Raw genomic sequence first — 288,358 nt, forward strand, 5'->3', positions numbered from 1 at the left:
TCTCCTAGTGGCTCTTCCTTTCATGGGAAGGAGTCTTGTGGCTATGTACTGGGCTAGGACCACTTGAGTGTGGGGTCAGCGTTGGTACTGTCTGATTGTGAGTTTTGACAAACCACTGTGTCTCTGCCTTGCACACAGAAAGCAGGACCTGCTTGTCACTCCCTCCACTTTTGTGTTAGACTGCTTGCTAGGGACTGTACTGTAGCGACAGGAATGTTGGGCTGACTCCTGCATACAGCTTCTAGCCCTGCTGTCATCTTCTTACAGAAGAAAACCTGGAAGAAACACATCAAATCTAAAACCTGTGATATTTCTGCTCTTGAAGAGTAATGTGAGCAATGAAGCCCTTATCTTTTGCTCCTAAAACATCTCAAGGACATGCTGCCGTTTTACATAAATATATTAAGGTCCAGTCATGAAATCGATGTTAATATTCATGCCACAGAATGCATGCTCAGTTTTGAAACCTTCTGTTTTCCACCTAGGCTGTTGTATGATGTTTTTAAAGTGCCAATGCCTGGAACAAAGCTGACTTGTGGACTAAAGGTGTAACTGCTTTCTTAAAACTTCAAGAATGTTCTGATAAAGTCATATTGAAAAGAAAATATGTGACACAGATCCTAAGCACTGCTGAGAAGCTGAGCACAGAATTGAATCAGTGCTCTGCTGTTTTTTGCTGCAGGCTTGCAGAAATAATTTTCTTAGTGTATTAAACCCAGAAGGATACACCCTGCAAATGCAATGCAAAGCAAGACTCATATCCAGATCAGCAACTGCTTTGAAGAGAAAGAGGTAAGAAGGCCTGAGACAGTGAAGAAAGCAGGAGATATTAGGACTTAATTTCCTAAGGAACTTTAACTGTGTTCAGAAATGTTAATAATAATCCTGATCATACCTAAACAGTGTGACTCTTCCTTATCAAAACTTGTTTACCAGGCCTTGTACTATTCCCCATAAGGTGTGAATTCCCATATTAAAAGACTAATCCTTTCTAACATACAAAATAAAAACCACCAACATAAATAAGTCTACATTTCCTATCCATCTGGGCTTCATTTTACTGTGGCACAGACGAATGGCCTGGCTTCAGAGCAAGCAGCAAGTAATGATTGGATCTAAGGTTGTGGCATGACACCTGAAAACAAAGCAAGAGAAGCAGCAGGGTCTTTTGCTGTTAAGTGTCTGACTGATTAAGATGTTTTCTCTTGAATGTCTCAGTCTCTGACGAAGATTGGCTCAGATAAACTATAGTTCAGCTAACCTGAAATAAGGGGGTGATAATGAGGCAGAAGAAACTCCGGTCAGCAGAATGCTTCTGCTTTCTGTGCACTTGTCACCAACCTCCTGTGAAAGAATATTATTGCATAGCTCATACCTTGAGGGTTTCTTCCTCAAATATTAAATCTCCACCTGTTAGGACCATATCAGTTTTTGTTCTACGGGCCTTACTCAGTTCTTGCTCATATAGGTGGTTGTGTGTTTTCTAAGCATATATTTAATTATCAGTCTGTTATCTTGTTCATAAACTGGACCCTTTCATATTTTCTCATGCCAAGAGGTTCAGTAGCCATAGATTCACTACATTTAATAATAGAATAGCCTTTCATAATAGAATGCCATCTCCTGAGAGATTGCTGTCTTGTAAAGTCCTGTATTTTGTTCTCCTGGAGAACCACTCATCCAAGAACAAGCTCAGCTTCGCTCTGTTTTTGACAATGGATGAGATCAGTGCCTGATGGGTATGCTAACATAGACATTAAATAATAGAAATTGCAGATTAGACACTAAAAGCAGCCTGTGGATGTTGTTTAGCATTTTAATGCAATAAGTGGTTTCCTAGCAATCAAGCTACGTTTACTAACAGTCTTTAAATAGCTGAGCATGCTCTTTCTAAAAAAAGTGTTAAAAGCTAAGTTCAAACACTTTTTTCCCCAGATTATATATGAAGAATAACAGGTTTGTTATTGAGATGGAGTGAGCTTGTACCAGGAACTAGTGAAAAAGAGCTGAAACTTTGAACTGCCTGGGAACATCTGTTATGATAATGAAACTTATGCTTAGCAATAGGGTTTCTGGATTGAATCCTTGTATTATAGAGCCACTGGACTGGATACACCATCAATACACTGTCTTAGTAAAATCTCCTTTACATCTGTGGCACTTGCGCTGTTGAACAGTGAGCCAAAGACTTTTTTGCATAAAGGTCAGCAGTCTCATGACAGAATGAAGCAAATCGGTTGTGCCATGTGGAGAGACTCCCTGTAACGTGCCATGCTTCTTGCTAATGCCTATTAGAGAGACAAAAGATATTCTAGAACTTCCTTATATTTTAACCTTATAGAGAAACAGACTTCACACTGAAAAGTGAAATCAGGCTGAAAGACTCTGGCATATAAATCTCACGAGTGCTTGGAGATATAGTCCCCTGTTTGTCAGTGTCGATGTCTGTCTATACACATTTTGCTGGGACCAGACAACATTGCGCAAAGATGCAGGACAGACCAATGTCAGGTATCACACAATAGTGCCTAGAGAAAAGCCATGTGCCAGCATGCCTGATTTCAGGTTGTGTTAAAGCAGGACTTGTGACAGAAGTTAGGAATCTGCGTGAGGTGGCTTCGGTACAGAAGTTCTCCTTTTGGATGCTCTTGTCTGACAAGCAATCACACAGAGTCGTGCATTTGGTGTAGGTCTTCTGCGTTTTTCAGTGATTTCAATGACACAACTACCTGACACTGCTAGTACTCTGAAAGAGAGCATGGTGTTTGAATTAGTGAATTGAACTTTTGGCAGATGTACAAGCCAGATTTTAAAACAGCTCTATATTTGGAAACTGCATAAGCCACTGCATTGTTTTCAACTCTTGGTTTATGAAATGGTGTGCAGTGCAGTCCTGCTGTGGGGAAAAAGAGCTGCTCAGCACCCACCAGTGACTCCCACTGGTCAGGGAGGCTTCCCAGGTGGTATCTAAACCTGTCCACAACAGTCAGAGTGGAAGTCCTGCCATCAGCTTCAGTGGAAGCAGAGACTAGCTCCTTATAACAGCATGACTTCAGAAGGCCTTTCTTTTTGTTCTCTGGGACATGGTGTGCTGGAAGGGCTCTTGGTCATGCTGGTTGGTGGATCCCAACTGGCACTTGGTGTGAACAGATGGTGATGAATGGTTGTTCCCCTTCCTTTGATTAAACTCCTTGAAGTCCATGAATGAAAGATGGGATTTGGTGTTAAATTGTCCTGGACTAAAAGCCTACAATCAAATGCTCATTTTACAGTCAGTTAAGGTACTTTGGTTTCTCCACTAAGCACAGGAGAATTTCTGCCTATGCATCAACTCTGACATTTGGAGTAGTGATTTTATATTCTCCTTTATCTGAGACTTACCAGTCTGACCAAGATGTTACAGAAAATGGCACAACTTTCTGTTGACATAGGGCAGCAGCAACCTGCTAGCACTCCCGGTGAGTCCTGCTTGGAGGACCAATTTTTGATTTTACAACCATACTATTTATTTTAATAGGAAGATCTGTTGCTACTAGAGAAGAAGATATTTCCCAGGACATTGACGATTTAAAATATCGGCTTCACATGCTTTCTTCCTATTTGCTTGGAGTCCTTAAATAAGCTTGGATTTTCTGGAGGATTCAGGGCAGGGGGGAGGACTATTGCTTTTCCTTTAAGCTATCTAATGATTGCTAATAGAAACTGTCCGGCTGACTCCCTCCTGAATTGCAATAATCATGATTGAGTTTGCTACATCATTTCCGAGTGGCTTGTTCCCTTACAACTCTATCTTGTACATGAGACCAAACAATGTAGAAAAACAAGTTCATCTGAAGACAAGTTCAAAGACGATGAGGTCATAAGCTTTTCCCTCTTTCATGTTAAACATCTGCTTGAAATATCAGTGTTTTTTACTTTTCTATGATACTTATATCAGTTAACTTTAGTTTCCATACCCCAAAGAGGCACCGAAGCTTACTGTTACACTTGCAACTAACCCAGCTGACTTGTTACTGAGATCTGCTGTGCCAGAGGGAGGGAGAGGCGGTTGTAACTTACAGTGCCATGGGAAGAGGAGGGCACTTACGGAAGCTGGCATGTACTCCTGACGTACTTTGAAGCACAATTTCTGAATCCGAGACAAACAGAAAAGTGAAAGGCATATGAAAGGGGCAAGGTACAGCCATGGCCTGGCAGAAGAACTTCCTCTTGTTAGTGTGGACATAACGTGTGTGCCTTGCAGGTACTACTATTCTGGCCTTGTCTTACAGGACTTTATGTCAGGTGCAGTTTAGACCAAATTAAACACAAATTTTTGTAGGATCATCCTCCCTTTCCTGCCATTCACTAGAGTGACAGAGTAAAATGAGGTCAGACAACTTCTAATCCTGGAGAACAGATATTCCTCCAAACATTTTAAGCTGTCAAGAACTGGTCTGTCAGATCTTTGAACTGGAAATGCTTCTGTAGTGCTCAACTGCTCAGCCCCAAGGTGTCTGTGAAGGATAAAGCTGCCACTCCACTCCTATCCCAATGTTTTGCCTAATGGCAAGTAAGCCATCATATTAAAGCTACATGAATTCAAGAAGTCCATGAAGTTCCACAGGAAAAATTGCTGCATTACAGCTGTGCTTTCATACACATTAGATTTGAGATGTAATGAAAGAGTTTTGAGAGCATATTGCCATATTCAGCCAAGTGGAAAATTCATCTTTTAAACACATCTGACTGTTTGGAATATAACAGGCTAGTGAAATAATTTCACTGGTTGCAAATATGCATTTTTGTAGCATCGTAGCCTCAAGGCTGATGCTTTAGATTATGATGTCAGATGTTGTTTCCACACCAGTCAGGAAGAAACTTAATTGAAAATATATTTTATACACATTATGGGTTGTTCAACATGGGACGTCTCACAGATCAACCCACGTAAAATTAATGTTTACAGGAAAAAAAGAGTTTAAGGTTTTGCCAGTGTTGATCTAACTTTGCCTTTTGACTTTCCTAGGAGCCTAGTAGTAATTTCACATCAGTTTTCCCTTGTTCTAGCTTTGTCTTTTGTATTTTAAGAGATGCAAGTGAATTCTGTGTATTGTTTAGTGAAATATTAATAAACCAAGACAATCATTCTAGTTTGATGCACAGAACCAAAGCGATTCACTGTGATATAATATAGTATTTTAGAGGTTTACTTGCATGCTTAAATGAATACCAGTATTCTTGGAGGGTGGGGCAGACTGGGTGCTTTGCTTCCCCCCTGCGTCACAGTGTTGGTACTGGTGGTCAGAGTTGGAGTAATAGCTCTCAGCATAGCAGCTGTTCCTCATCATACAGCACCCCCCATCACAATTAAGGAGAAAAAGTCCAGAAAAATAAATCTTCATTTTGTCAGGTTGAATTATGCCTTGGATAATTAGGGAGGTGACAGCAATTCTTCAGCATCTAATGGAAAAATATTACTCACTGCAATCCAGAAGGGTGAAGGCCATTTCTATTTCATGTCTTCAAACTAGATGGCCATATGCTGCAATACAATCAATGCTCTGTGCATGTGGCAATCCATGTAAGTATTTTGTGCTCCTAAAATATGAGGGTGGAGGATTCCTCAGTGAATTTCTTCGTGCATAAAACAACATTTTCCTGGTATTAGCAGCAGCTCAGCAGAGAGCACAATACTGAATAATTTGTATTTCTAAACCAGAGACCTTGTTCCCTACAGCTTTTGTTACTCTGTTAGCTGTGTGGCAGGGAACAGTAGTCTCTACGTGTCTTACAGCCTGCCAAGGCACTGCTCTGCTACAAGGCACTGCTCTCCTTCAAACGTTTTCTTCAACCAGCCAAGCAGTAGGCTTTATCCTCTGACTTGTGTTGTCAGCTTTGTGCTTGACCATAAGATTTACAGGCTTACAACAGAGCTATGCACCAGTCTTCTGGCATATAACTCTGTCCAACTGGCATGAACAAGACCGAGGGGTTTGCAAGTGCCAGTCTCACTGAAAGCCAAATAACTGGTGCCTTCCTCTCCCCCCCTTTTTTTTTTAACAATAGAAAAGAAGGACAAAGGAAGCAAATTTCACTTTAGTATAGAACTACTCTGTTATATGACCAGTGTTGGCTCAGTAAAATATTTCTCAGAAAACTTCCTTACTAAGATTGAAGGACTATAAAAATTAACATCTAATACTTTGGTTCTTTGGTATAAGAAAAATACAGCAATAATTAGCATCTTTGAGCAAGGTGTCAATACAGATTGAAACCCAGTAGTATCTCCTCTGCCAGTAACAACAAGGGCACTAGTAAATGAGTAGTTAAGGACCACAAAACTTCCTCCAAGCTCAAAAGGCAATCACTCCATGTTATCACTGATTAATTTTGTGGAGGATTCATAGTTGTTGTTGCATGTCTCTTTTAATGCAGATGGATTTCTATCTGATCCTGCAGACAGAATTATGTGCTGCTGCAGGGCTGCATTGACTCAGCAGGTGCAAGAAATTGCAGGCACTGAAGTCCCAAGGACTTTGTCCCTTAAAACTAAGAAGTATACATCAGCAAAAGCACAGGGCACTGTTGCCTAAATCTCTTTGGATGCATAGGGAACGTCTGCTGTTTCGTGTAGTAAGGGACACTGTATAGAAAGTCAATCTGAAAATCAGAGAACTATCAGTACTTTGAAGAACTAGGCTTGTAGTGAAGATTTTCTGTGAATGTTTCTTCCCTTATTTCAAGGAGGGCAGTGGGGAGGGAGAGGGAGGAGCAGGAAATCTGAAAAGAATGCACTGCACATTTTTTTGTCTTGATATTTTAGAAAACATACTTTTTCAGATGTTAATACAGATTTCATTGCTTGTAAATTGCTCCTTCATATTGTTTATAATTTTTGTGATATGGTTTATAAATAACTGATGAAGTAGTTCAAGGAAAACCACAAAAATTACTTAAAAGGATGCTGTCAAAATATATGTTACCTTTTTTTTCCTAGCCTTGAACATTTAATGACTTTATTTTCCCTGTTTCTTACTTGAAAAATAGCTCCACCATGCAGCTAAAGTGTTGATCTTTTTTAAAAACAGAGCACACTAAAATCTCACTTGTCTTAGTATGTATGTATTTCTGAGGATTTATGAAATAGCATGCAAAAAGTATTCTTGTATGTTTGTTAGATACTATAAAACAAAGCCTACTGTGCTTTGTGAACTATTCAAATCAGTTTGGAAGATGGTCCATATATGGTTTGAATGAGACTTCCAGACTCTGAAAGTACGCCAGTGCTAAACACAGGTCTGGAAAATGGGAAGACATGGAGTCTATTTTTGTAGAACTCCAGAAGGACACCAATTTCTTTTTCTCCATACCATTTTTGATTTGGTGAGTTCAAAGTTCAAAACTGCCCATGTCTTTTCCTAGAGGGAGAGGAGGGATCAATGCTGAGTGGTGATCAGGTACATCTGATACCATGTTTACCTAAGTGAAAAGTGTACGCCATTCACAATTTTGGAGCTCAAGTAATGAAATTACAGGGGACCATTTTCTTGCTTCCAGCCATAAGTGTCTTTCAGCCAGCATTCAGTTCAAAACTTCACTTGGCTTTTCCTCAGTCCACATGAAGATCTCCCTTTTGCCTTCTCCCTGATCTTTCCATTGCTTTGGATGTACGATCCAAAGATCCGCAGTCCAGCCAGTGCCCTTGTTTATGTATTTATTTGCCATTGCTCTTTAGTCTCCAAGGAAACCCTTTAGACCACATGATTCAATTTTCTTTCAAGCATTGTCATGTGCCAATAGCTTATATTATAAAGGACCTTGATATTTTTTTTAATAATTATAATTATGCTAAAACTACACACAAGCTGCTAAGAGTTTAAGACAGACCACAGCAATAACACTTTCTGCTTTACAAAGTGGTGGCATAAAGAATGTTCACTGGGTGATGAGACAGGGTGCTCCAGTGAAAGGACATGATCTAGTATTTACAATTGAGTTCTCCTGGATCTGCCTGTTTCCTTGCTCTTGCTGCGTAACACAACATAGCATTTACTTTGGTCCTGGAATAAACATAACTTCCTCAAACAGCATTTGATGTGCTGTGAGGTGAGTAGAAAGTGGCAGTTTTGTTACAGCCATTAGAGTGAATGGATCTTCCCACCATAGAAAGCAAAGCTGAAGTAGTAAGATAAAAGGAAATTTGTGCTATGGAGGCACTGAATCCTTATTCATTCAGAGATATTAAGATAACGGTAATGGCTTTCTAGTCAAAAGTCTAGCAGTTTTCAGAGATTCATAGCTATACATCTTTTCTCAAAGGTATTTTGACAAACTGTTGTATACAATAAGCATTGTACAATATAGCAATTAGGAAAAGTAGAAATAAAGTAAAATTTATAGAGGAGAAAAGTGTAATTACAAAGTTCCCTGGAAACCTTTGGAAAGAGAGGGGTACACAAGTTCTTAGTTTAGGTCTATAGATGAGTTTATTTGCCATCATGATTGTCGATGTTGGCAAGACAGCAAATCCTTAACGATGGTTGAGGACAACTCAAGCAGTAATCATAAATTTCCCATTTAGATCTCTTTCAAAAAAAAATCCTTGCATTATCAGTTTATCAGCAGCTTTAGGGAATATACTTTAGTGATCTAGTTTTGAGATGTGCTCAACCTGGCTGGTGACTGGAAGGCAGTTGGAAGTTTTAAGATTTCTCATACCGATGGAAATCAAACAGCTTTCTTAAATGATGTGCCAGTCTCTACAGCAACATTTTAGGGAGAAAGTGACGAGTCTAGAGCAAGAAGTATGTTAGGATCTTCACTGTCATACTTTATCCTCCTAGAATAACACAAATCTCTGGAACAGCGTACAGCTTTGGGTGCTTCAGTGCAGACTGAGTTGCATTGAAACAATTCAGGCTGTGATCCAAAACCCATTGGGGTCAATGGAGATATTCCCATTCATTTTCAATAGCTTTTGAATCAGAGCCTTAAAGCTGGTGTTTTGCTGTCAGAATTTGCTTAGGCAGATCATGAAACATAAGTATGCATTTCTCAGAAGAGCTGGAGAACACTGAAACTGGTCTATTCCCTGCAGCTACATTGAGGATTATGCCTGATTGGCAAAGCTTTCTAGAATGTTTAATCTTCAAATTAATTTGGTGGTCCTGCTCAGCACAGGGTGAACACAGCAGCAAAATGTTCTGCAATATTTATTCACATTTTTAAATGGATGGTGTCAACAGTATTTTCTTTCTCTTTGTTTACCTTTTTGATAAATCATTCTAGTGAACAAGTTTGCTAGCTGGAAGGGATTGCTGATACAGCAAACCTGAAATTGGTTGCACTCTTCAGTCTATTAGCGCTGAAGTCCACGCATGCTATAGTTAAAGGTGCAGCTGCAGTTTGCGTGGTTGTGTACAGGCTGGTTTTGTACTGTCAGCTGTGCTGAGCGGTCTGTTTATCCAGCAGACCACAGCATGCAGTGTAGCCATTGCAGACCGAGCTGTGTCCGTATCCTATCAAACATAAGGCTGGCATAGCTTTGTCTAGTGGAGTGACTGCCTGGTATAGCTCCCACTATTGGCAGTGTATAGAAAAATGCGTCACTTTTAACATCTACAAGTTGCAGGGAATTTATGTCTGATTGATAGAGAAAATGCACATCAGCAGGTTTTAAATGGAGTGCCGAGTGGCAGTAGGGAAAGTATGAAGGTAGACTAGGTGCCTAATTTGTTAATACTCACTTTACTGAGTCCTTAAAATAATTCAGATGACACAACAGTTGGTATCCAAGTTTCTTTAAAAGTCAAGACCCCGCTACATCCATCTCTTTCTTAAGAGATTTACTTTCTCTAAACAATAAAGCCATGCAATGATAATCCAGAGGATCACACTAGTTGTCTATTGTGAGAGGAAACAAAGGATGAGTCTGTGATTCATGATCTGGATTAAGGATTTAGAGGTCTGGGCTCTTTCTTTTTCATTGCTTTTTTGACTGACTTCCAAGAAATTGCTCAATCTCCTGCTGCAGTTGTCTACTGTGAAACAGTAAGAATATCCTGTTTTAGGGAGGAATTCAAAGATTAATTTGTTACTATGTGCCATGAAATCAGTTGTGTTAGAAACCAGCAGATCAAAATCATGACATTGAAAATGTTGCTAGAATGGGTTTTATTTGTACTGCAGTGCCATAGTCCATTTTCCAATTGTTAAGACAACACAGAAGAAACACTTGCTGTACCCAGGTTTATAGACATTTCTGGAAGTCCAGGGAAAGAGCTATCACTCCCAGTGGATAGTTAACAGGTGGCCACAGCCTCTGTGGGAACTTCTGATTGTTGATACTTGCAGTCTGCAATCGTTTATGGTCAGAAAGAAGCTGTTCTGGAAGGTCAGTCCTCCTAGCACACCACCCAGAGAAACAGGAAAATAAAGTGGATTTATTGTACCACATACATACTTTCAGCTTTAAAACATCATCCACTGTGAAGGATGTGATTCTGCATGATCCCTATGGGTAGCATGACAAGACAGCAGACAGGGTACAGCTGAAAGTATTAACTCTGTCCTCAAGTACATATCCAGGATGGCTCATCTACACAACTGCAAAATGTATGCAAGTGTTAGCTATACATAAATATTCAGTACATAGAAGTTTGTAAAATTTTCAGTAGTCTTCAAGACAAGGCACTGTACTTACAAAAACTGTAAATCAGACAAGCTTGATAAAAGCACGGGTTAGTGCTACTGCTTCTGCAAGCAGTAGCAGGATGTCCCCAGCAGGATGTTATTCCTGGCATACATGCTGACCTGGCTCCCTCTTCATGATACTGCTGGGCAGATGTGTGCCTGATGCAATTTTAGCTGCATTCTTTAATGCCACCTTTCCATTTAAAGCACAAAGTGAAGTAGGATACTGTGACTGAAACTGCAGATGGCGACTTGCAGATTTTTTAATGAATGTTTACCATTCTTCTATTGGGAGTGAGAGGCAAAGGGAGAGATCACTTACCCTGAAGCCAAGCAAACCCCTAGGCCTGAAATCAGGTATTACATATTAGGTATGTAGCAATTTTTATTATCAAATGTGGGCAGAAAAGGTACTAAAAACATTCAAACATACTATTGGAGTCCTGGAACTCTTTTGTTTTTCTCTTTCTTTTTTACAGCTTCCTGTTAGCTGTTGCAGGTTCTTCTGAACGTATCACTGGAGAATGGAGGAAAAAGTGGGAAATTTTAACCATAGGAAGGAATTGTACACAGTTTCCTTTCTTTTCTTGGAAATCAAACACTGAGATGCTTCCCTCATTTTAAATGGTCTAGCATAGCTGAATACATTTATGTTCTGCTGATGCATTATATCTGCATTAGGTGTTGTATCTTCATATAATAATACATTATGCATTATACATTCATATAAACCTTTTTCAGGCCTGTTAAAGAAACTCCCCCAAAACACTGTTAATACCAGAAGTGACAAGGTACCACTGGTTGTCCAGATGAAATACTTACAAGATACGTTCTGACTTGCATCTTTAGGGCTTTCCATCTGCTTTATTTCTTGTTGTAAAATTCTTAAAAAGAAAACTTGAAAGGCTAGAGACAAATATTCTAATCTTTATGCTTTGAATAAAAAAATCTGTTGTCTGTGTAATTCCCAAACATTCAGAATGCTCTCTGGTTTCTGTTCTGTGAGCTATTTACAACTTTGTACATACACAGTTCATGATGCTGAAATTATTCCTCCCTGAACAAAATTTTGTTCGGGGTGGGATGGCCTGATAGTTCATTAAAAGGACAATTGCATCTTGCTCTGAAACTGTGAAGTCCTAGAAAGCGCCCCGTGCCAGAGGAGGTCAGCATGTTCCTGGGAGCTGCTGATGGCAAATAATGTCTCCTGCAATAAGGCTCACATCTGAATGCTGTGGTTAGTGTTTCATAAAGGGGCCAGGGGAGCGGGTAGGGAAATGCCACATCTGTGACCTCTGCAAAAATTTTTTTTCTAATCATTTCTGTCAGGCCTCACTGATATCGAGCCCTGGTGTCCGCACCCTTCCCACGTGTCACAGGCTGAAAGCCAGGCTCCCACTGCAGCTGGACCCCCTCCCTCCGCTCAGCACCTCCCCACAGCCCCAGCTGTAAGGGGTGCCTTGGTCACCACCACCCCCCCGGCTGGGGCTCCGTTCTGCAGAAATCTGGGGCAGTTTTGCCATTTGCTTCAGCTTGGCTTTTGTCATATGTCCTTAGTCGCTTCGGATTTGCCACCGACATCCAGTTCCCCATAGCTTTGTTTTTCTCTGTGTTCAGCTTCCCACTGGTGGCTGCGGTGCCGTGTCCCACCCGGTCGCCCCTGGATGTCACCTGCTTCTGGGGAAGTTCGGGCAGCCCCACAACACCCTCACACTGGTAGCACTGGTGCAACCACACCACTGTGGAGCAGGGCAGACCACTCCTGCTTTTCTGAAGAGTTAATGAGGCCCTCTGTACTTGGTTACAAACCCACACATCTTCCCAGCTCAGGTGAGCCAGTGGCTCTGTGGAAGCTTTTCCAGGACACTGAGCTTAACCCTGCTCCCAGCGAAGCCAGCAGCGAAACTAATCATGACTTTGGTACCTGCAGAGCTGGATCTGCTGTAAAGGAGGATGCAGGAGGCAAAGCAGGTTCAAAGTGCACAGCAAACTCCCATAAAGAAGCATCCTTCTTTCATAAACTTGGGAGAGGGTATCACTCTTACATGAATGGAAGGATATGGGTCATAAACTTGTGGGAAGCAACCAGTTCTCGTATGGTAGAAATACTTTGAAAATATATGATTTCATTAAGAAGATTAAATTTATCCCAAGTTTCCAGGAGAAGCAGTATTTCATTTTGGCCTTGCTCCACCCTGTGTGGCCCTAAGGGTGTAACGATGTTAATATATGCTGATTAAAAGCTGTCTCCAAGAAGAGACAAGCAGTAATAAGCCTTCTCACACTCCTTTTCTCACCCAGTCTGTCTTGGAGTGCTGTGACTAGCACTGAGCAAAACCAGATGAAATTTAACACATCTGCCACTCTCCCCATCCCTAGCCCAGCAGAAACAGAAAGAGCTCAGTTATTTAAATACACACAGTGCTTTACCATTATACAAACACAAACATCTCCCTGTCTTTGTTTCTGAGCAAAGACGGCTGGACTCATCAGGTAATTCAGCAGCTGATGTTTTAGTGTGCATTGCATGGCTCTGTGGGGTCACAGTGAGAGAGGGAGAGAAAACTCCTTGCTTCCATCACTTTTTTGGCATGTTAAACCAACCTTGTCTGGGATTAATTTGAGTCCTGGCTCTGGCTGTCTCATGTATTAACATCCCCAGCAGACCAAGAAATGCTTTAATTAAAAAAAAAGTTCAGGCTAGTGGTTCTGGCTGCTTTCATTGGAACAACTTTCACCAAATAGTGATGGGGCTTGGAGTGGGCCTCTGATTTTCCAAGAGACGGCAGTTTGGTGCCGACCACATGCTGGCTGTTGCAGAACCTATTAATTATCCCCGGAGCTGCCTGCAAATCAACAGCACTGATTCCTTTGTGTGATCAGAAGTACACTGCACAGAGCAGTGACTACAAGACACCGAGGAGTCAAACATCCTAGTCTTCTAGCTACTGCTGGTCAGCTGCTGATAAAGTGTATTTTTAAACACTAACCTTTTGCTGTAATTCCTTAACAAGAAAAAGACGTGAAAGTTGTCCTTTTTTTTATTCCTAAAGATGTGAGTGTAAGTAGAAAGATTATTATGCCCAAGCAGACTCTTAAACTCTTTGAAGCCACAATATTTTATTTTTTTGAAAGCCACTGAGTAGCATTGAGTAGCAATGATTATCCAGAAAAGTTTCCTTTCATCAATATCTGACCTTGTAATCCATCCCTCCCACAAGGTTTTGTTGTGCTTTGATTACCTCTGTAGCCTTGTTTCGTGGGAGAGCAAAGCTGACAGTGCCTTCGACTTTGACAATGACTCAACAGTAACAACTGTTTGTGGAAAAAAAAAAAGTTTTCATGAATTTGGCTCCACCATTTTTATCCTGAACTAGTTTCTGGGTAGATCTACAGAGGCTTTGAGACTTCCAGAGGAAAAAAAAGAATTTGGGGATTAAGCTTTAAAAAAATCAATGATAAACTAAAAGAGGTCTGTCTTCAGGTTATTTCTGCTGTTGAACTACAGTACAGTGAATAAGTGCTGGTGACACACAAACACACTTGTCTAGAACAACCTGAAATACTACTGGCCAGAAAGCTTATCATTGGTGCTGATGCAGGGTGGCAGTCAGGACTAAACCAGCTCCTAGCTGCTGGCTGGTACCACAGCAGCTGTGCATCCTGACTGTGAGAAGGGGAAGGCCCAGGGCTGACAAGATGTAGTTCAAGTGAAGCATACAAGGTCAGTGACATGTAGATAGTGACACCCAGAAATATAGCTGAGACTGGAAACAGCGATTCCCTCTTTACATCCAGCATGCTAATTGCCAATATGCACTAACTCTAAAGACACGTCTGAAGGAGGACATGACAACATGCTAAAAGTCATTGAAATTAGGGTGGAGAGTGCTGGCAGCTGACATAGTAGGGAGAACTCCTTCATGCCCCCTCGTCCTTCAAAAGCACAAAAATTCAAGTGACTTTTTAAAGTCTTCTGCTATGCAGAAGATTTTTGCAAAGCATTTTGATTGCTATGGCTGTTAATCCACATCACAGATGCACAGAGAAACAAATTAGTGCAGCCGGATGAATTATATGTTTTTTGTAGCTATACATCTTCTCCTATCTCACCTGACCAGCTGCAAAGGCATGTGATGACACAGCTTGTGACAAGAAGCCAGACAGATATGCACTTATTTCAGGGCAGAACCTTTCAGAGAACTGGATACTAGCTCAGTAAAAGGGGCAAGTCCTGGAGAGTGAAGACTCTTGCAACGAGTGTCCCCTTCCCTTCAGCAAAGGGATGCGGAGAATCACAGGTGAGGCAGGTGCCTTCACTTGACAGATTGTTGTAACCCTGGGGCAGCTATTTGCAGGTGAGAAGGTCTTACTGTGTGGCTTAGAAATGTCTGTGCAAAGCAACAGCAAGAAGCAGCAGTCCAAATACAGCAAGTGAAGGAACTGGAGCTTTGCTGCGTTTGCCTGCAGGGTACAGTAACACGGGCGCCTATAGTACTGCTGCAGCCAGAACTCATTCATTTGGTGCCTCATGCTGTGTAGATACATGTTTAAGAGCCAGTTTAGTTTCACAGTCACTCAAAAGCCCTCATTGTGTAGTTCATAAAATAATCTTAAGCTGCCATCTTGATACCTCTTATCGCATATCCTCTGGGAGACATGAAAATGGAAGACCCCTTCCAGGATTGCATGGCTGCTTTAATCACACAAAACAAATTTTAAATATTCAGATAATGTCAGTATTGCTTTTTCTTTTCCTTGTTTAGACTTCATATTTGTTTTCTAAGGCTATCTAGCAGTGCTAAAAAAATCCAGGCTAACTGCACATTTTCTTTATACAGAACCATAGACATGAGCTTTAATTTATGTCTGCAGCAGGATGTCATTTAAGATTTGGGTCTTGAAAAGTGAAATGTTTGCCCTCCACAAAGATCAAAACACAGATGTCATCTTGCCAGATATAGACAACCCATAATCAAAACTGCATAGACTTTATAGCCTACATTGTGCTCATCTGCAAGTTGAAAGCAACATTGTTGTATCAAAACTGAGTTTTTCATCCCTTACACAGTGTTGCATTCTGCCTATGTGAGTGAGCAGTGGGTATGCGTGGAGGTCTGCCTGGGCACAGGCAAAAAGCCACCTGAGAGCTTAGGGATTAGAGGGCAGACCAATGTGGGTGATATTGCAGTGGGTGTCTGCTACAGAGACCACCTGCTCAGGAGGAAGAAATAGACGAGGGACATCTTCAAACAACTGGAAGAAGCCTCATGTTCAGAAGTCCTGAGACATTGAACTACCCTGATATCTGCTGGAGGGGCAACACAGCAGGGCACCAGCAGTCCAAATAGTTTCTGAAGTCTGTCGACAACAGCTTCTTGACACAGGTGATTGAGGAGCCAAGCAGGAAAGATGCTTTGCTGGACCTCATATTTACAAACAAGGAAGAACTGGTTGGAGATGTGAAGACTGGGGCAGCCTTGGCTACAGTGACCATGAGATGGAGGTCAGGATCCTGAGAGAGAGCAGCAGAGCAAATAGCAGGATCACAACCCTGGTCTTCTGGAGCGCAGACTGTAACCTGCTCAGAGATCTGCTTGGAAAAATCCCATGGGAGACAGCCCTGGAGAGAAGAGGAGTCCAGGAGAGCTGGTTAATTTTCAAGGATCACCTCCTCCAGGCTCAAGAATGGTCCATGCCAACAAGCAGAAACTAAGCAAAGGGGGCAGGAGGCCTGCATGGATGAGCAAGGAGCTCCTGACTAGACTCAGACGTAAAACGGACATGTACAGGAGGTGGAAGCAGGGGCAGGTGACCCAGGAGGAATATAGAGATGCTGTCTGACTGTGGAAGGATGGGTTCGGGAAAGCCAAAGCTCACCTCAAGCTTAATCTAGCAGGGGATATGAAGGTAAAAAAGAAAGATTTCTACAGGGTCATCAGGAATAAAGGGCATCCTAGACAAAATGTGGGCCTGTGACTACATGGAGCAGGGATTTGATGGCAACAAATACAGAAAAGGCCAAGTTACTCTGTGGTTTCTTTGCCTCAGCCTTCAGGAATCCCAGGTCCCTGAGACCAAGGGGAAAGTCCACAGCAATGTAGACTTGCCCTTGCTGGAGGACGATCAGGTTAGTAAGCATTAAACAAACCGGACTTACACAAATCCATGGGATATAATGGGATGCACAGAGTGCTGAGGGAGCTGTCTGATGTCGTTGATTGTGGAGTCTCCACCAGTGGAGGAATGCAAAATCCTGCTGGACACAGCTCTCAGCAACCTGCTTGAGCTGACCCTGCTTTGAGCAGGGAGGGCAGACTAGATATTGTCTAGACAAGGTCCCTTCCATCTTCAACCATTCTGTGAACCTGTAGAGACAGAGTAAACAGTGTTCCAGCTGCTCAGAGGTCCAGCCCTGCCACAGTTGCCTTAATAGGAGGGAGCATGTTTCTCTCAGGCAGGGCTGCTGAGCTAGGCTCCTTCCATACCATTTCCATCATGACTGCAGCCAGGGAGTCTGGTAAAGAAGAAGATAATGAAGAGCATTCAACAATGTTAAGAAAACAAATTCTCTGAATTTCTGGCACTGCCCGTGGAAGCAGAGATACATCAGGCTCTTTGTATATAAGCACCTGTGCTTAGGAGCGTAACCCAACTATTAAATGACAGGAGTGAAGAAGAAACTTCCCCACTGGGCAGCTTCCTCCGTAACTACCAATTACTGGGGCTTCTGCACTTTGCTTTAAAGCACCCCACAATTGGGTGCTGGCACTCAGTCAGGGAAAGGATGCTGAGATGCTAATCTGCTAATTTGTAAAGTGCGGGAAATATCAAATTACCTTTGTTAATTTTAATCCAGGTTTAAAGACTGACTATTGTATAGGCAAGCCCTTAAGTGTCATCTGAAAAAAAAATTCTATAAATTGAGCTTGTTTCAAATTTAAAAGTGTTTAAGAAGTTTTCCTATGTTTTCTAATTTTTGTATGAAGTTGGAAAGGAAAATGCCCCCCCCTTCCATTCACTGTCCCTTCCATTTTATTGTTGAATTTATACAAATATGTCCAACATGCTTCTGTTGCTCTATCCTGTTAATCTCCAGCCTCCCATCTTCTCATCACCTTCTTGTCTTTTTGGGCAGAGATGGAATTGTGAGCTTCTGGGTCTCCCACAGCACATGGATTACATGAGCAGGCTCTTCAGACACTGCCTCACATAACTGCCGTGAACAGCCAATGCCCCGACTGTTTGGGGTGAAGGTTGAGAGAAATGCATATTTCTTCCCATACGAGTCACAGACCTTGAGTACTGTAAAGCCAGTAACGACAGAGTTAAACAAGATTGTGAAAGCAGGTTTTTCAGAGCGCAGACTACATTTGCAGCTTGAAAGTATACTATAGCTTTGAGGAGAGTTTTTCATTATTGGACAGGATCCAGCATCTCACCATCTATGTTACAGTTTGCTCAAAGGCAGGCAGATTATGAAGAAATAGCAGCCACATCTGTGGCAGCTGCATTTATGCCATCTGCTTTTTATTTTATCAACTGGGAAAGTAAAATCCAAGTCATCACACAAGACTGTTTATAAGGATTAGTGCAAATAATTCGGCACTGACAAAACATACGCATAAATGTTTTTCCTTCTGGATGAGAGATTTAAAAATTACATTTCCAGTGAATTTAATTACAGTTAAAACCTTTCACCATTTATTCCAAGTCATTATAGTGCTCACAAGCTTCATTCAAGTAGCCCTGTGCCTCCCTTGCCCAAGTAATTTTTAGAGCAGGGTATTAAAAAAAGTTACCACACAGTGGTCTTTAATATAGCATGGGTCTGGATGCCCCCATTTTACCTTTGCTCAGGTCAGTGTCGTTACTGCCACCAGGTGAAGATAGGAGGCTAGTGTGGATGTGGGGATTGAGAAGGAATGACAAACAGGAGAAGCAGAGGGACAGAAAATACAGCTCCGTAACACATTTTCTCTTGTCACTGAGACCTGTCCCGGGTATCACCAAGTAACGACATCATGCAATACTGTTTATAAAGCGACCGGGTGCTTCCCTGTGATCTTGTTACGCTATTAGCCTAAGCATATACAACCTCACTTGTCTGGAAGGGAGAAACCTTTCATTTCTGGTTTAGTTCTGTGGGCACTGCCCATTTGTTCCCATGCCAACACTGGTTAATTGATTTCTTCTCTCTCTTTTTTTGTTCAGGTCTCCTCCTTCTTGCCTGTGTATTTCTCTAGAGAAGTCATAACCTCTAACAAAACAAGTTGCTATACTAAGCAAGTCGAAGTAGTTTATATCCCCTCTTCCTAATCATTTTGCCAATCCTGTCCTATACATTTTTCAGTTTAGGTAAATCTTTCCTAAGCATGGGCAACAAGAAACTTGCACAGTGTGCTGGGGAAATGTTGCCAATGCCTTGCATAATGACATTAGTATGTTCTTATCTCTACTGGAATTGATTCATGCGTCAGAGAGTTTTTGATCTCCCCAGGCACAGAGAAGCTGCATCTTTGGCACTAAAGCACAACGTGTTCAGTTCCTAGTTGCTGGGTCCTACATGGAGTACATCTGAAAGCCCTTTCAAAAGGATGCTAGTGTCACTATCCCCATTTTACAAAGGCAATTCAAACGATGAAATAACTTGCCCAAAGCCACACAGCAGGCTGGTAGCCAAAATTAAGTGAAGACTATGTGTGCCTTGACCAACAAATGCTTTGTCCTCTGGGCCACAGACTGCAAAGAGAGATCAGACAGGCCTTTTTAATCTAAGGGCTAGAAAAAATAAAGTGAAATATTATAATTGAGGAGGATGGAAGACGTTTCCTATGGATAAAACAGAAAGTGACCCCTGTATGAAATTCTGTTGACATTATATCCATAACACTTTTGAAAAAAACAGGAAATATACCAGAGCACAGCATTGCTTTGCACTCACATGGGGTCTTTCATCTGCGGGGCACAGGCTATCCTTGCCAGGTCAGAAATCATTTCCAGCTTGCAAGCAGACAAGTAGCTGTATTACAGGCCCAAGTAATATTACATAGCCCTGATTCTGCAAGACTTAATTTTTTTTACTTTATGCACAGTGATTAGCAGCAGCTGCTTACATGGCTTTTCATTAAGTACTCAAATGAGTCTTTGGAAGGCTTCAGTCAAAGTCACTGGGGGCTGGAAAATGAGAAGCCTCTGAGTTTGGGACATCTGCCCCAACCCGCTGTCCTCCACTAGGTTTCTTAAAATGTTACTGTTGACACCTTTCTCTGCGACAAAGAGAAGGCTTCCAGGGAAGCAGATATTACACACATTTTATTGTTTGAAGCAAGGTCTGAAACAATAACCTTCACTGAGTTTAGATCTTATCACAAGTTTATAAACATGTTCTCCTGATCAAAGAAACACAGAACTGTTGATGTTGGGAGATATCTCTGGAGATCACCCAGTCCAACGCCCTGCTCAGAGCAGGTCAGCTGCAGCAGGTTGCTCAGAGCTGTGCCAAGTAAGGTCTGAATATCTCCAAGGATGGAGACTCCACAACCTCTCTGGGCAACCTGTTCCAGTGTTTGACCACGCTCATGGGGAAAAAAGTGTTTCTCATGTTTCAGTGGAGTTTCATGTATTTCAATTTGTGCCCATTGCCTCTTGTTCCTTCACTGGATACTACCAAGAAGAGTCTGGCTCCATCCTCTTTACCCTCTACCTGCCCCCAGAACTGCATGCAGAACCCACATATGCCTCAACAGGGCTAAGTAGAGAGGAAAGAGCACCTCCCTCCACATGCTGGCAATGTTCTAACACAGCCCAGGATGCCACAAGGGTGCATTGCTGGCTTATGGTCAACTTCTGGTCCACCAGAACCCCCGGGGCCTTCTCTGCAGAGCTGCTCTCCAGCTGGTTGGCCCCAGCATGCCCTGGTTCATGGGGTTATTCCTCGCCAGGTGCACAGTTTGGCATTTTTCGTTGTTGAACTTCATGAGGTTCCTGTCGGCCCGTTTCTCCAGCCTGTCCAGGTCCCTCTGGCAGCACATCCACCTGGTGCATCAGCCACTCCTCACATTTTTGTATCGTCTGCAGACATGCTGAGGATGCACTCTGCCCTATCTTTCTTGTCATCAATGAAGATGGTAAACAGGATTGGACTCATTATTGCCATGCAGGGCAACCCTCATGACTGGCCTCCAGCTGGGCTTTATGCCACTGATCAGAGCCCTTTAGGTCTATGCGCTCAGACAGTTTTCAATCCACCTCACCATTCACTTATCTAACCAGTTTGTCTGTTACTGGATACAGCACCAGATAGCTTGCCAAAGTCCAGAATAACACTATTCACTGCTCTTTCCATGTCCATCGAGCAAGTCACCTCATTGTAGAAAGCCATCAGATTGTTCAGGCATGATTTCCCCTCCATAAATCCATATCGAGTACTCCCAGTCACCTTCTTGTCTGTAAAGGGTTTATAGGATTATTTGCTCCATCACATCATGGACAAAGCGTAGGTCCACTTTTTAAAAAATGTTTCCTAACCTGATTGTCCTCCACTGAGGGTGAATCTACATCACTCTGGACTTTACCACTGGTCTTAGGAGCGTGGAATACTTGAGGGTGTTTCCTGTGGTTTAAGCCCAGCCGGCAACAAAGCACCACGCAGCCGCTCGCTCACTCCTCCCCCCCAGCAGGATGGGGAGGAGAAAATACAGCAAAAAAGCTTGTGGGTTGAGACAAGGACAGGGAGGCATCACTCACCAGTTATGGTCACAGGCAAAACAGACTCGATTTGGGGGAAAAAATAAACCAATTTAATTTGTTAATAACCAAATCAGAGTAGAATGATGAGAAACAGAACCATATCTTAAAAACACACCTTCCCCCCGCCCCTCCCTTCTTCCCAAGCTCAGCTTTGCTCCCTATACCTCTGCCTCCTCCCCCCCCCCGTGGCGCAGGGGGGTGGGAATGGGGGTTGCAGTCAGTTCATCCCACATGGTCTCTGCTGCTCCTTCCACAGGGGGAGGGCTCCTCACACTCTTCCCCTGCTCCAGTGTGGGGTCCCTCCCACTGGGGTCAGCCCTCCATGAGTCTCTCCAACTCAAGTCCTTTCCGCACACTGCTCCAGCGTGGGCTTTCCCACGGAGTCACGGCCTTCTCCGGGCCCAGCCACCTGCTCCAGCGTGGGGTCCTCCACGGGCTGCAGGGGAATCTCTGCTCCACCATTAACCTCCCTGGGCTGCAGGGGGACAGCCTGCCGTCTCACCATGGGCTGCAAGGGAATCTCTGCTCCAGCGCACCTCCTCCCTCTCCTTCTTCACTGACCTCGGTGGGAGCATGGTTGTTTCTCTCACATCCCACTCCTCTCCTCACTGTAGCTCCTCTTCTTCTGCCATCTTCTTCTTCCTTTCCTGCTCTCTTTACTGTAGCTGCTGCTCTTCTTCTTCTTCTTCTTCTTCTTCTTCTTCTTCTTCTTCTCCTCCTCCTCCTTCTTCTTCCTCCTCCATCTTACTCTCTCTTCCAGGAGTCTTTTTTCCCCCTTCTTAAATATGCTGTCACAGAGGTGCAACCACCATCGCTGATGGGCTCGGCCTTGGCCAGGGGTGGGTCCAGGTTGGAGACGGGGAAGCTTCTAGCAGCTTCTCACAGGAGCCCCCCCTGTAGCCCTCCCTCGCTACACAAACCCAACACAGTGGGTTGGGTCTAAAGAAAGAGAGGAGGAGGGCATTAAGAACCTCAGCCTTCTCCACATCTTTTTTCACCAAGGGCCCTGCCCTATTGAGCAGTGGGGCCATGTTTTCCCTAGTCTTTCTTTTGCTGCTGATGTTCCTGTAGAAACCTTTCCTGTTGCTGTTCACATCTCTTGCCACATTCAACTCCAAGTGAGCTTTGGCTTTCCCGAACCCATCCTTCCACGGTCAGACAGCATCTCTATATTCCTCCTGGGTCACCTGCCCCTGCTTCCACCTCCTGTACATGTCCGTTTTACGTCTGAGTCTAGTCAGGAGCTCCTTGCTCATCCATGCAGGCCTCCTGCCCCCTTTGCTTAGTTTCTGCTTGTTGGCATGGACCATTCTTGAGCCTGGAGGAGGTGATCCTTGAAAATTAACCAGCTCTCCTGGACTCCTTTTCTCTCCAGGGCTGTCTCCCATGGGATTTTTCCAAGCAGATCTCTGAGCAGGTTACAGTCTGCTCTCCAGAAGACCAGGGTTGTGATCCTGCTATTTGCTCTGCTGCTCTCTCTCAGGATCCTGACCTCTACCATCTCATGGTCACTGCAGTCAAGGCTGCCACCGATCTCATATTCCCAACTAGTTCCTCCTGGTTTGTAAGTGTCTGGTCCAGCAAAGCACCTCTTTTCTTGGCTCCTCAATCACCTGTGTCAGGAAGTTGTTGTTTACTCTTGCATTAGAAATGTCTTGAATATCAGGTCTATTGCTGAAAAAAAAGTAAGTAAAGAACACTTCCTTTTGGAGATAATAGCTTGTAGCTGCATAGATGTAGGTTTTTGCTAACTGGGTAAATGCTGGCCTCAACCTGAAACACACATCTGTAGATTTTGCTTACTGCACAAATCAGGAGTATAGAGGCTTGGATACAGGGCTGAGGATTACAGTGACTTATTCCTCAAATGAAATTGGCACAGATGTCAGTTCTTCCACTCCATCAAGCAGTGGAATGACAGTTCAGTTTGTCAGCAAGTTGTCTGTTTTAGGAGCAAGTCATATATTCTGCTGGACTGTGAATTACACAAAAATGTAAATGCAGCTTTGCATTTCTGAAAGATGTTTACTGCACAGATTTGTGAATCTGTACCCAATGACATGGACCTTAAACTTATGTATTTATTATATTAATTTGCCATCTCATTTTACTACATTTAATTTATTTGCTTTTTGTGCTAGTAACTTTGCTGTGAGGAAGACTTTTATAGTGCATCCATGAAAGATGTTATTATACAGTGATGGTCTCTGAAATGGAACTAATTCTTGCTCCACTCCACTTAATTTTTAACTTACATTAATAGTTGAAGAGACTTGCTTGGTTTTGGTTTGTGGCTTTTTGGGAGAGGCGGGGGGGGTGACATGACTGTTTTGTATATAAACCAAAATGGATGAATTCTAAAAACATTTTGTCTGCCAATCTGTATTTCATAAGCAAGCTTGTCTGGGATAGGGGACGAGGTTTTCTTTTTATTTCAGTGAGTGCAGAACCACCCCAATGGGATGGGGCATTGCCCTTTTACCATCATTAGCTCTGCTTTCTTGACTTACTGAAAGGTTCCCTAGGGTTCTTCCAAGGCTCTGGCTGGAGGAGGAAAAGGAGAAAGGAACGTGAGTGCAGAAAAGGGGAGACAGGAATGCTCTAGTGCATCCCACAAGCCATCAGGAAATCAACACTTACAGTGCTATTGCTGAGGCTTAGAGGGTGGTCTTAATGCTGTAAAACAGATCCAGCCCTGTAACACTAGGAACAGCTGCTTGGGGAACAGTCCTTGCTAGCATGGTCTTCTTACAAAAAAATCTTTCATCCTGTTGGCTGAAATGCCCTGAATCATGAGGGCTGCAGAGGACAATGCAGCTTTTGCTGCCCAGCAAGCCTTCAAGAAGTATTTTGTTCTCCATTTTCACCAGATTTCCCAGTCTTGTTGTTCCTTTGGCATGTTGTCAGCTCCTGCTATAATGTACAATCAATTCTGTGCCTCTTCTTACACAGAAGGTAACACTTGCTAAGTTTAAAGAACTGTCTAACTGTGAAGTGCTTCTGTATTACTACACACGCGCAACAAAAGAGTCCAAAATCTAAACCCTTTTCCAAGCAAGTAAGTTCTTTAGCATAGAAAAGTTAATCACAATTTCCATTTTCTCAGCTCCAGTTAAGTCCAGTGTATGTACTAATACACCCATTCGACTTGCGTGATAGTTTGACAACTTAAAATATTTTAGCAACAGATTTTATTTTATTAATAAATCATTTGGTTAATACGCTAAAATTCTAGAATGAGTATCTTTACTTGTTTATTTAAGTAGATGTTGTAGTGTTTTCATGCAGAAGAAAGTAAGTGGAAGGCAGTGAAAAAAGAACAGATGGAAGGTAAGGGCGACCTCTGTGTTAAGTCTTTACTGTTCAAGGCTGGTATGGAAATAAAACAAAATGACACTGTTCCTGGAAAAACCTGGGACAGTAAGGAGTGGCTTGTTTATCTGTGTTAACTAGCTGCCTGCTGCAGTGTTGAGGCTGAAGCTGTCAGCTATAGGAAATGCTTCAGAAGTTGGTTGTACACATAAGATCTCATGGGAATATAGTGCAGCCACCACCATGCTGAAGTGGGTCCATTCCCTCCCTATTTATTGTGCTTTCAGTCAACTCTCAGTATGCATTACAGAATTTGTATGGAAATGGGAAATGCATAGAAATCAAAGCACAGAACCATTTTTTCTGGACTTCTGGAAATTAAAACTAGCTACAGGTTACAATATATACACTCAAGAAACTGATATTGCTTGCGTCTGGCTAGGTGCTGGCAGTGTAAAGGATCAAATCTGTGTTGTCTTTCTCTCCAGGTCAGAGTTATCCCATGACAAAGCTAGCAGAGTCCCTCATGACTTGGTTTCACAGAAACACAGGTTTATCGTGGTGTCAGAGCTGAGAAAAAGGTGCATTTCATACATGCTGTTCTTAACACATAATTCAAGTTCTTTAAGATCCATCCAGGCTTAGCCTTCTTCTCTGACATACTAACTTCTATAGCCAAGAACGCGACTGAAAACAGCCAGGTAGCTGCAGTCACTACCCTAAATACTTCCCCATACTCTGACAGGAGCTCTGTCCTCCAGCAATCCTAAATGGTACCTCCTCCATAGCAATGAGACTTCACTATCAGGGAGCATAACTATTTTCAATAAAATACATTTCATCTCTTTCTCTGGGAGAAGGATAACTTAAATGCTTCAGTGCAAGTACCCCTGCCTATTGACATTTAATATGACCTTAGTGCTGTACTCATTTCTGCAAGAAGAGTTTAAAGGTCAGGGAAAACAGCAAGCATGATTAAGCAAGCAGATAAGAACATCTTTACATCAGTAAAAACAGGTATCAGGCAATTTGTAACACAAGGAGTGCAGAATTAGCCCTTTTGTGAATAAGGACAAGTGTGTCAGTTTCTAGAAGATATTTATAGACAGAAGTGAAGTTTAATAGCTAACAGTTTTTAGAAACAAGGAGTCCCAATACAGTTTTGGTACAAAGCTGTGCACCTGGAGAAGCATCTTATTTCTCTATAAAAGTCAAACAGAAGTATTTCAGGAGTTTTAGTACTTATTTGCACTGCGTCCAATTTAAACAGCAGGCAGAACTGCCAAAGAACTGACAGAGACCTAACAGATAAAGTCCGTTTGATGCCAGACAGCACTAGTTCATGGAAAGTGGAGTTGGACTCGATGGAGTCGGACTCGATGGAGTTGGATTCAAGTTGGACTCAATGATCCTTATGGGTCCCTTCCAACTTGAGATATTGTATGATTCTATGAGTCTAAATTCAAACTAAGGGAAGAAAATTTCATTGTAGAACAATTGCATTCAGGAAATGAAAAACAGTGCAGAGATTGTTTTGCAGAGCTGCTTTCCTTGTTTCGTACTTTAAACAGCTCTGTGCTTGTTTCTACAGGACTTCTGACCTGAGGCTTTGGAAAAGATTTTCCTCTTGGAGTGCAGTGGACCTGGAAGCCAGCACATAAGGATTTGCATTTTGGCTTTGTGTTGTCCAGATTTATTTCAAACTAAATGACTAAACTGAAAAGGAATGGAAGTTTTATAACCCTTAGCTTGAACTTTACATGCAGATAATGTGTGGGATATATGAGACTGTTCTGTTCACTTTTACAAAGCCAAGGGTTTTCACCTGGGGATACATCAACTTGAGCAGATGATCTTATTTCTGTCTTGACCAAAGCACTGTTGTGAATTACAGATGTTTGTATGAAATATAATCAAATGAAGATGCTTTCTGGATTAAAAATTTCTGACCCACTTGTCTGGCCACATTGCACAGCTTGTGTTATCTTCGATGAGTGCAGAGCATCTCTGCATTTTCTGCCAAGGTCAGTTGCATGGGTTGTGAAACCCAACTTAGATGGAGCATTTCTGCTGGTTAGTCTTTAATTATAACCTCCAACGTGTCAGTGTTTCAGGGAAGACAGGTACAGTTATCTCGTCTTTAAGAAGAGAGAGAAAGACAGATAGACCAAAGTTATGTTTCGGGTTTTTTTCCATCAAAGATTCCATCAATAGATAATACAAAAAGCAAAAAAATGTGGGCATAGTGTATGTAGTCCTAGTACGAAGGTGTTCTTGATCCAAGTAATCCTGCTTGCATTTTTTGACATTCGTATTTGTACTCTCAATGAAGCATGAGATCCTTTAATCCTTTTGGTACTAGTGTTTTCAGATGTAGTAATAAAAAGTAGATGAAATATTTTCAAGATAAAAGAAAAGATAGGACTTAGGATATTTCTATAACATTACTTGTCTGATCACAAGCACATACTGTATAGCTTCACGTTACCAGCCCATTTTAAAAAATTATCCAGATTTTAACAAAGCTTATCCAGACTATGTCTTGTCAATCATTATTCCTCCAACTAATTTTCGACATTTTAAAGTCCAAATAGTCTTCTTTTTGCTGTGTTCCATATAGTCCAGGTAGAGCAGCACTTGTAATGTTTCAGGTTGGATGTCCACACCAAACTGGGACATGCTGACCTTTTCCTATTTTTTTTCTACTAGGTTCAAAGAACTTCAGGATGAAAATTCTGTTTTATTTTAGGTGTAACTGAACTACTAGAGGTAACACAGCAGTCGTTAGTTAAATTTTATCATTATCAAATATATCTGTGAGGTAAACACTGAAATGAAATGGTGGTGTTTGTGTGTCATTCTATTCTGAAGAACCACAGACCCACAGAAGTGGTGGAACTTCACATCTCCTGCCAGCTGTTTTAAATGACAGAAGAGAAGACTAACTCCATATAATTCCAAATGAAGAGACATGGCCAGGAAATCAACTTTAACATTCTTATTCTTGAAATTGATTCAGAACCCCTCAAACATAAAGCCAAATTATCAGCACGTTGCTCTGTTGTGACCCCTTGAAGAGAGGATGGGGCAACCCAGCCTTCACACTGATGGAGTTCTGGTGTGGATTTAAATTCTTCTGTTAGACATGCTCATCTCCATTTTCAGATTGCTTTGCTAAGTGTGTAAGTAAGTACTAAAAGCACTACATTAGTCCTATTAAAACCAGCAACTTGCTTACTTGTATTTACATTGTAGCATATCCACCAGTGGCGTAAATCTCACTGCTGCATACTTTAGCACAAAAACGATCACAACACACAGTTAGGTATGTCAGCCATTGTATTAGTTAGCATATTGACATACTGCCTAAGTATCTGGTATGCCTGATGCCTGTAACATTAAATTAACCGGAACGCTTAGTCTAGTCTGAAGTATCTTGTTTATTTCTCTTTACATTTCATGGATATGTTCTTCCTTCCTTTTAGCTTTTGCACATGGTCCTTTTCCCCAGCACACATATGTTGAAGTGAGAGTGAACAAAGTCCTATGCTTTCATTTTAAAAGGCAGTTTTAAACTACCCCTAGGGAACCTTCAGCTTCTTGAGCTACACCCACTCACCTTAAGACTGGGCAGCTGTGTTGTGCAACAGGGGCAGAATCAAGACAGGAGGGTTGCTGGTATGTTTCCTAGCCCATCTTTGCCACCGTCTGTATTCTTGCAGCCGGAAAACCATCCTTTTCAATCACTACTAAGAGGTGACATCCCCTGTCACACCCCAACAGCTGTGTGTGCTGTGTCAGCTTTCACAGAATTCACCTGATAAAACCATCACAGATGAAGCCATCAGGGTGATTACCTTAAAATATGTTTTACTGTACTCTGATCTTACATCTAATGCCTGTTGCATTTTTGTGTCAGACTTGCTAGCAAGCTCACTTTAAGCTGTGGAACTCAACTTTAAACCTTGCCATTTGAGAAACAGCAGCCTAGAGCTCAGAAACCTATTAAAGATGGTAGCAAGTGCCCTTGCAATGACAGTTGCCACTTCTCTCATGCTTCCTGGATGCCAGTCCAATAGGCTATACCAAGTTTCCGCAAGTGATCCCTTTGCCCTCCTCCACCCCTGGATGTTTTTAGGACCCAGCCAGACAAATCCACAGCTGACCTGATCGGTGCTTCAACAAGAAGGCTGGACTGAATGACTTCCAGATGTATCTCTATGTACTAGCTCCTAGAGAAAACTGTCAGAACACAGTGTCTGTGGATGGACATTTTCTGTTTGTTAGTTGTTGCTTCTCAGAATAGACAGCACTGATTGTTTAGGTTTTCTATTGCAAGGAGCATGAAAAGGCTGCCTGCTCTGGCCTTGTGCTATGAAGTGGCCCCCTTGAGCAGAACTAACACATCGCTGCAGTATGTTGGAGATGTATTCAAGCATGTTCTGCCTCAAAACGTGAGGAAAGTTATGTTCATTGTGATCATGAAGACACAGACAAAAAATTTAACAGGCTATTCAGGAAGAACCTGAGCAAACCACTGTAACAGCAATTGCATCAAACAAAAGATTACAAATAAGGGTTAAAGTAAGCCGTTCTGTATAATTATCTGTTCACTGGAGGTTGTTTGCAGCTCAGTACTCTGCAGAAGTGCAGAACCCGTGGGGAGAGAAAAAAAAACAACCCACCTGTGCAGAAAATCGTATGTTCTGCAAAATAAGTTCAGACAATCTTTAAAAATGAATGGTTGAGACTACAGAGAAAGAAGCAATCTGTGATAATTGTATAACATGTGAAGAAGTGGAGGGGAATGCCTTTCAGACCAGTACTAATGCAAACAAAGGTCATGTAGAGCAGGTCAGATTAAAGTGCCTTGACTTACACATTGTAATACTGTGACTCAGAGGACAGCGGGTAATAAGTTCTATCATCAACTTCATTTTAAAAGAAAAGTCATCAACAGTAGCCAAAGAGAGAGGTTTTCTTTAGAGCAACTAACATACATTGATAAAGTGTGGAGAGCAAGCTACGTGTTAGTTCTAAATTAGTCTTTATTTGGAGAGTCCTTAAGGCCAAATTCTTGTTGCTTAGCAGTAGTGTGTCCCCTTGAAAGATAATTTGGTAAAGGTAGGAGACAGTCTCCAATGTCCTATTCACTGTAGCCTTACTTTAGGTGACCACATAATTTATTTATTTGATAAATATCTTGTAGTTGCTGTGGCTCAGCACTGAAATGTTTCCCAGATGTCTTAGTGATGTCCTGCATCAGCAAAGCCTATGTGCTGCAACTTCTCTGAAAGTTATCAGGTCCAGGTTGATTATGATTCATTGTTTAACATATCCTGGAATATTTTCCTTCCCTATTAAATGTTCATGTTGCTACAGAGTTTGTTGTACATTAACCTTTCTGGAGGTAGTGACAAACTTACTACACATTCAGTCTATGTTATCAATAGCTTGCAAAATGAATGGCTGATTGCAGTTTAGTAGCAAACTCATGCAAGACTATATTCTTTTCTCCATCTTTGATATCTTGCTATCTGCAATTAGATAGAGCTGGACAGCAATGGAAGACCTTTCATATGGATAAATCCAGGTCAAATTTTTCCACAGAAGAATCCCTGAAATAATTCTGGCAATGTAATAAGAGGATTATCTACCCCAGCAACCTCCTTTCAGCTTTTTATGTAGAAATCAGAGGCCATGGACTTCTTTCTAGGGCCCCCTAACTACTTTGAAATATGACATTAACTTGCAGAGTTATTTAATATTTCAAAGATACTTAAACCCAGTTCAATTTAATCCTAATACATAATTACACTTTTGATCTTTTCAGTTTTGTCCCATAGAAAGGTCCAGTCTTGATATTTTTGATAAAGTTGTATTCATCGTCACAATAAAATTTATATAGATTGTTTTTCTGCTCTGTGAAAAAATCCTGAGAATAAAGCACTAGACTAGCATGGGAAAAACATGTTCTAGTGAAATTCTTAGATAGAAACAAGCAGCAAGTCCACCTTCAAAAGACTGTTTTGGTGGTTCTTAGCACTGCCAGTCACCCATGTCTATTAGTATGGGTCTGAGTCCCATTTTCAAGGTGTCTTTAGCTCTCCAGGGAGAATTTATAACCCCTAAACACGGCCATAGATCTTGGTCTTATTACTGAAAGACAGGTATCTTCAGGAGGCATTCAGAAGATCTGAATAAATGCTCAGAGTGGTAAACTATGGAATCAGCCAAAGGTAACAACATGCACAGAAACTGCTGTACATTATAGACAACTTACACCTGATGAATTCGGTGCAGATTATATGACTTTAAGTATTTGACATTAGCTAATGGTAGCAGAAAACATATTTCTACACCATGTCCAAGAAGCAGCAGAATAGTGGCTTTATAAGCCATAAAACATAATTCCTCTAAGTAATATTGAGAAGCAAAGCCACAGAAACCAGAAGGGTGACCAAAGGGCTTGAGACACCTTTCTCATGATAGCTCCCCCTTCAAAGGCACTGTGGCTGTGTGCACAGACCTTGACAGGTTCAGCCCCTATAGCAGCTTCTGCAACATACTGACCTTTTAACTGTGCTTCTCCATACTCTTTACTACTTCTACTACTTAAGTGAACAAGAGTGGGATCTTAGACATAGCTTTATGTGAAATGCTGGTGCTTATTTCACTGGCACAGACGTTGTTTAGCACGGACTGAATGCTTTCTGCCAGAAAAAGAGAGAACATGATATATATGCTGGTTCTCTTTGTGTATTAACCCTAAATATTTCACTTGGTAGCATGCATGAGATGTACATTGCATGTTACTTTCTGCTAAAGATAGAGCCATTCCCTTATTGCCATAGTTTCCAGCTCCAGAGATCAAGTTTAGTCACTCTGCTATAACTTCACTAACTTCATTAAACATTTCCTCCATATCCTCTAACCCTTCCCATACAACACTGTGGTCTGGGCATCCATTTAAGTCAGATATACAGTGTATATGTCCTTCATCACTCACTTAATGCCTAGAGTCATAGATAGAGTACTGTCTTATTTTATCATTATTTTTGGTAATTGCGAGGAACAGTGAAAAACCTGGCTATGACCAGTGAGTCCCTCCTGTGAGAAGGCAAAATTGTCTTCCATGTTAATGTTCATCATTAAAGTACGTAACCTAGTCCTGTCCTGAGGTAAGCAGCTGAATAAATCAGCAGAATAAAATAGCATCAGAAGAAGAGCGGTTCCTTCTAGATTGATTTTACCAGGTTTTGCCTGCATAGGAGGCACAATTTTTGTTGCCCTGAATGTATTGCATTGTATTTTCAGCCAGAGACTCATGAAGTTAAAAAAAAGTTTAGCATCTGCTGCCTGTATACATCAACGTCCGTATTCATATATTGAAGCAAGGATACTCAGTGGGGATTTATAACCCACCAACAAGTAACCACTTGAATTATAACAAAGAGTTCATCCTACAAAGGGGGAAAAGGGAAGAGGAGACACATGGGAGGACTCATGGATAGGATAAGGGATTCAAAGACCTTGATTCATTGGTTTGTATACTGTGTCGTAGAGAAAGTCTGCTGCCAAGTTTTAGTCAACAGCCATTAAAACAGCCTGCCAGAGTGTTTCCTTGCTAAACAACTAGCATGTTTAAGTCAAAGCCCTTAGAGCCAAGTAGGTAACCAAGGAGGTATAGACAGAAGAAAGGAAGGACTGCATTGTGCAGCCGTGGGACTGGGATGCAAGGCTGTTAGGTCCCCTTCCCTGATCTCACCCAGATGCACTGGAAGCCTCCTGCAGGGCAGATGGGATTAGACTGCAGCTCAACTAGGTGCCTGGTGTAACTCTTCACTGCTGACTGTCCTGTGTATGGTTTTTAATTATCAGGAAGAAAAGAAAAAAGCAAGGAATAAACAGAGGTTTGGTCCCAGTAAGCCAGCTACCTAAGAGAAGGGAATGTAGACCAGCAAGTAGTTACAGACATTACACCATGGAAGGTCACCTGCAGAGTGCTGCCTCCTATGATGCTGCCCTGTGATCAGGCAGCCGTGAACTCCTGTAAGTCCTGCCTCTGAAGCACACAGCCTGGTTAGGATATTTTGCACTAAGGTATCAAGTATAAAGGCTTTGGCCAGAGCAGAGGAGACTTCTATTTACCAGTATAGAGTCACGGAGCAATATTTAAAAGCCACACAGCATAGACACGCTGCTTGGGACATTTGTGTTTGTCAGGAGTTTTAAATTATACTGTTTTTTCCTAAACACTGTCAGAACTGGCTGAGGCCCTAAACTAGTCTAAGTATATGTGTGTTTCATCTCTTCAGGTAGACTGAGACAACTCTTTCTCTATTTCATAATGCAGCCGGCAGCTAGATTTTTTGAATAAAAATAACTGAGTTGCTCTAGGGTAACATTTCTGACTCAGTCATTATTTCCATCTAGTTAACTAAATTCTCAAGCTGAATCTGTTTAATCTGAACCCTTCCCTATTTCCGGGGGAAAAAAAAAAAGAAACAAACCCACAATTTCCACACAATCAATACTTCTCTTAGAAGAGGGAATTTGCTTGGCAAACTCCACCTGTTAACTTTCTACCAACTTAGACTCCAAAAGGGAAACAGTTTCAGCCTTAAGAAATAGAGTGGGAGGGAGGAGGCATCTGTAAGCCAATCAGCTGTCCCAAGCACTATCACTAAATTCATTTTCATCCTGGCATATACTAAAGCAATGTAGTGCGGAGCCAATCCCTCCCTGATGTCAAGCTTTTTCCCTTCTGTAAGGATGCTCCCATTAAGGCTTCAGTAGGCTTCAGTGGAAAAGAAGGACATTCCCTCTGTGCTTATTGAGTGATGCTGGTGAGTGCATGTTTTTCTGCCCCCCTTGTGCCCCCTCTTCGACATGAATGTCATGGCCTGATCCTAAGCAGGCAAAAAAAGGAATTTGAAACTCTTGTAAGATTTCAGTAGAACAGTAACACAGTAGTAAGTTATTAAGTATACCAATTCCTCCAACATTTCATTTATAATAAGGAAGAGAAAGCAAACAGAGGGAGAGATCAGCAGAACAATGGAAGATTTTGGCTTCCAGCAAGTATTTAATGTTTAATTTCCAAGTGTCTATCAACTATATTGAGAAAAACAAATGACTCCTTTTTTTTCCTGTCTTGCATCATCTGTCTGTTGTTAGTGCTTTTTCCAACTTTATGAACTCATTGGATTGTTAGCATGCATTAGTGTGTTGGTGTGACATTTTCAACAAAACATCCTAGTCATCCAAGATCTAAATAGGTTCCTGGGAATTCAGGCTCTGTGTTAAGATACAAGATGCGTTTCTTTATCTGCATCATCAGTAGGAGATGCTATTCAACATGGGGCCCCTCTAACAGAGAAAAAAAAGCCAAAAAAAATCCCTGCAGATAGAACAAGCAACATTCAAGTTGCTGCTGACATCAGTGAGCCAGAGAGGTTTTGTTCTCTGAGTGTGCTGCAGTTAATTTTCCCTTTGCAGTCTATAGATTAGCACAGGTGCCACATACTTTAACCTCACACACAGTGCTCAAATCTATGAAGCAGATATAACAGATCAAACTGAGGATAATAAATTCCAAGACTGGCTGAATTCTTCTGGATTTGCCCCCAGGTATTTTTCCTTAAGGTTTTATTTCCTTAAGTGTAGTATTTCCTTTGTCCAAAGCATGGTGCAGGCTAAGCAGAACACATCCCAACAAGCAAGACTGAGCTGCCTTTTCCCTCCACTGTATGACACCCTGAATGTGCAGGCTGCACTGCTTATTGGAGACACAGCCAGTGTATTCTCAGGGAAACACTGACTTCAGCCAAAATATGTGGGGTTTGACAGGTAGATTTTGATGAAGCTTCTTCATTGAGCTAGCCATTGCCCTCAAATATTTACCAAAACACAAGTTTACTCTCCTGACCAAGGCATACAGCCTAGTCAACTGCAATGGGCACCATTCTTGGAGGAGAGCTAATTGCTTGGTGTTAAAAGGATTTCTCTGCTTCAGGGAGAATCAGTTCCAATCTGTGAGTGAGCCTCATGGGCAGGCTTTGGCCTCCCCTCTGCATCAGATTTTTCCAGCTTCTGAAGAGGGGACAGTTGTCCCTTGGTCCTTGCTGGGAGCAAAGAAATGCTACGCTTATCCATGCTTTAGCAGCCTGTGCCAAGAGCTGGAAACTCCTTGGCTGTATAATTCATCTGCACAAAGGCAAATCAGACTCCTACACAACACAGCTGCATCAAATTGGCAGGCTGTGTTTTCCCCTCCTCCTCTACTCATAATGCAGATAAAACTGTTCTCAGGCATGGGTCTAGCAAGACTCGTACAAAAACTATGCACACTCACTAGTATCAACTCAGCTTCCACCAACAGGCAGGGAGGTTGGGGCTTCTCTGTTTGGAACCGGACACATGCCAAACTACACACCAAACCAGCAGCACCCTAAAACCATGGAGTGATGTGCTTGTGTCCATGATGAACTTGATGCTGAATTCTGAGTGGACATTTCTAAGTGCCTAACTCAGAACTTCCCCTTCAGCCTTTATTATAAAGCAAAAAAAAGTGACAGAAAAGCATATACGTTCCATACAAAGCAAATACACACCTGACCTTTGTTGAAGTAATGGTTAAATTGTAGATTTATACATCACAAAACCTCTTGCTTCCTTCAAAGTGCAAGAGATGCAAGAACAGCACATGGGGCTCATTACAGCATAGCTGCATTTTCAGGTTATGTTCTTTCTGAACAAATCCCGATTTTTAGACTGATCAGACAAGCTCAACGTGAAGACTCACTGAGATCAATCCCTGAAAGAATAGTCGTCTTCAGTTCCCAGATGCAACTTCCCCATGATGCTGGAGCAAAGGTGGTTTGGTGTGGGAAATTGAGCTGTACTTCAACTGCACGTTGAGTCGCTGTCCCAGGGGCAGTAGGGTCCCTCCTGCACTTTGTTGAGGCCTTTCATCACACTTCAATGTTGCAGTTGTAGGTGAAATGCTGCACACAAGCCAGCAGCAGTTTACAGGACACTTTGTGATAGGGCCCTTTTGAATGACAACCTCTCCAGTCCACCTTACAGGGCTGCAACAGAGCCCCTCTTTTGCAGATTCTCTATGGGAATCGGTCGTTCCAGCGACTGGTACCATGTCCCCATCTTCCAGGCATGTTGCTAGCTTCACGCCTTGTTCCAGAGTGATGCAACAGTCATATTTCATCAACAGTAATAAAGCAGAACCAAGTGGTGGCTTCTAAAAGAGATTAGGCCATAGAACGATATTAAATTAAACACATCTAACACTTAGAGGGAAACTGATAAACATGCACCTAGTTCTCTCTGTGCAATAACACAGTGAAGTGGATTTATTGCATGGCAGACTTGCTATTTGCTTTCCCCGTCTTCCCAGCATGTGGGATTTTAAGTTAAACAATTTTATTCATACCCAGATTCACTAGTGTATCCCAAACTGGCTGCTTGACAACTTTGCTGACATTTTGGATTCATAATGTCTTAATCCAGAGCTATTACAGTAACTAGGAGGGAGCCCGAATGTAGGAACAGACCCTTTCCTGAAGACTTGTCTTCAGGATTTTAACGTAAAAAAGCACGCATACTAATTGAAAGCTTACCTGGAATGCCAATATGGGTGCAAGTGCTAACCTTGTTTACATGAGCCATTAAGAATGTACAGGAGTGTTTGGTTTTTGCACTCAGCGTCAGAGCAACGCTTAGCCCAGGAAGCCTCAGTTTCTGAATCACTTGCCCAAGGATGTTCATGATATTATACACAATTTTCCTGAAAATTGGGCTGGTTTTCTAGACAGCAGTAAGACAAAGATTTCTAGACAAAGCACTGCACAAGATGATTGCACAAGAAATTGTGGCAAGTTCAAGTAGAAGGAATCATCTGTTTGATGCTGTAAGAAATGTCCAAGAACAAAGGCTCTCATTTCCTGAGTTTCCAATTTCTTAAACTGGAGATTACATATTTTTTGGCCTGGAAATATACGTGCATATACACAGTCTTGTTAAATAAAAATTCATTATGGAAAACCTTGTGAGTTAATCCACGACCTCAGTGAACTTGTTGCAACAGATATGACAGAGCTGTTAATGTTTATACAGGGTGACGTGATCTTCCATACTCAGCCCTGTCTCTCTAGCCTCACATGCCTCTACAGGCCAACATTAGTTATTCAACGCCCTTTGCTTTTGGTTTCAAGCCAAGATGGAGTGTCTTGAGGAATCCTACATCTTCTTAACAAAACCTCGTCATTTCAAAGCTTAATGCTCTGAGGGAGATAGATGATGAACAGTCATTTAGTCAGCTCAGCATAAACCAGTCTAGTGGCGAACTGTAGACACTCGTGTCCATATTTTGAAGCATCTCTTTGTGGTTGTGAGGTTAAGCTGGCAAAGGGGCCTGCCTAGCCATGGCAGGCTGCAAGCAGAAAGCAGAGGAGGTATACACAGCAAAAAGGTAGATGTGAGGTACATGTGATAAAAAACCTACTCTCTGATTTGTGTCTGAGACAAGAAGTTTGATATAGTGGCAGCAAGGGGTGCATATCCGGCATTTATGTCAAAACAGTGTTTCCCCCAATGACAGGCAACTCTCTTTTGAACTGGCAAGAGTAAAGACAGCAGAAAAGCAGAAAAGTTACAGGAGGCAAATTTGTTATTTGCAAGAAGAAGGAAGGGGTGACCACCAGGACAACCATGATCAGTGTTTGGTTTTGTTTCAGCTTCATCAGCCCCTTACTATCTCCATTTACATTCGGTCTTTGTGTCCTTCCAGTCCTGGCATTTCAGGTTGAGACTTTGTTCTGGAAGAAAGCAGGTCAGATGGAGAAAAACCCAAACTGTTTAAAATCAAGTACAGTGTCTCTAATTCTGATGAAGCATTAACCAAATAACGCTTCCAAGGGAGCACTAAAGGCCAAATAGCTTCTAGCTTGTGGATCAGTTAAGTGCTAAAGAAAGAGCAAGAGAAAGAATGGAATTGCTGTATAAATGGAAACAATAAGATGGTTATGGCCTTTCAGAAATACAGGCATGAAAGACAGAGGCACTGAGGTAGCTGCATACAGTGTAATTTCCTTTCTCCCCATCATGACTGCCTGACCTCCAGCTGTACCCACCACAGATCACTTCACTGCTACTGGACAAAATGCTGGACAGAGGCCAAGGTGGACACATTTCTTGTTTTGTTATGGAGGATAAATGCCAGCTTAAGTCCTCTGCAAGCCAAGAGGAGAACAGCTGCCCGTGGAAGGGCAAGACAAAAGGACATTGTCTGGGCCATGAGTTCTGCTTTGTACCCCTAGGCAATAGGCCACAAGGCAGTGAAATGTGGCAGTGGGGTGGAATTCCCAGGAGGCACGCAGAGGATAGTGCTGCTCTTAGCAGCCTTGCTTTGCATGTTCAGCATAAAGGACATGTCTGGAAAGAAGGGAACCAGACAGCAGACCTCTTCACCTGGCTTCTCCAGAGACCCTGCTGCCCACAGCTGCCCAGCTCAGAGAAGCAGCTCGCAGCCCAGGCACCCTTGGGGACTGCACCGCTGCTCTCAATGCCCACACTGGAGAGATGACCTTCCCCTCTTCTAGCTGTAGACCACTACAGCCCTGATCAGCCCATGATCCAAACCCTAGCATAACCCGAGCCTCTCCCAAACAGCCCCTATGCAGCCTCCTGCCCCTTCCTTTCTCCCACTGCTGATGGCAGAGAATCCACAATGGGGTCTCACCCTCCTGCTTGGGAAAACCTGGGGACTCCCTGGAGTGTGCAGACCTGCATGACCAGCAGAAGGCCTCATGTACCCCTAGGCCTGCAGGTTTTAAACACTGTCTTTTCCTTGTCCTTGCTTATCTTCCAGAGGCTCCTAATCACCCCGCAGCTTCCTCCTGTTGCTCCTGCCAACGTTCTCCAACAGCATCTGGGCCCTCCAGCCTTTTACAGCTGCTCTTTACACCTCACAGGCAGTAATTAATTCAACACTGGTGGGCATGGCCAAGTTCTCCTTCAGAGGTTCACACCCCCTCGGCCCTGCCCAGGCAGCTGGAATAGTACAGCAGAGATTTAGAGTCACTCCTTCCCCCACGACCACTGTCTTGTGGATCCTGGCCCCAGAATCATGCATATTCATGGCCAACAGGGCAGAAAGGATAATTTTTAAAAGCCCAGCTGCTAGAGGAAACAACAGTGGCTGGCTGAAACACCAGTAAAAGAGTGAATCTTGGCAACATCCCAGAAATTCAGCATCTGGGATAAAATGGTAGAATAAGCTTTTGAGGTCTGACATGAAGTCATCAAGTCAAATCAAGAGAAGATGTTTCCAGACCTCTACAGGAGTGCTCAGGGCCTGGATCACAGAAGCAGCCCTTCTTTACCTGGCTAAGCTTCACATGAGATGTGACAGGAGATGGCTACAGATGGGTTCCCCTCTTGCTCTTACTTTACATCCAGGTAACTCCACCAACTTCCTTACCGATACTCCCAAAATGCTTGTGTGTGAAGCAGAAAAGGATTTCGTCTTTTGGCACTAAAATCAGCTGCGGTTGGGTTGAACAAAACTGTAGCTGGGAAACAAAGATGAAAAGATTAAACTAATAACTATAGGGATTTATGATTTTATTAATATGATATACTCATCTGAATTAACTTTTATTGATCAGAAATGGGGGAATTTCTCCTTTGTTATGCGATGACATAAAGCAGATCGACTTGATTCTTTCCTCCTCCCTTGTTTTTATATATAATTTGATTTGGTCCACATGATGTGTCTTTCTGATGTAGGAAGCAGGAACTGAAAACACATTTCCCTATTTATTACATTAGAACATATTTATTAGTACAAGGCTGTTTCATGGCATTTTGCCAGCCTTCCCCCGCAAGAATAGGTGAACGATCGGTACAATAATATTGGTAGACCCAGATAGTCTCTCATGCCCTTTGATTTTACTCTCAGATGCAACATAGATAAATTCACAAATCCAACTTCCCCATATGCACATTATGTACATGCATGTGCAAAGTAGGGTCAGAGAAGGCACGAATTACATAGGCATCTAAATTACTAAAATCTCATAGCCTTAAGGGTGCAAATGACAGCATCATAAAACCTTCCTGAAGTTAAGCTCAAGATATTTGCATCTGGAGAATTCTTTTATATTCCATCATGGAGAACAAGACTAAATTAGTGGGATGGAGAAAAACGCATTTGTTTCTGTAGTGCACGCTGAGAGGGTGGCTGGAGAGAGGGAATCTTGTTTCCTGTCTGTAACCTGTGCTGGGAGATGTAGTCTGTTATTTTTACTGTGAAACTGTGGGAGACATTTTCTGTTTAATCGTGTAACTGCTATACTGATGGTTGTTTACTGGATAGTAGAGTAATTTTAGCAAACAGCTGTAATCTGTACAAGAAAATTAGTGTGTATAGATATAGATGGTAAGCAAATGATGATTGGGCAGAGGTAAGATGGAAAATATTATAAGTGTGTATATACATATATATCTCTTTGCAAAATTCACTTATTTGTATGTATACATGCATATATTTTTGGTATTATATACACACATAAACCCTTGCCTGGACTGGGTTTAATTTTTGCTTTGGAATGTTTTTTTGGTTGGTTGGTTTTGGTTGGGCTTTTTTTGCTTTTTTGTATCACTGCTCTCTTCCTGTCCTCCCCAGAGAAAAATCAGTTACATACTCAAACAGGGTATCAGATGAGTATTGGAGTATCATCAGTTAAGTTAGATAAAGTAAATCACTTACATGCTTAATTTTAAATGAACCAAAACCATCTCTATATCAGTTCAGACTACACCAAAAGTAATTGGTGATGAAAAACTGTCCAACAGTTTGTTGTGCTACAGCTCAGGTGAGGTGTAGGAGAAAGTTGGGTGGGTTATACCAGAGTCAGAGAAGACAAGAGAGACTTGTGGGCACATCTTCTTTCTTCAATATCTTCTTTCTTCAATGTCTTCTTCCCACGAGCCCTCTTCCCGTGAGTGGGCGAGCATCAGCAGAGAGGCTGGGGGTTTGGAGGAGAGAGGAGAGGTGCTGCTGGGCAGGCAGGGGAGAGTGGAGCAGCCTTGAGGACAAGGAGAGGGAAAAGCTGGACATAGATACAGTGAGAAAATAAGCAGAGAGAAAGGCACGGGGAGGGCCTGCCATGGGTTGTGCACATGCACATACTGGGAAGGGGGACTACTGCGATGACAAGATGCCACCAGAGAGGCTGAACCAAGGGGAAAGATTAAGTCATGAAATGGAGAGCTTTTAAAAGAACAAAAAAGGGAAAGAGGGGAAACATGATGGGAAAATGGAAAATAAAGACTTTGAAAATGAGAACTTGGATAGGAACAAGGTGGAAGGGAAAGACAGAGACAGCCTAAATTTAGACATTAAGTGGCAACATTACATTATGATGATGGCCTCTGTATGTGCCCCTCCCCTTCTCAGCTCAGCTTGTGTCATACTGTGGGACAGCCTTGCATAGGAAAAGTTATGATTTAGTGAGCAGAAAGCTGATACGAATCTTAAATGTAGCAAGGGAAAACTGCAGGAATTTCACCTTGAACTTGTACTAGGAGAGGGAGAGAAATTACCCGCTCTGCTGGCATAGTGGGTGCCATCACAGTGCCTAACACAGACTCCCTGCAGACTCCTTAAGGAAATCAAACTTGCTTGTTTTAAAGTTTGGAAAGGAAAGTTTATGTTGAAATAGTAATTTTTGTGTACTTAGATCACAATAATCTGTTGGTTTATTATACAGACAGCCTGAGACTGTGCTCTTCTTTGTTTCTTAGGATTTCTAAATTACGTGAATGCTTATAGTACTGCTGAACAATATAATCTAGTCTTCAATATTGATTTGTTTGGTTTTAGACAGAGGGGCAGATTTTTAAGTATTTCACATCCACAAACAGAGGTAACATAATTAAAACCAAAAATATCTCAGTAACATCTTTTGAATATGTTTATCGTTTCACTCTTTCTTTTTTCTTTCTTTTTTTTTTTTTTTTAAAGAGTAAGTCCTGTACAGATGTTATGAATACACACATTCAGTTAAAGTACCTACACCTATATAAAGGGCATCTCCCCACCAAAAATCTTTTTGGGGGATAAGACAGGTCAAAACCTATATATCTGACTCACTCAACAATTTTGACCTGAGCCTGCAAATGAAGATAAGACAGATCAAAAGATGCTTTTGTGAGGAAATTAAGAGGGGTCAGCATCTGAACTCCCATAGAAGAGGTCCCTCTGGCTTTCACAAAGGAGTCACAGAGAAATAATTGTTAGCACTTTCCAACCACATAGCTTCAGTGTGGGAACATATCATTGTTATTTCAAAGCTGGGAAAATCAGGGCATGGAGAGGTCAACATGATTCCTTCAAGGACAGATAATGAGTCAGAGGTGGACCAACACAGGGTGGTGTTGTTCAGATTTCCAGGCCAGGGTCACAGCTATTGGGTGCACTGACTCCCTTGCCAGTACCAGATGCTGAACATTTCTAATTATTTATCAGTTGCGGAATTTCTATTTGCACTTCTGATAAAAGCCTCCAAAGACTGAGAGCCAAGGTCAGGCATCTCGATACCCAAGTGGAGTTAAGTGTTAGTGAATTAAAGAGCTGTTTACACTGAGGCGAGAGTACAGAAATGCAGAAACACAGCTCTGTGCGTTTAGGCAGCTTTATGGCAAACCTGCGGTGCCATGGAGGTAACAGGCTTCCAGCAGAGGTGGCAGTTGTGCTGAAGTGTTAGGAAAGTACTTGGGAATTTAGATGCTGAAAGCAAGACTTAAGCAGAGCTTGGGTCCTTAAATCCTTTGTAAAATTCAGCCCTTGACTCTCCATCTGTGCTTTTTGTTCTCTGTAATAAACTTGTGCATCGATCTCTTCTGATTTGAATAGCAAGCTAGCAGCAGAAGGTCTAGTCCCACTCACAGACTTCTTGCCTATCTGGCTCCAGGAATCTAATCAGAAAGGAGTTTGTTGCATTGGCAGCCCATACACTCTCTGGTGCTCTAATAACAAAGATTTTTCACTCTGCACGAGATGTTCAGTCACTGAGATGGTGGCTTGGCAGGTTGAAAGTTGTAGTTGTGCACACAGTGCAGCCAGTGATCCACTGCAAAATGTTCTTTCTATCACTTAAATGTAGCTGTTTCCCAGGTCACTTCTAATCTTTGATACATTTTTTCTGGTTTTAAATTGACAGAAACGGAAATTAGCAAGTACTCAAGGGTCATTGATTTTATGGCACTGGTGACTGAGGCACCACATACACACCCCATCGTGCAAAGAAATATGCTTGCTACACTAATAAGGCTTTGGACACATCTTAGAAGGATGCATTTTTTTTTCACGAGCCAAATTTAGTAAACTGTAGTTTGTTATGGCATAATGTGCACACAGTTTTGTGCATTTGTACAAACTTCATCTAATCACTGTGTTGACAGGTTAGTATTTCAGCAGTGTAAAGGCTGGCATTTTGGTGGCATGCTGAAGGGTCACAGAGCTGGATTTTGCATGTGTGTTTGAAGAAGTCTTTTTTATGGTCACTAGCACATAGGTCAGTACTGAGGCATTCAGGAGCAGGAATGATGTCATTATTTGTCACCAGGTGTCAACACCTCAGTCACGGAAAGAAACGTATTTTTCCTTGTACTTCAGACCCAGAGGAGAAACCCATGAAATGTAGCTTTTGACATTTTTTTCTAACAAACATAACTGCAAACGCATGGTCCCATCTTTGGTGCTTTTTCCATTTGCTTGTCCATGTGTCAGCCCTTCCGTGCAGGGCTACTCTGGCATTTCCTTCAGGCGAAAGTTTCGCAGTTGCACCTGCAACTCCCCAGTCGACAAACAGGGCAGGTGGGTCGGTTTTTCCAGCAGACGTGCAGAGGAGCCAGAAAACAGCCAACCAGGAAAACCCACAGGCTTGTAAATCCAGGCTTAACTTTGTTTTCAGACACACTGTAGGTTTTTCACATCATGTTCTTATCAGTGTTATTGTGGCTTAAACAGTAAGCTGCATACCAGTGGAGACGGGAGGACCATATTTATAGGCAAGGGAGGGTTACTTGGTGAGGTGAGGGAGTATCTTTGTTGCTGGCTCCAGCTGTGAAGAATTTTCAGGGAATGACCTTGGAGTTTCTGCCTCTCAGAAACCATGGCAACCAGCATTTGTTCTCATAAAATAATTTCTTGTCTTGCAGTGAGTGATTACATGCCTCCTCCAAACACTGAGGTAGAATCTCTCCATAAAGAAGAAAAAAAAAAAACCCCAAACAGAAAGCCCGAGTTGATCGTTCTGAATCCCTGTATCCTAAATAATGCACTGCAGCGCAGTTATCTGCTGCTAGCTGAACAACAAGCTGAAGAGTAGCTGCTGGATGATTGTCCATTCCTTTTTCTAGGTTAGCATAATTAAGTATGAAATAAATATAGACATCTTTGGTGAATGCCTGTTTGTCTCCCTAATTAGCATCTGACAACTATCAGGAAAAAACATTCCAAGATTATACTGAGGCTTTTGTCGTGCAGTTTGGGAATTACTCACACAGTCATTTCCCTGTTCTTAAACATATTTTAAGGGCCTAAAAGCCATTTGCAAGTTATCTGTTCCTCAGATAATCAGTCTGTGCAATTCTGACTGTAGCACCTTATGTATCTTGTGCTCCGTCCATGCAAAAACTCCCATCAGCTGGGCATGTGAGGGAAGAGAAATGTCTTCATACATCCATGCAGCTGAAAAAAATTTGCAGGAAAAAAATCCCCAAAAATCTTAAAAAAGATAAAGCTGTGGCAGCAGCTGAGCTTGTCCTTGCACCACAACATGCATAACTTGTCACTCCTCAGTAGTGAAAAAATGTGTGAAAAATAAATGGGCAAGCCTCCACACCTGCTTTAGGGTCATCTCTGAGGTGGCTGGCATTTCATTTCATAGGGAGGAAGGTTGCTGAGGCAATTAACTGTGCTCTACCCATCATCACTTTATAGCTGCTTCCTTTAATCTGAAAAAAGGTGCAGATTCTGAAAATTGCATATTTTAAGCCTGGGTCCTAAGGAAATAAGTCCTAAGTGGGATCCAGCTGTTTCTGCCTGTGAATAATGCCTCTCCTTCAGTAACTTCCAGCCTTCTGACAGAATTCAAAAACATCTAAATGAGGAGATGGGAACCTGAAGGACACTGATCCTGTTATTACAAGCGTGCTGATCACTGGGAGCTGGGTAGGAAACAGACACCAGGTTTTCCCCCCTTCCCCTGCTGCCTGCACTCTGATGGCCCTGTGCATCCCAGCAGGTCACCAGGTGGTGACCCCAACTTGCTCCTGAGGACCCTGCGGCTATCTATCTCCTCTGGCCCCACAGGGAGGCCCACAAGTTCAAGTCTAGGGTCTTCTCCTGCCCACTGCAAGAGGTGAGGAGAAGACTTCAGGGACATGGATCCAGCTGCTGTTGCAGTGGCCCTTGAGAGAGTTTCATTTCACCTGACCTACCTCTTCTTGCAGCCTGTGAGCTCCCTGGGAAAGCTAACCCATGAACAGGTTTGCATGCCCACCCGCTGCCTGCAGTCCCACCATCTCAGCAGCCCCCACAGCACCGTGCTCCAAAGGCTGCCCTGGGAGCCAGGGGGGCACAGCCACTGGAGGGGCAAGCAGGAAGGACGGTCACCCCAACAGCACCAGGGAGGACCCCCCCAGCCATTTCCCTCCATCAAGTCTCTCCTGGCCCTTCCCTTGGGGCTCGGGCACCCTCCCTCGAGCCCGGGTCACCCCTTGCACTCCTCATCACCTGCGCACCAGCCACACGGCAAAGGCAAGATTTATGCGTGCTGTAATATCCCCACGGCTAATACCATTTGTTGCTTTCCTTTATCAGAGACAAACCTCTCTACAATAGACATAATTATGATTCACAGCATTATTAGTGACAATCAAATGTCATACTTGAAAACAGGCAACATGAACTCCTATTTCATCGCAGGACTGCCCTCCTGCTGCTTTGCTACTAACAGTGACTTTCCCTTGCAGCTTTAAATCACTGTGGCAGGGTGTGCAGCTAAGCAAGGACTCAGAGCCCTCCTCTTGATCCCAGCACTCCCCACCGACCTGTGAACATCCTCCAAGGAAAACGCAGCAAAGGCTCATTTTTAGAGAATTGGAACACAGGGTGCCTCTGAGCTCTGACAGACAGTCACTGGGAGAGGGGCAGGTTACAGTGTGACCTGCATGTGCCAGTTAAAGGCACCGCTGCCAAAATTGTGGCAGCAGAGGGGCCATGAGCCAAAGGGGGATATGGGCTGCTTGAGGAGGCTTGCTGCAGCATGTGGTGGGCAAGCAGCCCAGTGCAGAACTCTATGGTGGGAAAAAAAGGAGCTCTTGGGGGACTCGTATTGCTGTAGGTGTTTTGGGACCCCGATGGGGCCCTTCACAAACCCTCCTTTAACAGCAACTGTGGTTTTGTCCAGGGAGCGTGACTGCAGTGATGCACGCACATAGAGTCAGGGTGCCCCCAAGCCTGGGAGCCTGGAGATGGGGGCTTTCCCCAGCCCCAGCCGAAGGGCTTTGCAGAGGGGTGCAGAAATGCTGCAGCCAGACCCGCAGGAGCCCCGTGTCTAATAGATCCCCAGCTCTCCTGGGCCACAAGTACACAGTGCCCAGATGTCTGAAAAGAAATGCTTAGCAGACATGTGCATTAGCTCCCAGATTAACTCTGCAGCCTTTTCCAGCCAGTTACTAAGAAGTAGGGGTTGAGATCTGAAAGCATTGCATGGGATTAGCCATGCATCTGCCATTAAAATCAATCCTCTGCACTGCTTTGAAAATCTCAATTTGCAGTTATCTGCCTCTGGGACACAATGAAAGAAAAAAGAGGAAAAAAGGAAGAGGAGAATGAATCCAGAAACATTTCAGATATATATTGTGACTCCATGGCATTTATTAATGATATCCTAGGAGGCTTACCTTATTCTTCGTATCAAGATCTTCAGATTATTTTAGTTCAGTTTCAGTTCAAAATGTCTAAACAAAGAAAAGGATGATGTAGTAATTGGGGAAGAAAAAAGGATCTGTTTGTTTTATATAATACTGCTGGACCAAGGTACAAAATTTAAGTCAGGTCCTAAACAAACACTTTTTTCACTAGATTTTTAAAAAATACAGATGTCTATTTTCTGCTATTCTAAACCTAGGGTTTTTTTGGTTTTGAGCCTTAGGCCAGGTGAGGACTTCAGTGCTTTCCCTGCAGCATGTGTGCCAGAAACTTAATAGTTGCATAAATAAACCAACCAACCCTCGAAATTCTCCTGTGATTGCTCAGTTCTGGGTATTGCCACTTTCGGAACCCAAAAGCTTGAAGGTATGGTGAGGTGATGAATTGGCAACTGCGATGCGTGGGAGGGTGGTCACAAGTGGTGCATGTTGAGAAAGAAAGAAGCTAAAATGATAAAACAAAAACAGTAAAAAAAGTTAAAAAAAAAAAAAGGTGACATCCATCAAGCAGGTGGTTAAATGTTTCTGTGGACGCTCCCAGTTTTTTCCAGAAGAATGTTTAACATGCCAGACACAGAAAAGGTGGGGCAACTGTTGGTGTTAGGAAATGAGACCAAAGAAAAAAATCAAATCACTGTGATCAAAAATCAAATTGCTGTGATCCGCAAATACTGATCACAAAGCAATCACAAAAAAATCACAAAGCAAAAAGGTTATTGCTAGCTTTGATCTGCAGCTGCTTCACACTTGTTTCTTATGGAGGTAGCAGGGAGTGAACAGGTTGGGTGACTTGTCCTATATCCCCCATTTTGCTTCCAGAGCACACCTGCAAGGGGGTCCAGCAATGCACCTTTCTAGGAAGAAAAATGAGAGCTGAAAGTGAATTGAGGATAACAGCATGGCAAACCGAGAGACGGAGAACCAGCACAGAGAGAGAGAAGGAGGGATGTTGTGAAATGGCAGCTGATGCTAGCACATTTCCACAGGCTAGGACAACAAGGAAGATGAGTGGGGAGAGGTGGCCACTGCAGGCTGGAGAACGAATCCTCAGCAGAGTTCAGGGGAGGAGGGAGTGTGAGGAGTCGGACTGCTGAACTGCAATTGCTCGTCCTCAACTTGGTAGCCAGTCCCAACATTTCATTCTTCATTTGATCATTTATTCTTATCAGTTAAGTGGAAACCTGAAAAATTCCCTTTTGTACCAAAAAGACTTTTCATTCTAGCCAAACCAAAACATTTGATTTTGCAACCTGTGTAACAAAAGCAGAGGAAACAGCACTAAGCTCAAGGGTGAGCAGAACAGCAGAGAAGCAAGGTCTCCCTTCTTTCTAACCACCGAGGACAAGGGACCCACCACGTCCAGTGCCCTGCTTCCTCACACCTCCGCATACTTTTCTGGTTTTGAGGCAGGGCTCCTGCAGGGGTGGTGGGGCTGTTCTGCTCTGCTGGGAGTCCTCCCACTTCATGTGGCACCTTTAGTTCCTCATCAAGCAGCAGCGTGCAAGTGGTTAGGACACTAGCCACAGAGACAGAACATGAGGGTTCATGTCCCAGTTCCACCAATATCTGAGTGATTTTATCACAGAATTTCTGTGGCAATCTCCTAGATCAGAGGAAGACGCTGAACCTCAGTCTCACACACCCTAGCCAAGTGCAGCCATTGATAAGAGAAATTGTTTCACTGGTGACATGGCTGTTGCCCGCCACCCTACGTCTGACCCCTTTATGCAAAGAGTATTGAGATGTGTGAAAATACATTATTCAATGAAGAAACCGTTTCCTCAAATCCCACAGCTCAGAATGACTTTCACAACACAGTTATTTTAACAGCTATAGCAGCAGACAGTGAGAAGGCTGTGAAACTAAAATGGAGGGGAAGTTACTCTGTGTTTCTAAGCATTTTAAAAGTAGCCATGCAGTAAGAAAGCACCAAAATACAGAATGAAAGGGAGTATGGCAGCCACAGACTACAGTGTATGCTGGGGAAGAGGGTGAGAGAGTGGAGATGCCATGATAAGAGCTGCCTGCAAAAACAATAAGGGGATAGAGAGCCAGTTTCATTTGCACACTACGTTACTAACCACTTGTGACCAGCAGAGCTTCGAGATGCACAAACGCCTGGAATAATTAGGTCAGTCATGTCTAGATGCAGAGACAGCTAGATCGGGCTTTGCCGTGCTGCAGCTTTCACCAGGAAACCGTGGCCATCACAATACCAGCGTTCAGGAGAGGAGTATAAAAAATCTGCATCTGAGGGGGTACCAAAACTACGCTGTTGCCAACAAACTGAACGGGCAATAAGAGCTGCCTGCACCTCAACCTCCTCCCGCTCCCTGCAAGTTGCTTGCATAAGTAGGTCTTTGACTTCAGAGGCTAGTGTGAGTAAGCAGGGGAGATCAAACATACCCATCCTGTTTAAACATAAACTTGATTGTCTATACACCAGAAAACGTCAGTCCATGCAACATAGTATATGTTCAAACCGAAGCTCACACTCAAGGATTTCTGTGGGTAGAGAAGGACTGTGGGATGGCAGCCTGAATGTTAAGTAGCTTCATCATCTCCACAATGTCAAAACATCATCTTACGCTCCAAGAGGATTCTTTGATTAATGTAATTAACACTATTTGGCCTGGTATGTGAGGCGGTAGGTGTGTCAGTCCCGAGTTTTCACTGGCTCCTGCTGGCACAAAGAAGGGAAAGGCCGCTCCTGGCAGCAGAGCTACACCAGCACGAAAGCAGCAGGCGCGCGGGGACAGGCTCCCTGCCTCGCTGGCTGGGAGTCTGCAGTCGCACATGAATCATCGCAGTCGCTCAGCCTTGCAGGGGTCAGTTCTTCAGCATCAATGAGAAACATACTGCTAGAGGAATGAGATAGAGTGTTTTCTGTAGAGATTTCAAAACCTAACGGTGGCAATTTGTTTTACAATCAAGTCACCAGGTCTCAGACAGTCCCATCAGTGTCCTCGCACCAGAAAAAGCAAGCGATAACACTTTCCTGTTGCGCTATTCTCTTTTTGTTTTCAAAATGTAACAAAGCAGTCTCGCTAACAAGAGCAGGGGAATTTAATCTGGTTGGGCTGTGTTTTGAATAGGAGATTTGCAGGTCCCTGTGACAGCAAAGAGAAAGATTCCCTAGATGTAAGCACCAGGCCCAGGATAAATAAGTTATTGAAATTGGCTCCATTCTTATATTGAATCAAATATTTACTGAAGCAAGTCTGTTTCCTTCTTTGGTGTGCATTAGAGGCCACACTATTTATTTTTTATTTGATTTAAAGTGAAATGCAGAGAGACTTGCTAGTTAGCAGTAGCACAAGGCTACAGTACAAGTGGAATTTAGATGACATTTGATAAGAAAAAAAGGACATTTTTTCCACATAGGCATTCAGAGATTTTTATACCTACACGTAGGAGTTCTGCTAGCCTTTGATGCAAATTATTCTGAAGAAACCTTAGTGGTAACAGAACTGTGGTCATATCCAAAATAATTAGATTTTGCCTTCAGTTGCTGCCCTTCAGCATTTTAAACATTCTCTACAGATTGCAGTAATTTCTTTCTTGCCTATCACAACAATATCCATAAAGAGCTTAGAGCCAAATACAGGGGCTTATACTACAAATGGAAATAGATCAATAAAATGGCATAGAAAATAACTTGCAAAACAGCAGTTACCGAAACAACATTAGTTGATTATCTAAGGTACTCATCAACTTCCTACATTCAGTCTCTTTGTATCTAGTAATTTCCGAAGAAAACTATTGTATTTTAATATACACTATGCTTATTGTAGACTCCAGAGGATTTGTAATACAAGACGACCTCCTAGCAGCTTTCAGCTGTGGTAGCAAAGAGTGTTACCATGCCAAGGACATTACATCATACACTGGCCCTGATTAGCCAGCAAAAATAGAACCTTATGAGAGAATTGTGGTAAAGATTAGGTTTTTAGATCATAACTCACAACAGAATACCATCACCTCAGGAAAGAAAACGTGACAGCAGTTGACAGAAATATACCATATTTCTGGACAATAACTGAAGAGGAATATCAGATGGCATCCTGCCAGGGACAGGACAACAAACTGGACAGGACAAACACTGTTAAGCACTGAAAATCAGTCAGAAGCGGTGATTCCAGGATCTGGCTTTCACTTTCATCTAAAAGGTGGCACATACTATGTGCCTATGTGTCCCCTGTCCCACTATTGCTTCAGGAAAAACCTCTGCTTCATTTCCTCTTACGATAATTATATGTTTCCTGGGATAAACCCTGTGGCCCTCAAAGGCTCTTTACCGTGCTTGCTATCTGGTATTTAAGAAAGACATGCTACCTGCAGGCTTTAGCAATTCAGGGTTTAGTTTGTTTCTTCTTTTCGAGTCCCTGTGCCTGCACTTTGAACACTCCCCCACCCATAACAGTTACCTTTTCTGCTAAAATGCCAGTTATGTTGTCGGCTAGGGTGAGCAGGCCCGGGAGCTACCCAAATGCGATGTTCTTTGGTGCCCTCTTTGGGACTGAGAGCCACAAAGCCCTCGGGGACACAGAGGTGGGTGACGGATGGAGTGCTGTGAGGAGAGAGCGCAAGAGGAGGCTGGAGCAAGTGCAGCAGCAGTGAAGCAGCTGCTCAGCTCAAGAAAGAAGGGTTTATCTGCCAGTTTTAGCCTTGCTTTACATTAACTGTTTGCCCATTAAAGCTTTGGGAACTGTTCTCAGTCCATCCATACTAGCAAGGCGTTAAACCACAGCACCGGTTGCCCTGAAGAACTGAATTACCTGGGCTCCATTTACAAGCCGTACCGACCCCTGGGTTCTCCCGTGGGCTTTCTCCTTTCATCCAGTCCGATCTTGTGTACTTAAATCTCTCCAATTAATTAACTGAATACTCGTGCCTGGAAAGGGGACGTCTGAGAGCTCTAACAGCAACTGGAAAGGTTGTTTGCCAAGGCAGGAGGGGAGGGTTGTCAAGCTTGCATCACTTTAACATTCATTCCTGGGCAAGCTAGCCTAATGGGACTGACAGAAGAGACGGAGGCCAGGAAAGAAATCCTGGGAACACTTTACACCACTTGGCCTTGATTCGCTCTGCTGTCAGAACCCAGGTACAAGGCATCTGTTTGCGCTGCTGTCTTAGGGGTAGGATGGATCTACGGGGACCACATCTGGGCATTTAGGAAAACTGCTGTAAAGTCCCCATGTCATTTGCAGTGTCTTTCCTTCTGGAGAATCCCTTGGAAAGGGCAGTGTCTCCGAGCTCGCTCATAGACAGGCATCCAAAAACCAGTATCTTGACTTGGAACAAAAATTTCATTCATGTGTTGGAAGGTAGGACAGGACCCTCAAGTAGTGCATCTCTCCTTGTTGTAATAGCAATTAGCACATAAATCAGGGCTTGGCTCTTACATGAGCATTTAGCTTCTTAAACAGGATTGCTGTGAGAAAAGCAAGGAATGGATCAGCTTGCTTATTTTGGGCTTACAATAAAACGGCCAAAATTGAGAGTGAATTCTTCACAAAAGATGGTAGCACTTCAGAATTTGTCTGTGGAAGATATCCTGTAAATCAGTCTTTTTACCCAGATTGCAGTATTGAAACATCTGCATGTGCGATGTTCGAAGTTACAACCCACATCTTATTTAATGTTTTTCTAATTTAATTATGAAGTCCGCATCAGTAAGTGTTAGCACTGGCTTGCCAGGAAATACAAAACAACAAAAGCATCACATATCATCCACGCAGCAAACTGTTCAGTGAAGCGCATGCACCTAAACAGGGCATCTTATCAGTGTGTATAAATACCTGAAGGGAGCAAAGATGTCTGAACATGGTCCTGGGCAGCCAGCTCCAGGTGGCCCTGCTTGAGCAGAGGGGTTGGACCAGATGACCTCCAGAGGTGCCTTCCAGTCTCAGCCATTCTCTGACTCTGTGAGAAGCTGTATTGCTTTCAACAAAATTAATCCTATTTAAAAAAAGCACACAGCTTGTTACCTGTAAGGACAACAATGCTTATTCGTCTGTAGTGCAACACACCTCACAGCCTGTATCCTCACCTGGAGAATATTGTGCTAGAACAGTTCTTTGGAAGTCATTGGTTTTACACCTATTACATAAGCAGAGGATGTGGTCCAGGAGCTTTTCATGCGTTATTGAACAATGTTATAAAGGATGTGTGTGAAATCAAACCAGAAAGTGGATGTGCCTCATTTTCTCTCCATAATGACAAGCATATTATAACCTACCTTCTATTCATACATGCACTGCACAGACTGGCAGGACAGAATGAGAGCCTTAGTTTATCACCATTTTTTATCTTAGATTTCATGTTCCATGGAAGTCCAGTGCTGCTTCCTTGGAAATCAATGTTTAAATTATCATTAAGCTTAATGAGAGCAGGACTGGTCCACCTGCCTTAATTTGAAAAGTGAGTCTAACACTAAATAGCTGAAATGAAGTCAAAACACTGTACAAGTCTTTTCTGTATTCGGCATGTTGTTACGAGTGTCTGTGGACATAATCAGGGGACAATGTTAACACAACATGCTGTTAGCATGGAATAATGGTTCCCCGTTGTTAGATTAGTGCAAAAGGAAAGGTATAATGTTTATCTGCAATGCGCAAGACGTGAGGCCCGTGATAATGTTTTGTTTAACTTTATTTCTCCACAATTGTATTTGTACATGTTAATAATTTTTCTGAGGGATATTAGTGCTATTACCCTTTCCTCCCCTCCCCGCCTCCACGATTCAGAAGGGAAAGACTTAGTTTTCAACCAATACAGATGCATCAGCAGATCAATTTTCTAAAGACAAAATCACTACATGTTTACATTGGACATGTGCTAACACAAACTGAGGTTTTAATCAACAAGGTTATGCTGCAGAAACGGAGTAAATGACAGTCTGATTGACTGGGCAACAGCTAAGGACTATTGCAGAGCTGTGCCAAACTTAAACTGGGTTAGTGTGAATTAAAGTCTTGGGTATACCTTGTTCTGACAAGAGGTGAGCCAGTGTGTGCCTGTGAGGCTATTATATTACCAGTATTGCTCAGGGGTTCAACAGAGCTATACTCCAAGAATGAATCCAGCGTAATGCTTTCAGATCATATACATTTACCCTGGAATGGTGTTGCTTGAAGTTTCATGCAAAAGGGAATTTATAAGCTCATTGACATGGGATTCCTTTTGCTTGTTTTATGAAGGTGAAAGTAAAGCTGCTGCAATTAGTGCAAAGCTTAACTACCAGAATCAACTATTAAGAAATGGTGGGTTCTTTATTTCTTGCTCTCTCCTGATCAAGAATAGATTTTTTTTTCCTGAAGCCAATGCTTTCATTAGACACAAATTCCAAGACTCCACACAGAGTATCTGGGCAGAACTGCATGGTGTGCATCAAGAAAGAACTCACTGCAAGTGACCTATTAGTGCCTTCTGAGCTTAAGATCTATTAAAGCAGGTAACAAAACCTAGCTGCATTACACTGCATAGGATGAAATCCCTTTGGACTCACATTTCCCCTAAATTAAAAAAAAAAACAACAAAAAACCAACCCTAAAACTAAGTACTGTTTTGTGCACCTGATCAACAAAACAAAAGATTCCAACAGGAATCTGTGTCTAAGATGACCATGACTTAAACACAGTGTATGAGATAAATTCCCAAGAAAGGAAGTAGCCTAGGAGACAAAGCTGTAAATGAAGATACACGTTTGGCAATGACTTTAATTTTGTTTTATTCAGGCCTTTACCCCACTACTTGTATGACAGTATTACAGCCAGAAGTTAATCTAATTCTTATCAGGACACTGCGTAAACTACCTGCACTGCCTCATTCTTTGTTCTTTTACTGCTCTGCTCTCTCTTTCTTACACTTACAATGACAGCCGTACAATCCCCCCTCCCCCAATGTCCCCGCTACAACGCGTAACTTTCTAATCCTGGAACACTGTGCTCCTGTTCCCTCCTTGTTAGATTATCATCATCAGAGCAAACAGAGCATCACTCACATCAGACAGGATAGGGGCTTCTCAGGCAGCACACACAAAGGAGGTCCTTCCCAGTAGCCTCCTGTTTCTTTAGCTTGTAGCCTGAGGAACACAGCGTATCCTCATTAAAAAAAAAAAATGGTTGTCTTCCATGCTGTGTAACAAGGTCATGCCCTCAGATGTTTACTGAAATTCACTTCTTTCATAGCTGCGGTCCTCTGTCTACCAAATGTCTTCTCTACCACTGCACTGCATAAGAGGAGAAAAAGAGCCACATGGAAAAATCCCAGAGAGATTTCCCTAGGTCATCCTGTGAATTTTATCTGTGTCTGTTTTGAAGACTTCAATCTAGTCACAGTAGAAACAGTGTTTTATTGGTGTTCAGTTAAGGCCAAACATGTTGCTACGGCTTGACTAGATAGTGGTAGGTAAGCATGTAATGCCTGAAGTGTCACCTCAGGACCAAGGTAAAGAAATAGAGAAGTATATTAGTTTCCTTGTCCTACTTAGGTTGCCTGGATGTGTCATGAAGATAAATGCATTCACCAGAATCTGAATTAACCTACTTCATTAATTGGACCGAAACCACCTACAAAGACGAAACATTTCAAGTTACCATCTTTTTCCGGTGGCAGGTGTCCATCATGAAAATACAGGTGAGAGAAAGATGAGTGCCAGTCATCTGGGAGTTTGGTACGAACAAAGAACACGTTTCTACTGTTTCGCAAAGGCAACATCATGCAAAGAAAAACAACTCCTGAGAACATCTTTTAACAGCACATTTCCCAGCAACGGCTGCTGGTTCGCTGATTCCGCTGTTTCCCGTGGCCTGACTTGGAAAAGCTGCGGCATGACTTTCCAAAGCATGAGGCACCTGCAGCTCTCAGAGCACTACCAGCGTTTGCGCCTTTGGCGTTGCTCACTGGTAAGCCAGAAATGCCACAGGTTACCTGGGCATCTGTATCGAAGTCCCATACCTACTGAGATTTGTCAGAAACACCTGACCTTGCTGGGGTTCTGCACAGACTAAACTTCCGAAAGGAATCACAGAAAGTGCCCCTCTGCATGGTTAGGTGCGTATAAAGTTAAAACCTCAGAAATCCACTGAAAATCAAAGGCTGAACTTGAAAACACTAGTCTTTTTAGATACTTCCTAATATATCTCACCTGATAGTCTATCTTTTTTTTCTTCCCACTCAGGCACACTCAGCTTTTTCTATTCCAAGCAAATAATACAGTTAACCACAGTAATGGTACAGTCTATAAAAAACATTTTGTTTTGCTCACTGTAGCTCAAGACAGATATAGCAGTAATACAAGAACAAAAGGAGTGACAGAGCAATGGGATCTTAAGCAAAGTTTCTTTCCAAGCAGAAAGTCAGTAGCTCTAGAATCGAGGGAAAAAGATATGTGGTTTTGGCTCAGTCACTGTAGTAATTCTCCCTAGGCAGGATTTCACCCATGACGAACAAGAGGGACCCACACAAGGGTAAAATATTAATGATAAGCCTGGGGAAAGCTCCCTATTTATTTGGCCTTTGTAATAGTAGAACAGGGACAAACTGAAAGGAAAAGGCATTTCAGATCAATACCAGGAAACAGTTATTTCATACAGATAACAAGCCCATATGGAACCCATTGCCACAAATTAAAAGTGAAACAAATAATTTAGGAGGATTATGGAAGGACTGTATAACAGATATTGGCAGCATGGAATCCTGCTACAGGAAGCTGGTGAAGACTAATTACTATCCAAAAAATCATTGTGCCATCACCATGAGAATGATAAAAATAATAAAAGACTTCCCTTTGAGCTGAGTAGTTAGTGACAACCTTTCTTGCATGTTCTTCTAATACAACTAATACTAGCTTCTGTCAGAAACAGAGACAGAATCAGGACAGGTCCAACCCACTCTGGCTGTTTAGTAGTTTTTACTCATGTTTTTGCCTTTCTTTGTTAGGCAGGGACAGTGACCAAAGAGGAAAAGGAGGTGGTCAAAGGTGGGGAATGTTTCCTCAAACCTTACAGCAAAAAGCACCTCAGTTGCTGAAAACAGTCCACTCATAAAAGAGATGTCCCTTGGTGGCAGTCATCTCCATCATGGTTCTTCCTAAAAATAAAGCAGGTTTGCTTGTAGTGGTGGGTGTTTGAAGACACAGACACTGACAAAACAGCACCTCCTTTATCTTCGCATTTTCCTCTTGGTGTCTTGATAACGCTCCCATGTCAAATATTTAACAGAAAGCCATCTTTTCCCAATCAAAGTATTTACTCCTCCAGAAATGCTAATAGAAACTCAGCACCAGAATAAGAGAGAAACACAAAGAGGGCAGCAGCGCTGTACTTTCATCTGCTACAGCAAGCAGCTGTCAGCGCTAGTACAAAAATTACCCAGGAGAGAGGCATCCAAATTTATGCTAAGTAAACATTTCTTGAATCTATTACATACAGCAGGAACCTAGTTTTTCTCTGGTCGTTGCTCCGAGTAACTATTTCCCAGTCTTTCTTTTCTGTTGGACATACATACACCAAGCCAGTCACCTCATTATGGAAGGCTATCAGGTTGGTCAGGCATGGTTTCCCCTTCCTAAGTCCATGCCGACTACTTGCAGTCACCTTCTTGTCCTGCATGATGACTGGAAATGGTTTCCAGGACTGGCTGCTCCACCACCTTCCCAGGGATCAAGGTGAGGGTAAGCATCCTGTAGTTCCTCAGATCCTCCTTCCCCTTCTTGGAGACAGGAAAGACACTTGCTTCCTTCCAGTCCTTGGGATCTCTCCCCAGTCACGCTCCTCTCCTCCACACCCATTAAAGGTGATTGCAAGCAGCCTGTAATGACACAGGCCAGCTCCCACAGCACTTGTGGGTGCATTGCATCAGGCCCATGGATGTCTGTAGGTCCAGTTTATTTATATATTCCCTATCCTGATTGTCCTCCACTGAGAGTAAATCTACTTTGCCCTGGACTTTCCTACTGGTGCCTGAGATTACTGAGGGCAAGTCTTACTAGTAAACACAGAGGTGAAGACATTGAGTACCTCAGCCACCTCTGTGTCCTTTGTCACAAGGCCCCCTGCCCAGTTGAGCAGCAGGGCCACATTTTCCCAAGTCTTTCTTTTGCCGCTGATGTCCCTGTGGAAACCTTTCTTGTGGCTGTTCACATCTCTTGCCAGATTAAACTCCAGGTGAGCTTTGGCTTTCCTAAGCCCCTAAGCTCTATATTCCTCCTGGGCCACCTATCCCTCCTTCCATGTCCTGTACCCCTCCTTTTTATGTCTGAGTTTAGTGGGGAGCTCCTTGCTCATCCATGCAGGCCTCCTGTTCCCTTTGCTTTATTTCTGCCTGTTGGGATGGACCATTCTTGAGCTTGGAGGTGACCCTTGAATATCCACCAGCTCTCCTGGACTCCTCTTGTCTCCAGGGCCATATCCCATGGGATTCTTCCAAGCAGATCTCTCAACAGGACAAATTCTGCTCTCCAGAGTCCAGGGTTGTGGTCCTGCTGTTTGCCCCATTCCATCCTCTCAGGATCCTAATCTCCACCATCTCATGGTCCCTGTAGCCAAGCTTGTCCCTGATCTTCACATCCCTGATCAATTCCTCCTTGTCTGTAACTATCAGGTCCAGCAGAGCACCTCTGCTCCTTGGCTCCTTGATCACCTGTGTTGGAAGGCTATTGTTTATTCTTGCATTGGAAATGTCTTGAACATCAAGTCTATTGCTGCAAAAACACAGTAGGTAAAGAACACTTTCTTTTGGAGAGAATAGCTTGTTACTTCATAGACGCAGGCTCATGTCAGTGACCTTGCTGTTGTAGTGACACAGCTATGCTGTTCTCAAAAAAGCTCTTGTGCACAAACCGCTGCTCGCTGTTGGCTCCCTCTGTTAGCTGCATTTGTCATCATCCAAGCTCTTCATCAGCTGTAGGATGACATTCAGTCATCCATTTTCCTTAAAAGGCAATCTCTTCATGCCAGCCTTGTAACACGGCAACTACAATCTTGAACCTCTTTGTCATCCGTGTTGCAAACAACAACTCTAGGATTTATTTGGCTTAACTTTGCCATAGAGATAGTGTAGGGTTCCCTTGAGAGCACATTCCACAATAAACTCAGCTTTTTTATTCAGGCTGGTTGGCTGCAAACTAGATGAACCAATAGATTTGATACAAAAATGCATTACAGATACAGAGTAGTCAGGAGAATTAAGGCATCCATATGGCATATGGACTGGACTCCAGGACAGAGGCACCTACAAAAAAGAAAAAAAAGGGAATGATAGCTTTAACAAATAAGTCAGCAAAACTGAGGAGAAATTTTAGAACGGCCAGGAGGTATGGAGAGAAAAGAGAATTTGGTCAGTGCTTCTCAGTGCAAACAGTAATGGCACTGAAGTCTGGAAGTCAATGTCAGGATTTGTGGAAACAGTAATGAAAGGTATACATCAGTTGTCAGAATGTGCATACAAAGTATGACTTCTGATCAGTCGGACACTCTGACACAGGGACTGAATCTTAGTTCTACTTTTTTCAACTGACCAAAAATACTACGTAACTTAAAGATAAAATTTCTTTAACAGTTATCCTTCCTCTAACTTACATGCCTTCATCAGCAGAAAAGAGCTGCCACTTAGAGAAAGCCTTATCGGACATAGAAACCAGAAGCTCAACAGGATGCTGTAGGTTACTGAACCATCATATGCAATTCTAGTGGGAATGCAATTCTTTATTAAACTGAATTGAATAGGTACGGAAAAGCTCGGTGAAGTGCCAGGAAGGAAGTATGGGCTGGATACTCCTGCCGTTCCATTCTCTAACTGCTAAAAAACACTCTTTCAGGCACTGCCAATTCCTCTATACAGCAAAGAAAGAAAATTCTAAGATCTGTGCTACAAATAAAAATGCCTAAACACAGGGATATGGCAAAAGCAAGGCTGTCTGATAATTTGCTCTATTAGAGGTATAATTCCCTCTTGCAGGACCAACAAGGGGCCTGTACGGAACAATGCCTTTCAATGGGTCACAGTCTGGTGGTGATGTTTAGCGTATGCTCCAAGGACTTAGCACTAAGCCTGCTTGGCCCCAGGCTGTGGTGCTGACCAAAGATGCCAAACTAAATGAGTTAATTCCCAAAGCCACTTCATGGGAAATCGGGAGAAGAGGTCAGATCAGGAGAAATGGTAGGCTGAAAGAAAGCATAAGGGGAAAAAAGGAGAGAGAAAGACACCTGCTTATAATGCCTGATTAAACAACTCAGCTGAACACTTACAAAAAAGAATACCAAGCCCTCTGACCAAACTTGGGCAGAAATACATAGTAAAAATTCAAGGCTATTGTGGCTCCTAACAGAACTGGTTTGTATGGACTTAATTTATTTTCTTAATTAATTTATGTATACAGCTCTAAACATAAATATTCAAGAAAGCCAGCTTTATACAGGAGAAAACTTATGGACCTCCCAGAAAGGCTTTAGTTGGCACTAAGGGGCAAAAACACTGCCACAAACAAAGCACTTTATTTCAGTGACTTGCTGCAGCCAGAAAATAAAAAGGAAACAGCAGATCTACTTCTTTCCAGACTCGAGGTCAATTGGGCAGGAAGGAACTTCTTTCAGCCTGAGAAAGCTCTTCCAAGATTTGAATGTCAGCTAACTTTATTATGCCAACTAATTAAGACACAGGCAGAATGAAATTTTCCTCAAGCAGCGGGATCCCATCACAGGATTCAACAGACTGTACCAAGTCACATGGGGTGAGACTCCAGGGCTGGTGGTGACCCACGTCCATGTGCAGGCTGCTGGTCCTGGGCAGGGGTGTCCTTGGGGATTTTATCTTCTTACATTCTGTAGAGAATGTAAGCAGAAAAAACAGAAGCAGAAAAAGGTCGCCTTTCCCTTTCTTGTCTGAGATTTCAGATTTCTGTACCATTAAAAGATTCAAAAGCTCTGTAGGCTACGATGGTCAGCTTTGCTGTGCTATTTCTTGATCAACCACCAGCTGCAATTCTGTTGTGGAAGGAATATTTCAGCTTGTTTTGACCTGGAAGTAAGGAAAGAAATCACTTTTTATGTCTTCAGGTTGATATAGTAAAGTGGCTTTATGTTTCTTGGAAATGAAGTTGAGGTTTACATTCTGTATGCTACAAGTTAAAAGGAAGAAGTCTGCTCCAATGAGAAGTCACGGTCATCTGAAGTTACTATCTTGGTTAAGAATCAAATATATTTCATAGTCTGGCTTTTGCATTATGATTATTGTTGCTGTCCTACTGGTGAAAAAGAAAACTGCAATGAGAAAACCCCCCTCCTTCCAGACCTGAGGACAAGCAACAGAGAGAAGAGAGAAAGTAACCAGGAACAGCCCAAGACTAACACAAGCAGAAAAGTTTGCAAGTAAGAGCCCCTAAATTTGATTTCTAGCCATACGCTGACCTTGGGGACTTGTGCACTTCCCTGCTCATTAGGTTTTTGATACTTTTGGCTTTTGCTCTCTGCTAAAGGTTTATTTCCATGGAAATAGATACTGTATTCACGAAAACAAGGAAGCAGGTTCTAAAAACTGGTGTTTAAAGAAAACCCACCTCTTTGCACCTGGTTATGCAGAAAGGTACTAGTTGAACAGCAAACTGCATCTACCTGGTCCATCTGCCCACAGAGATGTAAAATTTTGGATTGCAGCAATCAGTCATCCTGGTTTTACACACATCTGCCACCCACAGAAGGGTTTGTTTCAAAAAGGCTATTCTTCGTTGGCTGTTAAGGACATTGTACTACCTCAAAGTGTGACCAGCCAATGGGGATTTGTTCAGAGAATGCACGATTGCATCTCACTTCACTGCTTCATCAGTATAAATTATTGACACTGACTGGTCAGTGCATTAGTTTGCAGGGTAGAGCTCTTCAGAAATTCTGATTGTTCCCCCCCAGCTTCAGTGGTACAGTTTAATTTATTAAACTCTGTTGTTTTCCTTCACTTTAGGCTTCTAATTATAATCATGCTAAGCAGACCGGGATGGGACTATGACTGAGAGAGTTCAAGAGGAGACATTATGAAAGGTTCTGTACCAGCAAAATATTTTAGTAGTGACAAAGCATGGAAGGTGAAGACAGAGAAGACAACCTTGGAGTTGATTTCTCCCTTCTGCTACCTGGCGCTAGAAGCAAATCACAAACTTTCGCCCACGGCTGGGATTCCCTCCAAACCCTGGGAAGCTGGTGCCACCCTCCTTGCCTCACGGTAGCCGGGAGCTCAAGCATCACGTGCACCCTCAGACCGCTACACCCTGTGCCAGGACAGCAGCGAGGCAGTGCAGCGGGGGCAGAGGGGACCAGCTGGTGCTCTCTCATGGTTTGTTCTTCACACAGCGAAGCCGTGCTGGCATCTTCTGAGATCCTTTGGACAAGGTGAAAGAACATGAGCAACTACTTCTTTTCTATTTGCAAAGGGAAAAAAAAACAAACCCAAAGGTTTGGTTAACTGGAAGACCTTGAGCTGTCAAAGCCTCAGCAAGGGAGATCCCCCCACCTGCCCTGGAAGCTGCTTTTAAGCTGGGCTCTTGCTTTTGGTCCCTGCCTGAGCTCTGTCACCAGTGGGCCCTGCCTGGCCATGGGCCCCACTGAGCTAGGGTAACCTGTGGGCTGATGTCCGAGCATGACCTTGGTCATGTCCCTGGCGCCATGGCCAGTCCCTGGTCATTGCCACAGGCCTGCCCTGCCACCACTTGCAGCTCCCAGCTCCCCTGCCCTTGCCCTGCTCTTCGTTTTCCCTCCCTGACTGGCCTATTCCTGTGCTCCAGGAACATTGTCTGTCCCGGAGACTTCAAATTATGCCTTAATTTCTACCTGTAATACATTACAGTTGCATTAATTAACAAGGAGAAAAAAATAATTAAAGACCCTGAAGTACATGGTCATGAATCAAATGCCTTCCTTGTTCAGTAGTCATTGTTTTACATAACCTTCTTTTAAGTTTGCTAATGTTTTCAGTTGTTGCAACATACCAAAGCCTGGGCTATGTTTCCAACACGCTGAGATGACATGAAAATACTCCATTGCTACATATGTGTTTAAACTCAGGATCACCTCTGTCATAAAACCAAGAAGTTGATGGCTTGCTTAAGGAAGTATTACTGCAAAGCATATTTCTCCCACTGAAACCCAAGAAAGCTAAGTACTTACATCCCTAAAGGTTTTTTGTTTGTTTGCTTAAATCAATTTTCTTTGGTAATGTTTGCATTTTTATGTAATCCAAAGATGCCCATCAGGCTTGGGATATACCAGTGCCATACAGAGATTCTTGGAGAAATATTTCCTCTTCCTTGGTCTATTAAAGTCTAGAGAAGAAACAGATGCATTTCTTTACCAAGAGGGTGGTCAAACACTGGAACAGGCTTCCTAGAGAGGTGGTCGATGCCCCAAGTCTGTCAGTGTTCAAGTGGCATTTGGACAATGCCCTTAATACATGCTTTAGCTTTTGGTCAGCCCTGAAGTGGTCAGGCAGTTGGACTAGATAATCGTTGTAGGTCTCTTCCAACTGAAATATTCTATTCTATTCTATTCTATTCTATTCTATTCTATTAGAAAGCAATGAAACTTAGCAAAACATTGAAGCTAACAACTGAGCAAACAGGCTTTTGAACTACTTTTTTAAACTTTCGATTAAGTGCTTCTAAAGCAAAAGGTCTTTTCTAGCATCTAGTGATGCCACCTGTGTCTTAGTTTGCATGTCCTCATGTTCACTGTCTTCACGTTTCTGGCAGTTTTGCTGTAATTCTTTTGTTTGTTTTGTTTTGTTTGTTTTTGTTGGTTCGGTTTGGATCAGATTGGGTTTTTGTTTGTTTTAGGTTTTTTGGGTTTTTTTCCCCAGCATGTATCTCTCAGAATAAGTCAACTCCACAGCTTTATTTCTTTTTCAGTGAAAAACACAGCAGTTTGTGTTGTGTCAGAATATCTGGAGTTTGGAGTTGGAGCAGCAAAGGATTTCTGGCCACTTAGGAAAGCCTGACATATTGAACGAGCACCATGCTACAACTGCCTTCTGATGCTTTGGGAGGAAAGGAGGTCAATGAGTAGGATCAGTCAAGATTCTGAGGTCTGTAAAAGTTCATAGGAGCCTGAGAAGGGAAATTAAATCACATGGCATTTAGCAAAAACATAAACAGACGGAAGGAAAGGATGTAAATCTGGCATCTAGGGTGGAGCAGGATGATTCTGTAATGGGGTTTACACATGCATGTAAATATTGCTATTTCTAATTGTAGCAACATACATTTTTCATGTCTTTCAGTAAAGATTCTAAGAGATTGCTTTTTCTAGTATTTTTCAAATGGACTATTGTTTTCGCCATTTCTCCTATATCTTTGATATATTCATTTTCAAACCTTGGGATACTTTGGACAGGAGTTTTGGGATCCAGTGGAACTCTGCTGAAGAATGAGCGCTAGCAAGAGCACAGCGCTCATCTGCCTTGGGACAGCATATGTCCCAAGCCCAAACCAAACTTAAACCCTCACTACAGACAGTTGCCTTCCAAAGCTGTTGTATGAGTCCACAAACGACACAGAGGAAAGACAAAAGTGAAGAATGGTATACATAATATAAGCTTCTCTTCAAGTTAGCTGTAATTCACTCCTCTTCTACATCAGGATTTCAGTTAGTGTCAGGTTGAGGGGCAGCTTTGCTGAGGTGTTTGTCCATGACCACTGTGAATCCTGTTCTGCAGGCTCAGAGGTTTAATAGAAAAGTGCAAGTCAGAGATACAAAGATACAAATACAGAGGGGTACAGGAATATTTCTACTCCTTTCATACATTATCCTACTTATTCTTTATAATGGAAGCCTATCACAGTGGGCTTTACAGGAGAAGAACGTGAATTTCAGACAAACTCTCAGTGATCTTGACTTTTCTTTCTTTCCTCTGGAGCATTAAAAACAGTGGGCTTTCCACTCACTGTACACTTCCAGGTAGATCCTATCACTGCTGGTACTCCCAAAATATTTCCTGTTGTGATGTTGAAATCTAGACTCTGCTTATGCTACGTCGCTATTCACACAAAAGTAGCAGCAGTCATGTAGATGTGAATTAGAAGAAAGTATTGCTCATTAAAAATAAAACCTGGCTACTACATAGCTCAAAGGATCAATAGTAAGATCTGAAACCTGGCAGCTTAATTTCAGTTCAGGTTGGAGGAAATAAAAGTTGAGCTTGAATTTATTCAGACAAGAACTGCTACTATTTGTCATTTGCTTGCTGGTTTACATGAAATATTGACAGCATAACTCACATTCCTATTGGACAGGTATCCTTAGTGCAAACCTGGCAGTGACTGAGATGCACTAGACATCTAAAAAGACTCACGACTGAAGAGCATAAAGAGCAAGATATCCCTTTAGCCTTTAACAGTGGTTTCTCCCATTCAGACTTGGAAATATTTGCATGGGTACCTGATCACTTAGAAGCAAAAGATGAAAATTCAGCTATGTATCTGCTACAACAAACATTTTGTTGCCAATTTGTAATAATCTATGCAAGCATTAATACTTACATAAATAGGACCAGGGATTTCATTTAGTATTAATTCTACCTGCCTGTCTCCCAGCCTGGCGTCCCCCAGGCATAGCCTGCTTGACCCGCCTGTTTGAGGTCTGTTGCTTGAGAAAGCAGATTTCCCTGGACTTTCCTTCCCTTCCTCCCCTACAGCGATGAAGAAGATCCTTGCTGGAACGGAGAGACCACATGGCCAGAGATGGCCTTCAGAGACTCCACGGACTAACACGGTTCCTCACAGCCCTCTGAAGGCATGTCTACAAGACCTGTCATCAGGCTGAAATTAATTTCTGTTACAGAGCAAGAGATGCTTCAGTAGAGATCTCAAAAATCACTTTCTCGATCATGGAAGTAGGTATTTTTTAAACTTCCCACTCATTCCTCACTTACTGAGTTTCATTTTCGTTTAAAAGTCCCCCAGGATTTGCCCTTAGGAAAGTCAAATTGACCTTGCTATCTAAAATCTTAAAGGCAAAATAAAATCCTCTGCAAAGAGGGATCATTTACTACACAGTCGATGGGTTACTGCCTTTGACACAACTGAGTCCAGTGTAAACCTTGACACTGACTACTGGGTGTAAAGGCTATCAGAAGACAGCTGATGCATTTATGCAAGATAGAGAGTATTTTCTGGTAAAACTAGAGGGGCAAATAGGCCCCACCAGTGAACATGCAAAAAGGTAATACGTGTGTGACTTTCCTGAAAATGTTTACACCTGCAATGAGTGCAGCCTTCACAGAAGAATATTTTCTGTAGCTCTCTATTACTAAGTTTAAAAAACATGTACTGAAATTTCACGTTTATCTTTCTAGCATTTTTCAGGACCGAATGCTCTAGTCAAGTCAAATAGTGACATCACATGGCGTACTGTCAGGCCTTGTGCTTGCTGAAGAGCATTCACCCTGCGCTGCAGTTTAACCTGAACAGATGAATAAAGGCTGGCCTTACTCAAACAGGGCTGTCATTTGATGGGTCCCAGTGTTTATTACCGAAGTATATGGTAAGACTGAGGTGGAGGCTGATGGCTGAAAAGGGTGACAGGAGGTTAGGAGGCATGATGTGTTGGAGATGGTCTTCTGGCAAGGGGACCTTCTGCTCTCTTTCAGAGTGGCAAAGTATGAAGTTGTCTCATATGAAGAATCCCTTTTTTTTGAAAAGATAATTGTGTGAATTCTGCATGGTAGGTATATTTTGGAGTTTAAAATGACGACCTTTTCATGAAGCTGTCACTGTCACTGTATTTGTTCATCCTGTGTCTGGACAGAAACAATTCTGGGGTAAGTTAAAAAATATTTTGCTGTGCAAGCTGATTTATTTTAAAAATAACTAGAGATCACTTTTTGCTCAGTGATTCCAAAGGCTGAACAGCCACAGGGAGACCACCTGATGGGCTTCAGGCAGGTGAGGTGGCTGAAGGTGAAAGACACACCATTACGCAGTGTAGATGATGCCTCTGGTATTTTGTAAGATTAGTGTCTGTGATTCACTTTACCTACCTAATGTTACTCTGGTTGATCCCATAGTGTTACATTAAAGGAAGCTACAGCAGCAAGTAGAAAGGAAAGCAGCAACGCGGACGTCTCCAGGGAGAATGCCATGAACTCTTGGAAAGCGGTGAGAAAGCCAGCCACAACTGCCTGTTACCAGAGAGGTAACGGGATTGTTCCCCAAGGCCAGAAATCTCTTATCAGACAGATGTTAGGCCATTAAAACAAGCAGTCTCAAGCAAGCAAGCAGCGCTCTGTGATCAGAGGAACAGTGACACAGGCAGAACAGGCAGCAAGGCTACTTGCGGAATTCAGCAGGGACATCACAGGCGGGGATGAGATGGTTGCGCTCACCTGAGCTCTGAGAGGTGATGAGCTGCCCACTCACACAGTTGGGCCTACCAAAAGTTTGCCTCCTTTATTAATCCCTGTGCACCATCCAGGAAAACATGTTCACCTGGAAGAGCTGCTTTGAATCAGTTTCTACTCCAGGGACTGTAGCAGCTATGTCTCTCAGGTGCTAACTTACAGTAGGACCTGCCACAGGTGGAAAGGCAGAGCACACCAGCCTCAGACGTAGTCAGAATGACAGAATAACTGCATGGCACCTCCTAAGAAAAAATGAGTCACTTCAGTGCTTATGAAGAATAAACTCAAGCTTCTCCCTTTAACCTACAGCTTGGTGGCTTGGTCTCAGGTGGGCTGAACTAGGCATTTATGTTCTGGGAATGAGGGGAAGGCTTTGAAGTGAGTCTGAGTGACATAGGAGAAAAAGACAGTAATATCCTTTTCAATTTGTTTACCCCTAAGCAGAAATAATCAACTTGCCAGATACAGGACAAGCTTTTTTTGGTTTTTTTCTTGTTTTTAACCTGTCCATCTCGGGGAAATCATCACTGTAATGTACCTAGATTCTGGTATGGGCCCTGCTACACAGCATCTCTGTATCTGCCAGATTCTCAAGAAGTAGTGAAAAATTTGATTAATGATGCAGGGTAAATGATTTTCCTATAAGCACCCAGGATGACCAGGATTTAAATCTTGACTGTCATACAGAAACAGTAGGATATAAGGATGGCATGAAGAAACGGCACAAAAAGTTACATCCAGTGGTGCAGCAATGGAAGTTTGATAAGGGTTTCCAAAGCAGAAGTAAAATGCTTTTATTTTGATAAGATTGCCCCTTATGTAGTTTAAATTAATTGTGAAGTTTTAAATACCTATTTTAATTACTGCTTCTAAGCACTTAAGTGCACTGACATGGAATACTTACCATCTTTTGTGCATCTGCAGAATGTCAGACATGCTCAGCTTCACTGCTTTGTTCCTTGACCTTAAGAACTGCTCAAGAAACTTCAAGAATTCCAGGAGCACTGACGTGCCCCTAGGGTTGTGCCAGCAGACAACAGCACTAACAGCAACAAGGTGTCCTGGTCTCAGAAAATGAGAAGCTCTAAGTGAATGGTCAGACAATGCCTTTTTCCTCCTTCTTCTCTCTCCCATGTTAGAAGGACAAAGGAGATGGGAAGTAATGCTGCATAATGAAGCAGTAACTGCTTCAAGTCTGTAAGGCATCCAAGTGCATATAAAATTTATTTCAGTGGAAGGTGATGGACAGAAGAGCAACTATACTGGAAGCCCAAAGGGAGAATGCACGTAATAGATACTACTACAGTAAAATGGGATATAAACCACAATAAAAATAACACAAGCGGATATAAATTCACCTCCACCAGGAAGTATGGCTGTTTCAGAGAAGGAAAATGACGTTTGGCATATAGATATTTCTCTTTCATATGCAGTGAATTAATGTCTTACTATTGGGGTCTTCTGTTTATTTTTTAACCTCCATATCCTGGTGTGAGAATAGCCTATTTAACGGTTGTATTCACAGGTGGCAGATGATGCAATACACAGCTTAAAACTGCCGATCCCATAAAGTGGTAAATGTAATGAAGCATCAGCGTACATCACCACGGCAATCGATTGTACATGAAAATATGACACTGAATACCACGCACAAACTCAGGAAGCAGCTGCCCAAGCTGGAAGCTGTCAGGAAAATGGTCCTTGTCTCAGGTATAATTTCCAATACAAGTCTTCCGGTCACTTTGGAAATGCAGGAACTTCATGTTGCAGCTACCTGTTGTGATTCAGCCTTTGAGAGCAACTTGGCATACGTGGGTAGAAAACACAAGCTGTCATCGTCTAATTGGAGAAGAATTTTGTTCTTACTATGTCTGCTGTGGTCATGAAAATAAGGGAGAAGTAAAATACCATATGGATTGAAATACAAGCTCCTTATAATAGAGGCAGCGGAATAAAAATATTTTACCTCCTAACAGTGTCAGGTCAAGGCAGAGAGTTCAACATGTTCTTCAGCACACCCATCTCTCTGTGTGAACATAGAGTCAAAAGTATGGTAAATATTGCCACATTCACAACCCTCACAAGTAAAGCAAACGGAGAGACAAGGACTAGCATCTGGAAAGCAGGTGTGGCCTTCACATGAGAAAGAAGTAGAGATACACCTGCCCCAACCTTCTCTCACTTGAGGAGAGGGTGAGCTCTTGGTTGTTAAGGGGAAATAAGAGAGTGGTGCTGTGACCTCCAGTTAACTTTTGTTTTATGTCACATTTAAGTAATCGTTGGATAAAATCTGAATTTCTGACTTTCCTCACAGAGAATAAGCAGGCTGCATCTGGATAATCCTTCATTGATTTTTTGGTTTTCATTTTAATTAACAAAGTTACCCCAAGCATAAACATGGCCCTTGATGTTTAAACACTTAAAATGTATGACTGCACAGTCCCAAAGTACAAAGTTCTGTCCCCACTGAATGGGATGTCCAGTTTCAATAAAACAGAACCGGGTAAATGCTGACTGGTAACTTGTTTCACATCCTCTGCTTATTTTCTGTCTCATCTCCCTTCTATCCCTTGTCCAGCACAGCAAGATTAGCGGTGAGGGACTCCTAAAATGACATACAATTCGCCTGCAAAGGAGTCAAAATTGTGTATCATTCACCTCTTTGCCTGCCCCGAATCTACTTCCCCTTCTTCCTTATGGTCAACACACATACATAAACTACTTTTGCTAGCCCCTTTTGTGAACCTACAGAACTTGATTTACAGTCATCTTTCAGCTTAGAGTTCAAGTCCCTATTCAAAATTGCAAATGGATTTTTTGCAGGAATTTTAAAATATTTCAGAGGTTTCTCAGAGGATGAGCAGAGGGGAAAGTATGAGATCAGTCTAAAAATGCCTTTATAAAAACTTCTCATTTTGTTTTTAACATGTTGTGACCTGTTTTGTAGACTACACAACGTGTTCAGTTAACCCGATTGTCCAAGCATTTTTAATGAAAAAGTGACAGTAGATTGTGCATTATTAATAGAGCTATTAATGCCCTCTTTGGGTAGTTGACAGGACTGAGCATGTACCAACAGCTTAATAATTGCACGCTACTTTGAGGCTTACTACTGCATCAGCTGTGCCTTTGTCTTACAGTGCACAGAAGCTGTGGCAGTATTTGCCACAACACACCCTGCCATGTCTCTCTGCCTCAACAATCACTGAATCACCAGCTTTATTCATGAGCTGAGCAAGTGAAGAGCACGCCTCCAGGGCGACAGAGGTGGCGGTGGGGGAACACCCTCACACTTCTATTCTAAAAGCAGTATACGTGACAAGGAAAACAAAAAAATATGTGGGTCTGAAAACATAGCCAGTGCAATACTTTGCATTGAGGACCAGACACATTTAAGCAGGAAGCCATTTATATTAGTGAGTAAAAGGTTTTGCATTTTCTTTCAGAAGGTGTGTGAGGGGAAAAGAAAGAATATTAATAGCATCTGAAATGTATAAAAGCTGTTAAATGTTATTCAACTGGCCCACTTACACTGCTGCCTACTTCCCAGGAGAAGCAGATTCAACAAGAAAACCTCCTGCTATTTACTTCACTTTGCTTACCTTCCTCAGTGCCCAAGCTACACCATTTCCAATTTCACTAGACAATTTTCTGAAATTAAGGTAGGAAATGAGTTAATTTCCCTCAATATGGACTGCAGCATTGTGCTTTTATTTGTGTATTGTCCAAAAGGTATTCCAAGTGCTTTGCATGTCAATTTGTACTAGAAAGGGAATCCTGTAAAAGAGACAGTGTGCTTCCATCTTAAACATGGATTTGTACATACCTTAAAAAAAAGTCTTCCTCCTCTTTTTTTGGTAAAGAATTTGGAAGGTTACATACGACAACAATTTACCCAGAACCTTTTTCCTCATATACTGATGTGCTGAGATTACCAGAAAAAAAACTCATCTTGAAAAATGCAGTAAATTCATACAGAGAAAGAGCAAGGTAAGAATTAAAAAATTACCCTGGGTAGAAATGAATTCAAATCCTAAGCAAAGTAACAGGACCAACTGCAGCGGAGGCATAGGCATGACTTAACAGTCATAAATCAATTTTAATCTAATGACAAAAATAATTGCATGTTTTCTTGAAACTCAGAGGGGAAACTGAAAATATTTTGAAATTACTTAAACCTGATAAAACAAAAACTGCACCTAAGAATTTAAATGTATTTCTTCATGCAAACCGACATCCTCATATGGCTTATAGTTATTGACTAAAAAAAAAAAGTTACTTTCATTTTTAACAGAAATGTTGGGTCTTCTTAGTTCAGTTTTATTCTCTAGCTGAACACTCATCTGTAAATAATGAGTTCTTGAAAAATAAATCAAACTGGGTCACTGCAAAGTCATCAGGCACTCTGGGGATGGGTAATGTGATACTGTGCCTTTTACATCTAAGTTGCCAGTTTAAATCCAGTCTAGGCCAGCAGTGACTGAACCCAGATGTTTCTTGTCATGCATAATGGGCTGGTAGACTTTGTTCATTTTGCAGTGAGAAATAACGTTTATATACGGTCTCGTGAAACTGTCACTGAGACAGAATGGCTTCTGCAAACCAAACTATCCCATGTCACAGAATCATAGAGGTTGGCAGAGACCTCTGGAGGTCCCCTGGCCCAACCCCTTCCTCAAGCAGGGCCACCCAGAGCAAATTGCTCAGGACCATGTCCAGACAGCTTTTGACTATCTCCCAAGAAGGGAGACTCCACAACCTCTCTGGGCAGCCTGTGCCAGGGCTCAGTCACCCTCGTGGTAACAAAGTGTTTCCTGATGTTCAGAGGGCACCTCCTGTGTTTCAGTCTGTGCCCATCGCCTCTGGTCCTGTCACTGGGCACCACTGAGAAGAGCCTGGCTCTGTCTTCTTTGCACCCTCCCTTCAGATCCTAATTCACATTGATAAGGTGCCTTTGAGCCTCCTCTTCTTCAGGCTGAACAGTCCCAGCTCTCTCAGCCTCCCTTTGTATGTCACACACTCCAGTCCTTTAACCATCTTAGTGGCCCTTTGCTGGACTTGCTCCAGTATGTCCACATCTATCTTCCACTGGGGAGCCCACCACTGGACAAAGCACTCCAGATGTATCTCACCAGTGCTGACTAGAGGGGAAGGATCACCTCCCTGGACCTGCCAGCAACACTCCTCCTACAGCAGTCCAGGAGACTGTTAACCTTCTTTGCCACAAGGGTGCATTGTCGGCTCATGTTCAACTTGGTGTCCACCAGGAGCACCAAGTTGTTTCCTGCAAAGCTGCTTCAGACACTGGTCTCATCAACGTGTCCCTCTGAGATCAGTGGTATCTCTCTGTGAAATACAGGGTCTTCCATTCAGATGGGGCACACACTAGGAATGAAATGTTTGAAATTGCTAAAACTAAGCAAAGCTGACTTATCTCAGTGCAGGGCTAATACACACAAATGGGCACCAGACAAACTTATCAATCACTTTTCAACTGAGCTAGAAACATCTGAAGCAGTCAACATACTGCAAGGCAGTATAAAGAGATGTGATGTAGACACATACTGAGAAACACACAGTTCAGTAGCAAAGAAATGTTCTGTTTACAAATCAACTCCTAGGCTTGCACAGTTTCTACTCAATATATGTTCAAATCTAAGAAGTTTTGATTTCCCAGAGTAGCAACATTAACTGCAGATATGTAGTTCAAAAGTTTACACTACTACATCTTTAGTGCATCACAACCCTGATACCTCAAGATAATATTTAAAATAAACTGACTTATAGGTGGGCTGACTGCCTGTATAACTAATTGGATTCATGCCCACGGAGGCCTATGGACATACATTTCCTGAAAGAAAAGGTTTATTTTATTGCTTAATCACTTCAACTGTCATTAGGTAATGAACTACACTTTTACTTCAAGGTATTATTTTACTACTTCAATTTTATTATTCTTATTTTAACATGTATTGCATATGTTCTCTCCATCTTTGAAGATACTTCTATGGTATTTGAATGAGTTCTTAGTTTACATTCAGGACAGATCACAGTGGACCTCTCTACAGGAGACATTCCTGCCCTCTTGTCCCACGTATAAAAGGATTTTTGTGGAACTCATAGCACGAGGCCACATCTATTCAGCTAAATTATCTCTTTATTAGGAAAACACCAACACCACATTCTTCAAAATTACTGGAATTTTATTTGCCTCAGGCTTATGACTTGCAACCAAAGACATTGTGCAAAGAAAGCAAAGATTAAGTACACTTTAGGGAAAAGGTGATAATCCACATTGGTAACATAGAAGATCAGTCTGATGAAAGAAGCCATCCATTACACTATATAGATTGCAATATTCAATAGCATTTTTTTAACCCAACTTTTTTAATCAAGGAAAAAAAAGTTAAGCTGTTAAGTTTACAGTAGACATAAATTTGATACAATTCAAAAAGCATTTTTTGTGAAGATCATCAAGCGTAAAGTGGAAAAACGTATATGGGACAAGGTGGATGAAGGCTAACTACTGTACATTTATAAGCTATTAAACAAAGTTGCATATATGTACCACAGTGTAAAAAAACAATACAGAACAAACAAAAACTTTTAAAACTGCCTGATGAAAAATAAAATAACCAGTGGCTTTTAATGGCTTCTCCTGGTTATCAATGCTACAAAAGACTTTTTTTTTTTTGTCTTTCTGATGCCACTGAAAAACATCCTACCAAATGATCAAACCAGGCACAATCAAACCATTACCGAGTTAAAACCAGCCCATAGAAATATACTGTCAACCCACATTTTCCATCAAAAGCTTTTTTTTTTGTTGTTTTGTTTTTAAATCTTTTGAGGCCCATTTGGTCACAATATGTTACATTTTTTTCCTTTTTTACACCATGATATCATATGTTTGTCTGGCACTATCCTAAAGCTAATTTATAGAGAATGAGAATACAGAAACAACCCAATGTCTATTTGACAAAATGAATTCACTGGGTGTAAAATAGGAGAAGGGAGAAGAGAAGGGGAAGGGGTCAGTTCTGCCAAGAAAATAAACCCTATGGATCACTCATCATCACTTCCGCTTGCTTCCGACTGGTCCTAGAGGTAAGAGACACAAGACAAGTCAGAAATTCTTTGCCAGCTATTCTGTGGAATTTGTTAAAGAAGGAAAAAAAAAAAGTAAAGGAAGAAAAATGACAATTAAACTGACAAATCAAGATAGCCTTAAGAAAGGTAGTATGTCATCTAATATTTCTCTTTCATGACATTTCATTTAATTGCTGTAGACTTCTTCAGAGAAGGAAAGACACAGAGTCAGGAAACACCGGATCTTTCTTCCTACCCAGATATTTAGAAACAACTGAGGAGAGGTCTGTTTTCATTTGCTGCAATAATATTAGCACCCACCGGGAAAAAAAAAAATCAAGCTAAGAGTTTTTTGTCTGTGGACAACAGCAAACAGACAATGAGGTTTAAAGGTTCAATGAAAGTAGGAACAGCTCCAAAAAATAAGCTCCAAACTTCTTAGACTTCTTGTCTTTCAGCACTAGGACCAGATCTCATAAGCATACCCAGATACAGTTAACACCCCCGCCCAATTCTCTCAAGATGATCAACACAGATTAAAAATGTGCTTAAGCATGAATAGTTGAGAATTCTGACAGCAAGCAGGACAGGGTAGAGACGCAATCACTGCAACCACTGCCACAGTCTCAGTGAACAAAACTTACATTTTCATCTTGATCCTCATCACTATCATCATCACTCACGACAGGCTTGGCTTTTGCTCGGCTTTGCCTCTTCTTGCCTTTTCCTTTCTCCCGACTTTTTTCATCCTTCTTATTTAGCTTGATTTTGACTTTCACTGATTTTGCTGCAAAACGTTTAACAGCATACATGAATGTAACTTTCACTTAACAACTTTTAAATGCTGTCTCCATTCACAGAAATTCACCCCTGGTAGCAGCCTGAAAAGATACTCCCCTCTGTTCTTTATCTGGACTGTGGAACAATAAGGAGAGGTATTTGCTTTTATTTCTCTACTTCTTGATAGTTTTAACAATAATTTGTATTAAACTATGAAGAGTAACTTTAAGTTGACCATGTGCATGTTCTTTTCATTCTCAGAATGCATGCTGTCTACAGGTAGTACATGGTCCTGTGAGAAGATGCACATCTAAAAATATTTTCTTCCATGCACATAGAAATAGTTATCCTCTGTACAAACAGACTATTTTTTTATTTTAAACTACAGAAATGCTATGTGGAAGTGACTGGCAAATTTTGAGTTGACACCTTTCTGAAGAACATGTTAAATTCCTGATCCAGAATATTCACTCATTTCCAAATGAACTGCTAAAGTTGCATGCTTTGCACATCCGCATGACATACTTGGAAGAGTAGCTCAGGGCCAAGTACTACAGTTTCTGTAACCAGACAGATGGGGTAGCTGGAGAGTATGGGTAGATATATGGGGTGGCAGAAAGTGGAATGAAGGAATCCCTCCTTTTCCACTCTACCATGTTTCCAAGTCTGCAGGGACTGAATGAGTGTCACCTCCTGCTTCTGAAACAATCCAAGTTTCACTTAGTCCTTGTCACACTGAAGAATATTTGCAACATCTTCTCGTTCTTAATCAGGTGGTGAGCTTCATATGTCCCACCATGCCTGAAGGTTGACCACCCACGGATAAAGACTGTCTCTAGCCTTTCCAAGCACTTCTATTTATCAATAACATGAACAGGACCAGAAGGATTTATAAACACTCATGGCCAGTCAGATCTGCTTCCACAAAGCACCTCTGTGATTTGTTTCTGGCTTAAAAATACTTTACTATACTCTAACACATATAGCCAGAACATACAGCCAGAAGACTTAAGCTGAATGTTAACACCCAAAGCAGCAAACTTACTAAGTTACTTTCACCAATGAAAAATAGGACCTTATAATCAGTCTCCATGCAGAAACTGGAAAACCTCCCCTTCCATCCCCAGAGGTACTTTCTTTTCAGTACTTAGCAGGGGACTCACATTCTGATTCTGATTCTTCCTCTTCATCATCATCTTCATCATCATTGCTTTCATCCTCGCTTTCTTCTTCTTTGGCAATCTTCTGTCGTGCACTTTTGAACACAGACTGAAGAACAATGGAATCCTCATAGATCTACAGTATGAATACAAACCTACGTCAGAATTGTAAAGTCAAGCAATATCAAAAATTCACAGCATAGACATTAATTTCCAGTGCAAACCCACAGAGTATACGGCCTTTTCAAATACTAAGAATGCTTGTTGCATGAACTTTACAAGAAATGCCAACATTGATTTTCATGCTCTAAATGAAGAAATTTGTCAAGAGTGAGCCACAAAAATACAACTCTTAAAATGTATTACATCTAAAATGTCCAAAGTGTTTTTCTTATTATTTTTATTACAACAGAAACTATAGTGTATTTTCATTAGATTGTAACAGCCTTGAAAAACTGCCAAAGCAACAGACTTCAGCAGTAAGCACCTTAATTAAAAAATGTGTTATAGTCTAGCAATACAGTTGATAATGACAAATGGCTAACCCTCATGTTAATTATCCTTATTTTTTTCTGAAATCCAAAGTGGCTACAAGGAAAATAATTCATCCCAAGCAGCTCACTCCTTCCTTCCTTCCTCTCAGATCTAAAAAGACTGGAGGGGGGGTGGAATCAGTGCTTGTTCTAAACTTAGCACCTGTTCTCAAACATTCTGTAGCTTGCTAAGTATCTTGGGTACATCAGATTTTCTCTTTAACCTGAAGCATGAAGTGACTCTCAAGAGCGAAAGGACGACATTTGGCATGTAACACATTTCTCAAATTAACACAGTAAAAAATCTTGTCTTGTGGAGTATCTGGTCATTCATAATCACCTTAACAAATGAGCTTGTACATTTTGTTTTGTAAAACGTGAGAAGCCAAGCACTGCGCAATTCAGCACTAGATAATTAAGAGTAGTTAATAGAAGGGTACAGAGTCACAGATTGTATTTGGTTTTATCATCATCATCATCATCACTTGGAGTACCTTGGCTGTCATACTACTCCTCTGGCTAAATTACAGACTTTCTTGTATAAAGGGACAAGGGGTATTTGTGAGAAAGATAATGGAAGGTTTTTTGGCTGCCATTACACAATCTATATGTTAAAACCGATAAAACTGCTTTAATACTTTGCAGGTTCAACAAAACGAATTAGAAAAACTTTGTTCAGAATACTTTACATGAAATACGCAATCTCTCTTTTTTCACTTGACTGCCAAGTCCTTTTTAGAAAAACTGCCTCTCACTGCAGATTGTTCCCCATTCTGTAAGTACTGCTGTGCTTTTTGTTATGAGATGTTTGACTGCTCTTGACCATGGTAAAATTCTTGACATATATATATAATGATCATGAATGTTTTGAAAAGGTTTTTCTCCTATTGTCTTACAACGTTAGTGGGCTGTGAGACTCCACAGCTTCCTTCCTCAAAGTCAAACTATTATTGACTTTCTCTTATACCTATTTCTTTTCAAGTCAGCTATTGATAGAAGCCCCTGAGTTCCTCCTGATGACCATTTATTTTTCTTATGCATAGGCCTAGCATATTCCATTGTTCTTAGGAATAGCTCTTTCAACTAACCTTGCTGTCCTTTCTCAGACCAAACACTTTTCTAAGACAAAAACAATTAAGGACGTGTACAACATTATATTTTTTTAATGCCGGTCACTACATATTTAAGGTATCACTGTGACCCAGACTTTTAAACAGAATTTCCTAGGGAAATAAAAGGTTTTTAAAAACTATTTTAACTTTCTTAATGTAGAATTATTTGTAATATTCAGTATCTATTTTGATTCGGAAAACAACTGGGGCTGCTTCAGGAAAAGCTGTGCAAATCAAAGTGTTCTTATTTTGACCAAAATCCAATTCCAACAGGTTTCAAAAAAACACGCAGCAATGACAGTGGAACTTCCTTCAAAAAGGGAGAAGCAATGGCAACAGAACTTCATGACAAGTGACAACAGTCATGACAAATCTTCTGTTTCAATAGACACATACTATTTTTAATCCCTTACATGTCTGTGTTTCATTTGACCATTACAACATGAAAAACTTTTCAAATCGCTGAGGTTGCATTGAGGACAAAAGCCTCAAAACACAAAGTCTGTCTCTCCCTGAAAACCCTTCATAAGGTTCCAGCTCAGATGGAACTGCTTCGCTCCAAGGAAAAGCAGCATGCATCATACTAACAGAACAAACATGCAGAATTTCACTTGAAGTCACTGTGTACTTAAACAACTGCCTGAATTAGCCTTTTGGGTTTGGGTGCACACGCAAATAATCTGGTTTACTGAAGTGAACTGGTACGTCAGAGCAAAGGTGGACCCAAACTATTACAAAGAACATGAGGTAGCCTTAAAAACTGGGGGACTGCTGCAGAAGTGTCCCACAATTGACTGGAAATCAAAATGAATGGTATGAGAACTTACCAGAAAGAAACCTAAAAAAATCTTAGATACAAGTTATTTGGGCTTCATGCTAGAAAAAGTAATACTAGCTCTGGTAATTAATGTTGGTACATTGGAACGGAAAATAATACTGCAACACTCTGATACAGGCTGGGTTATTTCCAAACAGAGCAGCAGTATCTACTGAACATTTCTACCCACTCAGGATTATTCCTGTCAGTTCTACCACCTCTGCCTAACAAGAGACCAGTTTCCCATTAGCAACTTGAGTCATTCTGATGAGAATAATTTCATTATTTTTCCCATTTAGCTACTGATTTTTCTTTGCCTCTTTTTACCTCCTCTACCAACTTTTACCACTTTCTAAAGTCTCAGTGATAATTTTTCGTATTAGCTTTCCTTCCTGGTTTTTTTTTGCATTTGTTATCATTAGGTATTTATAGCTGTTTTACCGCTATGTGACAAAGCAGTAAACTGGCAATTTACATTTGGATATGTAGCAAAATTTTGTCCCATGCTTTCTATCACCATTAATTTTCTTATTAAAATATTTTTTTAGCTGATTTATTTATAGGTTGTTTCCTTATAACTGAAGACAGTAAAAATACTGCACGTACATACTACAGAAAACATTTTCTGTCTCTAGATAGCAAAAATAATCACAAAATTACGAGCTGTTTTCAACAATCCTTCATAATTAATTGCATGCTCATTTTCATTTTTAATTCTCAAATTTTATTGCAAACTCTCCAGTTTAGCTAAGGGTCATCAGTAATGTTTAGGAATTTGAAGGATGCATTAGTATTGGCAGCATCAGCCTTCAGCTTACTTTTACTTAGGTTTCTTTGAATATAATTTTTTTCCTCTTGCACATCACAGGAGTTGTCTTCATGTTCTCTGTTTCAATTTAATATTGTGTTTGCATCACACTATTTGGATCTCATCTATAAAAATAATCATCCAAGACTATGTTTCACCGTATTGTGAGACAACTTTCTTATCTGTCATCCAGATTTTGCAGTCTCTCCTTTTCTGTCAGTGTCCTGTTTTGAATTCACAGCCCTGAGTGCATTCATGTGTGTAAAACATCTGTTTGAGATGAGAGATTTTGCCTTCTAAACCTCTGAGACTCATCTGGGATTTATTATTACTGTCTCTTAAAACAGACACCAATCTTTCAACATTAAAAAAAAAAACAAAACCAAACAATTTACCAGAGGGTTCAGAGAGTACAAAGCTCCATACACAAAGCTTCACTGCTGGACAAACCTTGGATTTGTACCTTCCATTAGCAGAACTGAAGAGTTCACTATGAAGTATTACCTCAACATCCTGTCCTAAGCTGTAGTCTTACATCTGCTCCTTCTATCATCCAGTTTGGTAAACCCAAGCTGATGTGTCACTCTACACACACTGCCTTTTACCATAGATTCAAATAGTCTTACAGCAGCTCTAAACTACACACAGATCAGAAAAAAATGATCTCAGAATTAGAGTCAAAACCAATTTCTCCGCATCCACACACTGCAGCTGTGTCTAGTGAATTCTGGATGATTCTAAGAATCTGGGCATTCTTCTCTATTCAGAGTAAGAATTAAAACACAGACTTTATATACATAATATAATAATCCACAAGCACTGAAAACATTAGGTAGGGGAAACCTGTACATTTAACACAAAGTGGTTCATTCAGACCTGTGATCCCTCCAAATTGAATGTCTGAGCATTGTGACACAGCAACATGACATCTTTCTCCAAGTCTCCAAGACTCCGATACTTATGGTTGCGAATTCTTTCCTGTTGCATTTGTTGAGTAAATGAAGAGAAGTATGAATGGGCAGCAGTGCAGAAAGAAAAACAGCAGACAGGACACTGAATTAGTATTTGATTTCAACACGTTAAAAGCTTTCTCTTTAAAAATTTTACCTAAGCATCAAGGCAAGTATCTGTTTAAAACAAACAAAGAACGTCTTAAAATGTATTGTTCACATATTACTGAAAAAAATACACCAGGGTAACCGAGTAAAAATTAAGGAACTGCTGTGTGAACTGGAAGAGACAAAAGCAACACAAATGGGGCTCTTTTGGTAAAAGGAGTTCCAGTTTCTTCTTTCTAGCACAGAAACAAAATAAGCTATGACATGAATGAAAGTCATAGAGTTATGACATCACCTAACATGCAACAAGCTGCTTAAACCCCAACTGCCAAACTGTGTTTGGATCTGACCCGGCTGTTCCAAGATGTCATGCTAGTTTAGGGATGACTATATTCCCCTTGAACCATTAAGCCTTCGCAAACACTGTGTTTTTACCAAAGATGTGCTTACAAATTCACAATTAGGTCTTTGCAAAAAAGACACTGAGATGTCATCTCTGAAAGTGTCATTCATGTCACACTGCTAAGTTTTGATTTGACTTTGAAATTACAGTGATATATACTGCAATATGCACTAAACAGAATTCCTAACAAGGTGTGTTACAATGTTTAAAATCTTAGCCACAAATACAGGTACATGCAATATTCGTGTTGCTGTAATTTTAGTGACAACTTCATGCTCACCTTTCTGTATTACAAAAAAAAATAGAGGCATCTCCACTTCCAAGAAAGATTCTTACCTTTATCTTTTTGAAGTCCACTGGTTTCCTAATCAATTCATAATATTCTGGTAATTCTTTCCTAGATGGGAGCTGAATGAAGACTTCACTTAGCTGCCGTCCTGAACTGTTAAGAAAAACAAACCCATAATGCAAAGAATTACAACTTTCTCACAAACACACACACACACACACAATCTAATCATAAGAAAAAAATAAAAATAAAAAATTGAAATCACAATTTTTTCTTTCAAAGAATTAGAAACTGAACCCTGCTCTGATATTTTCATTTGGCACAGATAATTAATTTACAACTTAAAACATATCTTTTGTGCTGTTGTCCTAACATATCACCATCATTATAGGATCATATGTGCAGGAGGCTTTATGGAAGCAGGATCTGGATTTGAATCTGAATTCTGTAGTGGTTTGCCGAGTACAGTCTTATCCTTTTCTCAGTTTCGTTTTATAATTTTTAGCAAGTGTCCCTCCTGTCACTATAAGTTTATCTTCTTCTTGGTCATTTTATAGTTGTTTTGTACCTCCTCATCATAGCAAACCATTTGTTCATACTGATTTCCATTATATCAGATGCTGATTGCTATCAGACTAACTAGATGTTAAAACAAAAAGAATTATTAACTTCCATTAATGACTGTTAGGTTTCTGGGAAGATCATTGTAACTGTATTGAAAATCACTACTGCCATTTGTACTTCAGTCATCTGAAATAAAGTGATGGGTTATCTAAAAACGTTTCATACTCTAGGAACATTGCCTATCGCTTACAGCTGTTCAGAATTTCTAAGATTTCCAGATTTCCCATTGTTCATCCTTTATTAATAGCTATTTTAACACTTCCAAATTGAGGTTTTTTTCCAATCTTCTTATTTGTGGCTTTCCAAATAATACATGGCTGTAAGTCACCTGGAGAGGAAATGTGTTGATGGCACTTATGGGCTAAGTCTCCCCGTGCCCCCCCCCCCCCGCCATGTGCGTGTCATTTTTCTCACAAAGTAGCAGAAAAAGCTCTGCTGAGAGGAACTGTAATTCACTGAACACAGCATTCACAAGCATTTCCCAGCCCACATTCACATGCTTCCTTCTCTCACAGCTACTCCAAAAAGGTCCTGTTTTCTCATTTGCATCTTCGGATGGTAACTCAGGGATGCCAAACCTTCATAGCAGTTGGGCAAGAAGGCTGCCAAGTCCTGGTCTCCACCTGAGCTGCTCTCTTGCAGTCACCCTCCACAGTGGTGTGGGATCTCGTAAGACACATTAAACTAATACTGAATCGAAGGTTAACTGAGGCAATTCTGCCATGGAGGATAAGGATGATAAAAAGCACAGAATAGCTCTGCCCTTTATGAAAAGTCATGAATGCCCACTATATCTTAGGTATTTCTTAACGCCTGAAATAGCATCAGAATTTGAGGAGATACTATTTTTCTTATGGACCTGATATACCAATGAACAAGTAGGAATAAACAGAATTTCCTCATTTCCTAAGTAGCTGTTGTTCACCTAATCCAAGATTTCTTATTGTTCTTGGTTTAGTCCTGGGACACTGCTGCTCCTTATATGCCTTGCATCAGAGAGGACAATGACGTAAACGTTCTAATTGCAGCTTGCTAATCAGTGTTGTTCAACCAATATCCTGGGTGCCAACTGGCAGCTAGAGTATTCCTCCATCCAATACAAACCTAGAAACCAAAAGCCTCTGTCTCATCCTGACAACTTTTGTCTGACTTGCAGCAGCAGAAGCCATTCCCCTTGCCTGCTTAGTGGTAACTGCCAGGCTGCCTCCTACATTACAGCAAGATTATGGCACATGCATGAACGCACTGCTGGGTGCTGCTGCTGCACAGTGAGACAAGGAGGCATACTGTGCATCTCTGTCAGGGAAGGTGAGAGTGAAGTCTGTCTACCCCACACAGCTTTTAGGGTAGATACCTCGAAAGACCACCTGCACCTCACACTCCGAGCAGTTACTAGCAATTTCACCCAACAGATCTCATTTATTTGGGAAGCACCCTGTTACTGAAATAGAAGAAATCATAAAATGACCAGATAATTGCCATTCCAAGTCTTAGTCTCTCCTGCCAGCAAATAATTGTGAAACTCAGGCCACTGCACCTCCCATCCCCTTTAGTACTGATTCACACCAAAGAGACAAACTCATTACTTTCGTACTTCCCCTGTCAAAGTGGGAGGTGTTTATACTATGGATTTAAAAGCACCAATCTTGTTAATGATCTACGTCAGTGACTATGTCATGCCACATGACAGAACTTGTCTTCTTCTCAGACTCCCCTCTCAAAGAGAAACTGGAAGCAATACAGGAAAGCAATGCATTGAGTACACACTACACAACTGACTAAATTAACATGTGTTTCTACTTCTTTGCAAATTGAGGACTGTGGGTTTTTTTTGTTAATAAAGAGAAGTGTTGAGCACTCACAGCTGCAACTGAGATCAATGAAATTTGTTCTGAACCTATAGAACACTAAGTACTCTGAGAAATCAGATCTCTGGTGCCCAAACGGTATCCTAAAATTTAAGTTTCTATTCCTCATTTGTAAAATGAGAATAAAATGTTGTGAAAAAAGTTCTATCTGCAAAACATTCAGACTCCTTATGACCCTTATAAAGAAGCCCAGGGGGAATTCAGCCATTCATTAAGTGATCAGTGCCCGCCTTGTATATGCAAGGCACTGGTCCTGTGGAAAAGCAAAGCAAAGCAAAGCAAAGCAGTACACTGTCGTGCCATTACACAGCATACTGTAACGCACCTTCCTGAGGGAATCACATTAGGTTTCCTCCTTTCTTCTGTTATATCCCATTTTTCTGTGGGCTTGACTTCACAAACTTAATAAAGTTATATTAATAAATCTGTGCAATATACTGATATATGATATAGATGTAAGCTAATCCTTTAAAACGTGTAAAAAGCTGCTTTCAAAACTTTGTGCAGTATGAATCTGGATTTGCTATGCAGAAGGACTGAGTTATTGCTGTATTTTAAACTTTGGCAGCTTTCTTTTAACAGAAATCTGTTTGAGAAAAATTACTAAACCACTGATGCTGGTGTTGCTTCAACTATGCTTCAGAGTCTAACAACAAATAGAATGATTTAAGTATAAAGGAAACAGCTACTAATAATCTAATTTTGATCAAATTTTAAAACATTTAGTATATTTGTCCTATTAAAAAAGCTCCTGATGATTATAGAGCTTTTTATCTCATTGTTATATTTTCTCCTCTTTTTACATACACACATCCACCTTTATATTGTATCTTATATTAAAAATATAACAGTAGTAAATTATTGAACAGCAATATCCTATTTCCAAGATATAAATCTAGCCAACTGTGATTTGTTCACATCTTCTATTAAACTGAGAATGCTGTACAAAACCTTCAAGCTTTTGCTTGATATAATTAATTGCTGAGAATCATTTAAGGCTCTGAAAGAAAAAGCATTAAGGGCATGAAATATGCAACAGACAAAAGACTAGTGCCTGATTTTGTCTACTCAGATCAATAACAGCTTATTCTGTTCGATCATTTTTATAGAACCTCCTCTCACAAAGAAATATTATCTTCTGCTCCCTTTGTATATGTGCACCTATACTGTAAATGAATGTGATCTTTTCTTACATAATCTCAAATGGCTGTGTTGTGGATACAACAGGAGAAAATTACTAATTATTAATGCAACTCTGATTTTAATCCCTGTCCCCACTTTTGTAATTAGAAAATAATAACCACAACAACTACCACATAAAAATCATGCGCAGTAAAAATCACTTATGGTTGCCTAGCAACTAGCAGGATACGTGCTGAAGGGAAGAAGGACCAGAATAAATTAAAAGACCCAACTGCAAAAGAACTGTGAGTGACAGTTCACTGCTACTGCATCAGCACAACATGCTAGTCCTATGCACGCTCACATAAAAAATATTTGCATGCTGTGTGAGTTAAAAATTATTAAGCAATACTGCTAATCTTTTAAATATTTTTGCTTAGAAAAATATTTGTGCTCAATGTTTCTGATTTTCTCTCATTTCTGTCAAACTGCTTACAGGGTGCATACAAGCATATATTTCCACCCATTTAGTCAGTATTATCTTCAGTGGAATTAAATGCAGGAACAATTAGGCCTCATTTGTAGGAGGCTCCTTTTATATTTGTTTTCCCTGGCAGTATGCAGTCAGAAGCAAGCCGCCACTGACCTGTCGAAAGTATCACTACTATCAATACCCTTTCTCCTTTGGAATCAAAAGGAGACACAACCATGAAGCTGAAACTGCAAGACATTCTTGTATTTCTGGCAAATTTGACACTTTTTAACAAATACTGAAATTCAATTTATAGTGGGTAGAATGAAGAGTCCTGCACGCTTGCCCTAGTCAGAGCACTCACAACCAGAACCATAGTGTGCAAATTACAGCTCCTAATCAAATGCAACTCACAAGGATGCTCTTTAAAAAAAATCACGTGTGGGGGAGGAGAATTAAAAGAGCTTACATAGAGAGGTGGTTCCTCTGTATTTAACAACTTCCAACAGTAACCCAGCTATGTAGGGAGATGATTAATTTTCGTTAAATGTATTTAATGGTTCTTCCTTTTTGGAACTGACTGCAGTAATACATGGTGGACCTGTCCCCATCACTGAAATGGAAGTGGGTAAAAATACTATAATTCCTGTTTTTGACATATGGCTATGTACTCCATAACTTTGGCTTGGCTATAAATAAGAATTATTTGCTTTGTGTGTTTGAATACTCAAGCGTACCACTTGGCATAATTAATTACTAGTTAGATTAGTAATGGCTCATTACATTAGTCACTATTTTACAACACTTAAAAACTGGCAACTTGAGAAAACAGCTGGAAAGAGTCTGAATAAAATTCATTTCACATACAGAGAAAAATACTCTGTCCCTGAGCTATGTTCTGTCAAAAATTAGAATACTATGGGCATGAATTTAAACATTTTGGCTTTAATGATGCAGTGATCAAAATACTAAGCACCACAGACAGACAAAGTCTCTTGCCAAGTAGGAAACATGGACAGGGCGCAACAAGCCCACCCTCCAATTTTCTTATCAGCTTTATTAAAATGTGGTCAACAGCCACCTGCTATGGGGAGGAGGCTTTGTGAAGTTAACTGGTACACCATGCAAGTCCTTACTTTAAGTCTCATGAACAGAGCAGAGAGCAGGTAGATCACAAATGAAAATCACTGTATGCAACAGAGCTATCAGCATCCTGGGACTCTTGAAGTCAGCTGTTGCTATCTAAACAAAGCTAATGCAAACTAGCAGTAGCATCAAACTGGCACCCAGACAGGAAACATCAAACTCTGATGCAAGGCAGAAAAGGACAGTGGATTTGTAGGGAAGCTAAAGGATTACAAGGTATGAAGTATCACTCTTTTTCTCCACTTAACAATCAGGAAAGGGAAGGTACACTTACAGCTTGTCTTCTTCTGAAATAAAAAATAAAGCAAAACCTTCAAAGGAGGAAAAAGATAGTTTGGGGGACTAAGCCTGCATGTGCATGATGCCAAATCAGCAGCTAGGACTCCAATTCAGCATACAAATTCTTTATTCTGAAAAGAACATCTCTCTCCCACAAAACTGTCCCTGCTTTCAAAAGGCTAAAGCATTTAAACTGGACATATAAACTAATTTTGCTTTCTGAAAATATAACATATGTATTACACATAAGATTCTATGATCATCCATTTCTATGGGCATTCCTAAATTTAGAGGGACGAAAAGACAGGTTAAAAGCATCGGAACTGGAAAAAAGTGTGACAATAATGCTGGACTGATGCATTTCAACTTGCTCTCTTCTAAATAGGTGTTTTACACTGCAATATTAGAACAAAGTACAAGGCTGCAAAGGCACCTACATCTTAGTTTAAGGGATAATTGCAACCAAATCCCAGATTAAAATGTATTATTGCAAATGGAATCTGTAAAGATGATGCATATACTTTACACTGAAGAATCAGGATCAACTGTGTAACTGGAAAGGTGTTTCCAGGTCCCTGAATCTAGGGCCTTGGTGTTGTAAATAATCATAGAAAGGTTTTTTAATGAAGGAACAAAGCCCAAATCTATCCAGGTATTTCTGCCCCACTATTCCATATGGAAAGGTTCCAGAATTCTTAGTTATCAACTTGAATGTATTCATGAATGTTTACACTCATATAACCTTGTGATCACCACCCTGTATTTTACATATTTCTACCCTCTCCCTGTGTTTATGCTTCCCTTCTTTCCCAGGTGAATTTACTGACAGCATTCATCTCCCCTCTCAGATTGTGCTGTGTTTGGATAAACAAACGAACCTGTTTCCTCTTGCAAGACTCTCCCATGCTACTTATCATTGAAATAACTATTTACACTTGTCTCAGTGTAAACCAATCTTTCATGTATGGAAAAGTGTTCAAGTACTATATACAGCAACTCAGAAGCATTAATGGTGTAACATATAATGAGTATTTCCTCATCCACACAGGCAATACTGTCAGGGCCAGGCTCCTATTTTCTTACGGCTGGGCAATACTGATGGCTTGTAGTTAGCTTTGATCAATAATTTCTTTGCCCAGTTCATTCTTTTTCTGTCAGTTCCACATGATGAGCTTCCAACTCAATGAAGGTTTCCTATTTTTAGTCTGCAAGTACCTTATAATGCACTCTGAGGTACTGTATTTCATGCCAGTTCTTTTACCCCAGACTTAACTGTGTTCAGTCCTCCACGAATACCATCACCATATTGATATTTTAAAACTTTATGCTTTGGCTAGGACACTCCTCATTTTTTAATATATATCATTAATATATTATGATCTATGTCAACACCAATTCTTCAAGAACTTCCGTGGTATCTTCTTTCCAGTTTAATAGTTCCTTTTTTATAGGGCCTTCAGTTACATCTTTTTCCTTGTTTTCACTCAGATTAGAGAGGTCACTCATTAGACGTCCTCTTTCTTTCATATTAGCTTATAATTTTCATGTGGTACTCTAAGAAATGCTTTACCAAAGTCATAAAATCGTAGAATGGTTTGGGTTGGAAGGGACCTTTGAAGATAATCTAGTCCAACCTCCCTGTCGTGTGTGGGCAGGGACATCTTCCACTAGATCAGGTGACTAGAAATCAGAGGATTCTGACCATCTTTTCTATCTTACTTTTGCTTCATTACAGATTTATTCTCCATTCTAAGCCACTACAGACGAAACCTAGGTTAACTCAGCTTCACTTATGATGGCAAAGCAGTGTAGAAGAGAAAAAAAGGCTCTGCATCTGTACTGCTCTCTATCTATGATACTGCTCTGTATCTACAGTTGGCAACACGTTTTATGGTTTGATACTTAAAACTGAGTAATAAGAGCACAGGTGCAGTTTAAAAAGGTAGCAGTGAATCCCCCAAGCATTTTTACTTCTTAACGATTTGGAGCACTTACCCCACAGTTCTTCAAATTGAGGTACAACTATTTGTTTCAAGATTAACAAAGATAAATACAAAGGTATAATAAAGAAATGCCTATCAACACAAAGAAAAGCTTAAAGCATATCATCCAATACTGGAATCCGAAGCACAGCAGCCTGCAAGAAGCAAGTATTGTCAACTTGACAAGGACCTCAACAGCTCTCACACCAAACGAGTCCAAACAGTCTGAGTTGAACATTTTAACAGTGCCTCACATCTCTGTCCTTTTTCTCCTTTTTTACTGTTTCCTTTATTACATGGGAGACACTCCAAGTACCAGAAATCCAGGAAACTAATGCAGTTAGGCTGCCAGTCAAGTCAAATCTCAGCATAAACACTGAAGTTTTCTCTCCTTCGGTGTGTTCCTTGTTCTCTAGAAAGATCCAAAGAAACTCAGCTTGTAGCTATAAATTGCTCTGTAAGAACTATTAAACTTATCGTTAATGGAATACTTTATTAAAATCGGTATCATGCTGGGATGTGAGATAGGAATTAAAGGAAACATGAGAGTTGCTATACAGTACTGCATGAAAGAGGAAAATCTAAAGAAAAAGCCTGAATTTGCACTGAGGACATGACAGACATAAACAGTAATTTGACCTCAATGCTAACTTCCACTGTCTTGCATGGAGTTCTTTAACTGGGGTTTGCAAGTAGCTGCATATCTACCTCTGAATTTCCTTTTCAAAGAATCATATGCTGCATTTCTCTACACTGAACATCTACCTCAAATGTTGCCAATTTCTCTGTTTAATCTTATTTTGACCTTTATATAATAATTGTGTAGCTCAAACTTCAGTTTACTAGAGCTTATTGCTTGTATTCTTGTAGCATCTAGCTTTCCTAGACACAGGCAAGCCAGCCTATTTTGTTGGATGCTTTTTACATAAGGAAGGATTGTACTTGTCCCCAAATGCCTACAACAGAAGTCAAATACAAGACAACTAGGAAAGTATTTGGAGACTCCTTCCCTGCATCAACATCATACAAAATCGCCACACAAAAGCAGCCAATTGGTACTCCAGATTTTTGTGGGCACCATGGAAAAATGTTTTTTTAAAAAGAAAGATTTTAACAAGAACAGAGAAGTGGTTCTGTATTTACAAGGAGCTCTTCTCAAAAGCAAGGGGAAACATGAGATAAAGCACACAGATTTATTAGTTTAGCTACGCATTCTCTTGATTTTTTGCCTGCTGGCTTATTAACTGCAACAAAACTTAGTAAACATTGTAGAATTGGTTTTGACAAAGTAACTCAAGCCAAAGTCAGTAAGATTTTGGATGGGTATCACCTGACCACCGTTTTGGACACAATCAGCTCTCTGTCATCCAGATCAGCCCTCTGGACTTCCATAAAATAGAGATGAAACATCTATTAGCACTGAAAATTTAAGCTAAAGACAAAGATGATTTCAAGCATTCAAATACTAAATACATGAAAAACCTTTTTTCTCCCCAGATGAAGCTCATGGCCTACTTTTCTTGCAATTAACCTGTCCCACTATACTTGCCCCAATTGCCTTCACAGACACAAAAGCCCAGAGCTGAACAAACATGAACCCCCAACAAAGCTGAAGGGTTCCAATGCCTAAAAACCCACTTAATTCTAAAGCTGCAAATCCTGAAAATGTTCACTGAACTCTAGAACAACCTTAACCTCAAAGATTTTAAGATATTAAAGTTTCCTGATGCCTAAATTTGCAATTCTGTTCTGTCCCAACTTTCATAGGATTGGGTGGTTTGATGCTAACTCACAAAAAAATCAGAATACAGGAACTTGGAACTCATCTGCATAGCTCATTGGACTGAAGAGCTCAGTTTAACAGGCATTTTTAATTCCTAACAGAACAGAGCTCCATACACTTTCTAAAGTGGGAACCAATTCTGTCTTGCATAAATGTGGGCTCCTGGGAGAGGGAATAGTATGCCTTGTCACTACATAATAGCACAGTCGTTAACTTGTTTGACAGAGATCAGATATGAACTTCCCGGGGCACAAGCGACAGGCAAAAATCTTTAACTTCCTCAGTAACTAACAGTTACTATCAGTAGCTATCCCCTACTAGAGGCGAGCGGAAGTACCTTTGCTTGCTATTTTAAAAATGAGAAGTAAGCATCCTGATCAGAAGTGCTTGGCTTCAGGAGAAGGCTCAAGGCCAGGGATCCAAAATGAAGAGATACTTCCCTGCAGCCCTGACTGGAATACCTGAACTTTAAACACTTCTCCCTTCTCAGCTATTCTGTTAGTTGAGAGTCACAGCAAGCTGAATACACTGAGTTTGTAGTCAGCTTCCTGCCCATCATGTTCATTGCTGTGAATCCTGTTCCAATGCAATAAACTTTTCGACTAGAGAGAGCCCACAGGTCACAGAATGCTTCATTTCAACAGTTACATGCCAAAGAAGTCAGGCATCACAGCTCTGTATGCTTCACCAGATACCGCCCAAGTTAACCTCGTACAGGCAGACCAAGAACAGTAGCTGCAAAAAAGGAAGAAGTGCAACTTGCCATTTGAAGTCACAGACTGAAAGTTGTTTACATGCAAAAATCACATTGTTACACTTGTGTGGGTCACCTAATGCAAATACTTCTTGATTTTCTCTGAATGCATTTAATATTCATTTAGCTTATAATTGCCCCTTATATGATTTAAGTAATTCAATGTACAGCAAAGAAGGGATAAGTACACAAGGCGGCTTTACTGATTTTGGGGAAATAGAAGTTGAGTTAAAAAACAACTTTCTCAAACAAGTCTGATTCAAAGATGCTATTAACTAATTCTCAGTTTCTTCCTCATGAAGCATAGATGATTTTCAGTTTGAAAACCTGCAAAACAGAAGTCTTCAAATAACATTTCAGATTAGAAGCGTTATTTTTTCTAAGGTCCAGCTATTTAGCATTTTGTTATGCTGAAAATAGGGATTTCTTGACAAACAGGCTTCCATCTCAGCTATGGACAACATACTATGCTCAGTATTTCTACAGTTTTTCCTGTGGCAGCTTAGAGGCTCATGATATGAGCCCTACATTTTTTGGGCAGTCTTTCAGGTCATGGCGAGACCCATGTTAGCTTGCATTAATAGATCTGTAGCTACGTAGTTGAAAAGATTAATCTTAACAGACGCTGCACCACTAAACTGAAAGAAAATCCCGCTCAAGATAAATGTTCTTAAGTACACCTCCTGAGCAGAATGACTTCATTTCTAAGCAGGAGTTCTATGCCTATTTTTTGTATTTGTGTTTCAACAACTTTCTATCAGATGGGTCTTTAAAAAACCCTCTACAAAGAGTGAGACTCACAGGATCAGGCCCTAAGTGGAATTACTTTTCAGAAATGCCGTGTCAGCAAATCATTCTAAAGATGGAAAACAAAAATGAAGCTGTTAAAAAACATAAAGAGACCTATCAACAGAGAGGGAGAGACCACATGCAACAGAGACAGACCATCTCCAAGCTCACCTATCCTTGTAGTTTATCACAGTATCAATGATAGCATTCATTTGTTTTGTCAGTTTGGGTGGGTTGGGTGACAACTTCTCTGCAGGAGGTCTGCCTCTTCTTTTCTTTGCTTTCTCTCCATCCTCTTTCCCAGAATCTTTATCCACATTTCTTCGTCTCTTCCGTTTTTTAAGCCGGACTTCCTCTTCCATTTCTTCCAAATTGCCGTCTTCAATTGCCTGACAACCATGGATTCAAAAAGTATGATTTTTAAACAAAAGAGATATTGCAAAGGGAAGTAACTAACTGTATTTAAAAACAAAAATGCAACCCCACAGGATGCAGATAATTCAACTCAAAATGTTCATCTTATTTATAAACAAGAGTACAACAAGAAATTGAGTTACTGGCAATCAAAGAGACACTAAACATTAATTTTTTCTAAGAATCTCACTATCATCTAAATAGATGTGTGTTTATCTGAACCTTGAATTCCACACCAACTCACAGTTTCACACACAATAATGGCCTGTGGTACTGTGTCACTAAGTGTACAACAAATGCTCATTTGTTCACATCAGTGGCAGTTCTGGCTTATGTAGTTCCATGCGAAACAGACTTTGATACCGCATGTTTTCAAACAGGACAGTCTAAACTGCGCTCGGCTCCCAAAGCCAGATCACACACAGTTCTTTGTGCACACAAACAACACACAGATACTTTATGCAGTAATGAGTCAACTTCTCTTCCAAATAGTTTAAGCAACTTCCAAACCACCTAAGCATTAAACCCATCTCTAAAATGTACCATTTTCTTCTAGAATAGTAACCAACAGATAGGCAGAAGCACTGACAGTACAGTGTTTTACTGTAAAATGAACTCATAACATGGGATGCAAAAAAACCCCCCCCAAAACCCAAACAACCAAACAAACTCCACACACAGTCACAAACAATGAACACTAGTTTCAATTACCTGGATGTATGCTTTTAACCAGACCCAGCAGCACTATGCAGAAGGATAAAAAAAATCGCTACCAAAAACCAAACTAGGAATAAAGGGAACCTGTTCACACACTGACTATCAGCTCCATGTGATAAAGCAAGAAGCTGAACTTTTCTTGATTTGGGAAAGCCAACAAAAGAAAAGAAATAAAAACACTGGGTCATAAGAGAACTGAAATTAAAATTAAAAAAATATGAAAAAAATCTTACAACTAGGCTTTCTGATTAATGCTTTCTCAGAACATAACTGATGTTGATATTTGTCCCTTTTGCCTCTCAATATTGCCTTGAGTACATGCAAATGCTAATCAATCCTTTCTCGTAGCTGAAAGAGCTCTAATCATAAGGCAATTACCTTCATTTCTCCACAGCACCAAACATGGCTAATATTTATGATCATGTGAGCATAACAATCAATATAAAAAGAGTGATTACAGCCCAGACATAATTTTTCTCAATTGTGTACAATGTCTCTTGAAAAACGTTTTGTGAACAAAACCTGATGCACAACACAAAACAACCTGGCATGTTAAAAACACCAATGGGATTTCAAAATCTGTTTCCTATGCATCCTCCGATGTGCAAATCCACAGAACAAACAGGAACGCAGAATCCTGAGGGACAGCCTGAAACTAGGCCTTAATAATCAAAAGACAATTTACATCATGCTTCCACAGCATTCAGATAACCACTATGAAGGAGGCTTGAGATCTGATGAGTTAGGAAGAAAAAAGAAGGAAAAAAAATAATAATCTGCACACAAATCCATTAATATTCATTTGGCTAAAGCAGGACACCCACTATAAACCACTGCAGCTAATGAAGATTAAGAAAAGGAAATTTCTCTGCATATCTTGGAAGCTCGAAAAGCTAATAATAAATACAGCATGCAAGGCTGTCAACAGTTAATGTCATTGCTCTCCTTAAGCACTCAGTTGTACACTGAAATACGGAGAACACCGACTTTTGATGTGTTACACACCTACACATGCCTGTGATGTAGTTCTACTGAATCTTCAAGACGGCAATGAAAAAGGATATTTACCTTACCACTATCAGCAGGCCGGCTATCGGAAATCACAGTTAGTGGGGATAAAATTAACAAGCCAGCAAAGCAGCGAGCTGCTAGTCTCTTCATCAGCTGATCAGGAAAAAAAAGAGAGCTGGGGAAAGGCTATGTTTTCATATACAAGTAATTTTATTTTACTGAAAATTTAATACTGAAAGGATTGTGGATACTCAAATCTGCTGTTTCATTCTACCTACTACAAGGCCCGAAGCCTTCCTCCTTCAGCCTGCTTTAATATTGACAACTACTTATCATATTTCTCCCCTTATTATTCAGGCATCCAAATTAGATTTTTAGCTGGGCAGTTACTGATTCTTGTTAGCAGTTTAATTGTAATAGCACAATTAGACAATTTCACGTATGATTTTAAAACTGAAATAGGTTGCATGCATTTTAAAGATGCATTTATTACAGAAAATGTATTCCTGTTGCTCCGCAGTGAACAGATCAGGTTTTGGTTATTGAAACTGATAAAAAAATCTATTCTGATTTACAAGAAATTAAAAACCCAAAACAAACCAAGTTATCATTTTGTTAACTTTGGTAACATTTCAATGTCCTTCAGAAAACTGGTATTCACTTAACTAAAACCTATTTATATTTTTGTTTGCTTGACAAATTTTCTACCACCAAAAAAATAACAGTGGCACTGTCATCACAGAGTTTACTAACATCTCATTTTAGGATTCTGCATAACGTTCTTGCTTGGAGTAGGTAAAATTTTTCAAAAAAAAAAATTAGGACAAAGAGAAAAGATAAAAGTTAAAAGATTTTTTTTTTTATATTACATATAGCAATGTAGTAAAGACAAAAAATAAAAATAAAACCCATCTAAACTAACATATACTCTTGCACTCTTAAAATTAGTGACTAGCAGATAGCAAATTAATTCTTAGCATACTACAGATTAGCAAACAAATATTAAACTGTCTACTTAGCTAGTAATACATCAATTGATTCCTATACTCAGCTTTCAAAATTCATACGCATGAATGTAAACTCGGACAGTCTTCCTTAAATTAAGACTTTAGTGACACCACTTGAAAATCAGTGTGACAATACCAGCAGTCCAAAAATGCTGTTATTGTGACTCCTAACACTAGTTCTCAAGTGACAAATTTATAGTTTGTATATAAACAGTAATATTTAAAACTAAACTTAAATGATTTATGCTGCCTCAAAAGATGGCTTAAAATTGTATCACATAAATCTATTATCAGCAGTGATATTAATGCTCTGTGCATATATCTACACATATGATCCATGCATGTGTGTATGAGCAACAAAATATGTATTAAACTAATTCATCTGACTGAGCTCTTTGTTAGAAAAGCTTACTATTCTAGGGCTGAAGTGCCACACTGAAGAGAATGCCCTTCCAAACCTCTACCGGTATGATAATGATACAAATCCCAGACACAAATCTCCAGTTCCTGACAGATGATGGGCTGTGCAAGAGTGCAAGATAGCACAGACATCTCCCATGCTCAAATGCCTCTGGATTAGTGAGGTGAACAGCAAGGGAGTCAAGGAAAATAGTACACAAATAAAAATTTAACACTTTCGTTCCCTTAAGGAAACAGGACAAAAGAGTACAACAAAGTCTGGAGATTTTATTTTTTGAAAGAAAGCTGTGAAAATTTAATGTCAAATTTTGCAAAGGGTTGGGCACCTCATGAAAGGCAGAGACACCAGTGGAAGTGTGAGGACCCAATGTTAAGTCCAGTACTGACAGTATCTTCCTGCTTTTCTGAATCTTATTGCTGTATCCTGGTCCATGTACACAAAACAATTTCCTTGCTAAAGAGTGAAGAGCATGCAGACTTCTCAGGGCATCAGAATTTTAAGAAAGAGCATACTGACCATGGATTAAAGAAACCAAACTGCCTTCCTCCAAAAAGAAGCCCCCCCTCCCCCCCCAAAACCAACCCGGAAGTGGATTTTTCAGAAGCCAAGTAGAAGTTACTTCTGAGACAGTTGGCCTTCCTACTGCTTGCAATTATATTTTCCTCTGCATGAAGGAAAATAGCTGTTTTGAGGTGGAAGTATTCTTAGTGAACATGGATACAGCTACACAAACACCACAGAAACAAAGTAAAGATCAAAGGGAAACTGTTTTGTTTCTCCATTTGAAGAGCAGGACATCATGGATGTATTCTTAACTGCTTCTTGAGAGCATGACACAGCACCATGACTGAACACCTTTTCAATTGAGAATTATGGACCCAAATAAGCGCTAAGAGCTACAGCTCTGAGTTTTGTTTCATGACTGCCTTCTGCAAGTCAACAATCATGTTAGTCTTACATTAGTTTTAAATTCATTTTACAGGAATCAGGTAACTCAAGTGTGGTCACGCAGTGAATCAATGGAGGTGCTCAGCATAAAATCAGTTTTGGTGTCTAAGGCCTGTCTCTAATATTTAGATGACACAACACTGCAAGACATTGTTATTTCTCCTTTGACTGGAGATAACTCTAGTATTGTTATGAGAAAGTTAAGGCACAGTGAAAGCTGTTGCTACTATTACAGTCAAGGAAACTGCACACACAAAACAGAAGTGGTAAGGAGCCATGAATAAGTCTACTTGATAATGCTGAAAATATGTTCAGATTAAATGGGAAATGGGCACAGAACATGAGATCTCTTCCTGTGTCCCTCTCTGATTTTATGTCAATGAAATGAACATTAAGATAGCTTGCCCCCTTCCCTTCAGACATCAACGCCCTGTGTCTCTCCAACCTGCAAAGTTAGAAGAGAGCTCTTGTGACTAACATTACCATGTGAACAGATTTGCTAGCATGCTAATTAAACTCCATGTTTCCACAGAAAGCATATAAAACATAGGTGAACAGAAAAAAAAGTCAGCTTCCCAACTCCCTGAACATAAATACTAACCCAATCATGCAAAGTTTCCAAAAGAATGAGCTTTTCCAGGAACAACAGATAACTTACCTGGGCATTATACTGACTACTGGCCGAGAGGCACTAAGTTCAAAGGCTGTTACACACTTAAAACCAAAAAACATGTCAGTAATGCAGTAAGGAACAACAGATGACTGCTTTGCAAAATGAAGTGCCCATTTATCAATTTGGAAGAGAAGAAAGAAGTAAAAGAACCCTACAGAAGGCTAATAACAAACATCGAAAGCATTAAAATGTCATCCACCTGCCCCTACCAATTTCTCACTTCAGCATAATCCCTGAAGTCCTATACTGATATTCCAAGAGAAATTCCACTTTTTTTCCATCTTGCTCTATTTGAAATCCTACCCCTCTTTATTTTACATTTTTGTTCTCAGATTATATCTGACAACTGATGAAGACTTCAACTTTCCAACCTGAAGACCATCTTCTCCAAAAGATCTCTTCAAAATCCAGTTCTCCTGCTTAGTTTCTCAACAGTGACATTCCTGATGTCTGGGACTGTTCTGAATTTCCACACACTGGAATTATTTCTTGGCTGTCCAGAGCAAGTTCCCTTACACTGTAACTAATTATCTCTTGCTATGCTACAGCACAGAGGTCAGTATACTACAGACTATGAAGAATCCCGTAATACTTGACAATTAGATGAAAGGGCATAAAATACTCTATCAACAGTGCAATGACTAAACACCTGAAGATAATTATAAGGATTGATGAAGAGTTATTTAACTGGATTTCCTCTCCTTGCTGGATAGTATTGCACAACAGATTTACCAGACCAGTTTTGCTGGGACTAAACTAAAACAGACTATAGATTAAAATCTGCCAAAGGCAAAGAAATAGTGAATACATCCAGTTTTTCCTTGCTTTCACTGTTGACTCATTCTCCTCCACATAAGGAATATTCCAAAAAGTCTCCATCCAGCACTTAAGCAGAAACGAAAGTATTGTTTTTTTTAAAAATGCAAACAAAATGCAATTATTGCAAAACCACATAAACTTGTAATAAATGGTCTTCTCAGACATGCTGAACTTCCACAAAATAAGGAAACTGAGTCCTTCAGCCATATGTTCATCAGTCAAGGTCTGCATCTTCACATCGCTGAAACTTGCTTCTTTTTGAGAAGCGGGAGAAGATAGATTGCTTTCTGTTTTGCATTTGAAAACTATTAATAGTTGCTTAATTATTTGCACAGAAACGCCAGGTGCCTATTTTTAATTAGACATTAAGGAAAACAATAATGCAAATTATAAATAGTTTTTCCTTGCATTTTGATTTAAAGACTGACTGATGCCAAAAAGACCTGATAGAATCACGCAAGAACATACTTACCTTTAAAGAGAAATGGTCTCAACCAAAGCAACACAGCATAACATTAAAAAGAAAAAGGTATCTATTTAAAATATTTATAGAATCAAAGCTTTTATCTTCAGTATTTTCCTTCTGGTCTGAGAAAAGTATTTCAGATAAAATATCCTAATATTTAATCTTAATGTAAAATATCTTAATGCTTAAGCTTAATCTTTAATGTGACAATTACTAAGTAAAGCACCACTCAGAGCCAGCACCAATAAACTTGCTCCAAGTTATGACAAACTACATTGGCAAGCACATAAATTTTCTTCTATTCAAAAGTGAAATCTAGTAAAAAAAAAATATAAATCAATAATTAGTCTCATTCCTCCCTCCCCTAAAAGGCAAACAATGATTTTAAATGGAACCACTCAAACTGATTTTGCACCTATGAGCTTTTCATATACTCTGGGGACAGAGAGACTGAAGAGCACAATAATTACCGATGATACCAGGGACCCACAGCCTCCTCAGAAACACATGGAAAGTGCTCCTTTAGGGGGAAGGAACTGGGTGATAAAAAGGAACTGTATCATGCTGACTATAAAGATGCTTTGCTTAACCAATCAGAGCATCGAGAAAATAAATACTTACTGGAACTACCAAAAATCATCACTATTCTGTGGTCTACAGATACTCAGCCACACTCTTAAAAGATCTACAAAACCATCTCTAATTGTCTTCTGCAGTTTTCAAAAGTAAGTGTGATTTACCCCTCCCATTTGACATACAGCTGTACTTTATGTCTTGTCAAGAGGATTTAATTTGAACAGCCTCTTGACCCAGCCAACCTAATCTAGGAGCAGCAGAAAGAGATTTTTGGAAAAAAAAAATCCAAACAAATTCGATACCAGAAACTATTGGCATCAACCTCTCACTCTTTATCACTGAACTGTTTTGTTCTGGTGGGTTTCTTTTGTTTGTTTGTTTGTCTTCCCAGATCTTCTCCCCTTCTTTTTAGAAAGCTAGATCACCTGCTGAACAACTCTTGTCACTTGGAGTAACAGCCTATTTCTAAACACAGTGAAAAAACTCTCTCATTCAAGACTGGAGAACAATATATAATAGACTTGTGAAATATTGCACATGAAAGTTGCCAGATAATAAACAAACATATTCTGAAAGGGATGTTATAATAGCAGTTCTGAACTAGATGGTATCCTGCGTATTTCAGATTGCCTTCAGATTGCTCAGAACCTTACAGCATATTGATGACTTAAAGAGTAAACGTTAACACACTGGCATTGGAAATAGTTGCAGGTATCTTTGGAAGTATAATTAGAAGCAAAATTTACACACTGAATGAGACGTAACTAACTTAAGAAAGACATTGCAAGATCATCACTTATGAAAATACTGCAGGCAAATTTATGGGGAAAAAAAAAAATCTTTACAGACTCACAGTTGTAAAGGAATATACTTAATGTGACCAAAGCTATCTTTCAAGACTGATTTACCTAAACTAATTTTAGTTTGCAATTGTAACTTCAAATAACTAAATGACAACAAAACAGGAAATAACTATGATCAAGACATGGGGTGTGTTTTTTTAAAGTTAACATAAATTTTTCTATACATACTTGCTTTTTAAATTGTCTGGAGAAAATGATCAATTATTTAATGTGCATACTTGAAGATAATATTCAGTTGATATAACTGAGATGCATAAAAATGGCAATTTACTGTTGTACATTCGCTTTTGTCTACAAGATTTATAAATAACACTATTAAGTCATGAGTTGCTACACCGCTTCTTCTGTACAGAAGGTCCTGATTTCTTCAAGTCTCCCTTGCCAAAAATGAATCAGATCAAAAACCAAAGATGAAGAGTTATAAGAACCTCTCAACAAGCTTGATGGACAGCAAAAGCCTGGGGTTTTTTGATGACTGCAGGTGCCAAAGGCTTGCTGAAGTAAAATGGATGAGCAGAAAATCCAAGAAAATCTCTGACAAGAACTCAAGTAGGAAGCATTTTATTTCGCACTAATCACAGAAGGGTCCTGTTTAGGAAAGAGGGCTCTGCCTGCCAACAAGTCTTCCTCAGTATCTGCTGCAGTCTTTCCTTTTGTGTGTGACCTACTACATGCCATTTTCACCAGCACAGAAAAACAGCTGATGGAAGACACATGTTTCCTGGCTTCAGATTCACAAGCAATCCATCTTGAAGTAAAATCTAACATGACAGAGATGCCTCACTCTTTCCCCTTTATCTTGTTCAGTATGATGGAGATGCATATGTCTGTTGCATAGACAGGATTCTGGAGCATTTAGTGACTGGTTTTTTCAGTGAGGAAGAGTCGAAGGGGAAGGTTTTCTTCCTTTTTTATTTTAATCAGCATTTTCTCCCTGACTTATCCAGAATTCTGACTCAGGAAAGCCTACTTCAGCAGTATGGAGGACAGTATACCGACAAAGGTATTGTGAGATAATCGGTACTCCAGTTATGCTTTATTTCTTGACCAAATACATTATCTTCCCTAGGAGAGGGGGCAAGGAAAATTAATTGCATGAGAAAATTATCTTTTCTGAGGTCTGCCAGGGGGAGGTGGGAGAGATTACTTTTCTCACTTTTTCCTACATTCCTTTAAAATAACAAGCACGGAATTTAGTCAACAGCGTAACACTTGTGTGTCCTACAATAGGAGACGTTCTATATTCCTTGGCATCTCACAGTTTAGAACGAAAATAAAATCGAGGTTGTTACGGCTTAGTTTGTACTGTGGGTTTTGCTTCCAGATCCTTCCTTCTAAAATAAATCTTTTACTGCAGAAAAAATAATTCTATTCTTTTTCTTCCATTTTTAATGATTTGCTAAAACTATTGATTGATTAGTTTAGAACTTATGAACAAAGTTTAAGACAATTTATTAGTATTTCTGGTAACAACTGTATTTCATTCAGGCTCACAGACAAATGTCGCAGAGCAGGAGGAAACAAGCTGCAGTGAAGTCATGAAGATACTCAACAATAAAGACCAGATCCCCAATCATGGAAAAACAGGAATTCTACAACATTCCAAGGATTTACTGTCTCCCAGTCAGATAAGACATCGTTTATTTTACAAGGGAGATCATGAATACAAAAAACAATCAGAAACACATTTATATCTGACCACTAATAAACAGTTATGTAGGATGGCTTCTCTTCCCAGTCTTGAGACAAGTATTTCCAGTTGCTGTTCACTTCGTCTTTCACAAAATACTGTTGCAGTTGCCAAAGGCCTTTGGTTTCTTAGTACCATACAATCTTAATTTATCTTTTTTTCCTTGAGTAATAGGGCTGGTTTTATGGACATTTACCTTTTTTTACGGACATTATATTCGTCTTTTGTGGAAAAAGATAGGAAATCTTTACTCTGTAATGTTACACATCCTGACAGATTGGCAGTGTGGCTAATGTTTTGCAGCTCATAATGCTGAGAACTAAAGACAGACCTCTCACGTTTGATTTTGTTCCTTATGAAAAAATTCTCAAAATTCAATCCTTCAGAATGGGAATTAATGGATTATTTTAAAATTTATTTTAAAAAGCCTTCCAGGGCTTAGCCTTTCTTCATTCAAAGAGCATTGCCTTGCTTTTCTTCTGAGACCCTATTAATTAAATCAGAAAGATACCTGGTATAAAGACAGGGTTTATATCCTCACCAGATCAGTCCTTTGGAAAGAAACTGTGGTCTTGGCTCTTTCCAGGACCACATTTGCTTCCAGTGAACGTTGCCAACATTTGCAGTGACAGGGATCTTTTCTATGGTAAAAATAAATTTGACAATTCTAAGCACTGGGTAAAAGTAAGTAGACAGGATCAACTCTCATTCTGCAACACACCCAACAGCAGAATACCATATCCCAGGAGAAAGTTTTCCATAAAGAATAAGCCACCTTTTCTTCTACTATGGAAACAACAGAGCTGAGGACTACAACACAAAGGGATGATTAGCAGATTGCCAGTGTGAAATTACTCATTTTGAGCCAAATCTCTAGCCTTAGAATAAATGAATTATTTGGCTCTCAAGTGAACATATATCCAGTGATGCCTTCTAATTGCTCAGAAAAATATTAAAAGTGTTTTCTCTCTTTTTGATCAACAGACCAACAGACTAATAAAAGGCTTCTATTTTACAGGTGAGCATAAGTTTTACGTATGCCCTGAAACACTACCATTCTTAATGATGCAACATGAGAAGCTTATAGTACAAAGCTTAAACTGGCACTTTTATCCATGTCAAACTAAATTCAGTTTCCGTCAATAGTCATACCGTTAACTACTTTCTTTCATAAGTTCTCCTTCTCCCTTATGTTTAAGTATATTCACACATTCTCAAACGGACATTCTTTATTCCACGTTTAAAACGTGGAAGATAACCAAATGGGAGCAAAATGGAGAAAATAAATTCAAAACAAAACAGATAAAATAACTTGCATAAAACAAATATAATGGAAAAAAAAAGAACAGCTTTCAAAAACCATTATAGTTCCATTATTTTTCAGTGGATGTTCATAGGATCTCTCACATCTACTTATTCACAGAAAACGGCTTAAGGATTTTTCCAATAGCATGGGCAATTGGTTATAGAGATCTATCACTATTAGTGAAGCTACTCTGAGGCAGTTAAGAATGGGAAGCATGCAATGTTAAGAGAGTATGGTATGAGAAAATGTATGGCAAGAGATTAGACCACTCACTTCCTATGCCGACAGAGGAAAAAATTGTACTCATAGAAATAGACTGTGTTTGAAGAATAAACAGGAGGAGGCAGCCCTTTAAGACAATTCCAATATAGTGTTTTAATAACTTTGCAGAATTTGGAGGAAGATAGCATGAAATGAAACTAAGTCAAACTTTGGACAACTTGTTGAGAAAAGCTAAGTTACATGTATCTTTTATGTATTTTATACCAAAACAATATTTTGTGAGGCTAACTTCTAGCAGTGATGCAGTGAGTTCCATGTTTTCAGGATGCTTCTAAAGCTGCAGTTATCAGACTGTGGCAGGACTTACAGTAGAGCTTGATCCTTTAATATGCATATCACAGCCTAAAAGTAAAAATCTAATATGAACAGTATCTGTCTAGAAGGCCTTTTTGGTCTTCTGGAATAAACTGCAATGCAAATCACAGTCTGACGAGCAAAAACTATTACCTAAGCAAAGGCTAACTGAAGAATACAAAGAAGATTCCTGGAAAGGCAATAAGGCTTAAGAGGAAGTGAAGTTTCTCAACAGAATAATGTATAGTATAGTATAAATGCATATATGAAAAACTAAAGCAAGGCTGTAAGCAGCAACAAAGTCCTATGGTTCTAAGTTTGAAATCCAGCTAAAAATATTTTATTACATTGTCAGATGCAACTGAAAAGAATACACAATGGATATCCATTAAACCATAATTTGTAACACTCTAAACTCTACAACTTACAGGGTTACGATTACTGGAAAACTTTTGTAGGATTTTCCTTTTTTAAAGTTAAAATTACACTGCTAGAGTAAGGAAATACACCATTCTACTCATCAAGCAAGTACTTCAAGATGACTCAGGAAGCTAACTGCCTAAGGCCTTTCACTCACGACACACCTAAGGATAGGCTGAGTAATTTTTGAGAAGTTCAGTCTGAAACTTTCCTGTTCTTCCATATTTGCTAAGTTAGTACTTCCACACTTGTTTACATAGAAGAAGAGACAAATTGCTTTCATTTAAGTTGCAGGTTTCAATAGAAGCAGCAGAGCTCTGTGTACGTACACTAATCCATCAAAAGGACTACTTTTGCCTGTCATGCCCGCTGCATGGAAAACATCAGTGTGAAGCTTCCCATTACCTGCCCAGGTCTGCCTTCAAAAGACGGCACTTTACAATAATGGTCTCTCAATTTGCTCCTGATGACAAGGCAAAATACTAAATGCCTCCCTCTTTGCAGAGTGAATAAATACTTTGGCCACAATATACGCTTGGAAAGGTATGGGTAACTTTTTACCCATGTTGTAAATGCAAATGAACATAGGAAAATTTATTGCCTCTATTCAAAAGTTTGATAGGTGACAAAAGGTCACCTACTGCATATGACCTATCATCATTACTTTCAAGGCATGTTAGAGAACGTAACAATGCAACAGACCCTAGTATTAAAATGTTTGCTGCTTCTCTTTTCATTGCCAAATGCCCCCAGCAAAAGTAACGTTTTAAACTTTTAATGCAAACTTTCTTTTTTTTGTGGATTTTTTGAAGTATTTAATAGTTGTTTGTGTTTCAGTTTTGGAAGTCAATTTGAATTTTGACGTTTCACATGAAGAGTATTTCAGGCATCTTAACCACAGGGCCTAATTTTTTTCATGCAAAATTTTGCACTTGAAACAATAATAATATAACAAAGCCTAAACCCCAGAGTTTTAACTCATGGTTGCCAGGCTATATAAACTTGGTCTGTCAGAAAGTATAGCTATTTCAAAGAAAATGCAGTTTATTTTAGTCTAATGTTAACAATACTACTCACATTTTTTAAAAATGCAGAAAGGTGTTTATATGACACTATTATTCTAATGTTTTCTAGGGGAGAATATATGTACAATTCCAATCAAAACTGTGTTAATATTTGTTATAGTACTTTACATGTAACATCATATGGACAAAATCACAGACTTAAAAAAAAAGAATCCTATGAAAATATGGCAAGATGTTTTACTGATAGGTATTCCTCTGGAACAGCTGTTCAGATATCCTGACTTGAGGTCTTTCTCACACAAAAACTATTTCTGGAACACTAAAAATTACCTTACTGAGAACATCTCTCAATATTGAAGAGGCATTTCAAAGTACTTTGTTAGATTCCAAAATTAATACTCTCAATCCTGCCTCTAGATTCTGAGAAAGATACCCAGAGTGTAAATCACGTTCTTTTCTTTATAAACTAATAAACCCATCTTGCCAAAATGAGAACCAAAGCTATCAGGTAGATGCATTTTAATTCCCTCTCATACATCAAAAACCAAGAAAAGCCCCTCTCATCTAAACTGCTTCATTGGTTTTAATTTCACTGCAACTTAAAAGTAGCCCTTTTCTTCCTTTTCTTAAATAGATTCTGAACTTAATTTCCTGAAAAGGGCATGAAAGATAAACAGTAATACTGAGAACATAAAAATGGCTTGGCTTCGTGAGGCCTTGAAGTCATGTCCAACTTCCTAATCCTTCAAGAAATCAGCTTCCACATGCATAAAACTTAGCAGCCTCACTTTGCACGTTAAAAAATAGTACCTGGGGAATCCTGATGATTGCTGGTCACAAAATATACAACACCCTGGGATGGTGGACTTTTTAAGTCTCCAGTGACAAAGTCTTTTAAATGGGACTTGTTTTCCCCTACAGCCTAACAAATGCAATTGGATCTGCAATTCAATACTGCAGAGCAGAGTGTAGATTTGAATGCAATTTTCTTCAAATGCCCTGGGCAAATACTCACTTACTGGACTGTTAAACAGGTTTAGCAGCAAGTCAGGAAACTTTGCAACTGTAACCAGAAATGGTATAGAGGAGTAAGGAAGAGAGAAAACCAGGGGTGGAGCGGTATCATGTACATGAACTATGCAGATAAACTATGCACTGGGTAAAAGGTTATTTCTTTTCTCCTCCTTTACAGAATCTCAGCCTTCAATACAGACTATATAAAAAACCTCCATTACAATTAAAAATAACAACCAGTAGATGAAAAACGAAGCTAAAACAATTATCAAATGTAATGCTGATTTTCCACACAGCTATTTCAGTACCTAACAAAGATTACTCTAAGATCAAATTCCACCATCACAGTTTACAAAACAATGTCTTAAAATATCTTCTGAGTATTGATTCTAAAGTTATATACATAAAAACGAAGCTCTCTCAGAAAATGCAAACCTAATTGAAAAACTTTTAGTAATTTATGTCAAGTTGTAGTAATGAGCTGGCCCAACTTTACTACCTCTGATGCCAGACCTAACTTTTAACAGACTATTAGAGAGTGTCTAAAATAAAAAAGTTATGTAACATTCCAGCCGATCAGAAAACAGTTGAAAACATGACCAACATTTTCCTGCTAGGTAGTTTGATTTATTATACAACATATTTACCTTAGTTAGTAAACATAAACAAAAAAGCAAATAAATTTTGTCACAATTATGTTAAACAGTATTCACCAGATATTCTGCATGTATGAAAGCCAGCACTGATTTTCTTTAAATTTAAATCAGATTGGCTAATTACAGACCAAATGCTTGAATTTCACTTACAATTTTTAGATCAGCAAAACAAGTAGTCCACAACAGTTGACTTTTGCATGTCTGCATGAGGTAAACAAGACACTGCTCATTCTGAACTCAAATATGTTTCCCTGGCCAACATGCAAAGCTATTTCAAATGAACTGCACAACTAGAGAAAAAAACTTTATTCATGTCACCTAGCTAGCAATTAAATTGAATGAGAAGCTGAATCCAGGTGCAACTGCTTAAGAGTGTTGTAACTACTCAAACAAATCCTCTGATTCTTGAAGCCTGCCCTAAGCAATGGAGTTCTTAGTAGATGACCCCTCTAGAAAATAATCTGCCATGGGATCCAGCAAACTGTTTTGCAGTCCTGTTAGAATTAGTGCAGGGATAGAATCTGCTAGAGCATGAAATACTTCCAGAATATAAATGCTTTGTAGGATCAGGAAGCAAACTCCTCCTTCCTGTTTTTTTTTTTTAGCGAATATGGTTGTCATGCCAACAGTTACAGAACAGCAGGCTGCAGTGACAGCTAGTGATGAAGCCCCGTTTGTGTCTTACAGCTTCCCGGGGAGGCTGTTACTGAATTACAGGTTGTTCAGGGCAGCAGCACAATCTCACTAAACACTGTGTATGTCCATAGGTTTGGCTTCTGTAATTATTTTGCCTCCTGCTTCCAAACTCAGGTACTTGACCTCCTAGCAAGGAGGAAGCTGACATACTTGGTCAGTATACATGCATGCATACAGACCTTGAGGTGTATGGCAGATCCTGTGGGGATCTGCCATGACCTTAACTAGACTTTTCAGTGTTGGGTGTATCAGCAGTGGGGTCAGGGTCTAACTGAAAAGGAGCAGGTAGCTGATCTCCGCAGTCTGAGTTGTGGCTGCTGATTGAGGCAAAACTCCTTGGAAAAAAAAGAGATCTACTCAACTTCCCCAAGACGCACAAAGAAAGAGACAGCTGAGGACTGGATATTGATATTACGAAACCAACTTATTAGTCAGATATGCGAAGTTTTACTCCAGAAAATCCCATGAGAAGATAGCTATAAAGCTCTAACAGCAGCCACAGCAAGAGAAAAAATGAGGGGCATCCCTTGCTGCTGGTAAATAAATCTCATTCTTCTGTAACACTGCAATAAAAATAGAAGTATCTATAGTCACCTTTGGAGAGCGGCATGATACAGAACATGGGTAAAAGGGTGTCTTATGAATTAAAGTACGTTTCTTAATTCAGAACTTACTGGCTCTTCTATTTTTTCCAGTTTTACTGATATAAGTAGTTCACTGCATCCAACTTAACATGAAATGATTAATTCAAAGTTTTCATGCAATATGCATGATACTGTTACCTTACAAGCTACAGTGTCAAAGCCACAAGATACAAATGCTTATCAACTAGCTACCACAATTTTATATGTTTATATAGTTAAAGATTCCCTTGAAAATGTTGTACAAGACTATTATCACTTTTTCTACAATCTTCCAGAGATAACATTATAGAAAAAGACAAACACTTAAATTCTCAAAGAAGACGTAAAAGTGATGGTGATGGGAGGGCAATGGGTGTGACAAAGAACTCCCCCCCCCCCCCCCCCCCCAAGATCATGAAAAAACTCAGAAAACTTTACTTAGATTTCAGTATCCACCCAATGGAGAGGAGTTTTTATTCTGGACCTGCATAAGCAGTGTTACACTATAAATATAATTCCTCTGAATAAAGAGTCTAAAAAGAATATTAGTAGTTCCTACACTTGCATTTGTTTCAACACACTCTCAAGTCCACCTGAAAGCGTAAGTTAAAATATGTATGCGATAGTCACAGTAGTGACTGCAACACACTGTGAAGCAATCTGACTTACCTTTAACCTAGCTAATTTGAGAACATGCTTAACAACTCAATAGGGAGGATGACGGAGACTAATTTTTCTCAACAGAGTAACAAACCATGTTGAAAAAGAGGTAGTATATGTACCACCTTGACTAGCAAGGTTTCTGACCTAGCCTCACACAACAGTCTCAGAAGCAAACAATGAAAACAATTACTATCAAGTAAATGGAGAACTGGTAAGAAATCATTTTCAGAATAGTCCTTAATGGCTCTTTATCAAATGGTCCAGTGCTTTTCAGTGTTTTTACTGTCTTTAGGAAGACAGAATAGTAAGTATAGCTACTAAATCTCCAAAGAACACCAAGCTGACTAGAAGTTCACCCGAGGACAGGCTTAAAATTCAGAATAATTTTGGAGAAGAAAATTTGGATATCATTCAACAAGAGCATATGCTAAATCCTCTTACTAGGAAGGAAAGATCAACTATACAAAACATGATTCGGAAAAACTGGCCAGGAAGTAGATCCACATAAAAGGATCAAGGGCTTATACTGGATCAAAAATTTAACACAAGTCAATACCTTTACTGTTAAGAAAATGAAATACTGGATCATGAAGTGTAAGTATCCTAGATGTCATGCAAAAGAACTCCTCCTCCTTATTCAAATGAAGCTGCACGTGGAATTTTGATGTCTAGCTTTCGACCAAACCTGCAGAAAGACATCAGTCACACATAGAACAGCTAGGGGAAATCAGTGGAAATAATCAAGAGATCTAGAAAAACAGGAACTATGGGAAAAGACTGAATGAGCACTCGTTGTTAACCTTAAGAATTGACTGAACAGGGAAACAACTCTTCTATGACATAAAAAAATGTTAAAAAAAGAAAGGTAGCAGCCTGTTCTGCATGATCAGTGATTAGAACAAGAAGTAATTGGCTTAAAATCCAACAAGAAAATTCAGATAAAATATAAGGGAAAGCCAAACAGTTAAACACATTCCCCTGTGGACTTCTAAATTCACTGCTAGGGAAGGCCTTGAAGAACAGATCAGATGAACATCTATTGTAAATGACACAGGACTGGCTGATTCCGCCCTGAGTAGGAAGATGGATTAGATGCTTTTTTTAGGGCTGCCATTTTTGACAGTAAAGTGCTTAACACAAATATCAGGGGCAACGCAAGACACAAAACATGCAAGCCAAAGCTAGCTTCTCTGTTGCCATAGCCAGAGTATTCCATCATTAAAAATAATTAGCTTAAAAGGACCTTGAGTAGAGGTACACTATACTGTAAGCACTTCCACTGTAGGAAAGGGTAAATGTTCAAGAATCCAGACGGGAGTTCATGTTTCTAGGTCTTTCTTCTGCACTGACTACTTGAAAATGTCAAGTATCAAACTGCTGTAGTTTCATAAACTTGCTTAGATTTACCGCTGTTGTATAATTCAAACCTTTGCTCCCCTAAGCTTTACACCCAGCAGCAGAATCTGGATTAGCTCTTAGCATAGTATTGCACAATGCACTCTCACAAACATCATGTTTGTAACTGAAGTAGGTAAGATTTCTACCTATCTTCAGCAAATCATACACAAAAACTACACTGTATACTCATGTTGGCATTAAGTCTGTAATTATTCTATGACAAAACTTACTCTGTCTAACCATGTAGACTATTTTTGCACATACAATACTTTATCTACATGTTTTGGAAATCATAACATTATCAAATTTCCTGGTTTTGAAAAGACTTTCCAACAATCAATCCTTACCTCCTTACTGTCCCTGTTACTACCATTCTGAAAAGGTACATGCATTAGAATTCATTAGATGTGTATTTCGCAGAAGAATGGCAAGAATCCTCAAGTACAACAAAATCACAGATTTGGTGTGAGTTAAGTTTAGAATCTTTACTTTCAGGTCTTAAATTCTTACATCATTTATTAAGGGTTTTGATCTCAATGGAGCCAAGAAATGCTCAGGACTTGGAAATGAAACAGCATGAGAGAAAGAAGACTTATGTGAAAGTTTCCAAATTCTTAAAAGGGCTAAATTCAGGTATTTAAAAAAATAATAAAATGAAGCTTCTGCAGCACAGAAAGCTGTAATATACACTGATCACTGGTCTTCTCCACCATAAAAGAATTCTTCATATATCTTAAAGATGACACTTATGAAAGTGTCTAAAGATGTAAGAAATATGTCAAGATCCATGGCAATAGAATAGTTGCAACAGAAAGCTATCATAGTCCTGATTCAGCATTTAGTAACACTGATTTAAGCAATGTAGCTTAAAACTTACTCACGCCTTCAACACAGCAGCAAAAGCTGGATAATAAGGATATTTAGGCCTTAACTACTACATTGTGCTCTTCCTGGTGCAACTGTGCAGTCTTCAAAAAGAAAAAAAACCACCACAAATGAATAAATTTCAACTGTAAAAAAAAAAAACAAAACCAAAAAAGAGACAACCTACCCGCAGCCATTGTTTCTCTGTGAGAGCATCACTGTAGTCCACATCCCTGCGTTGACGGGATCCTCTTCCAAATATTTTCTCTTCTTCTTCTTCACACGTAAGCCTTTCAACTTCAGCATCATCCTTAATAATCCAGGATGGTAATTCATCCTCCTCCATCAAGCGGGGCTTACGCTTCGGGTTTCTGGCATCCTCCCTGCGACGGTCCATGTCCATGCGCTGCAATGGCAGTTGGGAAAGGATGAAACAGTTTTAAGGGCAAACATCAAGTGGAATAATAGCCATGGAAATTCCTGGCTATCTAATGATACTTGAAACTTTAAACCAAGTCCTTCACAGGTATTTCCCTTCCACAATACTTCTAAATACTTCTAAAAGGCAACTATAAAAAGAAGAAGCTACACTTGATGGTTGTTTTTCAGTCAAGTTCACTACTCCATAACTAGTTTTTACTGAAGTAACTGAGACAACACAGCAGCTAAGTGATACAAAGCAGATCACAAGAACGCTGTTGTGTTGTGTTAATTAAACAATCCTCTTCCTTTTTTGCACAGGTTTTATGGTTTCTTTGTATTCATAAACGTGATCTGCAAATACTACTCATTCCTTGACAACATCCCCATCAGATGTTATTATTATGAACTAAAAAGAATAACTGAAAACACACTAGTTTTTTGAGCCTGAGTATCAGAAGAAGAAAATTTAAAAGCTGATATTACAAAAAAGGAATCAAGAGAGAGAATTAAGAAATTCAGAGAAAAGCTTGCCTACACAGTGCCAGAAAGCCAATGTGCTTAAACCACTGAATTTTTCCTGATCTTTCTGCTGTACTAGGCAAAAATCAAAAAACATACAAAAATACCAGATAAGATTAGGTAAAGCGTTAAGAATATTAGAAGGTAATGTTAAGAGTTTAAGCTGAAACTGAAGTAATCACATAAATTAATTTCAAGTGTGGTGAGCAATTACCTCAGAGAACAGATATGGATACTCAGGATATATTCCCATGACACAGACATGCATAAATTCAGAGGTATTATCTATCTATAGGGTCAGCTCAAATCCAGTCAAATTTACTAACTGAGGCTTAATCATGGCACTGTTGAATATGCTAGATCTTCTCTCATCTTGGCACTTCTCAAATACAAGCATTCCCAAAATACTACCTCAGCATCTTACAAGTGGTCTTCATCATCTTGTCTGGTGCCCTATCTGATTTCTAAACTCAGTGAAAAGCAGAACGTAAGATGTGTGTCTTCAGTCTGCAGGTCCAACTACATTCAAGAAGCAACTACAAATACATGTGGGTTTTCCCCATCCTTCATTACCTCAGACAATGATTAATGGGCTGTATAGCATTTAGTTTTTTATAGCAGACTTCCATATTTCACCTTTTAAAGAACATCTGTTTCAATCTGAATTAATTTAAAAAAATGTCTCATTCAAGCCAGCAATGTGGCTTAGTTTTTTGCTAACTTGGCAACCAGCAAGCGGCACTGAGAGAAGGCGCAACAGGATAGATGGGATAGACTTCTCTATTATTTAGCAGAGAACTTCAGTGAAGTCAGGGACATCATATTATAATGACTTCAAGTATATGAAGTGAATGCTGAAACTTCTTTTTTTTCCCCCGATGACCATGTTTCCCTGTGACCATACACTAAGGCAGTATATTTTAATTGCTGTTTTCTGAAATAAAAGCACTTGGGAAGGAAAATTAAAGACACTCCCAGTTAATCTGAGATGTAAGAGATACAAAGAGCCATTTGTTTTTTCTTAAGGTACTACTCAAACCACTTTTATCTTCGGGAAACTTCTGGTCCTATCTTCCCATATCTTACCAAAACATTTATTTCCAAACCAGATCTACCTTATTTTATTGTAACTAATAAAGTAATTGTATTTACACTGTCCTCAATGAGGTCTAAACGCTGGAAATAAAGTCCTGCGCTACCGATGCTTACACGTAAGTGAAGAACTTAAGTGCTGTCACACTCAAGGCCTAAAACTTCCAGTTTAGAAAAAACACAGAGCACTGCCGTCTTGTGAACTGTGAATGGTTATCTTAAACTTTCCAAATTATAACTAAAATAGTCCTTAAAAAAACCACCCAAGCCACTCAGTGTAAACCCAGTAATTTATACACTCAGTTGCTGCTATATTGCCATTTTGGATTCAAGGAGATAAACTGTATTAGCACAACTAGAGCATTGGCACCCATTTGGTCTTCCACTTAAAAGGCAACTTTTTACATCAGAAATCTTAATTTAAGTAAATATAACATTAAAAATAACGTAAAAATTTTTGCAGGAAGAGTAACACTTGTTGAAGCACACTATTATGAAATGACAAGAGTTGTACAGATCACATTGGAACACTGACTTTTCTCTGAGTATTTTCTAAACTTTTTTCCTGTGTGACACAGTGCCATCATTTGCAATGAATGCAGAAGTAGGACAGTGTGAGGTTTGAGGCTGTCTAGAGTTTTTACCTATTGTTACATAGGTGGAGCCTCTAAAAGTCAGGGGAACAAAGTCCACGTATACACATCCTCTTTCTGAACACTGTGTTTAGCTCTACAGCTACATCTCAGGATCTATGCCAAAGAATACTTCTAACCTGAAAACTGACCACAGAACAGCCTCTCAAGGAACTGATCTGCTCTCTCACCTATTGTTTTGGAACTGCTCACTTCAAATAAGCAAAATACATGCTTTTACACCTCTAAGCCTAGTTAAATAAACAAATCAAAACACATTTTTCTTGGATATTGCAGTTTGCCAAATTCTGATTACATCTGCACAACCTTAACAGAGGGAATGAGGCAGCACAGGTATCACTGAGGTAAACAGAATACAAACCTATCTTTGTGCTCTTTATCTGACTATGCAAGACCTAAAATATTGATAAAAAGAAGACAAACAACCCTGACTGCCAAACTTATTTTTCAGACTTTTCTTTTATAATTAAACAGTTTACTAAAATGAAAAACAAATTCTTTATTAACAATTAAAATTATTTCTTAGCCTTTAACTTCACTACTTCTATCTTATGTATTTTCAAACCCCTGGCTTCCAAAGCATGTTAGCTTTGCATCTTCAAATTTTTACTACCTACTACCAACTCTTTACACTCCCTTAAAAACTTTCATGTAAATTAATATGAAAAACATAAATTCAGCCCACAGAGTGCTAAAACTTTCTTCACTCTAGGCCCCTCAACTGTTTTACTGAATGGCTGTTAATAGCCTTCAAACTTAATCCAAAAAGATGAAGTTGTAGAAATTTCCTGCAAAGAGACGTAAATTCATCAGCTACTTTCAATCCACGGACTAGTTCTCTCCTTCTGGGTCTGAAGGAGAAGTAATAAGAAGCTTTTTCCAGCAGCAAATCTGCTTTCACAGAACTCAGGGAACGTTCAGCCAATAATTTGGCTGAAATCACTCCTTCTGAGTTTTGGATCAAATGGCCACCTCTTGGTTTCTGTCATGTCAATCTCCTTACACCCGAATCACTGAAGGAAAGTTTAAAAAGACAGGTGTCTGTAAGCACTCATTTTCTGTGCAGCCTAGCTTCAGGGATTTCAGTTCTTCTGAGATAACGTTAAATGAAACTTAGCACAAAAGGACTAAATTGGCAAGTCAGCAATGACAAAAGGCACAGCCATGTTGTGGAATATGGCCTTTGCCAACTCTGCACCTGAACTGCCACTTATGTAAAAAGGGCCCCTGCACACTTGTGTAACAGTGAAGTTTTACAGACGAATCCTTGAGTAGAAGATGGTGAGGGATTAAAAACCTGTGGTCCTATCAATGGTTGTTTCTTTGGCTACCACCTGATATACCTTCATTCATGCACATACGAGTGTCCACCTTGTTCCACCTTGCAGAACAAAGCAGCCTCTGTAGAATTAGAGGGGATGGTGCTTTACCTTCAGTACTTAAGTATTCTGTTGCTGTGTCAGTAACTCTCAAAGGTCCTGCAGCAATCCTCACACTGCACACAGACTAAAAGGCAAGAGCCATGCCTACACTGACATTTTCGTAATTATTCCATCAGTGTTGTAGCAGCACTAACAAAAAGGGAAGTACTAATAAAAATGAGTTCCTCGCATTTGAACCACTGTCACTAGCTCTACTTCCGTAACTATTCAACAGTTGTGGCAGCAGAGATGCAGCTAACTAGGCCCTTGACAAAACCATCAGCAAACCCCAGTTAACTCACAAAGAAAACAGCACTGTCAGTCTACTAATTTACTATCTTGTTAAGGTCCTGTAGTTGTCCTTGCCAATATCATAGCCCAAAAGTCAGAAGAAATGCTGAAAAATAGAAGTATGTTGTAGAATTACTGAGCCAAACTGTGACTATCAGTTTTGCACTGTAAACTTCTCAGGTCGTGCCAGACTCTTCCTCCAGACTGGCACTGTTCCACTATACCATCCACAAGGATCTCTGAAATCTTTCTGTCATGTGAGGAACTCTGTATTTAAGTAGACTACCCTTCTTTCCTCAGATAAACAATGCAAGTAAATAAAGCCTATTCCTCCCACAAAGTTCTCCAAAATTTGAATGACAGAAGGTTAAGGCCTTTGTTAGAAACAGTAGAGAAGATATTCTACTTACGATCATATCATCCTTACCATAAAGAGATCAAATTCCTCCTCACGTCGAGCAATCATCTGATTCAGAGTCTCATCATCAGGAACTTCATCTTCCTCCTGGTTACAGAGATGGATAAAGGTATCACAAAGAAGCTACACTGCAACTTGAAGTAACAGCCTCCATCAGGTCAGTGTTGCACTGGCCCTCCTTCGTGTGAAACACTCAAAATGAAACTAGAACTTCTAAAGTGCTCAGCAATTCAGAAGTAACGCAAAACAGACATAATTAGAGAGACGATTGGGACTTATTACCACCTTCATAAATTGAGAATGAGGAAATGAGCAAATATGCAACCAGGAAATTTTGGGTTGTGGTTTTCCTGGGTCAGAAGCACAGTTAGTGCTTCAGTTAAAATATATGCATTTCCGTTCTGTTGTTCTACAGTACTGCCTCAGAAATACCATTCTGCATTATGAGGTCTTTGCTGTCAAAGCAAGAAGAATGAAAAAGTCCTGGTTAAATGAAAAAAAAAGAAACATGTCATGCTGGGAAAAAACCCTGCTGAATCCCTCTTTCTCTTGACCATTATCTGCTTAAAAATTGAGACGTGAACCTCTGACTTCAGACAAAATGAATTATTTCATAAAAAGTCCTTGGAAAAACAATTTAGCACTGTAGAATTCAACTAAAAATGTTAAAGCTGAACAGCTATGATACCCATTTTAACACAACCAGAGTCCACAATGTTGTTTCCCTCCCTCAATTATTTTGAAAGCACATATTTCAAACATGACAACAAGTCAATCTAAACAATAAAACTACAGACTGGTTCCTACATAGGGCTTACTGAACCTACGTTACAGTATGCTGCAGACCTAGAATTTTTCATGAAAACTCATGTTTTGTACTCAGTGAAATGGGAGTATAGAATGCTGCATACAGCACCCAAAAAACTAACATTCTGTAGCTTGCTTTCTTCCCAGAAATAAACAGAAAAGGCCTTTATCTATATCCACACATCTTATTTTCCCTCCACTGGTAAGATTTCTACACCTCAGGAAAAAATACAGTTCTTATTAATGCAATTCCCAACAAACACCTCTGTACCTTAATGTACATATAATTTAAATTTTAACACGAAAAAAGCAACTGGGAAAATTATAGAGAGCTAGTTCTCCTCACTTCTAGTCACTGCTCCTTCAATGTTCAAGAAAAGGAAGTTACCTAGTTACACACACAGAGAAAAAAAGAGTACAGATCCCTTCTTATGACCAGTGAAGAATGTGACTCTCATGAAAGTTTCACATGCTTCCTATCATCTCAAACAGAGCAACTTGTGACTTGAAAAGAATAAGGGATCCACAGCAGAAGCTGTAACAACAGTGTCCGCATCATCTGTGGTTAGTCTGAAAAATCCTGTTGCCAACAAGGTAGGCTTGGTGGAAGAATTTATAAACACCAATGTGAACAAAAAATGCCTCCATGAACAAGTTACTTCTAATCACCTGTCATACATTTCTATTACTCTAATACATCTTTCTAAACACACAGAAATTACCTCTTTATCTAGTACTGCTAAAAGAAAAAACAGAGCAAAAAGGAGAGGAAAGTAGAAAGAAAAAGAAGGGGAGTTTTGATGCTGAATTTACGAAAACTACTAAGAAAGTACAAATAGAATATGGTGCTCTACATACAAGTGCAAAAAGCTTTGATATGCGAGTTTAAAGCATGCTTAGCATGGGAATATTTAACTAGATGGTCACTAAACAATCTCTTTATTAGATGGGCTAGTCCATATTTGCAAGTCAAAGTTGTTTTGATATTAATAACTATTAACAGAGAGATTTACTTTTTCTTGTCAATCTCTCATTTGATACTCAAATTTTGTTTCCAGTGCTGTTGCAATGAATCAGCAATGGCTCACCAGTGCAGGACGGTGCAAATTCAATCCCTCTTACTCCCTCAACAGTTTCAGTATCGGGTAAAGTTTGGCATAGTCTCTGTTCACAAAGAAATTTTACTTGAAAGCTTCAGCTTCAGGGTGACTGTTAGGAGTCAGACTGCAATATCAACACTTGCTTTAAAGACTGATGCTGGGTTATGGCAAGCAAACCTTGGTTAAATCTGTGGTTGCTTCAGAATGTCAAACCAAGTGTACTTGAACAACACACAAGCAGCAGATTGCTCTGAAGTCATCTATGAAATAATGCATGTCAAGTAGGCCTGAACTACAGTCCTGACTTTTGAAACACTTTCAGATAAATACTTTCTAGGGCTTTGAAAACATAAAAAAATTATGACCATTTTAAAAACAAATCCACAGGCTTACTGAAAATTTCTATTGGTTTCAAGTTCATCTGTCTACTCATATAGATGGTGTTGGCTGATTGAGAACTACAGTTTTACTTAATCAAAAATGGTACATATACATCATCCCATTTCTACATTCACACCCAAAATAAAAGACAATTACTGATAAAACTGCTTGTCACTCTTCTTTCATTTCTTATGAAAAATACTAAAACAACAATACAAAATTCTACCTTAATGATGTACTAGCTTTTTTTAAATGCAAACAAGACAAAAAAACCTTCGTGTTCACACAAAAGTTTTAATTATTGAAAAAGTACACTCCTTGGTCTTTGAAACTTTACACTGCGTAATGAAGGATGCCTGTGAAACACAGACTATAGAATCCTCTTTTCTTTCAGCGTGCACCATATTCAGATGTACAAGGCATACTCAGAGGCAATATTAGGCTTGAAATCTCTGCGTCTTTAACCAGTACAGGATGTTTTCAAGGTGGGGAAACATCACTGCAGAATGCAATTTTTTTGTGTGTGCCTTCAGTATAATTGATACGTTTATACACTCTCTCCCAAACGTGGCTTTCATCCAAACACTGAATTTTGTTCACATTAAGAGAAGAGTCTGCAGTGACAGGCAGAAGAAGGGGCTCATCATTCCACAATCACAATTCCAGAGAAGAACACAACGAAAAGACAGAGACATACAGTCAGTGATTCTATAACCTCACTTCCAAGCTGTTTTTAAACACCTAATTGTGTCTTGAAGAGGAAGTGGTAACCAGAAGTCCAGGTTGGACACAGCACCAGAAAGAAACGGTTATTTTGCTGGCATGCCCTAAGCCCAAAGCACATCAAAGCAGATCTTAACTCTTACCCAGGATCCAAAAGACGCACAGTAAGCAGAGTCTTTCATGATTGAACCTAGGTAGTGCTAGTCGCTCAGCACGTCTGAAAATCAGATTACCTAGTTTAACATATAAATTGGATTTAGGAACTGTTTTATAATCTGTTTTGGAAAAAATCTTTGAATATAATTTTTTGCCAAAACTATGAATGCCTAATGCCACACTAAGACTTAATCATAATCATTACATCATGACCATTACATTATAACCGACTACTGTGACCAAAAAAAGAGAGAAAAATGAAGTTTTTCTTTGCCTGGATGGTAAGAATATGATGACATTTCTAATTTCAAAGATGACAATCTGTAACTGATGAAAAAAATGACTCAGTACTTCCTGAAACATCCTCTTACTGATTGTTTCTACCTTACCTCATTTTCTTCTTCATGCTCCAGTATAGCCTGTAGGAAGGCTCTCCTTTCGTGGCTTGAAGATTTCTGATCAAACATTCCAGCCTGAATAACTTTTTGATCTACGTTCAGCTTATACTTTGCAGCAGCAAGTATCTTCTCTTCCACACTGTTCACAGTGCACAGTCGCAGGACTCGAACTTCATTCTGCTGACCAATTCGGTGAGCTCTATCTTGGGCCTGCAAGTCCTATTAGGCAAAGAACACAGAGAGTGATTTATATTTTAAGTGTGCTACAGAAATTGTTCTCTGCTCAAAGGACATAATAATGCTGAATTCTTTCTGGTATAAAAAGGAAGTACTCAAATGACAGTCCACCACAATTCACGTGGTTCATTCCTCATTGTTCTCTTTCCCAAAACTTCATCAGACCCAGGTAGGGGGAAAACTGAAAGGAAAAATCATGGACATGCTCCGTACAGTGTAAATGCAGTAAGCCAAAAACTTCTTGAAAGCATGTGCAGTGACTGAGAAGGGCTGATGCATTTATTTTTTCCCTTCTATTCAAAGCTCATGGCCTTCCAAGCCAGAATGAACCCTAAAGTAAAATATCCCTTGACTGCAGGAAAAGAAAGCAACAAAATTACTAGGAAAAACATACATAAATTTATCTACTAAAGGCTGTTGCTAACTCTTAAATATGTTAACTAAAAATTATTTGATCTGTTGAATTGGTTTTTAAATTGGAATATTTGTGTTAAAACAGCTTAAATATGATCTTCCTGATTGAAAGTTCATATATACAAGACTGTGAATCAATGTAACTATTTTTTAGTCAGGTGATTGTACTTAGAAATAGTGGAAGTAAAAAGTACACTGCAGCTCATAGGTAAAGAGTTTCTTTTATTAATTCAAAATCTAATCTATTTTCTTTGGGGAAAAGAGAAATCCATTAACTCCTATAAATGAAGTGTTTCTACTTCAGTGTAGTCAGATAATGAAGGCTACTTAACCTCAGAATGCTATCACAGTTTTGTGCTACCTCACAACACAGAAATTTCTTAATGTAGAGAAAAAAAAGAAAACAGGCAATGAGTTTGCCTATTTCAGTCCAGCACCTTGCTGTTCCTACTGTTGTTAGCTCTTCTCTCCCACAATTTCCTTCGCAAGTGCTACATACAATGCATCTGCTGCAACCTGAAGGTGTATTTGAAGTCTGCATTAACAGTGAAGATGAAGCTACTATATGAATTTGTTTATATAATCATTATCAGAAGCACAGGAAAACAGTGAAGCAAGGAAACAGAAGGTTTTATTTCTGGAAATAACAGCCCTGAAGTGCTACCCCTTCCCCGACCCCAGCTATCCCCTTTTAGCACACTGCTTATTAAAACGAACAAAACACTTCCACCTGCAGGAGAAGAGAAACTGCATGCATTGAAAAGGAGGCTCAGGGGAGACCTTATTGCTCTCTACAACTACCTGAAAGCAGGCTGTAGCGAGGTGGGTGTCAGTTTCTTCACCCAGGTAACAAGTGACAGGACAAGAGGAAACAGCCTCAAGTTATGCCAGGGGAGGTTTAGATTGTCTATTAGGAAAACTTCCTTCACTGAAAGGGTTATCAAGCACTGAGCAGGCTGCCCAGGGAAGTCACCATCCCTGGCAGTATTTAAAAGACATGTAGATGTGGCGCTTAGGGACATGGTTTAGTAGTTGTGGACTTGGCAGTGCTAGGTTTACGGTTGGACTCGATGATCTTAAGGGTCTTTTCCAACCTAAATGATTCTATAAGTCTATGATGTTGTAATTTAGCAATCTGTCCACTGAATACTCCAGAAAATATTCTGTAATTTTTACTATGCTGCAAGGATTTCCAACTGTTGAAATATACAGAACTCTGCATTAAACTTGTCTGTGAAAGTGACCTAAAACCAACCAAAAATACAAAGAATAAAGTGCTTTCTGAGCTTCTTTTAAACCCTCTAAATAGAATTGCTCTGAATTTCTTAAATCTTGCTTTAAATTGGTCATCATGGCATCTATGGGAGTACTGCCTTGAAAGTTCCATGGAGAACTCTTTTTAGTCTCACTTCCCTTGCTTTTACATGTGGCCATTGACTGTGATGTGATTTGCATCTATTTGCCCAATAGCCGAAAACACAGACATAGCTACGTACTTCCAGAGATATCTAACTTAAGTTCTTAAAAAAAAAAAGGGGGGGGGGCACTAAGTGACAAAGACTTCAGTTACCTCTTCTGGCTTTTTTACATCAGCTGAAGGGGTTTGATACCCTCTCTTCCTGGTGATCTGTACTCACTACTACCCACCCACACCAACAGCGTAAGTTCAGTGTCTCGGGCCAAGACTGCTGCACTCATACGGCCACCAATTTCCTGAGACAGGCAGAGCTCTGCACAGCCTTTACTAAAATATTGCAATCTACCTACTGAAGACTCAAAATGGGGAGTTACTTACTAATGTCCTAAGGGTTAAAGAATGAGTACAGCTATACAAATGAAGCAGGTCTATAAGGGCCCTAGCTCTGAGGATTCCCTGAGACTCAGATAAAATACATACACAGACACACAATTACTTCACTGATTCGAACCAAAACATTTCTTGATTATAGCAGTTTGCCTCAGTAGTTCCTCTGAAAGCAGCATTTTATGACTTACCTGGATCTATTCCTTTCATCCCAGGCTATACCCCCAATTTAAAGAAGCAACCCAAAAAAGCATCATGAATTCTTTGCACATTTCATAAAGATAAGTAAATAAAAATAACCTGGTGAGGATTCCAGTCACTATCAAAGATGATAACAGTGTCAGCAGCCTGGAGATTTAAGCCTAGCCCTCCAGCCCTTGTACTCAGCAAGAAGATAAAGTATTGTGACCCAGGTTCATTGAACTTCTTCAACAGAGCAGCTCGATCCTCTGATTTTGTTGTGCCTGAAAAGAAATTTTAAAAAATACCCTATAACAAAGATGTGAATTGAAATAATATAAATACAATGTCAGTTGCTAAAGGTACATGTGGAAGGGAAATTTTAACTCACTTGGTCTTTGCCATCTCTGCCACATTTTCCATAATACAGAATAAACACTGGCCACAGATGTTTTGGTCAACTGCCTATCACATCTAAGAGGCGGACTTCTAAATACCTCTTTTAAGTACTTCTTTTGACATTTCAAAAGTGGACTTTAAAATGTTGGCTAACATTGTTATACTTTTTTATGACTCACATAAATTTAAATTGAAGTTACTATACACAAACAGAAACGACCTGCAGTTTTGATTAATGTCTTCTGGCCACAACAGCATCTAAATATTTTTAAAAGTTACTTATATAGAGATTTATCAAAATGTCAGTGTCGGCCTTCAGAGTCATAATTAATACAAAAGGATTGAAAATTCTTAAAATGTGTTGTGGTTTAACCCCGGCTAGCAGCTAAGCACCATGCAGCCGCTCCCTCACTTCCCCACCTCCCCCAACTCCCAGTGGGATGAGGAGAAGAATCGGGAAACAAGGTAAAACTCATGGGTTGAAATAAGAACAGTTTAATAATTAAAGTAAAATATAATACTAACAAGAATAATAATGAAATATCATAATAATTGTAATGAAAAGGAATATAACAAAAAAAAGAGAAATAAAACCCAAGAAAAGACAAGTGATGCACAATGCAATTGCTCACCACCCACTGACTGATGCCTGAGCAGCGATCCGCCCCTCCTGCCCAACTCCCCCCAGTTTATATACTGGGCATGACGTTCTACAGTATGGAATATCCCTTTGGCTAGTTCGGGTCAGCTGTCCTGGCTATGCTCCCTCCCAACTTCTTGTGCACCTGCTTGCTGGCAGAGCATGCGAAACTGAAAAATCCTTGACTTAAGATAAGCGCTACTTAGCAACAACTAAAACACCAGCGTGTTATCAACATTATTCTCACACTAAATCCAAAACACAGCACTGTACCAGCTACGAAGAAGAAAATTAACTCTATGCCAGCCGAAACCAGGACAAAATGTCTTATCTTGAGGGTGATGGTGTACAATGGCTGAGGGAGAGCAGGCAAGGAATTCAATGATGGTGAAAATGTAGACAAAGTTCTAAATAAAAACCAAGCCCTGTGCACTCTGGTGACTGGATGAATGTCATGTATTTCAACAACAGTCTGTATGGATCACCTTAGCCTGGTCCACTGTTTGCCTTATCTTTTTCACACTTCTGTCTGTAACTGAAAGCCAAAGAAAGTCTGCTATTTTTATTCAGGTATCAATATATGTACAAAAGATGAAGTTTTTCTGTCACTGTGGTGGGTTGACCCCAGCTGGCTGCCAGACGCACCCCCTCCACCCCCCTCACTCCCCCTCCTCAACAGTAAAGGGGGAGAAAATAAGATGGAAAAGCTCCTGGGCTGAGATAAAGGCAGTTTAATAAAAGCAAAAGTCATGCATGCAAGCAAAGCAAAAAGATAAATTTATTTACTACTTCCCATCAGGAGGCAGATGTCCAACCGCTTTCTGGAAAGCAGGGCCTCATAATGATTACTTGGGAAGACAAATGCTGTGATGAGGAATGTACCTGCACCCTCTTCCTTTCCCTCAGCTTTTACTGCTGAGCACGTTCCTTTGGTCAGTTTCGGTCAGCTGCCCTGGCTGGGTCTGGGCTCACCCTCAGCATACTGGCCTTGGGGGTGGAGGGGTGGTTTGCAGAGAAAGCCTTGACACTATGCAAGCACTGCTCAGCAATAGCCAAAACACTGGAGTGTTATCATTGGTGTGTTATCAACCCTGCCTAGCCACAAATGCAAAGCACAGCACTGTATGGTCTGCTAGGAGGAAAGTTAACTTCATCCCAGCCAGATCCAGTAAAATCACACAGCCAAACTGCTGGCCCACAGAAACCCATCCCCTTAAGAAGCACATGGCTTGGGTAGAAAACACTCTATGTGAGAAGACAGCTGGATAGAATCTACATATATATTACATTCCAGCATGGAAGGTATCTGTCATCACAAAACTGGAAAAGAAGAAAAAAGGGTTCATCTCACTAATTTAATGAATTACCTGCAAAACCTTAAAGAAAACAAGGACCTGTATTTACCATACTGCGTATTGCCATAGACATTCTAGCATGAAAAAGAATTCATTTTAAAATACACAGCGTAAAGTAATTTAAAACATTTTAAATGTAATATAATTCATCTTTCTTGAATGGAAGCATTAAAACACCTGCAGGCCAAAGGTGCAAGGAAGGTTTTGTTAGCATGGTACTATGTTCTTCAGCCAGTTTTGACAAAGACTTCCTGTGGCACAGTGAGACAGCTCATTTGTGTCTCAGTTTCATTACTCCATTTTACATTTGAGGATAACAGTGTTTCAAGTTTATGTTCATTAATATTTGTAAAGGACAAGAATACTCAGTATTACTTTTTCTTCCAAATAAAGCATGAAACAGAGAGTCAACTTAAAACGCCGTTCTTTATATTTTTCATGCTGGTCTTTATATTTTTCTTAAATCATTGCTTTTCTATTAAAAAAGTACTCTGATAAATGCTGCTGGCCCTATGTAATACTATAATCTGTGAGATAAATACATTAAGTAAAAAAAATGAGTATTTAAGAAGGTCAGTATGAGGCAGAGATCATCAACATGGAAGAAGGCCAAAATGGAAACTTCTTTCAACGAGCTTTAAGCCTCAGATGGGATATGCTGGTTTTAGTTATTTTCCTTTCAATATTACTCCATTATATTTCTAAACCATCTTTTCATTCAAAAGGTAATAAAACATATCTACATATAAAGTAATTGAGGCTACTGACCCTCCTGTGAAATTCAGGAAGAAAACTACAGGTACAACTTTACCCATCACTGAAATTCAGCTATCCTGTCGAGAACAGCAGCTGAACTTTAAATAGGTACAAATTAATTAATTCCATTGGAATCTAGGCAAAACACTGGCATTATCTCTCATCATGAGAATACTTTCAGGCAACTTAGATACTGACAACTGATTGGGACCTTGGATTTTAAACCTTGTTTGAAAAAGAGATCAGCCCCTAAACATCAAATCTCTACATAATCTGCATTCCAGGAACAGACCTGACTGTTCATCAAAACAATCCCTCGACCACATGGTTTGCAGGTTAAACAGATGAAAGAAAACAGCCAAAGAGCCAGGGAGATGGAGAATTACTTAGGATCAACTCTACCAAGAGAGGCAAAAGTACATCTTGCTCAGCATCTTTTCTGTAAGAACAGGGAAAATTCTAGTAAGCTGCAGCTTAAGGGTCTACTGCCATAACTTCACGATAAATACCCTTGCAGACTCTTCCTTCATGGATTTGTCAAATCATTTTTTGTTTACGCTTTTGTATAGTCACATCACAGCACTGGTGTGCTAGGAAGACACTAGGAAGAGAACCCAGGTCTCCCATGCCCCAACTAATGAAGCATGCTACCTCCTAACTTATTATTTATCCTTTTTTTTCATTTACCATCGAGACGCAGGTAAAGGAAATTTCGAAAGGCAAAGTAGTCTTCCATAATGGTCATGAGTGATGTCATTTGACAGAAAAGAAGCACACGATGGTTAGTAGCTCGTAACTTTGGTAGAATACGATCGAGTAGCTCAAACTTCCCTGAGGCTCGATAAAGTTCGGCTCTGTTGAAGAGAAAAAGCACAGTAAATACCAGAATGAGCCTGCATTTAGAAAAGTTTTTAGTCACTATCATGTCAGGGTGACATAACAGAGAGATTAATTTACGCAAGATATACAAGACTAATAGCATTTTCCTCTCTTTAAAATTGTTTATGTTGATTAAAATAAAAAATAAACACCCATGTGAATTCCTGTTTGGAAAGGGTTTTTCTTCAATTACAAAAACTGTGTGGACTTTCAACCACACAGAATACCTACGTTTATGAAACTCAATTCTGTTTCATGATTTATCAAAACAAACATTGCTTCTCAGCTAAATAAGCATTTTATCAGTTAAGACATTCACCTGCTAGTTTTGCTTTCAATTGGCATTTACTGCAGCTGTAAGTTGTATTCATCAGGCACATTAGAAACAATTCCCTTTCCACTCAACTACTATGCACATGAAAGTGAAATATTCCAAGCTGAACTAATATACAGACATAATGGGAGGAGTTTGACAGAGCATATACTCTTTAGCAATATAACCTTAGTAGTCCTGCACAATGTTTAGTTGCTTTGATTAGCTGCTCTTCTGCCTTCTATGCTATGAATTGCAAAACAGACTCTTAGCACTGAAATTCAAGTCGTAACTGAGAAAATGAATAAAAGTAAACAGGACGTCTAAATCAGCATCACAGTGATATGCTTTACAAAAATAAATTTCACATAACTTTTTTCTAACCTTGAGTCTGTACTGTCAAAATACGATTTATCATTAGCAACAGGATACTTAAGCGCACAAGATAGATGGCCTTCTGATATGTATACATATGTAATCAGCAAAAGACTAAATTGTTTAGGGGACAAGTAGTCTGGTATACTAGTTACAGAGACAAATAGTCTGGTATACTAGTTAAGGAAAAAAAAATAAATGTCATTAACACTTGAACAGGAAGGGGGGTCAGGTGGAAGATACACACCTTTCCTTTAGAAAGCATCCATTTCTAGACAGTTGCACAAAGAAGTGCCAAGAAAAAAATTTAAATCTATTTCATTTCAAATAATAAAAGAAATACTACTTTAATTTGGAATAAAGATGGTAAAGAGGGAAAAGCAGAAGGCAAAAGTAATAAGAAAGAGAAGAAAATCCCAACTGATATCTCTGAAGAGTCATTCCAATGAATTTCAGACGGTATCTAGGCTATTTCAAAGTAAGGGGAACGGAAGACATCAGTTTACAGTCTTCTCTGCCTGTCCTCCTGAAAGAGATGGAGGGTCATAAAAAGCTCATGTAACACTTCTAGTACTGTTATCTTTTGCTTTAAATATGTGCCCTGTGCCTCTGCTGCCTTTCTATAAACTGCTCGAGTTTGTTAGCATGCACCTTCTAGAAAAAGAATGTGATACATTAGTTCCAATACAACATTATGAACAGGAGGAAAAACTGAGAGTTACCCGTTGATGACACCATTTGAGTATCCTAAATGTTCAGCAAACGACTCCTGCAGAGTTACAAGCAATAAACAGATTGTTACAAACTACGTAATAACCCAAAATTACGCATTCTTATATTAATTAAATCAAATATATGAGCGATGGGATTTGAGTTCCACTACATTCACACTCTTGGAATCCACCTTTTAGCAACAGTGCTCTGCTTGACATTCTCCTGTACTACTATTATTTGAAATTCATGGTTTGGAGAAGTAACTTCTGTCAGCATACATTTTACCAGATTACAAATACAGTAGAACCTAATTAAGTTATAGTAATTACTGGAAGATGCATTTGCAAATTACTCAGTTTAATTAATTAGCGCACAAGAGAACAGAGAGTGAAAACTACAATGATAATACATCACAGTAGGTACTTAATTATTCATTCATAAATGTAGCTACATTCCAGATATTTACGACACTTTCTATCGTTCCAGATGTATTATTATATTTATGTACTTCGGGTCCTAATGAGAGATGCTACATAGTTAGTACATTTTTGCTGAAAAAACAAGGTGCATAGAATAGGACAATTTTGGTTGACATTGTAAAAGATTAGCAGCCTGCTAGTTACAAAGATCCTACACACACCATTTCAAACTAGTGTGTCTACATCGTAAATTAGGTCTAAGTAAAGATTAAGTTGCTCTGGAACATCTTAAATTAAAAAAAAATCATTTTTTAAAGACAGCGTCTCCACAAGATTAAATGCTTTAAAACTAGACCTCAGATTACCAATAAAAAGTCGGTGGTTGGTCCATTTGTTTCTAAAAATAAGAGACCGTAATGATCATGTTTTTCAAATGTGTCCTTTTCAGCACAAATGATGTGGACAGAGATGTCCTCTCCCACACACATAAGCTTCAACAGCAGTTTTCTGTTATGTTGGCCATGTGAATAAAAACAACGCTCAAAATCAAACCTGTCAGTCTTACCTCAATGTGTTGAAACATGTATGGGTGATTGCATATCTTTCTCAACTGCATGATGGTGTTCATTAGAGTTTTTGCCCCACCTTTTCCCTATGGGTACAAACAATGCAAATCAAATGATGAATCTAATTTCTTAGCTTATTAATGAAGTTTTTGAAAGATATTTTTAAATGCAGGCATAAAAATACTTCTACCCTAAACCTGAATACCACATCACTAATAAATACAAACCAAACCAAACAACAAAACAACAAAAAAACAGAAGCGAAGCTGTGCAGTTGTCTTGTTGCATAAATTCACCTATCATAGGGATGCTCTGTAATGAAAAAGGAAGACCTGGAAGTAATCCACAAAGTGCATTATGTATCTACCTGCAGTATTCACAGTGGGAAGCAGAGCATCTACTGTCCTGTATACTGCTTATTTATGCTGTTCATTATGAAACCATACAAATTCCATCAGGTCTGAACCCTCTAACAGGAAATGATTCTAGCCAGATGCTTTTCAATTCTACACTATATCCTCCTGTCTGTTAACTGGACAGATGGGTTTCTCCTTCCAGGCCAAGTAAAACACAGGGCCACACGCAGCCAAAAAGCTACAGATAACTGTGATACAAAATGAAATTCGTAGGACAAAAGTAAAGACATCAAACTACAAAATTACATTAAAAATACAACAGAGGAACATAAATCAATGTTTACAAAGTGCTCAAACTATGAAGATGAGTATCAATATCCAATGATAAGAACCAGCTTTGTCTGGAGTTAGAATAAGCACCAGCAAAGAAAAAAAACTGACTGCACAAAACAAGGAGGGTAAAATAAGATACTGAATAAAAATGTAACCCATTGTACCAATGCAACCTTGAAAAGGATGGTGGAAAGACAGCATGTGATTGCACTGCATCAGTAATACAAATATAACAGAGGGCAAACACAAACTGTTACATACCAGCTGTTCTGCAGTGTCTGTTCAAGGTATTTCACATTTATTATAACGTGAAAAGTGTATACACAAATAAGCTGATGAATGGCAACTTGTTTACTCTATATTAACTGGATCAAGTCGCATGATGGCATAATCAACATTTACTAATACGTAGTCTGACTATCTGGCTTTGAATCCTACTATTCTCTTAAAGAACTTTGTCATTAACAGATCTTGTAAGTATGAATGCAAGCATCCAGCCCTAGCTGGCCAAAACAAGACTTAGACTTAACTAGTAGCTCTGAAAGACGAGATCAATACCCTTCTGTAGCCAGCGCTGCCACAATCACAACTATTCAGGTATGTTATTGGATTAGACTTGGCCAAGGGAAATGCTGGGTTTTTTTCAAACATTGCCTGTTTGCAGAAAGACATTGTAACTACAGTGCATACACATAGTATCTTTTCCTTGTGACTACAGAGCATGAGCTGCAGCCTTGTAAAACAAAAGCATGTCTGACAGAGATCTCCTTTCCCATGACAGATACCTGCAGTAAGAGCCTACATACTAATTTTATGAAAACAGAAATCATATTGTTAAGATGTTTAATCATAATACATTGTTTCCTATATGCTTTAGCCTTTCTTTTGTACCTTCTTGTCTTTTTCAGAACCATCTGTGAGAAGGATTCCCTTAGCTTGCATGTGACGGTACAGGATCTTCTGAAGAGCTGACATATCACATTTGATCACATATTCCACCTAGTGTAAAAAAACAACAACCAACCATAAACACATTGACATAATAATGTCAATAGGATCTAACTGCAGGCTCTTGTCATCCTAAAACACAAACCAAAAAACTACTGATCTTTTATCTGTACCCTAACACCACATATGACTTCAGTCAGCAGCAATCCAACTGCAAACACAGCAATGAGTATCACAAAAGATTATCTGTGAGAGTCACAACTACTATGAGACAGCTGGATCCTAAGAAAATAACTGCAGAATTGCCAAACACATTTTTTTCTCATTCTGTAATTTTAACAACTTTTAAAAATAATTAAAAGTTCATTTTGTTTTATTTTATGTTCAACATGTAATTTAAAAACAACATTTTATGTTTAATAACCTGTGGACTTGATTATGTCTGTAAAGCATCATAAAAACATCAAGCAAAGCATTATACAAATACCATCATTGTATACCTAGCAAATAAGCATCCCTCATAGTGTCTAATGAGCATTATGCTTACCTAGGTTGGCACAGAAATATGCCGTTTTCTCAACATCAACTAAAAACACAGGGGATTAATCAGGTACTGTATGATCCCTACATTGTTTGACTTCTTGTTCAGCTTTGTAAAACTGTATTTATTAAAGCAGTTTTTGACTGCACACTACCTTTAAATCCAGTAATACAAAGACTTCATACCCCAATTTAACCCATTTTTTTTTATATTACCCAATTTCCAGATTACAGTCACTATGTTTTTAATAAGTTATGTAAAATAAAAAGTCACACAATAAAGCCACACTAGTGGCTAGAAACCTTTCAAGTGGTGACTAAAATAAAAAGCGTAAGCTTCCTAATGTTTAATAAATAAATGGAATAAAAATTATCAGGTTATTTTCTTCTCAGAAAGACAGGAGGATGAACTCATTGAAGAGGGGTGACTATTTCGTCAATGGATTCTTCGCCAAAATTTATAATATCAAATGAAACTGATTAACAGGCTTCGGTCAACAAGTTCAGTCCTCATGGTTGGACTAATGGCTTTTTTCGTAAACAAGTTAACAGAAACAGAAAGCAACATGGTCCTCTGAGTACCGGTGTGTATGTGACTTCAAAATCCTCCTCCTCCAATGCCTATTAATGGATTTACCAAATACAGTGGCTCTAACTGGCAGAAATTTTAACAGAAATAACGACTTCAGTAATATTTTTAAATGTACGTATGTTTCATTCTCAAATAAATGCTTCTGAGGATACTGAGGATCTGACATTTGAAGGAACAGAAAGTCACAACAGTAACAGTGTTCACAACATTACAAAGACGAGAAAGAAATTTTAAAAAAGCCTTTCCTTTGAGTACTGTCACTAAGCATCTGTACAGAGCTCTTCGTTCATTCAGCCAATGTTAGTCAGCTCATACCACAACTTACAAAAATTTAATTTTGGTACGGTTTTAACCCAGTTGACCTTAGCACCAAATCTTCCCTAGCATACGTTCAAATTTACTTTTTTATTTGGTTGCTGTTGTTATTCTGGGAAGGGTGAATGGGAAAAGTGATGCAGGACTGCAGAGGAGGATGGGGCGGGGGCGCAAGATGAGTTCCCAGAGATAAAAACAACGCTCTTTCAAATCAGAAGAGAATTTTATGTTCTGAATTAAAAAGCCACTAGTTAAAAAAAACTTGTGCAATTTCAACAAGACACTTCACACAACTCCTGGAATATTAACGCAGGACCAAAGTTTGCCTGCTTTATAAAGTTCAGTAGTCCTTTAGGAATTTCAGTGAACTACCTAAGGGAGCAAAGGTTCTACCCGGTGCAGGGAGGATGGGACAGGACAGAATCTAATCCTCAGTGTATGGTTGATTCACAACTTGAAACCAGATATTATGGAAATGTTGCATGTCTCATATCGATGACTACAAACAGAATTAAAGCTGTAAGACTGGTGAGGAATCCTGAGAATGCAGAAACTTCAGGTATTCAGGCTTCCTCAGCGGCCAACTTACTTTGCAGAGTTATAAACAAACAAACCACAGCAACAACAGATGCTAAAGAAGTCCTCTTCTGTAAAATAAACCTGAAAAAGTAACATTACATAATGCTTAAAAAAAGTATTAAACCCCTTCCACAACTCCTCTCATTGCAAACCTTTTCTGGCAGTTGAGACTCAACCTCTTTCTTCAATCTTCTCAGCAAGAAGGGTCGGAGCACTTTATGGAGACGACGGATGATCAGAATAGTTTCTTCCTCATTTAAGTCCACCTACAGAAGTTTATAAAAGTCACTACAAGGCAACTCAGTATATTAGGTAATGTCTTCTCTCACATGAAAGGTTAAGTATGTGCATTAATATTTGCATGTTACAATCAAACTGACTCTAAGTCAAAAAAGATACTGACATTATAATTTTCTGGCATTATAAAAAAGGTGGCTTTTAGTTACATTAATTCCCTAAGTACCAGGAAGAGTTCAAACACTAATCCTTCTGTATAAGCTCCTTTCTGTTTTCATCAAAGTGGTTTGTTTCTGATGTTTTAAAAAAACCTGCCACAGTACCCTTTCTCCAGTCATGGCAAATGGAGCGTTGAACCACTGTTCAAAGGTGCTACAGCTCTTGAAAATGGTTGGGAGGAGGAAATTGAGAAGAGCCCAAAGTTCAGGTAATTTGTTCTGCAACGGAGTCCCAGTCAGCAGTATTCGCCTAGGGGCCACATAGTGAGTATTCAAGACCTGAGTCAGCTTGCAGTGATGGTTCTTCATTCGATGGCCTTCATCTACTATCATGTATTTCCATCGAATCTGCAAGAAAAAGAAGAAAAGTTGGCAAAGTTAGAGCAGGCCATGCTTAGTCAAATTCCTCCCCGCAGGTCTAGAACAAAAATATTTCAAGCCTGAGACATCACTCATTCTCTTTTATGAGAAAAGCCAAATGAAGCATTATCCAAGTACCAGTGCCCTTGCAAGCAGCAAAAATAGAAACAAACACTAGGTATGCTGAATCTGATGCTGAGTTCTGACTTGAATTGCAACGGCAAACAGCGGATTCCTCCCATTTCTGGGAAAGAGATTACAGTGACTGGCTCTTCAAGGCCAGAATATGGTTCACAGGGGAAGAAAGAGACCACATAAACTCCAAATAAAACTGTCTGCAACCTTGGCAGGACACAAAAACATTTTCAGACAACATAACTATGCTCACAAACAACAGCAACCCTGAACTTTATTTTGTTTCAGCTAATCCTATGTTTTTACTCAAGAACAAAGCAGCATAATTACCATCATCTCATCTCAGTTACTGCATCTTCAAATAAGGTTTCTATTTCCTAATGTGAAAGCTTAAATGCAGTCACAGCGGATGTTGAAATAAAGCTGCTCAAGCTCTTTGTTACCACCTGTACTACAACATGGGCAGTCAACACATGTGCCACACTGACCATATGACTAGGAAGGCCTCGGTTTGTACTTTCATAGACGCTAACTAATTCAATTTCCCAGGACAGGTTGAATGGCATTGTGCTGTCCTTCCTATCTTTTAGCAAGGGTGGGCAAAAACTAGAGGGGAAGGAAAACTCTGCAGTCTCAAACTGTTCTCAAGTGTTCAGAATTATGCTAAGAAAATGCACTGCCTTTGTATCAGAGAGGAAAAGTGAATAATCTAAACATGCAGTATGTAATAGAATGAAATAAAGTGAAAATGAACAACAAAGGGACAGTAGGACCATATGGTTTCTCCATATGGCAAAATATTTCCTTAATCTGCTTTGTGTGTACCTGAAACAGTCCTACAGTACAGCAGCTTTCAAATTAATTCATTACATTTGAGGCACACCTGTTGACTGTTAGTGAGCCTTTAAGAACTGGGCCATGTGTAGTAAAGAGTCTGTATAGCAAATTCATGACACAAGTAACTATTTAGTCATCGGGGGAGAAGTGATCACATAGCTGGAAAGGCTCTAGTTAAGAGTCAGCTTCAGGTCAGAAACTATGGAAAAAAACTGAAGTCAGGACTGCAGATTAGGTTAAATGTCATTAAGCAGAGGGGAGAAAAGCCATGTTTTTCCAAGGACAGGCAGGTATACATACAGTACTGACAGAACTGCACAAAGGAATTAGTCTCCTGGCCACGTTCAGGAAAATCCTGGTGTTTACAGGGAGAAGAGCTGTGACTGAGAAGTCCATTCATAAACAGAGGAACAGAAAAGTAAATCAAAGGTTTAACTTTTATTGAAGGACAGAACAACAACTCAGGACTTCCCTATAAAACAAAAATGTGTTTTGTCCTATGCACCATTTGAAGGTGTCTTGAAGGTCTTGCTGTTAAGAGATGACAGTCATTATTACCTTAGCAAGGATATGTTTGTCCTTTATTATGTACTCATAAGTAGTTAAAAGAACATTAAATTTTCCACTTCGAAGCTGAGGAACGAGTGACCGGCGCATTGCAGGTGTACCCTAAAAGAGAGAGAGAAATGAGTAGTTACTTTTTCTTCTGATGAAGAAAATGTATCATTTTCATAAATGAGCAGACACAGAGCAACCACATGAACTTGTAATCCTACAGTATTGCAAAAAATACATCGAGGCATTCCAGACTTCTTCAGAGTGCTTTCCTTAAAAGTTTGCTAGACTGTAAAGCTCTGTTTATAGGGCACTGGAAACACGTAGCTAGCGGTCTAGTCTCCTTCCAAATTGCTTGGCCATACCACTACTACAGTAGACAAACAGCAAAGTATTCAGCTGTGTGTAAAATATGAAGTAGTTATCATTTGTATTACTCTCATCAGAAGCCTTGCAATGTGATAATTAACAATTTTGTTCTGCACTTCACTATGTGAAAGTAATTACAGTTTATTACAGTCTTCTTCCTAGTATGATTAACTCTCTCTGCTTAGTTCCTCAAATGCATGACAAAACTTCACAAGCAAACAGTTTAGAAATGCTTGCAGAGGCAGAGGAAAAACTGGCTCTATTCTCATTCCTTCAACTCTATAATCATATAAAAAGCAAATCAAACCTTGTAAGATATCTTCACCACAGAAGGAGCCCATTTGTCAAATTCATATGTCCAATTGGATAAAGTCCTATCACAGAGATTAGAAAGAAAAAGTAATACATTTCATCATTTGCAGGTCAAACTTTATAAATGTTTCCAAGTGGCTGCCTACTTTTCAACACACTTCATGTAATCAACCCCATAATTAACAGTGTATTTAAAAAAATGCACTTTATATACGGTAATAAAAGACAAGCATCTCTGAGGGGGGAGTAAACAGAAAAAAGTGTGAAGCCCTCTTTCAGCTTATATTCAAGAGCCTCTTGGAAACCAATTCAGAGTAGTATTTTACACACATCTTTGTATTTTGGAGCATATTAAGGATAAGAAAGGTAACTTTGAACAAAAAAATAGATTTGTAAATTCTTTTATACTAGCTATCACCCAAAAACTGACGTTGCAACTTTTCAAATATAGCCTCATGAAGTTGATAATAGAATTCATCTGTTCTACTCAAGTAGAACTACTCATAGTGCCACCTAGTGCCGCTATGCAGGTCTGTTTTCGCACTGTGTTTCTGCTGTTTGATCACAACAAATAGGTTTTTATGGCTAAGCTAGTTGCTATGATACAGCAGCAAAAAACAACATTGAGGTTTTTTGGTTGCTTGCTTCTTCCCTGCCCCCCTTACTGGACCTGTGATGGCAGCAGTACTAGCTATTAAGAAAAGGCAGGGAAAGGTGGCTTTTAAAATGTATACGAGAAAGAAATTTCAGCTCCTCTCTTTTAGAAACATAAGAAAAATCATTACAGAGTACTTAAATATGATTTTTTTACTGTGCCCGTGTGAAATCTGACATTAATAACACTCTCCTTTTATTTTTAACTTTGTTTTACTTTACAGATCTTCTCCCAACCATTTCTTTTCACACTAGAGCTCATCGTTGGTATTCATACAATTAGGCACAGCTGTGGTATTTATCTCAGTCAATCAGTTACTACTGTAGCACAGCCAGAAGACAGGATACCTCAAAAGAAATCAAAAGAGATGGCCACGAATAAAATTTATCCCAATCCTACAACACATCTGCACACTCAGCACAATTGGTGGACACATTATCTAACAAAATGTCCAAGGAACTTCTGCACATCAATCAAGTCACTTACACACAAAAATAAGCAAACAACCCCTCAAAATCCTACATCAGTTTTACAATGCCTAACAGTTTTTATTTAAAACACAGCACTTCGAATCACTAAAACTCACACCTCACCTTCGGAGAAAGGAAAATGCATTAAAATAAATGTATAAAACAAGCAGCATCTTGGAAAGCTAAGGAAAAGCAAAAGGGGGCAGCACAATAAACAATCATAATCTGGACACGTGACCGAAGTGTGAATATCACTCATCAAGGCTACACGCAGGGCCAATCATATAGTACTTAAAAGATCATCCAACCTCATTAAAGCATGATTACTTGGTATCACATCGGGCACCAGCTGTTTAAAGAATTAGGCAACAGATTTTTAATATCACAGTTAAAAGTTGAATGGGGAACTGCAGGCATGTAATATGAAAGAAATACCATCCTCCTCTTGTGGCTTAAGAGTGAATTACAGTAAATTCACTACTCAGTTTGCCAAGAGTGGACAGTGAAACTAACGGAATCAAGTGCTTTATCAGCCATCTGGTTGCCCTTCCAATGCCAGACAATTACCTGGGAAGAAATCATCAAAGAAAACACTGAATACGTGCTCAGTGTAATCCCACTGTGCACCTCATCTTGTCATTACATGAAAAACAAGTGTGTGTTCCTAATAAACCAATCTGCAATGCTTAGAATGATAATAGCAGAAAGAGATCCTTTACTTACGAAAGGGGAACAATGATGAGATAGGGGCCATTGAGTCTTTTGTGCTCCATCAGGTAAGTGATGAGTGCAATAGTCTGTATTGTCTTTCCTAGTCCCATTTCATCAGCTAAAATTCCATTCAGATTGTTATTATAGAGTGAAACCATCCATTCCAGTCCCTGGAGCTGAAATGAAGAGTAATAGTTTCAGTTATTTAAAACCCGCACAAATAATTAACACCAGTACTACAGAACCAAGGTTCTGATGTCCCTGCCTACTTAGACGTTGGATTTCCTTTAATAATAACATATGCATGGGGACCGCTGGCTATCTTAACACCCTCCCCCCACAAAAAAACCCACAAAACAAGACAGATTTCTGGTAACAGCTATACGGAAATGATCACTCCTGTTTAGCGGAGCCCATAATATGAAGTCAGATTTCGTACATGGAGGTTTTTTTGTACTGCACACAAAGCAATACAGGCACTCACATGTAAGGCTGATAAACACTTAATATTACAAGAATTTGTTCTCCAATTTCAACACTGTCAACTGTTAAACATTCTGTGTATATTTCATGCCATTTGCCTGTGTCAATTAAAATCTTTCAAAACCAAACCCATCAAGTCTGCACAAAACATGTAAGCCTCACACTTGCCAACTGCATTACTGGTATGCTAAAGCTGTTGTAGCACATGTACATTTAGTGTCTGCTGTCCACACCTCCACATGTCAGAGCAGGCTCCCTTTGTCCAATTGCCTTGTGTATAAAATCCCAGAGCTGGAAGGAAGCCAGAGTACTGTAGCTAAGAAATGTCTACATAACAGAGTTCCACACTCCAAGTAGTACTGCTAGAAAGCACTGACTCAGATTATTCCCGTGGCACGCAGACTTCCAAATATCTGTGTATCAGATTACTCATGCAAGCGCAAAGTAAGTTTTTGCTTCTAAGATCCAGACTTTTGGTGTCTCTCATGCACTGAGAGAGAAGTAAATGAAGAGGCCTGAGAAAGCTCAGAGAGAAAACACTACATGCTTGAAGTAACTTTCTGTTGTCCCTGCGAGAGAGTATCCAAAATAATGTTGCCAATTTACTGGCTTTATGTACATGCTGACTGATTTATATTTAGGTATTAAATACTCAGGCCACCAAGAGCTGATCAGAATTTGTTCTGCAACCGTATGTCCCACTTACAAAGTAGCTTCAGAATCGAGAATAGGAAAACGGTCTTTTCTAAGTCACTGAACTTTCTCCACTGACATATACCGGTATGAAGGAAGAGACAATCTGACCAAACTTGGCAGTAAGAAACATGGAAAAGCAGGAAAAAAGTTGAGAAGGAAAAAGCATGTAAAATCTAGAGGATGGAGAAATACAGAGAGTGAAGGGGAGAGTCACAGAACAGTCTCCTTCAGAACATTCTTGCCAGAACCAACGCCAAGCCACAACGCTCCTGACATAAAGCTCCTTAGACAAGTGTGCCTCTTACCTCTGGTGCAATTACTATATAGAACAGACACCATAAAGAACAAATCTACTTACTCAATTGCTAGGTATCACATTGAGCAGCTAAAGGACCTGCTCTAATTGCTAATCCTTGTGAGTGTCTGTGTAACTCCACAGACAGAATTATTTTGCTTTGTGGCACACAGGGCAATTGCACTGCAAAACACAGATCTGCATAATTTAAGAATATTTCTATGTTCCATAAGTAATTACAATTCAGGAAGTAAAGGAATTACCACAATCTTAATTTCCCATCCATGAGCACTTTAAGCCAATATGACCATCAAATTAGTATTGTTACACACTATTCATTTACTATATCAGGTAAACCTTCCCAGACAATGAATCAGGATTATGCAGTAAAGAAGGCTGCTGACTGCATCTGTTGGCGCTCTGCTTCACTGGGTGCACAAGCTGGACAACACATTGACAATGAGGCAGCAAAAATAAAGAGGGTGTCATAGCTGAGATAGTGGCATACTTCTCTATATCGTTGGATTCTATCTTGTCTTAGTCACAGCATTCCTCAATGGTGCCAGGTAAGTCATTTAACCTATCATGTTCAAACTCAGTCCCTGAATGACACGTTCCTCTTTTTTTGTTGAGGGCTTACAGTGAGACACCTAGAAGTGCTAAGGATTCACAACAGAATTCAAATTCAGATGGAGTTTTGCTACGAACAAGTAGGGTCATGGGATTATTCAGTTTGGAATAGACCTCAGGCAGCTCTAGGCCAATCCTCTGCCCAAAGCAGGTCCAGGGGCCAGGTTGCTCAAGGCTTTATACGGTCAGCAACTGAAAACCTCCTAGGTAAAACCTCTCTGAGCCCCCGCTCCACAGCGGCACTGTCCTCTTCTGTACACCCAGTCTGAACCCTCTTGTTTCAGCTTTTGTTCATTGTCTCTTGTTTTCCCACCATGTCCCACAGTAAGGAGCCCAATACAAAAATACTAAAACGCTCTGAAAAGAGAAATCAGCTTAATTCTTGAATTTTAAATTATTTAAACAAGCTACTGTAATGGATGGCAGTGCTGAGGAGTATAGGAAGCAGGGGCTGTAATCATAATGCTTTGCACACTTAGAAAACAGTCTTCCTCCTAGTTCTCTGCACGTAGAAATAGATACACATCTCTATGACATCTTGGTGAGTATTATTCTTTCTTTTATGTGGATGTAGAAATAATGTTCTGACTGCAGAAAAGATGCAGGTTCTTGGACTTGCCTAGAAAGCTGTACAATAGCAGAACTCTTGACAACATGTATCAAGGACATTTTTAATCATACATGAATCTAGCTTATGTCAGAATACAGAAGTTCCTAGTTACTAAATCCACTGAATGTCTGTAAAGAATATGAGACATCAGCCGCCACAGTAAAATATTTTTCTTGTTTCCAAATTTTATCTATCACTGCACTGAAATATTAGGATCTTAATTAAAAAATAAAATCCTAAAGTTTTAAATAGTGGAAGAAAAATATTGTTAACCCACCACAAATGAAAACAATAAGCAGAATTGAAATCCACGTCAATGAGAAGGATAGCAAAACCAAAATATTATTGGTCTGCAATGAAAAAAAAAGTGACAGGTATATGCAGAAAGTTGGTATTATTATTCAAGCAGTATGTATGAAATGTTATCTGTGATAAGTAACTGTCATTGCTTTGTCCATGATTCCCAAATTCTAACCTACTAGAGATCTTGTATTTCTTAACAAATTTTCAGTTTGCCACTTGAAATACCATGTTGAAACGTCAAGCATAATTCCAAGTTTTAAATATTTTAATATTTCAATGATTTCTCACCTGATAATGTTTTAGTGTGCCATTAATAAGAAGAGAAGACTGCTTTTCCACCCTTTCTGTGATCGCGTGAGCAACAGTGTAGTAGGACTGAGACCCTCTAGCACTATATTGCATGCTATATTCATCATCCACATCTTGTTTGGCTGTCCTGGAAAGCAGAAAAAGAACTAAAGTGAATTCTCACAAACCAACAGGTTTTTTGACCACAGCTCACATATGTATGTCTAAAGAAACAGTGCAAATCCCCACCTGTGGCGAGTACACCAAACGGTGCAAGCTACTTTATAAACACTACACAGTTAACACCAAATGATCATGTTCATTCTCCTGCAGACGTTCGTGCCAGAGAAGCTACCACAACTCAGTAACCTAGAGCAAGCTACTCTTCGGAAACGCCACTGTAAGAAATCACAATTCCTAACAAAAACCGGCACCTAAAGAACACTCACTCAATGATTTGCTTTGCATCTTTCTCAGAAACTTCCTCACTGTTAGGATCCAGGAGTATCTTCTCATCTGCTTCTAACCTGCTTGATTCTTCTTCATCATCCTACAGAATACAGAAAAAGAACAGCGGTGCTGGGAAGTGCAACATCTTTGTAAGTCATACTTTCAATTCACATATTGGTACCTTTCATTGGTCAATGCTTAATGACAGAAACCTGAATCACAAAGTTCACCTATTCTGCAATAGAATTGCACTGCAGGATAACAAGAAGATAATTTTTGACATACGTTAACCAACAGGAAGTCCTGATACTTTGAAATAAAAATTATTTTTCCCTTTAATGATCTTACTTACAAAAGGCTTACTCTGTCTACCATGTTCATGGAGAGGATTCTAATACCATGTATATGTCTATATCATATTCCAGATGTGTGATAATCTAATAAAGCTTAAAAAACTGCCAAGAACTGCTGGTTTAGGCTTCTAGTTTCTTAACTTTTTAAAAACAGACCACATTTTTACTCTTTTTAAAATAACTTAATTTGTCTTCTGGCTACAGTTGCAATGGATAACCAACAACTTAAAATCTCACTAATGAAGCTGAACAAAACACTGCTCTGAGTTCTGCAAGTGTATTCTCCTAAGAATGATTTCCCCAGCTCTAAACAACACTGCTGCTAAAGAGTCTGTGCTAAAAATGTGGGCACATCTCTTTTAACATTCCTCCTAGAATATGACAGGTATCAGACCCTCCCCTCCTATCTTAATACTGAGAGTCCTGTAGAATGACATTAGCAGTAATTAGTCCTACAAAGGCATGTACCTTAAGATCATACAGTCCAGTCAGTTTCAGTGGTCATTTGGTCTAGTATTGTAAAGACTGCTAGACTTAGGAGATCGGAATTCTATACCTAGTTCTGCTACTAGCCTGTTGATTGAACATCTTCATTCTCTGCTCCTCAGTTTTCCTCTCCTTTAGAAAGTACTTGTCTGAAAAATGCTATGCAAGTATCAGTATTGATTATTCATAGTATCTAATATTATGACCCTGCAGGGCTGGGATCTTTGTGTGTGTTAATTTTAAGCTTAAGATTATTTTTAGAATTTTTGTAATAACTGAATCAAATAAGCCTACCTTGAACAGTCTGAACCTAAATCCCTGACATAATCCCTGACTTTTTAATAAACACAATACATAAATAATAACTGTGTTATTCAGAATTGCCAATAAAACCTCTAATGCACAAACATTAAAGATGTTCATTCAGCACAAAGGCACAATACAGCCTTTTCTGACATATATTTTAAAATAGCAACCTGCTTATATTCTCTGGTTCATGATTATTAATAGTCAGAGTAAAATACTTACTTCTCCTAACTACAATTACCAGTTAGGCATTTACAGCATATATAAAGGACAACTGCTATGAACTGAAAAGAATTACAAAACCAGTTACTTCTCCTGTTCGTATTATTCTTAAAACACTTAGACACCTGCTATTGCTTTCCCTTCCTTCCTTAGGAAAAGAGGAAAATATCACATGGAATAAGTACTTGGTTTTTGCTGTATTAGTTGTCACAGTATTTTTTTAAAGACACATACCTCCTCCTCATATTCAGAGCCACTTTCATCTTCACTGTCTGACCTGGGAGCAACTTCATAGCTGTACAAAGATGACAGAAAGATTATGACTTACAGACAACAAGAGGAGGGATTAGGTTCAATACATCTCCTACTCAGCTTGCACATAATAAATTAAAAGAAGAATAAAATAGAATAGTAAAAAGGAAAAAAGAATAACTAAGAGAACCCCATGAACAATACCAGTGGGGGAAAAAAAAAAAAAAAAGGCAAATAGCAAAAGCAGCCTACTTGTATGCTAACTACTTACCCGGGGTTCATTTCCAGCCAAGCATCCAGCTGACTTGCTTTTGGTGCTTCGGGTCCAAGAAGAACTTTGCCTGTTTCAGTGTGAGTCACTTTGACTGGAAGGTCACTCATTTGACTGCTCTCATCTATGGGCTAAAAATTCAAATGAAATTTTATACCATTAGGCAACTGAATTTCATGCTTGTCATACATAATAAGAAGAACTAATAGCACCTTCAAAATTCCAGATCTGAACAAGCAGCGAAGTTTTGTTATTAGAAGCCACACGTTCCCACATGGCTATGGTCATGATACTGAGTCACAGTATTTCTGTGTGTAACATATTCTATGTGACATCTGCAAATATATCACAGAATTCCAAATAAATTAACAAGAGCAGCATGGAAAAGAATACACTGTTGGATTCTGTGAAACAAGACACAAGGCATGTATGCTTACAGGCATTTAATCCTGTTATTTATACCAATGGACACCTGTAACAAAAAAACATACATTGACCTTATGACCTTTTCTCTTATATGGAGAAACAAGAACTTAACAATTCAGCTAACTTTTTCAGTAAAGAAGGCCTATTTTAAAGATTCACCGTCCTGACTTCTTCAGTTAAGCTGATAAAGCATGTGCAATAACAAAACCTTTTACTTATTCTTGTGCTCTAACAAAACCAGAATAGCATAATTAGTTTTTGTTATTTCTTTGCCCTGTTTAATCACAGATTTTCTACTTGAAGAACTTTTTGCCCTCTACTACTGCTTCTGCTGAAGAATCTTTTCCTTATATACATATATATATATGAACAAGAAAAAGTAATTCTTAACAGCTAGAAATACAGTGACTGATGGGAGTATAAAACTTACCCCATTTCCATAAATACTGAAGTTACAGGAATGTTATGTGCATTTTCCTTGTGCAACCATAACTATATTAAAGGATTTTGCTGTAACTCTTTAACTACATCAGCAAAAATACCACTTGCAAGCATAAAAAAGACCAAAAGTAAAATAATAAATACAATTCTAAAATCTTCATATAAAAATAAAATGGAACAGAAAAATGCCATTACCAGAATAGCTCTTAATGAGGCAACATATGCTCTGCTACTGAATGAAAAATATTATTCAAAGAATGACACAGAAAAATTACTCATTTCCATTTGCTTCTGAGGAAGAAAGAACTTTCAGATGTCTTAAGCCATCACAATACTACAGTCTGTCCTGTGTCTGAAAGGTAATTACATGCAATGTCAACAATGTATTTTATAAAAATGAGAAGCTAGAATATAGTGTCTTTATAATCTCATTTTAGAAAGTAAATTATGTCTACACACAGACTGCAAGAAAACCATTTACTTTTAAGCATATAACAAAGCTGAGAGGGGTTCTCAAACCATACTCAGTGATAGATTCAATATATTTTTCTTTTAGTCTTGAACTTTCTGAAGAGAAAGAGGCTAGCATAAATGTTAATCTCGATAATTTTTATTCCTGGTTATAAACAACAGCTCTTCTTAGAACATTTGTGGTCATGATTTTTTTTTTTAAGCTATAGCAATGGCACACAGAACAATCACTGGAAAGTTTAAAAAAAAAACAACAAAAAAACCACCTTGTAAAAGTCATACCTCTCCATCAGGACCAAGACCAGATGCCATTCCTTCCGCATTTTCTTCAGCCTTCTACAATAAATGAAGAAGTGAAAAATATCATGGTCAGATTACAAGTATAGCAAGAACACTTTATATGATGTAAGCATTTTGGACCACGAATATGTTTCACACTATTTCTGAATAGCCTGGGATTCATGTGATTTAAGGTATGGGTGGATATAGGTAGAGATAGGCACAGAGTTACTACCACACACACAAACCATTTACTAGTATGAATAGGGTACCTACAACACCTCTAGTCACTGTTATAAATCTGCATCTAAGAAGTGGCTGGCCTACTGAATTTCTGGTCCAGACTCAGAGCTCAGTTGCTTACAGACTGTGCTAATACAAATAAAATAGTAACTAATTTTCATGTGATTTTCTATTAATTTCCTCTAAAGTGCTTTAATCTCAGTTTTGGACGTGTCACCAGGCATCACAGATTGTATATTCGTGCAGGCACTTTTATTTTGGATATGTACACAATTTTTCTTGGTCTGACAACTAACTAGAAGGGGTATTTTGGGAGTTCTTAAGTCTAGACCACAATTACTCAAAGTACAAACAAAAAGAACTCTGGAGTTCTCAGCTGGAGTAAGCTAGATTTTTTTTTCTCCCCAGGCACCACTCCGAGAAATAAGCAGTATCTTTGTCAAAGCCTGTCCTCATTTACCTTACTTAAAAATGTCAGGATAGTATGAGAAAATGGAAGACATAGTTTGCTTCTGAATTGGAACTTTCCTAAACAATTCTGACAATGAGCAAGAAAGGATAGAATACAGCTTCTGCTTCTGTCACAGTGCTGGGTTTGCAGTACTACAGCACAGTTTTATCTTGGTTATCAATGTAAAGAGATCAGACTAACAACAAGAACAGATCTCTTAAATTGTGTTTAATAGATAAACAACAAGTATGATTAATGTGTGTGATAAACTTAGATAATCCAGTTGTTTCTTTTTTTAAAGAAGCGTACTTAAGGAATAGCTGCACTTCTGAATATTGAGATGATCCTCAATATCTGCTTCAGATCAAGCCTTGAGCCTTTCTCTTTGCCATTTTTTCCAAGGCATGAACTTCAAATCAACATGCAGCAGCAGACATGGGTTAATTTTACATTTTAAAAAATTTTATTCTTATTTCTTTTACATAGCCTTCATACTTCAGGACACATGCCTAATTATCTTGGTTAACTACCCTTTCACTAGTATTACCAAAAACAGAAATCTGGCTAAGCTTAATTCTAAATAAAACACTTAGCACATTTAAAATATTTATGAAGTACAATATTCTTTAATATACAAAAAATAACCTGAAAGAGAGGTTTCTAAATAATTCACTGGGCTACACAGATGTCATTGGTGCTGCTCAATGCAACAATAGCTGATGCTCAGTAAGAACAACATCAATATGAGCTTGAAGGCTGCTTGCTTCAGCATTCCTGGGCAGCAGGTATGTCTGCTGACAAAGAAAGGAACTGTACCAGAACTGAAGAGTTCAAACAAACAGAGAGACAGGATAAGTTACCATACCACGTATCTGGCCTCGGCTGAACAAGCTAAATTGACTGAGGATACTTTTTCCTTGGATGAACAACAAGGGGAGGGGTCCATTCTTCTGCACATGAGACTGCTCTCTAATATATAAAGATTGTTATAGCTTAGCTACAGTCAATGGGAAGAACTTTACAACTCAAACACATCACCACAAATAAGCAGTAAGCATCAGTGCTGTTCACTGTGCAAAGATCAGATCCTGCTGTGAGAGCAGAAACATTTACAACCTATAGTTAAAAACGATTTTGGAAAGCAGAAACATATGTTACAAAGGAGATAAATAATGACAGCTATCTCGCACTTGAATTTTGAGCTATGCAAAGATGTCTTCAACCTGGACAATTTAATGCTTGACAAGGTGTCCTTGTTTTGGCTAGGATAGAGTTAATTTTATTCCTAGTAGCTGGTATAGTGCTGGGTTTTGGATTTGGTAGGAAAATAACGTTAATAACACACTGATGTTTTTAGTTGTTGCTAAGTAGCGTTTATACTAAGTCAAGGATTTTTCAGCTTCTCATGCCCAGCCAGAAAGGCGGCTGGAGGGGCACAAGAAGCTGGGAGGGGACAGAGCCAGGACAGCTGACCCAAACTGGCCAAAGGGATATTCCATACCATATGATGTCCTGCCCACTATATAAACTGGGGGGAGCTGGCTGGGAGGGGCGGATCGCTGCTCGGGAACTAACTGGGCATCAGTCAGCAAGTGGTGAGCAACTGCATTGTGCATCACTTGTTTTGTATATTCTAATTCTTTTAGTAGTATTATTGTCATATTATTATTATTATTATCATTATTTTTCCTTCCTTTCTGTCCGATTAAACTGTCTTTATCTCAACCCACGAGGTTTCTTTTTTCAGTTCTCTCCCCCATCCCACTGGGTGGGGGCAGCGAGTGAGCAGCTGCGTGGTGCTTAGTTGCTGGCTGGGGTTAAACTACAACACAAGGAAATACCAATTTTATAAAGGCAGGAAGGTACATTTTCTTCGTTCTCCGTATAATGACAGGAAAAACTTCTACAGATAAAGGTGAAAGGTTGCACAGCAAGTTAAACTTGCCTATCAGATGAAAATTTTATCTGGAGTATTTTTTTTTTTAATCCGTGATTGAAGTGAAGATGTGGGACACCAGCTGAACAGGAAGCTGGAGACAGAAGACGTAAACACAGGAATGGGAAAAAAGCAAAGAGGGAAAATCTACCATAAAGATTCCCCAAACTGTATCCCAGAGAAAAAATGGACTCTTCTGAAATTTTATTCTTGCAAGAGTATAGGGTTCACTTGGGTAGTATATAAGGTGAGCTTGGCAAATATAAAAAGACAGGAAGTACTTCTTCACCATGTACTTCCTCATTGCCATTTCTAGGAGAAAATCCTAAGAACTCTCTTCTCTCATTTCTCTGTAAGTACAAAACATTTAACTACAAATGTTAGTAGCTTAAAATGTGTTTTACATGGATTACAAAACATAAAAAGGTAAGTATTAGAAGTGTATGACTTGTAAAAAGACACAGTGCCCACTAACTTCAATGAATGCTACAGCCATGCAACAACAATTCATAGAATTATAAATTAAAACAAAGGGTAATATTTGTGTGCAGTCCTGTATCCGTGACATATGAGCAAAAGCTTGGTGGAAAGAACTTAATTACAAACAAAAAGCTGCAGATGATCAAGGCAGAGCTGAAATTTTTTTCTGCTAATCTTCCTTTAGGTTTTAGGCTGGGATATTTATAAGCACTGAATATTTATGGGGCATATTTTCTTTTTACTTCAGTGACAGAAAATTATGTCTTTATTGACATGGCCAGAAGATACTCTGTTCCTCATACATACTTCAGTTAAACTGACATAGAAATAGAACCATATCACAGATGTGGATTGTTGAAGGAATTAATATTTTTCATTAGAGCACTGCATTTACTCCACACACTATCTCATTAAGGATTATCTCTACTGAGAATTCTGCACATTAAATCAGGTCTGTTCTCACTGGTAATGCAGGTCAAGAACCCCGTTTAAGTTACATCTTAACTTTGTAGGCGGGGGATTGTTCCTATGTTAAGAACATACTCTCAACAAAAAGTACAGAGGCTTTGGAGAGTGACAGGAGAAAACACGGAGCATTTTTTAGGCCATTAATCTCCAAAATTAGAATTTTTTGTATGCTGGTATTCATTAGCATATTTAGAGTGCCACTTGTAAACCATGCAAATATAATGTTTATATTTGTATCAGTAATTAGTAGCAAAGCAGGCATGGAAATGGATTATAAAAATCCTCTTATCCATCCTGCAAGAGATGAAATGTACTCAGAGGTCACCAAAATGACAAATCATTACTTAATGATTATTTCACACACAGAATTATTTTTTCCAAAATAGCACTGTTCAGTTTCCACAACAAGTTTCTCTCACAGGGTAAAACATTTCATACAAAGAAAGGTAATTTTGAAAAGCTTCAATTAAATGTTAAGAATGCACAATGAACAATATTACCGGCAGAATACCCATTTACTATAATAAACCTACCCAAGTTCTTTCTGTCTAGTCATTTCCAATGGTCCTACAAAATGGACTGAGCCAAGTGTAGAATGTGGAGGTCTAAAAAAGTTACCCTATATAAAACAGCTACACAAATCAGACTTTTCCCATCTTCTTCATACAATGTATTTTGGATCCATTGGATCCTTTTTGGGTAATGTGTTGGGTTTGTGTGGCAGGGGGTTGTGTAGCAGGGGAGGGGCTACAGGGGTGGCTCCTGTGAGAAGCTGCTAGAAGCTTCCCCGGCTCCAAGTCGGACCCGCCGCTGGCCAAGGCCGAGCCAGTCAGCAATGGTGGTAGCGCCTCTGTGATAGCATATTTAAGAAGGGGAAAGACTGCTTAAAAAAAAGTAGGAGCTGCAGCGGAGAAAGGAGTGAGATGCGAGAGAAACAACCGTGCAGACACCGAGGTCAGTGAAGAAAGAGAGGAAGGAGGTGTGCCTGAGCAGAGATTCCCCTGCAGCCCGTGGAGGACCTCACGCTGGAGCCAGTGGCTGGGCCTGGAGAAGGCCATGACTCCGTGGGAAAGCCCAGGTTGGGGCAGCTCGTGGAGGACTGCAGCCCGTTGGAGAGGCTCGTGGAGGGCTGACCCCCATGGGAGGGACCCCATGCTGGAGCAGGGGAAGAGTGTGAGGAGTCCTCCCCCCAAGGACAAAGGAGCAGTGTGACGAACTGATCGCAACCCTCGTTCTCGTCCCCCTGCACCGTTGTGGGGGAGGAGGTAGAGGAATCAGGAGCAAAGCTGAGCCCGGGAAGAAGGGAGGGGTGGGGGGAAGGTGTGTTTTTAAGATATGGTTCTATTTCTCATTATCCTACTCTGATTTGATTGGTAACCAATTAAATTGATTTTTCCCCCCCCAAGTTGAGTCTGTTTTCCCTGTGATCATAACTGGTGAGTGATCCCTCTCTGTCCTGGTCTTGACCCTCCAGCCCTTTGGTTGTATTTTCTCCTCCCCACCCTGCTGGGGGGTGGGGAGGAGTGAGCGAGCAGCTGAGTGGTGCTTTGTTGCCAGCTGGGCCTAAACCACGACAGGTACTTTAATCCTAACTTACATGTCTGGCCCAATTTAGCCTGTAGAAAGTTTACCAGCAAATCAATGTTAACAGCCCACAATTTTCTAATCCTGCCTCCTCCTCACCTTCTTTGGAATTAATGACAGCAAATTTCTTATACATTTCAGTGGAGAGAGAGAAGTTCCCTCAGTGTTAAGAATGTGGCAGTGTAGATGATTTTAGATACTCTAATATGCATATGATAATCACTACATTTATCAACATTAAAATTGGATTTGAAGAAGAGATGGACTAAAAATACCAGCTGTAACTACTTGCCTTCTTTCTTCTCCTTCTCTTCTTCTTCTCCTTGGCTGCTTGTGCCTGTTTATGCTCCCATACCAGGTTAGTCAAGTTAGCCACATACTCATCTGTCTGCTGCAATAGGTAGGCCAGGCGTCTATCTTTCTTTTGGTCAATCAGCTTACGGTAGCCTTCTTCATCTTCAGCCTAGCAATATAAAATAGACATCAGCCATGACAGAAATGTTTCCACAGAAACACCAACCAACTGCTACGTTAATAACCATGTGTTATCTTAGTTAGGTCATTACGATCTGCGTAGGGGGACAACTAGATGGGTAAAGAACTCGTTGGATGATCAGGCCCAGAGTGTCATACATTTGTGTTAATGGTTATAGAATCATACAATCACAGAATGGTTTGGGTTGGAAGGGACCTTAAAGAACATTTAGTTCCAATCCCCCTGCCATGGGCAGGGATACCTTCCACTAGACTAGGTTGCTCAAAGCCCCATCCAGCCTGGCCTTGAACACTTCCAGGGAAGGGGCGTCCACAACCTCTGTGGGCAACCTGTTCCAGTGCCTCACCACCCTCACAGTGAAGAACTTCTTCCTAATGTCTAACCTAAATCTACCCTCTTTCAGTTTAAAGCCATTGCCCCTTGTCCTATCACTAGATGCCCTTGTAAAAAGTCCCTCCCTGGCTTTCTTGTAGGCCCCCTTTAGGTACTGGAAGGCTGCTATAAGGTGTCCGCGGAGCCTTCTCTTCTCCAGGCTGAACAACCCCAACTCTCTCAGCCTGTCCTCATAGGAGAGGTGCTCCAGCCCTCTGATCATCTACGTGGCCCTCCTCTGGACCCGCTCCCTCAGGTCTGTGTCCTCCTTATGTTGGGGGCCCCAGAGCTGAAGACAGTACTCCAGGTGGCGTCTCACGAGAGCCGAGTAGAGGGGCAGAATCACCTCTCTCAACCTGCTGGCCATGCTTCTTTTGATGCAGCGCAGGATGCAATTGGCTTTCTGGGCTGTGAGCGCACATTGCCTGCTCATGTCCAGCTTTTCATCCAGCAAGACCCCCAAGTCCTTCTCTGCAGCGCTGCGGAGGGTCATACTCTATCTGGAGACAGTAAGAAGAGTGATACCACAGGGGTCTATCCTGGGGCATGTTGTGTTTAACATCTCTATCAGTGACCCACAGGAAGGGATGGAGGGCACTCTAGTCAAGTTTCCAGATGACACAAAACTGGGGGATACCAATCAATATGTTTGAGGGCTGGGCTGTACTTCAGAAGGACCTGAACAGGCAGAGAAGTTGTGCCTTTTCTGACCTTAGAGGTTTCAAGACATGACTGAAAAAAGCCTTGAGCAACCTGATGTTAACACTGCTTTGGGAAGGTGGTTGGACTAGAGAGCTGTCAGCCTGAGTGACTCTGGGATTCAGGGACTCTATGATTCTAAGTATCTCCTACTCTCACAGACCAATGACTGGAAAATCTACAGCAGTTATGACAGGTGGTTTAGTCCTTTTTCCAGTATGAATACAAATCTTTTTCTTTCAGGTGTTAAAAGAAAAGTTTCTTTTGGGCAGATTATCTATCATCTTTCTACTCTGGTGTTATTTCATCTTTGATACAGGTCACTATCAGAGACAAGAGTCACCAGATAAGCCGTATCTCTGAGTCATTCTGGCAACTTCTGCATCCTTACGGCACTGCATAAGTGTGTTGTTAGGGGTAAGACATACCAAGAAATACTATTTTCATGTGCTGTGAAGATATAATGCAGCATTTGAGCATGTCAGAAAAATACAAGGAAAGCAGCAGAGACACCTTTATCAATTTTGGCTGAAACAACAAATAAAGGAAGTATACAATGCCTTACGAAAACCAAGTACGAGTAAGAAATATTTTAAAGATGATTACTTTAAAAGGCAGAACTCTGAGAGATACAAAAAATCTCCTGCCTTTCTGGAGAGACACCAGAACTGCAGAAAGTTGGCAAGAACAGCCGGAATGTTCAAATTGAGCTTGTAAAATTGCTTGTAAAATTCAGTTGTAATGTTCAAGGCTTCAGAACTACAACACTCAAAACCTAAGTTTTTAGAATTTTTATTATTATTATTATTATTATTATTATTACTGAATACACAGTCATTGTAATCTAGCCAAGGTACTTCCATTATACATTCAAGCTTGTCTTGACAGTATCTTTTAAAATCATATCGATGCCCATTCCTGCATGTGATAAATACTAGTATTAATGAGCTGTGACACAATCACCATTTCTAATCGTAGTCAAGGAAGGACAATCTGTGGAATGAATTCACATTCCTGAAAAGATATGCGAACAGTTTTAGACACAGCACATTTTCCTAGACCACACCAAGCGTCTGAGAGGAGAAGATGTTTGTAAAAACTCCTAGTACATATCTGCAAGTTCAGAATTTATCACAACTGGACTAAAACTAAATAGGCAAAATAACCCCACTAACATAACACAGTTTGCTTTTGCAGAAGGATTTAATTGAGCAGCAGGGGCAAAGACTTCTGAGTACAAAGCCCCAAACCGAAAATGCCTGTGAAGTGCTCTACCTGTGGTAAGAGCTTAACCACAGCCTTGGTGAAGGAGCCTTAGGAGAAAGCACTGATATTCTGGAAGCATTAGTATCCTGTGCCATTTCTGGACATTCAAATCTACTTCATATTTTTCAGCAGTGGACATCTTTATTATTTATTGCACTACATGTTAGACTGACTTAAGCTCAACCTCACAATGTACAAAAATATTTCTAAAATATCAAGATTACCTTTTTTTTAATCAGCTCTTTTTTCTCTAATAATTAACACTGTTACAAGCTTGGTTAGACAGACTGCTGGCAATTATCTCTAATTATAAAAAAGCTCTATAATGCTGATTACTACGTAATTTTAAGAAATACTCTAGGGCCTAAAAATTGGTTCTTCTCTTATGCAAGTCCTTCATTTACATTTTACATGCACTTTTATTTGTAAGTTTTAATCATTTTTATATTTAATTATTTCTACATTTCGTTTTGTGATTTTTAAAACCAAACTGTTCAGTCCTTATTCATGTTGGGAACAGTTTCTGGACAGGGACTAGAGTTTTGCGTTACATTTGCACTCATATTAGATCCCTACTGTTTTTTACCAGCATGTTTCAAAGTAAGCATGTCAATTCCCATTGAATTCTATGTTGTTAAAGTGTTAATAAAGTGTTAAACAAGAGCTAACCAATGTCTCCAAGAAATTTTTCCAACCCCAGTTGCTAACATACTTGTACGTACACATTAATCTGTCTACACTTTAAATTCCAGAATTATTTTAACTCCTGAAATGTAGGCAGCCCACTGATTGGTTCCATAGCATTCTGAAAAAACATGGTTATACACAAATCCATTCTACTCTGTCCTAAGAACAATACAAGCGATATTGTGCAGATGCAAGGAAGGGAAAACTATGAAATAGCAAGAAAGGGTATGGTCCTGGAGCATTAATGGGTAGAACTGACTGCTATTAATTCTCAAGATACATGCATTACTGCTATTGGTTATGTATTTTTGCATGTGAAATCAGCTTTATGTAAAAGTTGCGGAGTAATGAACAAGTTAATCATATGGAATCTTCAAAACTATGAAACTACAAATAAAACACAGTTCAGTATTTATAGAATGGACTGATATCCCTGCAATTACATAACAGTGTTAGTATATGAAGTTAATGAGATTAAGTGATGTTATACAGAAGTGGCTGTGCTAAGTTTTCATGCTGGTAGAAAAAACAATTATTCTTATCAAAAACCTTAAAAAACGTAGCTATAGGTTAAAATGAACAGTGTCACAATCGCTACCATCATCAGAAATACACATCATCAAACTGCAGCAGTTTTAGATTTATACTTTTTGCGTTACAGAGGCTTTACTCTGCAAAGGAAATACACGAGTGCGGCTGAGACTGTATATGAAACATTAAAAGGATACAGTATGTAATTTTAGCTAAAACAACCGTATTCCTTCCTCTACTCCTTACCATTAGTCTCCTCATTCTTTCTTTCTCAATTCTTTCAGTTTCTTTTTTCTGCTCACGCTCAGTGTTGGCATGCCAAGTTGCCACAGCTTTAGAAAGTTTCTGAATTTTCCCAGCGACTGACCGGTGGTACTCTTTAAAATCTTTAGCATGCTGCAATATGCTATTCAGGTATTCCTAGAAAGAGAAACAAGTTAGGGCAGACACTTGGACGAAGCACAGGATTTGAAATCGGGAATACAGAAGTTCTAATCTTATCATTTTCCAATTGCTTATCACACGATTTGGAGTTTTTTTAATCTTAGAAACTCCAAAGATAAATAAAATATGTAACAGAGAAGATCTGCACAGCAAAGCAAGGTGCACTTCTGTCATGGGGCAAACAGCTAATAAGTTAAAATACCTGATGCTTCTGCCTACGCTTCCTCTCCTGTTCTATCTTCTGCTGTTTCTCAAGCTTTTCTGTCATACGGGCCTCCCTCAAAGTCTGGCGCTTGCTTCGTTTGTAGGCTTTGGAGTTCAGTGCTGTCTCCAGTGTTGTGTCACGACGCATGCAGGCTACTACCTCTTGTCTTAGCTACCAGTGGGAAAAAAGAAACACTTAAAAAAAAAAAAATCCTTTTTAATACATGGAGGAACAACTTTGAACACTGGTATGGCAGAGTAAAACAGTAACAGTCCAGAAGATGTCCCAACCTCCTCTTCCCTTTCCATTACAGTTCTGGAAAGATCCAGCATCTATACAGTTGCAGCAGCTATGTCTGTCTCCCTAAACAAATCTTAAGTCTCCACAAGATGGCCAAAAGTGTTAATCACTCTTAATCATCATTTATTCCTTCTTTACAAGATGCTGCAAATGACTGTCCTGCTGCAATGAAAGGGACTAGCCAAGATGTTACACCGTCAAAGTAAAACACAAATGAACACCATACATAACATATTTTCTAGAGCTGGACCCGAACATAGCTGACAACTCGTTTCATTGCCAGCTGCACTGGAGACAGCAGGAAGAGGTAAATGTTAAGGGCTTGGAACAGTATTGCCACAGTCCCAGCAGTTCAGCAGGGAGAGCCTGCTGCTTTTCATCTGACCTCTGACAAAACTTCATTACAAAGGAATGCCAAGGGTAGAGGGAAGGAAGACTTGGATGCCATGGTACAACTACTGCCAAGGCTTCTGTCAGGAAGTATTTTTGCTTGACCTGCCAAATCACATCTTTGTTCTTCCAAACTAGCTGGAAAAGCCAATGGCAAGAGGCCCATAAGAGTCTGGCAGCGTGATTCCTTTTCTGAAATTCATTTGCTGATACATGCACTCCACATCCAACTTATATCTTAGGTATGATCTTGTTACGCTTAATTTTCAAAGTCTGTGTGCCACAGTGGACATCCTGAAAACAGATCACAGAGAAGTACCACACACAACACCAACATACAACTCTTCCTAAAACAAGGAGTCCCATGACAAATATGAAGTATGTCCAGAGGCAGGCGTCTATTGGGATTTGTGTTGAAAATCAGCTTGCAGCCTGTCCAGCTCTTGTTTTGTCTTTGTGCCAATGCCACGTTCATTATAAAAGACGCAGTTCTATGGTTACACTTTAGACTGGAAGATAAAGCAGGAAGCTAAAAGAACACTTGCACATTTTTATTCACAAAACAAAATAAAATCTAAGTTAAAAATTTCTGTGTCTTGCTTATCGGTCAAGTTTGCTTTCATGCAAAATCTCGTCCTTAGGCTCAGTGCTGCTGCAAAATCTCTTGCCAGCTTACTCTTTGCTACATGAACACGTTTGGCTGTGACCTCTATGAGAATTTTCCTGAAACAAAAGGCATTACCTGGCGCTGGAAATTCAGTAACCTAAGTGCCTTCAACTCCACTGTAGCTTTGGTTCGCAGATCAGGGGGCAGAGAACCAGGCAAGTTCTCCAGTTCCTGGATTCTGTGAGCAATTCGAGCCTGAAGCCTAAGTAAACAGAATATCAGATAAGACACCAGGAGAAATCTGCAAGTGGTTAACAAAATTATACAGTAAAAAAGGCAATTTATCTCAGACATTTATTTGGCTTTTACTAATTGTTTCTGAACTAGCAGGCTTTTGCAGAGATGACATTAGGTATCCTTTTCCACTTTGAAAATAAATTGTCAAATAATGAAAATACCCCTTGGGCCTTCTTTTAATTTTGACTAAAAGTATATGCGTGAAAAGAAACATGGGAATCTTATTTTACTCATACTATATAGGATTCTGTTTTCAAGCTTTGATGGGTATTGTTTTATGCACAGTGTGGTCAGTGAAGACACAGACCGAACGTTCCTTAGTATCTGGAATTCTACTTGCTTATTTTATCGACAAATGAAAAGTTCATTAGTAAAGTATTCACACTTACATAGCTGCTACACTGTAAATCAGATTCTATTTCACTCTTCCTTTACAAGCTCCTTTTGCATTCATTTGCAAATTCAAGAGAGAGAGAAAGAGAGAATAATGGACAAGCCAGACAGAACTTGTTTTTTTCTATTTTTTACATTGAAAACCAAGATCACAGAGCTAACAGTTACATAGTTTTTGTGGTTTTATTTACAAGTAAGTACTTCTGTGAACTGCAAATTTTGCCAAGGCACTGAAATAACAGATCCCAAAATTTTAAGTTATCCAAAAGTTGCATCTAAGTTCAACTGAATCAGTCCCCTCCATTTCCCACATGCTTTAGGAAAAAAAAACAAAAAAACCCCAACCAAAACCAAACACCCACACCCAGCCCAAAACCAGAGAGTCCCTTCTCTCCCAAAAATCAAAAACCTAAAGGCCCAGGAACAGGAAGGTATCTCATCTCCCTATACTACACAGGACTCACAAATTTCCCTTTACTTTCACAAAGCACAAAACATCAGATCACGTTAGGAAAAGGTGTCTGCTGCTGTTTTCCTGTGATGAGGACTTTGGAACTGCCATGAAGGGAGAAAGAAAACACTTTGTATAAGGCTTCTTTGCATACAGTGATCGTTCTTCCCCTGCCCTTTCACCCCCTCATCACTCCACAGTATTAGCACAGTGACATAAACTCTCATACACTAGACATGGCAGCCTCACAGCTGGAAAGTACACCACACATCAGGCAAAATGGCTGCACCCAATATATGCACTCAGAAGAAATCAAAATACTAGTATCTCACAGTAACTGCATGCATCATGACTTACGTATAATCTGAAAGGCAACTGGAATCACTTGTACACTTGCAGACAATATCTCTTCTGTAATAGTACTCCTTCCTAAACCTCCTAAACTTCCTAAAACTATGCATTTTTTTATATTACCAAAAGACTTCTGAAGTTCCTGGAACAACAAAAAGGAGGTAATGCTGCATTACTGCAGAAGACTAACTTAGTGTCCTCAAGAGAGCAAAAAAATTGAAGCAGAATTAGGTTAGGTAAGTTTTTCACACAGACTGAAAAGTAAATCAAGAAGGGTTACTTCCTAATAAGAGAAAGTTCCATTAAAAGCTACAGATATTGTCCAGGCCCAGAGAAGTTAATGATTCCCGCAGGAAAATTATTCCTTCAGAAGACGACATTGGCATATTTTGTTCTTTCAAGCATATGTACTACACTAAAAAAAGTCAACATTTTGTACAACTTCACCTGTCACTGGGCATTCCAGTTATAAAGAAGAGATTTTAGTGCACCTAAGGATGCAAAATCTTGAGAATTAAGTGGTTTTCTTGCGATTAGATGCACTATTGTACATCCATACAAAAAAGCAGCCAAGATGTACAAAGAGAATACTGTTCTAAATCACTGATTGGTGCTCTGCCTGTTGCTTATTCACACATGTATGTAATCATGCATCACAACTATCATTTATTACTCTATTTCACTCCCCAAATAGCTGCAATGCTTCTCCTGAAACCATCACCTACAAAATAGTTATACCCAAATCCCAGTTTCACTGACTTTAACGAAACTTCAGAGGAGCAGCCACAACCTTTCCAAATCTCTCTTTTGAGCTGTAAACTTAGTAAGGCAGCGGAATAGTGAACATATTTTCTTTTTTTTTTTTTCTTTTTTGTTAGCATTGAGTATTCTCTCTTGTACTATACAAGAGGATGAGCACAAAAAGTTAATTTAGGTTCTTCCTAACATAGCTTATGGTTTTAGATAACTAAATGGATGAGTCATTTCACAAACAAACATGAAGTGAAATGTTCACTTATTAGTTCTGCCAGAACTGGCTTGTTACTTTAACTCCAGGTATAAAATAGGTGAAAGTGCCTGCTGATGTAAAAGTTTACACAGTAGAAATTCAACCAATAGCCAAAGTTGGGCTGGGGTTTATATTTCTGTCATCTAAATTATTAACAAAAATCCAAATATACAACTTTCTTAAGATATGATTAAACATAATGCAAGCTTACAGAGTGTGCTTATTATGTCCCATCATCACACTAAGCAGTCCACCCCCATATAAAAGACTCTTCACACTACTACTCATTTTCTTTGTTTTTCTCAAGTCGGGTTTATAAAAAGGCTGATCAGAAATAAATGCACATGAAATTTTATCATTAAATTATAAGGCAGATTGGTATTTCCAGAATAACTTTTCCTCCAATTTTTTTCCTCCATATGTTGAAATGACTGCAAAGGTCTGCACTGAGCTACAAACAATGACACTTCTACGCTTTTGTGGGTGATTACCCTTCTTTTATAATCCAGCCAAAGGGAAGGACTAGGAAAAAAAATCAGTATTTCTAAGTCAGTACAGATACTACCTCAGAAACCACTCACTGAAACTCAGGTCCAGACTACATTAGAATAAAGTCATGGTCAAAAAAGTTTAAATACTAATGAAAATCTACAGCACACATATGGAAGAATAATGAAAAATGGCGGCCAGATGGGCTACATACAAAACAAAAAAAAGGAACATATTTTGAAGTTTTATTTCCGACTTCCCTAGAAGTACTAATTATTATTGCCTAGGGTACTAACAGTAGTAGTAATAGTAGTAGTATTTTCTTGAGTAGTCAGTAGGATTTTTAGAAGAATTTCATGACAGACATCCCAACTCAAGTGAATGCAACAACTACTTGACGTGTTTCTCACCACAGCCACCTTCTAGTCTTTAAAGAGAATGACTGCAGTTTGTTGGACTATTGCTATCTTCATGGAAAAATACTAATAGCTATTAGGTAAACAGAATCCAAAGGAAAAAGTTTCCTAGATGATTTTTACAAGCACTTGAAGGATATAATCTCACCATTTAAAGGATATATTCAATTAATCTTTGCAGTTCAGCAATTTATCTTAATCGATGCACAAAGTGGCTAGTGCATCTACACAGAGATCTCTTTGCCAAACAAATGATGCACACCTCTTCCTCATTAACGGGGGTCAACAGCAGAGGTTACACTTGCATATTCAAACCTGTGTGGCATGGATGCCATGCAGTAAGCCACAAAGATACACAAGAAGAGACTTTGCAGATAACAGAAAGAAACCATGGACAATCTACAGGACACTAGCAACTGTATATTTTTTAATTAGCAATGAGAAGGTGGAAAAAAGCCCTTCCACATAATAGAACAACTTTAAATTACACATATTATTAGCTTTAAGAGATCTATTCAGTGAGATTAAAAAGCAGCACTTTATCTTGAAGGAAGTTTTAAGGACACTTTTATAGAAGCACGGTATGAATTTTTCATTCCAGCTAGATTTCAAGGAACACAAGTTTAACAGCGCTCCACATATGAATACTTTAAACTTCTTAAATTGAGAAGAATCTTAAATATCTAAGTTTCTTTTTATCCACTTTTAGCCACACAGAGATTAACAACAATTACCATATAATCTCATCTCAAATCAACATATGCTGCAAACAGCTTCTCAGCACAACCATGTGAATTTGACAGCAACATTAACTCTCCATTTTCCTTCTCTTTGTTAATATACGCTGGAGCCTTTTTTATAATCAGATCAAGGCTCTTCAGGGAGAAAAAGCAGTCTGCTGACGTTTCATTAGATTCAAAGCTTTTTCAGATCCCACAATATGTTAACAGGTGCATTACTGCTTCTCCATCTGCACTGGTCTATTTAACACATGGTTAATGAATAGGAATACTATACTGTACTTCTAAGTGCCTCTTTGATGAATTGTTTGACGAAACAAACTACGTAACTTCCTAGTAACAAGGAAAGGAAAAAAGAATTGCTATCAGTGAAAAAAAAAGAAGATGTAATTTTGTAACAGCTAAAACGAAAGTATTTCACAATTACAATATTGTTCTGTGTGTAAGACATGCTGTAAAACATAAATCATGTACATGATCCATTAAGAAACGGAAATGTGTATGCAACAGCATGTATTCTCCCCCAAAAGTCTGCCGTTACGCACTTGAGAGGTGTGTATACAAAAAGAGAAATGGCCAAATACCTCAGCAATTAACTTTTTATCATGTAGCTCATGAATTAGCACTAAATTACTGTCTCCCCAGCAACACACTTTCCACTTTTAGTCCAGAAACACCATGTTCAAGGTCACTGTCATGTTTTAACCCTGGCCAGCAACTAAGCACCACACAGCTGCTTGCTCACTCCCCTCCTCTCCCCGCTGGCGTGAGGGTAGAATCGGAAGGGTAAAAGTGAGAAAGAAACTCATGGGTTGAGACAAAAACAGTTTAATAATGAAAAAGAAATAATAATTCTTTTAAAATTGTAAGGAAAAGAGAGGAAAAAATAACAAAGAGAGAGGAAAATAAAACCTGAGAAAGACAAGCGATGCAAATGAAAATGATTGCTCACCACCAACCGACCGATGCCCAGCCAGTCCCTGAACAGCGGGCCCCCACCAACCTCCCCTCCAGTTTTATCACTGAACATGATGATGTCATATGGTATGGAATATCCCTTTGGTCAGTTGGGGTCAGCTGTCCCAACTGTGCTCCCTCCCAACTTCTCGTGCACCCCCAGCCTACTCACTGGTGGGGCGGTGTGAGGAACAGAAAAGGCCAACACTGTGTAAGCACTGCTCAGCAGTAACTAAAACATCCCTGTGTTATCAACACCGTTTTCAGCACAAATCCAAAACACAGCCCCATACAAGCTACTGTGAAGAAATTTAACTCTATTCCAGCCAAAACCAGTACAGTCACTGAGTAAACCTAATCTGTAATTTTCAAGAATTCCTAACTTAATCAGATGCAAAGCTCACACTTTCCCACAATAAGACAGTATACCAGAATTTTACCTTTTGGGTCTATCTATAATGTTTGAAATATGAATCCCTAAAATACCTACGTGATAATTCTGTCTTTTCATGAAAATGAGTAATTCAAACAGTTTTCTGAGTATTTCAAAGTATAATGCCCCTTTATTAAAAAAGTTAACTACTGAGAGATCTTGAGACAACCGTTTCATAAAGCTTTCGCTAACTTCACTGGTTTCAGGAAATAAATATTGGCTTTTTTCTACTCCCTTTTTATGAAGAAAGTGTGAATACATCATGTTTCTGTATTAAACTTGCCTATACTGAAGCTAAGTCTAGCACCATCCAAAGCAGAAAAGCTGTTAAACTGCTTTTTTCAAAGCTTTTGTCTGATGTTACTTATACAGTTTTAAATAATGAAAAGACTTCCAGAAGTTCTAAGCATTCTGGTACGCAAAGCAAAACCAAATTCCAGCAGTGTTCAACATTAAAAATGGTTGGATAATTATCTATGTGCTACCATAAAAAATAAAAAAATAAAACCCTTCTGCTGCAGAATCCCTATCAAACTTCCACCTCACTTACTCTGCCGAGAAGATCAGGGTATTTAGAACCTAATGGATATGCTCTATCTGCAACCGGTTCTCCACATTACTAAATGCAACACCACTATTTGCTGTCACTCCTCACTTTCCTCCATTTATGCATACTAAGACATAATAGTTTGGCACAAATAGTGCAATGGAGCAGGGCTGGAAAGACAGAAGGAGTAACAATTTGAGGTTAACTGATGCAGAAAAGGTTATATTATACTGGCCACATGATTCTTGGCTCAGGTTAGTGCTACAATTCTTCACTCAGAGCAACTGTGAAACCGTGTAACAGTGTGTTCTACAAGCTTTCTGAACAAGATGTTAGAATATAGTGATTGCTCACTCTGAAACAGCTATGGCCATTCAGTCCTGAGGTAAAAAGGGTAAGACTGACAAAATGACCACAACAACATGCCAATAAATTACTTCAGCATTATCTTATGCAAAAAGTAAGAGCTTTTCTGGGATCAAGGCCTGCATTCTGGACATGGCACAACATCCTAAAACACTTCATGGTGTTTCACCTTCGTAAAGCGAAAGTCATTAAACTAGTCTTCAGTGAGGTCACCATCCCTTCTGGCTACCTTCCCCTACAAACTCATTGTTATAGGAAGATGCATCATCAGTCCAAAACAAGCAAATATGTTAAGTGCAGTTTCTTTCCTCTGACTGATAATGATCAAGAACATATTTTAGGTGCAGGTCAAGATCCTTCTGCCTGGCAGATTCTCAAGGTCAATTGTTTAATAGCCTTGTTGATGAGAAGAGGGAAGAAGTCTCTTTCTAACTCTATGAGAAATGTCATCCTCTGTACTTTGTAATAAATATAATTCACCATCTAATTAAGGCACTCAGGAGGCACCTTTTAGAGATCATGCTTCCTGGTAACCTTTTTTTTTTGATCTTGCCTGTGACCTCCTTAATATTCTCTCTACTCTTTGGTAGTCCAGCCAACCCCATCATCACCAAAATTTGTTTTTGCTGTGGCCACTAACTCGTCAGCCTTTTGACCTCCATTGTTCTCTTCTAACTTCCCTTTTGTTTGTAATTCTGAAAACTTTCTGCACTGAATTGGTTTCTCTGTAGACTACAAGGATTTTGATTTCCTAACTTTCAGTGTTTGCCGCATCCAAGTAATACACTAACCCATCAGAGTCCTTCAGCCTGTTTTAAACTTATCTGGTTTGCAATGAAACTGGCAGTATGCTTTACTAGTTCGTAACTTGGGGTAGAATTAAATCATTGTTTGGTTTGACGTTTCCGTACTTCTTCTTGACACAGTCTCTCTCTGGAAATTCAGTTTATAATATTGTCACTACAGTAGTTGATTGCAAGGAGCTTCACTTCAGAAAGTGAAAAACAACAATCTGCATATGCATTTGCATCTTGTTATTTGCTTTTACCTGTATTCACGTTCTTGGAGTATTTCAACGGGATCCAATCCTTGCGGTTTCTGGATAGGGCTGATGCGATTCTGCTTTTGCTGCAGCTGAACAATGGGTGAAGGCTGCCCAGGTGGTGGCTGTGGTACAGAAGGCCCAGGCATGGCAGCAGCAGGCTGGGCAGCAGGGGGGGCAGGAGAAGGCCTCCCACTAGGGGGTGGCGCTGGAAGCTTTTGCTGCGCATTGGAGACACTCAGATCTGGGGCTTGGCCTGAATCATAAAAAGTACTTATTCATAACACGAAATATGGAACGCAGGAAGAAATCAAGACAGTTTCTGAAGACAGAACATGAAGCTAAGGTAAACATTCAACATCACCAGAAAAAGCACACTGAGATAGACTACACTCCATATTTAAAAAAACATAATAAAATCCAAGTATACCATACGTTGCAGGAAGTGGTCCAAAGAAAAACAAAACACCTGAAAATTTATGATTAATGTCATTTCTTTTCCCATTCCTGCTGACTTCTAGTTCCAGGGTTAGAAGTAAAACAGCTGTAGAACTGATTTCATGCAAGTGTAGGACCTAATTCTGCCTCTTGTTCACTATCCTTGCACCACTTAGAAGGCGGAATCTATAATCACAACCTGACAACAAGTGCAAGTAGGTCTCCTTCTAGAGCTCTATCAGAACTAGACAGCCATATTAAAATTTCTACAACTCTACTTAGAAATACTTGTCATATATAAATAGCCTTTGTTTCATTACAATCTCCTATTAATTGTATTTAAGTATTTCAAATACCAGGAATTCGATTACTGTTTTATCTTACAGCATCCTCATCATCTTGAAAATTAACACCTCAGTTAACATGAAAATAGTACCTGCCATTTACAGACACTAAGGGTCATAGATTTCAGTATGTTATTATGACAACAAGTCACCCACGCATTCAGATGTTCACAAACTGACACTGACAACAGACACTCCAACAATAAAGATGTCACTTAATTGTCTGAGTCATCATAGTAATTTAATGCTAGGAAAAACAACTACAAAGTACACCTGCAATCTTGTAATCAACCTTAATTCAAACCCAACATCCTGCAATCTATATAAAAAGATTCCTTCAGAGATCACCATTTGTCATTCACGCATCTGCATCAAACTCCAGAAAAGGAACTTTAACACAAGCTGTAGATTCTGTATTTAGCAACACTGCATTTCACCTTGTAAAAAACAAGGAAAGAAAGCAAGCCCACCAAAAGCCACTGCGTAGTCTCAGTTTTCAGGGAATCATGCAAACCGAACTGTAAAACAAACGCTACCACAAATGACGGTGTAATGAATAAAAAATAAATTTAAAGAAATAAGCACAATCTTTAAAAACACATCAAATAAAACCTCCAAACAGATACAGCAAGGACAGACAAATTTTTTATTAAAAAAACAGCAATGAAAAAAGACAAACAGTAAGCAGCTTATAGTTAAACAGGATAGACATATTATTATGACATACTGGATTACTTACATAAAACTATCCATCTAGCAATTCTGTATAGCTGCCAGCATTTTTTAGTAGCAGCATTTGAGCTAGAAGGCACTGTGCATGGTAAATTCATATATACACAACCTCTCAAGAAACACTTTTCCCCCTCTTTATTATGCTAATCAAATTGTAAGTATTCGTTGAGAGTATTCCAAGAAAAGCAATTCTACATCTGATTACATATTAGTATTTCATTTTCTTTTTATGTTGCCCTAAGTAGCCGACTAATGACAGAGAATTTGTTATGACATAAACTATCAGTCATCACTGTCCCAAGATCTACCTACAAGCAACAACATAGCATAACATTTATATCGTATGAGAAGCCTGTTATTCACAAGCCTGCAATATTTATTTTTAAATCTCTCTAAAAAAAACCCCAAATAATACGTATTACTAGGGATTTCAAATTCTTTTCAATACAATACTTCTTCCACTCTACTGTCAAACAATAAATTCAGCCTGTAAACCCAAATGTGAATGATTTGATTCAAAACCTGATTATCAGGCAGGGGAGAAACAGTTACACTGTTCATTACATCTCAAAGACTACACTGAACTTTCAAAGCAATCCAATTGGGGGGAAAAAAAAAAAAGCAGCCTAATTCTACCATGGTCTGAAAACTTTTGTTTACAGTAGTGAAAACTACAGTTGAAAGACAAACTTGCTGCAATTAAGCATGCTCAGAACATAACTTATTAAGTAGATTTTATGGGTGTCCCTCAGGCAGCTTACATATTTCATTCTGATTGTAAAAAGGTGCTTCACGTTCAGGCTGCCTAACAACTGCAGTAATTTCATGTGGTCAAGTTGTTCATGGATGAATAAATGGTTAGGCTCTCCTTCATTCAAGTCCTAGGCACAGTAAAGGTTACACTATTTTTCTGCATGTCTTTTTACCTTCCCTTTCTTTTTCCCCTGCATCTTTTCCCCAAACTCTACCCACACTGTTTAACCATAAGTCTGTACATGACGTACAATTAGCATTATACTCTGCTATACCTTCAGTCCAAGTTTTAGGGGTAACGGCAGCTGTATGTCCAGGCATCCCTGGAGCAGGCCCTGGTCCAGTTGCAGCACCACTCATTGTATGTAACCCAATACCTGCCATTTGACAGAGCAAAGAAACTTATTAAGATACAAAGCATTTCCAAGTAGTCAAAAATCATTCTGCTTTCTAGCATGCTAGTCTATTCAGGCAAGTAGTATTTTTCTTCATTAAATATGGATTTAAGTAGATTTTATTGCGAAAAAATATATGTAATGAAGCATATTAAAATCACATCTCCTAAAAAAAACCTTACTTGGTAGCAAAGCCATATCCACTGAAATGAAGTGACCAGTGAAATTATTAAAATCATTACTAAAAAGAAAATAGTTATCATCTTAACCCTCAATTTCTAATACAAACTCAGTAATGGAAGTGTACAGAAACTAACAGGTGCAGGGCCTTTAATGTAACACAGTTTTCTTAGGACCAAAATGTGCTTGCTTACTGCACTGTAACATCTATTATCGTTAGAAGAAAAAATAAGAACAACATCTTTTCCGTATGTTTTTCACTTGACAGCACAGTATACATGGTTTGTTTTACTTTCAACAAACTAAATAATCAGTCAACTTGCTCCAGATTTTTTTATCTACTTTTCTGCATAGTGACAGGTGACTGAAAATTCACTGTAAGAAAAACAGTAAAATTGCGATCAGTAAAGTATGAGTAACAATCAAAAACTGTCAAGCATAATCAGGACAGACACAGTACTGCGCAGTGAAATCACTTTTATTTCAGTTTTGACAATATCCTATTAGTAATAGATGTGTTTTATGCCCTTGCTAAAGCTTAAAACCAAAGGCTGCTGTTCACTTAGATGCCAGAATACAGTCCCAAATTATAGACCTGCACAGCACCCATTTCTTAATTTTCCACAGGTAGAACTTCAGGAATTACCTGTGCAATGACACAAGGCCTAGACTGACTTACCAGACTGTCTGTTGAAGGCACTGGGAGGCTGCTGCTGTTGAATGCCCGGCAGGGTCCTCTTGCCCTGAACAGCAAGCTGGAGGTTTTCTGGTAAAGGCTGACCTCTAGCTAACATTTTGTATGCTAGAATCTGAGCCCGCAGCTGATGCAGCTGTACAGGGCTGAAAGGGGAAGGACCTCTGTTAGGTTGATTCATAACTTGTGGGTCTCCTGGTATAATGGGTCCTGGCTGGCTGGGAGTCATCTGGGGTGGAGTTGGACCTCCTCCAGACATTGGACTGGACACATGCTCTGGTGCTCCTAGTGGAGACGGGTGTGGAGACATATAACCTAGAACAGGTAAGAGGATCACAAACTTACCTCTCTGGTTAGTCAAATCTAAATTCCATCAAATTTCTTTAACAGTACATAGAGTATAAAAATGTCTCTCTCAAGTCAGGATAGCTGTAGTATTTTCTGCAAGAACAAAAGTGCAATCTGAAGTTCCCAGAGATATCAAGATAGCCTCACGAGCTATTATTTGAGAAGAACTAGGATTATATAGTCCAGTAATTCCTAAAAATAACAATTACCCTCACATTTGGAGTAAGACAAACTAAAACATGAAATACAATACAGAAGCATCAGGATGTGGTACTGTTTCACTGGAATGTTGGACAAATATTTCACTGTGGAACACATGCAGTGAAGTCTGCCTATTTTACAGCTTAATATTCTAAGTTTATTTTGATGCACACACATCAAGGAATACCCACTTACTGATATAGCCCCTCTTTGCCAGAACTCACCAACGTACAGAAATAGAAACAAACGGTATTCAATTTCTATACAATTGCTCTTTAATTTATACAGATTAAAGGTTTGAGCCAGACAAAGAACATTCAATGCATTCTACCATCTGGGTGCTCAAGAACTTGGAATATCAACTGCAAGCACAAAAATCACCTTCTGAAGAAGCTGCTGAACACTGTGTTACTCTCTAAAGCTCCAGGAGAGCAAGCACAGTTCTGAAGCGAGCAGTGCTTGTATCTTTTTACAGCACTTGCAAATGCAGTGGTTTTAAGTCTGAATTTTAACTACACTTAATACGTATTTCCTTGAGCTTCACAATGCATCCATGGAAAGGGATGGCATAGATTTTTGGTGAGATTTCCAAGAATATGTAGCATGTCAGAGGAAAAATATGAAGCGCGATCCTTCAGGTTAATGCACAACAGACAGCTAGATTTTAAAGATGTCCACCAAGAGAGAAAAAGAGGTAACGATATTTACCCACTTCACTCTGGTATTGTGGAGCACAAAAAATGCTCTTATCAATTTGAACAGCCTAAAAAAACTTTAAAAAATCAAGAAATCTTCTGGCTCACTTCCATATTCTTTAGTAAGCCATGGATCACTGAACTCCAAAGTTCATGCCACAGTTCATGGTTCTGTGACACCAAATCTACTCTTCCTCCACTCTTCCTGACACTTTAAAGGGAAACTACATCAATTTCATCTATACATAGTCCAGATGACAGAAGCAAGTAATTTTGCCCTCTTTACCTTCACTGTTCTTACTGGCCCTTCAGTAAGGGCAACATAGGCAAAAGCTCAAAGTAGTCTCAACTTTTCTGAGATGACAGCCCCTGTAAGTCACTAGAACTTAAGTGGATAGATGAGAGTGCTAAAGAATTGAAAGTCCATCAATGCTGAGGTCTGGGGATGAAAACATTCTACAATAAAGTAAAGGTTGTAAATGTCTGAGATAAAGGACAAAGAAGAGAGGATTTCAGCTCTCCAAAAAAAGGAAAATGAGGTAGAAGTACAGTAGGGAAAAAATGGTTTTGTGATGGAAAAAGACCGGATAAGACAAGACAGAAACAGACTGAGTTCAATCTTGTAACTAAAGAAAATGATGACAGGAAAGGAAGACGATTCTAGTGAGAATAAGCAAAATTAAGCAGTTCAAGAGAAAAATAGGGAAGAGAGGTGAGGAGTTCAAGGAAAAGGGAGAAAGAGACCTTAAAAAGTTAAAAATACTGAAGTTATTTACTAGGTCAATATAAAATTGTTCATACAGCCATTGGTGGTGATAAAAGCTACGATAAATAACTGTAAGTTTACTCTACTTATTCATCTCCTTCCACTAACTTACTTTTGCCTCAATTTTTTTTTTTTTTATTGAAGAGGGGAAGCTACAAATCCCTCTTGCGGAGCACATTGCTTTAAAAGAACACCCACCATGCCACAACAAAAAACAAAATATACAACTGCATTATTGTTTTATACTATAAAATGGGGTTTATTGCAATGTTCATGCATTACTATTACATTTCTAAATCTCAGAATTTACTTTAAATAGCACCTACTTCGAACTACATTGTTTTCAAGAAAGGTTTCTTTCCCCCTCAAGTTATATTGTCCAAGTTACATATTCCTTAATAACTGATAGATTTCAGACCCAGGATCTTGAAACCCATCTGGACTATAAAAATCTAAAACTGTGGTGTAAGATACTGAGCACTTGTTATCAGTCCTGACAGTTCCAGCTGCAAGTCTGTGACTATGTTTTGCAGAGAGGAGTTTTTAGAAGCAGGCACTTTTTCAGCTTTCTAGATCTATATTACTTACACTTTCTCTGTCCCTCAAAGTCCTATGCATTAGGATTCTTAGCAATAGGAAACTAGGCTTGACAAGAGTAAGAATGAAAACAAAATTCCAATAATAAATCTCAGGAAAGAACAAAAGCCTTCCAAACTTCTTGTAAAGGCTTTAAAATGTGGCATTTACAGAACCTAAATTTTGTGATGCTATATGAAAATCTTCCTTTTTAAGTTTGAAAACTTCCAAATGATTTAGCAGTGTGACAATACATGCAGTCACAAGCCTGTCCTAATAAAGTCTCTGTACCACTTGCTTTCTTCCTATCTTATTACACATATTCTAATACAGGTGACCATGCACATATGGGCTCTGAATAAGGACACCTGAAGACTCACAAAGATCAGGTTTAATCAGCATATGTCATAAAAGAAAAAAATTTAAAGACACAGTCCACAGGAATGTTTAATATACCAGCAAAGACAGGCACCTTTTTGAACTTTGCAAACACGCTTTCATCTGCTATGAAGCACTTCAAATGCATTTTTCTGTGGCACGCATGAATTTCCACAGTAAGTATTCAGCAGGTTTTTATATACCTAGCTCATTAATTTTTACTTGCTGAACTGCCAAGTACCCCTTCCTCTACATTTTCCACAGGAAATTTTGTTTTATTTTCTGCATAAACCACTCTGTTTAATTTAACGTTCAGAATGGAAGATGGCAAAAGCACTGAATGATAAGGTTGCAGAACAATCGCAACAGAAGAGTTCTATATGCTGGCAAAGGACAACAGATAACCTTTAGTTCTGAAAAATATACAGAGTAGAAGACACCCAACACTAGGAAAGGGAGGCCAAACAGCCCAACTCATCATTTAAAGCTGTGGTAACTCCAAAGCCTTATCAGGTTTCTCCAGGTCTTATCTAGGTGAGTTCTGAAAATCTCCAATGATGGTGATTCTTAATCACTCTCATGGTGAATTTTCTTTCCCTTAAGTCCCATCAGAATTCCACTTACATAACTTGTGACCATTACTTTTTGTGCTTTTGCTACGCACCTCTGAGGAGAGCCTGGTTCTGTCTTCTCCATAATCCTTCAATGGGTCGTAGAAGAGGCTACATCAGAAATCTTTCTCAAGTTTTCAGGAGTTAAAAGCACTGATTTCTTAACTGTATGCATAATTAGCAACACTCTTTTCATCCCACTTTGGTATCAACTTGTTCGACAGAAATACATCACAATATGTCATAAACAATGTATATTCTTTATAGTATTGACACTGGAGGAAATCCTAGTTCTAACACTTTACCAAACACAAGTATTTTTGGAGGGCAGACTGTATAAAAAGTTTCTGCTCTAATTGCTTTTAATTTTACTTTAGCTAAGAGAAGCAAAGAACATCCTCCTCATCTGTTTTAAAGCTGAAGAACCAGAGAACTAAAAATTGAGAAATCTTTTTTCTCCACTTTTAACACTATAACTAAACAGAGGAGAACACATAGGAATTCTAAACCCTGGTAACAAATATTAGATAGAAAGAGTCAAGGTTTTACCAGTCCAAACACTGGAATATTCAACAGAGGTCTTGACTCCCCACTAAAAATTAAGAAGACTTAAATGATGAAAGTGTCTGAGGATCATATATGCCAAATCTTTCTGCTAAAACTGATAGCAAGCGTGTATTTTTACTCAAAAATGTGACTGTAAGAGAATTTTTGGATTAGGAAGATATAGATAGGATTGAAGAAATTTAGTTGTGTAACTCATTTATGTTAACTATCACTTTAATCATCAAGTTAGTTTTAAAAAAAAATAAGGAATCAAGTACATGCCCACAACACACAGTAGGAAAGTATAACGTCTTGGAACACAGTGGAAAATATGTTCATGTTGGACCGAGGCTACAAACTTTCTTAAGGTAAGCAAAATATAACGTTTCCCTGTCGGTAGCGTGGCCAGGGTTAACACCAGTTCTTGTGAAACCCTCAACAAAGAGAAAGAGAGGCCACATATGTGCAAGTCATTTAAAACTAGGACTGTAGAAATAAACTGTTGAGAGGTCTTATGCTGGCAGGCAGATGGATAAGGTGACAGATCTTTTCTCATCTTTAAAAGGCTGAAAAAAATCAGAAAAGGAAGTGCAGCTAATTTAAGAACAGTAGGGACAATGAACATTGTTTGTGAAGTAGCAGTAACTTATCAAATTCTGTAAGTTAAACTTAATTGGTGTATCTTTATGAGAAGTTCAACAAATACTGCATGATCATTAAAAATATATGCAGGTCAAGTCCCAGAACCTTAAATCCCTGCAGCACTTGTTTCCACTTACAAACAGCAAGCAAAGACACCCAAACTGTTCAAATTGGTCTGTATTTCACTACTGTATCACAGTAACTGCATTTGATTTGTTCCAAATTCCAGAAAAACACAGAAATTGTTTGTTTCAGTCCATTTATATCTTTTCATGAATTCTAATAAAAAATATTTTATTTTATAGAAATATTTGGCTTGTCTTTGCAATTTCTCTCCATTCCTCTTACAAAGTTGAATCTAAACATAATTTTCATCTTCTGGATAACTCTGTTTAGCAGTTTAACCATTTACACTAAATTTCATACTTCTAATATCAATACTGGGTTTTTCAGCACAGTTCTTTCACAGAGGCTGAAGGCAGTTTCTAACACAATTCAAATTTAGTTAAGTGTAGTAAGATTACTATTTAAACAGCTAAATATGAAGTTGGGGCAATGGATCTTCCTTTCATTTAACCTATTAGCATTAAAATAAAGACATTAAGACTAAACAGGGACATTATAGTGCGTAAGTGCAAGAAAAGAAAATTGTTCACCAGAAATAGTCAGGAATGTTACCCTTTCTCCAATTTGGCAGCAAGAGTGGAAGGGAGTAACTGTTGAGGAGAACGATACCAACTCAGAGTATTTTCCCTCATAAATTAATGTCAGACTTCTGAAAACCATCCTATTGCAGTATGACTGCAATAAAAATGTAACAATCTGTCTGAGCTAGTAACAGATTCTTTCTGCATGACTAGCATCCCACTGAGCACCAAGAAAAAAAATTCCAGAATCTAAATAATAAAATAGCATACCTTATTTTAGTAATTATTGTTAGCTAAAAAAATGCAAAAATCTCAGAACGGTAACTGCCATTCAAACAGCGAATAGGCATTTGTGAGCAAAATGACAAAGTTCTCATAGATTTACCTTACAAATGCTTCTGATTTGCTCACCAGACATCTCCAGTTATCATTAACTGAAGGGTCAGTTAATTATTTCTTAATACAGACCGTAAAATCATTACTTCCAAAATTCTGTATCGACTTGCTCTTTCTAAGTTCAGTGGTCTTTATTTCAAGATTGTTCATTCACAACTGCACGTCTGATTTACATAAATTGTATCTACAACTGCGTGTGCAGTTCACCAATTTACGTCTAATTTATCACCCACAATCATAAGCACATATTTTATAAAAATTCCTGCTTTTGTACTTAGACACACTCTTTTGCAAGACCTTCTTTAAAAAAATTGCTATTGGAACACTTAACATTAAATGAAATCTCATTTTGTGATCAGCTCCAACTGTACACTGCATACAGAAGTACAGAAGTAATGCCTACGCATTTATCACAACTGTTCTACTCAGAGCTCTAAGAACAGCAGCATTTTATGAAGACTATCCATCTTCCCATTCTCAAAGAATTAAAAACATTGTTTCCTCCTCTAGCTAACCAGTTGTTCTCAGCATCTTGGAGCCTGTTTACAGGTTCACAGATTTCTGGCAAAAAGGGACCATTATGGCTACAACAGTCTACGTAACTTGTCTAAAACAGACCAAAGACTCCTACCCTCTAAACGATCTCCTCCGTTTGGTCTACGGAACAGGTAAGAAAGACATCCAGTGTTGACTTAAATTTCATGTGACACAAAACCTACAACAAATACTTGGGTAATCCTTGTCCCAAAGGTTAATTATCTTCATTAAGAAAGACGCAGATATTTAATACCATCTGAATTCACCTAATTTACATTTGCAGGTACCAAAACTCACTGCACTTTTTTTTTCTTTTTTTTTTTTTTGAAGATAAAGGATCCACCTATTACAAGCCTTTCTACCACGCGGGAATGTGCAGACTGATCAAGTCACCTTTTAATTCTCTCTCTGAGAGAATAAAAAATGGAGTTTAACTTTCTCCGGGCAAAAAACCAAGTCTTCCAAGTTTCAAATCACTCCTTTATTTGTCTTCTAAATAAGGCACAATTTCGTGGAATCACAGAATTGTTAAGGTTGGAAGGGACTTCTCAAGATGATCTAGCCCAACCCACTGCTCAAACAGGGTCAGCTACAGCAGGCTGCCCAGCAACATGTCCAGTCGGGTTTTGACTGTCTCCATGGATGGCAACTAGACAACCTCTCTGGGCAACTTACTACACTGTTCAGCCACGTTTACAGTAAAAGCATGTTTTCTTATGTTCTGATGGAATTTCATGTGTTTCAGTTTGTGCCAATTGTCTCCTCTTCTGTCACTGATAATCACTGCAAAGAGACTGGCTCCCTCTTCTTCACTCTGTCCCGTCACATATTGCCAAGCCTTCTCTTTTTCAGGCTATGCAGTTTCAGCTCACTCAGCCTCTCCTCATACAAAAGCTGCTTCAAACATTTGATGATACCTTAAACATTTCTCAACATCTTTCTGGACTGTAGATACTAGAATGGAATACAATACTACGATACAGCCTTCAGCTAATTCATTAGAAAAAAACTCAATTAACGTGCCCCTGCTTCTGTATGCAAGTAGTACATTCCATCTCATGGTTGCAAACACTGTGTATGGCAATACACATTTAAGACTGCCAGAATAACCAAAACTCTTTTCAGCCTTTCTACTTTGTATGACACAGTCTCATATCACCTATACAATAATCTACTTTGCTCCTAGATATACAATGCTGTTGGCTGTGCTAAAATCCATGCTAGAGAAATAAGTGCGTTCTACTAAGCATCCTGATCAGCATTTGTGCCAACTTGTTTGTTATTACTGCTAAACCTGTGTTATCTGCAAATTCTATCAGCACTCATTTTACACTTTTTTCCAGATCACTGACAAATACATTGAACAGCACTGAACCAAAATAGAGTCCTACAAGACTAACTAGAAAAATCCACAATTGGATGATCATCTTCTATTTACAGTTAGTTTTATAACCTGTCATTTAACTAGCTTAATATATTTAATACAGGTTATATTGATTTTACTTAGTGCTATCCTTCTCCTAAATCAGAATGTCATAGAGTAACAAGCCAAGCACCTTTTATAATTCTATCAGGCAGACAAAGTTGTGTCTATCATTACTGCCACTGGCTTTAATGATGCATAGAGAAACCTTGTACATGGGCCAGGATTCATTTTCCTGATGACTGTACAAATACTGTACTGCACTACGTACTGTACCACACCTACACTTTAATAAATCAATTTAGCTTACAACCTCCACAAAAAGAATAGTAAATTTGTTTGACAAGGCTGACTTTATGCCATTAAGAGGGACCTAGACAAGCTCGAGAAGTGGGCTGATATGAACGTCACGAGGTTCAACAAGGCCAAGTGCAAGGTCCTGCACATGGATCGGGGCAACCCTTGGTATCAATACAGGCTGGGGGACGAAGGGATTGAGAGCAGCCCTGAGGAGAAGGACTTGGGGGTCTTGCTGGATGAAAAGCTGGACATGAGCAGGCAATGTGCGCTCACAGCCCAGAAAGCCAATTGCATCCTGCGCTGCATCAAAAGAAGCATGGCCAGCAGGTTGAGAGAGGTGATTCTGCCCCTCTACTCGGCTCTCGTGAGACGCCACCTGGAGTACTGTCTTCAGCTCTGGGGCCCCCAACATAAGGAGGACACAGACCTGAGGGAGCGGGTCCAGAGGAGGGCCACGTAGATGATCAGAGGGCTGGAGCACCTCTCCTATGAGGACAGGCTGAGAGAGTTGGGGTTGTTCAGCCTGGAGAAGAGAAGGCTCCGCGGACACCTTATAGCAGCCTTCCAGTACCTAAAGGGGGCCTACAAGAAAGCCAGGGAGGGACTTTTTACAAGGGCATCTAGTGATAGGACAAGGGGCAATGGCTTTAAACTGAAAGAGGGTAGATTTAGGTTAGACATTAGGAAGAAGTTCTTCACTGTGAGGGTGGTGAGGCACTGGAACAGGTTGCCCACAGAGGTTGTGGACGCCCCTTCCCTGGAAGTGTTCAAGGCCAGGCTGGATGGGGCTTTGAGCAACCTAGTCTAGTGGAAGGTATCCCTGCCCATGGCAGGGGGATTGGAACTAGATTATCTTTAAGGTCCCTTCCAACCCAAACCATTCTATGATTCTAGGAGACAGGCTGAGAGAGTTGGGCTGGTTCAGCCCGGAGAAGAGAAGGCTCCAGGGAAACATTATTGCAGCCTTTCAATACTTAAAGGGGGCTTATAAGAAAGATGGAGAGAGAATTTTTAATAGGGCCTGTAGCAATAGGACAAGGGGTAATGGTTTTAAACTAAAAGAAGATAGATTCAGACATTTTTTAATGTCTGAAACAAAGACATTTTTTACAATGAGGTTGGTGAAACACTGGAACAGGTTGCCCAGAGAGGTTGTAGATGCCCCATCCCTGGAAGCATTCAAGGTCACGTTGGACGGCGCTGTCAGCAACCTGATCTAGTTGAAGAAGTCCCTGCTCATTGGAGGGAGGTTGGACTAGATGACCTTTAAAGGTCCCTTCCAACCTAAACCATATTATGATTCTATGATTTTTCCGTAAAACTCTTCTCAATGGCCTGAATTATAGACAAGGTCAGATGGAATTAAAAGACAATGTTCTTTGATTTTACCTAGAACCAGTGCTAGACTAAATGACATTTAACTGATACATGGCCATTCTGCTTATGCTTTCGAACTAATTGCAGAAGTTTAGGGTCACCCATTCCCATCCCTTCTTCAGCTACTTTTCACCAAACATCCAAGAATAGTAACATTAATTAGCACGTACATTTATCTACTTCAATTTGAGGCCTACAAACAATAAGCCATGAAAAAAATAGACCTAGAACTAATGAGGTACAATTTCTATTTGACATGCAAATTGCTAAAAATTGTACACAACTGCAACATAAGCTCAACTATCAGACACCCAAGAATCTACAAGGAAGTCAACCTTATAGTAAGTCTTGGTTTCTAACAATGTACCAAACGCAACCGATGATTTTCTCAGGATTAGGAGATTTACCATGCATCTTTCCATGGATTCCCCAAGAACGCATACTGTCCTCTCCCCATGAGTGTGGGCATGGGTAAACTCACTCTCTTTTACCACGTTGCCTATTTCCCCAAAACTTGTAGAAACACAACTGTCTTACAAGGCTCTAATCCCATGGTAAATCAGACTGAAAGTATCCAATAGGTTGAAAGGCTATTACGAAACCTGGTTTTCTATCTTGGATATGTACACTAATGGGGAGAAAATACAAGGTTAGCAGATTGGACTCTCCCGAACACTTATCAGAAAAGCCTCAAGAGCCATCACCATTTTTTGTGAAAAGATAATTGTGTAAGAGGAAAAAAAGGAGACATAGAGGCAAAGAAAACTAAAACACTCCTCGACACTGTCAAGAATAGTATTTAAAATATTAGAATGTAGGGGGTTTTTTTAACCATTTCTTTAAAAAGCCTCGTTACATTAGAACTCCAGTATTCTATGTTTACCTTGCAACAGTTGCTGACACACACCAAAAAGAGAGCAGTCTTTAGCCTGCAACAGCTGCTACTAACACAATCACCTTTTTGCAGAGCAACACAACCTGGAAGTCTGATCTCAGCCAGCACAGGAAAGAAGGAAAAAACTCAGAGCTACTTGTATTTGAAGCATTTGCAACTTACGCTCCTGTATTTTGAGCACACTATGTTTGAATTGGACCCATCTTCCTCTTCAGACTAAACACTGTTCATTTTAAGGAACAAGTTCATTACAAGCAAAAGAGTCTCTCTGAATGCAAAGTCAGGTAAAATTTTGCTCTCGGATGATTATGGTTGCATCCCATTGAAATCCCATGGAAAAATTTTAACTGATGGAGAATTTGTCCCTGCAAAGTCAGTTCTATTTTACTTAACTGATATTTTAAGGTGTAATGGAAAAACAGTACTTTCTAATGTTCAAGGTCCCAGACAGGGATTCAGCTGACAAATTACAGACTAGAGTTTCAGTCACAGCCCACTGAAAAGTCACAAAGCAGTTCACTCTGTCCTTTTGCTGATCTATACCTGTTTTCTCCTTTCAGCATTTCTCTTTATCTTATGTAATAAACATGTACACACATCAAACAGGGACTATCTCTTAACAGCTTTGCACAGAGTATGTCAAACCAGGACCCTAATTTCAGTTGGGATTCTTCAGGTGTTGCTGTAATATAATTAGTGATGCAATATACAAAGCCTTATCTGCTGAATTAATTAATACTAGCAGGTGTAACCAGTTAAACCTCCAACATACTGAGCTGCTTATAGAATGCATGTCCTCTTATGCTGCAAACTAAAGGACAGAAAGAAGGCATGTAGCAATGAGGTTAAAAGAGTTTCTATTTTCTGGCATAAAAATTTTTGAAAGAACTTTGATCAGCCCTTGACCAAACATTATAGATATTAAAGAAGGTTTCTCCAGGTTTGCTTCGGTTCTTCTCTCTTTTCATTCCTTCACCACAGGATTGAAATAAATCATATTCTAATGCATTTACATTTACAATAGCCACATAAGATAGGAAAGAACTAGGTGAGGTTTTTTTAGAGATGTGAACTGAAATCTGTAATAGACTTAGTCCAATTACTTGCCCCAGCCACAGACTTGAATCTTAGCTTTTTTCCAATGCTTGACTGATGGACACTCCACAAAGCAAGGGGATTCAGTTATTCACCTTGCCCTGTGATATCAGTTCAGCCTTTCCAAACAAAGCTGAAAGGAAGTAACTGGAAATTTGTTACATGGAACTACTGACTCTTTGTAGAACAAAGGGGCCCCAAAATCATACAGCATGCACAGTACGTATAAACCTTGGCTATGCTGGTCCATTGGACTCTGAGGCGGGCCCATTCCAGGGTGAGGAGGTCGCATACTCTTCATGGAGCCACAATGAACGTCTTCAACCATTCCTTTTTCGTGCAAGCCATCAATAGACTGTGAAAACAGAGTAAGTATTTATATAAAGATGGTATATAAATCCACTATAAAAATCCAAAGGACTTTAACTCAAAATCTAAACAAATACATAAAGAGTACAAACTTCTCTTAGCAGTCATTCAAAATAAATAGAATGGGAACCTTTACCCCTGGAATCAGACATTTGGGAAATCACAGAGCACCATTAGACTGCCTGTCCCCTCTGTTTCCTTTTTGCTTTTTCTTTCTCCTTAAGAACTGTTTGGCAATGCCAGGGAGGCAAACTGTCCAAATACAAACACACAAACTGTATTGGCCTCATATTACAAAGCAGTGTAACACACACCAACTTACGAAAGTACAGCCTGTGGCTTGGCTTGAGTTATTTTTAGCCCAAACTTTGCCCTTTCAGTCACTGCTCTACTGGAATGCCCCAAACACTGTTTCTCTTCAAAAACAAAGATGACATTGCAGTAGGTAACCTCTTCTTTGCAGGCAAAAACAGGGATAGGCAGTCAAGGAAGGGAAGACATAGTTCTACTCAAATACTTGTGCTCCCTACAGTTCCTGTCACCTCATTCATTCCTCAAAAACTACAGTTCCCATGGTACTTGAAATGCAAAACAGGGCCAAGTGCCTTCTTCAGAGAGTGAAGAGAAGACAGCTTGGGGTCAGAAAAACATGCTGAAGGCATGCAGGGCACTGGAAAAGGCTCCATAATAGAAACTGGAGGACTCTGAATGTGAAAATAGGGGAAAAGTAACATCAGAAGGAAGATGTCTAAGAAAACTAAAAAGTTTTACCTGAAAGCAAGAATTACATCAGGTCCCTAACTAGGGAAGAGATTATGCTCATTAACTTCTAACTTAGAGCCCTGCAAGGCTTTATATTAGGAAGGAATAGGCTGGCGTCACTTACTTCTTTCTACAGAAATATGCAGCTCTGCTCCTCTCTGTAACACATGCATTCATGCACACTAAATACTGTTCTTGCAAATCCTACTGTAAATGGAGACCTTGTGGTCTGTTTCATCTAAATGCACACCTATTTACTGAGAATTCTTTTTAAAAAGAGAGTTAAGAAAACTTACTCCAGTGGAAAATACATGCAGTTCACAAAAAGAGTGTGCAAGAAGCTACATCACAGAAAAAAAGACACTGTCACATTTCTTCTTTCCGACCAATTTGTTGCGCATGAATCCATTTAAGCAGAACTAAACATAGGTCATCTTTTCTACAAAGGAAAAAATAATTCTAAATTTTAATGTGTAAACCCTTCATAAAGTTTTTCCACTTTCCATTCCAATATTCAGATTTGATTGGAAGTATCTTTAAACACATGGGTTTTTTTTTTGTTTATCAGCATTTTTGAAGGATTTCGCTATCATTTTTCCTTATCAGAAACTATGGGTTAAAAGGAGAAAAGTTACAGAAAAGGAGAAGTAAAATGGATTTTTTATGTTTCATCAAACCGTTTAGTTGTCATGACAGTATAAAAACATTTGTGAAAAGAACTTGTATCAGAAAAATACCCCTTACTCGAGAAGATATTTTTGATTACAAGAACTTGGGATATTGAGTAGAAATGTAGAGATAGATGGCTAACACATTAAAAATAGTTCCACTGTGCTAACCAAGTAAATCGCAATGCCCTTTTCTCAGGCATGAAGATCCCTCCCTCTCTCTTTGCCCCTACTGACAAAGATAACCAATGCAGAAAGGAATGCTCAGTTCACATGCTCCCCACAGGAGCTGAATACTACAGAAATCGAAACACCTGTAAAGCTGGATCCATTCCTATTTTATCCTGGTATGTGTCGAGAACTAAATCTTTAGGGCCACCAAGAGGAGGAGGAGCCTGTGCAGGAAATTGGATCTGACTTCCAGAACAGAGGACTAGCTGTACACATCTGTGGTGTGACTGCAAGGATGGGTGTCACTGCACTAATGGGCGGCAACCATGAAAGCTCTGTGAATGCAGGCAGCTCTGACGGGACTAAGATGGGACACAGCATGCATACCCAGGGCATCAGAAGTACCAGCATACAGAAGGTGGGGAAAGGAGCTGGCATTAACAAAGAGCAGCAATGAAGACGAAAACAAATATGTCGCCTTTCAAAAGAGAATTTTTAAAAAATGAAACAGGAACAGAAAGGTAAAGACGTGACCATACAAGAAAACATCAATTGAAGGAATGCCTCTATGGAAAGAATTGATCAAAAGAACAGGTTTTTGTAAGATAAGTACTAAAAAAAAAAAAAACAAAAAACAAAAAAACCCTGTAGTAAACTGAAATGCTTCAAGGGAGCCTAAATATAGCAAGAAAGGGGTTTGCTTCTGTGTGTTTGCACAAATTATGCTGTGAAAAAAATGAAAGTGAAATTCATTAGAAACAGATTAGGAAAGGTAGAACATATTAATCAGTTTTTTACTAGCAAAGCTACAGAAGATGAAGATGGCATAAACTTCTTTGAAGAGAAAACTAGTTTTAATGATCACAGTACTGCTAATTTATGCAAAGAGACTTGTACTTCCAAGAGTATTTTTCAGTGAAAAACACCTCTACTGTCTATGGAAAAACCCCATAAAATAGGGGAGACAATTCAGCAGAGGACTACAAGAACTGAAAAATAGTTATTTTTCATAACTTCTTTGAATCACTGTGTAGTTACAGAGTTACATGACAAATTTTAATCTATGTAACAGGTTAAAAATTACAGAAAGGATCTTACACACAACGCAATTTCTGTAAATTCTTCAGTACTGTATAAATTATTAAAGATATCTTCCACAATGACAATTGTTGGCATAAGAAATGTAACCTACACTACCAATAAAGCACTACTACCACATTGGGGTACTTTCTTTTTTTATTCTTTTAATATGACAGAACAGAAGGAAAACAGGAAGTTGAGACATATTCAACTTTGACTACACATTACTATTTTCATTGGTCCCTGTAAGTAAGAACAAGCACAGAACAGGCCAGATTATAAACAGTGCTTCCAGAAAACATAATGAGGGATGAGCTTCAACTATATGCAAGCTCACACCTACAGACCTGGCAGACTTGCAGACTTTACATAATGCCTAACACATAAGGAACATTTTGCCTACACTGCTTTTACTCTGAATTTAGTAACTAAGGTCTTCTCACAGACAGCACTGCATCACAGTTTGACCTATTTCCAGGTAAACTGTCAGATTATGGTGTCTTTTTTTGTTTCCTTCCCCCTCCTTAAAAAAACCAAACAAACAAAACACCGCCCTTGAAATCAGAAACTAAGATCGAGTATCAAACTACATTTCTTCTAGACCATGCATCCTCTATGCCAACAAAAATTACACAGACTGAACAGCAATGTGTTGTCACATAACTGCACAGCATAACTGAATGCATCACTGATGGACAACCAGACTGACTGTGGTTGTCCTTGCAGCAGGGACTTGGCCAACAATTCTGTTAATCTCTTATAAATCACTAAAACACCATTTTACACAAGGTCTCTGCTGATTTCTCAAGGTTGACAACAATACTTTCTTTCTTTTTTCACTAATGTAAACACATACAACAAAAATAATACAGGGAACATGCCTGCTGAATAAAATGCCATTACTTCCAGGACCATGACAGAATTTTAAGATTCTCAGAATGTCTAATGTGCACAGATCTGTTAGCCAACAATATTTGAAATGGGAAAACATTTGCCTTCTGTTTTAATGGAACATCTGAGTGAACAAATAACATACTTAGTAAAAAATACCATTTTTGTAGGAAAAGTGTGTTTTCTGTCACTCACTTTTTCTCTCATTCACGAAAAACAGTAATATTGCCCATAACATCATAATAATTTTTCCACAACCTGTAATCATTTACAGTACACCCCATTATAAATTCGCAAAAGAAGTGATTGTGCATCAGGTTGCGATTAAATGGAAGAGAAAATACACCCAAGAGCTCACAGTACTCTTCCCATCCCTCAAGTGAGAACCATGCAAATTAAATAGATATACTGTTGTCGTAACTAAGAGTTAAGCAGTTAAAATCATGTGGCTCAGCTAGTGCATAAGAGCATGCAGAAGGTTGTATCAGTTCAGATTAAAACCATCTAACCCTATGTTCTGCCTCCGGAGGAGCCTGTATGTGGATGCCGAGGAAAAGTAAGATTAGGGCAACCATATAACAATGCTTTCCTTTAATATCTTCCCAGCTTCCAAGTACTTTCACCTCATGAGACTCTCTGCGGCTGTTACGGTTTGTCCATTTAGCAGTCTCCCCTGACAGACTTCTAAGTATTTCTCCTTAAATGTAGCTGTCTTGCATCCAAGATGTATTTCAGTAAAGTTTGGAACTGTAAGTATTTCCCTGGCCATTTGATCGATAGTCTAAAGATTACTTAAGAAAGTAGCAAGAAAGATCGCTAATTTACTCCTTCTGTGAAAACTGCGTTATGTAAATCAACAGTAAATTTTCCTGTGGAAAGGTTTTCTGGTTACTAAGTGAATATACAGTCTTTAATTTTCATATTAACTGTTGCTAAGTAAACATACTTTAGGAATTACAATTTATTAATATAATTTTGTATCAATCTGTTTTCTCTATTGTTGGATACTTTGGATTTTATTTTTTATGAATTATATTATTCTTTGTAAGGTAGTCAAACATCTAACATAGAATGAAGGTGTTTCACCACTTAGTTTGTGAATTTTAAAAGAAAGAACCACATCCCATTGCATACATGGGATGTGTACCCCACAAGCAATTGCGTAAGTGCGACACTTTTTGTGCATCTCTCACTTTTACTGCATTTCATTAGGAAAGAAAAAATGCGTTATGTTACATCATGACTTGAAAGTCAAACTGCTTTACATAACACTAAGCAGAAAGAAAACGTTTACTTGGTCAAACTGCAGGTAGCTGACCAGTTTAATTACATGGAACAACACTCAAGTAATATTTGCAAAATAGTCTAGAGGCACCCTTCCACAGCATTTCTTAAAGAGACCCTTCCCTCACTTGTCACAATACACTATTTCTGGGGTTGCACAGGAAAACAGACCAGAAAACTGACCTAGACTGAAAAATTAACCAAGAAATATTTTTTTTCCATCTGGATCAGTTCAACAGACCCATTTTCTAGCTTCGTTATACACACACGAAGGCATGCTGGAACTGGTGAAGTGGCAACCTAGAGGACGGCAAGGCTGTTGCTACTAAAATAAAGACTTATGAAATTACAGCCTTTGTTCCATTATCAGAATCAAGGTACAGAAAAAGGAAAGTAATTTTACTATAACTATACTACTGGTCATCTTTGAATTAGCTATCCAGACTTCACATTCATGGCGCATTTTTCAAAACATTTCAATGCCACCTCAGTGGGAGAATTTCTACTCTGGCTCACAGAACTTCTGAGATGTTTCTAAAGTCTCTGAAAGAACTTTGTGGAATAACATTTGTTGGTTTGTTTCTAATGCTAGTGTAGCATTAAATGTCTGAAGAATATAGCAGTTAAAAACATAATATATGGAGCATTCAACCATTAATGGAAAACTCCTGGTGCTACCCTCCTCTTCTGCAGGCACAGAATCTCTTAAAACCAGAAAGAAACAAGAAAACTGGAGGATGTAAAAACCCTGACTGTCTACGAAGTCTGGGACAAGTACTGGAAGCTTGGGCTGTAACAGACCCCACAAACAAGGAAATGCCAATTGCAAATGTCTAATCTGGCTTATAGTTAAATTACATGCTTCAAGATTCAAATGCAAAAGTTTTAGTTACTGAATGTACTGACTTCTCAGAAATTACAACAGGTCAGTACAAACGGGCAGCTGGATCATGGCCTCCTTCACTTCAGCTGTCTTTGTGCTATCAGAAATTTTAATGATACAGTTCTTCACACAAAAGATGGTAGTGTCATGTCCCTACTGACTGGACACTGTTATAACTGTTTTAATGAATGAAACTGATCCATACTTGAAAATGGCAATATGAAGAAGTTGCCAATTCATGAGGAAAATTAAAATATGTTTATATTACTTTAAAACTAAATTTTTATTGTAAATTTAATTTTTTTCTATGTGCATATAACAATTCCAAGTGGAATCAACAATAGTTACCAAAATGTTTTCAATATCTTGGCTCTGTAAGCTGTTACTGCATATTTCTGAGAGTAGAACATCAGTGAAATTGAAATTATCCTAAGCTCTACATCTCTGGTACACAACCAAATAAAAATGACAATACATAAAGAGACTGTTCTCACAAAGGAAATTCCACACAAGCGTTTCCTCAAAGCAAAAGCCATTAATGATAGTCTAAGCACACACGTGATTTTAAGTGTATGACAACAACCACTGAAGTCCAGTTATTCACATGTTCTAGACTACATAGTTTATATTCCTTAGTAAGGTGGAGCCTTTATAAAATAACTTGGAAACCAGGTTTTTGTAAGCACAAGCCCCTTAAGACTTAAAAATATTAATTAAAAAAAAAATTCATGCAAAACTAAAAACCATCCAGAAAAACACCAGATACATCCAAACAGACAAGAAGAAAAAAAAGAAAAAAAAGGTTGTTAGAATTGTCTACCACAAGGTTTTAACACTGTAATTCAAATTTTTTTCCTAGTAATGTCTATCTTACTGAAAAGTACAGTTTACAAATGAAGATTTGAAAACTACTAACTCTATAGTTCAAAGTAGTCTACTAAGAACAAGGAAACTGTGTTTAATCTGACATAGGCATCATCTTTAGTAATACAGACAGAAGTAGGAGTGTAGCTGCAGTTTTGCAGGTGATACATGATGTGTAATAGCACTTACGCAGCTCTAAATGTAGTGTAAGTAGTTTTTTTAATCAGTGGAGAGAACTCTAGGAAAAAAAGGTTCACTTGTAATAAACTATTACCTTATGGATTTGGTGCATGCCTTCCTGTGGATAATCAGTAGGCCCCATTGTTGGCATTGGATGCGGGACACTGGGCGGACCAGGACTTGGCCCCATCATGCTGTGAACTGAGCCAGGAGATGGCCCTGGTCCTGGGCTAGGTCCTAGAATCGGTCCAGGTGAAGGTCCTGGTCCAGGGGAAGGACCAGGATGAGGCATGGCGCCAGGGTCTGTAGGCGTGGACATCTATTTTCTGTCTCCTTTTCAATTAGCAGAATAGCTCTAATAACAAAAACAAAACAAAACAAAAACAAAAACAGAATTTCTATGTGACATTAGGGGCATTGAAAAAAATGTAATAAAATCTACTGGCAATCATTACACACACACGCACATACACATTCAAGCTGTCATCAGCAGAAAATGCTTAAATGATCCTTACTGTTGCACATTGGTTTGACCATCCTTCTAAAAGCCCACTAGAAGGATAAGGATCCTGACAGTTCAGTCAATTTCTGGATGTTTATATGTTTATATGTTACTCACAGAACAAAGCAATGTCTGGTATGAGAAACATCTACCCGAGACAATGGTAGTTCAACTGACTTGCTACCATCAGATGTATCACATGGGGTCAAGCACAGTACTACTAAAGGCAGGGAAGATAGCTGGGCACCTCTGTAATACATTTCAAAAATCTCTCCTTAAACACATGTGACTGCACTAAAATTCATACTTATAAAATTCATGGTAAAGCAGCAAAACAAGTATTAAAAGGATTATTAAGACTATTTTCTGACTTTTTTTTTCAAGTTAGGTATTAATGTAGGACCTCTCTGGTTACCCCTGTATGCAATCATAATATCAAACAAAACAGACAACAGAAAAGACAATTACTTTGGACTGAGGAGTTATAATTCACTTGAAGGGTTCTACTGATGCCACAAACCAGAAGCCTGCAGCTCAAGTGGCTTATGAAACAGTAAGTGCCCTGAGAACAAATGACAGGCTTTTACAGACTGGAAAACCAACTATTACTATATTTTTATTTCCGTGTTCTTAGTAGAACAAATTGATGCAGGCTACAGGCTTGAAATATTCTTCAGTTTTCCAAGAACTTTTATCATTCTTCTTCAGTTTTCCAGGAACTTTTATCAAAGTCTAATATTGGGAACTTTTTGTTTACTAATGTCAGAGTATTGTAACGCAGTGACACAGCTGCCATGCTTTTACAAAACTGATGGTCAGTTGCTGCCAACAAGATCAGTCATGTTTCTTGGTATTCCCCACTCCCAACAGCACCATCTTCATGTGTTTGATCACACAGTGATCTCATTATTTGAGTAGTTAAGCTAGCAGAAAAATAATCCTATATTAAAAAAAAAAAAACCACAAAAAACTGAAACCACCGAACCATCCAGTGATTCAGGTTACTGAACTGACTTTCTGAAAGGATATATGAGTCCCAGTGCCAACACAAGGAAGCAAGCAGGATAACCACTTTCAGCAGTACCTGACCGTTAAACAGGCTTAGCCCATTCCCTTTATTTACTTTCAGTGTAGTTTTATAGTAAGGTTACCTGCCTGCGATTCCTTGTCCCATATATTGTCCCATAATAATAAAGCCAATACAATGAAAAATGAGTCTTATTAAAAAGCATTCTAATTTGGTACATTACAAGGTAATTACAATGTAATGGTACATTACAAGGCCTAAGACCAATCCCCGTCCCAGCCTCTCTCCTTACAGAATTTATCACAGAAGAGTGTTCCACATTCTACATCTGGGTTTATCACTATCCATAGTTAGCAGTAATTACTTTCTAACACGAGTAAGTGGTGTAACCCTGTTATGACACTGCTTATATAAAGCCACACTGTGACACTGCAAACACCCTGGCTTGTAGTCAAATTAAGAAACAGACACTCAAAAAAACCAAAGTACCCTCCCAAGGTTCCCAACAAAGCAGAAAGGAGGGCCATCTGCAAGACATGTCAGAAAAAAAGTAGATCGGTACTTACTGCTAGCAATCAGGGAATTCAAAGCTTACAGAACTGATCATCTTTCTTCTTTTACGAGCAAGAGTCTTTACTTATCAGAACCCACACAGAAGATAAAATGCTACTATATCAGGCCCACTTTCACTTATTTACCCTCAATTACCTAATCATTCTGTCAGGATCAAAACCAGCTTAATAGCTTTTGCTTATAAATTCCCTTTTGTTATGTTTTAATAGCTACTACTCTCTTCTGATTAGAGCCAACAAATTAGAACAATGCTTAACTCACTTAAAATACCCTCACCTGAAATAAGCTACCTTGGGATCCTATTTCTTTGCAAGGTAAAACAGGGAGATGCCAATGAAGCTGCTCTGTTCAAAACAAAACACTATAGTCACTAATTAGTGCCCTACAACCCCACGACATTACCACAAAAGGAATCAAGTTATCAAATGTTCACAACTCCATACACTATGCCGTAGCTTCCTATAAGAGGCCTACAGTTTGGCTGTATGAAGGACAACAGATGTTTCCACACAACAAAGTTTTTATATAACTCAATCATTACATTGCAAAATATGACTGACACTCTCACAGCTCTCTGCACGTTATAAGCCAAATTCAGCCCGTTTAACAAGGCAGAACCTAGCACCACCACCACTATCCAGAAAAATTTATACAGAACCACAACGCAATCAATTACAAAACTAATATCAGTATACAATATCCCAAAATACCCTATTTCACAAAAGACTTCTACCTACACCTATGCATTAAAATGGGTATCAAAATCTCCCCCTCTATTCACCTCTATTTCAAATTCAGCTTGCAGTTCTCATAAAAATTAACTGGCTCCAGTCTCAGCTCCACCAGTTACACTGTCATTTACATACATATTAAACATGTCCTGTACACAAATTTGGAAAACTCAAAATTCTTTTTAATGGGCTAGCAAGTGCCCAACCTGTGAAAAATAGTAACTACCAGCGGGGAATGTTGCACCCCTTACATCAGATCAAGTCCCTTCATTATTTTTCTTTAAGGGCAGATAAACTCACCCAGTCTTACATAATTGTGAATTGTCTCAAACAGATTTGTACTCAGAGATTTTTGTATGTCAAAGAACATACTTCTACGCAAAAAAAAAAAAAAAAGTAATTTGTAAGAGCTATATCAGGGGCACATAAAGTATTGGAAAATACTACCCCCATGCAAGTAATAAATCCTGTCCAAACATACCCATGGACATAAAGAGACAAAGCAATTTTCTCTGGCAATAGTAGTGCACAAAATTAAAAAAGCAGCCACTGCCATAAACCAGAACACCTTATACATGGCCCTCCCAACTAAGGATCTGTTCACAGAACAGAATGGCTAAAAAGCTTATGATCTAACATGTTTCAAAAATAGCTTAGTTTATATTTACTAAGACTGAGATTGTACAAAAAACCCACAGAAATTAGGCACCCTGCTCTCATTAAAATTCAGTAAGAGCTAGATGCCTAATTCCTCTAGGCTCTTATAAAAGTCTCATTAAAGTCAAAGCAAAAATCTACAAAGAGACAACAGGTGCAACAGTGGCCAGGCTCCATCCAGATAACATTGGTATTAGTTTGGGTAAATTCTGGTGCCCATAATGAAATAAGCAAAATGAAGCCTGCCAAAGCCAGTGTTGACCGATTTGTTTGGACTACTTTTTAATGAGTAGTGCCTGTTAGAATTACAAATCAAGGGGGAAGGGGGGGGGGGGGAAGTAAACGCTTCTAACAGATTATAAGGACTTTAATAAAATGAAAAAAAACAAATTTCCATCTCATTGTCCCAAATGATAAGTCTGCTGGTCCTGATTCTCAAATGCGTTACATACTGTCTAATTGTTTCTCAAGTGTTCAATCCTAAAATTTCCTCAGAACCCTCATGGGAGTAGTGTTATTCACATGACTTCAAATAAGAGATATCTCTTCTTGAACTGTAATCCTTTACCACTTCTTAGGTTTATTAACATCAACATCACCAAATCTCTTTTGTGAACAGCCCCAAATGAAACTAGTGCGGATTGAATTAGCTGTGGTGAATCACACAGTTCTTCCTGTGGTCTCAGAGAATTTCTCCACCTCTACTGGACACACCAGAGTTGAGATAGAGAGGAAAAAAATCTATCATTGTCAAGGTAACTTTCACCAGATGCAAATACAAGAAGAGCCACAAAACCAAGAGCTGAAGCTGAACAGAGAGGCTTAGGATCTCTGCTCAACTATTTCTAGATCTAACGGTTTAGGACAGTGAATATCTACATCACAAAGAATTTGAGGGAATATTCCCTAAGCACAAATGTTTCTACACTATCACTTTATATGCACCTAGAAAGTTTTGTAGATGTAGCTAATTCATTCTACAATAGTACAATTGTACTCAATCAGCTCAACGTTTCAGGATCCACAGCATCCAAGCACATATTTCAGTATAAACCTGCTACAACCCCAAAGGTAACAAAGGCATGGATTTCCTTCACATGAAGAAAGTATGCAATATTAGTAGATCCAAAACTAAAACACAGCAGGTGACAAACCACCCGCATTACTTTGGAATTCAAGACCAGTTAAGGCACCCAAAAAGATCCAGAGATTATAGACTGCTTTGACACAGGGCACACACCAAGTCTAAGAACAGATGGAGCAGTAAGTGTTTATAATTCTTCTAGCTGTTTCCCTTCACCATCCAATATAACTTCTGCCTTTCCATGACTGAGTCAACCTAAATTGAATTTCAGCCAGGATGTTTCTGCCAGATCCCTGCCTTGGATAGGTAGTGGAAAGTAAGGAAACTGCACCACTTAGATCTGATGAAAAGGAAATGTGGACCCACGCAACAGCCACATACACACTGCAAAGCAGACTGTAACTTTGCCTTCACAGAAAAATAATTACAGTCTACTTCTTCCCACACATCTCCAAATGAAGTCATGATTCACAGGTGGCTTTGAAAAGCTATGCTGTGAAATTGTGATACACTACAGGCTAAAGGAGTTATCTTTATTATAGTACCACAGAAAACATGAAAAGATAGTGTCAGTGATGCGTAGTATTTGCTTAATCTGCTAACCATAATCAAATGGAGATGTTCAAAGTTTAAGAACTGATTAATAATGACAGTAATTCATCATAATTAAATAATTTACAATACTTAGAAGCAAACCAGTGTTTTGTATTGTACAACCCCACAGGACACTCTGCATTAACATTTATCAGGATTTAACTATTGTCATTTCATCAAACAATGATTCAATCAATAAACACGTTTACATGAAACAACAAAAAATCAGTAAGGAGAAGAGTGAAATCTTCAACTAACATAAACCAGAGCTATTCAGTTCACATAAGAGAAGCCAAACACACTAACAGCTGAGAGATTCTACCTTTGCATACGCAGGTATGTAACCTCACTGTAACTTCAAAACCTTCTGGAAGGGAATTTGCAGCTTAAACTACAAAGCACAGAATCAGAAATGCTGTGCCTTAATTGCTTATCCAGACACTTAGGCCAGAGACAAAAACTTCTGGACACTGCTTTAGCTGCTTGTCTAGCTGTCTACCAAAGACTGTCTGCATGCACCCCAGCACAGCTAGCAGAATGGGTGGTGTGCTTACACCAGAAACTTCACTGTGGAGTCATGTAGCATAAGGCTCCTTGTCACATGCAGAGACAGTTTACTTTAGGATGATAGTCCTAATACTCCTTACCTTCAACCCCTTACAAATATTCTTGCAGAAGTTCTTATTCCTACTGTATAGCTGTTTCAGTTTTTCATAAAGCAACTTCTCCACTACTCTAACTTACAGCCTACCCTCTTATGAAAAACTAAAATCAGCACCAAGAAATGCTGGCTAACAGCTGAGGGCTGAATGTACTACAGACAGTCGAAAGGCATCATCACAAGTCAGAGTTCACACAAGTTAGGCTGAGCTACGCTGCGAGACCTTCCAATGAAGAGGCTACAGCACAGATATACGATCCTTTCTGATGGCTTTGCCACAGAAAGCAGTAGTCTTCAGGAAAAGAGGAGGACAGATAGCTGCAGTCAGAAGTTTAATTGCCTTTTAACCCCATAGCCACAGTCACAGCAGACAATGCCCAAGATCAAGTCCATGTTTGCTACATATGTAGATTCCACTGTACATTTTGGGCACAGAAAACTGACTTACGACAGCACTGACTGGTTACAGATTAAGTTTCCATACTGTGACCTTTACTACAAGTATTAATCACAGTTATTGAACACCATCTTCATATTAGATTCTGAAAACCAAAAGCCTTAAGGAGAGGCAGGCAGAAGGAAAGGAATTCACCGTATTACTGACCGGCCTTGTCTCTACTTAAACAGTCAAGAAGAGAAGGAAGAAGGGAGAAGATTGTTTTAAATACAAGTTACTTATGGTAAAATATCAGCAAAGATATGAAAAAGGTGTCATTACTGTAGCCACAAACTTTTTAACATTTTTCCCAAAGGTCCCAGCTCTGAATGATCCACCTGGGTGCTCAAACCCTGCAGCGATACATAGGAAATACTCTCTACCAAGTGGAAACAAACAGGAAAATGTTTACACCTAAGAAGTGATGACTTTACATGCTTCAGAAACAAATAAAACAATTCTCAGTATTAGTCTTCTTATTCTGCTATATTTGTAAACTACCAAAGCTGTGTTTAAGTAAGCCTTACTTCTTTGCCTTATTCATCCTTCCTTATTTTATCTTGCAAGTAAGGCATAAGCTTTTCTCTGCTGCCATTTTCATAACAAGTGATCTTTATGTCATAACGTTGCATTTACTACTCCGCTAGAGGATCAAACAAATAAAAAACTAAACGGATAAAGTTCAAAAGAGGTGGAGGTCCAGGAAACACTCTTTATACATAGAGAACTTCAATTGCAGCCAAAAACACAAAAAATATAAAAAGCATTTTAGCGAGTAATTTGCAAAAATGTTCTCAGTCATACCAAGAATGAAAAGTCTCCTTCTGAAAAGGATCACTAGTTCACAGCAATATTACTAATCAGGACCATGAAAACTGGAGGTAAAAGTGCAGACATTTTTTAAAGTTGCTACTGTGCACATTCTGACCTTAACTTCAAAAGTCCAACAAAAATTGAGAAAATATATCTGCAGATATTAATTTCATATAGACCTTTGTCAAGAATATATTTAATACAAGAATGCTAGCTGGAGAAATTCTTGTCAATTTTCAAGCCTCAGGTGTTGGTGAAAGCATTTTTCAAACTTGACAAGAAACGCTCACAGACCACTTCAGAAATGAACAAAAGAAAAGATCTAAGACTGCTTTGAACACACTCTTCTGGCGCATGTTCTATGAAACACCACAGAAACACCAGGGCTAAAGCTGAGACATAACTCATGAGAGAAATACTGTATTTAATGAAGCTTTACCCTCACCTCTGTCAAGTCCACATATGCTGCATGATACACTTAACTTCAGATTTATTTTTAAATGCTCATTATCCATACAAACTTTTTGCTTTCTATTATTGATATACATGGGCATAAAAATCTGCCTCCAATCCTATCCTTCTGGTACACTTTTTTCCTTAGAATAACAAAAGGACAAAAGAAACAAAGACAGTAATAGGGCAATTAGGTTCCCAAAAAGAAAGTGTGCCTTTATTTGCACAACAATACTAACTTACACAGGAGACTGCTCCACCCCGAACATGTAACTGGTATACTACTAAAGGAATTAAATTCGGGGACAATGTTTATTGGGTCTTAGGGGCTGTGGTTAAAACGAAGTAACACTGAAGAAATCTAAAGCAAAACAGAAAAGAATGCAAGCAGAACAATGCCATGTCATAGATCCCACATAAATTTTTTTACAGAAAGCATGCAGAATACTTAAAATGGTAAAAGTAAGAAAAAAATCTTTATAGCTTCAATTCTTCAGTTGGTTATTTACTTACCTATCTAAAATATTCATCAAAAGACATCTTAAAAAGAACAGCGTTAACCTAAAGTTTGGAAAGTCTGAACATCAAACATAAGCAGCAGATACCAAGTAAAACCAACTTCGGTGCAATCTATGCACTTATGCTGACACTTAACCACTCTCTTTACTTGACCATCATGCACACTTAGGCAAAAAAAACCCCAATCAGTTAACTGTAACTTCAGTTCGAGTTTAGGTGGTCTGTAACTTTTCCAGCCGTGTGCAGTTTGTTGTTCCACCATCATAAATGGGGGGGGGGGGAGATAAAATAAAAAACTCCATTTCTGCCCGCACTACGGACATAATGAAAGGTGGTCGTGGGGGAGACACGGCACTATGTGTTCGCGCGGGCACACAGACGGGCGCACGCCGAGGAGCAGCGGCGGAGGGTCGGCCGCGGGCCGCCCGCTCCCTCCGCGGCAGCGCCCTGCCTCGGCAGCGCCGCGCCGGTCTTCCGGCCCTGCCGGGCGGCGCGTAGGCCTCGGCGCCGCGCCGCCCGCCGCCTCCCCCCGTAAAGGCGCCGGGGCGGGCGCGCACAACCAGCAGGGCCCTATTCTACCCCTCCGGCCTTTCAGGAAAGTTTTCGGCCCGGCCGAGAGGCTCTAAAACGTCCCTGCCTGCAGATCCAGCCCCGCCGCCTCCTTTCCCCACCCCCCCCCCAGGAAGCAATGGCTGCGCCGCTCACGGCGGCGGGCCGCGCAAGGCCCCGTACCTCGACGGCGCGGGGGGGCGCGGGGGGGCGCGGGGGGGGGGGGGGCTCCGGCGGCAGCATGCGGGCGAGCAGCCGCGGCATGCCTCAGGGCTGGGCTGGGCCCGTCGCCCCGCTGCTTCTTCCCTCCGCCACCATGTCACGCCGACCAGACATGTCTGTGCGCCTGTGTGTGGCGGCGGTGACTTCCTGATCCGCCGCCGCTCGCACAGGCAGAGGGACGGGAAAGGCCACCCGCCGCCGCCACCGGCGCTTGCCACCGCCTCCCTCTCGAGGCCCAGGGACGGGCTCCGCCACCCTCCTGCCCTGCCCGGGAGCTAGCTGCAGCAGCGGCCCGCTGCCTGCCCCCGCCTCCGGCAGGGGAGAGAACTTTTCCAGGTGCCGACCACCGCCGTCCCCCTCTCCCGACGGGGCAGACGAGCCGCGTCTACCTGAGCATCCGCGTGTGTATGCATCCTCGCTCCCGCCCGACCCGATCAAAAAAAAAAAAAAAATTTCCGCGCACACCGGAAATAAAATGCTTTTTGCTTGGAAGGCGATTACAAATTTGCAAGCGCATGTTTTGTGCTACTCCGCTTCGCCGACTGCTGCAAGGCGGGAAGGGGGGGGGGAAGGCATGATTTCTGCAGGGAAAACGGGGGGTCGGGGGGAGACAAGATATCTTGGGAAGTAAATCGCGATACCTTTACAGCAGGAGTGACTGACTGCACACTTAAGAGACTGACAAGCAACAGGAGCCGCAGCCTGTCGGGCGAAGTCCCAGCCCCCACCTCATCCCCCCTCCCCGGTGTGTGTAGTGCTTGTGACAGGCAGGCATGGAGATCATCCGGAACGCGGCCTCACGGGCTCTGCCGGGTAACGCCGCTACTCTCACAGGCAAGACCGCTCCCCGGCGCACCATCTTCCTCCCTCCTCATGCCTCCCCACTTCCCTTTCCTCGGCCGGGTCTACGCGAGCGTGTGCCACAGCGGGGAAGCAACCCCACCGCAACACGCTCTCCCGCCGCCGGACACCGTGAACTTCACCGGGCGACCCCCAGCAGCCGCCGAAACGCAGCCCACCAGGTGGGGCAGCAGGCGAGGCCGCCCCCGGCCCGCCGAGCTGCCCCGGAGCTGGGTGCGTGGGCCGCCGCTCCCCCGGATCTGTTTCTCTCCCGGTCGCGTCGCCCGGAGCCTGCGACACGCTCGCTTGGCGGCAAGACCAAGGGGTGCCCCGAGCTGGTCGTTGTTGCCGCCGTGCGAGCCCGCCGGCCGCGCCGGTGAGAAACGCCAGCCGCCCCGCCGCACAGCGCAGCGCGGCGCGGCGGCTACAGACGCGCGGGCACCTCGCCCCGCCGCTCCCCCGTCCCTCCCGCGGGTGCCGCTGACTCACAAGTCAGCCACTAGCGACGCCTTAGGGTTTTTTTCCCTCACACCCTCCCACCCCGGAGATTTGCATCGTGATTATTCCAGACATACCGGATCAAAACTTTCTTCTCTCCACCCACTGGGGGATATAAATATCTGGGAGGGCCGGGCGCCGGAGAAGGTGGGGAGACGAAGCAGGTGTCACGACGGCGCCCGGGGCCCGCGGGGACGTGCTTGGGGAAGGGGAGGGAAGGGGAGGGAAGGTGGGCACGGTGCGTGCCGGCGCGATCACCAACAATAAAGGACAGCGCAGGCACCGCCGTGCCAGGGACGGGGAGCGGGGCGGGGGGCGGACCGAGTTGTAAGTTACATTTACCTTCCACCCGGGAGGAGCGCCGTGCTGGATGTCGCTTCTCTCCCCCTCGGTGAGTCACCCGAGTCCGGAACCGGAGCGAGGGACTAGATTATGAACATGACTTCATTGATGACAGCCATTCCCTCCTCTTCCTAAACTCCTGCCCCTCCTTCGGCCCCCTCCCACCGCCTCCCCTCACCGACGCCACCGCTCAGGAAGCGGCGTTCCCATTGGCCCGCCGGCGAGGGAGTTCCCGCCCCCCTGCGCAGAAAGGGCGGTCCTATTGGAGTCGGCTAGCTGTCGCTCAACCGAGATGTTGGGGAGGGGAGGAGGTGTGCAGGAGCGTGGCTGGGCGGGGAGTGTTGTGTGAGTGTGCGAGCGAGCGTGTGCGCGCACGCCGAGGGCCCCGCTCGTGTTCTCGCCGTGCGAACGGCGGGCAGCCTGGGCTGCCGCTCGAGGTTTCTCCGCGCTTCTTCACCCCTTCCCAGCTCGCATGTGCTGAGGGGAGAGAGAGACGGGAGCACTCTCCGTGAGGAGGCGGCGGCACTCGGGGGAGTAGTTTGCGGAGAGGTGAAGAAGGTGCTGGAACTCCGCCGTGCCGCTGCCCCAGCCTGCTGGGGCGAGCCCGCCGCCGCTGGAGAGGGAGGGCGGGGAGGAGCCAGCCTGACGGGCGTTGGGGTCTCGTGTACGGGGCGGTTGGTAGGGGGGGCAGGTGTCGCCCTGCCTTTAAAAAAAAAAAAAAAAGGCGGCATGGAAGGGCGTTGTCATTCGTCCCGAAACTTACACCCGGTCTCCGATGGCAGAGGGTGCCGTCGTGGACGAGACGAGGCTGCCGAGAACATTCCAGCTGAACCGGCTTGTCAGTCAGGCGGGCTCGCGCTCCCAACGGCCGCCAGCGGGGAAGGCACCGCCGGGGCTGGCGGGCGGTTATTTACCACGTACCTTCTCGGAAGACCTGGCTACAGCTTGTCGCAGGTCTGGAGGCGGCTGTTGTAGTAGTCGCCAGATATAAGGATGTGTGAAGAGCGGAGTCGGATGTTTTCTTTCTTAGGGATAGGAAGGGTAAATAATGCAATTATGGTGGTTCCGTCTTGCTTGCTTCCGTCCTTCTAGCGTTTTAACAGTTGGTTTGGAAGTACACTTTTCAACTCCGCGTCCTGGTGCTGTATTTTTTTAATGCTGTAGATCGTTTACCTCATCTGCAGCCAAGCGCTGCAGAGCTCTCACGTTGTTTGTAGAAGCTACACCTGTTTATGTAACAAACGACTAAGTGCTTCATTAAAGTAATGGGCCCGCCAGTCTGAGGGGCTTTTTTGAACGCCAATTGTAGAGTCAACTTAAAAAAAAATAGAGCCAAACTACCATACGTGGTGGTATATGTAATGATCTCTTTTTATCTTGTCATATGGGAGGTATTTGCCACTCTGAAGCTAGTGTAACTCTCACTGTGGCTTTCACTTTGTGCTACGGAGTAAAAATGTTAAGAGGAGCTTCAGTATTAAAATCAGTAGCTACTACAGATGCTCAGGTGACACGAAGTTCCTCTGCTGTGGCCAGGTGGCGTAGTTAAGGACCTGAAGCAATGCTGGGAGCACCAAATGCACCTTTTGGTCATTAAGTGACAGCTATTGTTTCCGTGGTGTTTAGCTTGGGGCTTTTTTTTTTTTGGTTGAATAGCAGCAGTAATCACCAAGTTACAATGCTGGATATACAGTGCTAATTACTACTGTTTTTGTAGTTTCCCGAGGTGTTAATCGTTAGCTTCATCTTATTTGTTACGTAAAGTGACTACCAAAATGCTGAAATGCATACGAATTAGTGCTAACTGGACAGCACCAAGTATCCAAACAATAAATAAAAAACTTAAAAGGCTGTATTTTCAGTTCACCGTTGTCTGGGAAAAATATTTACTTGGGAACAAAATCAAAGAAATGGAAGCATTCAAATCTGTGTATACAAAATAGCCAATATCATTATGTAAAACTTTTGATCCACGGGTAACTTATTTTGGTTTTAGCTTTGTCTTAAACTATGAGTTGTAACCCGGTGTCTTAGAGATAAAAGAATGTAGTTAACATTCTTGGAAAATTATACTAATGGAAATGAAAGGGGTAAAGGGATTCTTCCTTTTTTTCTCCTTTTTTTTTTTTCCATACCCTACTGTAACTCTCATTAGGCAGTCTTCCCCCCCCCCATTCCCCAGGTAAGTCTGAGGGCCCTTTGCCTTTTCTCTCTCCAGAAGAGGAAACAAGGGTTAAATAATGGCAGGGAAGCTTCCTTGCAAGACAGATCAACTGCTTGTTGGACTCAGCAGCACTCAAATCATTCTAAACCAGGTCAAGCCATTCTTTTGGTAGAAAGCATACAGAGAAGAAAAAAGTAATATAAAATTAATCTTTCAGGCAAAAGAAAAAATGTTCACTTGACTTTAGGATAAATGCACCTGTTTAGTTAATGATTATGTTTATTTTGGGAAGGCTGCAGCAGCCAATTTCATTTTGGGGCAAAAAAAATTCCAGTTGAATGGACATGTTGTTGATGTCAATCTGAAGGCTTTTTCTTTTTGTATTTTGGTGAAGTATCATTTAATCTCATTGTAACCTGTATTGAGAGGTTGGAAAACATGTTTTTTTGTTAAGGCAGGCATGTTCAACTGACATGAAAATCTTTACTGAAATTGGTAGGATCAGTGAGTGTTCACTGTATGAGACTTGGGTGGCTGAAGCTTCATGCACAGTGAATATGCAAACATGGTGGATAACCACATGCTAAAGGCTAAATTTGTTTTCCCCTGATTGATTTGTCTAGCTTAACAAAAGGAAGAAAAGATGAGGGCCCTTAACTGAATTAATGCTTTGGATGCTGCCAACAACAGTAAAATTGCACATAAAATTTTCAAACTAGATAAAGTACCATGATGAGAAGAGGTACCATTTTGACTAGCTAGATGTGGTGGTGTGGAACTAAAGCTTGTTTATGTGAGGAATGATACCAATATAATTAAAACTGTTTAGAAACCGATGTATCAGTGGAACTTTTGCAGGGACACTCTTATACCAAAAGAAGGTCATCACCATCAGGGAGTTGCAGATGTTTACAGCAACCTCACCATTACCACTTCAAAACCCCTGCTGTAACAGTTTGTGGTAGTATTTCTCTGTTTGCTACCAACCCTTTGCCAGAGGTTGCAGCCACTGCAGCAGAAATGGCAGAAAGCAGTATTTTTTAGTGCCTCAGCCAGTTCCTAGCAAAGTCCAGCTGCTTAGGTTAGGTGGCCATTGAAAATGGGTTTAAGCTAGAACATTCCATGAAGATGGCTTCATTCTCAGGTTTCTGTATAAATAACAGAACAAAAAGAATTGTTTACATGTCCAGGGAGGTCATAAGTGAGCAAACTTAAGACTTGCCTCATGGCAATGCGTAACACTTTTGCTTATGTCTGCTGCTTTGGTAGATAGGTTCACCCCAAAAAGCAAAGAGAAAAAAGCATACTTGTTTGAATTTTTAATCAAAGCCTTCAAAGGTGAAAATGGGTTGAAGGCAAGATACTTCAGCTTTACAGTGAGGTGTGCTCATTGAGGTCATCATCAGATGGGGAAATAAGACTGGCCTTCATGAGTTTGCTGCAGTAAGGGGAAGTGTCTTGTCTTTTACACCAAGATAGTTCACGTGTCTTGCATAACTAACATAGAAAAAGTAGGCTTTTTTTGTTTTGTTAAGCAGTGAAGGCAAACCCTGTGATGATGAAGTAAGTCATTGAGATAAGAAACCCTGGAAAGTGTTTTGCTGGTACTCCCTGCAAAAGTCTTCTCATGACCATCCATTGTATATTGGGAACAGTACCTCTTTCTGAACTACGTGAATTCTAGAGGGAAGGATACTCTTTACCTACCCATCTATTGATCCACAGTATGTAATATTATGAGTGTGCCATGCTCTGTTGAAGTGGTGCATCTAAGCCTGGTATGATTGACAACAAAGTAATTCTTAGAGCTGGTTAGAGTTTTTCCTTCTCTTATGGAAGCTATAATTGCTTTCTAATTTAAAAGTAAAATTTCTGTTCTAATACAGCTTTCATGAATGTGCTTGCTACTTGCGCACTTTCTCCCCCAGCCTTTTTTTCTGGAGACGTACATGTTCATGTAGCTGTCTTCATAGGTTTAAAAGATAGAGCCTCTTTCAAAGTAGCTTCATTTGCTCTAAACTCTCAAGGTGTGTTTGGGAGTGTGACGTCAGAAAGATAATATTCCGCTGAGATCTTCTCAAGGCTAAGGGGAAATAATACTCTCCTTTGTCTAAAGAGCCTTTCTGAATACATTCCAAAATGAAACTTGTGTGTGACAAAGGTGGGTTGGCTTGCAGTGATAATGTGTTAATGTTCCTCTTGACTTTGTAGGCCACAAAATTCCAGAGTTTGGTTTGATGTCGTATTTTAAGGGAGAGGAGAAGCACACTGTGGTGTTGATCTCTTTCTCTCCTTGGGTTTTTTTTTTCAGGCTGCCATTTTGCTTCCTAACCAGGCGGTCCCAGTTTTGTGTTTTTGCAAGAGTATCACTTTACACTGGATTTTATTGAATTTTATCTTAATGTTTCTGAGCTTCTCTGCAATTTCTCAACATCATTTTCAGTTCTAATCCTCTCTTCTAAGGTGCTCACCAAATCCCAGTAGCTTTGCGTCAGCTGCAGATTTTATAAACAAACTCATCACTGAAGCAATTAAAAAGAATATTGAGTAGAAACATGCCCAGAATGGATTTCTCTAGGACTCTGAGGTGTCCTCAGTTATTAAGCATTCATTCCTGGGTGCTAATCTGTTCTGGTTCTGGCAGCCAGTTATCTTTTTGTATGTTTTTGGTAAGATAATCTGTTCCCTAGTTTTGGCTATTCCTGGCCTGTTAAACTGCCTGCTGGAAATGGTCAAACAATTTTTGCGCAGTGGAGGAAACCCAGAATTCTGAACCGGTGCCAGTAGTTCTTGGAGAGTCCCTTTTGCTGTTCTGATTGTGGTTAATAGTGCTCCTACTGCAAACAGTCTCCGAGTTTGTCTCCGAATACAAGAAAGAGAAGTAAAATCTATGGTGATTTGCTTGTTCTACTGTTCCCGGTATTAGAATTGTGCTAATTGCAGGGCAGTGGGGGAATACATAAGGAAAACTACCACTGTAGAATGTTGATCCTATAAACAGCAAAGGTTGTGAATGTACTAGACTGGGAAGAACAAATTCTTTGTTGTATGATTATGAAGACTATGGTGATTCAATTTAGTCAAAGTGAAAAACAAGTGTAGAGGACCATGTTGTTTTCTTCTGATAACACTCGACTCAAGCCAGGCTACTACTCAAAGAATGGCATATATTACAGGATCAGTTCTAGTTTGCAGTATGAAGTTGGGTTAGAAAGGAAATCTATTTAGGCAATGAATGCTGGGGCCTTTGGAAAGCGTGACTTGCACTTGAATTCTGGATAAGTCACAGTTACATACCAGGGAAATCTAATGACTTCTGTATGTCAAGCATAGTAGTCACAAAGACACAGTCACAAAACCCTGGATCTTCAGATTAGTGGAATTTGCTGTAGCTTGCTCTTCTGTCCTCCATGCACTTTCCTCTAATTCAATTTTTGGGAGTTGTGTTCCTCTCTTTTTGCTCGCAAGTATTTAGCTTTTCACTTTGCAGCTTCTTCCTTTTTATAGTTACCTACTCTTTTCATTTGTGTTACGCTTTCTTACAGTATATTTGTTCCTTCATCCATGCTGTTTATGCCAGTGTTATGCATAGTGACTACAAGGTGGAATTATACTACCTAAGAAATATTAATTTAAATAAGCTACTGCTTGCCATTTATACAAAATTTGAGAACCTCTTATGAGTACTATCTCCACTTCTTCAAATATGGAGTTGGTTTTGCCCAGATAGAAGCACTTTTAGGACAATGGGATCAAAATAAGGCTGAATTTGGCCTAAATTTTCTAACTGCTGCTAACATGACTTACATCCTTCCTAAATACACATTTTCTCGCATACTTAACTTCATAGCACGAAAGATGGGATATCCTTGTCCTGGCAACCAGGAAAAATAAGAAATACCACAGATAAAAACGTAGCTCTGAATTTCACTCTCTGAAGAGGAAAAGTAGAGATCTTTTTTCTGTTTTCACAGTATTATTTTGGGATAGTATTGCCTCTTTCATGTGTGCTCAGGTTTGAGACTACAAAGTTGTGAATCCACATGCAAAGCACAGGTTGTATCAGTATAATTCCTTTTTTTTTCTTAGGCAGTAGAATATATTTGCAATTTCTCAATCATGACATCTTTTTTTCACCTAATACAATAGCAGCTATGAAATAAATTAGAACATAGCGGTAAGTTTTATAAGTCAACCAAACAAAAGCCTATTTTGTATCAGAATATGTTGAGATTCCCTCCTACCTAAAGGTGGAACTTTTGAGAGAAGTCCAAGAATAACTCATTAGCCTTCGTATCTCAAAAATGTATTTTATCAAAAATCAGCCCAGTGGGTATGATGATAAGGGAGAACAAAACAGTAAAACGAGGAGGGGAATGGTCAGTTGAGGGAATTGTTTCAGTGTTTTGTTAAATATGTTGTCAGCGTGCAAAGGCAGTTTTGACGTGTACTATAACACAATTTCCCCAGGTGAGTGACAGCTATCTGCTCAGTTACACAATTTGATCAGGAGGGCCAAAGGCAAATAGCAGACCTGGGATGTGTAAGCTTCTCCAGAGGCTATCAAACACCTGGACAAATTGGGACCGTCTCTGCTGCCATTCAACTTGTAGAATAATGGCAAGAGATAGCCTTAAGGTTGTTGTGTTCATGCTCACTTATGAGCTTGTTGTTAACAGCTATAGGTAAGTAGGACTCTGGAGATATTTTTATTTTATATTTATCCTTGTTCCTCACTAAATCAAATGCATGAACATGAAATACGGCTGCTTGATAAGGAAGGTATGTGATTTAAGGTGTGGAGTTTTGATTTCAGCTAGACTATACTGGCCTTGTCAATATGCAGACTTTTCCTAATTTAGTGTTCACACCCTGGTTAGGGTATAAGAATAGTTTGTTTAGCTTTAGTCAATTGATCTTGAAGCCAAAATAAATCATTCATAATGGGACAGTGTACAGGACACATTCAGCTATGCCAATGGAAGAAGTAGATGTCAGCTGTCTCCCCCTGCTGTTTACAAGTCATTGCTTGCAGTGATCTGCCAACACAGCAATTCATATGACCACTCTCTAATATGAGAAATTCAGATAAATCAGGTTAATTTTGACTGTTAAGGTAAATGGTGTGAGCCAACCCATTGGATTTTGCCAAAGTAATGCTGCCATAGGCTGTGTTTTCAACATATTACAGAGCACTTCATTCTTCACAAGAATTGTGGTGATGGGTGAAGGCAACATTTAATCCAACAAAACAGCTGAATCCAGAAAGGGACATCCATCTGTAAACAGGAATTCAGACAAGGGATTAATAATTCAGTTAAATAATTTTAAATTCACGTATTCTAGTTAAGTCAGGGACGTTTCTGTGTTAAAAAGATCTATGTGCTTTCAGAAACCCTAATGAGTTGTTCAGCCTTTATACATGTGTCCTACTGTATCACACAAATTCTGCTACCTTAGCTTGCATGGGTTTTGTGTTCGTTGTTGCACTGACTTTGCCTGCTGGCTGTCTGAGAATTAGAGCCTGTTCACCCTTTACCACCTTGTTCAGTGACATGTACATGTTAAACTTAAAAACACTTATGAAGTGTTGTTTTAATACAAGATGTTTTAATCTACCTGAGTCATGTACTTGTGTAAGTCATGATGATGTGCTTGAAAGCTTCAGGGTGGGGTAGCGATGATGATACTTACTGTCCAGTTTTTGTGCAACAAATGTTGAGTTAGATAGCTGAGATAGCTAAGGGCAGTTAGTCTCAGGCAAAGAAAGTTCTCAGAACAGCTGTAGCTACATACTGTCTTCATACCTTGGAAAATCTAGTGTTTATTAATTTCAGAAACTTAGGTATAAACGCAGAAAAAACTGGCAGTAGATGAAATTGTGGGACTTGGCAATGAAGACTATTCTTCCCAGCTTTGCTAGAGACCTATGAGAAATTACTAAGCTCTTCTAGGTTCCACTAGGCTCAAATAGTGCTCCTCTTATTACAGCTCTGACACAAATTCTAATAGATTCATATAAAATATTCTAGTAGGACACTGCCCCATGGGTAAGCTTCCTCTCCCATCAGCCACATTACCAACCCTTGATGTAGGGCCAGGAGAAGTCTGGGAAAAAGTCAATTATCGTTTGTTATCTGAAGTAGTTGTTGGGATCATAAAGAGTCTTAGATTACCTGGAAGTACTTGAGAAGTATTACTGTAAGATATTGAGGAGAAAGATGCCACAGAATCTTAACATACTAGTATCTGGGAGAAACTATGTAAGTTTAAAACCTCAGAATTCATTTGTTCAGGATAAAAGATGAAAGTATCAAGGAAAACAGACCATCAGACAACTGTGGGTTTGTACTGGAGAGGTGTTTATCTAGCAGGGGTTTAACTCTAGTGCACTTGCTCATTTCAGTAAATATAAAGGGATGCATTTAAATGGATCATCTCTGGTTAGAACCTTTTGAAAGCAGAGTGATTCCACTCCAGGAAAGCCGGTGAGCTAGGTAAACTTACACTCCTTAGTTACAAAGAGCCTGATATTAATATCTTGGAAGATGAAACTGGGTAAACATGTCATTATTATTTTGTCAATAATGCCCATAATTTTGTTAATTGTTTTCTGTATTATTTATTGGCCTTTTGTGTTTACCTCGTATTTAGCAGGACAAATGGATTTTTCTAGGCATGTCAGGGGTACGATCCCCTGCCTCAGTATTGCCTCCATCCATTCTGATACGTGCTCACGATAACATTAAGGAGTATGGCTGTGCACCTTTTGCCCCTGACTGCCATCTGCCTTCTCACAGGACCCCGTGCTGTGAACAAATCATCAAGCAGAGGAAGCTTACAGTCTGGGTGCTTGTGGAAGCCACTAAGATTTTTATGAAAAATTACACCTGGGTATAAGTGTATGCTGAAGTTTCAGTTCATGTGCGTTAGCAGCATTTAATGCTGTATGTTACTATGTGTGGTATACAGACTGGTAAGCAGCACAGATGCATGATTGTATTAAACTTGCTCAGAAGCCTTTCAAAAAGCGCAGAGAACCTGCATTTTGCTGGTGAACTTCTGAACCTCTGCTGAGACTGGATACATTAAGAATGATTAGCAAGGAAGAAAACACATTTGTGAGTGGGTAGATGCAGGCGGTCTGAGATAGAAGAGTAATAAGACAACCATCCCCGCAGTAACCAAATAAGGTCACATTTTAAAGATAACTGGAAACCAGTACTAGACTTGTGTAAGAGAGCCCCAAGAACAAGGAAACAAATATAATCAGTTACAAAAAATATGCTAATATAGCCCTACTTGTAAGGAATGTAATGACAAAATAAAGCAAGTTAGCAACAGTGTAATTGGAGATGCAGTTGTGTAAGGCCTGAAACAGGTAAGAAAGACATGGAAGTCCCTAGAAATCTCTTGCAAAGCATTCATTATCCTGCACCACAGTAAATAAATAGAGCTATTTTGTTTGTAGATTATTGTTAAATAATAAATTGAGATTTATGATCATAACATTTTCTTGTTTGGGGGGGAGTGGTAAAGGTTCTTGCAACAGGAAAAATTGATTTGAAGTAACTATTGTATGTCTCTCTTCCCTCTTTCAGCTCCTCTTCCCATATCCTTCCCACTACAGCCAGCTACTGTCCTGCCTGTTAGGCTGCTGAGAAAGGACTAAGCTTGCTCCTTCTATCATTGCGTAGGGCAGCCAGGAGAAGAAAAGGACTTGCTACTTTTGTTGCCCATGTTTGTTTCTGCTGCTGCCTTGCATCCCTCAACTTTTTCCTCAGAAGCCCAGGTTATACAAGTAGGAAGTAAAACTGACTCTTCAGGTTGTATAGGCTGCTGAAGCAACTGATTATTGCTGTCTTAGTCCAGACAGAACAGGTCGTCTGCTGTTCTAAGTTGCTACCTACTTTGCCTGTGCCAGAAGCTAGTCCTTTTCACTTGCAAGACTCTGAACAGACTGCATTTTAGAACCTAGGAAAAAGCTAAATTCAGAGTAATCCAAATATAGAATACACAACCATGGCTGCTTCTGAAGCCACTACACTGAGGACTTTCCCAAACAGCCCCTGAGAGCAAAGGTGTGGCAGAAATCCTTAAACAGGACAGATGCAAACTGGAAAGTTAACCCTAAATGTACTAGCAGCAAGTTAGATTCTGAAACCATCCCAATAGAAATTGCCCACTTGAAAACTGATTGGCTGGTGGGACACAATTCTCGCTGTTCATGTTGCTTGGCAAGTTGGCCTGTACAGCAGGCCTGTAAATCTCTGTCACCACATGAAGAATTTTGGAAGAAAGGGATCAGATCATATGCATGCATGAAGGCAATAGCAGCAAGATCTCATTTCAGCCCATGGGCAACTTGATGGTGAAGTTGTCATCAAAAACTCATGGACTGTTCAGGAGCAACCTGAATGCACTGGAGATGGTGGGTCTCACTGCTACATCGTCAGCACCCACAGAGAATAACATTCACAGGGTGTGGTACTGTATTACCCTGCCAAATCTAGAGATGAGGCTCCATTATCAGCATCATTAATATATCCATAGCTATTCACTGCTCCCTGCCCTGTCACCCACCAAACAAGCAAAATTTTGGCCATTCTGAAGAATGAAGGATCTCAATAGAGAATGTTACTCCTTCTAAATACACATTCTCTTTCCTGTGTCTAATTCCTGTGTTGTCTTTTTTTTTTTTTTTGGTAAATCTGCCTTCAAATGTGCAGATGTACATGAAACATGTTAGCTTACTTCTGTGTTCATAGCTGGTATGCATGGTCTGTCTGGAAGAAAAATGGACTTTTGTTTATTTGAGGGAGGAGCAGAGGAAGCACAAGAGGAGGTAAGAATGAGAAAGAGGCCATAATGGGAATGAGAAACAAGCAGAGTTAAAACTAGTTGACGGGAAGAAATTAGGGCCAAGGAATGTGAAATGGAGGTTCCTGACAGCTAGTGGGAAGTACATTTGACTGAGCCAGTTCTTTTGCCTCCTCGTGGCGGCTACAGCTTTTGCTGGTAGCTGGTGTATAACTTCAAAACTAATTTCTATGCGTTATTTCATCTGATAGGTGTTTTTGGAACATCCTACATAGGTGACTTCATACAGAAGCAGTTATGATTGTCGTTGGTTAGAGGATGATCTCAGGGATAAAGTAGACTGCCTAGAGATTGTAAACAAGTAACCCTCTTAACATGCTACCTTGGCTCAGGTACACTTTGTTATTTTCTGTTACAGTTAAAGCAATGGTAACTAATATAAGGAACACGTACCTTAACACTGCTGCGATTGTGGAGAGGTTACTGCTGAATTGAGGAGTAAGGAAGTCAGCCTTCAGAGAAGATCTCAAATTTCAGTCATTGCGAAAGTGCCATTTTCCAGGCAGGGTTATTCAACATGTAGGTGGATTGTTTCTTTGACATTGTTGAGTAATTTTACTCGAGAAACATTCTGGCTATTAGCAGGTGCTGCTGAGTAGAAAATTTGTTGTGAAAAGGACTGTGATAGTTACAACAAGCCCTGCAAGGGGCCAGTACAACCCACAGATCAAACCAGGAATGAAGGTCTGCAGCTATATTGGGTTTTGTGTCTAATGACCAGGCTTTGACAGAGACCCGCTGGAAAAACAAAGCACTGATTTCAAGAACTGGCAAAAATGTTAGTGCAGATGGGACTTGAAATGTCATGGGTGGAACCTTTCCTACTTTGTTTCTGAAGTACACATGTGTGATCTGGGTTTGTCCCTCTGGAAATTCTTTCATTTTTAACTTAAATAACAGCAAGTGAATTGCTGCCAAAGTGTTCTGGAACTATAGTGCACATAGCTACCACATTTGTCTCTTCCTGAGAAATACTGCTTTCATTTCTTTTGTACCTTGGGTTAAAGAAAGTAGCATTAACTTGCATTGGATGCTAAACTGAGTTAGTAAACTGTACCAACACTCCTGTTCAGATCCCTAACAGTGGCCTTCTTATTATGTACTCCTGACATATGGAGCCATGTTGACACATGATGGTAGAATTTCTGGCTCAGCATGCCACGGTGGTGAATTTCTCCCCCAGTGTTTCCTTATGTCTGCAAGTATACTGTGGAGAATAATATTCTTGTGTTGCAAATGTAATTTGGCCAAGCATCCAAATTCTTGCAAGATAGACAGTCCCCACTTTGAAAGCACAAAGGCAGCGCACAATTTCCCTGAAAGAAAAAATAAACTAGTGGCAGAGATATGGACAGCACACAGAGGTCAACTCTTTATCCAATGATCTAACTGGTAGAAGTGTTGAATCTTTGTTGACATGGTGAATTTCCCCTTGCAGCTCAATAAATTGCATTAATTACTTGATGGGAAGAAAAGGGATATTTTGAAGGCATTCTGCAAAACAACTACTGTCAACAAGAGTTACAACAGATAGGTTTAAAAACTTGTGGTTTTAAATTCGGTTTCCATTTAGTAAAAAATTCTTTAAAAAACAAGCCTTCCAAGAATAGATAGTGAAAATAAATAGTGACTTATCCTTGTAACAACTTGCAGAGTAACTTCATGGGGTGGAAATGTTTGTAGGAGGATGTACTTTGATTTCAAATACAAACAGGGCTTTGTAAACATGTTCAAATAACTGCACATAGTGGCTTGCTTTGTGCCTAGAACCTACTCCAGATGGGTTATATATAAATGGAGTACAAACCTCATGCTACAGTTACAATATTATGCAATTAACATCTTTAAAGGTTTGTTAAGATACTTTGCAATTTTCTTTCCAATCGCATAGAAATTCTGCTATCCATCTGATCATAGATTTTTGCATTACAAAGTTATTTTGGTGCCATCTCCAAAAAGCACATTACAAATCTGCTGCAGTATCAGGCTGTGCTGGTTTTGCCTTGCAGCTGGATTGCTGATTGGGTAAGTCTGTGACTACATCCAGTTCCAGAAGACCCATTTTTGTGTTTACTTGGTACAGCTCACCATGACTCGCAATCCGCTGTCTTCAAGATCCACCACCCACAACTGCTTTTTGGCCAAATTTAAGACTGAAAAGAGGGGACCAAATAGTGGCTGAGTCACTTCTGTTGTGTGCCAACAAGTCGCTTGTTTGCTGATTGGCCACCTGCCTTGGATCTGGATTATTTCATACTAGGGAGCGGCTCCAGCTGGCCGGAGATTGGGGAATGTGAGCTGTAGTCAAGGATACCTGCAAAGCACTGGGAGCTGCAGCAAAGTCTTTGAAGAGAAGCACAGGGAAAGGCAAATTAGAGGGAAGGCAAGGGAAAAATAGAGGCAAGGAGCCAATTTCTGATCTCAGCATCACTGATGTCGCCAATGAGAATCTGGTCCACAGAGTGCTAGGGAAAGAAGAATAGAAACAGGTCAGAGGGAAAGGTAACAGACAAGCAGAGGTGACAGAGAGGGGATAATTAATCATGTCTCAACTGTAATCTTAATGACTACTCTGCTTTAACACTTGTAATGCCTCTTACTCAGCCAAGAGCACAAAATTAATAATATCTTTCGAAAAGACTGGCTTGTCTGTCATAGCAGCTCCAGCAGTGATTTTTACTGGTGGCACACTCGTCTGCAGATCCATCTGAAGAGCAACATGCACAGATCTAATGAAGAGGAAAAGGTTTAAATCTCCTCATGTTTCAGGTGAAATCCTATAGTAACAAACTTCATTACACTTAAGAACTACTTTCTTGTAACGTTCGACACACTTCCAAGTCTGCTTAATTTACTGCTACTCTAAAGCTAGGTGAATACGAACAAGCTTTTTTTTGTAGTTTTTCAAAGCTTCAACTACACTTTAGAACACATTCTTCTCAAAAAAAAAAAATCCAACAAACCCACAAAAAGCTGACCTTCCTGAAATATTTTAGTATTAAAAGCCAGTTTCATGTGTCTAGATACAGCTAGGGCTAATGTGATTCAGTATTAAAAAATACATTTCAGTTACTGCCTTTCACTAAAGAGGATGTCATTCTCTAAAATAAGGCTTTGGAATTCTTTGTCCATTATTTGAATAGCAGTCTGATTTTCAGAAGTGCTGTGTCTGAGAAGTCCCACTGAACTGAGGGAAAGGAGGCATCATCTCTTATTCCTGTTGTGCAGATACTTGGAGGCCTGATCTAGCCACAAGGTATGCTATGTTGTTTTTCTGACCGTTGCATTAGAAAGTGCAATAGTTTTTGCTGGAATTTTTTTGTAAGTGTGAATTTAAAGGAGCTTGTCTTTGGCTTGAAGCTGATAAACTTTGTTAAGGTTGAAAAATAACCTCCCACAAAAAAAGCAAAGAAAATTCTACTTCCAATTAGTGACAGTCTTAGACATAACTAAAACAGGTACTGCATATTAAAATCATGGACCTACCCCTGCCCTGAGAAACAAAACTCATGTGAAGTCAACAGCTTACATTTAAAAGATACTTGAAATTCTCATTTCCAGGTACTTCTGTTGCAGTTTGAATTCTCTTATCCTAGACTACACCAACCACCCAAATTTGCAAGTGGAAGCAGTCTTACGCGCTCAGACTTGAGCCCGTGTAGAACTGCTGCTTATGCAGGACAGTCCTTGTGATTTCAGTAGGATTGCTTGCAGTGTCATGTTTACAGATTTCCAGCTTGGAGCCTAAATTAAGCAGGTGTATGATTAGAGAATTAACTCAGCTGACTGAGCTTTTTAAAAACTCATTTGAATATGTAGCATGTAACTCTCCATATAACATACAGACCCCAGTTTTTAATACTGCTGGATGAGGTCGTTCTCTCCTTCTGAATTGGAAGAAGCTTCAGTAGGGATAGATACCTATTAAGAAAAGTCATGAAGGGAGTCAACAGGGTTGTATGATTCTCTGTAATGGAAGTTAAATCATGTTATTCAGCAAATATTTATGTATAAGTTTAGGACATAGCTGTAGTTTTGCAACTCAGTTCCAAAGTTAAAAAATTTTAGAATGTGACATGTCTTGCTGTAGTAAGTTTACAAAATATCTTAATGCTATTATTTTGGAAAAATAAATGTAATTGTGCTTTGCTTTTCACTACTTTTGTTTCTTCAGTAGAAATAAATTTTCTTTCCCTTTACAGCAGCTGGAGCTGAGTTACACTCCATGTCTTCCTGGTATAGCTTGTCTAAGAACTCATCCAAGTACAACCATTAGGGACAGAAATTTGCACTAAGCTGCTAGTATAAACTCCAGTGTGCCATACATGCAGCTAGTCAACTTCTAACCAAGACAGCTTCTCTACTGGTCCACTGATGAAGGATTTCCCCACAGCAGTCCTCCTTGGAAGAGTGATCTGCTCTTTGTTGTATGCTCACTAGGGAATATGGATGAAACCCAGGATGTGACTATAAAGGTTCCTTCCCTTCAGGCTTGATTGGCTTTTCTTTATCATGTCTTAAACAAAAAAGTCTATTCATTGCCAAGAGAGCATTCTCCATTTTGCTGGGAGAATGTGTCACGGGATGATCATATGCAGCATGCCTCCTTATTTCCCTCTCAGCAGTTCATCCTCTCCTATCTTGCAGTCCTCGCAGCTGCTCACTTAGAGGTGAAGCCCATTCTGCACTGAATTTGCCCAAACCAGATTCCTCTTCAGCTGATTCCAAATAAAAATAATAGTCCTTCAAAGCTGAGCCTACAGTTTCACCCATAAATTGCCAGCATTTGTTAATACAAAGGAATGTTTAAGAAGATGTGTATTAATGACATAGGACCATAATTCTCAAATGGTCTGGTTTTGAAAAAGTGCTTTGAGAAATACTTTTCAGACTCTTATTAACATCCCTTTTATATGCTGCTCATTTGAGAAGATTCCACTGATATGCAGATTGCCACCAGGAATAATGAGGATGTATAAGGAGCTGTTAGGAAATGAGATGACACCTTTGATATGAATGAGAGCAGGGGTCATGGTATCACTGACATCACAGTGGTCGGGTTGCTGTAATCTGTGGCAGATTGATTTATTGCACATTACAGAATACGTGCAGGTAAGTTCCTTGCATTGTATGTAGTAAAGACAAGAGACCCTGAAATCCCTAACAAAAATGTTTCTGCTCTGCATTCTGCAATGAAGACTATCTGATGAATATGAAGTATACGTACCAGAAATGCATCAAAAATGTTTTTATCTGAGGCTAAAATTGTATTTGACCTGTTAGAAAAAATGGAATTTAGCACCATCCAAACAAATATTTTTCTGCCGGTAATGCCTGCTGTTCTCCAAAAGGGTAGTCTAGTTGTTTGTAGTATTCTCCTTTCATTCATCTGCTTGTGCAATATTCTCTCGCGATTTCTCTAAGAGTAAAGAAATTGATACTTCAGACCCATCTTTCTAGTTCATAGAAGAGACAGGAAAGACATGATCCTCTCCCCAAGCAAGAACATTCTTTGTGCTAGCTTACAAACCACAGTCAGACAATGCATGGGAAATTGCTTGGGAAAATTCCCATGATTTCTTGGTGAAGTTATGGAAGAGCTGCTTGTTTCTCATTCTTTTATAAATCAGGTTGCTGTAAAAAGCAGTCTCTATATAGCTTGAATCAAAGCACAATATTCTTTTAAGTTGCCTAGATGCTATACAATCTTAGGAACTGCACTTATGTAATATGATGTAGGAACTGATGCCAGTTTTGATATGATGTTAATAATATTAGCATAAAATAATAAATTCTAAATGTAATTTATTCTTTCCAGCATGTTAAAATTATTTGATTCATTGATAGTTCTTCAATCCAGTCAGTTAGCCATTCCTGTAACTTCCTGTAGTTCAGACATTCCTAGGTAATGTGCTGCAAATACTGGAAATAGGTGGAGTTTAAAAGAAGTACTGAAATCTGTCTGTTTTAATCTTCACCATGGTTTGAAATGAGAAAAACAGCAAGGCATGCTTTAAATGCAAGCAGAAAGTCAAAGATGCTTCCGATACATAGCAGGTACTCATATAGCTTTTTGAACCCTCCAGGAACAGGATTTATATATTAAATATTCATAGCTCAGGTTTGAACCCTTTTGTATTTCTGATTTTTTCAGCTTATGGCAGGTTTGGTTGCAGGCAAAAGTTATCCCTTCAGACTGCTTTAGAGTTTTGGTGGTCCAGCATATTCTGTGTATCATTGAAGTGGTGTAAGGTAGTGTGCTGATAAAATAAGGCTACTGCTGTTTTCCCACAATGACTTGGAAGTAGTTCTTTAATGTAAATAACTGTAATGCTTCACAGCTGGTGTAAGTGGTTTGCCCGTAACAGGTTCACATTTTGTCCAGAAACTGTAATTCCATTTTCTTCAAAAGTTGGATTTACACCCTTATGAAACAAATTATAAGATGTTGTGCTGTGTGTTTCTCAAAGCTTGAAGATGTTTTTAGAAAAAAAATTTTTCAGCTTCCAGATATAGCTACACCTCCAAATATAATCAGAATGTGATCTCTGCTATTTTTCTCTAATTTCTGTCATTTCTTAGCGTTTTTCCCATAACATTTTCCTAAGCATTTCGAATGAAGAGGAGAACTGAATATGCCTAAAACAATAGTTTTTTATCCACTATGTCATTTAGCTTTTTCTGATACACCTGCCATTGCACAGGAAAAGGAGGTTTTTATAGCTATGCACATTTTTTTTTTTCCGTTTTAAGTTTTATGATTGGAAACGTAACCTTGTATGACTACAGCAGAGAGCACGGATTTGCACAAGACTTTGAGTATTAATGACATTGAGCACCATCTGAATAAAGTTGCTTAGCAGAAATATCTGAAAAAAGACAACAAAGTTATTTTATGAGACCGAGACAACTACTCCCACAGTTTCACCCACCAGAAGTACTCCTCTGTGGGTTAGTATCTTTTCTGACAGATTCATGGACCTTACTTAGTTTGGCAATTACAGGTTTGAAAATGAATATGAAAGAGAATCCAAAAAACCGAACAACTCTTACCTCTGACAGGATATTATGAAATGAGCACTTTTGTATCCGAGTAGTACAGTTAGTGAATGATGATGTGCTACTGAGCCCAGGCCTTTGTTATTTTTTAATTAAATAACAGCAGAATGCATACTGAGTCAGAAATCAGTCTTTCATTTGGCCTTCTTGAACCATCCAGACACTGCTTCCTTGTTTATGGGTATGAATTATGCAATATATTTTTTGCATGAATATGTTGACACCTGTATTTCCTTGGCCACTACATCTTGCTTTAAGAATGTCTGTTAAACTCTGTACTCCAAGAAGGAGGAAACAAAGAGATCTTTCTTTCATCGTTTTTCCTTCTCATTAGAAAAAGCATAGAATAGACATTTAGTTTAAGATTTCAGGTTCACAACAGCACGAAGATGCTGACAGTAAGTGTCTGATCGCTTCAGTGCCAAGGCTTGCTTAAGTACAGCACAGAGATGTATCAGTGTTTATAAAATATATTCCCAATACTGCAGAACCCTGAAGGCCAGACCATGAAAAACCATCTGGAAATAAAGGAAGCAATATTGTGCTGAGAATCTAACAGGACCCATTCTCTTTTGTGAGAAAGTTGTTGAATGAGCGACCATGTGCTCAACAATAGACAATGCCTAAATAAGTAAGGCTAGCTTCTTAATACTGATAATCAAGGTCACCATTTTAAAAAGTGCAAACTATTACTCATGGAAAGATGGGGCCTAATCTTACAGTCTTTCTCACAAGGAAAGTTTTCTTGGCTACACTAACAGTGCTCACCAGAGTAAATGTACTGAGACCAAATTTTGCTCTCACACTGACTTTGTGCACAGAAGTTTTTTCGCCGCTGACTGGCTAACATTGGATTTTGCTTTAGCGGTAGCTGTGGAGGATGTAAAAAGCAGAAACATCTGCTGGAGTTATTAACAGTTTTTTGGCTGAGTTCAGCAGCGGGGCACCTTGTGGTTGACAGATTCTTCCCCCAGCAATTCAAAACAATGTAGTTAAAGCAAATTTCTCATTTCCAGAGAAGCAACCTAATGAGGCAAAAACTACTTTTAAAAGTGGGGTACCTATGCCACGACTTACCAGTGGTAATAATCCTCAGACTTACTTGCAGCTGCATGGCTAACCAGGATTTTTACAGCTCCAGTTACATTATTTATAATGTTTCCATAAATGATCCATTCGTAGATGCTGACAAATCTTTCAAATGGCTCCTTTCACCTTCTTCAGCCACTAGGGAGATACTTGGGCTTAGAAGCACAGTTTCTTGAGAAGCTCTGTGAGCAAATTCAAAGCTGACCACAACGCACATGTTCCCATTTTCACTGATTGTTTAAGGTTTCCCTCCCGCAAAGTGATTTAAATTGAGCTGGCAAACTGTGTAGATGAAAACAGGCAGACTTTCATCTTACTTCCATTGTTTATGACAGATTGGGTGGTACTTGGAGGAAGGTGCATGTATAAACAAGCTCTAAGGTAAAATACTGGCAAGTCTGCAAGTGCTGAAAATTGGGCATGCATCACGCTGAAGTGCTTCCTCAGCAGAGAAAAACAATCCTTGTAGATGCTCATTTCAGAGATGTTACACAAGATGTCTAAGTTTTTTGAAAGGAGAAGTGATACAGGTGCTGGACTTGTTATGCTTTGTCTAAAGATTAGCCTGTACCCATGAAAATGAAATAAAATATGCTAACTTGCTCTTTCAATAGGGAAAATATGTTCTTTAGGTTGGGTTAATTGAAACGTTTCAGCTAAATTTAGCTGAAACCCAGCCATTTCTCCTTCCCTACAAGTTCTTTACCACTACTGGGGTGATTTTTTCCACAGTCCTCAGATTTACAAGAGGTTCTTTTTCTTGTAATGTTGAAAAGTGAGAATTTGCTTCATGTACTGTTCAACTTTTTCCGTTGTGAACTTTTCTTATAGAAAATATATCCAACTTCTCTGTGTCTCTGATCATGTGACATAGTATAACTCTGTGTGCTACACTTTGTTTTGTATGCTGAGCAGGTATTTCATTAGCTTTTGCAAATGTTCAACCATAATACTAATTTTGTTCCGTAGTAAAATTTCACTCACAGATTGGGATAAATATGATATTAACTAGCATTTTTGCCCTTTCCCTTTAATTTTTATAAAATAAGCAAGTATTGGCTTTGTTTTGCAGGTTGGCAGTCAGGACAGAATAGCTAAGTCTCTTAATGTGGAAGAGTTTAGGCACCTAGAAACTAAATGAAAGCATGCAATCCATGAAGGTGACAGAACTACAGTCACTGAGGCTGGTGGGCACTTCTAGCAGAGTCAGGTACAGCAGGTTGCTCAGGGCTGTGTCTGGTTGGTTTTTAATATCTCCAAGGATGGAGACTATGCATCATCTCTGGACAACCTGTTCCAGTGTTTGATCACCTTCACAGTATTTTTTTTTTTTTCCTCATGATTAGATGGAATATCTTTTATTTTGGTTTGTGCCCACTGCCTCTTCTCCCTTCACTGGATGTTACTGAGAAGAGTCTGACTCCATCTTCTTTATTCTCTCCCACTGGGTATTTATGCATATTTGTAAGACCCCCCTGAGCCTTCTCTTCTGCAGGCAGAACAGTCCCAGCTCTCTCTGCCTCTCTTTCTATGAAAGGTGCTCCAGTCCCTGCATCACATTTGTGGCCTGTCATTGGACTCACTCCAGGATGTTCATGGTGGCCTAGACCTGGACCCAGCATCTGCATGTGCATCATCAGTGCTGAGCAGAGAGGAAGGATCACATCTGTTGACCTGTTGTCAATGCTCTTCCTAATGCAACCCAGGATACCATTGGCCTTTTTTTCCACAAGGGCACATTGCTGGCTCATGGTCAACTCGTTGTCCACCAGGACCTCCAGCACCTTTTCTGACAAGCTGCTCTCCAGCTGTTCAGTCCCCTATGTGTAGCCCCGCTGTGTGGTGGACTCATGTATGTCCAGTTGGTACATAGACCCATCCAAGCACATACACACCTGAGTTTTCATCATAAGGTACTCCAGGTACCTGTCCATGCCTAGGCTGCAGCTGGCTTGGCAGGTCTGAGCACTCTGCTTTCCAGGTCATGCCTGAGCCTGTTCAGAGGTTCTTCGATAAGTGATACCGTGCCTACAACTCCAAAAGGATCCAGTGCTGTGACTGTGTTTATATCATGCACCTGAGTGTATACTGCTGTCAATGCATCATCCCAAAAGAGAGTGGCTGTGGTTATTTTCATTCTTAAACCCAGCTGGCAGTCCAGGTAACATCCATCTTTTTTTTGCAGCAGGACTTGCCCAGCAAACAAGGAACCGGGCTTCTTGGTTTTCAGCAATTTTGGGAAGTTCAAAATCACAGCTTCCAGAGGACCTAAGTTCAAATTAAATATTTTTGGGCCAGTGCATACATGCTGTTGAACAGCCCTGGCATGATAGTACTTTTAAGACCTCAGCTAGGCTGGATGCTGTTTGTAGGCCTGCAGCAACAAGCAGTCTTTCCAGTGGCACTCAGATACCATGGCAACTGTCACTTTATAAATAGACAGATAGCAACCCAAGACCCTGAGCCATCCCGTTGCCCAGAGCTACTGAAGCTTTGCAAGTTCCAGTACACATTAGGGGTTGCACTAGGCCTGATGTGACCAACCGCAACTCCAGTGCCTTCAAAGGAGTTTGTCCCACCGTCACCCTCACTGAAATTACTATTTCAGTGTCAGTGAAATAATTCCTATCAAGTGCAAGTGACTTAGAGAGAAGCTTTTGGGTAGAACTTAACTGCGCAAGTTAAACCTATTTGTCATAGCTATGATAAGTGAACTGATGACAGGAAATCAATCTAATTTTGCTGTTCTATTAAGATGTGACAGTTAAATCCCTATAGAGAGCTTCCATTAGAAACAGAAGATCCTGTCCAGGAAAGCAGGACCAGGCCATATTAGAAAAATTAATTTCAAGCAATTTACATCTGTTGATTGCAAAAGCAATTTGTCTTACAGTCACTACATGGAGAGACGAGAGGCATTTGTCTTTGTTTTGAAAATGTAACATATGATAACAGTGGAAAGCATGGGACTGCCAAAGGGCAGACTGAAAGGACTCGTGCATTTGCCAGGTAGGCCAGAGTTAGGGTCATCTGCCAGTGGGCATTTACTGATTTAAAGCATTTGTACTGGGTCTGGCTGGGATGGAGATAATTTTCTCCATAGCAGCTCCTGTGGTGCTGATAACACACCAACGGTTTAGGTCCCGCTCAACAGTGTTTGCACAGTGTCAAAGCCTTCTCTGCTCACTCTGCCCCCCCAGTGAATAAATTGGGGTGTGTGAGATGTTCGGAGGGGACACAACCAGGCAGATGACCCAAACTTACCAAAGAGATTTTCCATGCCATACGGTGTCATGTTCAGCAATAAAATGAAGGAGAGGAGGGTTTAAGTAGGTTAGCTGTCTTTCGCTCAGGAACTTGTGGGGCATCAGCCTAGCACGGGGGGTGGTTAGTGATCGTCTTTGCATCACTTGCTTTGTTTTGTTTTCTTTATTTCTTCTTCCACTTCTTCTTCACCTGTTAAACTATTTTTACCTTGACCCATGAGTTTTCTTGGTTTTACTCTTTATCTTTCGCCATACCACTGGGGTTGGTGGTGGGGAAGTGGGCAAGTGGCTGTGTGGTGCTTAGCTGCCTACCGGGGTTAACCCACAATAGTGTTTTAGTGTAACTCATGTAAATACCAATTTTCAGGACAGCACTTTGGTTGTGTGTTTAAAACCCATGAACTAAATGAATTGAAGCTTTTTGTGGATCGGAGTTTTATGCTATAAAGCCCCAGGAGGCGGGAAGCATTGAACAGGCAGAGAAGTTCCTCACTTTGGAGAGTACAGTGTGGAGTGAGGCAGCACCACTGAATCCCTCCAGTCCTTGGCTTGCCTTCCTTGTCTTTCATTAGTCAATGATGGCGATTGACGAGACAGCCTTTAAACTGCAGCCACCTTGACAAGATATCTGTCAAGAGGGATGAGGACTGCTAATAGCACTTTTCTTGCTTGTTTCAAACACATTGTGTTCTTTCCCACCTAAAAAAAAGTTTTACTGCCCATCTGTGGTTTTCATGTTTCATGGAAGAGTTGCATTCCTTTGTAAGAGAAAGCTGGAAATGTGGGGAAAACTGTAATAACCATGATTTTGAATATCAAATACTCAAAATAGTTGCTCTGTTTAGCTGGGGAAAAAATCATTTTCAGAGGGACGTGCCATGACCATAAAAAGCTGGTTAAGGATATAGGAAATGTTATTTATATGATGTTCACACCCCAAGGATCTGATCCTGCAATAAGAAGCTGCTCTGGTGCGCTTTCCTTGAAGCCAGTGGAGCTCCGCTGTGCATGATCTGACTGCAGGGTCAAGTCCCATACTTGCTAAGGATTAAATATGGGAAGCACAGATACTAATGTAAACATATTATACTGGGTCTGCTGGGATGGAGTTAATTTTCTTCTGGATGGTGCTGTGTTTTGGATTTGTGACTAAAGCAGTGGTGATGACACACCAGCATTGTGGCTGTTGCTGAGCAGTGCTTGCATGGCGTGAGGGCTTTCTCTTTTCCCAACTCTGCCTCCCCAGGAAGTAGGTTGGGGGAGCATGAGAAGTTGGGAGAGGACGTAACCAGGACAGATGACCCAAACTGACCAAAGGGATATCCCATGCCATATGACATCATGATCAGCAATAAAAATGGAGGGGATTTTTTTTTTTTTTGAAGGTAGCCATTGCTTGGAGCCTAGCTGGGTATCAGTCTGCTTGTGGGAGGTGAGTGACTGCCTTTGCATCGCTTGGGGTTTTTTTTGTTTTGTTGTTGTTTTCTTTCTTCTTCCTCTTTCCTTCACTTATTAAACTATTTTTATCTCAGCCCCTGAGTTTTCTTGCTTTTGTTCTTCGTGTTCTCTCCCCTGTCCCACTGTGGTGGGGGGAGTGATCAAGTGGCTGTGTGAGGCTTAGCTACCGACCAGGGTTAACCCACAATACATATCCTGCCTAAAGTACTAGTAATCTGTGGCACCTGCTAGACAGAACTCACTCACGAGCTGATTTTCACTCACACACATGAACTTACTAATGGCAAAAACGTTTGTTGAATAAGGCCCTAAAACAGAAAAAAGGCATTGAGCCTTCTGAGAGGGAAGATGGCATGGAGGAGTCCTATAACATTCAGCCAAAACAATTTTGTGACGACTGGAAAATCTTAGTTTGTGCATGTGTAGAACTACTTTATACAGATGCTTTCTGATCTGGTTTTCATGTAGCCATCAGTACTGATTTCACTCTTTTCTCCTCAGAGAAGAGTCTTATTTGAAACTTTGTCTATCGAGTTGTGACCAGTATCTCTATAATGAGAGCATTTTTTAACAGCTGGATGTCTAAAGGACTGATACCTACGTTGTTAAAGGTTTTTAATATTTTCTTCCTCCTGGGCAGAAGAACCATGTATCAACAACAATGGACAAAACTAACCTCGCTTTAAATAAAAGACTTTCATTATAATTTATTAGAAAACTTAAATGCTGAACTTGAGCAAATACTGGAATTTAACTGCATTTTTCCAGTTCTGTAGAGAAGCCGGTGATATCTACACTGCAATACTGCTGTAGTATAGCACTGTGTAAGAAGCATTTCCCAGTAACTGCTTACATTAGTGTGTTACACAGCTACTAATACCTTACCTTTGGTGCCCTGTCACAGAAAATGCTGAAATGTAAATATTTCCTACTTGGGAAAGCTGAGATATCACCTTACCTTTAGTCTGCTTGAATTAATGTGCTCTAGCCAACATTCTGTCAAGCTGGCATTTGAATGCAGATAACACTGGCATATATATGTCAGTAAATAAACATTTCAATACTATCGGGAAGAGATAGGATATGAATAGTTTACCAAAGACTACAGATACTAAGCATGGAAAATACCTCTTCAGAGCAGCAGACACAGATCTGTTAATATCAGTGATTACTTTCATATGGTGAATTAGGGTTACTTGCGCATGGCTGCCACGTATCAGACAGTATTAGACATAATCTTGGGACAACAGTGCAGTTAAATGAGAGGTAAATGAATTATAGCATAAACCAGTGATGCTGCATGGATTTTGTGATTGCATTCAAGATCAGAATATGCAAAAGCGATCAGGACCAAGCTGGATGTTGTTCAGCAGATCCTGCGCTGGTTTTAATCGGGTTCAGAATTGAACTTGGTTACGAATTTGTGATGAAGTTAGTTTTCTGTCTTGACTTACCAAGATAAAAATGATCCATGGTCTCTCACCTGAAAGATGCATCTCCTCCTGTGCCTTCCTGCGTCAGCTGAGCTCGGCTGACAAACTTACATTCAATCTGCTCCAGTTCATAAGAGGTGGAGATGCTGACAGAGAGTTTTCAACTTCCGTCTCATTTCCCTGTCACAGCGGCCTGTAAATCTACAAAATCGCATCTTCCTGATTACTTGCTTACTCCTTCTGTCCCCTCCCACTCAGTTGTGACATATGATGCTTTTACCAGTCACTCTTGATAAAACAGTTTGAGCTAGAAATCAATGCTGGTATAAAAACTCAGAAGCGCAGCTTCAAATCCTCTCCGTTGAAAGCAAATCTATTTTTTTCTAATGAAGACATACCTGCTTACAGAAGTGATAGATATGGCACTGTGAAAAGACATAAGCATGTGTTTAACTGTAAGTATGTGCTTAAATCCCCCAGCACTCAGTGAGACTTAAAGCATGTGCTCATTTGAGCTGAGGTCTCTATCGCTAATTCTAACAACTGTGAAGAAAGCCGCTAAACTGATGATGCAATATAAGCTGAAATGACAATGGCTTTAAGGATGTAATCTTAAAAAATTGGTGTTTTACCCCCTGCTGTGCTTGTAAATGCCATGACAGAAGAGAACTTGCCTTTCCAGGCTGTTTGTTTGTTTGTTTGTTTGTTTGTTTATTGTTAGAATGCATGAGAGAGATGTGGAGAATCACAATAAAAATGTTTTTCATGGGTTTTGGGTATTTCAGTAGATGTTTATGGACAAGGTTAGTGTTAGTCTGTTGGCAGGTCTGGTAAGGGTATATGGGAATCCAATGGAGGAATTTGGATCACCGGGAAACGGGATCAATGTCTGTCAGATTTCTTCAGGGCTTCCAAGCAATATTGTGTACTTGTGACCTTTGCACCACCATGAAGAAGGTGCTTCCTCTTCCATGCAAGGTTAGAATTACTGAAAGAACAAGATGAAATACACTTGTTCTTATCATTGCTTCAGGTGTAACTAAAGAATAACTGGCTTCAGGCACTGAAAGCTGGCACTGAAAAGGGTGTAGCATCATGCACTTTGAGCTAAGGTACGTCCATGCTATGAATTAAGCATAGATTTCATTGTGCTTTTTGCCCAGGCACGCTCAGCAAATGCATTTCATTTGTAAGGCAGTGCTAAGATGCCAATTTAGACTAACCTGCACAATATTTGAAGGAAAAAGTGTGAGCCTGCACCATGCATTAGCCTAGGTGAGCTGTTTGTTTTACGTGATTTGGAAGGACTGAACATGTTCATAGCACAGGCCAGTCCACATAAGGCTGAACAAAGCTTTAAGCTTTCAGACAACAGTGTGGGTGTCTTGGAGTCTTAAGTTTTTGCCAGGCTGACCAACAGCATTTTTCCTGGAAAGAGAATGGGTGCTGGGAGCCAGCTTGCTCATGTCTGCTGTCCAGCCTGTGCTTCTCCTGCCAGGGTGGGTGAAGCATGGGGGCTGGCTCATGGGCGTGCTCCCTCCCATTCTCTCCATCTGCACATCCTCCTCCCATCCTCTGCATCTGAACATTACCTGGCGCTGCCTTGTGATTTTTGTTTTAATCACTGCTTCTTCATCCTTAGTCATTATTGCATCATGCATTGTAAAATGTCAAGATAGGATTTGAAGACACAGTGCAAATAATAAGACACTTTTTATTTTTTATGGTAATAATGTAAATTTTTTCTGATGATATCCTTTCTATAACACATTACACAGGGTGACTCGTCATTACTGTATACTCCTTGCATTTCAAAATATAGTGTGCTGGATCAGACATGACTCTGACAGTGTGACAAGTGCCTTTGTCACAAGTCCTCCTGTATTTACACCACCCACCAGGTGACATATTCTGATAAATGAACTCCGCAATGCTAGATTTTCTGTCAGCACACTTATGCTTGAGAATGTATTGTACTTTTGCTTTGAGTATTACAGCAGTTCATGCAGAAAGTACTGGATTAACTTATATCCACAATGAGGAAGGAAAATATATGCGTGCTGAATATTATTACCAATAGTTATAGCAGTGCATAGTACATTGTTTGTTGTTTCATGGGTTATTCCCAAAATACAAGTTACAGTACAGATAACAAATGAAAGCTCAAGTTGTCTGAAGATAACAGTCTAGGTAGCACTGCATTCACCAACAAAGAACTGATGAAACACTAATACTTATGTTAAACAGCAGGATGAATCTTTGTTCCCCGTTTGGGGAATGTATGATAAGCTTTCTTGCTGTTTCCATTCCAGCTTCATTTTCTGCAACATGGATTGGCTCTGGCATCATTATATTTCCCTTTTTCTCTACTATTGTGTCCATGGACTTACTAATCCCTCATTTTACTTGGCCTGACATTTCAGATGTTAGATATAAGCTGTGATATTTGTCTTGGCTATCACAATAAATGGGTTTGGAAGAGTCACTCAGAATGCTTTGGCAATGGCTTTGTCCACCTCTTGAAGAGCAACCTGATGGAACTACCTTCTGTCTGATTTAATCATTCCCTTCATTCTCCCCTCCATCAACAGCTGTTAGAGAAATATAGAAAAAGACATGTTTTACATACACACACGCACGCACGCACGCACACACACACACACAGAGAGTACTCCTCAGCTGCTGGACAAAGAACAGTTTCCTGCCTTCAGATAAATTGTGATAAATCTGTGGCAACTCCTGTTAAAGCAAGTGAGTTACTATCTTGAAGTACACCATAGCATACATCTGAAAAAATTTTGTCGTCATATAATATTGAAAGCAACATTTTAGTCATGGAGGCATCACAGAACTGTTGAAATTGATCTGGATTATTTCCTTCAGTGTATGAAGGACTCGCAGCCGGAAATTATAAGTAAGTGCTATAGGCTGTTATTAAGCTGAGGACCGTAGAATAAGAGAAAAAGCAATTATTTCATTATTGAAATGCACAGATATAATTGCCATTATTTTTTACAGGTTGAACCAAGAGTTATGCTTGTATTGACTGCACTCTGTGATTCAAGAGGAGAAGGCCAATGTAGAACTAGGCTGTAACTTCCCATTAAGGGGAGACTAAAATTCCCTGGCCATTAATTGACACAAATTTTGTTATAAAAGAAAATAAAGACCCAGGTGATAGCTGCTCCATCTTTTTGCAAGGCAAGCTGATTCATACAAATCATTCATACAGGGCTGGACTGAAATCAATTGTACAATGTGATTTTCATTGCAAGGTCTTCTGTGAAGCCTGTTACTGCCTGCTCCGGTCAAAGGAAAAATAGCATAGGTCATTGAAGAAAATTAAAATACATAGAAATAGTGTGACCAAGGTATAATGATTTTGCTAGACTTGAGAAAAACACAATTAACAATACTCAATGCATGCTCTAACCTTACCACAGGGACTGACGGATGGACATGAGCTTGCATATTGTTGTGGTTTCACCCCAGCCAGCAACTAAGCACCACACAGCCGCTCCCTCACTCCCCCAACGGAGGGATGGGGGACAGAATCGGAAAAGTAAAAGTGAGAAAACTCGTAGGTTGGGATAAAGACAGTTTAACAGGTAAAGCAAAAGCCGTGCACGCAAGCAAAGCAAAACAAGGAATTCATTCACTATTTCCCATCGGCAGGCAGGTGTTCAGCCATCTCCAGGAAAGCAGGGCTCCATCACGCGTAACGGTTACTTGGGAAGACAAACGCCATCACTCTGAACATCCCCCTCTTCCTTCATCTTCCCCCAGCTTTATATGCTGAGCATGACGTCTTATGGTATGGAATATCTCTTTGGTCAGTTGGGGTCAGCTGTCCCCGCTGTGTCCCCTCCCAACTTCTTGTGCACCCCCAGCCTACTCGCTGGTGGGGCAGTGTGAGAAGCAGAAAAGGACTTGACTCTGTATAAGCAATACTAAAACTAGCAATAACTAGAATAACTAAAACAGCATGACTAAAACATCGCTGTTATCAACACTGTTTCCAGCACAAATCCAAAACATAGCCCCATACTAGCTACTATCAAGAAAATTAACTCTACCCCAGCCAAAACCAGCACACATATGAAGAGGGAAGCTGAAATAACCATTCCAAATACAACCTAAACCATGAAAGTGGAGCTGGAGGTCTGGGCCAGACTACCTCTTAAGAATAAGGTATCCCAAATGAACAATGCAGCCATAAATAAACTAACAACATTTGGGACATTCAGAGTAGACAGGAAAATAAAATGTACAGTGATGACATTTTCATGGTCTCACGTTTTATGGACCTCCAGCACTACTTCCTTGATTTACACTTTTTTTTTTTTTTAATGCAGAAGTATGGAATCTGATGGAAAATAATAGACAGTATTAGAATGCAGCTCCTTCTGTGTCAGAGAGGAGGAAGTATTAATCAGAGCTACACAATAACTGCAAACAGCTGAGAATACCCATAAATATAGTTGAGAAGCAGAGCTTTCCGTGCAACATCAGAGGCATATTGAAATGACAAAATGGAGGAATAATTACCAAACTGGTGATGACCATCGCTGTTCAGTATGCTTTGCATAGCAATGAGTATGCTGAGTGCCCTCGCCTATCCCAGCTACCCAGGCGAGCTCTCAAGATTTTGTAACGGTGCAGGTAAATGAGAGTCAGACAGTAAAAATGTTTGGGTAAGGGCTTGTATCTCTTTCATCACTGGAAACAGCATGCACAGTCACAATGACAGATAAGGACTTAATTCATAAAGAGCACTTTAGCAATGAACGCGCTGGTGACTATTTGCTTATCGTGCGAACAATGTGTGGACAAAGCCACTCAGGCCACCTTGCCTAGGTGTTAATGGTGAAAGTGTTTTGAAAACATATGCAAAGGAGTGTGGACTGTCCCTGAGAGGGACCACGCCATTTTGGGAGGAAAGTGGCAGACGGAATAACCTGCAGCCCAAGACGTGTTTCCTTCTGAATTTGAAATAAAAAGGCATGGAAGTTCCTATCATGAAAGGAACAAGAAAATGACATTCCTGACCTTTTTTTGATATTACTGTCACGTTTTCTTCAGGACCAATTTATACATGGCCTCAGTCAGATGTTTTTGAGGCCCTGACACGAAACTGTTCTCCACAGACAGACATCTGAAATGAACTGCTCCTGCTTCAGTTCTCCAGAGCTACAGCTCACTTTCAAATGAGGAAGCTGAGAGTGTTCCCTTTTTTCACAAGATCCATGTTGTGCGCTGTGGCCAGCTATACAGTCGAAAGAGAGTTCCTGAAAGGACTGTGCTTCAAGGCTATTGGTTTATTGGCATGGCTTCTTGGGTATAGAAGGTGTGTTTTAAGAGATCTTTGTTAGTGATGACTCCAGCGAGAGCTTGTGACAAAATAGGAAGTGACACTGCAAAATATCCTAAATGATGGATTCCCCCTCTATTTTAAAATTAATTTGGATTTCTATTTAAATAGATCAGAGCTCTGGTATTGATTTGTATTTACATCATCTCAGTCCAATATATTTTTAATGTAGTTTTGTCTTTGTAGGGCTCTGAAATAACAGAACACAAAAATCACATATCCGCATGGGGAATATGTTAATATACTCCTTATAATCTCTTTTTCAGACTATACTTATGGCATTGAGATGATTTAATTCAAGGCTAAGGCCTGGTCTGTCTAGTAGGAATCAGCTAAAATGGTTGAGCTTGACTCTACTCGGCTTAGCCCAGCTTTTTGTGGTTTTCTTATCTTGATGTAAAACCTCATGATTAAATTCTGGCTGTTAGACACAGGAGTACCACACACGAGGGGCAGCAGAAAATCTCACAAGCCCATTATTATGAGTGAGAACTCCTTTCAACATAAGAACGTTATATGACACATGGTGTCACCAGAAAAGCTGAAAAAATAGACTAAGCTGGCCTTTCTGTTAACAATTAGAACATTAAGAAATTAATCTAAATTAGGCCGTCCAAAGCACACGTGGGTGTGTGCTTATGTGCATATGGGAGCGTATAATGTGGTTGAGAGTAGGAAGGATACATTGGAGGCTTCACCTTGCTGACAAGCAAAGAACATCAGCTGATATCTTAGACAGAGACCTAATACTTTATAACTTTGAATAAAGACTCTGGATTGATTTTTGATAGACAGTAAAATATTCATACAGTGAACCACCTGATATTTCTCTTAGTGTTGAAGGTCCCCATCTTCTGCTCATGCAAAAGTTGTCTTGTTTATTCATTTATTCCTGACAGATAAAATTTCAGATAAGAGCTTCCATTCTACTTTATTGGCAAGTCATTTAGGGCAGATGATACTCCTCTAATGAAACATGAAATTATTAGTCATTATTTCCATCCTGTTAGTCTACCATTGCCTTATAGAATGTATAGGGAGTGCATGAAAAAAGACAGTGATACTGCTGTTCTGTTCTGCTGTGGCAGACAGAGAAAATGGAGAGGAAGAGGCTGTTTATTTTGTCAGTTCCCATTATAACTCTAACAAGGTGTCAGAGTAAAGAGGATATGACTGTTATTCGTGGACACTCACACTAACCAGCATAAGATTTTGCCTTTCTAACTAGGCAGTATACTGTAGGATTTTAATATAAAAAATCTACTGCTTTTGTAACATTTAAGTTTTTAGAAGTAAACTCCCCTGATAAACCAGCCACGTATGTTCTAATGCTACATTAACAAAGTTGATTTGCACATGAATAGAAGGCCAGCCTATGTACCTGAAATAAACCAGGAGAAATCCAGGCTGCTGCACCCAGGTAGAGGAGACAGACATTGAGGAAAGGTGGAAAAGTTAGAGGATTAACTTCCATGGTTAATTTTTCTTCTTCTCCCCACATTTACTCATAATATGCCCCAAATAAAATCTTGGGGAAAGAGCACAAATGCAATTCCAAAAAGCAAAGGAAGAGCTTTAGAGTTCACAGATGGAGTTGTCATTGAAAGCAAAGAAATAGGCAGTTGAGGACATTACAGCCTTCATGTTGGCTGAACTATAAACTCTTGAAAGCCTTTCCACACCTGTAAAGAGATGCAGAAGTCAGTGTAGCAGGAAAAGGAGATACACATTTTTAAAATGGTAACTAGACTGAGGTCTGGATTCCCTAAAAGCGTTAGGCTGACATCACTCCTCAGGACTGCCTGGACCATGGTCGTGCTTGCACTTGGAGAATCTTTCTATTCATAAGGCTTTGTCAGGCCTCAAAAAGGCAGCGCTTAAAATTTAGTTTATTAAGCTGCTTCAGCCCAAGTAGTTATCAGGCCATATGCTATGGAAAAGACATTCACATAGCAGTTGTACTGACCAAACTGTTTTTGTAGGAAAATCATAGTCCTAACTGAAACAAGGACATTGAAAAGCTAAATGTGTACAGGCTAAGGATGACCTGTGTAAGGAGAATTTATTGATGGGAGGGCTGGTAAGATGACCTTCTTCAGCTAACCATCCCATTCCTTCCCATGGACAGCTCAGCTGTGTGTAAAACAGCTCCTGAATCACCAGCAGTTATAGTCTAATTATTTTGAGGTAAAATGCTAACTACTTCACAACCTTTTATTTCCAAGACAAATTGAACTGAAATATGGTGTTTCAGAAGTAGCCTAAGCCTCTGTGTGGCAGAGGTACGGTACGCTCAATACTTTCCCTAATATGCATCAAACAGCTCTTGGGTCACAGGTTAAAGCCTAGTCATGTCCTGATATCCAGAAGCAATCCCTTTTTGTTTGTGTTTCAGTACAACTGTTCAAGTAGAAACCCCAGTTTCAACTCCCTGGTATAATCAGCGTAAGTGACATTGCCGATTGTTCTCAAGGTGATACTGCAGTACCCAGGAGAACTGATAAAGGGGACAATTCACATTCAAATAACCCCTTGGCTCTGACAGTCTGGTGCTTGACAATGTTTTCCCAACATCATAGCAGGGCCACGTGTGAATCTTCCTCAAATTTGCAAGCTCTGTAGCTGCTAAAATCATACAAATACATCCATTCTGAAATGGGCTTTATCTCTTTCTTCCCCCTGCTCCCAAGGTGTGACTGAGTATGCCAGAGAAGCTTGAGAAGTGGAGGTGAAATGAAGAGGCTTTTCACTGGGTAAGGCTGTCTTCAGCTGTGATAGAAGTAGGCCTCGCTGTGTAAAGTCTTGGCTACATTCAGGGTTGATTCAAGTTTTTTCAGTGTGCTCTTGCCTCCTTATGATACTGCTATTTATTTGTAGGACTAACTGAAAGAAGAGTTTCCTAACCTTTACTGCCAGGATGTAAGTCTAAATGCTGGATGAACAGAGCTGTTGGGAAGGGATCAGTGTGCCAATAGCCAAAGGTCAAAGCTGGGGTATAAAATGCAAAAAATGAAATCAATCCACCATAACCCAAATCCTGCACAGAGACAGGCAAAATGCCAAGATAGGTTGCCCATAGCACGAGAGCACAGGTTGCAGTGGGCATCAGCCAAGCTAAACAGCACATTTAGGAACTCCAGTCTTGCAGACCAAGCAGCCTACACAATGCAAGCGCCACGTGTCTACTACAAAGACTCTCAAGCAGTATCACTAAATTCCCAAAAGATCACAGGTCATGTAAAATGGACAAGGTGGAAAGCTAACTCATAATTGTCACCATGATACCTAGCTAATGCCCGCACAGATGCCCATCAGACCTAGGTGCAGTGCATCTAGCTGAGTGCCCACTTTGGAGCTCAGCATCAATGCCAGCTCTTGGTACTCAGAATGAGCCTGTCATGAATCCTACTGCTTATGGTCTTGAAAGAGGACCTGACAAGTTTACTTTTCGATGTCATCCCTACCTAGGCAGGCTTGCTCTGCCTAGCCTTGTGCTACCCCATCCCTCAGTTTGCATGCTGCTCTCAGTGATCTGTTCTGATCTTCAGCACATTTGGGGGATAGAGGAACTGTATGCCAGATGTCTGCTTTCTGCACTGTCAGTGGTCTAGTGACATTTTTGTTAGCTAACTGAGCTAGCTGAGTAAGCCAGAGCAAGCGAGGAGCATGACGGAGGGTAACGAGTGGCACTGCCCAGGAGAAGAATGTCCTGGTCCCAGCCCCGTCCCAGTCCAGGAGAGGAGTGTCATGGTCCCAGCCCCATCCCAGACCTCACTGTGCTCTCAGGCAGGCTCTGCCCCAGCATCTCTGGGATTAATGTGTCCCCACTCTCACAGGGCAGAGGAAGGCTATTCATGCACTGAGGGTGGACCTACATGTCAAGACACCAAAGTCATTTAAAGGACATTCTTAAAGGAGAGCCAAAGCACTGAATGTTGTTGATAGATAAACCTGAGCAGGATCTTTCACTCAGGGATCAGTGTGAAAACATGTCTGTCAGAGGTTTTGACGAGATGGCCGCCTCTTTTTTAGGTATGGATGCACTTAGGAATTTTTATAAACTTCATGAAAGGAACATCAGGGCAACACAAAGCTATTTTTTCCTACTTAGCAGCTGGAAGTCAGGTGAATTCATTAGCCTCAGTGTGGGCCTTTCTGAACAACAGCAGCCCACAAAGACAAAAAGCAAACACGTAATCCAGCACAGCATGGCATGATTAAAATGATCTCCGTCTTGTCTTGTGTACCTGGAGGAACAAACTTTTTGTTACAAGGCAGATGTAATTCAGTCTTCATGCTGCCTCACTCCTGGGACTTAGCTGAGGAGAAACAGTAAAATCCGATGAATTATTTGTTATAGGGTTGGGATTCTATTTGTGTGTGTGTGTGTGTGGACAGCTGCAGTTCATTGGATACTGAGAAACTAATTTTCAACTAGGGTGGACTGCATTTAGAGCAAAAGCGAGTACTTCACTGGCTAAGCCACCAATCCCTCTTTTTCTTCCTTTTCTTCCCCTTTCTGCTCTTCCAAATACTCCCCATATGGCATCTCCACCCATATCAAAGTGCTCAAAGATAAACTAAACCACATACTCCCCCCCTGCCCATCTACAAAAGAATTTGTTCCATTGCAGTGGGAAGCCACAACGTTTATTACATCTCTGTCTAAGATGAACCTCAAAGCAAGCATTCCATCCTCTCTCATGTAATCATCATAAGGTAGAAGATGAAATTTCCAAAACCTAAAAGCATGCTGCAGAGAGCTTCAGGGCACCGCATGTCAGTTTTTACTTTGATGTGTACTATGTTTAAAAAAAAGCCGGGGGGGGGCTGGGGGGAGAGGAAAAAGATGCACTGAGTGTCTTCCTTGAGATTTCCTCTCTATTGCTTAACTCTTTAGATGACAGAAGGAAGGAAATAATCTCTCCTTGCTGCCTGGAATAAGAATGGAAGTATTCTGAAGAGACATTTTAAGAACTTCATTTAGCACCATGGATGGTTTCACATTCCCTCTTGCATCTTAATGAAGTAAGCATCACCTCAAGGATTGCAGTGAGGGTGTAATGATTTTTAAAGCATTGGTAGGATCAGCCAATAAATGCCAGCTACTTTTGTTTCCTGACATGATTTAGAAAAGCAAGAGCTTTATCTCAGACTAGTGAACTTTATCACCTGGCCCAGAAGTAAGGAGGTGTCCTGGGGGAGCTGGGATTTATTGTGTGTGTTTATCCAGGCGCTGAGCGTTAGTTTCTGAAACGCCTACTGCTGTTTATTTCCTAGGAGAGCAGAGTGGCACTCCTAACGGTCAAGTGCAGTTGAATCTCTCTCTCTCCCCCTCCCCGCCCCCCCCCCCCCTTCTGTTTAGTAAGACATTTAAGCACACGCTGTACTATGCTCAAGAAGCAGAGGTGGATGTTTTTCTCCCAGTGGCAACTGAATCCTCCCTACCTGCTTTCATAATTTGGTTGCATCTTCAAAATAAGAGCTCGTTTTCTTACAGTTTTCCTAAGCCAACTCCGTATCTCCCCCCTCCTCTCTGCCACCTCCTATTTGCACTTAAAACTACTGTCACTGTCAGCTGTGCCTGCCATCTGCTTCCAGAATATTACGACGCTGTAATCATAGGACATTTTGAAATTTATTCATATAAATCAAAGACATTCAGTTGCTGTCAGGAGTGGATTTAGTGCTTAGGAAGGCGCAGGTCTCCCGGCAGAGGCTTTCAGAGCAAGCAGCTGGCAGACAGCGGCTGCAGGAGGTTTCCCTGCCCGGTTTGGCTGTCCCACCTCGCTCCCGACCTCCAGCATTTCTGTATTCTCAGGGCTGGCCTCAGCTGAGAGGAGCTAATTGTGCCAGATTATTTGCAGTTTAGTGGTGAGCTCAAATCTGGACAAGGATAAGACCTAAGTAATTTTTCACTTGTGACCCCATTTATACCTAGTCTGGAGAAGTATATAGCTACAGCAGTAATCTCTCTGTCTTGCTCCCTTCACAAATAGGCTGTAGCTCAGTATATTTTTTCTGTTCATGTTGTTTGGGGTAGGGACTACTTTATTAAGTCTGAGCAGTACCTATAATAGTGGCCTAATCCCTGCCAAAGGCATTTAGGTGCTACTCTATTACATGGTAGTAGTAATATTGGAATGCCAGTGGTGAGCTAGCTGTATCTTCCCACACAGATAGCAGATGCTAAGGGTTACTCCTGCACTGCTCAGTTTATACTCTCAGCTCTCCAGTTTAATGGAAGAGGTTCTGATAGGCTATGTTTGCATTATAAAGTGGAGTGGACTACTGCTGCTGCTCTAGGAGAGTTTCTACAATGTGAAACAGCTGGTGCCAAGGACCCACATACACAATATGCACATTTCAGGGTGGTGGGGTTTTTTTGCTTTGGACTTGTTCTACTCTGATCCCCCAGACTGAACATATATTTGGGGCAGGAGTGCATTAGGTGCACTCTTGGTGTGCAGCTTCCAATTTGGCTTCATCCAAGGGGAGTCTGATCCATGCTCTGTGATGCAAACCAAAGTGGGAGTGACGGACAACTGCGCACTTCTGATCCAAACTAAAGGACTGATGTGGATGCAGCCAAATAACACTGGTCTCTGCAACACAAGAAGTCCATTCTTGCTCTGTTGCTCTTTCATATTTCTGTCTGCAGAAATATGCTCCACTGACTTGGAAACTATTTAAAATTGGTTTAAAAAATTTTACTCTTTCACAGTTCAATACATTTGGTGCATTGGTGTGCCTTTTAAACTGTCTCTGCTAGGTCTCCTGGTTTCCAAAAGCACTTTCAAGTATGCTAATGTTTTTATAAATGTCCCTAAATGAAATCATCATTATGTAGGAAAGGCAACAGAAATGAAAAGAGAGCTGTAACGTATTTCTGCAAAAACAAACCAATCCCCAAATGGATTCCCTTTTCTCCCAAGACCTGTTGAGAGCTGGAGATCCAGCCTGGATGTAATGTGCCTATGGCCTCAGTAAACCAAATGTATACTGCCTGTGCTGCCCACGGCAGCTAAGCTGTTGCAGGGTCAGCTAGTAGCTGGATGCAAGCCAGCTCAGGATCCTGGAGGCTGTAGACGCAAGCCAAAGAGCTGTGGTCAAATGCTTGGCAGGTATTAGACCACAGAAACCAAATGAGTAGAAAAGCTTCATTGGGCTCCGTTGTTGCTGCTTAGTTGATGTGTGGGAATAAAGAAGTATGACCCACTGATTTGCAGTGGCAGTACAGCAGCCAGAGGTCTGCAAAAGCAGGATGCTTTAATCCCGGGTTGTTGGTTTTTTTTTTAATTTAGGGGGAGATCTTCAAAACACACACAAAGGAGCTAAATGTGACACACAGTGCAAAGAGAAGCAGTGTTGCCAAGGGATCAGAGTTATGATAAATTTCTTCCCCATAATTGTCTACCTACCCCCTGGCTGGTGCCACAGCACTTGCTAGTATCCCCTCAAAGGTGGGAAAGCTGATGAAGGTATACTTAATTTGAATTTAAAATCCCTGACAAGGACAAAGAGTTCATCTGGAGAGGGAAGGTTAGAGTCAACTAACGCACTGACTTTGCGAGGGACTGTGGCTGGTACCGTGTCACTGAAGGCTGACAATGACCCAGATGAAAGGGCAGACATGGAAAGGATCAGTGAAGGCAACAGTCATGAGAGGGAAATACCAGAGACTGGGGAGAGGCCACGGTATATTACTGCCCTGGATGAAATGCCTGAACCTTGCTCCCACACTGACGGTTTGTCATCTTTGCTGTCAGGTTGCGTAGAGTAGCAGCAGAGATCTAGAAATGCTGGAGGAGAAGGACATGGTGATTGTGGCTTTATGACCAGGGCAAGCAGGCAGGAAGGTACTGAGTCCTTGAGCATGCTGCTGTGAGGAGGCTGTTGTGGGCATACAGCAGTGAGGCAGGCAGTGGTACCTACCAAAAACCCATTCCAGTACTAGCGAGTGATTTAGACCCCAGGCAAGCACAGGCTTCTTTGTAATGCTGGTTCAAATCGACTCATAAAAGGACTGGATCATTTAAATGAACTGCAGATTACTTCAGGTACAGGTCAAAGAGGTACGAGCGGTTTTGCTACATCCAAAATGCACCAGAACAACTGCAACATACTGGGACAAGTTGAACCAACCTTCAGTTCCTTGCTCCATCCCACAGCTCCTGTGTGAATTGGGATGGGATGTGGAGCCCCTTTACCTATTATGCTGCTTTCACCATCAGAAGCAGGAAAAATCTTACTAACTCAGACAAGAAGCTTCATCATGTTCATTATGGAACTTGCAAGCCCTTGTTCTGGGCCATAACAGGCAGGTGTGACAACAGGGGTTGGAGCTAATGTGAACACTTCTGCGTTATGTGGAGTCATCATGCGTTTGGTCGCTTTAGGCACATCTACACTGGGTGGTGGGTACTGGGTACATACCTCAAAGAGCCTTGAAGGCCTGATCCTTCATTGTCCAGGTCTGAACAGACTGTTTCCCTTTCAGGCCCTCTTATCTCAGTTTCTTTTCTGTGAAAACCATGGTGGTATGGGATGACGGCGTTCCCCAATAAATAGACACCTCACCAGGACATGCATCTAAGGTCTCAAAAGCTTTCCCAGGCCTTGCAGCTGCATCCCTGTGCCTGAGTTCACACCACTTTGACGGGGACATGGCACACCCTGCTTGATAGTGCATTGCGGTCGTCACCTAGGACACACTTTGCAGCCCTGGGATGGAGAGGGTAGGTATGATTGCAGTCAAGGACACTGGAAAGAAACTGATTCTTGGGAAGCAGAAATTCAAGGTGGGACAAAAGCATTTTCTTGCTTTTGCCTAAATTAGCCGTACATAGACTTGTCTAGGTTTGAATATAGGTGGGGTTTTTTTTAGAAAATGCATTCAACAAGACAATTTTAAAACAGCTTGGCTCCTGGCTAGTCAGAGCTTCACACTTTTATATTGCGTTAGTTGTACATGCTTAGCTACAGACTCTGACGAGTATAAACCAACATATATTAGGCCAATATTCTGTAAATTCTGAACCTCAGCCTGTTTCACACAGCTTCAGCCTTCAGTTATCTTGTCTCATACTTGCCTTTGAAATGAAAAGGTCTGCTGAAGTAATTATTGCTGTGTAATGGGAAATATAATTTCTCATTAAAATACTGTAGAAATTATTTTTATGTGCAGCCTGCAGTGAAACATAGGTACAGATCCATGGGTCATGCACAGGTTACACAAAAATCTGGCTTTGGTAGTAAACTATGCACCTCTTAAATGTTGTTTCTTCAAATCCAGCCCGGTATTCATAGTAGGACTGAAAACAGCATTGACTGCTGACTGTTCAGAGTAAATGATTCGGTGCTCCCAGGACAGTCCTTAAGGGACATGTATTTGGAGGAACTCAACACCTTGCTTCCTAAGTTCCTAGATCTGATTTTAAGTATGTAGTTAGCAACACCTAGCTTCCTAAGTTCCCAGATCTGATTTTAAGTACGTAGTTAGTGAAATTAAGATAGCCCAGTGTTGTGTGTGCTGGTGTGAAAGCTCAGAACAGAACAGCATATGAAGTCATAAAATAGCAAATGGCAACATTAATTTGGAGGCAAATAGAAGTGAGCAATTTTTATTTCAATTTTCTTTGTTTTAAAGTCACAGAGTAACAAATAACATGATTATAACAAATAATGGGATTTTTCAAGGCGCTTAATAGGAGATTCAGCTTGAGGCTTACTGTTTGCTCTCTATATGCAAATGGTAAGTATTTTGCCTTTTACAAAATAATTCTTTTCTAACCCGAGGGCTGATACCTGCAGCTAAACTTGTGCTTCAACACACTCTTCTGACATGAAAAGCACTCATAAATTACAATCTAAACTGCAATTTCACGTCCTTTTAGAAACCACTCTAACAGAGGCATGGCAAGTCATTGAGCTAGTTGGCAGGGCAAAGCCTGTCAGTACACTAACACTGCAGGCATGTAACCTGCTTTCCCTTCCTCCATCTGCCACATCAATTTGGGGTTGGGTAGACATTATGCAAAGCAATAGCTGCTACCATTTCAGAAATATGTGTAATTCCCCTTCAGTTCGCAGCCATTTCTATCCCATCCTATTGCATCAAGATTTTGACATCACACTCATAGTGCTTTAATGAGTCTGAGGGAAAGGGAGATAAAAACGTAATGGGAGCCATGGTTTTGCCAGGAACACGGTAGACCATGAGAAGACCATAGACAGATGGTCCATTAAATGCTTGTCCTTTACAGGCGTGGGGAATATTACTCACACAGTAAAAACCACAGCCTCAGGCCACCCCCACAGCTAGGAAACCTGCAGAGGAGAAGAGTGCTGCACATTTTCCAAGGTCAGACTCAGAGGGTTTCCAGTGACAGAGGCTGGGGACACGGAACCTGGAGGACCCTGCAGGTCTGAACTCCACTTGCTGTCTGTAGGTAGAGCAGAGTGGTGGAGCGGGGTGTTGAAGCACCACCAGGGCCAGGCTTGGTGCCATGGGGGCTGCAGAGAACAGCAGAGCTTCAGGGGTGCCATGCTGCACTGGGTTACTAAAGCATTGCTAAAGGTACCCAAGGTTACTGCCTCTGTGCCCTGGGTGTAAGGCACATGCACAAAATGTTTCAGTGCAACTGAAGTCAGCACCTCTTATATCCCTGTTCTTTGGTGGTCTCTATGCGGGTGCATGATGCCTGCATGCCTTTCTCAGGGGAAATATCCCTCTGAGACCACTGTGGGTTTCTAGTGTCACTACCACCCTTTCCTCCCCAGTGCCATCCCTCAAATCCCACTGTACCCAGGTGATGCACTCTGGATGCAGCTGCTTGTTGATAAGAGAAAACATCAATAGTCAAAGTGAAAAAACTCCAGTAATGGGGGTGGGAGATAAGAAAGCAAGTGGCAACAGCAGAGAAAGAGTGAGGCTTTTTCTCAGCCATAGAGTTTCCCTTTCTAGAAGTAAAATCAGGACATTTAACAAACAAGGACAAATTGGAAGAAAAATTAGCCCCTTGTGTCTTGTTTTGTGTTTTCTCTTAGCCTTAGACTTGTACTGTATTGGCAGCCCAGACTCCTATGAGACATCTGTTTTGAGTTTGGAGGGTTATTTGTTTGGTGGTTTTGGTTTTTTTCTTTTCATTTTTCTCCCTTTTACTTTTGATTCTTTTCTCCCTCTAAGTTTCCTCTAGTAATATTTTCTCAGCTTTTGTCTTCTCTTTTCCTCTTTTCTCTTTTCCTTTCCTGTCTCTCCAGGCATCCTTAGCTGCGTCTGTCTGCTCAGTGCACTATCTTAGAGAGTTAGCAGATCCTTCAGATGACCAGTGTTCAAGCTTTAGAAAGACATCTTCTTTCCTCCCCTGCCCCTTTACTGTCTGCAAAACCAACTGCAGAGTGGGAGGGAGGCTCTCCCTCCTTCCAAGGACATAGTGCCACCTTACTTGGAAGTGGTTTTCCCTGACTTCTGCAGCTAATGGAATAATTTCCCTTCCTAGGTACTTTGATGTGTTTCTTTCTCTGTCTCCCAGTGAGTGAGGCACCTGTGTGGGGGTTATTGGCAGCCAGGCACTTTATCATACCCTCTCTCAAGTAATGGGTTTGATTTTCATGTTCATTAAGGTTGCTCAACACCTGGTAAAGTGCTGCTTTTAGGACTCTCTAGTCTCCTGAGTTGGTCTAAAAGGGGTTTTGGCACAAGTGAGAATAAAGACCAATACTGTCATTACCTGCTGTTCAAAATTACTCATTACTCACTTTTCTTTGTGAAATTGGTGCTATCGGTGATATGAGAGAGGGAGGATGTTCCTGCCACTAAAACCAATGCACAGTGACTTGGGGGGATTTCAGACTTACTCACATTTTTGTCTATTAGGTAGTGCATAATGCCCATTAGGTAATACCGCTTGAGCCCAGTTTTGGTCTCCAAAACGTGAAAAAAACCTTCCCTTTTTAAAGGTGCTAGAGGATTCATCAGCTTTAGGATTAATTTTTATTTGTACAGCACAGATGGCCCCACCACTGTTGTCTTCACATGGAATTAACCCAAATGCCTCATCTGCAATAATTATTTTTTGCAGATGCACTTGTTTTCTTCTCCTTGGATATGTTCATTTGTAGGATGTTCATGAGAAGGACTTTTGCATGGGCTGAGCTTTGTCTGTTTCAGAGCTGGATAAAGCCCAGTTACCACTAAGCACTTACTTAGAAAAAGATACGATTCCATATGCTGAGTTTGTGTGGAGCACCATTTTGCTTTAAAATCAATGGCTACCTTATTTTTCACTTGTTCCCTTTGAGCAAAAATTGGAGAGGAAAACTGTGTATTCCTTCTTGCATTTATAAAACATTAATCCTAATCTGTGCTTAAAAATAAATAGGTCTTAAGAGTTTCAAAAACCTGACATTTTATGTTCCTTCCATAGTTCCTTTTTCGGTCAAAATTTTCCCTTTGAATGACTCACGCATAAGTCATTTCCACAACATTAGCACTTCTTCACCTCATACTTTCGTAATAACTGTTATAAATTACTTCAGTCTTTTTCTTTGTTGGTGGGATGACAGGTGCCTCCATCAGATGACCTTTTAAGTCCCTTTTTTTTGTGAAGGAAACAAAAACAAATGTCAAGTCTGAGTAGGTTTTCTCTGTATTTTAAAGTCTCCCTGCAAAAGTATCTGGTGCATCATCTTGAAGGAGACAAGGAGCGTGAGTTTGCAGATGTATGTGACCGTATCTTCTCAAGGTCACAGTTTTCAGTGAGTGTAACGACATCAAGGTGCTACATTGCACAATGAAAAAAATTGCCAGCCTTTGTCTGCTGAACAGCCAGGTCTCAATGTGCTCCACTTGCAACCAGTTCTGTCTTCATAGAGGGTCTTCTGGAGCTTGCAAAACACTGTGAAATGCAGAAATGCTTCAGTAGAGTAATTATGCATTCAGTAAATCTCATAACAATGGGGTATTATATTTAATTTTATATTATCCTTATTTTTAATAAGGTGCAGACTATTAACTTCAGATTTCAGAATTCAGGAATTTCACACTGTTTCAGTGTTTCTGCAGGCTGTCAGCAAACTTTGAAAGACATTGTGATTCACATACTGTTCACCTTTTCATTTTTGTCTGAGAAACCATGAGCACTAGAGACATCATTGTTAGTAAAGACAAGACAAACTTTGAAACAATTCTGCAGAATTGGGTAAATCTGACAGGAATTTCTGCAATGGGGGTGAAGTTACACATATTTGCTACGTACACACACAAAATATATATTAATTTGCTGCAAGAGCTCCCTGATTCATTTAAAGTTATGGTATGATGTAATGCTTCCAGCCTTTGTCCCTTTATTGAAATATTAATACACGTTTTGCACGAGGAGATGAAAGCAATATTTACCACCTTCCACCTCTGTCTTTTAATTTTTCTCTAATTCTTTCTACGCTATCATTCCATTGGCTTCTATTTGCAAGTTCAGTCTTGTAATTTGCCCTGTGTAATGTAATTCTTTTCAAATTACCTGCTCTTTTCCATTTGCCAGTGTGGCTACCTCATTATTCTGCTGCTTTTCTTTCTCCCATGATCATCCTCTTTTTTTCCATCCTGCCATTCTGTATGTAAAAGTAAAGATCTCTGCTTTGCTGCTGCAAAGCTTTCAGGGAGTGAGAGTTTTGCCTGCTATTTCACCTTTGACAACAAGGGTGAAAGCTTTTCCGTTGATTCAAATGATAAAAAAGGTAATAGAACTAGAGAAAGAAGCCTGAGGTCAAGTAATAGCACGGATGTGATTGTCTTCTTCGTCCTTCATGACTCTTATCTTTGCTGGACCTCCTTCTTCCTTTCACATGTGCACGTGAATGATAAATACTATGCTATGCAGGTGAGGCCCACTGGTTGCATCCTAGGTAGCTGGTATTTGGGATAAAATTTCTGTTGAATTCCGTATCCTTCAGTTGTTTCCTGAGGACACTGGCTACTCGTTAACATAAATAATCAGCACAATTTCTATTTGTGGAAAAATACCTCTGTGGGCATTTTTCAGGAGGGAGCAAAAAGAGACAAATGAGAAATGAGTGAATTGTCTTTCTATTTCCTTTGTACAGCACATCTGCCCAGTTGTGTCCAGCTTTGCTGCTGACTATACCTGGGGATGCAGGTGCATGTAAGCCTGGAGGAGCCTGGACACTTCTGACGGGCAGCATCCCTTTGGCAGCTGCAAAATACTGGCTGCCCTCGTCAGGGGGGACTCCTCCAGCACTCAGTTCAGGTAATATCCAGATATGGCAGACCCGATGTCTCCCATTAGCTTTTCTGTCAGCTGCGCAATTGCCTGTTAATTGTCAAACAGCTGTAGAGGTGGCATGAATTGCTCTGCCCCCTGGTATCCAACCCACGTTACATCGGTTTTGAGGGATGAGTAGCTTCTGAATTCAACACGAACAGTCAACACACAGATTTTAAAGTTGCTGGAAAGGCTGTTACAATCCTCTTGTCTGACCTTCTGGTTAGCCTAGGCCTACGAGTTGCACCACACAGTGCCTATGTTTAGTCTACAGCTTCATTTAAGTAAAAGTGCAGTGTTTTCCTCATCAAGGCAGAAGAAAAGGTTTTGGAGAAGAAAGAGGAGAGAGGATGACTGTCTTCCTGCCCTTCTTTATTACAAATTCTTATGTGCGTACAAATCAATTGCTGTTTATAGCTTGCATATGAGAGTAAAGATTAGGCATGTACTAAAATTTGAAAATAGATTCCTTTTGACATGTACCAAGTTTGGGGCTTTTAGGGGATGTTATGACTACAAGTGGTGCACCCAGAAAAATGTGGTTCAGGCAAATGTGAAAACTTATATGACTTTTGTAATTTTAAAGTTTTTTGACTGGAACTTCTTACATGTGTTCTTATCAGCATCGTGCACTGGCTGTGGGAAAGGCTTTTGCTTTTTTACAGCTTCTCACACCCTGATAAGAAATATACTTTATCCATAGTTTCATAAAAGTGGAATTAATGTAGTAAGTGTTGAAGCGGGGTCCGGTGTTTCCCTCCCCCCCTGCCTCCCCAGAAAAAGTGTAAGTTGCAAAGGACATGTAGTGCTTTCTGTCTAGAAAGATAATACTAGTTCTCCCTTTCAAACTTCTGCTTTTGGCACTAACACATTGACACACTTCACACAAGCTGGGTCTCTTCCCTGCAAGAACGCAAGTTTGGCTGTGTGTCCACTGCATTCCTCCATGTATTAGGCTACTCCTGTTTTCACTTAGAAGTGGCATTAGTGTCGTAAAGCTGATGATTACATTTGAAACAAAACTTTTCTATTGGTGCCATAATGACTGACGTAAAGGCCATTTCCCATGGCTTAATGAATTACTGCAGGAGCTGACAGCTTTTAGCACAGGTGGCCATTAGCTGCCAAGAAATACCTGACCCCAAGCTTATTATTTATTGGCTGTAAGTGTCCAACCAGACAGTCATTACATCAAGTATGAAATAATGTAATTCCCTTTTTTATGCGTTGAAAAGTTAGCAGCTGAACTGCCCATTGCCATGGATACAGCAGCCTGCTCGCAGGCAGCACGGGGCACATCCCGAGGCACTGACGGCAGGAGGGATGGTCCCACCCTCCGCTGCCAGCCCTGTCCTGCTTGCTCGGGAGGCAGTGAGCGCTGGAAAGGCACTTCTCCTTCCCGCTTTCAAAGGTTTTGCTTCTTCAGATGCGAATGGTCCTTTTCAAGGAGCATGCCGCTGCTCTGCAGTTGCGGCTTCAGACCGTGAAAGTGCAAACAGAAGGAAAGTCCTCACACTTTTCCTGTTATGCAGTACATAACATCACTGACAGCTGCAGAACTCCTGTCATGTGCACCAGAGCTGGATTAAATATAAGTACATTTCTCTGGGCAGTAACAGAGTGTAGAGAGATAAATTCACAACATATGCCTACTTTACTGCATACGCGCAAACCTCATTTTCCCTGTTAATTCATTGCATGGACATATTTGTTACCATTTTTTTTATCCATGAAGCTATGTTCTTGCTGTAATATTGCATCTCAGTTAGGTACAGAAAGATTATTTATCTGTGAGATCTACTGTGGTGACTGCTCTTGTGTGTTTCCAGATCGCAATGATTTGGCAATATCATTTCTAATACCCTCATACAACTTGGGGTGAAGACCCTAGGTTATGCACTTCACCCCCTAATTTGTTTGCACCATAGGGACGGGAGATTTTAATTTCTGTAATAGCAGTGACTTGGCTGATTCATGGATTCATGATTTTCTTTGGTGCGAGCTATATCCTGAGAAGAGCAAACAGGAACAGAGAGGTCATTAAAATAAATCTCTCCACCTACTGCCTAGTTTACATTCAGGTTTAGATGCATTGGTGGAAAATACTTTCCTGTTTCAAACAAAGATTGATTCCTAATTGCCACGGTCCTCATGAGGATGCTTTTGCAGCTGATTAAGAACTGTCTTAACAACTATTTTTTAAATGAAGCTTTTAAGTTGCAGACCTGCCATCATCCATGAGTCATCCTCCTCACTGACTGTTCGATACTGCCAGGTCCAGTTTAAGCCTGGCTTTATAGCACCAGTGCCTGTTTAACTCGGATGAAACAGCAGCAGTGTGTTTGTGCATGAGGACAGCTCAGGGAGAGGGGCATGAAAGGAGCTTCTGGGGCTTCTGTGGGACAGGCCTCCACCTCACACTGACGATTGCTGCTCATGTGGTGTTCAACAGCATGCTCCATCAGCAGTACACAGGCTGAAAAGGCATGCAGGCTCTGCCACCTTTCTTGTTCCAGGAGTGGTCCTTTGAGAGCAGAAAGCGCCTTATTTAGTGCATTGGTGGGAGGGTACACTGCAGAGGCAGTGCTGAATGTGGATCGGCGGAAATAAGTGTGCCTCTGAGGGTTTTCAGATGGCCATTTTTTTCACAGGCACAAAACTGTAGGTGGAAAAGCAAAATGAGGGGGACAAACAAAATTTCATTGTCAGCCACCGCAAGGGTGGGAGTGGTAAATCTTCTCAAGATGAAGGGATTAATTTTTCCATCCTTTGTTTCATGGATTCCTATCATTTCTGGGGGAGGTTTGCTACCTCTCAGTCCCCCATGGCTCATTCTTGCATCTATCCTAATGAAATCTATAGGGTGGGCTCTCAGGTCCCACGTGTAAATATCTAATGGCTACCACCTAAGTACGGGAAGGCATGAAGAGGAAGCACAAGGCCGATGTTTGTGCCTGAGAGAAAATTTCCTCCTCTAGCTTGGATGCTGGGTTTCATGTCACATTGCTATGTTTCTCCACAGTTTATGCAGCAAATCTCTGTATTTCCATCTTCACAAGTGGACCTTTTGCTGTAACAGAAAGTTGCACAAAACCAGAAGCATGTTTTGAACTTTATGGATCTCTGTTTGCTTCAGATACATGTAACTCTAGTAGCATGTAACTGCTCAGGACAAAAAAAACCCAAAAAAACAACCAAGCACTGAATGATCACAAGATTATTGTTCTCTCACTGTAGGGAAATCTGTTTAATCTCCCATAACAGACTATTCACTAACTAAACGCCCTGGTCCAGTCACTGTGAAGCAGCAAACTGTGCACAGCCAGAAATAGCAGTGGGAAAGAATGCACATCAGGGAGCACATTCCTCCCCCCGACCTGGAGATACTGAAGAAACAGAAGGGAAAATCTCCTTCAGACTGGAACTAAGCCACCGACAGCAAAACTTCCATCAGAAAGGGGCTATTAGCAATGCCCAGTATTGGAGCACAGCTTCTAATCTATGCCAGGCTTTTATTAGGATTCACTCACAAACAAGATGTGTAGTAAGACTATAATATCAAGGAGACAGTGAATTTAGTGTCTCATACAGAAAGCGCTCAATTTTTAAAGTATTAGGCTTGACTCCCCACAGTGGGCACTGTGCAGATTCCAAAAAGATGCTCAGACACCATCTGCCCTGCGGAGGGTGCAGCCTGTCCTTGCTACCACCCAGAGAGAGGAGAAAGAACAGGCCCTGTGCCATGAGAGGTAGCTCTTGCAAAGGAGAGAGAGACATCCTCTCCTGCACTCGAGTTTGTGGTCACAGGCAGAAGATCAAAAGGCAGTATGGTCTTTAATATGGGAAGAAGAGTGTGTAACTCATGATGAAGTTTATCCAACAAAAGGCTCTTTTCCCTAGCAGCAATCAGTGCTGGTCCTCCCTCTCCTCTTTCTGTCACAATTTTTTTTCAGAAACCCATTCAGGACTCAGACAGCAGAAGCAAAACAACAAGATGGGATTTCCCTCCCCTACTCCCCCGCCCCACTGGAATGATTTTATCACATAATAGCCAATCTAAATAGCGTTCAGTGCAGTGCAAATCATACTTTGCATGCAAATGCGAAGACAGCGTTACCACAGGAATGAAGTCTGTTGAGGTATGGGGTGAAGAGAAGCTGGCTGCTCTCTTCTGAACAGACCCGAGCGGTACAGCGAGAGGTTCACAGTTTCAGGGAGAGCAGGAGGAGTATCACTCCTGCTTTTGCCAAACTCTTAGCTTTGGCTTTACTGCCCAGTAGGAGACATTTTCAGATTCAGGAAGCCAACAGGGAGTTAGCAGCAGGGAAATTTGTCCTCTACCCGGACAGTCAAGTAGTTCAGACCAGCCTCGTACCTTTTATATGAAAGCAGAAACATCTGCATACTCTCCAGCTGGCATCGGGTCTCTATTTACCATCACTCCTCAGCTTCAGAGAAGCAGTAAATGACTCCTTGCCCATACAAAGACCAGGGCTTCATGGGAAGACAGATTTAGCCTGCTGCCTGCTGCATTACCTTGGCCCTTTGGATTCAGACTGCTGAAAACACTCAACAGCTTATTTCCACAGATTTTATACTATGCCCCAAAGTCACATCATAATCATCTAGCCAGCGCTGCTGGTAACTTCATATCCCTGTGCTGGAGGCAAGAGCATCCAAATGCACTTATGTACTACACAGCACCGATCACCATTTCCCAGCAGTGTGCAGCTGACACGGGTGATGGGAGGTAGTCTGTCCTGACACCTCTCCCATTCCCACGAGTGCATCACAGCATGCTGTCAAAAGAGCTCACTTGTCAACTGGCAGCCATCCATGCTAAATAACTGGGTGCAGCCCTATAAAAGACTTTTATCATATGCTTCTCTGCGTATGTTTGAAATCCCCCATCTTGTTTTTATCGCTAATTGTTAACCCTTCACTGGTTGCTGAAAGCTGATGGAATGCAGCAAACACACTTGTCCAGCTGTGTTTGTGAAACACGAGGATATCAATTTGATCTAAGTATTGTTCTCATCTTGGCTGTCCATGCTTGGTGCACCCTTATCTAAGTTGCTTCAACACTTCATACCTTCTGTTTCTCCTGCTGCTTCATGTCAATATTGTCTGTTTACTCTGCAGAGATCATACAGGCTTTATTTGCACAACAGTGAGTACAACAGGGCCCCAAGCTTGGCTGGGGATTTTGGTGGAGAGAGTTCCTCCTGCAGATAAGGCTTGAATTTTAGTGTTATTCTGGACTCAGGCTGAAAGATGCACACCCTCATTCAGGCTAGGATTCAAAGGCAACAAATAGCAAGGTGACAGATAGCTACTTCTGCCTTTTGGTATGTAAGCAAAGGAATTAGCAGGCTGTAACCACACTGGCATACAAAGCCTGGAACAGACTCTGAAATTGACAGGCACTGATGTTTGTGTCAGCTGAAAAAGAAAGCAGCAACAAAAAATGTAGAACAAAGAACCGTAATACTTCAGAAAGTTTCCCATTGAAAACAAGGAAATCTCAACTACTGGCAGAACATTACATCGGCTGAAATTTCCAAAGAGCAGAAGGACCAATTTTAAAATGCTCAGCATGCCCAGTCAGGGCCAGGTTTTCAATTTAGCTCAGTTCCCATGGAGGCAGCTAAACAAGAGCCAGATTTTTAAAATCACTCAGTATCCAGCTGTTTCCATTGCAATAATTCTAGCCCAGTTTTTAAACAGAGCTCAGCACCACCCAACAGGCCATGTCATTTCAAAAGCTTGCCCTAAGTGACTTTGCACCTGGGGTCATTGCTTCACTGGCTACCTGTCAGAGGCTCAGGTCACCTCCATTTCTGTCTTCTTGCTCCCTATCTGAGCCCTGATGTGGTCTGAATAATATGAACTATCAAATAACTGTTCTGGGTATATGCAGAGAGGGAATATCAAGAGATGAACCACATAGACTGTGGCACAGTGAGCTTCACAGCTCCGCCAATTTACCATGCGCTTTTGAGCTGCAAGAGCTTGCATTATGCTTTGACCTGCCAATCATGCTGACTCATGTCAAATTATGTCATCTTCCAAATGTCTGAGTTGGGAGGTCTCAACCTATTTTCACATGCAGATGAAGCCAAGAGTCTCTTTCTCCTGAAGCCTGCAGGAAAGCTGAAAAGACAGCAGATGCCATGATTCAGGGAAGGCTGTGTGTCAGGTGATGTAAAACATTATCTGGATATCAACACATTCATAGAAACTGCAGTCTTCCTTCATCAGCATGTCATTGTGAAGCTTTTCAAGGGCTGGAGTAACCCTTTGCTAGGAGAAGCCAGCCTGGGAGTCCTAAGCCACACACAGCTCCTGTACTCTCTCTCCAACTTTCTGGGAGTTTGTAGGAAGAGCTCAATAGACAGCCAATATGGATGGGAAGGGTAATGTCTTCTGCACTAGTGCTTACTGTCTTGCATGGTTCTTCCGTAAGCGGAGAGGTGCAATTCCGTATAGGGGATGAAGTGCAGAAATTCTCAGAAGTGGAGTGGTCTACCAGAAGAAAAGAAAAAGCAGAGCTCTTCCCTTTTGTTTGGGTTGTTTTTGTTGTTTTTTAGGTTTGTTTTTTGTTGTTGTTGTTGTTTTTCTTTTAAGTGAAGGTCCAGGAGACACACAGGGAAGGGCAGAAAACAGAGTTGATCTAAAAGGCAGCCCGCCACACAGACAGCCTCAGGCTGCGCACACTGAGGCATGGTTAGCTGAAGACACTTTTCTGCTTTCAAAGCTAGTTTAAAATGTCTCTTGCTGAAACCAAACTCCCTGAAACAAGAAAGGGCTTGAAATGCAGGTGAATTGCAGTCTTTTTAAAAAAAGACACTGTCGTTCATTTCCCTGTTGGAGAGGGATGTATCTCCCCATTTGAAGCTTCCTTCTCTGTCGTTCCTTCCTCTCATTTCCTCAAGCCCCCTTGCTGTGTGACCGTGTGACACGCAGCCGTTTGGTGAGAAACAAGAGAGATATTGGCAGTTTGGGAGCTGTTGTTCCTGCTTATGTATGCAAAGAACATAATTGCTAAGTGCATCATCTGTTGTAATTTACACATCCACATGCAGCATAGATCAGGGCAGTCTTCACATAAGGATGCAGTGCCTTATTTTCTTCTTCTCTGCTTTTCTGGGCAGGAAAATATTAGGTCTCCTGGACCTCATTGTGTTAGGTGCTGCACAAATGCCCTAAAAGGTGATCCCTGCCCCAGATAGCTTACACTCTTGATACAGCTGCAGAGAACCAGGACGGAAGACAGTATTTCTTTAACTCTGCCACTTCACCCACAGGCAGTGCAACTCTTTGAAATGACTAAAATAATTTATGGAGGTCTGCAGCAGGTGTGAGAAGTTAGCAATACCAAACCCAGCATTACAAAACCACTCTGCAGTCACAGACCCACCGAAGCAAGAGCCATGTTGCTCCCAAATGTTATCTAAGCAGGAGGCAACCAAGAAGCAGGCAGTGAATACTGGTCTGCAAGATAAAAATAGCAGCTCTGTAAGAATAAGAGGACAAAAGCCTTAAAAAAAAATCAAGAAAGAATGTGAGAGGGATTTTCAATTGGCTTCCCTGTCAATTGTTTTGACTTTCACAGCAATTTGACTTCTCATGATCTTTTGCAGTGGAAGGTAAGCCAAGATGCTCTTCTCCTTTAAAACCTTCAGATGCAGGTCAGACAGAGCCCCTGCCTGAAAGTGGAGACTGCACAGCCATATCAGAGACCTCAGAAACCAGCACTGTGCTCCATGATGACAGGGAAGGAGAGCTGTCATTCCCTTCCCACTCCCTTAAGTAAATCTGCAGCTCCCAGTGCACCTTGAATTCCTTCACCAGGTTGCACCTCTTGCACAAGATCCCCCAGTTACCCTCTAGGACCTTCAGCAATAGACCCTCATTGTCCAAGGACTCTTTTGAGTCTGTGGCGGAGCTCACAGATGTTTGTCAGGATCCTTTACTCATCGGCCTCTGACTGTGTTGTCTCAGGGGATGACATAGAGCATCATCTCCTTCCCTGGTGCCTGGAGTGCTACATCTCCATTTAAGCAGAGATTCAGAAGAGAAAATTTCCCCTCAGGCAGCATTCTTTAAAACAATACTGCATCTTGTGCAAACGCAAGGAGGGCCTGCTGAGCGTCCGCCACCATTGGCATGTGAGTTCCCTCCCAACCTGGCTCTTCTGCTTGGCAAAGCAGAAAGCTGTGCTGTTGGACGCTACCTTGTGTACAGCACCACCAGAAGTGGAGGAGCTGGGGGCTTTCATCGAGCACCGGGCATTTTCCACACATGTGCTTTCAGGTGATGCTTTGCATATTCATGCGAAGTGCTTCACTTGCTCCAGCTGTGCCATGTGGACATGGCCCCCAGGCAGAGCCACAGCCACTAGAGGGCATTTGAAGGACACCAGATCAATGGGTAGCAGGCAGCTGGCCACCAGACCAGCCAGCCCTGCCTGTGTGATCCACCGTGCCAAGCTACAGCATACGGCAATCGGTCTTATCCCAGTGCCTTTCTCATTCTGTCTTTCTGCAGTTGCCCCTGGGTGCTCTGGGTTAGTGGTTTGCAGCAGACATGACATAGGTTGTTCCCATGGCATCTCTGGATCTGCTGCTGCAAATGGGCAGTAGCTGAGGTGGAGCAATGCTGCTGAACAGACCACTGAATAACAACACCTCTTTTGATTGCACTCGTCAAAGTAGCTATGGATGTAAATATCAGACATAGCTTTGTTCATCAGTTTTAATCAGCTGCCCGCAACCCCCTCATTTAGTTTTCCTTGACATTAAGTCAGAAGTCCATGATTTTCGTACCTTTTTCCATCTGCTCTCTCTCAATGGAGAGATCTGTTCTCAAAGGGCAATCTTTAGCTAGAGCTCTCCTACACTCTCCATACCGACCTCTTTCAAGTCCATTTCAGTAGATGGAGGAATTGAACAGGGCCTCCTGTATTCTAGATGATGGCCACAGACTTCAAAACACAAAATATTTGCAGAGACTTCACCACCATTTATCTGTCTGCCATCCAAAGAGAATGGCTGACACAAACCGTATGAATCCTTTCAGTCAAGCCTAAACAGCTCCCCTGGTGGTCCTCTTTTCTTCCTCTTTTTTTTTTTTTCTTTGAAAGGAGACCAGCATTACAGAAGTAACAATGGGAGTACATGCACTTGCACAGTGGGTTTCTGCGCAGATGAGTCCCCATGGGAGAAGTTTGCATTAAGGAGTTCCGGGTTTGTACAGCTGGTAGCTGCTCTGTATGTGTTGGAGAAAAGGGCAAGGCAGGACGAGGGTGAGCTTCCACATGCTGTGGGCCAAGAATTATCAGAACGAGAACACCTGGGTTAGTATTTACCTGTTGTCAGGCTTTTTTGGAGTCTGAGAATGACCAAGTGTCATCTCAGTTATCTCCAGATCAAATTGCCTGGCAAAATTTCAGATTCTCAGGAGTGTCCTTCTGAAGAGGAGCAGGAGTCTTGCAGGGTTGGTGCCAGGAAACCTAATGCTTTCCATAGACATGAAAGACAGGACACCAAGCCAGCATTGAGTAAGACAGGTCAGACTCTACAAAAGCAAAAGGGGAAACAGCATATCTATCCCTCAGACATCCTCAAGTTGGGTCAGCTGGACCTGTGGTGGGGATTGGGAGCCCCACGGGCACAAATCCAGAGTGAGACTCAACCCCTACGCCTGATGCGGCAGCATGACACCATGACTCATTACTATGTGCCAGGATGCAGCTGGTGTGGTGCAGGAGTGGTAGGCTGGCTTTAGCTCAGGACACACACATTTGTGGTGGCATGAGCACCTGTCTGCTCTTGGGGGCAATCCTGCCGGACATGTGATGTAGTAATGGTGCACTTGTGCTTCCCACTGTGGTTCTGCACCACCCTTCAGCTTTCAGGAGCTTGGTTTGAGCACATGAAGGTTTACGGTCAAGACAGGCACTTTTATAGAAATTCACTCCTCAAGTCTTGACAACACCTCAGGAGTCAGTACCGGGATTACTTTTATGTCAGAGGTAGGGACAAGAGATCAGAACCCGAGAACCTTGATATATGATTCTGAGTCCAGCATCCAGCTTTTTATATAACAAATCAGCTTTTACAGGCATTGAGCTACCTGTCTCCACTCATGGATTAAGACCTGGCAAACCACAAACTGAGCTAATTGGTGTATTTTTCCTTTAAAAAGAGATTAAAAAAACACTTGTACTGGGAAGTATGAGTGATACATTCTGCCTGGAGGAAAACAAATTATCTCTCCAGCAGGCAAACTCAGATCTCCAGGGCTCCGAAAGCAACTCAGGTTGACACTTTCTTGTTTTAGATGGTTGGGGATTTGAGAGGGCTGATTTGAGGCAGGAACAATGGGGAAAATTCTCTCCTTGCCTTCTCTTTCTCTTCTCTTACATGACTGTCACAAAACAGCTGCTGAACAGGCTTCCTCAAAGTCATTATGGCAAATGCAGATTACATATCATACACAACAGGCAGTTCCTGCAAATCTTGACAGGTCTGTCCTTTAATGATATACTGGTTTCAGGGAGGCCATAGATGCCATTGCTGATCAATAAGCTATAGCACTTTTAGGCTTTTCTTTGTCCCCCAAAGCATGGGGTGCTGCTTGGAAGGAGGACTGGATTAGATAAATTATTTCTTTCCTAGAGTGAACAGAGGGCACTTGTGTTACATGGTTAAAACTCCCTACTGCTGCTGGTTTCAGGGTAGCTGTGTCAGTTTAGGCTACTGTGGTGACACGCAGCTGGAAGAAGAGTAGTGTGGTACCATAATCCTGCATTTCACAAGAACTTGGTATTTCCCTTGGACTGCTATGCAAATTCTAGACTGGAAGGTGCCTTTGGAAGTCATCTGGTCCAGACCCTGCTCAAACCAGGGCTGTTGCAAAGATACTCCAATCTGAAAGAACAGGTTGGCTGAGGTGGCAGTTCATACACATCAGGTCTCAGCCATCAAGAGAGGATGCAAGCTTCACAAATCAGGTTTCATCAGTTACTTTACTAGTAGTGAAGGCTGCACAGGTACTGGAAGTTAAGGTGAGTTGAAATCAGGTGTGGGAATCCTAAAATACCACCTTTGTGGAATCTCCTTGGCTTCTGGCATGTGAGTCTTACCCTTGTGATGTGATGGGGACACATGGCTGCCATGCCCTGGTGAAGTCAGCATGAAAAGGTTAATTTTGCAACATCAGAGAGGAATGGGACAAAGGTAGAAACAGACTTTCAGCGTAGCCGCAAAAAAATCCTGTATTTGAAAGGTGTATTTGCTCTCCTATATCGGTACAAATGTGGGAAGTGCTGGGATACAGAACCTTCAAACAAAAACAGTGGAAGACTAGGTTCTGCAGAAATGGACTTTATACATCAAATTTTGGTGTTCTGCAGAAATTGAATAAGTTATCACTATTGTAGTGGAGCTACGGGAAAGTGAAGCTACTGAATGTACAGAAATTATAATCCTTACATAGGATTATATCAGGATTACATCAGGAAGAAGAAGGGCTAAAGGTGAACATTGGTCAGTAAATACAAAATAAGCATACTGTACGCTGACTTCTGAATAAATAAATACAAGCTCGAGTAATTTCTTAAGTTACTCAAAGCATCTTTCTGACCTGTGTTTGCAGAGAAGGCTATTCTCCTTAGTGTATAAAACACGGTTCGGTGATGGGCATACATCACCGTATTTGTCAGTATTTATGTAAGTGTTTGTGCTAATGCACTTACTAAAACTAGTTGAGATGCATGTATGTGGGGGCATCACAATTAAAAAAAAACTAAGCAAAAATGAGCATTCTTATAATTTTTATTTTTTTTTCTCTGGTGGTAACATTTGCTGTCATAAGATGATAATGAGTTCTGCTATGAAGGCTTTGAGAGTCCAAGTGTAACGTGTAGCCCTGAACTTTGTCATCTTCCTGGTAGAAACATAGAGGAATATTTGGAGGTGTTTATGTTTGCTGGCAAAATACCTAGTTTCCTGCAATTAGATGTATTAGCTACTTGTAGATTTAAAAACATTTTCTAAGCAGCTGTTTCTATTTTATGTAGGGCTAATGCTGCACCAAAATCTTTAGCCTTCTCCCCAACCCCCTCATTCAGCCTGCTGGAAGACAGGTCTGTGCTCTGCTTTTTGTGCAGCCAAGGGTCTCTCGGGAGACACATCTTGGTGGATGAGGAGAGTGCCCCAAGAATGCACACGTGAGCCTGAGGTGTAGAGCAGCCTCTGACTTTGATGGCCTTCCTTTCATTCCTGTCCTAATCCCACCTCCTACACTAGTATTTGGAGTGGGTAAGCAACTTAATGTAGGGATTTTTATGCCTCTCAAAATGGAACTTAATTATACGAAATAACATTTTTGGCTGGGTAGTGGGATGAGGTCTCCATTACACTTTGGCCACCACATTTTTTCAATATTGTAATCACAAGGATCTTTCTGGGAAGAGTAAATTGCAGGTGAAGTAGCTTACTGAGAAGAGCACTGTTTTTCTGTACCTCATCCACAGAAACAAATAATAGCTAATAACATGAACTGGGCAAATTTCTAGTGTAGCTGGCCAAGGCAAGTATGTGTCTTCTGCTGAACTCCTTCTGTTGCACTCTGCAAACACAAGCTGCTAGAATGACCTCAGCACTTCTTTAGCTTTTATTCAAAGTCACAGAGATGTTTATGATTCAGTTTCCTCCCCCATCTCAGCAATAAATACCTACACAGCAAAGGCCTGTAAATCTGCCATTCAAGCAGCAAAAACAACAACATGCCAATCCAATAAATGACTCCCTCACATTGTTTTTATTATACAGAGAGGGCTTTTTCTGTGCTCAATGCAAGAACACCATCCTGCAGGGGTTACTTTATAATAAACCAGGGAGGTCCAGCAGAGATGGGCAGCAGATCAGAGGAAAGATAGTGTCATGTACACTAAAGCAGGGTGAAAAAGAAGAGAAGGCATAATTATTCATGAGCATTTTCTTAAATCTTGAATTACCCAATGATTCTGCCACATTCACTTTCGTACACAGCTTGTGTTTTTTTGGAAGTGGCCTTTCATATCTGTATGCATGAATACCTGGATATTTAAGCAGTGTTGTGCATGGTTTGCTATTCTTTCCTGCTTTCTGAGTAAGAAAACAAATTATTTGTCTGCACTTTTTGCTGCTGACCCACTAGTAAGAGATGATCAACCTACAGACAGTTGAAGCAAACTGTGGGCAAATCATGAACTTATATATGTCTACAAAGCATATTTCAAACTCTTATGAACAAAACAATCTGTCAGAATGTAAGCCAGTGCACACATCATTTGCAAACTGAAGAAAAGACTGCTTTCACTGGGTAGTTTGCTAATTCCAATTTGTTCAGCACTGAAGTGTGTGATAAAGCAGAGAGGAAAACAATCTTGTAATGCCTTTCTCTAGCTGCAGAAGCAGTAATATTGCTCTGATTTATAAATGCAGAAGAAAGATGGGGTTAAAAAATAATCTTGTTCCACTACTGCTACTTTGCTTTTGAGAGGTAGGGTAGATGTGATCTATCAGCGTTTTTGTTTCCCTATAAAGATAAATAGATTTTCAACATTTCTTTACCACTTAGGAATAAGGATAAAACACCTGCAGACAATTAAAAAAAAAAAGAAAAGAAAAAAGAAAGAAAAGGCCCAGAAATCAAAAGCTACAATCAGATTGGCTCAAAGGTTTATGTCCTTAAGGACTTGATTGTCTTCCATATCGCTGGGCTCAGCCTGCGGCACAGGCATCCACGTATCTTCCTCCTTCAGAAAAAAAAGCCAGTTGCCATTGTGGCATAAAGTTATATAAACAGTTTTTTACCTGCCCCAGGGAAAATAGGAGGAGGAGGAAACAACCAGGATGATTTTATTTGTTTGTTGGATTCCTCTGCATAGATGGCTAGATTTAAAAAAACATAAGGCACTTGCTTCAGTAGGTATGTTTTAAACCTGATGCCAGGAAGAAAATAAAAGTGGTGGGACTGAGAAATGGAGAGGAAGCCAGAGCCACTCCTCTTCGATGGAAAGACAATAAAGGGGGAAGGATGAGCAGAGAAGGCAGATGTGATCCTCAGGACAAGAGGGAATGGCAGCAGTCTTGAAAACAAGATGAACAGAATTCAATCCTTTCTGCAGAGAAGATAATGTTAAAAGGTACAATCAGCCAAGGAAGCTGAAACCAGGAGATTCTGAAACAGAGTGCAGTGTTGGAAGCATGAAAAGAGCGACAAGGAAGACGACAAAAGTCTTGAAAACAAGGAAAGCCAAAGTGCTGCAGCAAGACGGAAGAGAAGAGGTCAGTGCTCCCTCTGTTCTTCTGCATGGCGGCAGTGAGGGCTCGACGTACGTGAGCATCTGCACAAGGAGAGGAGCCTAGCAGAGCAGAGTGTGACTGCACTGCGGCTCACTAAAAAGAGCGGTTTCCACAAGAAAGAGAGAAAGATGCACACCAGAGTGGGTTAGCACCAGCTGTGCTTATTATTTTTTTAATAGGGTTTTTCCTTGTGTTGTACAAACAAACCTAATTTTAAACAGGGTATCATCCTTTCACTGCTTTCCCCTAGCAGCTGATGCTCTGTCAGTATCTCCTACCCTAAAATACAGACCACATTGTAACAATGCTGCAGTGCACTAAGTGTCAGAGACAGCAGCAAGAACTTCACTTTGATAACTGTGCAGCTGCTACACCGGGAAGAATAAAAGCCCTTCAAAAAGAGATGGTCTGGCGGCTCCTTATTAAGGTGTTTAGTACATTTTGTCAAGAAACAGTGCAAAATCATGAAGTAACCCGTTGGGCAAAGCACAAGGCCCGAGGAACAATGGGAAGCCAGAGGTGACTGCTTTTTCCCAGCTTCAAAGTACCTTGTTGATTGCAGCGTTGTAATAATAGTGCTTCGCAGGCAGCTGTGTTCCTCCGTAACACTTTGTGTGGGAACAAGGGAAAATTAAGGGACACAGAGCTGGTGCCCAGCTTCCCCTCCAGCAGGACCCAGGCCCGGAGAGAGGTGGTGCTGCCCAAGGCAGGAATAAGGACCATCTCCATTTACCTTATTGCGGGCTGAAAGGTCAATTCTAAGAAGCACAAAAAATGGCAGCTTTTAAAAAGCTGGCATCCCAGCTGTTTGAAAATAATAACCTAACAAAGACAAGGTAACAGCTTGCTCCTGTCTCTTTAGTTTCTACCTATTACAAACTCCAGTACCCTGCTATGACACAGGACTTAGAAAACTATTTCTGCAGGCCTGATTTAAGAGCTATCTGTGGAAAGATTATCTAAGATGTCTATCTATCTCAGGTATTTAGAAAACCTTAAGACAACTTTATGGCAGAGAGCTGGAGTTATCCAACACACTGGGAATACAATTCAATTACACATCTATTGCAGAAGTGGAGCCAAAAACCACAACAAAACTGTGCAAGTTTTTGCATTTGTTTAACTGCAGAAGACTGGGGAGTCCAGTAACCCTACCAATGTGTTAGCCTTAAGGAACTGTATTCAGCATGCTACATGTCTATTCCCCACAGCCTTGCACTACGAAGGAGGTCAGGACAGAGGTTCCTTCAGGCATGGTGGTGGAACTGTGTGCATCAAGAACAATACTGAAAATGTGGCTTGAAGCAAAAGTAAAATATGCTATCTTTAGAGCAGTGTTATTTCGCAGAAATACCGCCTTGCTTAACTGCCCTTGCCAAATAGCCAACCCACCATAAAATACGAGAAGTTGGGTAGGGCTAGCACAGAACAAGCATGGATACGCCCTCTGAGGCTACACCGGCAGGTCAGGCTGCAGGAGCATAGCACCGCAGGCAGAGGAGCCAACAGCAGCCTAAGTCAGGTGGGCAGCCTGAGTCACGTCAGGTGAGTTTTGTGGAGACCTCCATGCTCTTTCTGGAGCCATTAGCCAGCAGCCCAGGAATGCACTTTTTCAGGAAATGCATAAGAGTATATGTACTTGCTCCCCGAGGACCTTGAAAAGAGGACACAAGTTCTGGTGCCAGTGCCATTCGTTTAGCTGCCTGTCCCAGACCAAGGTAGGCAAGAATTTTTTCAGATAGTTATGATGATCCTTAACACTGCTTTATTGAAACTTGGGTAAAATCCAACTGTCCTAATACCCCTTCTTTACTTAGCCTTTCCTCAGGCACGTTCCCAAACAGTAAACAAAAAGGACTTCAGGAACTAACTCAGGGAATTTGTTTTCTCCCATAACAACAGGAAAGAATAAGTTTCCTTCTGCTTTAAGAATTTGAAAAAGATTTGTAAAGCACGTCCACAGAAGAAGTTTCCTCTGCAACCCTCATTTCCTGGTCACATTAGGCCTGTTACATTTCCACTGGTCCGTTGTTCAGCTTCAGGAAACAAAACAGCTCTCAGTCCCTCTGCTGAAGTTTGCTCCGTTTGTATGATAACCAGTCATATAATCCTAACTGCAGTGTCTTGGATTTTCACTGCAACCTTGTTAAACTGGGGGGAATGTTTGATGCATAAATCTTCCTGCGCTTAATTTTGCATGCCACGTTATTTCTAGAGCATTCAGAAATGCTGCACTTAGCCAGCATTTATCCTCACTGCTGTGGCAGTTTCAGTCTCAGTGACTTGCTTGTTCAAGGTACGACACTGAATTTTCATTGTGAGCAATACCCACAGTGTCTGTGTGATAACAGAGCAGAGCAGCTTAAGGCGTCAACTCTCCCAGAGAGCAACATTCACCTTGCTGAAGAGGACCGGCCTATGAATCAAGTTCTCCTGGAATCCCTGCACTGATCATAAACCCTGTGAACAGACTCCAGCCCTGTTTTCCAGGGCTCTGCAATCACAAGCAAAGCTTAGAGTACAACAGTCACACACTTGCCCAGTTTCCAGGCATGTCTTTCCCTCTACCTTGACCTCACCTGGTATTTGCAGGCTCCCAAAACAATGCACCAGGAGAAGGAATCCTTATCAGACCCACCTGCGACAGTGGGCTGTGGCTCCAACATCAACCGGTGCACCAGTCCTACCAGTGTACTGAACTGGATTCAGCTGCAGCAGGCAGGAACAGGGTTGAGCCCTGGTGAATTTTAGATCAGCTGCAAGACTGCAGGCAGTCCTGCCCACTGCAAAAGTACAACCCTCCCCTCAGGCCAGGATAGGAAGCCTTCACCTAACCTTAGCTAACCTTGACAAATGCTCACAGTCATGTATTCTCATATAAATTCCTGATGGAGACAGGCTGTTGACTTCAGTTCCTGAAAGAAAATGAATCAGATGATAGAGCCATACTTGAAAGGAATTAAAAAAAAATCTTGTTCTGTTTTTTGCAAGCAGCAGAAACTTCTGCATTAGCTGAAGGACATCACAGTAAACAGAGAGCAGATGTTGGAAATAAACCCTCTTTTTCTTAGCTATACTAACACAAAGCAGTAGCCCCATGGTTCCCCTAGCATTTGTGTTTTATGTCATACTGTGAAACAACCCACTTATGGATTTTACTCCTCATCTGTCAGTAGTTAAAATGCTTGTAATAAGGTCTTGAACCACACATTCAAGATTTGATAATTAAAGATGCCCTCAAACCTGGTCAAGACAAAATAAAACAAAACAAAACAAAACAATCTCTTCAGGAAAGAGAAAGTTTTACCAGCATGCAGGTGCCATGTGTAAACAAAATTCTCCTCTCAAGAAAACATAATGATCATCATGACAGATTTATATTCTTAAATGGACAACGAGGCTTGGTCAGGACATGCGAGTTTAAGGGAAAAGGAGTGAGGCAGATGCTTCAGAGCTCTGCTGTTTGCTTCAAGTCATGAAACTACTCTCATCCTCATTTTCCTCCTTTTCCCAGATCAAGGTCAGGAGTCCAGTTTTAGTTTCACTGAAATTTTTCTCCTGTGAAGAACTCCAGGAAAAGGGTTGTGCTTGAAAATGACCATTTCATTACTTGTGAATTGAAGCAGCTGGGGAATGCTTTGAGAAAGGACATCCCAAGGTTAAAATGAAGGAAGTGGTCCTTCCCCAAGTCTCTTCACCTGCTGTCGAGCCTTACGTCTTTCCCATGATTAAACTTGTGCACACAGCAATAGCTAGTCTCCCCGCCTCTCCATGACTGCTTCCATCTGTGCAATTGTGTTGGGGTCACTACTCTAAAATCTGCAGCTGTCCTCAACCTTTCCCTCACATATTCATTTGTCACACCGACAGTTTTCTGCTCGATGGGTCCATTGGCGGCAGGAGAGTCTTTGTGAGAGTGAGTATTTGAACACCTGACCTAAAATCTGAATCTACCTGGGGAAAAGGCTGGTAATTCCTCCCCTCTATTAACCAATGATGGGGACTTCCCATACAATGCCCCAGCACACATTTCCCGAAACACCATTTTCCATCTAACATGGTGAGGGTCTAAATCAAACTCCTGGTCTGAGCAGCCCCTGAGAAAAACTCCGTCATGCGAATCTGCTCTCAAGACTGAGGCACACGAGCTCCTGCAGCACAGATATCTCCACAGCTATTAACCTCTGCTTCAGCCTGCTCTGGGAGGGCCAGTCTACCGCCGTACAAGTTACAGAAGTGTCAGCCAAGGGGACTGACATCCCCAAGGTCCAGATCTTAGCAGTGATGACCACTCAGCTTCCTTTGAACTGGGGCCCTATTAAAAGTGTTGAGTCATTTTATTCACAACGGCAGACACAGAAAGGCCACACTCCTGCAGTCATGAAGAGGATATACTTACACAAAAAATGGGACAGGGAAAAAGATATATCTATTGTTTTTACCTGAAGGAAATAGCCCATCTCCTGGGCAGGTCATCTGGGCAATGGTCTGGTACACTAACTGTGTAGAATTGTTGGGAGATCTTGTGCTTATATTGTCTTCTTCAGTTTAACGTGAGCTGAGTTAAGTGAAAATCCCATCACAAATTCCTTCATATACCTTACTACTAGGAAATTTTGACATTTCCTTTCTTCTTTCTCTGCTAGCTACGATTTTGTGGCATGTTGGTGGCCTTCAGCAATTTGCCCTCACATTCGATCCCTTGAATATTTTCCAAAGATGATTGATTGTACCTCTGAGAAATATTATCACAGTACCAAACCCACATTCCAACTGGGTTCCTCATAGTGCAACACACTGTGGAGGGGGAGAGCAGGGCTGTGCATGGCTCGGGCAGCCAGGCTCTGTCTACCATGCCTCCCTTGTGTCTCCCTGCAGCCACAGGTGTACCCCACCACGGGTGGAGTCCTCAGGCTAGTTCTGGAGCTCTACTACATGCAGAGGAGTTATAGCACGGAACTCCAGCCTTTTATTTACAAGCTTTCCATGAAATGTGACATAGATGATAAAGCTTGTTTTAAAGCCCTATTGAGCACATGTGTTTGTTGTGTGTCCTTTCCCAGCTGAGGAAATGTGCATGAGGAAACATCCTATCATCTCCTCCTTGTGAGGACAGAATCAGTGGCTAATGTGCATAGCAGGGTCTTAAAGATTACTGGAACTGAAAAAAATAGCAAAACCCAGTAAAAATTTACAAAGCAAACTCAGGTGAAAACAAATGAATTTTCCTTCGTCCCTAATAAGCAGTTGGATTTTTAAGTCTGCTACTTTTATAGCCACATAGTTTTTTTAGAGCTATGGGCTGAACATTCAGGTAACACCGACTAAGAGGTATTAACTATTTTGCGTGTCACATTTGAATTAATGACTGAGACATTTTCATTCTCAGAGAAGTGTTCAATATGGAAATGTGCCTTCTGGGAACACGAATAGCCCACACATAATATTTGGCAAAGATAAACAAATGAAGATTTGCACAGGTGTAATTAAGAACAGAAGAGACAAACCTGTGTGCAGAACTGATTTACAGTCAAATTCACCTGCCTTGGAAGCCCAGATTAGATTGCATGTTGCTGGATTATCAAACTGGTGTTTCAGTGCCCTTGATTACCAGGTCTGCAGAATGGTGTAAATTAGCTGATAACTGTGGAGTCAACCTTTTAAGGTGGAATTGGTTTAAACTTTAACAGTGTCAATGGTGGGCCAGGACGGGGTGGGGGGAGTAGTAGTTTATTGCAAGAACTGGAAGCGTGTCTTCCCAAACACAAACATACAGAACTGCAAGCCATATAAACGATTGAAGTAGAAGGTAGTGTCTACCTTCATGGCAGTGTGGCTTTTCCAACTAGTGCAGCAATAGATAAAGAATATTCTTTACTTCAAAGAATTTGCACTTGCAATGCAGAAGTAAAGACAAAAGACTATTTGGGACATATATAAGATGTTAGGAAATGACAGTAGGATGAGGGAGTGATCATAAACCTCTAAATGAACCCAACTCTGCTATTGCTAATATCAAGAGCTCAGTCACTAAAATCAGAGCTATAGCTCAAACTAGATTTCCTGCAACTCAAAAAGCTTACTAAATCTCGTCACAGAAACAGACTAGTTCAGTTCTTTACTCGTCCCTTGCATCAGTCAGCCAAATCTGATTTCAACAAATTTCAGGAAACAGAGAAAAATATGAAAGAATCTAAACATGATTTGAGGAATTTTCTGTCTTCCTTATAATTAATTAATACTCAAAATGTGTAACAACCAGCAGATGTCTCTGCAGCCACCTGATCAGCGATACACACATGAGGAAAAGCAGGGAAGGAGAATTTAACGAGTGGGCATTTCTCTGAAAGATTTACTTCCAGAAATGTCAAACCTACACAGAAAATTCTGAAAGAGCAGTCAGAGACTGACAGCATTACAGCATCACTCCCTAGGAAAGAAACAGCCTCTTAATCGGTTTTACAAATAGTAACATGAATGCCTAAGAACTCTCTGCTATCAGATTGGTTAATCAAGAATAGTAAGTTTCTAGATTTGGTGTCTTTGCCCGTATTTTTCAAGCTATTTTTATTATCTAAAAGGGCAAGCTTGTCTCTGCCATCCTTGGAGCTGACCTGTCACACAGGTGGGGATGACTGTCACAAGCATCCCCTGCTCTGCTCCAACGCAAGTCATGCAGCTTCATGCTTTTCTTTGCTAATGTATACACAGCAACATGTGAAAAAATAGTATTTACCCTAGCAAAACAAGACACTCTGCTGTACATTGAATTCCCTCTGTGGGGACAGGCTGAGCTGGAAAATGAGCCAGATGATAGTTCTGAGTCACACTATTTAATGCGCTGTGGTAAGCCACTTAAATGTTATGACTGTGAGAGCAATAGAAGAAGCTATCTGATAACAAAGCACATATTTTCTACCACTGTGAGCTGATTTGTAAGCCCAGTGAGTTGCTGACTTGCAGCCTAGGGTCTCCTAGTAGTGTCATTTTTATTGAACCCTGCTGATATTCAAGAATGCCTGGCAGGTAGATTTGTGCCTTGTACAGAGGCAGTTCCTCTTGCCACAAGGTTATGCCTGGACGGGTGGCTTCTGACTTGGGACAACAGAGGAAAACATCTCGGGGAGTGCAGCAGGAAGACAGAAACACTTTGAAGCCATTTTTACTCTTCCTGAATCCTGGGTGGCCCAAGAACAAGTGTAACTTGCAATTGACTTCAATGCAGCCTGCTGCAGACTGCTGTAAAAGGAGCACCTCTTCCCTCCTCTCACAGATGACATGAAACGAACATTGGAGACGTAGAGAGGCTGTTGGGTGTGAGTGCAGGTGCTGCATCTCTCCCATGCCACGTCGATGCTGTAGGTGGTGGGGAGCACAGGTTAGGGTTGCATGCTGAGAAAAGAGCCCCTGGTCTGCTCTGCCTGCTGTATCCCCTGACCTGTCAGACCATGTGCAAGGTACTGGCCTTGCTTTAGCAACTGAGTAGTAACACCTACATACATAAACATGCCATGTTATGGGAGGAAAATATTAGTGTGTAGATCGCTGCTCTTGATTCAATTCTCAGAATATAATGTGTGCGTAAGGCCGCAGTTTATCAACCATCTTCCTCTGATCTTCTAATTATTAAAATTCAAGAACGCCATTTCATTCAGGTAATACAATAGGAAAATCCTACCGGCCTTCTGGTTCTTGGCTGAAGGCACATAACAAATGTGATCCTTCGTCTCCTTCCCCTTCCAAGTGACGCGCTGGGTCATTCAATTTGCAGCGGAAAAAGGCCAGATGGCGGTAGATATCCTTACTATATGACGTATGTTTGTATAAAAGGTTTTTATTTTCCCCCTTCTTTAATTTCCATGAATTGCATTTTATTCCCTCCCTTTGTTTTAACTAAGTAGCAAAATTTGTATATATGTTTTACCAGTATTTTATGAAAAGTCTGCAGTTCATACCTGTGATACATGATATATGATGCTGCCACAGGAAAAGTAGCTAGTGTTGTTACAGACCTTTATCTTAATTATGAAAATTTTTAATTTAAATGTAGGGCTGAGCATACAAAATACAGTACCAGGCCATCTGTTAGTTTTCCATCTGGGCTCATTTGCAAAATACTCTCTGTTTCCCCCCTAAACACTATTTATAATCTTCCTTGGAAAACAAATGTGACTAATCTATGGCACACTAAAGATAGCTATTTGCATGCAGCTTTTAATAGAAGTGGCTACATGGTTCAGAGTAGTAACAAAATATATTTATTTTGTTTTGCATGCAGGTGTAAAAGCTCTCACGTCTTCTAAACACACACCAAAAAAATCTTCCTATCACACTGCTTTTAACTAGCAAAAAGTGAAAATCCTCAAGATGTCTGATTTCAAGGGAAATTTACAAATGAGCATTTTGAAGTCTCTGACCAGGATTTTTGCAGTGATTCTGAAGTGGCTTGTATTTCTGGCTTGCTCAGTCTGAAATGTCCCCAGAGGCCTGATTTCTGAAGATGAGCACTCAGGTCATTATAAAGTATCTTGAGCTGAATATCCCAAAATCAGTGTAATCACTAGTCCTTTGGTCCAAATCCATATCCCCCAGACCAGTAGAAGTGTGGATAATGGGTCTGACCATACCTTGAAGCAGCAGTTGCAGGGAGCCCACTGGAAGCCCCCTGGGAGATGCATGCATGGGACTGATTCCATGCCACCCTCCAAGACCTTCTGCGGGTCACTACCAGCATAATCCAGAGCATGGAAAATGGGCTGCTGTGACTTCTGTCCTATTCTCTCTCTCCACTCAGCACTACAGAGAGGTGAAGGCCTCTTTCCCTGCTGGCTACTCCCTAATTACTCTTTTACACCTTTGAGTCAGGTATCATAAAGTACCTTCTCAGGTCCTCCTTGCTAGCCCTAGCACATCATCTTTGGCCAGACTCTTTGAGAGTTTCCAGAGTGGAAAGCAAGGAGGGGCTTATTTCAAGGGTTTCATGATTTGAAGTGCAACTATTCAGTAGTGTCTTACTCTCCTCTTTCCCTTCTCTTCATTTTTTGGTGGACTGAAAAATGCCTTAAGACTCCCTTGCTTTGCTTTAATTCTTCGTTAAAAGGCAAAGGCTGATTTCTCCTGACTAACTTGCATGCAGAGTTCTGAATAAGTTCTTTGCAGCATCTTGTGGAGTCTTTTTTGTGAGCAAAACTAGAACAATTGTGTTCTAGAAAATGCATTAAAAAAGTCTGGAATAAGTTGCCAGGCTCCCTGACATTGATCTTTCAGCTGTCTAATCATATCTCATTGCTCTTGCCTGTCTGTCTTCCTGCCATACCTGTCGTTTTAAGTTCTCTGCAACAAAGACCATCTTCTTTTTCTCTCTCATTTTCAGTAGTATCTGGCATAACAGCACTGTTACAAGCTGAAGCTTCCAGGTGCCATTACAATACAGCCCTCCCTTCCACCCCAAATCTGACAAAAATGTGGTCTCTGACTACTGATTGTGAAATGGACCACACTTGAAAAGCTGCAATATCGCACATGCAGAATCCTTACCATAGCACCTGCAAGACCTGAAAACCCTATATAGCAAACCAGTTCTTATTTTATGCTAACAGCAACAAAATGACACCCCAAAATACCATCTTTTTAATTTCTCCCTGTCAAAGATGAACAAGCTGCTTTATCTTAGAGTGTTGTATACATTTACAATGAAACAAAAAATCAGAACAGATGCAGGAGATACAAAAGAGATAACACACTGAGTTTAAATTACTATAATGCAAACATTAGTAGCTATTTACTAACAATTTAATTAACTTCCCCCCCCATGCCACCTCAATTTCAGTTTCTTCAATAGCATATGGCAACTGTAGAGTGCATTTTGAAAACATTCCCCCCGCAAATATGTGCGTACTTAGGGCTAGAGGTGGCTCAGGAGCTGAAGAACGCTCTGTGGCACATGGTAGACAAAGGTGTCTGGCTCCACAGGTGAGGCTGAGCAAAGTGACACTGAAATGGACCTTGGTCAAACTTTGGGCTATGTGGTGTCCCCCTTCAACGGGCTTCAGAGCCCTTTGTCTACCAGGAGGCTTTGGTTTCTGTTGTCTGGTGTGTTTCTGGTGATTGCCCTGCCCTTTGCTTAGTCACCCTTTTCTGCTTGTGTGACAGCTGCAGTTAGACCCACCACTTCATACTGGGACCATTCAAAGGTGTTACGTTGCTGCGCCTTGTCAGAACCAGCTGTGCAGGCTGCCTCGTGGAAAGACCCAAGTTGCTCAGTGAGACTCAGCCGGCACAGGGAGTTTTGCATGTAGTTAATCCTTTTCCTGAAGCCTCTCCTCTCAGTTTCCAAGGAGAAAACAGAAAAACATGAAATAAGACTCTTTAGCAGCTCACTGGTAGTGAAGCTTACTCTTGACCCTTTGAAGGTCCCTCTTCCTGAGCCAGCATCAGCACTTATCCTTCCCTGCTAAGTCAACAGAGCTATCAGAAGTCCAGTCACTCTTTTCTGCTGCACATGGTTTCTGCATCTGGGATGCAGGCAGCAGAAAGGCACCTATCTACCCTAACAGCCTCCTCAGGGGTGGTATGTGTGATGCTTGCAAAAAAACCCTAAAACACAGCAGCAGCAGAGAAGAAGAGGAGAGGAAGAGGAAGAGGAAGAGGAGAGGAGGGGAGGGGAGGGGAGGGGAGAGGAGAGGAAAAAGAAAAGATACTAGCTGTGGCAGAAACCTCTGTTTTCTATTTGTTGCTCAGGAGGAAAATTTTCCCCACAAGGAAGTCTTGGGTCTAATTTAACACTCTAGATGTGAGCACTTCCAGCCTCTGGGATAGTATGAGGTCAAAGGCACGAATGGCTAACTTACATCTCTCAGTAGGCCAAGACTGGTCCAAGCAGTTACTCTGTTTGTATGGGTTCAAAGGAAGTGATTTTGAACTCTAAACTAAAGCTACAAGATGCAATTCTGTTTCACAGAGATGTAACAAAATTTACATACTGTGAACATGCTGGTCAGTCTGCAATAGGCGTGAGTTTCAGGGTTTAATGTGGCCTGTAGGAGCTAAGGGTAAAGCTTCCACAGTGGTTATGGTTAAGTAGAAATGACCCAGTTTTCAGAAATACTAAACACCTACATTCAGTTCCCATGAGATTTGCAGATGCTCCAGACTTTTGAAAATTGTGTTACTCTTACTCAGACAACTGTGGCATCAGATCCCTGCAAGTGAATTCTTTGGCAAACGGTCTGTTGAGAGGTCTGTCTTCAAGGTTATTGTTATTTTAGCCTCTGTGTTGGTTACTGTCATGCAAATGGTTACTCCTTCTAACAGGATTTTGCAGAATCTATTCTGGAAATTTCTTCATGCTTTAAGTCAAACTCTTAAATGTATTTAAAATGCTTCAGAAAACTGCACTTTTAAAAAAAAAGAATAAAAAAGTCAGATGGCAGATTCATGGACTTCTTTCTCCTTTTATCTTGCCAGGTTAAAGGAAAATCTTCCATGGCAACATAGAAGCAATCACCCATCCATTAACAAAAAGCCCTGATTTATTTTTTCATTGTAGCAGGTTTAATTTCATTTCATTTATCAATATGTCTATTTCACATACTTTACTACTCAACATTTTTTTATTTTGAGTCATTTGGTTTGCTTATAAATAAACATTTGTTAATGCCAGGTGAATCAGCAGCCCATTATTAACTTTACACAGCCTGAAAAGCCAGTCTCTCACTTTCTGGGATGTGTGCACATTCAGCAATCCCTGTCTAGAGAATTAAAAACTAGCTTTCTTTTTTCACTGTTGCTAAATAGAAGTACTTTGTAAATGGGAAGAGTAATTTCTGGAAGAACATTATGCAGGTGGGGATCATGCATTTTAATGCTGCTCCATTTGGAATTTAATCTTGAAATAATTTGAATAGTAGTTTAAATAATGACTCTCTGAAACTATTACATGTGATCTGGTAGCATCCAAGCTTAGTGGTAAAGACCACATGCACTTCATGTGATTTTCCTTTGAAATTAAAGACAGCAGATATTTGACAGGGACTTTTTTAAAAACACCACAGTGGTATGTGTGTCTGAAATTTTTCACGGGTATGGTGACCAGCAATGGTCAATCCTCTTCAGACAAGTGAGAGCCTGTAAGAACAGGCTTGCATATATAGGTCATAAGTCTTCATGTCAAAATAAAGACCCAGTCTTTAAGAGGCTTTCTTGCATTCTCCTCTAGGATTTTCCACATTCGTCTTAGCCACTTCATAGTATTTCAATATACAAAACCAATGGCAGATTTAGGCACACATGTAAACCTGGCAGATGTTTCAGTTGCAGATCTGGCATTTAGGGAGATGGATTGCTGAGGAGCAAAGCAGAACAATTTTTATCCTTCAGAGTGCAAGGAAGAATTGTGAGGTCTGTCTATATCCATTGTCCATATTCTTATTAATTAAGAAGTATCCCACAATAGTCATTACCACTGAATAACATCTCTTCATCATCATGAGGCAGTACTGAAGAAAACACCACATGGCACTATCTAGGATTGCCATGCAGTTTTCCTTCTTAGGAATCACAAAAGCTATCAGAAATTACTTGATTCTTCTTGGAGAAAGGCAGAGTAAAATTAAGTAGCAGCATCTTCTTCATTCTGATGACTTTAGGCATGATCTCTGCCATTTGATCAGTGGCACGTGTGTAACAGGATATGGGATCAGGTGGGAAAATGCATCTCTGTGTCACAGAACAAGAAGATGGGTGTTCCCCCCAATGTGTACCCATCTAAGCCTCATCAAAGATAACTGTATGTACAGACCCTAGCAAGTAGAAGAACCACACAGAGAGATGATTCCCAAGGAGATGGGTTAAGGATTAGGAGGGCAGAAGGATGTTGGCTGTATTCATCTGTACCATAAAAACCAGAACATCCTCTGAGGAGGCTGACTGCAATTGAATTCTGCTCCCTCTGACACTGTGAATCATTTCCTCTTTTATTACAGCCGACACCCTGAAGTTTCAGCTGGGCTTCTTTCTAAACAGTCCTCAGAGAGTGGGGGGCCCAAATGCATGAAGCCGTGGACCATTTCAAGAAAAGAATGAAAACAATCTGAAAACAATCTCAATGTTGTCAAGACATTTCCTCCTGCTTTTCCCTGCAGTCTGATCATGATAGGTGCCAACTCAGGCACCCTGCTGTCCTTTGCTATGCACTTCAGTTTCCTGCCCTGGCTTTTTGTTGGACTGGCATTTGCCTTCTACATGTGTTTCTGGGTGGGCAGTTTATGAGGGGTTTAGTGCTGTATTTCTGAGTGGTTACCTAAGGACACAAAGAGGTGCCATCTCATCACCCATTTTGTCAGCACAGGAGCTCACTCCTGTGGAAAGATGGACCCCAGGACACCTCACAGTAGGAGCTAAAAGGGCTTCTTGTCCTTCAGATTGTGCCTGCATAGACATATCACAGAGCTGCATGCCCCTGGGCATGAATCTTCTGAAGACCTTGGTTAGCATTTTCTCTCCAGGACAATTTAGCTACAGACTGTCACCTGTTTTGTTGAGACATTTTGTTTAAAAAGTCCCCCTCATGCGTTGCCTATCATGAACAGCCAAAATACTGCAGCTGTTGGAAAGCCTCATGTACAAGACAGTATCGTGAACCCAAGGCAATCATCACAATCCATCTGAATGAATGAAATGCTGCTCCTGGATCTCAGTGTAACAATGAGCAGATACTAGATCACGTTGCCATCAAGGAAACAAAGCTTGCCATGTTCAACTACTGCCATGTCACCTCAGAAGCAGAGAAGGTGATACAAGTTTGTTTTGCAACCTCAAGATTTTGTGGATACAAGGCAAAAAATAACCATAGTTTCTACTAGCACAAGAAAAAAGTCATGTTAACATGGCTCAGATGACCCAAATATTCATTGCAGTCCTGCAGAGTTACACCTACAAAGCTCCATTCAATGCTATGGATTTTTAGCTTAACACCAATAGAGTTAATGCAGTGGTCAGTCAGTCCCCATGTGTTTGATAGCATGCAGAAACAAACACAATTTACACTTCCAAGTCATCAGTATGGTTTTAAGAGATTTTGTGGCCTTGAAGGTTCATTTCCCAGGAGAGGGAGAACCAGCACTATACAGCCTGGGTTTGATTTTTTAAAAAAGCATGACTCATTTGTTTGCGTGGCCTGGAAAGGAAGGAGTGCATTCTGTGCTGGCCATTCCCCAAAGGGACAAATATCCCCTGCCCTCCCTCCTGGTAAATCTGATGCAGATACATGTTATTCCTTGAACAGAAGTCCTCACAAGCATTGCACAAGTGTACCTCTCCAGGAACAGCCACACAGCACTCCTGCCTTGCTCCCCAAAAGCTGTGCTTTTCCAAGAACCACCTGATAAGAGAGACTAAAGCAGGAAAGACAGCCTTACACTCTGTTGTTTATTCAGATTGCTGCTCAGCACAAACAGCTCTGAGCTCCGTAGCCTGTGGTGGGGTTTGTTTTCACTAGTGGCTAGAGTATATCCAGTCATCCTGCTGAAGCTACCTGGAGCTATGCCAGCATGGGGAAACCAGAGGCAGACCACATGTATCCTAGTGAACTCAGCCACTTTGAGGAAGGGATGGGGATGGGTTTCATATAGCTGGGTGCAAGGATAGTGAGTATGTCTCAGATAATGATGTTTTGATCGCCACAGAAAGCTACCTTCCTCCCTAATCTGAGTATGCTCATGTTTTTTATTATATCTTCCTTCTCCTTACCACCGTTATTGGACAGAACTGTGCACCCAAAGCCCCAGATAACTCTAATAGGACCTGTAGAGGTGAGATGAGCCTGTTGAGTGACAACATTTTTGAGAACACAAAAAGCGTCTTGGGAAGAGAAATCTGCATTGGTGGGAAGTCACTTTCCCAGTGTGCAAACACACTAAAGCAGGGGGTGACATTAAGTCACCTCTTAGGCTGCCATTCCTGAACGCACTCGTCATCCCAAGCCCTCACAGTCCATGGTTGAGGCAGAAACAGAAAAAAGTGCAGATATTACTGTGGGAGAAAATAATCTTTCAAACAGCTGTTAATTCTGCTTTCAGCTTTGCAAACTTCTTTACTAAGACTCTTCTCTGCCTTGAAGAGCTCACTGCTCCCAGGCTGACATCAGAGGCCAGAGGGACAGTTGCACCGAGAGGACTCCAAGCAGCATGACTAATGTCGGCTGTAAACCAGCAGCAGAGAAGACCTGCTCCAGAGCTATTGCTGAGCCACAGGGTCTGCTTAAAGGGCTCAGGGTCAGGCCCTTGCTCGCTCAGTGAGGCAAGTAGCTGCAAACTCTTGAGAGAAATAAGGGGGAAGGGGTTTATCTCAGAGATTTGCAGCTTAGTCATTGTGGTGGTTCTTTTTTTTTCAGATGGAGACTGCCCTCACCTGCCCTCTGGTGCAAAATGGCACGAGTGAGAACCAGAGTTAGGATGGTTCCTGGCTTTTGGGGCACAAGTGCAATACATGGCTTTTGGGGCTTTTTGGTGCAATACATGGCTGCAGGAACATAGCAGGAGAGGGTGGGACCTTACTGGTCCTTATTCCCCTCCACAGAAGATGCAGGGCTGTGGCACCCTCCAGCCCTCTCCTGATGCTGCAACACTCACCCCATGCCTCTTGAAAAGACACTGGGGACAAAACTCTGAACAGCACATCTCCTCACCCCATCACCAACTGGAAGGGTCTGTCCTTTCTTTCCCCTTCACCCCTTGTTTAGCAAGAAGATTTTTTTCCCTTTAATCTCTCACAGCTTCCCTTGGCTATAGTTCTGAAAATTACTCTTCTCCCAGTCAGAACCTGAGCCTATATTTAAGAGCTGCTTTACATTAACATGCTTGTATTAAAATGTTCTTTGTTGTAACATTCTGATTTATCTATAGATCTTTATTTTTGGATACCGTTGCTTTTTACAGCTTTCTAATTTATATAGCTATTTGTTTTGGCTGTCAAAACATTTTTAATTACTGTGTATCATGCTTCTGGGTATAAAACTGTCAGATAAATCTGAGTATCTGCATAAACATGTGGGGAACTGCATGTGTTATCACTCAACAATTGCTGGTGGGCAGTTAGCAAACTCCTGTCTGGGATCTGTGTTCAGCTGCTGCAGAACAGCACTGGTAGGATGAACTGCTGATTAGTTGTCAAACCATGTGCAGTTATGTCCTTGACTCTGCATAACACAGCAGACTACTCAGACTGCACAGCCCCTCAGCAAAGTAGTGTGCACAGCCAACTTTACTCCAGTCAGTCAAATCCAAAGTGCTCATTTGGCAGGACTCCCCAGACAATAGATTTGTTCTGTTTTTAAGAGAAAAAGTGGCATCATTTGCTGTATTGGGTGGCCAGCAGACAGGTGACTCTTTGTCAGTCCCCAGGAGCAGAAAATTGTGTTTGTGTTTGGCCTTTTCAACAAGGATAAGCCTATTTCTGTGTGCAGTGACTGGAGTCCCCCTTCTCCTGCCTGGGAGGAGAGGAGCTCTGCAGCCCCAGTGGCTCTGTGCTGCTGACCCTGCGCCCTAACAGGGCACCCTGAGTGGTCACTTACGCCTGTGCAAAGTAGCCTTTCCTCCCCGGCTGAGTGTCTGGACCAAGTCAGGCAGAGGACCCATAGCACTGAGGCACAGAGTAACCCGGACTCTGAGCTCCTCGAGGAGCGAGGCTCTCCGAGCTGGCAGCAGCACTGCCAGCAGATGGGCTGCAGCCACGTGGTGCCCTGTGGGCACAATCATGGTGTTTCACTGTCACGCAGCACCAGATAACGTATTCTGCCAGCTCCAGTGCTCCTGAAGCCCAGCTCGACCGAGGTTGCTTGGGTCTGCAAGGGCAGCAGTTCCTCTGAGGAGGTCAGGACAACCTCAGTCCCTACCGGCATCCTGATGTGCTTGTTCAGCTGGACCATGCAGGCACGTGAGAAGCTGCATCCACACTGGGCCCAGCAGAAGAATTGTCTCTTTCCCTGCTGTTTTCTATCTGGGAAGTTGTCCCTCTATCAGCTGGTCAGAGCAGACTCACGGTTGCCCAGTAATAGAACACCACATGAGACAGGACTTTCCAGACCTCCCTGGACCTCTGGACCTACGACCTAAGTTGGTTACAACCTATAAAAAGTTTTCTCCTTGTCTTTTTCCAGTACCACACAATAACTTTCTGTTTGTATGAATAGTTAGCAGTACTTGGTGCTCCTGTCAAATAGCTCACTGCTTGGGACACACAGGGAAAAAGTCCTTATGTATTTCACACACTACCTACTGACCTTGTCTTTGTTTGCTGTCCCTGTTTCTACTGTCTCCTCTGGTGTTTGTAGTTGAAGCTCCACAGAGGTGGGACTGCACATGTCTGTGTACACAGCGCCTGGCACAGTGGAGGAAGCCAGCTCTGCACTCCTGCACTAAAGATAAAACATGCTTTCAACCTACCAGGCATAGATAGGGAAAAACGTACGGCACAAAAAGACAGCGGATGCTCCAATGTCGGTGGCTGCTATCACCCAGCACAGCCAAGGATCTGCTGCAACGTTCCTGTGGCTGTTCTTTCAATTAATCCTGCTGCAAGTTAGACACGAAGTAAAGCAGATCTTTTGGCACACTTCCCTTCCATTTACTCCTCACTTGGCTCATGTGATGCTTGTGACTATTTTGCTATTTTTGCTATTAAAGATGTACTGTTTCACTTTTTAATGAACGGCCTCCTTGAGGCAAAGAGAGAATTGCAGTGATCTTTTGATATATCCATCTTCGCTTTTTCATTTTGTGCCTCAGGTGCTTGAATTGAATGAACTTTACTGCCATCTGGAGATGTAGTATTTTCATTTCTGTTTGTCATTCTACCTTTGCATTTCATTAAAAAGAGCCCCGTTCTGGGGTTTAAGGAATAAAAGCATTTTAGTGTTTTTACTTACCGTAATGTTGTACTCCTCTCCATAGCGATTAGGTGCTGAAACAAAAGTCAGCTCTGGCATCTCATGAGACTGTTGAAGATTGAATCAAGCAAGCTAATCCACCTAAGGGCAGGCGCCTACCCGGTGGATGTGCACTGCTTTTGGTGGCAAGGGAGGACGATGCCAACACACTGCAGTCCTGCTGGTGGTCAGTCCTGGACCCAGGGGAACAAATGGATAAGCCATGCCCTACATCTGAAACCTGTCAGTAGCTGGAACTGGTGGAGTGCTAGATGGAGCAAACGTCACAGGCGGAGTTCTTGGGTTTGCCTTATTTACTGCCACCCTGGTGTAAGCTTTTGTACCAGGCATAGCAGGGCCATGCACGGTAACATGCATGGTAACAGACCATCAGCTACGACATAGTTATGGGTGTGAATGTCTGCATAAGAGGGATACATGATCTTGTACAAGAGCCAGGAGATGTCGTGTCAGACCCTTGCAAAACACATTACGAGACTCCCTTGGAACTAAGGACAACATTATTTCAGTACAGAAACTACAGACTACCAAAGGAATCAAGTTTAAAACAAATGAAAGGAAGTGTTTTATCGCTCAGTAGGCGGTAGATCTGTGAAGCTCCTTCCCAAAGGAAGCTGTGGATACAAAACGTTTGTACACCATCGGAGGAAGATGGGATTGATGTTTAGAAGACAGTAGGTTACTCAGCAAATCACATCAGGCTCAGGAAATCGCCTGTACAGAAAATAGGTGGAGGATGGGAGAGTCCTGGTGACATGGCAGGGGGATATGCTTGTATCGTTCTCAAGCTTTCCTGGACATCTGCTAATGGCAAATGCTGGAGATGGGCTGCTGGGCTCGATGCACCCTTCTGAGACAGCACAGCCCTTCTTCTGTTGCCCTTTTATCATGACAATCCTAATGGCAGGAGGTAAAGGGATTGTTTTCACTTGACACTTAAATGTTAATTAATTTATGAAAGCTCCTGCTCAAAGGAAGTAGTAAAAGTAGGATAGCAGTTCTGATGTAATTCCACATAAACTTTTTTCCTACTTGGCATAACAAAAGCATGTTTCATCAAAGCACAATAACCTTAACTCAGACCCTTGCTCAATACTGCTTTTCACCTGCAGTCATTCTTACTAGTAATCTTACAGTATTTATATCGTTAGTAGGAACATCTGTAAAGTTATGTGTCTTTTTTTCAGAGAGCTGCACTTGTACTTTGATGAAGGAACAGTATTAAATACAGGGCAGAGTGAAGGTTATTGTGATAAAAATATTTTGCTTTGCACTTGCTGAAAAGGAATATTGCTACGGTCAAATAAATTATAATCCCGGTTATGCTCTTAGTTGCTTTAAAGGGCTTGAATCTGAAGAAAAAAAAAAGGCAACAAGAACTTTCTGCTCTTGAAATACCACCAAGGCCAAGACTTTGATCAAGTTGACATGAGCTGTTTTATGGCTAACTTGCACTTGCAGAGAAGAGAACAGCACACTGAGCAGGATAGCAAGTTCTTTGAAACCCGTCCCTCCTTCCCCCACCAGTCTCACCTGGTATTTCATGCCCCAGCCAGTAGCTGGATTGCAGCAGCTGTGGTGTTCCGCATGTTGTGTACTGAGTCGCAACAAATTGTCTATGTTAAGGCACCATCTACACCAGGGATGTTTTTTAGTCAATTCCCACTGGCTCAGTTTCACTAGCATGTGACCTCAATATTCATTCTGCACTTCTCACATGACCCACTTGTGGTCAGTTATTGGGCAACAAAACCTGTGTCAACAGGGATTCGGTGAGATTGTTAGCTTCCAATTACTAGTTGTTCAAGGTTTATCGAGCGTTGTGTCTTTAATTAGGGAACTAAGATGTAAACTGCAGTGTTCTTTACAAAGTCAGTCCTGTGGGAATAATTTCAAGATCCAATTGCTGTTGCTGGATAGTAATTGGGAACCCAAAGGGATTCACATATGAATAGTAAATTAAGGTGCACAGTAGTAGCAAGAATTTATACCTGGAACATTAGAGTTCTTAATGATCCCATTAAAAGGAATAAGGTCATTTGTTATTTAAAGGATCAGGAGACACTGCATTTTCTAAGGATACAAAGCATGCACAAGATTAAGAAGTACAAGGGTGAGACACAAGGGGTTTTCTGTTGTCCATTGGTAAGTGCTGCCAAGCAGAGTTAGCCTTCTGGGACAGAACATATCTTACATTTTTTTAGTGACACAATGTCTTAAAGTCCCAGGTGCTGACTGCCTAGAAAGAAAGAGTGAAGTTAGGCAAGGTTATGCCATATGTCTCATTTTGTAAGTGTTTTACACGCCCGAGTTTCACAGGGCAGAGCTGGTCAGTGAGTGGGTGGGATTTACAGCAAAGAGACTAAGGGAATTTGAGTGCTTCAGGTGTTCTGGCTGAAGAACCGGATTGGACAGTACTTTCTAAAATAGGTAGAACAGACTCAGTTTTCTGTTGTAGAAACACTGAAGACTGAGAGGTGAATCATGCTATGAAAGTGAATATAAAAGGCTGGAATAATCACTGAAGACAGGTGAATATACTGTATGGACACACTTTCAGATTACAGCTCACAACAACATTTTCAAAGGCCTGGTTTGAACATAAGACTTTTAGTCCTGAGTTTCCTCACATCTCAGCTGAGCACCAACATCACCATTTCTATTCTGGAAGCCACCTCCTTAAAAATTATGAAAACCATTGGTATTTAATCCTGAGATAAAGGAGGAAAAATGTTTGTGTAGCTTTGGTAAATTTCGCTGGATCTGAACACCACTTCCCACTTGTTTCTAGTCACTCTTAAGACAAAGCTTAGGGTTAGCCTCAAAACTCGAATCCAGATCCATGTGCTAGACCACCTAGCTCAGCCCAGGCAAGATGTAACTGAAAGAAAAATCTTACAAGCATGAGTAATAGCAAGTGGATATTTCATGACAAGAGCATCATAAAACTGACAAAAATAAAGAACATCTAGATCTGAGCAGCTCTTCGCTGCCAGGTTCCTCAGCCAGGAGTATTAAGTGTTAGCCACAGCTCTGGTGCCCAAGCAAAGTAGCCCATTTAAACACACTGAAGCTTGTCTGTGTCGGGGAAGTGGTCAAGCCATTTTAAAATTCTGTAAAATTAACAGAAAAGAATGCCAGGACATTCAATCTTATGCAGAATCACTGGCAACAAGAGGGTCAGTCACTTCGCAAGAAGGAGGCAGAGCATGTGAAATTCTTGGGAGAAACAGGAGCTTAAGCGTCCAAGCTTCCCTCCTCAATTATTCATGTAACAGGCTGTTCACATTGTTTCAGAAGGCTATTTAGGCTGCCAGTCTTCGCTGAGAGCAAGGGCAGTCAGCAGTGACTACAGGCTGCAGCTGTGTCCTTTCTCCAAAGACCTGCGAGGCTGGATCTCCAGCTCCCAGTCCTCTGAGGAAAGCAGAACACCATTGCCACAAGAGATATCTTGCCTTTGATCACCTATATTCAAGGTTAACTATGCCCTTCAGCTGGATAAGTGTAACAAAATATGTACGATGATTTTTTTCTAAAAGACACATGACCAGCTTTCAGTAGCATTTTGTCTTCCCTAAAATTGTATTTCCTAGTCTTGGAAAGGTTAGCACTTGGCAGTATAACATCACGAAATAGTAATGCAACTTCTGCTCACACATAACAATGTGAGAAAAACCTGTGCTAGCAAAGTCTAAAAGCTACAGAGCTTCCAAGTTAAATATATATATAGTGCCTTACAACAGAGCACCATCTGATGAACTCTTATTTTGCTTCTGATACCTATTATTTCGCTTTTAAAAGAAGTTCCATAGAACAAGGAAATAAGCCTGATTTTGTATGGGCTTGTGTCCTATACCACAATATACTTGTGTCTTATACACAATATACAATATATATACACATAATATATATACTTCACAATATTTAGCTTTCCTTTCCTCTACCCTTTGCCCAGCACTGCCTTCAGATTCCCTCTGCATTCCTGGAACAGCTCCTTCGCTCCCTGTACTATCGAAATGAGACAACATGGTTCCAGGTTACTTACATGACAGCTGATGGCCAGCCAGCCAGCCAAAAAGGTAGTGGTTGAACTTCACTTTTTCTCTGCTGTTAGTGGAGGAACTGGTTGAAAATGTCTCCTACAGCCAACTTTCAATTTCCCACAAGACTTCTTATACACTCAGTTATTTTTAAGAAATCTGTCCCTATCAAATTTTCTTGAGTCCATTCTGAAGGTATCAGAATGCAGGTGACTGAAAAAGTGGTCATTTAAGCTCCTACTCCTTCAGAAGCCAGGGCTAATCATTTTAATTCATCTGCTTTTTGTTGAGTAAAATAGCTCAGTCAGCTTACTGGTCATTTTCAAAGCATTATATTGTGAAGGTAGTCAATATTTTTAATAGCTACGCATGGTAGTCAGTGTATATAAGTACATTTATTGATTTAAATAATGCTTTTTATCAATAAAGCACCAGTTATTATGTTACCAAAGTGTGCCATTAGTGATTCTGCAACTGCAGTGAAATGGTCCTGGTAATTTACGGTATTTTGGTGACCGGGTTGAAGGAGCCCCCTACATCATAATGTTAACTTTTATGCTATTCATTGTCAGCCTTTTAAATAGATAATCAGCTGAGGCTGGCTGCTTATGCTAGTAGCTTCTTAACTTCTCTGGCAAAGGAGAGGCAACCTCAATGGTTAAGCCTGGGTATGAGTGCAATTAGCGTATTTGGGTGCCTTCACCCAAGAGTTCACAATTTCTTTTAGCTGACAAGATGCTTTCCTGGTCTGCTGTTTTCCAAGAAGGAATGTTTCCAAATGGTTTTAGTAATCATCCAGCAAATAAAAAATGACAGCAATACTGAACATACCTTCCAGTGTTGGTCCTGCCTTCTGCTTGCTGATTCTTCCATTTGTATTTCATGTGGGCAGGGCAGGAAATAATCAGATGAGGTACTGGCCTTGTTCCCATTGTTGTCAGCATGCTTTTACCTCACTTTTATCTCAAGAAACATCCACTTGAACTTAACTTTTCAAAATATTTCTAGAGGCCACTGTCAGCTTCCCTGACTGTGACAGACCTCTACATGGACACAGGAGACAACCCAGCAAACTGACATTAGAGTAAGTAGTGCTCTGACATACATCTACCTGCATGAAGAGGTCTAAGAAAATATGACTGAAAGGTCAAATTCCAGTTTCCCTTCATGAAATTCTGTTTTGTCTAACACCCCCACAGTGTTTTGACTGCAGTTCTTCCTGCAAGCTCATCAACTTACCAGGGATCAGCTTTGATCCAAATCAACTACTCTTTTCGATGCTCCAAGTTCATTAACTACACATTTCTCCTGCACTCATCCAAACAAATTAAAAAATGCATTACACTATACCGCCTCCTGGAAACAGAAAGGTAATCTGGGGATGGCATTGCCAGAAGTGAAGGAAAACAAGTCGGATGAGAGGGATGAAGGCTGGTGGTGGTCAAGGAGGTCAGCTGTGGAAAGATTGCAGACATGAGCCAGTTGCTGTGGGCTGTGGCAGGCGACACTCTGGTTGTAGTAAAGGAGAAAGATACGTTGCAGTAACTTCACATCTTCAGCTCTGAACCATGTAGCCTTGTTTTCTCTCCTTCATTCTTAGGAGGAGGCAGCAGTGGAAGGTCATTTTTCTGTGCCTGTTCCTTGTCCTTTAGGCAGGGTTCGAAGGGATTTTCTCATCCATACCAGCTACCACAGTCCTGGGAGTGACCACATTCACCATCAGGATAACTGCAGCTTCTAGGGAGCTTTGTCCAGAAAAGTGAGAATCATAAGTGGAAATCCAGCCACCCCTGTGGGAGAAATGAGGGACCAAACTGACCATCCTCAGGAGACCAGGTAATGTATCCTTGGGCTCACAGTCAACTTTAAGTTGCATTATCCAGAGCAAGCAAGCCACAGGTCAGAGCAGGACCCTGGCCTCCCTGGGCCCTTGTTCATGAAGCTACATCACATCTTTTATGCATGTGTAAGATTATAAAACCTGTGAATCTGATAAATCTTTACTAAAATAAAAATAGGTAGTATTAGGCACAAAAAGATGTCCTTTTAGTCCTACCCTTTAATTCCCAAATTCTCCTTAACTTTTGAGAAGTTAATTCTCAAAACTTAAACTTTGCAAATAGGCAGACAGAAACCCTCTTTGTTGATCAGGATTCATCTCTGTAGTTTCTAAATGCTGCTTCCTCAGGGCTACAGCTGAAATGTTCCACCTGAATCTTTATGGTGTTTTCATTTTTTAGATTTCCCCTCAAAAGGAGCACGTTTTCATTATGTTCTAACAAGTGGTGGTAGAAAAAATAAAAAGAGGAAGCAAACTACCTCCTTTCCCAAAACACACAAAGACTTTAAGTGGGGACTAGAATGATTGTATAGGATTCATTAGGAAATACAAAGCATATTTCCTTTGCTTCACTCTACAGAAGTCCAATTGAACTCACAAGACAACTGGCATCAGCACAAAGACAGCAAGCAAGTTTTTATACTCTTGTCAAAAAGTGAATCATTTCCACAGCTTCTGATCCAGCTTGAAAAAAAACTCCCAACAACATTAAAAGAGATTGTTCCACAGTCTCTAGCCTTGCTGAGAAAACTACAGTATGATCAGTGCTAAAGACTGCCTCACAGCAGTCATTACCTACATGTTCATTCCTTCACATTTCCTTCTCCACATGTTCCTCTTTTCTCAGTCAAATAGTTACCAACAATAATTAAAAAAAAGTAGAAGAGACCAAACGCAGGCACTGTTTTTTTCTGTGCTGACAATGCAACCCAGTTCTCCAGGTAATCATGAGACACTTGTAGTCACAGCCAAAAGGTGGTATTACACAGTTACTCGCCAGCAACAACAGCCTTAATGTTCAGATGAGCCTTGATCATTCTCATTATGCACACATTTTCTGGTTGCTGTGATCTGCAAGCAAACATCAAAAGGGCCAGCAGCATACCCCTTAGGGATTTTGGTGAAGCATTAAAAAGCAGAGCAGCAGAACATGACTTTCATTTGTCTTGAAGTGCAGACTACTAGAGTCTTCTTTTTCTTTTTCTGTTCCTTATGGGATTGCTTGTGGTATCAGAGGTAACTTAATCTGCTTGGCCTGAGAAAGATGCAGAAGGTAATTACCTCCTCTGTGAAATTTCCACAGCCTTCACCTGAGCAGTAATGCAGCTGAGGACAAACATGGGTAAAAGGTTTCTGCCTGCTTTTCATTAGGGCAATACAGAGTTTATTCACTGCTCAGTGCCTAGCCTGGACTACCAGACAGGTGAATTTTATTTACTTTGATACATGTGCTTCTCTGCTCAGTGGATATGCTAACAGGAGGAGACAGGAACAATAGAGGGAACAATAGCCAGAGAGGAGCCTTTCTCCCACAGAGGATAGAAATTGTATAGGAAAAAAAGTACCGACTTCTATTTTTCTATCAGATCTTCAACTACTTCAGAAACATTTTAAACATCTTGCTAGCTCCTTGGGTTTTCTAGACAACCTATAAAGGATAGGGAAGTTGATTATGTCACCCCATAACAAAGGCTGGCAAAGTTACAGGAAACATAAAATCATGAGCAATCTGTAAGGATAATAACAAAATACTCTATATTTAAAGATACCCCACTACCACAGCATTTGTAGACAAAGTGGCCGGGCCTTCAAGGCTGCTTATTTACCACTCTCCTTGAATACGTGTATAGCAGGAGGGAATCAAGCTGAAACAAAATTGGGAGATGTTGTTCACAATGTTTGTGTATACCTTTTGTTATATAAATCTCAGATTTTACAAATTAATTCTTCCTACATTCCTTGCCAATAGATTAGTAATAGTAAGCAAAAAGATACGGACAGCAGTTAATAAGAATTATTTGATGAGGTATTTAAGAATGTTAAATATACCAGCACTGTATTCAATGCCAAGCTTATTTATAGCAGAAAGTAATTTCAATAATAATGTAATGTTGGATCTGATGTACACCATTATGTTCTCTTTTATTAATGAAATAGTAACTTTTTAGTTTAAGAGATCTGCTACCATTTCTGTGGTTGTCTTTTCAGTGAAGAAAAGACTTTAACAATTGATGCCACAGAGCATCAGTCAGCTGGGTTTTTACTTTGGGACTTTTAAAATTAATGGCCTAATCATCATGGTGTTTTATTATAAGAGCATTAATCAGGACGAACACATTCGCCATGAGTAGAGGATGTCATAGCACTTCTCCAGGATTTTCACTGTAATTCAGCCTTCATTACCTGGATCATTATGGTAAAGTGCATTTTCAGACACTGTGGTGCCATTACCAGAAGTACTATAGCACTTTCCAAAGAATATACTTTCAGAAGATGTATTAGGAATGGAGGGACTTGGCAGCTGGTGAACTGTGTATTTACGCTTATGTCATCCAACACACACATGGGATACACTGCTGTAGGCAGAGCACCAAACTTGACTGTGACAAGTACCTTTACCTCTGAGGGTGTGGCCCTATATAAAGTTAATCTTGTGATCAGGTATTTTCTTTCATTATACTTGTTTTCACTATGCTTTCTTCACTGAGCTTTCTTTTCACTACAGCATTGTCTGAGGGTACAAAAATGAAGGATCCATGCAGAATATACTGAAAAGAAAGGACACGTAACCAGTCTGCTGCTTTGAGAGGTTATCTGTGTGATCTTTTCCTGTTAGCTGTGCCCTCCAAGTGAGGTGTCCAGCACAGTAAGTCACAGTGCAATGGACTCTTCTCTTTTTTTTTAGTTCGTCACTGAAGGATGGTATTCTGTACCTCTCCTTTGCATTACTCATGCACATCCAGAGTAGCCAGATTCACTGGCCGGCCAACCAGCATCTGGTCAGCACAGGACCAAACACTCTTGACACATTTAAGGCATCTCTAGTTGCTCCATGACTACATTAAAAATAAAATTTCTGTAAAACACTAAAAAAAGTTCCAGAAGATCTTGGAAAGGCCAACAATTTCCTACAGAATTTACTTTTAGATAAAAACTCCTGTATACACTCACACAATTTTGCAGTAACTGCAAAACTCTTTTTCTTCTAAAATGCTGGCCAGTACTCTTCATGAGTAACATGGCCGCTGCAAAGATAAATCAAGTAAAATCTTTTTCCCAAAACAACACTATCATCTAGTCCCCAGGGAAAGGATTTATTTCTGTATACTTAAACATCTATCCCCAAAATGGCAGCAGTCCAGCAAGAAGAGATTTTCATTGATGTTCCTGCTTAATTATATCTGTGTGAGAATTATCATGCACTCTAATTAGGCACCTGTTCTCTCTCCACTCACAGGAAAAGTTTCAAGTAAAGTAAAAAAATCAGATGATTAAAGCACTATCCTTTTCACTTTTTTTCCCCCCTAGATAATTAGAGGAAAATTGGCTTGAGTGTTCAGACATTCATCCAGGACTCCAGTCAGTTTTTATATAATAAAATAACAAGGCTAAATTGTGTTCTCAGTTAAATTATGTAAATGCAGAGCTGTATTAAGTCCATTAGCAGATTTGATGTTCACCAGTTTCAGTACTGGGAACCTCTCTTTGGTCCTTTTACAATCATAGATCTGGGGAAGTAATGCTGTTCCTTCCTTTCCCAAAATACCTCAACACATATTTGCAAGGGGAAAAGAGACACTTTTCAGAAGCTGATATGTGTAAGCAACACTGAATGCTGCAAGTGGTCTAGCTGTAGAATTGCTAAGTGATGGGCTGCAGCTCTTGTGCACAAGGCAACATATTTTCCCCATTTTACCAACAGTTAACCCCCATTGATGGAATTCATGGATGCAGGTAGTTATTGGGTTGAATAATTTCATGTGATCTGTGGAAAGGTTTGTGGTGCTGGGTCCACATAGGTTTTGTGTCGATAAAGACCAGAAGCCTGCAGGCTGAATTCCTGTCCCCTTGTTGTGGCTCTGAGAGCTGACGACCTTGCAAGGGAAGGCAAAAAAATTAAAAATTAGAATTACAGGCTAAGTTTTGGCCATTTATCTTATGTGTGGGGGCTGTATATTGTTATATTACCTAAATAAGGTTTAGGAAAGCAGGCAGGTGGGTTATATTCCTTTTTTTCCAGCATGTGCTCCTGACGAACACATACACCTGACGTGTCTGGAGCCACACATGCCTGTTCCCTGACGAGCATGGAGGTACCACCCTGACGCTAGGCAAGGACAGTCTGCCAGCCTGAACAACTGCTGAGCCACTGCCTCTCCTCGTTCGTTCCTCACTTGCTCTATGCACAGAGGGGCAAGCCCAAAGAGCTGCTTCTCCTCTCCTCCCCTCTCCTGCCGACGGCTGATGCAAGAGCGTTATGAAACACACTCCCCAGCTCTCCTGCTCAGACACATCACCCTTGCCAGGATTCGGCCCTGGGGCAGGTAAATGTACCCGAGTACATTCCCTGGCACCTTTTCTTGGCAGCAGGGGAAGGCTGACAGCCCCAGCAGGAGCCTGTAGCCTCCGCTTCGGCAGTGGGCACACTTCCAGGTCTTGACATAGCCCAAAGTCTCATTCCTTTCCCTGTGACCACTGCTGACATGCAGTGTTATCCAGGAGGAGCAAATCAAGGAAAGAAAGTGATCCCTAAAACGTGGGTGAGCTGCAGAGTGCCTCTAGGAGGAGCTTGCTTATTATTTTCTGTCTCTCCTGCCTCCTTCCACCGTCCCTGAGCTGGGGTAAGCCCAGGCCTGTTGTTTAAATAGATTTTGTCAGAATGTAACACTAGCTTTCTAACACCTGTTTGCATTTTCATAGAGACTAACATAGGAAGGAAATGTTATTCTAAATCAGCACACACATGGTCCTATCTCAGGTTGCATCCTTCCTGGGGGTAGGGAAGCACTCAGATGTTTTTCATCTGCTTTCTTTTGCACAGTGTGGGCTACCCTACCTTTCCCATCCATTACTGTCACCATCCCTTTTGGGGCCATAAGGGAAAGGCTGTCGTAAGGACCTCATAACTAATATTTCCATGTCAGAAGATGGAAGATATTATTATTGGTATTAGAGCTACCATAGCAGCCCTTTAAATAAGACCAGTGTTTTATTGTCTGTGACTGCATTCAATAATATTGTAAGAAACTTATTCTGCTATGAGGAACTTGTACTCTAGACAGATGTGAACGGATAAATATGGTTTGGGAAACTGATGCACGAAGTGGCACTTCCGTGTGTCCCTAGTCCTACAGAAAAAAGCAGATATGCAATTCTGCCAGCAGTAAAGTAGGTCCTTCCAGGACTAATTTTGTACTCAAGGAGATGCTAGAGTATGGCAGATAGAGACAAAAATGTATGTAAACATGTTCTTGAACCAGCATCAAGTTTCAGTCAGTATTATGTTCTAGAATGGGTGCAAAATTAGCCCTGCACTGTAGAGGGACAACAGCATGCACAGCTGAAAGGCTGGAAATGTGTTAGGTTTCACCCCTGGCTGAGGCTGGGGAGCGGGCAGCATGGATTCCCCCGCAGCCCCTGAGGTCGGTGGCACTTGGGAGCGGTGTGCTGCTGGGGAGAGGAGCCAAGATGGCGAGCTGTGAGTGCAGCAGCACCTCCCTCCCAGTTCACACTGGGCAGCGCAAAGTGCAGGTTGCTTCCTTCTGGCCAAGATCTCGCCAGCTGAGATGATAGCTGCAGGCTGCCGAACCTGCTGCAGCCAGCAGGCAAAGGGGCTGTTGGGTTTCTCTCAGAATAAGAGAACAAGCAAATGCTGCTGTATAACAAAATCCTGTTACTCATGCACAGAGCAAGCAGTGATATCACTCGAAACAAGCCGTAAGTCTCATCAGTCATGTATCCCTGGGTTTGTTTCCCCCTGGCACACATCCTCGATGAGAAGGGCAATAATCTTTCTGCAAAGCAAAACTCTGCCTCTTTGTATTCAGGCTAGAGGCGAAGACAGGGGGAACAACTTTGGGTGGAATGGGCTTTGACCTGAACCTCTGCCCAAAATGGAAACTCTCTCACTCTTCAAATGTTCTTTTTTCCAGCCTTGCATGTCTGTGCACCTTCTGGATTACGTCTAGAAAAATGAACCAAAGACCTCACTCATCTGAGATCTCAGAGCTTGTTTCCAGACCTAAGGAGGCTTGAATACATTTGCATAAGCAAGCCAAGTTGACTTGTCGCTGAGTGGTGATTTGGTATGTAACTGACAGGATTATAAAATCATTAACTGGTGGAGCAAAAGAAAAAAAAGAATCAATCTGTGACAATGCTAAATACTGATCTGATTAAAACTTACCTAATTGTTTTATCCACTGATAATGTTCTAAAGATATTTCATAAAACACATACATGGAGGAACATAACAGCAGAGGACTCATCTAAATTATATCCCAGTCCATGTCACCATCTGGCAAATCACTTAAAACATGGCATTGTCCCACATTATCTACATTATGTTTTAAATCAGTAAAGGCCAGAAAAATTCAATCTAGATGCAGATATCCTCTCTGCTTCATCAATTAAACCAGTACGGCAAGTAATAAATCATAGAGAAGATGTATTCTTTCATTATACTGACAAATTATTTAGAGTGCTAGAAAAGGTCAGGGAGGTTACCTGATAATACATATGAAGTTGAAAACACTTCTAGAAAAGTAAACAAGGACTTTTTTTTGCCTCAGAGAGCAGATGGTGCAGTGCAGTGTCAGGTAATGTATTAATGTCAAAACAGGAAAGCCCCATTACATTTCCAAAGTACAGAAAAAGTAAATGATTGTCTGAAGTAAAAAAACCCAGCACAAAATTAGAAATATTTTGAAGTAGCACTAGTTTGGTATCAAATCAGTGGAAGTTGAACAGACATGCATATGAAGAATTTTATGTGACTTGAAAATTAGACAAATTCAAAATTAGTTATGTTTGCTAATAAATTAAAGGTGAACCATTAATGGTGCATTTTACTCAGTTGCCCTGGTAATGATACAAAGCAGTCAGGTTTTTTGACTCTTACAGCAAAGTATCCAGACTGGTGCTGAAAAAGACCAAAAACTGAAGTCTAAATAAAGTAATTTGTCTTTGTTGGTGAACCTGTAGGGCAGTATACCATCTTACGAAACAACGTCAGAGATGTAATTCTGATCATTTTTGGCATTGAGACTTCTTAATCAAGTATATGTATAAATACAGAATTAGGAAATTTTTACAGCCAAGTTTAAAAGTTTCAGGTGGCAGATACTAGCCTAGACATTTTCACTCAGCCCCACATGAAGATTATGATCCAAACTGCTCCTCCACTGGTCATTTTGCAAGCATTAACCATGCAGTTTTTACTTACAGTTTTTATCTAAACCCACTGATGTTCAATATTGAGTCTTAGGAAACTTCTTCCACATGTGGTTTCAGCTGAAGAGAACACTGCAACACCACATCTTGATTTGCTGTGAAATCATCTGCTTCTAGAATAAGATTTTCCATAAGAAACATGTCTATTTGCTAATTTTACAGACAAGCCATGGGCTACAGACCTATGTAAAACCAGCCTCAGTCAATGTAGTTCCTTTTGCAAGCATGCTACAGCCATATCTTTTGATGCAATGCAGAGCATCGTGCCACAAAAGACCTGGACTTGCCACTTAACTTTAGGCACCTATGGCCCCTGCCATATGTTTTGCAGCCCTCTGGTAACTGGCATAAGACAAGTACCTCCACAGTCAAGTAGGTCAGCTGAGACCTAGATCCCTTCCAGAGGCCACTGCCCTTTATACAGTGAGTACTGAGTGCGTACCTCCCTGCTTTGGTAACACAGGTGCTTAAAGCAGCTGGGATGAAGTTGAGTGCCACAGAGATGGCTCTGACAAGGACAGTTTGTTCAATGGCATGAATTCTTTCTTTTCCCAGAGAACCAAAAGGACTTAATACACAGAGGAGTTTAACTTTGGCTGTGCTGCCAGGTTTGGGGCAGGGAGTGCTGAAGAAGAGAATAAGCTCAGGGAAGAAAATAAAAGATGAACCTTCACACTGCTGTAAGGGTTGGCAGAGGAAGAGAAAGCAAGACATGTGGTATACACTTGTGTTTGCTACTTATCAAGTCTCTGCTGTAATCACTTCAGAAATGCAATCCTGAACTGGGACACGCAGGAGTGGCACCCTCCCTTGCAGACTTTTGGGATCAGAGAGAGCAGAACCGGAGACAGAGGCATAACTGGCTGGAGGTGGGGAGCCTGAGGCTATGGACTGCCACTGGAGCCAGGAGGCGTGCTCCAAGTTGTCAGGAACCTCTTGTGATGTGTGCCTGAGAGATCTCTCCAGCCTGGCAGCACCGTTTGTGGGGATGCAAGGAGCAGAGCCTGTCACATCGGCTTGTCGTGAACCACATGCTCCTCCCGTGGCCAGAGACATTAGATTGAGCTTTTGGCAAGGAGCGGATAGCCCATCCCCTGTGGAAGCACAGTCTCAGGGGACATGAGGAGTCTGGGCAGGACTGCAGTTATTGCAGGATTGAAGGCTGTAGAATTGCAGACAGCATCAGCCTTTGCCTTTCTGTCTGTGGACATCCTCTGGGTTTTCCTGGAGGCTTTGGCTTGCTGCAAGTTTCCAAGGACATGTACTCTGCTTCTCCTGCTACTTAGAAACTTTCTGGAGTGTTGCATGAAATGAGGTGACCTTGAGACCATGCAGTCCCGTTCAACTTTTCCATCCCCTTCTTCTGTGAAGAAGCCCATTAGTAGTACTGGCACCAGCCACAGTTAAGTAATGACTTGTTCTTCCCGCAAAGGTTCTTTTGGACCCTTTGGGTCACAACATTCATGATTTGAGAATCCTGATGGTGCCATTCAGCTAGCAGGATGAGCAATTCATTCTCTGTTAATAACTTTCTAGGCACATTTAATTGCAAAAGAAAACAATAATTAGGCAGGGACAAAACTCATGCTATTTTTATCTCAAGCTACCCAGTCCCTGGCCCTTGACAGCTTTCACTGGGGTGGTTCCAGTGGAGCAAGTCTTAGGTGAGATTATCCATATCACAGGCGGTCCAGACATGTACATGGAGTACATCGAGGGTCTGAGGCCTGAAGATGAGAAATAAGATGAGAAATTTGATTCATGATGTAATATTGTACAACACAGGCAGAAGAAATAATTACTGTAATAAGCTACCAGAAATGCCTCCAGAAATGATCTTAATGTCTTGTGGGTAGATGAAGATATCTGCCACCCGTCGTCACTGCCAGGGGATGACACACCATCACTGCTGGAATTTGCTCAGTACAAATTCATTATTTCTTGTCCTTTCCTTGGATAGCAACATCTCCTTCCCTAGTCCTTGCTCAGGTGGGCCAAACACCCAGTCACGTTTGGCCACGGTCCTGGCAGGGAGTTCTGCAAACAGGTGTCTTCTGGGAGTCCGCACTTGTAATGCATTGCTCCCAGTGGCTTCAAAAATAGTATTCAGACATTTGATATTTGAGTTAAGGGAGAATGAGGAGGAATCCATAGAAATTTGCAACAAATTGGTAATACCAACCAGCCACTTTAACTCTTGATAATAATACTAACATGTAATAATGTATTCCCAACAAAAGCAAAAGAAATTGGGAGTCAGGCAAATGCAGCTCAGGGCACATAGCAAACGCTGGCCTGCTGTGCTTACAGAGGCTGTCAAGTAGTAGCTCCCGAGCTCTCAAGATACAGTTCTCTGTTTCACCCCAAAGATCCAGCT

At 40.6% G+C, this 288,358-nt stretch overlaps 1 protein-coding gene across 3 annotated transcripts; it reads right to left on the reverse strand.

Moving 5' to 3' along the window:
* Nucleotides 1–73,325: 73,325 nt before the first annotated feature.
* On the reverse strand, nucleotides 73,326–195,437 carry SMARCA2 (SWI/SNF related, matrix associated, actin dependent regulator of chromatin, subfamily a, member 2). 3 transcript variants are annotated; one of them, XM_050912490.1, is made up of 35 exons: nucleotides 195,347–195,437; nucleotides 184,940–185,200; nucleotides 177,925–178,048; nucleotides 166,246–166,575; nucleotides 165,267–165,368; nucleotides 162,731–162,980; nucleotides 155,369–155,495; nucleotides 153,934–154,107; nucleotides 153,534–153,707; nucleotides 149,529–149,699; nucleotides 144,078–144,131; nucleotides 142,458–142,588; nucleotides 142,169–142,229; nucleotides 140,567–140,667; nucleotides 140,118–140,265; nucleotides 136,825–136,988; nucleotides 134,972–135,038; nucleotides 134,299–134,409; nucleotides 132,514–132,756; nucleotides 132,106–132,219; nucleotides 129,871–129,978; nucleotides 128,290–128,376; nucleotides 127,314–127,360; nucleotides 125,712–125,878; nucleotides 121,995–122,158; nucleotides 119,231–119,458; nucleotides 115,684–115,761; nucleotides 111,045–111,263; nucleotides 92,183–92,400; nucleotides 86,360–86,362; nucleotides 81,240–81,345; nucleotides 80,319–80,420; nucleotides 76,176–76,308; nucleotides 74,877–75,019; nucleotides 73,326–74,244 (listed from the first exon to the last, which is right to left on the reverse strand). In XM_050912490.1, the coding sequence occupies exons 2-35, from the start codon at nucleotides 185,162–185,164 to the stop codon at nucleotides 74,209–74,211; spliced, it is 4,710 nt and encodes a 1,569-aa protein (XP_050768447.1). In that variant the 5' UTR covers nucleotides 185,165–185,200; nucleotides 195,347–195,437; the 3' UTR covers nucleotides 73,326–74,208. The 3 variants fall into 3 exon arrangements, with proteins under 3 accessions (XP_050768447.1, XP_050768446.1, XP_050768448.1); XM_050912489.1 differs by lacking the exon at nucleotides 86,360–86,362; XM_050912491.1 differs by lacking the exons at nucleotides 86,360–86,362; nucleotides 111,045–111,263; nucleotides 115,684–115,761; ... (24 more) ...; nucleotides 184,940–185,200; nucleotides 195,347–195,437 and adding an exon at nucleotides 94,211–94,303.
* Between the last annotated feature and the right edge of the window lie 92,921 nt (nucleotides 195,438–288,358).

This window comes from Gymnogyps californianus, chromosome Z (genome assembly GCF_018139145.2).
Source record: "Gymnogyps californianus isolate 813 chromosome Z, ASM1813914v2, whole genome shotgun sequence".
NCBI lineage: Eukaryota > Metazoa > Chordata > Aves > Accipitriformes > Cathartidae > Gymnogyps > Gymnogyps californianus.

Excerpts from the sequence above, each read along its gene's own strand:
- SMARCA2 (XM_050912490.1), bottom strand. The coding sequence starts at position 185,164 with ATGTCCACGCCTACAGACCCTGGCGCCATGCCTCATCCTGGTCCTTCC. Across the intron at positions 162,981-165,266 it reads CCCTAAAACTTGGACTGAAG|GCCAAGCCCCAGATCTGAGT; the intron begins GTATAGCAGAGT and ends TTTATGATTCAG. Across the intron at positions 119,459-121,994 it reads GTGACTGGAATCCTCACCAG|GACTTGCAGGCCCAAGATAG; the intron begins GTTATTTTTATT and ends TTTGCCTAATAG.